This window comes from Aphis gossypii, chromosome 2, assembly GCF_020184175.1.
Source record: "Aphis gossypii isolate Hap1 chromosome 2, ASM2018417v2, whole genome shotgun sequence".
NCBI lineage: Eukaryota > Metazoa > Arthropoda > Insecta > Hemiptera > Aphididae > Aphis > Aphis gossypii.
The window spans coordinates 19,195,497-19,471,826 of record NC_065531.1 but is presented as its reverse complement, the minus strand read 5'-3'; the positions used below and the strand labels follow the sequence as shown (position 1 = coordinate 19,471,826).

General features: G+C 25.4%; 17 protein-coding genes and 2 long non-coding RNA genes across 49 annotated transcripts; 9 read left to right on the top strand and 10 right to left on the bottom strand.

Moving 5' to 3' along the window:
* Nucleotides 1-6,694: 6,694 nt before the first annotated feature.
* On the bottom strand, nucleotides 6,695-62,497 carry LOC114129578 (RNA-binding protein Nova-2-like). The gene is made up of 7 exons (XM_027994365.2): nucleotides 61,376-62,497; nucleotides 26,913-27,062; nucleotides 17,391-17,542; nucleotides 17,068-17,221; nucleotides 15,502-15,666; nucleotides 14,918-15,089; nucleotides 6,695-10,907 (listed from the first exon to the last, which is right to left on the bottom strand). Exons 1-7 carry the CDS (start codon nucleotides 61,956-61,958, stop codon nucleotides 10,292-10,294), a joined length of 1,992 nt encoding a protein of 663 aa, XP_027850166.2. The 5' UTR covers nucleotides 61,959-62,497; the 3' UTR covers nucleotides 6,695-10,291.
* Nucleotides 62,498-72,134: 9,637 nt separating this feature from the next.
* LOC114129585 (uncharacterized) lies at nucleotides 72,135-92,734 on the bottom strand. The gene is made up of 6 exons (XR_003592850.2): nucleotides 92,612-92,734; nucleotides 92,185-92,293; nucleotides 81,491-81,550; nucleotides 80,009-81,369; nucleotides 73,114-73,207; nucleotides 72,135-73,035 (listed from the first exon to the last, which is right to left on the bottom strand). It is a non-coding gene; the product is annotated as an uncharacterized LOC114129585 (long non-coding RNA).
* LOC114129565 (uncharacterized) lies at nucleotides 82,533-98,554 on the top strand. Its single transcript, XM_027994343.2, has 4 exons — nucleotides 82,533-83,014; nucleotides 84,117-84,629; nucleotides 88,057-88,553; nucleotides 97,815-98,554. The coding sequence occupies exons 1-4, from the start codon at nucleotides 82,997-82,999 to the stop codon at nucleotides 98,149-98,151; spliced, it is 1,365 nt and encodes a 454-aa protein (XP_027850144.2). The 5' UTR covers nucleotides 82,533-82,996; the 3' UTR covers nucleotides 98,152-98,554.
* Nucleotides 98,555-109,437: 10,883 nt separating this feature from the next.
* LOC114129546 (serine/threonine-protein phosphatase 2A 56 kDa regulatory subunit gamma isoform) lies at nucleotides 109,438-136,634 on the bottom strand. 8 transcript variants are annotated; one of them, XR_007603827.1, is made up of 15 exons: nucleotides 136,617-136,634; nucleotides 135,144-135,206; nucleotides 134,257-134,322; nucleotides 129,014-129,188; nucleotides 115,613-115,815; nucleotides 115,341-115,544; nucleotides 115,143-115,273; nucleotides 115,018-115,077; nucleotides 114,744-114,957; nucleotides 114,558-114,677; nucleotides 113,392-113,519; nucleotides 111,786-111,887; nucleotides 111,513-111,714; nucleotides 111,244-111,444; nucleotides 109,438-110,700 (listed from the first exon to the last, which is right to left on the bottom strand). XR_007603827.1 is itself a non-coding variant. In XM_027994314.2 (13 exons), exons 1-13 carry the CDS (start codon nucleotides 135,174-135,176, stop codon nucleotides 111,304-111,306), a joined length of 1,779 nt encoding a protein of 592 aa, XP_027850115.1. In that variant the 5' UTR covers nucleotides 135,177-135,326; the 3' UTR covers nucleotides 111,243-111,303. The 8 variants fall into 8 exon arrangements, 1 of the variants encoding a protein (XP_027850115.1); XR_003592845.2 differs by lacking the exon at nucleotides 136,617-136,634 and having other exon boundaries at nucleotides 135,144-135,325; XR_007603828.1 differs by lacking the exons at nucleotides 135,144-135,206; nucleotides 136,617-136,634 and adding an exon at nucleotides 135,028-135,046.
* A 1,780-nt stretch (nucleotides 136,635-138,414) lies between these two features.
* Nucleotides 138,415-141,646, bottom strand: LOC114129586 (glutathione hydrolase 7-like). Of its 4 annotated transcripts, none has more exons than XM_027994376.2 (9): nucleotides 141,507-141,646; nucleotides 141,337-141,442; nucleotides 140,340-140,494; nucleotides 140,127-140,278; nucleotides 139,874-140,059; nucleotides 139,631-139,815; nucleotides 139,260-139,484; nucleotides 139,115-139,196; nucleotides 138,415-139,046 (listed from the first exon to the last, which is right to left on the bottom strand). In XM_027994376.2, the coding sequence occupies exons 2-9, from the start codon at nucleotides 141,371-141,373 to the stop codon at nucleotides 138,581-138,583; spliced, it is 1,488 nt and encodes a 495-aa protein (XP_027850177.2). In that variant the 5' UTR covers nucleotides 141,374-141,442; nucleotides 141,507-141,646; the 3' UTR covers nucleotides 138,415-138,580. The 4 variants fall into 4 exon arrangements, with proteins under 4 accessions (XP_027850177.2, XP_027850178.2, XP_050057430.1 ...); XM_027994377.2 differs by having other exon boundaries at nucleotides 141,608-141,626; XM_050201473.1 differs by having other exon boundaries at nucleotides 141,337-141,601.
* Nucleotides 141,647-142,829: 1,183 nt separating this feature from the next.
* Nucleotides 142,830-144,398, bottom strand: LOC114129591 (DNA-directed RNA polymerase III subunit RPC3). Its single transcript, XM_027994384.2, has 2 exons — nucleotides 143,756-144,398; nucleotides 142,830-143,683 (listed from the first exon to the last, which is right to left on the bottom strand). The coding sequence occupies exons 1-2, from the start codon at nucleotides 144,294-144,296 to the stop codon at nucleotides 142,842-142,844; spliced, it is 1,383 nt and encodes a 460-aa protein (XP_027850185.1). The 5' UTR covers nucleotides 144,297-144,398; the 3' UTR covers nucleotides 142,830-142,841.
* A 114-nt stretch (nucleotides 144,399-144,512) lies between these two features.
* Nucleotides 144,513-164,524, top strand: LOC114129542 (nuclear pore complex protein Nup205). 2 transcript variants are annotated; one of them, XM_027994308.2, is made up of 33 exons: nucleotides 144,513-144,667; nucleotides 144,862-145,010; nucleotides 145,069-145,237; nucleotides 145,366-145,584; nucleotides 145,654-145,834; nucleotides 145,934-146,073; nucleotides 146,140-146,390; nucleotides 146,789-146,911; nucleotides 146,968-147,469; nucleotides 148,313-148,557; nucleotides 148,619-148,828; nucleotides 148,887-149,069; nucleotides 149,135-149,382; nucleotides 149,455-149,635; nucleotides 151,217-151,376; nucleotides 151,457-151,717; nucleotides 151,783-151,918; nucleotides 151,989-152,065; nucleotides 152,130-152,257; nucleotides 152,323-152,457; nucleotides 152,523-152,705; nucleotides 156,876-157,083; nucleotides 157,138-157,388; nucleotides 157,472-157,657; nucleotides 157,715-157,833; nucleotides 159,277-159,409; nucleotides 159,465-159,597; nucleotides 159,863-160,053; nucleotides 160,135-160,264; nucleotides 160,336-160,463; nucleotides 160,990-161,167; nucleotides 161,231-161,355; nucleotides 164,336-164,524. In XM_027994308.2, the coding sequence occupies exons 1-33, from the start codon at nucleotides 144,661-144,663 to the stop codon at nucleotides 164,408-164,410; spliced, it is 5,745 nt and encodes a 1,914-aa protein (XP_027850109.2). In that variant the 5' UTR covers nucleotides 144,513-144,660; the 3' UTR covers nucleotides 164,411-164,524. The 2 variants fall into 2 exon arrangements, with proteins under 2 accessions (XP_027850109.2, XP_050057429.1); XM_050201472.1 differs by lacking the exon at nucleotides 144,513-144,667 and adding an exon at nucleotides 144,767-144,788.
* Nucleotides 164,424-190,069, bottom strand: LOC114129576 (ubiquitin carboxyl-terminal hydrolase puf). 4 transcript variants are annotated; one of them, XM_027994360.2, is made up of 44 exons: nucleotides 189,887-190,069; nucleotides 189,725-189,821; nucleotides 189,473-189,669; nucleotides 189,080-189,296; nucleotides 188,802-189,019; nucleotides 188,433-188,731; nucleotides 188,149-188,367; nucleotides 187,792-188,071; nucleotides 187,473-187,736; nucleotides 186,866-187,404; nucleotides 185,267-185,394; nucleotides 184,746-185,042; nucleotides 184,364-184,689; nucleotides 182,933-183,462; nucleotides 182,687-182,875; nucleotides 181,998-182,258; nucleotides 181,826-181,913; nucleotides 181,547-181,743; nucleotides 181,083-181,478; nucleotides 180,906-181,017; nucleotides 180,632-180,843; nucleotides 180,403-180,571; nucleotides 180,112-180,344; nucleotides 178,925-179,128; nucleotides 178,370-178,542; nucleotides 177,299-177,716; nucleotides 176,992-177,236; nucleotides 176,801-176,924; nucleotides 176,551-176,738; nucleotides 174,239-174,347; nucleotides 173,992-174,153; nucleotides 173,714-173,920; nucleotides 172,577-172,747; nucleotides 172,254-172,509; nucleotides 170,937-171,202; nucleotides 170,166-170,356; nucleotides 169,919-170,096; nucleotides 169,611-169,847; nucleotides 169,287-169,539; nucleotides 167,657-167,889; nucleotides 167,387-167,590; nucleotides 166,093-166,230; nucleotides 165,768-166,008; nucleotides 164,424-165,164 (listed from the first exon to the last, which is right to left on the bottom strand). In XM_027994360.2, exons 1-44 carry the CDS (start codon nucleotides 189,933-189,935, stop codon nucleotides 165,004-165,006), a joined length of 9,876 nt encoding a protein of 3,291 aa, XP_027850161.1. In that variant the 5' UTR covers nucleotides 189,936-190,069; the 3' UTR covers nucleotides 164,424-165,003. The 4 variants fall into 4 exon arrangements, with proteins under 4 accessions (XP_027850161.1, XP_027850162.1, XP_027850163.1 ...); XM_027994361.2 differs by having other exon boundaries at nucleotides 187,473-187,727; XM_027994362.2 differs by having other exon boundaries at nucleotides 187,473-187,721.
* A 525-nt stretch (nucleotides 190,070-190,594) lies between these two features.
* On the top strand, nucleotides 190,595-194,121 carry LOC114129595 (60S ribosome subunit biogenesis protein NIP7 homolog). Of its 2 annotated transcripts, XM_027994390.2 has the most exons (5): nucleotides 190,595-190,726; nucleotides 190,850-190,896; nucleotides 191,078-191,303; nucleotides 191,376-191,516; nucleotides 193,904-194,121. In XM_027994390.2, exons 2-5 carry the CDS (start codon nucleotides 190,865-190,867, stop codon nucleotides 194,021-194,023), a joined length of 519 nt encoding a protein of 172 aa, XP_027850191.1. In that variant the 5' UTR covers nucleotides 190,595-190,726; nucleotides 190,850-190,864; the 3' UTR covers nucleotides 194,024-194,121. The 2 variants fall into 2 exon arrangements, with proteins under 2 accessions (XP_027850191.1, XP_027850190.1); XM_027994389.2 differs by lacking the exon at nucleotides 190,595-190,726 and having other exon boundaries at nucleotides 190,735-190,896.
* Nucleotides 194,122-194,900: 779 nt separating this feature from the next.
* On the top strand, nucleotides 194,901-196,565 carry LOC114129589 (uncharacterized). 2 transcript variants are annotated; one of them, XR_007604098.1, is made up of 4 exons: nucleotides 194,901-195,166; nucleotides 195,233-195,436; nucleotides 195,877-195,984; nucleotides 196,048-196,565. It is a non-coding gene; the product is annotated as an uncharacterized LOC114129589 (long non-coding RNA). The 2 variants fall into 2 exon arrangements; XR_003592851.2 differs by lacking the exons at nucleotides 195,877-195,984; nucleotides 196,048-196,565 and having other exon boundaries at nucleotides 195,233-195,613.
* Nucleotides 196,566-200,321: 3,756 nt separating this feature from the next.
* Nucleotides 200,322-204,390, bottom strand: LOC114129592 (serendipity locus protein alpha). The gene is made up of 10 exons (XM_027994386.2): nucleotides 203,849-204,390; nucleotides 203,579-203,752; nucleotides 203,232-203,495; nucleotides 203,025-203,162; nucleotides 202,746-202,923; nucleotides 201,547-201,749; nucleotides 201,301-201,487; nucleotides 201,085-201,246; nucleotides 200,735-200,983; nucleotides 200,322-200,650 (listed from the first exon to the last, which is right to left on the bottom strand). The coding sequence occupies exons 1-10, from the start codon at nucleotides 203,957-203,959 to the stop codon at nucleotides 200,493-200,495; spliced, it is 1,824 nt and encodes a 607-aa protein (XP_027850187.2). The 5' UTR covers nucleotides 203,960-204,390; the 3' UTR covers nucleotides 200,322-200,492.
* Nucleotides 204,391-207,315: 2,925 nt separating this feature from the next.
* Nucleotides 207,316-210,974, top strand: LOC114129590 (zinc finger protein 845-like). Its single transcript, XM_050200691.1, has 5 exons — nucleotides 207,316-207,497; nucleotides 208,088-208,198; nucleotides 208,263-208,373; nucleotides 208,442-208,552; nucleotides 208,621-210,974. The coding sequence occupies exons 2-5, from the start codon at nucleotides 208,116-208,118 to the stop codon at nucleotides 210,530-210,532; spliced, it is 2,217 nt and encodes a 738-aa protein (XP_050056648.1). The 5' UTR covers nucleotides 207,316-207,497; nucleotides 208,088-208,115; the 3' UTR covers nucleotides 210,533-210,974.
* Nucleotides 210,975-212,172: 1,198 nt separating this feature from the next.
* Nucleotides 212,173-215,167, bottom strand: LOC114129596 (acidic leucine-rich nuclear phosphoprotein 32 family member B-like). The gene is made up of 4 exons (XM_027994391.2): nucleotides 214,967-215,167; nucleotides 214,324-214,373; nucleotides 212,762-213,041; nucleotides 212,173-212,700 (listed from the first exon to the last, which is right to left on the bottom strand). Exons 2-4 carry the CDS (start codon nucleotides 214,371-214,373, stop codon nucleotides 212,284-212,286), a joined length of 747 nt encoding a protein of 248 aa, XP_027850192.2. The 5' UTR covers nucleotides 214,967-215,167; the 3' UTR covers nucleotides 212,173-212,283.
* A 3,496-nt stretch (nucleotides 215,168-218,663) lies between these two features.
* On the top strand, nucleotides 218,664-222,895 carry LOC114129582 (protein PFC0760c-like). 10 transcript variants are annotated; one of them, XM_050202276.1, is made up of 14 exons: nucleotides 218,664-218,819; nucleotides 219,031-219,141; nucleotides 219,393-219,584; nucleotides 220,502-220,618; nucleotides 220,684-220,746; nucleotides 220,817-220,942; nucleotides 221,008-221,070; nucleotides 221,141-221,269; nucleotides 221,335-221,397; nucleotides 221,468-221,614; nucleotides 221,680-221,742; nucleotides 221,813-221,944; nucleotides 222,010-222,072; nucleotides 222,142-222,895. In XM_050202276.1, exons 1-14 carry the CDS (start codon nucleotides 218,769-218,771, stop codon nucleotides 222,619-222,621), a joined length of 1,800 nt encoding a protein of 599 aa, XP_050058233.1. In that variant the 5' UTR covers nucleotides 218,664-218,768; the 3' UTR covers nucleotides 222,622-222,895. The 10 variants fall into 10 exon arrangements, with proteins under 10 accessions (XP_050058233.1, XP_050058232.1, XP_050058237.1 ...); XM_050202275.1 differs by having other exon boundaries at nucleotides 220,502-220,621; XM_050202280.1 differs by lacking the exons at nucleotides 220,817-220,942; nucleotides 221,008-221,070.
* On the bottom strand, nucleotides 222,728-231,740 carry LOC114129559 (spermine oxidase-like). 2 transcript variants are annotated; one of them, XM_027994333.2, is made up of 9 exons: nucleotides 231,509-231,740; nucleotides 230,101-230,254; nucleotides 226,557-226,821; nucleotides 225,347-225,551; nucleotides 224,916-225,146; nucleotides 224,724-224,852; nucleotides 223,405-223,610; nucleotides 223,127-223,250; nucleotides 222,728-223,035 (listed from the first exon to the last, which is right to left on the bottom strand). In XM_027994333.2, exons 2-9 carry the CDS (start codon nucleotides 230,252-230,254, stop codon nucleotides 222,922-222,924), a joined length of 1,428 nt encoding a protein of 475 aa, XP_027850134.1. In that variant the 5' UTR covers nucleotides 231,509-231,740; the 3' UTR covers nucleotides 222,728-222,921. The 2 variants fall into 2 exon arrangements, with proteins under 2 accessions (XP_027850134.1, XP_027850135.1); XM_027994334.2 differs by lacking the exon at nucleotides 231,509-231,740 and adding an exon at nucleotides 231,312-231,448.
* Nucleotides 231,734-240,098, top strand: LOC114129560 (protein salvador homolog 1). Of its 3 annotated transcripts, none has more exons than XM_027994336.2 (10): nucleotides 231,734-231,752; nucleotides 233,781-233,860; nucleotides 233,918-234,045; nucleotides 234,103-234,217; nucleotides 234,732-234,863; nucleotides 235,348-235,444; nucleotides 235,610-235,790; nucleotides 236,569-236,732; nucleotides 236,795-236,960; nucleotides 238,399-240,098. In XM_027994336.2, the coding sequence occupies exons 3-10, from the start codon at nucleotides 233,984-233,986 to the stop codon at nucleotides 238,556-238,558; spliced, it is 1,077 nt and encodes a 358-aa protein (XP_027850137.1). In that variant the 5' UTR covers nucleotides 231,734-231,752; nucleotides 233,781-233,860; nucleotides 233,918-233,983; the 3' UTR covers nucleotides 238,559-240,098. The 3 variants fall into 3 exon arrangements, with proteins under 3 accessions (XP_027850137.1, XP_027850136.1, XP_050058242.1); XM_027994335.2 differs by lacking the exon at nucleotides 231,734-231,752 and adding an exon at nucleotides 231,864-232,653; XM_050202285.1 differs by lacking the exon at nucleotides 231,734-231,752 and adding an exon at nucleotides 233,200-233,394.
* Nucleotides 240,099-240,269: 171 nt separating this feature from the next.
* On the bottom strand, nucleotides 240,270-253,700 carry LOC114129551 (exportin-7). Its single transcript, XM_027994321.2, has 19 exons — nucleotides 253,354-253,700; nucleotides 251,660-251,906; nucleotides 251,403-251,569; nucleotides 250,398-250,625; nucleotides 250,132-250,332; nucleotides 249,942-250,061; nucleotides 249,633-249,779; nucleotides 247,629-247,995; nucleotides 245,669-245,892; nucleotides 245,447-245,538; nucleotides 245,236-245,380; nucleotides 245,014-245,161; nucleotides 244,580-244,942; nucleotides 244,307-244,518; nucleotides 243,072-243,210; nucleotides 241,236-241,313; nucleotides 240,969-241,150; nucleotides 240,766-240,893; nucleotides 240,270-240,698 (listed from the first exon to the last, which is right to left on the bottom strand). The coding sequence occupies exons 1-19, from the start codon at nucleotides 253,375-253,377 to the stop codon at nucleotides 240,599-240,601; spliced, it is 3,312 nt and encodes a 1,103-aa protein (XP_027850122.1). The 5' UTR covers nucleotides 253,378-253,700; the 3' UTR covers nucleotides 240,270-240,598.
* Nucleotides 253,701-253,889: 189 nt separating this feature from the next.
* On the top strand, nucleotides 253,890-255,798 carry LOC114129561 (uncharacterized). Its single transcript, XM_027994338.2, has one exon. The coding sequence runs from the start codon at nucleotides 254,149-254,151 to the stop codon at nucleotides 255,328-255,330; it is 1,182 nt and encodes a 393-aa protein (XP_027850139.1). The 5' UTR covers nucleotides 253,890-254,148; the 3' UTR covers nucleotides 255,331-255,798.
* Nucleotides 255,799-260,141: 4,343 nt separating this feature from the next.
* LOC114129555 (cathepsin L-like) lies at nucleotides 260,142-275,285 on the top strand. Of its 3 annotated transcripts, XM_050202023.1 has the most exons (17): nucleotides 260,142-260,437; nucleotides 266,244-266,462; nucleotides 266,518-266,628; nucleotides 266,688-266,798; nucleotides 269,099-269,245; nucleotides 269,327-269,413; nucleotides 269,485-269,610; nucleotides 269,678-269,836; nucleotides 269,919-269,990; nucleotides 270,822-270,935; nucleotides 271,248-271,467; nucleotides 272,441-272,589; nucleotides 272,747-272,843; nucleotides 272,924-273,195; nucleotides 274,292-274,385; nucleotides 274,497-274,570; nucleotides 274,925-275,285. In XM_050202023.1, exons 1-17 carry the CDS (start codon nucleotides 260,363-260,365, stop codon nucleotides 274,997-274,999), a joined length of 2,202 nt encoding a protein of 733 aa, XP_050057980.1. In that variant the 5' UTR covers nucleotides 260,142-260,362; the 3' UTR covers nucleotides 275,000-275,285. The 3 variants fall into 3 exon arrangements, with proteins under 3 accessions (XP_050057980.1, XP_027850129.1, XP_027850128.1); XM_027994328.2 differs by lacking the exons at nucleotides 266,244-266,462; nucleotides 266,518-266,628; nucleotides 266,688-266,798; nucleotides 274,497-274,570 and adding an exon at nucleotides 274,617-274,690 and having other exon boundaries at nucleotides 260,149-260,437; XM_027994327.2 differs by lacking the exons at nucleotides 266,244-266,462; nucleotides 266,518-266,628; nucleotides 266,688-266,798 and having other exon boundaries at nucleotides 260,149-260,437.
* Nucleotides 275,286-276,330: the final 1,045 nt, after the last annotated feature.

Below are 276,330 nucleotides of genomic sequence, written 5' to 3'. Positions count from 1 at the left end.
GTTACGATTACTTGTATATATATATATGTGTGTGTGTGTGTGTATTATTATGGTTGTTGTAAATTTTATGAGTAAAATCAATACATTTTCCCATTAATTTTTATTTACTGTTCAATTAATTATTGAGTAGATGCCGGTTTGACTCATTTAACCATTTTATATTTAAATTGTAAATTGTATTAGAATACTCGAATACTCGATTATTGAAAAATGTTTATTTTATTCAATATTATTCATACGCCTAAACTCATTAATACAACAATTGATATTAATCTTGTTTAAATTAATTATTTATACTTATGATAAAAATAAAACAATAATATTAGTCGTAAATGTTTCAATCATATAATAACATACGTATAATAATTACATCATAATAATTGACTGTATAATATAAGTAATTAAACAATTCCTATTATAATGATTAAACATTGTGTATTACACATTCACATAATTAATATTAACTATTAGTGATAATGTAGTGACTGCAAATTGAATTAATAAGAGTATTTAAATATTAAAATTATACTTTAGGTTAGAGTCTGTAAATAAAAATACGATGTTCGACAAATACAATAATTTTTCTCGTGGTTATTCACTTCGTTACTTTTGTTTAAATAATTAGAATTTTTGTAAAAATCTAAAATTATAATTGTTAAATTTGAATATTTTTTTGAACAGTTGTACTACAAATGTAAAAATAAAATCTTTTATTCAACATTTTATTGATTCAAGATGAAGCGGATTTATTATTTAATGAAAAATATATTCTCTAAAGCTGAATATAGTGTATTGTGTTTTATATTTGGAATTAACTTATTATTGTTTAATGTTTTAATGAAAACTAACTACTAACTTGAATATTGAAAATATTATAAATGTATTTTTGAATGAATAAATTGTCATATATAACATATTCGCCATTGACCTTTTATGTGCCATCAGTAAACAAACGAGAAGATTAAATATTATATTGCATAATTCAAACACGTTGGCATTATGAATTTGAATAAAGAGGAATCTTGTACATTGTGGTTGGGTTTGCGATGTCATATGTAAATTGTTTTGCTTACAGCAGACGAAAATATATATTATTAGTGAAAATGTGTTCGACCCCATGTGTTATATTAGCAAACGCGTATTTACTCCCTCATACCTATACGCTTATATATTCTTCTTTTATTGTCCGCACACGCACAGTGTTCCAATTCTCTATTCGAACTTAACTGTTTCTATTCTCTCTATTTTCTGTTACAGACGATTACTTTATCCCAGCGTTCAGCATTTTACACCATACGTCCTTAGATAAAACGTATACGATAATAAGACAATACGAGATACCTATGCGTGTTTTGGTTTGTTTTTTTTTAAATAGATTTAAGACTTGCAATCTATTTCTTCTTTGTTCGATGATCGACACCACTCGACTAGCACGCGCCTATAACCCTTTGTAATTACGGAAGATATACTCCTGGATTTTCAAATAGAACGTTTCTAATTTTGGTGTTCTCGAATCTCGAGAAGTACATTATCGCCGTATATTTTTCTGAAACAATAGAAGCGCTTAATTTCTTTAATTCATTTTTCACATAAAAGTAAATTTAATAACAAGGTAAATAAATAAAAAAATAATAATAGTTTTAGTAATTGTGGTTAATACAAAAAAAAAATTTTGCATTTTAACTGTCATAAATGAATAGAAATAATTTTTCGTGGATGCACCAACAAATTTTAAACTTTATAAATATCTTAGATTAAAATTTAAAATACTTAACTATAATATGTAAATCATTGTCGATGACCGATGTTCTCGGCAGTATCCAATATTTATATTAGCAAAATAAATATATTTTTTTAAATATTCACTATGTGTCACCATAATTCATACGTGCATGTTAATAATCTACGTTTTTTATTATGCAATCTGTTCATCTATAAAGACAATTTACATTTAGTTAGATTTATTTTAATAATTAATAATAATTTACTAGTATTTTAATTTATAATATGAATTTACTTGAGTGAGAGGATTACCCGCATTGGTATTTAATAATATTCCACGTTAATTCATTTAAAATATTTTTGCAATATATATATAATAATAAGTTTTAAATTATAATAATAATTGTTGTCTTAATTTCCAAGATTAAGTAAATTATATATTGACATCTTAAACACAAAGTTATAAATGTAATTAGATATAGAATTTTTTTTTGATAAATAATCCAAAAAAAAACATTTGAAAGTTTTTACAAGTATAATATTACAACTGTAAATTGTTCAGTATTCCTTAAACTTTCGCAGTCTCAAATGCTCAACATTCTATAATTGCTGAACAACATCGATTTAATTTGAATATTTTAAGGAAATTAATTTTCTTTTTACGATGCCTTCCATAGTAAATTTCAAGAATAAGCATTTAATTAAACTCTCTTATGTTTTTTTTTTGTTAATGTTTTGTTTTTTTTATTTATTTCATTCAAAATAAAATTTAAGTAAAAATAAAGTTTTATAAATTTAAATGGCTAAATTGGATAAAAACCAAAAAGTATATATAATTACTTAATATTAGTAGTTATTGTTCTTTCTAATTGATTAAATTAACCTTTTTTCTCCACAATAACAATAATAAAAAATATTTCAAAAACCAATTGTTGATCTTTAGTTTCTTATAAAAATAAATAAACATTAAGTTCAATATCAGAATAATTGTAAACAGTTATTTATATGATAATGTGAATTTATGTATTAGTTATTACTAATTTATAGTGTTATAATAAATAATAAATTATAGCTTTAATACATACCTAAGTAGCTATTCCTGAAATTGTTACATCGATTAAAGACATGCATGCCACTTATATTACACACATTAGAGTTAATAAAAAACAAATGTGTCAATTATATTTACTTACCTATGTTTGTTGAAGTTATTCATAATATAGGTAGGTACCACTATAAAATATAATATATATACTACCGTATTATATTATACAAGATATTGCATTATGTAATATGTATCATGTATTTATGTAAAACACTATAATATCAAGTATAAAGGTATACAATAGTATAACTTTTTTGGTAACCTACCATTTTTTTTTTTTTTTTAATAAATACTGAGAAGAATGATTTATAGTAGAAACCTACATGCAATTTAAAAGGTTGAAATGGAAACTTTTTCTGGAATGATAAGTCATTAGTCAAAACAGTATAACCAACTATACCTTACCTATACTTGCATGTCCAGAGTAGTTGTTATTATTTGGTTTTAAAGTCATTAACGTACATCAAAAGCATTTTTTGTTTATATTCAAGCCTTTCATGGTTGTACCACCTATAAGTACTACACATACCTGCTTAAAACGAATTATTTTTCAATGTTTAAAATTTCAAATACCTATGTATTATTATACTTATTATGTTAATGCGAGTATACTCGCATAATTCTATTATGGATTGTGGTGTTGTTTATAATAATAATGTAACGAGTGGTTTTGTGAAATATATACAATACCAAATTGTTAATAAAAATCAATTTAAATTGCAAGAACTCATAAAATAATAGACATACATTATAATAGTGTAATAATACTTGAGTACCACCTAAACTATAAATATTAATCGATACAGATACGTTTAATACGTACCTACCTACCAATAACATTAACTATAATAACAATAATATTATAATATGACTTACTATGAATAATGTATGTCCATTGAGCACATATTATAATTAGTATAAGAATTAAGAATATGTTTATCTTGCATTAGGTAACTACTCCATAGTACCTGACCTATTTCGGCGGAAGAAATTTGTTTGTTACTTAATTATTATGGGCACAAACGAATTACTAAATCTACTCGGATGTGATAAATACGCACAAACTCTTACCATAATTATGGAGTTTGATGAGTTCACAAACGAAACATAGTAAGTAAACGTAAGTTTCAACAAGAATGAGAAAAATGTCCTATATATAAGGTATACCCCGTATTCCTATACAACCAAAAATAAACACATATAGTTTATACTCAAGTTCTAACGTAAAGATAAAATTAAATGTTTTACTTTCTGTACATACAAGTGATATATAATACAATGTATAATTAAATGATAAACATTAACTATTGTATTACGACTTGAAAAGGTAAAAGCGAGTACACAAAAATATGTACATAATAGCCGAAAAAACGAAATTGAAAATTTCTATTTGAAATGGTTTGCTATTTGTAAAATATTTAATAATATTGTTGATACAAAAAAACCGTTTTTCATAAGTTTATAATACTATAATGAGTATAATATAACATTATAGATGGCAGACACCCCCAAACTTTAGAGGAAAGTAGAGCAGTGGTGAGAAGTCAATGGTTATGTGAATGAAAAAAGATTGAAAACGTTGACCTACAATATAATCTATTAATCTATACCGCCTATATAGTATTTTAGTTAGGTCCCTATAGTAATTACTAATTTTATTAGGTAAGCGGTATACTATAATCGGATATAGGTACCTATATGTTACTAAATGTTGTAGAAAATCAATTTTGTCTAATTCTATACTCGTCGATTGTTAAAATTTGAATCATAGACGTTTTAATGCAACACAAAAAAAACATAAATCTTAAACTCGTAGGCTATATATATTTTGAGTCGTCAACGCTAAATCTGAATATACTGACAAGGAAATATTTTGTTTTAATAACGACATGTTGTCATTTTCTTGTAGAAACTTGGGTACGGGTGTATGCATTTTTTTCGTGCAGAATCTCAAGTTTTTGTGGTTGATGTATTTACCTGAATGCAACTCATAATATACATATTACATTCACCCGAAATCATTCGCTCGTGCGTGCGTGAGTATAGGGGACAATTATTATGGGTGAATTCAAGTTCCCTCGTGAAATATCTACATATACAGCTGGTAAAAATCACCCATACGAAAGTTCCTAATTATCCCCTATACACACACAAGCGCACGTGCGTGCACTGTGCACGCACGAGCAAATATTTTTAATAGTCAATACCACTTTCAGGAATATTTATATTTTATCTGTACTCAACACAGTAGTTTTGGTAAACGAATAATATATTGGATAGTTATATAAAAATTCGATACTTTATATTTTTATTCGTTTGTCATTTATATATTGCAATAGTCTAAACGTCGTACTGTGCATATTACGTGATTCAAACGTATTTTATTTTATTATTTTATTTTTTTTTTGTAATTCTAAAAATCAATAGTGGTGGTTCACACGATTCAGTGAAAACGTTATACGGAGATGGGTCATGACGTGCCTCCATTCAAAAGCGGTGCACTCAGTTGTTGGACCGTTTCGCGTAGGTTAAAACATATTATTATGCCCACCCCATATCGAAGTATTTTTCGTCGTCGGCAAATGCGTTTGCAAGCTTACGGGTCACCGCGGGTTAGGTTACAATAGTTAAGTATATATTATACCACAGCGACCGTATTTTTTTTTTTACACACACTCGAGATACAGGTAATACTATAAAATTATGTTTTTCGATAAGCAACAATGTCATCAAAACATTACAATACTACTCAAGCAAGTACCAATATATGGGTGCATACTTGTACATTGTACAACGGTAATCGGCGAGTGTTCAACTCGTATTATATCGAATGTTTAAGGTACTTAGAGAAAATGGTGTTGTGTTCGTAATAAATATTTGAACGTTTTGAGTAAAAACAGTTTTTTTTTATTTTTCTATTTTTGTATTATTATTATTTTTAATAATACATTAAATATACATCACGATAATCAATAGAAAGGGGAGGAGTGTTCGACGAAATCACATTAGGTTTCACGCAAAGCAAATACGTTTACAAGTCCCAGGATACCACTGAAATGTTGTAAAACAATAACGATTGTGCATTACGTACAACTCCCAATAGTACTAAAATAATGATATGTATTTTTATTTACTGTAGTGACCAGAAATTATTTTCGTCACGTAGAAAAATGATGTAGAAACTAATATCAAAGTTTTGTAAGTGTGTATGATTTACCATAAGATTCGATCAGTATAAAAATTTTTACTTCTTTTCATTTAATAACTAAGCATGTGGGCCAATACTCAATACTCCAAATCAGGTCCTCACTATAACAGCGGTCTGAAGTTTGCAGTGTAGTACTTCGTAATTCAACCTGCAAAGACCATAATGAACACTATCGGGTTCAATTAAAATCAAAAAACTCAAAATTACTAAAACAAGTTTTTGTTAATATGTGAGCATATCAGACACGTATATATATATAAGTTTTTATAGCACTAAGAGATTTTGTATTTTTAGTAGTTATCTCTTATTAAAAACGATACATCACCCAAATGGTTTTTAATTAGATGAAAATGTTGTTTTTTCATAATGTATATTTCATACTAAAACCCATCATTATCTCTAAAGTTAATTCGTTTTAATAAATAGTCTATATACATAGATAGGTACTTACGTAATTCAGAGATGGAAATCGTTCATAATTCATGTAATGATGAACACAGGATAAAGTATACTAACTCTCTGCATGGAAATTATTAATTTCTACACAGAAGAAGTTATTATTATTTTTTTTTTTTAATTAATATTTCAGCTTGCGTATTAAACAATGGATATCAATATAGGACGTTGGTGGAAAATAATGTTAATAAATAAATACAATATTTACCGTAACAACATAATGCATTTTTATTTCTGTACCAATTCCATAAATCTTGGACATAATAATTTCCCTTTAATAAAAACTTAAAAGATAAATAAAACAATTATAAAGTTACACCTTAAATTATAATGAGTAAAGATCTTAATGTCGTTTTTATGTAGGAGTGTTTTAGCTTTGAATTTTTTAGCAGCTACTTATAGCCTACATATATATAATATATATAGGATAAACAATGTATACAATACAATTATATAGTTCATTAAATTTAAATATCACATTTTCTTTGTTTTAAACGTGTGAAAATGAGTTATGGAATGATAATATAATGATTAATGAATGGCATGTATAAATAAACAATAAAGTATAAGAAAAAAAAATCACAAGGTTGTGAAAATGGTAAAGTATATCACTATCACGTATACCCATGTGCATCGTCATGTGTATACATTCACATAATATACAATATTATATATTATTATTTATTTAATGTGTGATATGTTCGTTTAACGGTAAAATAATTTAAATCTGTTTTTGGTAGGTTGTCTTTGATTGCCGAAATACTGTGTTATGACAAAGCCAAAACATACTATTTTTTTTATTATTATATTTATATTTTAAATTTCAAGTTACTGATTTTGTTATTATTATATTTTAAGTATTTTTAACATTAAAACACTTCTACGAAAATACATTTCAATAGACATTATACATTCAAACTATGTTCATAAATTTATTTTATACATTATATACTATTTCGAAAATATTATCCTGTATTTGAACTCATCATGTGGATTTTATTATAAACATAAATAAAGACTAATCATAACTTTCTATTTTACTACAGTCCCCAATAATATATTAAATTAAAACTCATAATCCTGAGTTTAACAACAAACGCTATTCTTTGTTAATATCACTAACCTTAATACATGGAAGTATGTAATTAACGAGGCCACATAAATACTTAGATATACGTTAAATTTTAATTATTTTCAACATTTACTTCTAAAAAAGGGTACATCAAACAATTTTACTTTATTTTGAAATTTGATACTCAGATCGAAAAGTCATATTTTTAGTGTCACTGAGATCGAATTAATAACCAATATTATTTTATTTGTTTTATTTTGGACGACGGCAAATCCGTTACCCGATGATAATTTATACTAGTTAGGTATAGTCCATTAAATAAAAAAATAAAAAATGAATGATGATAGAATAGTTATTGACCATTAAATAACGTTTATTTCAGGACGGATTTTAGACTAAAGGTTTATGAAAAGTTCTATAAATACGTACACGTAAACGAACTGATTAAAATGTAATGTAGTATGACTATTCAGTTATCCAAAAATAGTATATTATAGTGTGTAACGAGATTAAAACCACAGATCATAATATTTTGTCACCATAATTGAAAATTATCTACTAGAGTAAAAACAAAATTAATAAGTTGTTTTTTGCAAATTATCATAATATTATTTATGTACCTAATATTATAATATACTATATAGTATATTATATGCAATGCATGCTGAAATAAAATTGTAGATTTATTAAACAGTTCTACCACCCTATACGTATGAAATATATATTATGTATAATATATGTACAAATAATATTGAAAAAGCACCAATGCATTTTACACCAATTTTAAAACAAAACTATTACATCACATTATTCCGTAAAAAAAAAAAAGAAAAGAAAAGACATTATATAGCCGTTTTTGGACAACGGATATGACGAATAGAATAAAATTGTGGTTTACGGTAATTACCTATACGCCTTGTTGGGATCTGTTGAGCAAATAATTACTTTCAAACAATAAAAATATTATTTATTTTTCCTCCAATAAGCTGAATATGATTTGAGTTCGGTTACGACTTATTTATAATATTATATGTAATGAAACGAAAACAATAAATAAAATATGTAAATTCACTAGGGGTTCTTCGCGTTTAATTCTTACATTATATACTATATATACATTACCTACATGGAATAAGTTTATTACTGATTAGTTTACGGGGGAGCCCCTCTCATCGAAGTGATTATATATATATATATATATATATATTAATATGACCCATGTAATGAATGACTTGAGCCGTCCCGTGAATATTATATATACCCTGTTCAAAAAAAAAAAAACGTATATCACTTACGCAAGTCCTCTTCTTTCCGCGCATAAGTTTTCGAAGGGACGAAGAGGTAGGCATGGCTAAAATAATTATCCGTAGAGAATGTATGCATGTCGGATGAGTGTAAAACTATACATGATTTGTTGTGCTCATTAGTCCGTATATTGTTGTATTATTGTCTCAGCCTTAAACGCACGTTGCGAACTCGACAAGATGAAAAGTTGAACAACTGTCTACTGCTGCAACGGGTTAAACTCTAAAATAAGATTCATTTATGAATATAATAACATTTACTGGCGTACGATGACATGTACGATCAGATATCGTACAGAAATGGTTTTGTTGAACGGGGCGGGACTGAACAATATTTCAAAAATAAAATAAATTTGTGTAATATTTACAATGTCAATAAAATACTAGGAGCTGTTCGAATATATACGGAAATTGAAACCATAAAATATAACTTATTACGTTTCGAATTCCAAAACGTTTTCTCACCCACGCATAACGTTTCCTACAGTGAAAACGTATATTAAATTCAGCGAATAGAAAAACATACATGTTAACTCTTATCCGTTCTTGGTCCACTTATTAAATCTGCTGGCGTATTCAACATTAAACGAGAGCTATACAGCCCCTATGAAAAACCACATAACACATTCTAATAATAATAATAATAATAACAATCAAATGGTGTACCTACCTAATCAATTAATTTATCTGGTATAGTATACTGTTTTTATAATAATATATATATGGTGATTGCGGCTAATGAAACAAACAGACCTCAACAATTTAATTTTTTTTTTTTTATGTATAAATTACTATGAGGAAAAACCACAAAACGTTCGACGGTCGTTGTATAATATTATAATGTTATAGGCTTAGTGTATAATATGATGGGATATAATTTTTTCGTAAGGCACACAATATGAACAATGAATACAATATATATATATATAATAAAATAATAAATCTATATACGAATAAATTTTATAATGTGACTGTGGTAAGTGATTTCCGACGCCGATTTCTAAGTCCGCACGATTATCAGACTGTCAGCGTTCAAAATTTGAAAAAAAAAAACAATAATAAAGACAGAAAAAAAAGAACTCGCCCACAAAACTTAAAAAAAAAACAAAAAAATCGTCGTCCACCCGTAGTATTATTTTAATATTATATTATATTGTAATGTACACACGCGCGCACATACGTTGAGGGGGGGGATGATATTTGAGTTAGGGGGTTAAGGTGGATGAGGGGTAGTGTTTGATGGGTCGTCGAGGAATAAGCAACAGTACAAATACAAATAATAATAATAATAATAATAACATGAATAATAATATGAATTTATGAAAATTACGTAGAAGGCGAGTTATTGTAATACTTAGACTATTATATGTATATAATAATGGTATGAAACAGACGCGGTGGTCGGCGCGTCACGATGTGGCACATCAGAACGCGCGGGCCCGCTTGGTCTCCTCGTCGACGATCCTCTGCTGCATCAGGTAATTGGCCATCGCTATGCCGCTGGCCGAACCGCATATGGTCACCTTCCGGTTGGTGGTGCCCGGCGCGTACACGCCCTTCTTGGATATGTGAATGGTGACGCCGCTCATCTGCTGGATTTCGACCAGTGACCGGCCGCCGGGGCCGATGATGGCGCCCACGATCGACTCGGGCACGTCCATCTCCCGCTTGACCACGGACTGCTGGTCGTCGGCGGTCATCTCGTACAGGGCCGCGGCGGCGGCCGCTGCAGCCGCGGCCGCCGCGTTCGTCGTCGGCCCGATCGCCTTGGGCGTGGACGCGGCTGCGGCAGCGGCGGCCGCGGCGGCCGCCACGCCCAGCCCGTAAGAGTTGGCGTTGGACAGCGTCGGGCTGGCCGCGTTTTGCGACAGGATCGCGTTGATGGATATCGCTCCGCCGGCCAGGCCCAGGTCGAACAGGTCGTTGGTCACCGTGCTCAGGAGCCCGGTGCCGTTGTGGTGCGGCACCGACGGCGCCGGCTGCAGGATGCTGGTCTGGTTGATCAGTCCGATTATGCTGTTCGGGCTGAGTACGTTGTGCCTGTAGGCGATATAGAAAAAAAGTGGCGGGTTTAATAAGGGTCGAGTAGGGTAGGTACCTATTGAATACGAAAACGAAAAGAGAAAATGCTTAGAATGTGTAAATATATATATCAGGTGAAGTATCAAAAAAAAAAAAAATCATAGTAATGAATAATTTTTTTGCAAAAGTTCACGTGTGCATAGTATTTTAGAAAATATTAAAAAATATTCTCATAATGTTTACCTGCACCTTCTACAGTGTGGGTATACATAACAATAACTCTACACGAATTAGGTACCTACAATATGTTTGTATTGTAATAAATTTACAGTGAAACGTCTATATTTAACGAAGTCTGATGGGGAACAAAAAAAATTCGTAAGATGAATTCGTTAAATAGAAAATTTGTTAAATGGAAGTTGGTTTTATGGAAGTTTCACTATATATAGCACATAATAGACGATATCAGATGACCGAGCGCAGTTTGTACGCATTAACCGATAGACAAAAAACGTAGGAAATCCAGCTGGGACTTGATATTTTGTATATATTTTGATTTTTTCGTAAAATTATTTAACGTGCTAACCGATGGCGTATTAAACGATTGATACTGTACCCATATAATATAACCTATAATTTGTATTTATATAAAATATTACGGTAAAGTACAGGGATCGCCAATTAATATTTATGCGGGTCCATATTTGGAATTCAGGAAGTTTTCGCGTTCCATTAGAATGTACACGTAAATTCGTATAAAAAATAAAATTAATACAATTTACAATGTCGTAAAAAAAATAAATGACTTGTTTGTTGGCTACATTAAGTTTGTCCGTGGACCGCCATTTAAAGACTCAAAGTGTCTATGATAATGATTAGGGCTGTTGTAATAAGAGTAAATATGTCGTAAATCTTTTTGATAGAAATCAAATAATCAATTCGACTCCGGATGTCGGTCTACCGCTGTATCCTGACAAATTTACACAAATTCAGTTAATGTTACTATTGTGCCATTTCGAGTAGAAATACGATTGCGTATACGGTGCTTATCTCTATGGCATCGACTTTGTACGTTGAATTAGTTTTATTTTGGGAGATATTGCCAAATTGTACGAATTTTATGATAGTTTATAAGTTATAATTAATCAAATATAAATAATTTATAATTATGTAATTTTATGAGCAATATATAACTATTTCACATGTTCAAGTTAAATTATTATTTTTTATTAGATAATTATTTGAATGATTACGTTTAATGTTTATGCATAATCAATAGAACTATATGAGATTGATAATTAAATCTAAATTATTAAATTAATTTAACTATTAAAGCTATAAGTTTTTTTTTATGCTGACTCATAACATTCAATGTGATCATGTTATTTTATAAGCTGTATAATAATTTTATTAAATTATATTTTACAATCCTTGAAGCTATTTCTTACGCAGTTGTCTCGCGTTTAAAAGATTCCTTTTAAATAGGGATTCCTAATATAATATAAACGTGTTTTCGAAGAGGTAAATCGTATACGTAATCAGGTTCTCTACCCGTTGTTTGGAATTTGAGATAATTTTTTAGAAAACTCAACGCTCCAATATATTTTACACACATGTGGGTATAAGTGCATTCCACATGAGAGAATTCGAGTTACAATGGAATACTGGATCCGTTGTTTGAATTCAGCACATATTATTTGTCATTTAAGTGTTTGAATTATTATTTTTCATTTATAAACAAATGCATAATTTAATTTATTTTCGCAACACTTTATAGTAGAAAAGACACCCTCTGCGCATTAATAGATAATCACTAAATACCTATATATCATATATTATGTGTACTACTTTTTACATCATAAAGTAAACTGCGTCGTTCAACGAAGTTTACGTGTCACATACGTCGTAACTTTCGAGAAGTTGCCTTCCCGTCTAATTTTAGACGGCAAATGAAACTGACTGCATTATAAATGGTAGATCGTCGAGATTTTTTCAAAAACATCAACACACGCCATGCGTAATTTTGTCATGGTTTTTTTTTTTTATAAATTATTACGTAATAATATTTTTTATGTAATTTACTCATCAGTCATCAATGATTTGTGTAATATATAATCATATAAAGTAATTTTTTTTATATATAATATTAACAAAATCCAATTTGAATTTCTTATAAATTAAAATATTTTTTTGAATTAAACTTATCTATACAATTCATTTTTAACTGTTGAAATATTGTATAAAGATTGTTAAAAAAAACATAAACAAAAAATAATAAAGTGACTTGACATTTGGCAATAAAACAATGGTCGTTCTACTTTACAAAATTACAAGTATACAATTGAAACCCATTGTATTCTAACTACTCTGACTTTTGAAATGAAAATGAGTTATTTATTGTGAATGGTACGAAATGTAATTCTATTCATTTTAACAATCACAAAAACCCCTTGTGAATGAATATGCTTCGTTTTTCTTAAAAAGTATATAATGTATATGGATATATATTATAATACAACAGGACTAATAATAATTATCTAATACAATAAAACAAGTAAATATTAGTTTAACTAACTTCATATATATTTTTAGTCAAGCCTAGAAAATTTTATAATTATATTTAACATGACTTAACCGTATAAGTCAGAGGTTTCCAAACTTTTTATTTGTTTAACAGTTTGGGAACCTTTAGTTATAAGTCACTTTCTATCTAATGTGTCAGTAGTATTCATTTATTTAAAAATAAACCTATTAAACATAAGGTAATATAAATGAGTTTTAATTCAATACCTAGGTACAACTTATCATACAATATAGTTTTCATATCGTTAATTGCATTTTATAATTTTATTTTTTCACATGCTAAATATTTGATACATTTAATTATTTTGAAATAATAATTGTTCAAGGTAGTCAAGATTTATTTTAACAAAATATTATTTTTGAAGTTTTGGTTTGAAACATTCAATTTTCTTATTGCATAAGACATAAGTTATATATCAACTGTTTATGTATCGTAAGGATAGGGGTTGTGAATAATATTTAAAATAATTTTTTAAATATATTTTTTTTTGTCAAAATCGAAAAATACTATTGACCAAAACAGGAAGTATTTTAAATCTATGTCGTTATAAATAATAATTATTATTTGAGAGTATTCATGTTAAATGTAATGTTTTGCGGTTGATTCCACAAAGGTTTCTTTGAAAAATTCAAATGTGACAAACCTGAACTGAAAATCTTTTTATTCAAGCTCACAATAAAAAATACTGAATACCGTAAATACCTATTTATGCTAATATTTTTATTAAATTGAAGTGCATAAATAATGATGTTATACAATGAGGAATATCGCATTTTATCATTGATAGAAAAACATTTAAAATAATTATATACCTACTAGTACCTTAATTCAATTATCAAATTACAAGTAAATATAATTCATTTAACAATTTAATTAAAATATCTAATTAAAACACGGTAGATTAACCTATCTTTAAGCCGAGATCATAATTCAATAATTTAAAAGTAATAAATCGCTATAATTGTTATAAATTACTTTATGAATATTAGAGACCAATTATCAGGTGTGACACTATATTATAATAGAAACAACGTAAATTTCTGTTAATAAAATTAATAACTAAACTACTTAGCTAAAACAAATTACATATTTATGTAAAGTGTAGGTGTATGGTTTACTATATTTTCTCAAAATTTAATTTAATATTTTACTAAAAAAAAAAACTATATTTTTTTTTTTAAATAAACGTACTACAGGCTACAATATAATGTATAAATAATAGTATAACGTTTTTGTAAAAAAAAAAAAAAATGTCTTTTTATTACAGTGATTTTTTCTAAAAAAATTAATGTAGCAGAATAAATAAATGACATTCTATGGAAAACATTCTTAGCGTTTTAAAAATTCGTAATGCGTTTCATTTAGATACAAGAGTAAGTGCACATGTAGGTAATAAAAACGCGTAGGAAGGTAATTAAATTTTATTAATAATGTTTAGACTTACTTGGCTAACGTCAAAAAGGCGATGGCTATTTCATTGACTGCGGATTCAGGATATCCACTGGACCTCAATAACGGCTTTACGTTGTCTAAGAATTTGTTCGTGAATATCCCATTACTGACATCCTGTGCGGATAACGACGTGGCATTTAAGTTGTAGCTAGTCTGGTTGTTGGCTGAAACATACAACGAACATACAGTTAGCCTATATGACTGCTATTATAGGGTATGGAAAAACTGCTATGCATGGGCGTATGATGTAAGAGGAGGAGATCTGATTTCCCCGTGGAATATTATTTTCAAAAGTCTTGTTCAATTAAAAGTGCATAGAAACATCTCTATTACTATTCCAAATAAGTAATTGTGACAAAAAAAAAAAAAAAAAATCAAAAAATTTTTTTTTTGAACTTAATTGCATTTTAGACGATTTATTAGGTTTATCACCGCAGATTTTCTCCCCCTCCCAACCAAAGTAAACTTAGTACGCCATTGCATACGTTATTCCCAATGCAATCATAGTATACACCAATAATGCAATAATTAAATTAAGTATATAATAAATAATCATAATATTGTAATAATACTTACAGCAATTAGTGGTAGCCAAAGCGTACGGTGATCCCGTGGGATTGAAATTCGCCACTGGACCATTGACGTCGGCATAACTTAAATTCGGACAGGACGCGCTCAACGGATCTTCGATTATTTTGTTTAGTATGCATAAACACACTTTTTTGTTCCCTTCCGTGTTACCTATATTGAAAAAATAAACAGTTTTGTAAATAAGAAAAGAAAAATTCACCAAGAGTAAATATATTATTATTGTATTTTAAGGTGTTTTAACTTTAAAGAAAAAACGTTACATACTAATAGAATTTTACAAGTTTAAATATTTTTTAAATTCATTTTACTATTGTGTATTTAAATTCTATTTTTGACATATTAATAGGGAATTTTAATCACTAGAGCTCGGATTATAAAGTATATTTATTTTTAAGAAAAGGATGACCAACATGAACTAGTTGAAACATGAATAAAAAAATTGAAAAATTAATTTAAATTAAAAAAAAAATTAACTATTTTATATCTTTCTATAGATTTTCAGTAATGAAACTGACTATTGTCTAAAAGAATATTTTTATACATAGAAAACGAACTCTCTACATCAACTGAAGTGATCGGTGCATACTTCATACAAAGAGGTTTCAAATTACAACACTAAATCTTAAATTTTGAAATGGTCGATATCGATGTTATAAGCGTACTGACCTTACTGCAGGCTATATGTAAATCGATAATCTATACATTTAATAAATTTAATCATGAAGCCGATAACGATAACGAAAACAATAATAATCTAATATAACCATTTAGTCCGCATTCTGGGTTTTTACATTTCTTATTAATTATTATTTTTTATTATAATAGCATAATAAACATATAAAAATCCATAGATGGAATAATTGAAAAAAAAAACAAAAACAAATTGGATTATTTGGAATCAGAATGACGTGAAACAAAATTGTATGTATAAAAATTAGATTTCTATCTCATATAAAAAAAAGAAGCATATGCTTTTAAATCCGAACCCTATTAATCACTTAGGTCATTTTTTATATAAATATTTTTCCTGTAATAATTCCGTGAATCGTGATTTTAATTGAACATAATAAATTATAATAATATGATGACTTAATACGATCGTTGTTTTTATTGTCAAAATGACAAAATATGTAATTTCATAGAATTATTAGTTGGATAATACTTAAAAAAAAAATATAAGTTTTATGCATATTGTTGTTGCATGAATGACGATTGACGAATGAATACTTTTTACAAATAATCTTAACAAAGTGTAAAATAATAACGTGATACCTCATAATATAAATTTAAATTATACATTTTGTTTTTATACTTTATATTTGAAAACTATTTTAATACACACTAACCAAATACTTAAGTACTTAATACTTAATTATTTTAAATACTTTGAAACAAAAATGTATTTGAGTAAAGTGTTTTGAATAGGTACATTTTCAAAGTGTTCTTTACAACACTGACAATATAATATATTATTATATATGAGACTTGTACCAGTGATATGAATAAAATGAGCAAAACATTAATTATATAAAACATTAAATGATATTATACCTGACACGGTAATGCACCGTTCTTGGAGTGTAGTGTCTTTCGCTTTTTGCGATATCTGCACAAAACACCCGCTGTCTTCTTTCAACTGTTTGATGTACGCTCCGGCTTTACCAATAATCATACCCGCTGTCGAATTGGGTATCAAGATTTTCACCTTTAATGTGTACAGATAATTTAATTATATTTTTAAGAATCCATTTTGAGTCCTACGTAATATTATTTTGACATACAATAAAATATGTACGCTCGGTACGTTTATTCGTTTATTATTTATTATTATTGTCGTCGAATTCAATATAACTATACAATATACTGTATAATACCTGTTTCTCACGATCTGCAATTGCATCACCAGAATTTTGAACCCTATTTGACGCATCTGGTTTTTCCCGGATTCGTTCCATAATAAATGTAAGTGCTGCCATTATATGTTCAGAACTTGATCCAGATATTATGCAAACTCTTTCGGTCGTGCCTAGAATTGTTAAATCAATTGTTACTTTAATTCAATTGTCTTTTTACATGATCTTAAGAATAAAACAAAAAAAAAATTGAACATATTTTATAAATTGCATTATTAACATAATAAGAGGATTACAAACGGACAGTTTTTTTTCCGACTAAAGCTTATAGAGCTATGACCTTTTTTCGTTCCAGTCACATCTATATGACGACTGCGATGCGAAAAATGTTTCGAAAACATATTTGAATTCCTAACCATGCCTTATCCGAAACAGCTTTAACCACCACTTTCGACAATTTTTTTACAATAAAACATAAAATATATACCACTAGCCACTAGGGTATACGCTTTATTTCAAAAGTCTGCGAAATGTAACAACCGATTGAACTAAATCATAAAAATATAAATATGAATAAAAAAGAAACCGGAGTCGTTCTCTGAAGGAATTTTCGGATGGATTTCTAACGGAATAAATAAATTCCTATTCCTAAATGTACGATCGATACTGTTACGGAATTAAATTGGGTCTATTCAGCGGTAAAATAACGCGTGATTGCGACCGGGTATCGATATTAGTTGCGTGCCCTATTACTGTACCTACTGGTACGGTAAAATAAAACACACAGTAATGATGACCATTTAGTCGTACACGCTCGGGCGTTTATAAAATTGCCTGTATCGAACTCCTTAAAAACAGTAGATTCGCAATATCCATTATTTATCGTATGGATAATTCGTTTAAAATTCATATTTAGAGAAATATTACACGTGAAATTAGGTTAATCGTGATACATAAAAAAAAAAAAACACGAACGAGACAGTGCTTATAGTGTATTGACTCGATAACCTCGGCGCAAGTTTACGTATTGTATAACTTTTCTTTTAAATTTAAAAGCAATGATAAATCATAACATTCATAAAACCGTTCCATTGTTGTGCCATCAATGTTACCGTTTTATCGTTATTTTTAGATTTTGAACAGAGTGATGATATATTGGTTTTACAACGATATGTTTTTTTATTATTGTTTGTGAGTGTGTATCTGTCAGTCCCTTTTAGAGCAGTAAAAATGCTTCAATCATCAACTTTGAAGGTAGTTTCGGGTTCCGCGATTGATCTAATTTTTTGGCGAGCCAATGGTAGGAGAGGGTCATAGGAAAAAATAAGGGAATACGTATTTACTTAAAACCAATTTTTGATTTGTTTTGATTTTTGTCGTTATTAAAAAATTGAATATAAAATATTTATTTAATTTTTTTAGTTTTTTTTTTTAATTTGTGTGCGATATAATTATTGTTAGTGAGTGAGTCAAAGAGTTATAAAATATTACAAAACGTTTTTTATAAATTTTTTACAGCTATTAAAAAAAAATGCACAATACATTGTGTAATAGTTTTTTTTAACGTTTAGAGTTCAAATCATAACAAAATTAAAACTTTTTGTATTTAAAAACTAATAAAATATTCAATTTTAATAGCTCAGACTTGAAAAAGTAATATAAGTTTCCTCATAAGTTATATTGCAGAAATCTAAAATTAGGCACAAAAATACATCAACACATTTTTTCAGAACATTTGAAGTTAAAAATGTTAATAATTAAACGTAAAACGCAAACTTATCATCAAATTTTTAGTTATTCATGTTATTTTTGTTGTTTAAAAAATATTAATTCAGGAATTGAAACTTTACACTATAACGTATATTATTATTTTCTATTGATAATGAATAGTTTTTAAAATATTTATAATAGTTTTAAACTATATTATAATTATATTTATATAAATATGTATAATAAACATAATTAAATCATTTTATAATAATGTATATGCGATATTGGTAAAAATGAGTTCAATTATATAACTAATAGAAAAAAATATCCTAGAAGTTAATTCATCGTTTCTACTCAGAATTGTATTTCATATACAATGGTTTATTGATGGATTTAAATTTAACATGTCCACAATATAAACTATAATGATTTACTTTAAACTTATTATATATAAGAGTATGCGATTTTTTTAACTTAAATTAATAATTAAAAAAAAAAATACAGCAAAAAACGGGGAAACATAACTTGAGTAAAATCTAGGTTTAATTTCCATAAATAAAATCTATAGTTGATGTAATATAGTTAGGTATCGCTATTACATACATCAAAATTTAAATATAGCCTATAAAATCTTAAAAAGATTCCATTAATTTTTTTACTGTTACTTTACGGTTGTTAAAATTTAGAATTAAAAGAATTAAAATGTATTTATTTTATAATATTCCTAGTACATATTGTTAAAAATGATTATTGCAGACATTTAACAAAAGAAAATATCTATGATGATACTGAATAGTAATTAGCTAGAATTTAACGAATTTAAAAGATTATTATTATTTTTTAAAACTGCATGGTAGGTATTCTTATAAAATAAAAGTTTTTAATGATTCTGTAAACGAGGATCCAATTACTGGCTGTACAATAATATTTTTACTTTCATAAAATACTTAAAGCAGTTTAAGCAATACATACAAATATTTTAAAAGTTAAACTTAGGATATTTGACTTAGGTACTGAAAACTGCTCACAGATCAAACTTTAAATTTTGAAGATGTGTTAAAATTATAAAATTACAAACAAATAAACTTAATACAGATATTGGAAAAAAAAATACTCGTTTTGTCAAGAATTATTTTTTTTTCAAATAATGATTATTATTAATGCCATATATATATATATATATATATTTTTTTTTTAATTTAAAATTTAATTTTTATTTATTTAATACTCGAGGTGGATTTATATTAATCCACCTTGATAATACTAATATTTGCGCAATATATAAGTGAATCAAATTGAATGTCTTAATATTTGGCCACGGTAATATTACAATTTTTCTATACCTTTTATACTTGTCTTGATAAAACATTTTATTTTACATTTCAATTTAATCAACTAAAATTTAATACTAATTTCTTAAACTATGTTTAATATAATTTTGATAAACTAAAGTGTAATTTATAACAATATGTGTAGCTTAAGATTATTAAGTTAATTACAATAAATTAGTAAAACTCATGATTGATTATTTTAAAACAACTGTATAGAGTTTAGCTTAAACACAATGGTTCTTATTATACTTTACCATTTTGACATACTAGAAATAGTTAAAACTACTTGGAATTTTTATATTTATAAAATAATGTGAAGTATATACACACTTTACATACAACAAAACAACAATGCCAACAAACCTAACACATTTTAAAAAATATGTTTATTTTACAAAAAAAAAAAATGCTGAATTAAATGACTCGTACTGTATAATATGTAACATTGTAACTCCCATTATGTGAAGTCTACTTGAAGGGTTTTTTTTTTATTTTATCCATCGAATAATGGATTTTATAATATTGTTTCCACATGATAACACTGTTTAACTGAACAATACGAATATCAGATATTGCAAGAAGAATGGATTAATATATTATTGTTCTCGTGAAAATTCTACTTTACAATATAATATAAAAATGTATTATATTGGTATATTAATAATCGTGTCAAGTGTCAATAACTTTATCAACGATTTCGATCTATTTTATTCTAGAATATAATTTACATACTCTTACAAAAAACAATCAACTTATAAGTACTGATATTTATAAAAGATAGTATGTATTTAAATAATAAGAACAAAAATACACGTTTATATAGTGCAAACTCAACAAAACACAATTAAAAAACTTTTCCTTGTAAATAAAATGTATTTTAAGTTTCAAAGTTTCAAACTTGCAACAAATTTCAAAAATTAAAGTTAAAAATGCTGATTTGTCAAAATAATGATTCGAAACTTAAGTTCAGAAAGATAAAATATAAATGTTAAGCTGTGTTGCATAATTTATAAAAAATAAAAATAACTTATAAGTTATAAATAACTATTAGCATTAGTTTTAAAATTTAATTCTTCTTTATTATATTATTACTCGCAGATACATTATTAAGTTTTTTTGATATAAGAATATTAAATATTAATATATATATACATAGACACTAGGTGGTCAGCGTTAGCATCTGCCTTCGCAGATCGCAGAGATTGCAATTCCGATCTCCGTTTCTATAACGATTTCATATTTAATCTTTATACGCCCAAATTGTTAATATTCTGCAGCCCGTAGTTATATAACCGTATAAGTAAAATAGGTACATTATATAATATAAGAATATTTTACATATAAATAAATTATAATATAATATATAATTGTAAACTCAATAAAAATGTATGAATATTTTCAATATTTGGTAAATCGTCTAACTTTAAGTTATGAACGCTGTATACTGCTCTACACCAGGGGTCTCCAAAGTCAAAACTACAGCTCACAGGTCGTGCTCGGCCTGTAAACTCCTCTTATTCAAAAATTCAAAGGACAATGACAAATGTATTTAAACATAATATGTTTATCCATATATATGCGTACATATAAATACATTATACAAATTAATATTTAATATTTTTCTATTCTAAAATATTACGTAAAGATAACTACTGCAATATATTAATAATTTGGCAGTACAAGATTTAACGGACCATTTGAAATCGTCATAGAAACATGTGAAGGCAGTTGCTAACGCTGAACACCCAAGACGTGTCTTTGAATAGAGACAGTCCCTTTTATATGAAATATATATATGTACAATGTACAGCATTAACCTATGTAGTCTCTATTATTCTCATAGTTGAACGTGAAACGAACAAAAAAAAACATAACAACCCCCAACATTATTCTACGAAAATTCTTACAAAGCGTCGGTTAGGTCTCTCTCTCTATATATATATACATAATAATATGATATGTTTATTTATAGTAAATGAACATGAAGCATAATGTATTTGCAATCTAAAATTATGTGTATTTATCTAACTTTGAGAACACACAAATAACAAAATGTCTGTTTTTGATTTGCACACGTAGAATGCATACTAGTGGTCGAAGAAGTTCAAATAAAAAGAAAAATATTAAAAATGTATACATGTATATTATATATACACAATTCGAAGCATTCGAATGGAATATTGTAAAAAGCGAATAAAAAAATACGCCACAACTTGACAAAAAAAGAGGCTGTCATTATACAATGGGGCGAAAAACTTTCTCTTACTTTAGCGGGAAAAGACTTAGTTGATAGGCTTCCTATCAGCGACTCTATTGATGACTTCGAACAACAGCTACGTGAACAGCCATAAAATACTAGAATTGGAAGTGATCAAGCTTACGCAATACACCAAACGCTTGTAGATTGGTGTCTGAATAAAAATGTACAATCGTTTTATTTTGATACTACAGAATCAAACACAGATCACCTTAATGGAACTTGTGTTTTGCTAGAACAACTATAAGAACACGAAATTGTATATTTACCATGTCGCAATCATATATAAAAAATCACGCTCGGCGGATGACTAACGCTATTTATAGCTTGAAAATATATTTATTTCGTGTCGATTAACATCCAAAGAAGAAAACCTCTTAAAAAAAATTAGCATTTATATTGTACAATTGTACATAATATACCTATTATACATAAAAGTGTGATTTAACATTAGTGGTAGAATTATGTGCATTTGTTTTTTCAGTCTAAACAACGACAGATGTTCATCAAAATTAATTTAAAATCTACAATAATTATATATCTTTAAGAAATTCAAACGAGTTATTAGGAAAAGAAATCGATGATTTTATAAGTACCTATTCATACAAGAAAACTATTTAAACGATTTTCCATTAACTCAACTGTTTTGAATGATGACCCTTTAAATTGGGAAAGCAATAAAGAGACTCATAAAGCTTTGTTAATTTTAAAAAATATTCCAGTTATAAACGATATTGCATAAAGAAAAATAAAACTTGTCAAGGACTATAGCAACAAAATAACAAAATATGAATGTGAAAAACAATATCTACTAAAAGTTGTTATTGATTAGGTACCGCAAAAAATAAACACTTATACTGTTATAAATTGTATTGTACCATTATAATGTTAAAATTATATTATAATTAAAAGTTTTAAGTCATAACAATATTATTTAATATTTATTGTAATTATATTTGATTATTTGTATTTTAAGTTTCCCAAAATATCAGTTAAATTATTAAAATTATTATAAATTTCTTTTTCAATTAAAATATTTGAAAAAGTTAAGCATTTATAAAAGTGTAAAATAAAATAAACTATTTTAAATTTAGTTGTCTAATATTTATGTTTTATCAAATTTTTTTTTTCTGTAGCTATGTTTAATTATAATTCAAAATATTAATAATTTTGAAAATTTTATATTTTTATAACTTTAAAGCTTTTGCAACACAGTTTGGACTTAATAAATTTTTCTGAATCTATTTTTATAATTTAAAAAAAAAAATGAAAAATAAAGATCATCCTATAGCAGTTCACTAATTATGAATTAATTTATGATTATTAAAAATAAAATGACTGTCGTATAATATATCGACAAATGAAGTTAATAAGTAAATATAATTAAGTTTAAGCAAGTAGAAATAAAATAAAAAAAAAAGATAGATACTTATTAGATCTCACAAAAAAGTGTTTTTTTTTTAAGTTACAAAAAAAAATAAAAATGTAAATGTATTAAATTATATTTAGAGGTAGTTTAATAATAATAAAAAAAAAAGATACGTAGATTATAATAAAACAAATCAATTTTTATAAATACTTCTGATATATTATTTTATTCTAAAAAAATACTGACAAATAATAATACTTTCTACTGGATAATTAAAAAAAAACAAACACAACAAATAGTTAAATTATTAATATTAGGTCAGGTAAAAAAATACTTTAGATTTGATAATGAATATATATAGATTTATAGAAATTAAATTATTATAGTAAAACGTGTTATTTATCAAGTCTGAAAAAAATATATACCTAGGACTGAATCGATAAAACATTTACTGCAATGCAAATATTTTTAAGTATAATTTCTTAAAAGCAATGGATTTTTTGGATAAAATAAATGGTGGAAGGCCATTCCTTTAAACTTCTAACACTCCATATTTATAAAATATATCATTACAATCTTCAAAAATATTAAATTAAGAAACACAATTTTCGAAATTTTATAATTATATTATTCAACCATTTTTTATGAAATGCTTTCATTTTTAAAACTTTTCTAAATATTCTTCTATAACTTATTCGACAAAAATGATAATGATAATTCGTTGAACGTGTTTTTTAAATTTATTCGACAGTTCTACGCACAATAACACAGAACACTTTTAATTAATTATATTTTATAAAAAAAAAAGACGATTTGAATACCAAATCAATACGAATCAATAGTCATTATTAAATGAATATTTGTTCTAGATTTGGTTTATTTCTATTTCCGTGGTCATTATAATATATGTCACGTTAATATATTAAGAAGGTCAGAAAAAATGCCGCTAGAAAAATACACGTACCTACCTACCTAATCACCTTATTTATAATGTACATTAACAACCAAACACGATGTCATTGAACAAGACAATTTTAGATTACTTAAAATATACCTCGTATGATATTTAAATATTACCTATATCGCTCCTAATATTGTATTATAATATATATATATAATAATTATAATAATTATATTTCAACAGTAAATTTTAAAACAAATAGAAATAGAAAATTGAGACATGAAAAAAACCCAGGTGTTGAGATGTTAAATAATTGTGTCATAAAAAAATTGTTTATATTATATAATAATTAAGTGTATAAATATATGGCCTTCTGTTTAAGTAGAAATCCATAACTTGAAGATATTTTTAAATTTTTAATTATTATTATTATACAATATAAATACATAAAACTGCATTTGTGACTTTCCTTTCAAATATTTAAAAATATTCTTTCATTTTTAAAATTTTTTTAAACTTGAATTGATATTTTTGAATAAAAATATACATATTTGTGATATTTTCTATGGTTGAAGTACTCAACACGGCATTTGTATCATAAATGTTATTCTTACAACCATTTTAAAATTATTTTCTTGCTACTAAACAAATATTTTTTATTCTATTTTAAATAAATGTAGAGAAGTATTTGTTGTAATTGTATTCTATAAAATAGACATTTCATAAATGTTAAAATAAAAAATAATGTTTTTTTATGATATGTTTTAAAGAAAGCTAGAAACATATACATAATTATATAACATAACTTCAAACTTTAAATAAGTTATTGTAACATTAAACAAACTTAGATTTTAAATTTTAAAATTTAATTTAGAATAAATTAATAAATTAAATATCAACAATAATTATTTATGTTTGTATGGAATTATTTTTTAATTGTTATTTCATTTATTAATTTATTATTATTAATGATAACATAATATAAAAACTATTATTCAACTAAATGTCTTGATTTTTTAAATTGACATTTTAATCCATAAAAAGTAGAGCATCTAGAAATTGCTATCGAACATTCTAACAGAAAATAATATTTATAACATGAGAGCATATAATAAATAAATGTTAAAATCAAACTAGTGAGATTCGTTCAATTTGTAAGTATCCCTGAGGCTTAAATACGTATTCTAACTTTACTACGAAAAGTGGGATTTACTATCTTGGATACACCTTTATGGCTATATCCAATTCAAAGATAGGGATTCATTAAATTATAGTGTTCAGTCCACGAAGAAACATGAACTTATTCAATTGACTGAATAACATTATACATTTCGTTTTATTACGTAGAGAGAGGTTTGAATTTTTAAAATAAGAGGTAGTGAAGTACCTAAATAAAATTGAAATATATATATATATATATTATGCAATTTAGATGTATACATATATACACTATACAGCGTGATTCTTCACCCTCATTTTTTACTAAATAATAAATTTTTTAAATTCTGTTATTTGAAATTTTTATGAATATTATGTACGATACCTATCAAATTTTCAATGGTTTAGATTTTTATACTATTGAAGAAATGTCAGTCAAGTGACGACATATATACTTCTTTTTTTAAATGACACTCTTTTTCACTGTAAACTATTAAGCAAATAACCTTTTTTGAAAATGTTGATTTATTTTAATGCAAATTTAAACAAGTGAGATTCTTGAATATAAACTGATTATGTACATAAAAAAAAAATATTTCTTAAAAATTATTTTAAAATTATTGTAACACTAAATCTAATATTTATTATAGTTTGGGCATTTTTCAAAATATAAAATGTGGCGATTAAAACTCGTACAGAATTGTAAGGCCAGGGTTAGGTTAATTTAAAGGTAAGGCTAATTACATAAATTTTAAACAATCTATACCTAAAACTTAACATACATTTATGATTAAATTAAGTTACTAAATCAACTTACCAGGATAAAAATCATTTGTTTTTGACATTTTTATTTTAGTATTAGTCTCTGTTTGTAGCTGTGCAATTGTCTCCCCGCCTTTACCTATGATGGCACCAGCGGTTATACAGGGAATTAAAATTTTCATGTGATACATTCCATCTGAATTTCCTGAAAAAATAAAAATAATTAATTGTATGATTTTTCAAAATAATTATTTTAATTTCTATTAGACAGATTTTTAATCTATAAAGCTTATACAAAAAATTAAATGATACGTTTAGAAAAATCGATTTAACATAAATATTTTTTAGTAATTAATTTAACAATTAAATTATAGACAATTTCTTTGATATCTTCTCATAATAAGTCGTGTTTGAAATTCATCTATAAATAAATATCTGTACATTTCTCCCATTAGCTACTGAGGGGGTAACACTAAACAATAATAACAAAAAAAAAAGTTAAAAGTTAAGTCAGTTATTGAATACGTATAATACAAATAAAAGTAAGGCACCTATATATACATATATATTAGCCCCAATTTACATTAGTCCAGTAGGCGATATCCACATCGTCTCTCTAGGAAATTTACCCTTACAAACGATCGAGTAGGTATTACAAAATGTAAAAATATATTTTTTAAGAAATTGTATTTGTTTTGTTGTTAGAACTATTATATATATTATACTACAATAAGAAGTATTTAACTGTTTATTGTGTTTATATTGCATGAAAGACTTTCTTGGTAGAACAGGATAACAGTACATAATAATATATAGTATGTAATATGAAATTGTTCACGACCAGTCATTACTATTATCTGTCCCTTAATATGTCATGAACAACAATATCCACATAAGCACAAAAGTGTCATGTTAAAGTGATTGTGTGAATATTTCGTATGAAATATGCTTAAAAATCGATATCCTCAAAACGTTCTCAAGCCTCGCACACATTAAATATGATTTGATAATTTATTTAATATTCAAAAAAGAAACTATGTTGAGCGAATAATACATATTATAACATTAATTTATACATATCAATTCGGAAAAAAAATTAGGAAAAAAAAATTCATAGTACGATTTCAATTGTTAGTTTATTTATTTTGTTTCTAATGTGTTTTATAACGTAACACTGCTGCGAATACTTATTTACAGAAATGGTATCATGTAAACTTTTTTAATAATCTTCAAAATATCTCAAAATTGGTACCTATACATATTAATATTTAATAAAGATTTTATTATTAATAAATTGCTCCTAATAATATGTTTGAGTTAAATTTTCGTAACGAGTTATATATTTATTATATAAATATATAAGTAAGGTTTGTACATTTAGTACTATTTTATGTGTTAAGTGTTTTCCTTTAAGCTGGTTTACATTAATTAAATTTAACGTTAACGTTAATTATTTTTAATAGTGGATGAAAATATTGAATCTTAAAGTAAAACAAAATTGTATTTGTTATGTTAAATTTAAAGCGTAAATACATAATAATGTGTTTGACGTTTGTAAGAGTACATAAGCAAATATAAAAAATTTAATAATAATTCAAATATGAAATTATTTTTAAAAGTAATTACTTCGTGTCTTCGTCTATATTTCATAATATTTAATTTTAAAGTATAAATTAAACCGAAATGGGTAGTTCTGGTCCGTTGGCACAAAATTAATACTGATTGTAATTGCACTTGGAATGGTCGACTGTATACCGAACATTGGATATTCTGCCAAAATCACTAGCTCATTTGCCAAGTCTTTTAAAACTCAAATAATACCCCTGTCAATGTGTAAATGAATGTTTTGTATAATATTAAGTACTTTAGTTCTGTGATTAACGAGTAGTTTTTAAAGATTCTGTTTATTTTTATATATGTTTCACGTATTAACTATGTTTGTTGGGTTAGATTGTATAAATGCATGAGTATTGAGTATATATTGATTTTAAACGTTATAGTAAACAAATTGTTTAGAAGTTAGGAGAGCTACGACTGTTACGTATTTTGTTATTCAAAGGACGATGACTCTTTGTAACATGTTGTTTTGATTAATCGATTGGGTGTGGATAATTTATTACATTGTATGTGTATTGTTTTCCATTATTTACGAAAAAAAAATAATAATAGTAATAATAAATAATTGTATAAGCAAATATTATTTTAAGCGCAGGCGTAGAAGTTTTTTCTTTAGGTATAAAGTACATTATTAGTCATTATTATTATTGACATATTTAATAAAATATCAATAACGTAATCTCTGTTATATGAACTTTACTAGTTTAGTAGCTACATCGAAATAATAGAATATAAGTACCACTTTAGTTTTTAATTGTTTTTAACCTAAAAATAAATAATCATAATAGATACATAAAAGAATTTTTTATACGTAACTGTGGGGTTTATATTATTTTATTACTTAAGTTATTTTCCAGTATTCTATTCATTACAGTCTTACATATAGTAATATTATCATTTATAGTATAATAATCGTAGTACCTATACGCTGTTTTATCTATGAAAATGTAATTTCAATTTAAAGTTGTCAAATAGACGTGATGCGCTCAGTATCTGTATTGACGTATTGTTGTTAATTAGTTTCCTTTACTTCTAGGAAAATAGTTTTCTATTGAACCTAACCTAACCTATAAAGTTTCTCTCATAATATTTAAATAAATTGAAAAACAATATATTTTTTATACATCCCCTATTTTCTATTATTTAAATATAAATAAAGTTTTGAATTTGATTAAATGCTTATAATTGATTTGAGTGTCCATTTTATAACATAGTTTGTAATCCCTGTTCGTTTGATATTAATATTACACGTGATAGTATTAACGTACAAAATATATATTACGTATTTTTCTATACTGTAATAATTGTATCAAATAGGTAGTAAACATAGAATTATATAAAACGAAATTGTCAATGTAGCACTTCGTATTAATAATTTCAGTGATATCGAACAAAATTGTAAAGGGAAGGTATTATTTAATGTACAATACACAAACGATTATTTTGAATTTAGGCAACACAAACATCACGCTATCCAATGAAGGTTATAATACCAACGATGTCGCAAAGAAGAGTTTTATAAAAATAAATTATATTTAGACATATCTATTATTATTATCTAATACTACTTAACCTAACGAGCTTACCAATAAAATACTGAGTTAGTCATTTCCCAAGTACTATAGTTATAGGGTAGTGTTGAGATAATTCAACTAAAAAAAAAATGGTTACCGACTTTTATTACACGGACAACGATTTCGTGCTCGAAATACTAAGATTTGAGATAATATTTTGATGAGAGCATATCAAATCTTGAAATAATTTAATGACAACTATAATTAGTTAAGCAATTAAGTTACCTGCCTAATCAAATCGTGCTATACATACGACGAATAACTTTTTAAGTGTTAAATTTAATGAACAGAAGTTGTGTGATATATGTATATCATACATACAAGGTGTATCGTAATGATTTATGTTAAATCCGTATTATTTAATATATAGGTTAGATATAGTATAAAGTATATACTATTTACACATTATAAATAAAATACGTTGTTATAATATAGTTTTAAATTGTAGGTATACATATAATATTTTGTTAAGCTTTCAACAAACATTTGTTGTTATATTTTTATAATAATATCCAAAATATGTATTACTTAATACTCTTCGGTTTAATTTAAATGATATTTTTAAAACAATAAATAGAAAATTTATGTCCATTTAAATTAAATACAACCCGTAAGAATAATTATTATTTTGCAATAAATATTAAATTAAATAAGAATACTTCTAACGAAAGTAATAAACTATCTATAACAAAATCTATATATTATTATTATAAATTATCATTTACTTATGAAGAATGTTCTATAGACCATATATAAACAAAGTAAGGTCTTTATTTAAAAAACCTTACATTTCCTTTTTTAATATTAGTTTATATTTTATTCAGTATTTATTTTCAAGGAAAACTTCAAATGTTATTGCTTTTAAGGTCGAGGTTTAAGCTCCAGTTAAAATATAATAGATACTGTAATTGATGTAACTAATGGCACGTTATTTAATATTTTTTCATGTAGATCGTAACCTACTTATTTATACGTACATGATCATTTTTAATACAACATTTGATTTTAATAATTACTTATTTAACTAAAATAAGATAAAGTGAAAAAAAAATAACGAGTGTGTTTTATCTCTTAATTCAACTACCAAAACCCAAAACATTTAACGGATTTAACGAATATTTATTAAAGGATGTGTGAATAATTTAACTATAATAATATATGATATATCACTTTCATTTAAAACTATTTACATAAAATATAATGAACACGTAATTCCTGTAACGTTTTTCTCTCTAATCTCGTAGTAAAGTTAATAATTTAAATAAATTACGATGTTCGGTTGCGTTTCCGATACATCTTTCGGGTAATTGAATCGCTTATTTGTGTAGGGCAAACTCAAACAACAAACAACTGCGCGGATATACGATGGCAACGTTGGGCACCCTCATCATTTCCACCGCGTAACGAGCGAGTCGATTAATAATATAAATATAATATTATACTAAATTGATTTCAAAAATGAATTTATGAATTTTTACCGAGAATCGTGCAAGTTTGTTTTGGCATAGGCACACACGCGTCACCACTAATACAATATTATATCGCATATCATCGTAAAACCGTGAAATGAACGATTAGCCGTTAAAAGGATATTATCGATCATCGAGCGCGGTCATAATAGTTTAAAACGACTAACAGTAGGAAGGTAGGTCGTATAGGTATTTGTGGTATGTATAACAATAATACAAATACATATATAACATTGACAATAATAATGACAAAGATGGACGGACGACAGACGTTTCGCCAGCCACACGTACTTGAAAATCGGCGGCACAAAACGTGTCGGCGGCAGACAGTGGCAATTTACTCATGGTCGATCCAGAATCGAACCAAAAAGTTTGCTCGCCCGTCTCTCCATATACCGGTTGTACGTGACGAACATATTGATCCGTAAGTATACGACGGACGAAGGCGAGAGAGGCGTAGACGACAATCCAGTTTCCGCTGTTATAATACATAATATTATTATATATATAATATACCGGCCGCCGGTTGTATAGGCAAAGGCCCCGGAGGTACGTGATGACGACGCCGCCGCGTGTGTATGAAAGTCAAAAACTTTTGATTTTATTTCATCCTGACCCTACTAACGTCGTAGAAAACCACAGCGAGCTCGCGTTCCGAACTTCTCGACGACGAGTCAATAAATATTGTTTTATTACAATAATAATATACATAAATTCATAATACGTCGCATACGGTCCGCCGATCGCGACGACTCGCGCACAAGACGTTAAGTGTGCGTGTGTGTGTGTGTACGTAAAACGTAAAACGTAAAACGAAAAATGTATTATGGTCATAGGTACCAAACGAAGTCGAGTCATTTTACCGCACGTAATTATTATTACATACTATCAATTATTTTACCATTTGACGTAATCAATCTCTCTCTCTCACTCTCTTTCTCTCTCTCTCTCTCTCTCTCTCTCTCTCTCTATCTATTTATCTCTCTTCTCTCGCACTCGTATAATCTCTCTCTCTCTCACTCTCCTACTTCTTCCTTCGCCGACAACGCACTTATCTGATGATCGCAAAAGTACATACGTATACAAATAATAAAATAATATATACCTACCAATAAGTACATACACCGTCATATTTTTTCTCCACAAATAACCCGATCATTACACACTCACACACAACATTGTCAAGGTCCCACGGAGCAGATTCATCCGAATATACACTGCACATTCATAGTGTATATTCTATATACATAAGACATATAACTATACCTAACCCCGACGACCTCTACTAGGTTACTGTTACTGGTTCAGCCGCGCGCGAGTCTTATGCCAACCGGTTCGACCTTCAAAAGAGCGTACATTATACACTGGACACCTCTGCGGTGCTACAGTCGACTGGTTGTATTACATTTACGCCGCATAATGTATGGCGATTATAATCCCTACTAGTAAAAAAAAAAAATATTAATACAAAAATACACACAACGTTTTTCAAGAACTATCGAAGAACAAGTTTTTGTTTAAATATAATTATACGACTATTCGCTATTACCTATCGTTTTTTTTTTTTTTTTTTTTTTAATGTTTACCGCCCGATGAATATATAGTAAACGAAATCGTACAACTACTATAGGTAATAGCTTCAAACGGAATACTCGGACGATGCTTCAACGGACATCGTCCGTCTAAAATATACTATAACTACGATTATCAAATTATTAATTAGTATTTTCAAAAAATATAACGATAATTATTATTTGTCCGCTAAAGAGCGACTATATTTTCAAACCAAAATAATTAAATGTAACTTAAATGTATTATATCATTTATACTCAGTACTTACCTACAACATATTTCACAGTTATTTTAATACGTTTTTTACTCATTTCGCAAGCCAATTATATCCCACAACAAATTATACTATATATTTTATTATTATTTATATCGATCATATAGTATCTACGTATACTAGGCAACCTACTATTTGATAATTATACAATTCTAAGCGTGAAGTGATATATAATCATTAAAAAATAATTATTACACCTTTAAATGTTGGGAATTGGAATAAGTTAATATCAATAAATTAAAAGATTGTAAAAATATACATTTTATATTACTTATCATTTCTCTACAATAAAATATAAAATTAATAATAATCATTAAAATTAGAAATTATTCTTAAATCAATATGATAAATAATAGGTAAATAACTATGTCTACACTATTTATTCATCTGTACGTAATTATACTCAACCGATGGTATAATAAATCATAATATTTTGTACTCCTGCGTACAAGATGTATACGCATTATACGTGTATTACAGTTAAAAGTAAAACTGTTAGATTTAATTTAAAACCTTGAAAATGTAAGCTTAACTATTATTTTTCTTTATTATTTTTTTTTAATAATTTTTATAAAATTCTTCGACTATTTTATATGATATGACGTATCATTTTTAAGGTATTAAATTATCAAAAGATATATCTAAATCTAGGTTTTCCAAAAACTTATACCACCATAATTTTCATAAAACACAAAGTCCCATATTTATCATAATACCATAATTATGATTTATTATATTATTAGTAAGATAATATATTGTAGGTATAAATTTTTATATATGTAAGAAGTTTAACTTGACTAAAACTATCGGTATGTATCACACAAATTTACATTTTCATTTAAAATAATTTCTTATATAATTTTTTTTTTTTTTTTTTATTAAAAACTATTCATTATATTCCTTATACATTACTAATTAATATGATAATTTTTTTTTTAATTAATATTGAATGATATTGCTTATTGAAATTAAATATGTATTAAAAATTAAAGTAGTAAATAATTGATTTATATATATTTAACCTGTAGTTTTAAAAATTATTAAACGTATAAACATCCCATATACTTCAAACTTTAATAAGTAACTACAGATCCAAATGATTTAAAAAAAATTAAAACTTTATCAATATAAAAGTTAGAATTGTACAAAGTACTTTTAAAGTTCAGTAATTATTCTAGAATATAGTACACATAGATAAGTGCTTAAAATCATTTTATAAATAGAAAATATTATAAAAGGTATGCCAAATATTTATACTTAGATTAGCCAATGGGACTATATTCGATACTTAAAAAATTTAATATTCAAATAAAGTATACTCTGTACTTGAATTAAATTATTTGAATAATTGAACTCAAATTTTTCAAAACACTGGTACGTAGCCTATATTTGTGGCATGCATTTCAATTAAGTTATATAGAAAACATAATTTTAAATTTTCATTGTTCACTGGATCATATGTCTACAAAGTTTGAAAACTTTTTATAGAATTCTTACTTATCTACAAAATTTTCTACATTTCGAAAAACCTTGTATATAACTACTGGCTATATTATTCAACGTCTAAACTCATACTATATTATTCGTCAATACAGCAAAACAAATTGAATTTTAATAACTCAACCGTGAAGTATGTATTTTTTTTTTTTTTAATTTCAGGTATTACCAATGTATCACTTACTTTAACGATATTGTGTCATAAATACAGAATGTATACATTTCTAATCATTACAAAATGGAAATTCTAAAATGTTTAACAACATAATACTTTCAATTATTTTAAATCAAAATGAAAGTTCATCATGGAATAAATCAATAATTCTAAATTGTAATGCATACAATACATAATCCATACAATAGGTTAGGTTACCTTTACAAAAAAAAAAAATTAATAGCTCATGTCTCTATAGTTTACATATAACTAACGGATGTTGTTATGAGGAAATATCTAGTTATTATTCATAGTGTTAAAACCAAAACAATACTCAACAAAAATTTACATTTGTATGCTAATGAAATGTAAAAATTAAATCAAAGGAAATTGTATTACTAACACTAATAGATTGTAGTTTAAAATAAATAATAAACAATCAAATAATTATCTACTCACATACCTTAAACTTAGATTTTATATACTATTATAAGGGTACAATAATATACTAAAAATTGAAGTTTATATAATTGTGCATTACTATTTTTCTCTCCCTGACCCACGCACAACATAACAAATTTGCGTAAAATAAAACCAACTTTGTGTTGTTAGCTTAAGTATTAGAGTGAATTGACCTATATTAATGCATGCTAGTTATGAATATTAGTATAGTGTAACATTTTGAATAATCATAAAGTCATAACTAACATAAAATTTTTAAAAAATCCAACGTAAAAACACAAATAAGGTTCATACTTTAAGTCTGATAATAATAATAGGTTGATTCACTCTAATACTAAAGCTAACAAAATAACAACACAAAATTGGTTCTTTTGAATTCAAAATTGCTTTTTTACGTGGGATAAAGAGAGAAAATGTCGTGTTTTGACATCCTATTAAAGTAATAAGATTTTAAAAAAATAACAAGCTCCTAACGATAATTTTATCAATCAAAACATTTAGAATTTTTAAATTAAAAAACCAATTATGCTTTGCTGAAATGTTAGGTAGTAGATGGTAATTTTTTCAGATTTAATTTAAAATATTCATGAAATTTGTAAAAGAAAATACTAAATACAGTTTAGTCTGTTAACACCAAACTAATAACTAAAGAAGACAAACATGGAATTTTCTACCACCTCTATATGAGTATCGGCAAAACCTAATTAATTTATTATCGACGCAATAAAATAATTATAGTCTTAATTAAAATAAATCGTTATGATAACATAAATTACTAATACGGTTTAAAATACTTGATAAAAACAATGTTATTCTAAGTCATTCCAAAAGTCAACAGTATAATTTATCGCATAACATTGTTGTTACTCAATTGGTTAATACATAGCTTAAACCTACCGATTGAACATAGCAGAAATTTTCTTAACATCAGAGGAACTCCCTTTAACTAGAAATAAAGTTGTTTTAAAGTTATTTAAGGAAAATAATTTTAAGCTATTACTCATCAATTAAAAAGGTATTATAAATTATGCTATAATTTTACATAATAATTTAATAGTTTACAACACCGAGAAACAAACAGGTACCTACTTCTATATATCCAAGAATTAATAATAATAAATAACTAAAAATGTGCAAATTAAATAAAGTAATATTTTTTGTGGTATGTAAGATTAAAATTTATAATATAATAAATCGTTTTTCCTTTTACAAAAAACTTTCATGTCACAGGTTAAATATTCTTCTATTGTGCGCATGTATTCCAACAATTTTTTAAGCAAAAAATAGTTCTTTAGAAAATGTGGATTTCAATTACCAACTAGACATTTAATTATCCGAACTTTTTCACAATGTTTACTGCCCGAATAACACGAATTATTTGGCGATAAAATATAAATGTTTAATATTACCTAGTAATATCTAGTATTGTTTTTAAATACATTTAATTGCAAGTAAATACTGGGTACTAGACAGTAAGTGTCTATCTTTACATGTATATATACTATATTTATCAGTAGATAAATTGATCGTACCAACTTACAAATTTCGCTCAATTTAATTTAAAAACTTTTTGAAAAACTTGAAAGGAGCAGTGATGTGATAGATGAAGTTCGGAAAAATGTGTTTTTGTTGTATATTGGTTTCCTCTTAAATTGTTTTAAGAACTTTGACTGAAAAACATTAAATTCGTAAGTTTCCCTAAAATTTAAAGCGCTTTGTATAATAATAACTAATAAGAGAAGAAGAATGGTTGGATATTGCTTTACTTTCGTGTCATCACACAAAAACAACTTCCTATATCTTATTTAATAATAAAAAAAAAGTTTCACGCTTAAAATTTCTTAAAGTTCACACTTTTCAAATAATCAATTATGTTTTGTTTTAACTGAATAATCTTAATACATAAATATTATATTCTTATAATTTATATCGCTATAATGCAATATAGCCTATACTAGTTAATATTTTACTAAGTGTTAACATTTTATTGTTTAAATTTATACTCTGGTATGTATACTATGAAAATCTTTAAGAACACTATTTATCATAATACACTAATTAAAAGTCAATAGAATTGTCACATACGAGTAATAAAGCAAAATAATTTCAATCAACACTCTTTGATAAAAGATTTTTCTACTTTACCTATTTATCATTACTGTAATTAATTAAAATATATTAAGGTACTTAATATAAAATATTTTTAACTAAAATTTAAAAACACGAAAATGGTAGACGATGTTGTATAAAATATACAACAGTATAAAACTGTTAGTTTTATTAACCAGTATAAATTATACAAAAAATATATAAATCGTGAAAGAATTAATGCGTTTATTTTAATAAATAATATTTATTCAAACATCCATTATGAAATGATGAAACCGCTAAAAATGTAGGTATAGAGCTTAATATATTATAATTTTAATAAGATATAAATACACACAAACACATTATATATATTTCATACCATTATAATATGATATGGTATAAGTAGGTATATTAATATTAGATATAAAGTTCAATATAAATTATACGATTAATAATTTTTTTAAAGGATCATCAATTCAATTTCTGTATAATTTATTTTTTTTAGTACGTATTATTATATTTTATAGATATTAAAAATACAGATTAAAATTACACCATTATTCATTTAATATGCTAAATTTCTATAAGCATTTCAAAATGTTATTATTGTATTATAAGCGCTTACGACGACAATAAAACATAGTTATAACTTATAAGTTATAAGTAATTAAATAAATATTTTATACTTTAAACTTAAAAGTTTTAACTATAATTATTATTCTGTCACTGATATAATATTACCAACATTAGTGTTTTTTTAATACCTCAAATAGTTTTAATAATTATTACTTTATTTAGTTATAGGTACTATAATTAGTGAAACACAACCTTGAATAAATGAGTAAGCACCTATTAATTTAAATTTTCATTATAAAAATTCGTCCCATGGTACTAATCATGTCTTCCCATCGTTAAGAAAAATAACAAATTTAAATGTAATTGTCGATTAGTATTAAATTAATTTCAAGACATACACACATCATAGTCATTAGTTTTGTGATATTTAATATTTGTCAAACAAATTTATAACAACATTATCTGAAAATTGAGTTTCTATTTTATTTATATTATTTGCAAATGATAACCTTTTCAAGATTCAACTATACATTATATATGTTAGTTTACATTAATAATGAGTTTATTCTCCTAGGAAGAGTTAAATAACACATCAATATTATTAACACATAGATATCATAATTTTGTATTTAAAGACCATTAATTTACTAACAAAAATTCGTAGAATTAAAAAACAAATAAAAAATAACATTAATAGTGTATAGGTACACTATAACTTATAGCTAAAATTTATAGTTTATAGATAATCAATTTGATTAAATCATCAAATACTTCATTAATGTTAGTAATAAAATAAATTTCTAAAATTAAATAAATTGGTTATTAAGTTATTTTAAATCAAACTTACAATTAAAATTTGAAGTATTATTTATTATATAATATATTATGATATATTTAATTAAGCACGTACAACTACAATATGTTCATAAGGTATGTTAAGTACATAGGTACACTTACCAATAGAAAGTTAATAAACATTATTATTAATTATTTTATATTTAAATTACATTTTGAGAACAACACATTTTATTTACAAAACTCGCGTACACATATTATAATATTATTATCATTAGTACTCTATAAGATACAAAAAAGTTTTATATTTTTATTCTATTTGAATTCAATGCTTACTACGAATTTATTCCAAAAATAATGTTCATTCTTTTTTCAACTTATTTATCTTTATAAATTAATAATTATCAGACAGATTTTCCAAAACGAAATTGAAATGACAGATTATATAAACGTTTAAACCAAAATTTTATAAATTTTATAACGATATAATATATTTCATAAATTTATATTTTTATACATATTGAACTGTCATTTCACTTGAAATTCCAAGCTTTAACCATTGTTTGTGGAGAATGATTGTTAATCAATTGATTTTTAATGGACAGGTAAACCGCAAATAATAATTTTAGAGAAAATAGTTACCCAAAAACCGCATTGATAACTATAATTTCATGTATATTGGCATATTATAACAAATATACTATGACATGAAATTATAAAATATTAAAAATACATTTAAAAATAATACAATTTAAGTATATTGCGAGCCTACAATATTTTTACGTGGTATTACATTTTTTAAGAAAAAAAACAATTTAGAGAATAATTGGAGCTGCACTTCAAGTTCTGAATTTTTACACGAAACTTTCACTGCAAGATTTTATAATCATTTTGTAACGAAATGTAACTATTATACATTTTTGCTATAATTTAATAAGAAATACAAAATTCTTTTAAAACAGGATATACTGGGGTTATAACACCCCTGATCCCCGGCCAACTTAAAACAGATTTTTCAGAAATTTTAGTCGAGTCAGGAATCTGGCATTTCGGGTTAAATTTAATTCTAAAATGTTTATAAAATTTTGTATAAAATTTAAGTTGAACAAATCTTTATTAAGGTACCAGGTTCTGGGATGACACGGTTTTTGGAATAGGAATTATAAACTTCTTATTAAGTTAAAAAAAAAGTTATCATCGTTATATTTTATTACAGAATGGTTATAAAATTATGTAAAAGTTTCTTCCGAAAATTCTAAACTTGCAATGCTAGGTGTGATGTAGCTAATAATATATGATCGGCCTTATAGAACCGCCTTCTAGACCACCCATCACCCATATCCAAATTAAAAACAAATGTGTTAATATTATAAAAAGCAATCAAACGATGTTTTTGAAGACTATTATTTTTCGATTTTATCAATAATTTGCTTTTGTTAACAATGTAGGTAACAGAATTTTACATAACACATAAAACGGCAGACTAAACTGTAACGAATACTGTAAAAATAACTACATGCAGATAGTGCCTAATGATTATAATAATAATAATAATGATCGTACACACGCAAATTATATTATATTATGTATTTATATATACAATACTGTGTCAGATGTTCACGCTAAGGTCGGGGCGGCAAAAACGTTTCCGAGTGCCTGCTGTACCGCACACGCGATTGCGGTAACCACGGTAACTGAACTGATGTATGTGTGTGTGTGTTTGTGTATGTGTGTGTGTGTACGTGTATGTGTGTGCATGTACTATGTATGTGTATGACGACACCCAAAACGCCACCACAACCGCAGCTAAGGTATATATTCTATACATGTATAGTATATACTATATCCGCTTTTTCTCACGACCCCGAGTAACGCACATGCAAATTGGATATTGGCTCGGGTTATCTTTCGGATTACGTTTGGTATCATCGTGCATAGGCATCCGTTACTGCGCATACCTACGTATTGTACCGTATGCCTATACTTATATACCTATAGATATAATATAAACGTGTGTGTTACATATTATTAAATTGTATTTGTGCCTAATACCACTTCGTACAACACGAGGAAAAAGCATATGTAATGACCGTTTTCCCGTCGACAAGATCGATTGTATATGATGTAATAATAGGTACCTATACCGTATTTAATCCGTGTACGCAGTGGCCAGATGTGCGTAGGGCTGCAGGTAGATACACGATATATATTACTCGACATATAATTGGCCGTGGTGAGTGTGTGAGAAAATGAGAGAAATAGACAGAGACAGATGGGAGAGGGAAAAACGGAAAAAAGGGACGATATAGACAGTGTGAAATTCACCCCCTGGCTCGTGTCCAATTAAATTCCTACAGTAAACGGTAAACATGTTCGACCACTGGTTCAATATACGGTCGAAAGAGCATTTAAAAAAAAAATTAATGTCTAAAAATATTATAAGCAAAATAAAAGAATTTACTTATGGTAAATTTTGAGTGTTATTGCAGAGTAAGTCACTATTAAAAAATTACTTCATCATTTTTGTTGTACTATAAAACTATAATAATTTATAAGGCAATAACAGCGTAAAGTTGAACTGTTTAAGTAGGTAGGTACGTGTACATAATATAAATACCAGCTTAAAAGTAGTCTATAAATATTTTGAATGTATACATAGATAGAAAATATTATTTAAATAATAATAAAATTTGTTCGTGTTTCTAAGATTGATATTTTCAAATTTGAATGTGTACTAAATTTTTAAGGTCTAAAAATCTAAAAATAATCAAAACATATATTTGTTATTGATTATTCATTTTTTAATTATCATTAAAAAATAAAATCGATTTTTTCAAAAACTGGGTTTATGTAAATATTTCCGTTTTTTTTATAATCTTTGCGACTTTTTTGAAAATTACAAGGAATTCTTCACTTTTGAACTAGTAAGAGACAAATCTAGATCCAATTCGCAATAAGAAATCGCTTTCAAAATTGAAAATATGTTTGCTCCTTAGTGACGTCGGATCAGTGGAACCCGATTGAACATAGTTAATTATTTTGAACAACCCGATTGAGCACAGTCAAACGAATGTAATATTACAAATTTTTCTATCTCATTTTATTTTTTTGTCGTTATATTTTACGAGTAGGTAGGTATATTTTAATTGTAAGACATGGCTATTATTTTCACTGATGGTTTCCTATCGGTTGTTGATAAAAGCGATACGAATCAAAGGTACACCATGGATCGGTGATTACGATTATTATGATTTTACAAGAAACTGACTGAAACAATGATGAAAGTTCAGTCAATTATTAAGACTAACTTAATCATAAAAATATGAGCTTTATTGAAAATCAAAAATTAGTACAACCATTAATAATGGCTTACAATGACTATTTAAGAAATACCAATTTTCTGAAGATTTACTAAAATATTTATTAAAATAAGTGGGAAATAAGTATTTAAGGATACCACTTTAATACATGTAATTCATTTATGATGTATATATATATTATGACATTTATAAACAATTTTTAATAATTTATCAAGACAACAACAACATTATTATATTGTATTTAAAAAATAAAACGGCAATGTTGTGCGTATTTCTGTTCTCAATCGTATCGTATTTTTTATTCCTATTGATTGATTAAAAAAAAAAAAAGTAAACTGTGTTCGAATGGGTTGCAACCTATTACCTATAATACATAGATACATTTTCTACGACCCAAACAATCGTATCAGGATGTTAAGTAACAGCTTTCCTTTACTTAAGTAAACTGCATATTATAAAATGCAAAAATTAGTTAGACTCTATTAGTAAATATGGTTTAACAAATAGGGTTGTCAATTGGATCGTAAAAGGGGAGGACCTGTTCGGACTCAAAATCGACCTTTTGGTTTTCACCCAAATAACCTATTTTACTCAAAAAATAGTGATTTTGTTTTCGGCCAAAAAAATATAAATCATTGTAAATGAAAAAAAAACATTTTGGTTACCACTGTATTGTTTTTTTATTTATTTATTTCATTCACACGTCAATACAAATTTAAATTCAAAATCGCCGTCTTTCGTGCCATACTTGAATATTATTCTTAATGAAGTCTTTAGCGAAATGTATATTAAGATTAATAGCACAAATGTTTTGAAACTGTAGCAAGATAGGTACTCAGTATTGAAACAACAAAAAATAAATAAATTTAAAATATTACACAATACAATTCTGGACAGCTCACACGGTACGAATTTATAAAATCTACGTGCCGTAACTTTTACAAAAAATTTGATTTTTTTATCAAACTATTTATTTATATGTAGTTGTACAACACATTATTGATAATTAAAATATTATATTTTTGTTTATGACGAATAATATTTCTTTGAGCGAAAACCAAATCACTCTGTTTTGAGTTTAAGTGAAAAATGTCATTTGGGCGAAAATCAAAAGGTCGACTTTGGGTGAAAACATATACGCCCTGTGAATAGAGTAAACTGTGCTCAATCGGGTTGCAGCCCGTTGCTGATTGGACACATAAAAAACATCGTAAAAACCAATACGCTATGTTCAAAGTCATAAACATTACTTTAAGGACATTCATAAGTTTCACTTTCTCTAAAAAATGTAAAATAGTGAATTGATTTAGATAAGAATCGATGATAGAATTTTTTGACATACCTAATGACATTAGTTTGATTTAGATTCGCCTAATACTATATAATAAACCTTAAACTTTCCATTTTTATGGAAAAAACACATAAACTAAATCTAAACGGTTTTGACATATGAAATCGATGTAGTCACTAGTCATACAACATTTTACAGCTACTTGGCCAAAATTTTTATAACAATAAAACAAATTACGTAATTATTGTTAATAAATTCAAAAAACCTAACATAACTAAGTGATATCAATAAAAATTTCAAAAACTTAAATACGCTGCATAGATTTAATGCATGGCACCTTCATTGTTTAAAATATTAAAATATTTTTAAGTTTATTTTAGATACAAATATTAAAATGATTAACGCTTCACAAGGTCATAAACAACCATCACACAAGTAGGTGGTTTCTACTATAAAAAAAAATATAACTAGAACATTACCGTAGGTGTACGAGTTCATATAACAAGGAAACGTAATTGTTAAATTTATTAAAAATTACAAAATTGTTGCAATATTAGCTTTAATGTAACAAAGTTTAAAAATAGTAAATGTTTCATTTAAGTGTTGTACTTGTTGAAATACACTAATAATTTGTATACGATGTTATAGCAATACTGTAGGTATATTTATTATATTATAACGATCATTTAATGAATTTAAATGATAACTTTAAAGTATAATATATGTGTTTAATTTATAATCCAAGGAAATGTGTAATATGCAAGTTTTTGAACTGTACTTTTAACTAACTCAAAATCAGGTAACACAAAAATGTATTATAAAAAACACGCTACTATGTAAATAAAATATATGTATAATATAAAATGCATATTAATAATTTTACTTAATTTATAGTTTTTAAATACTAAATATAAAATTTTTAAACCATTATAAAATTTATTGTTGAAATATATATATATAGGTATATTAATATCGTAAAAAATATAATTTAGAATTTAATATAATAAGCAATACATGATTTATAATTTATGATGCATTTATTTTTCTTGATTATATCATGACGTATTTTTAACTATTATTGGTAACTATAAGACATAATAATATAGGTATTAAATATGTTGTTAAAAATAAATTGATCAATAATCGACTTCGCCTATTCAGTATTAAAAACAACTTTAATCGCTTATTTAAATTATATAATATTAAAATACTAGATGCATAAAGTAATTTATGAGTTTGCAAACGATTAGTTATTTCAACCAAAATGTACTATATTTTGTTAATCGTCAGACTTAATAATGCGATTATACGTTTGAAAACTGACTTAAATGTTGTTGTCTAAATCAAGCAAAGATTGATTAAAAGCATATAAGCTAAAACGGAAATTATAAAATGTAAATAATATCTTATAAGTTATAACTATAGCATACTATTTGACTGGTTAGATATTATAATATTATGTACAATTGTACAAGTTTCATTAAACATGAAATTTCCAGATGTACTGTCTTTGTTAAAGAACTATAGACAAACAAGTCACAATAAAAAAAATTCATGAAAAATTAACCATTATATTTTTTACAGAATAACGCACTACATACACCATATAATATTGTATAAGCATTATTATATTTTTCGCTATTTTATCACAATAAATATTTATTTATGAGTCATGTGACTAGAATCTCGCGGCGACTACCGTCATTATTATTATGAAAAATATTAATTACTTTTGGTATACCTTAATTTAAAATTATAATATTTCAAAATGTTTTATTTATACCTTATATTTGAATTTACTTTAATAATTTAGTCAAATTATTATGTTTATTAAAAAAAAAACAATAAAGGTAAATTATTTCATCTAGGAATGCAAAACAATAAATATAATAAATATTCAGGTTTAAAATATGCAATATATTTACTTTAAATTCTGTTTTTAAAAACTAAATAAATTATTTAGGTACTAATATATATATATATATATTTTTTTTTTTAATTAAAAACACTATATAATTGTTACAAATACATATTATTATATATTTATAAGAAATAAGAAATAGCGTTTTTAATAAAATACTAAAAAAATCAAAATAATTTTAAATTAGATCATGATTTACAGTTAAATGATAAAATGATTATTCTGATTTTTATAATAAATAAATATCGAGTATAACAATACATCAATAATACGTGAAGTTACTAAATTAATAAAAAAAAAAAAAAAAAACAATGAATCAATAATTATGATAGCTAAAATATAGGAAATCAACAAATATATCATTAATTTTATTTAACGTTATTTTTAATTATTATATTTATTTACCAGTAAAATATTTAGTTATTTTCTGACTATTAATAATACCTATTCATATTCATAAATAATTATAATTTATCAATATTGGCTGATATCAAATTTATTCATTCAAAATGTTAAAAGAAGAAATTATATAAGTATCATAAAGACATATAGCTAAGTACAAATCGATAAATCAATAAAGTATAATCGATGCATAAATACATAAAACAAATTAAAGTTTTGTAAATAACTTTGCTTTATTTTAATTTTAAATATTTGTATAGGAATCATTTAATTAAATTATGTTTAAATAATACCATATACGTAAATGGGCAATTATTCAGAAAATTAAACTATTTTGAATATTTTGACTAATTATGAAATATGAAAATACTAGGTATACTGTATAAACAATTTTATTTTAAATATTGGTTTAATTGAACAATTTTAACGAAAAACACAACCGTATTTTATCTCTAACATTTTTTATTAAAACAATTGTATTTTTCATTAAAAATTGTTGTTTAAATCAATATTTTAAATAAAATTGTCTTTATTTGAATTTTATTTCAACATTATTAAAAATAATAATTTTCTGAATAATACTACAACTTTGATTCAAAGCGCTATATAATTATATATTATAAGTATCAGTTTAAATTTATTTCTATTAGATATTAAATTAATTTGATAATAAGTATGTACTTGTAATAAAAATAAAATAATAAAATATATACGCTAGTTAATACTAATTTATATTAATTTTTGACCCTACAAATATTTGTAAACATAAGAATTTTTAAAAGCAAAAAAGTCATGTGCCCTTAAAAGTTTATTGATTTTATGCCTTGACATTTCAAATATTTACGTCTAGACGTTTGTTAGTAATCATGAAACAAATTCTTTGTATTCGTTTTATCTATTTCATTACAGTTTCTATTTTTTTATGTATACATTAACTAACACACATACATGTTTCGTTGTTAGAAGTTCTATACTTGCAATTAATCTAGTGATTTATAACATTAAAAAACTTTTTCCTGTAGGTTACATCTTACAGCAAAATGTTTTCAAAGTTTCTATTTAAAAAGTTGTTTTATCGAACTTATTATTTCTGCTTTTTTTCTGTGACATTGTATTTATTCATTTACTTTATTAAAACTACCAAATCCAAAACGCAATCAATATTTTGTTAATCTAATTATCTATTCAAAGGTTAAGCAGTTGATGTTCATCATGTGGAATCCAATGGAACGCGTACAAAAAAAAACTATTATACTGAGCTTTGGAATAAGTTTTTAACTGTTGAAAAATACGTAATAAACGAAGAGATAGTTATAATTTATATTTTATTAAAGTATCAACAAGATCAAAAAGTTGAGTCTACATAATAATATAACCTTAAGCTTTAAGGTTATATTGTATTAAAAAAACATCAGTATTATACGAAAAAAACATATACGATGTACGTTTTATTCGTCACTTAGATCAATACACAGAAGTCAGTATTAAACATTATAGTATTCACTTTAGAATTAGCTATATAAATAGGTACCATAAGTTATGTAAATAGCGAAAAAAAATCTAAGCTATATAGTTATCTCTTTGACCTGGCACCCTAGTGTCATTGGTTTCGATACTTTTAAGAACGATGACTAGATTAAGCAGAATTAATTACCTATAATAAAACTATGTATTTCTCGATGTTTATTGGTGTTTTGTAAGAACAACCAAAAAAAAAAAAAATGAAATGTATGTAATAAGTGACGTAAAAAATAAATCTAACAAACAAAAAAAAAACACCTCGTAATGACGAAGTTATATAAGAAAACGCGTAGAAAAATATTTCCAGAAACAATACTCGGGAAAAAGAAAAAAACATTCACGACTGTAATAATTAAGTAATAATTAGTCACGCACAGAGAAATATCACAACGTTCCGTATATAACCTATACGTTTCGATCAATTATTTATTTATTTAATTACTAATTAGATGTTCAAAAGTAAAGGCGCGTGTACGATTTGAACACTCTTGGGATTCGATAAGCACGCTGCACCACTGCACGTGTGCGCGTTTGTTATTTTATGTCTTGAATGTTTGCCCGTGTCATTAAAAGCCTCGACCTTGTACGAATACACACACACACGTTGAATATTACACATGTATCAAACCGATTCAAACACAATATTGGCATAGTTTTTACAGTGGCGTTCTATCGCAAGCCGACGAATGGTGAAAGCATTTATTACGGCATTTCGTGTTTACCGAAGATATTCACACCGTTTACGTTACGACGAGTACGATAATAATGATTATAATGCGCGCGATATAACATAATCATAAAATAATACCAACACCCTGCGAACGGCAGTCGATAGAATAGTGTGTTTATTTTACGCCAAACCGTTTATATACAACAGGCGATGGCGATATAATAATAATAATATATACGCCACGTCCGTATACATATTATATACTACCTCGTCAATATACACCTATATGCGTCCTGTGTGTAGTGAGCGTCATAATAATAATAATATATTATAATATTATTGCATTATTACAAACCTTGACGCGCGGACGACTGCACAACACCACCCCCCCGCGAATCGCGCGAATGGCGGTGATAAACACCAAGTTGTTAATTGAAAAGCGACTGTAACTACTCTGCAGAAGACGTAATAACACTAAACACGTAATATTTTTAATAACACAAAATATCGATTTACGGTATCATAATATTATTGCGAAATAATATGTCATTGTAACATTTTTGGTGTCCACTGCAATCCAATTGCAGTTCGCAAAGCATAATATATATATATATGTATGATATTTCAATGATAAACGACGAAAATTGCAATAATATACAAATATTACAACAAATATCGTATGTATAGGTAGTGTCAATAGAAATCATAATAATATAAAGACAGACAACGAATACGCACAAGGACAGCGTAAAGACGTATAAGACTAAAATAGTACACAGTACGACGGACTCGATAAATCGAGGTGATTTGGCAAAATCGAGACGACGAATAAAACAAATACACAGCGGAAGTGTTAAAAAATGTAAGAATTCTTCGCTCGGGGAGGTAAAATATCGAACGACTCCCGTGTAGTGACGGGGAGGAAGAAATCGCACCCAGTAGACTCGGAAGACGGCAATGATAAATCGTGGCACGCCAACGGCTGATTAAGATCGAAGACAACGCGCAATCTAGGACTCGAAACGTGCATAGGCCGTAACCGTATAGTCGTCGATCGGCGGTTACCGCGACGATTGCAGCCGTAGGTATACTGCAGGCGATGATTATTGTTTATAAATTAAGTGGCGCATAAACATTGATTTATTATTATATGTACACACGCGGTCAAGTTGTTTACTAAAAACGGCTTGAAACGGATTCCAAATAACTGAACCGTACGGCGTTCGAGTGGCACCGTATTACAATGATACGAGTATGTAATATCGTGTTATTTCACGTGTGTAGTACGCGACGACTAGACGTATACCTATTATATATTATTACTATAGCCGCCGCGCGCCGCTTTGGACAAAATACGTCCGCGACTCGACAATCGCCGTATTATAATATTATTTATTATCACGATAATATAACAACAATAATAACATGACACATGTTACCGAAATTTATAACAACAACAACAACATAATAATAATAATATGATAATAATATACGACTCTTAATTTCCTGTGACCCGGACGGCGGCGGCGACGTACCTGCCGTATATATTATATAATCGCGATATTATACATATCATTATCATCGTAACGTGTGCACACACTTATCGACGGAGAGTGCGCACGCAAACGATCATCGTAAAATATTCGTCGTAACGCGTTATACGGCCGATAGATTTTGTGACGTACGCGCCGCCGAGCTTCGTACCCGCACACGATGTTACGGCGATAAAACGTATCGGAATTATAATATTTTGTTATATTATTATCATCGACGGTTTACGACCGAATTCTGTGTGCGACTTAAACGCGGCGGCTGGCACACGGCTCGCGTAACATAAATATAACAACAATCATTATATTTGTTGTTGTTGTTGTTGTATTTCTGCAGTATAGCAGATTTGTTTGTGAACGATGTGTAGGTACACGTCGTTTTAATCGTTCTGAATTTTTTTTTTTTTTTTTTACGCCAACGAATTGTAGCCGAGCAAACACAATCGATATTATTAAATAGTGTGTACGGCGATATTATAATTATAATATCGTGTTGGTGTGTGCGCCTTGACCAAATTTCCGACGCACTTGTTTCATATTAAGTAGATAATAATAATGTTATAATAATATTGTCGCTGTATCGAAAAAAAAATAATGTTTTCACCTGTATTTATCACAAACAAACAGAAAAACACCGACATTATAGGCGGCTCGTGAAATTAATTCTTTAATCGGTTTACGCGTCTTATATAATATTATATTATGCAAGAACCGTTTTCAAAAGATTCCATTTCAAAAGAACGCTCAAATTAGAATAAAGTTTATCATTCGTAGGAAAAATAAAATGATATTACCGCAATGATTAAAATGTTAAAAATAATTACTTTATAAATTAAAGTTTAATAATTACTTTCTACCGATCATTTTTTTAAGTATAATTTACAGTTTACACTATAATTAATATATACGCTTATACCTCAACAAAATTTGATTAATAATAATACGAAAGATTATAACAAATTTAATTAATCAGGATTTATTTTCATTAAACATTATTAAAAACTGAGTTCATTTGTTTGCATACATTAAAAAAAATTTATCCTGATATTGACAATGACAATTGTATACAAATTATAAATTGTGAACCAAATATTATCATCGAATAATAAAAAAAAAAGATGCAAGACTAGAATTTTCAAAAACCGAAGAAAACTTTTATTCCCAAACATGTTTTTAACATAAATTGTTCCTCATATTTGTAACTTAATCACATTCTTTAGGTTTAGTATTAAACTATTGGCGAGGTATTTTCGGTTGACATGTTAACTAAAGACGCCAAGATTATATTTATGCTATAACATGTGAACAATTTGCACTGGGACCACTGGAAATAGGGATCTACCGATAATAGATAAACAACATTAGTTGTATTTACGATGAGTATATAACCGTATTTTTTTACTCGAAAATTCTGAGTTTCAACTAAAATATTGACAAGTTTTCAGAACTGGAAGTGAGAAAATGTTTGTGAACTCTTCTATAAAATTTAACTTAGAAGATTAAATTTTATAAAAGTATAGAAGACTAGTACTAGTACCTACTAAGTACTATTATTATTATATAAATATTAACTTATTAAACGTAGGTTCTTAAAAATGTTCTGGTAGATACATATTAAATAATATTATTTTTTATCAATACTATTTTATCTAATGATTTATGACTTGGGGAGCCTAACATTTTAAATTGTACTGGGCCCGTGAATTGGTAAATCGAGACCTGATAGTTGTACTACGTCGAGTTAAACGCGGATTGAAAAAATAGTGAAAAAAAAATGATCTAACCGGGTTTATGTAATATGATTTTAGATAATATGTGTGATAAACGATAACGTTTGAGTAGATAACTGAGGTCACCATAAAAAATATTTTCGGCAGATGTTTTCCACATTTTTTGTTAAATTTAAAAAAAAAAAACAAAATTAAGATTACAATATGAGTAAGTATGACGTTATATACATAATGTATTTTGGGTGTTTTATTGACTACCTACTCATAACTTATAGACGTAAATTTAAGTAATTATATGTAAGTTGGGTTAGGTTGGGTAAGTTGTACAAATATTAAGAGCGACTAATGTGCTTATTTAATTTAAACAATCTCATAAATTACTCTGTGCTTTTAGTTAATTTAATTATTTTGTTCGCTTTTTTTCTTCATACTGTCCATAAGTAGTTGTTATCTCTACACAATTGTAATTTTATTAATTATGAAAATATGGTTAATTTTTAATCAAGTTTTGATCTCTATCGTTTTTAATACATCGAAGCCAGTGGCTATTTTTGTGTGTACTACGACAAACTATGTACACTACGAAAAATAAAAATGTGTTTCATCTTTATAGTACTATGTAACATTCTGCAACCATACCTTGAACGAATTGATAGTAACTAAGCTCAAATTTAAATATGTGCACAGCGGAAAATCAGAAAAAAAACCATTTATCGAAGCCATAATTAAACTATTGTGTGTAATTTTTTATGAGTGTATAAATTCTCGTGCCAGGTTAGAATACACACTAATTTCTGCACTGTATTTAAAGCATAAAAGGCATTTTCATATACATATTACTTCCACTTACATATAATTCAAACAAATAATTGGAAATTTTAATATTTATAGTTTGAGGGATAGATTTAGTAGAAACAAAATCAATAATAGCTATACACCATCAACACTGATTTTATGGTGCAAATAAATATATACTACATACTAATAATGTCACAAGTTCAACATACCAACTATATAATCCAATATACGTGACTTCATAGAAACTATATATTCATCCAAATGCCACAATTTATTGTATTTTTAATTGTATATCATACCATGCACCTTCATCAACCACCGTTATTTTTCTGGTAAATATTTTAACTATAGCACACTTCAAATAAAGTACCTACACACTATATACTATATAGGTACAGTGTATAACATACACCAAGGAAACAAACTATACTTTATTGGTGTTGATACAATCTACTTACCTATAATTTTCTTAAAAAATACAAAACAATAATGGAAACCCTTAATAAAGACCTGAATATTGAAGTACAAAACCAATAGAAGATGAATAACTTCAATAACAATCACTTGGTATAAATTATCACGAAACCTTTTTCACTTTTTTATTCGCTCATACTCAGTTAGTTTGCTATAAACTTGAAAGTTGTTAAAAAACAGTGTTTATGCTTTTAGAAGTAAAACTTAGTTTAGTTTTATGGTTGTAAACGTCTAAACTTCTATAGCATTTGAAACAAAATTTACGTCCATATACTTTGAAAATGTACAAAACACCATTTATTTAAAACATTTCGACGAAGGATTAAAATTGTGTCATATCATTGTAAAAGTTTTCAATGGTTAAAATTAACTATACGAATCATAGGTATAGTAACAGTTACAATAATATTCTTACGTTCATGAATTTTAAGTCGCAGTTGGATTTTAATCAATTTTACTACCTATTTTGTTATTATGAAAGCATTATTTTGAAAACAATTAATTTCGTTGTAATACAAAATTTAAACGTGTATAAAAAGAAATTTTAAGTAAATATAGAATTAATAGATTTTTTACTTACATCGAGAATGGTGGACTGATAAACCAGCAATTAATAATTATGTAAGAAATTATTCAAGTGTAAAAACGTATTGTATATAACTAGCCAATTATTATCCATTAATGGCTAGAAAAACTGATGGCTTTAATAACAATATAAATAATTATTTTATTAATTAAATGTAAAGATATTGGTTTTAAGTTGGTAATTAAATAATATTTTTTCATTAAAAAAAAAACTAAAATCAATTATATTCACTATTTATAACCATAATCCATATTATCACACATAGAAATAGATTTTAAGAGCACGTATTATATGGTAATTAAGAAAAATTATATAATTATGGAAACTAAGATAAAATATTTTTTTTTACTCTTATAATACATTTTAGTTTTGAAAGAGTATTTTATAATATCAAAATTTCCCTTGTATGTCTACTTAAAATTAATCAATTTAAATTAAATAAATCAAACATTTTGTACAGTTTATAATAACGAAATCAGATTAAATTTTAACAGTTCGCACTACTAGTCCATCATCATCATATCATCTATAAAATTCACAGTCTAGCTACGTATGATATCATTTTTAAAATACATTAGATACTAAAACTCGACATCAGAAATGTATATAAATAACGTAGGTGAATCAAATTCAAAATGTTCATAAAAATATATTGATAATGCAATTAATAGACATGGTTACAATTTGAAAAAAATTTAAAATACCTGAAAAAACTTCCACTTCAGTAGAAAATTACATATCATAATAACTATGATGCCACGCTTCATTTACAGCCATGTAAACTTTTTAGATTAGTATGCATGCTCTTGGACAAACAATATGCAAATTACTCTATGAAAAAAGTTTTGAATATTTTTACTCATAATTTAACTGCCGCTGTATCTCATCACGCTCGCCACCTCTCCCTCTTTCTCACTCTCCTTGTCATAGTATTGTTATTTGCCAAGCTGTTCGAACGTTTGTCATATATTATGTTAATATTTATAGGCTTAAAAATAAACGAAGAACGACAAACTCGTAACCAAGCATCGTTTTCTACATACCTACCTACCTATACTGTCTTTTTTTCAATCTGCTTATGAAAGTACATCGCCTTATTTTAAGCCATCTACGCACTTGTAGTAGGTAGTGTATGACAAAAATAAACTTTTAATTGAAATAATACAATTTACACAAAAAGTGACATTTGTCTAGTCATTTTGAATAGTTTATTAAACCCACATGAATGATATAATATTATATATAATATAATACATTGTAAAGAAGCAAACGGAGCGAAAAATTCATATTTAATTACCTATTCAGTTAACCTGTCACAAAGCGCAATTGTCTTGGAACATTAGGCAATACGTGGGCAAATTACTAATGATAAGATTTTAAAGGTAAAATAAGTATTCCAATTCAAAAGGTAAAAAAGTAGTATTCTATGACAACATTTTTAAATATTTTAGACAAGCAATAAAATTTGATTTTTTTAACTACTTTTTTTTATTATAATGGATAATTTAATGCAGCTAACAACTAAATATAAGTATTGTATAAGTATGAGCTTAAAAAAAATTGTTATTTTTCCATACAAAAAACTATTGAATTATAAAACAAAATTTCCATGAAAAAAGATGATTATATAATAGTATTTGTAATTATTTTTACTGATAAAATCATGTAACTACAAATATTTTAAGATGACTTCAACTGTTCTTATATTTGAAAAAAAAAATGTTTTTTATTTTCATCTACCTAAATTTAAACACACTGATTATTATTATTTATTGTTTACTTTTATTATTCATTTAATAATAATTATAATATGTTATTAGATTTATTAAGACGTGCATTATTATTAAAGTAAAAACTGCAGTACAAAAACTTGTAAAAACACTCACGATATACAAATAGTATACAATATATAATATATATATTATATATTATGTGTGTGTGTGTGCAATATATATTTACATTATAGACAAAAACATCCACGAAAAACACTCATCATGTATACTAATATAATAACAAACTAAAATATAATACAATACTTTAACCTTAATTTCATATATGCCTCTTTTTTTGTTTACTTTAATATCATCTTTTACAATATACTAAAACAATAAAGTTATTTATCTCTCATGTCATAAAAAAAATCTTTGGGATAGCCGACAGGTTGGTTAAGTTAAATTTCATCAATAGGTATATTCAATTCTAGTCCAAATATTTAACGTCTTAAATAAGTATATTTTATATTTATATTCTTGATATTATAAAAATACATATTAAACTGTGTTTACATACAATTTATACTTTGACTTTATAAGTAAATTGAAAATTCACTCTCCACTAAAATGTATATTAAAAAGTTACTATAATACTACGTAATCATATATTTATTTCTATAAGGAGTTTTCCCGGATCAAATATAAACATACTACGAAGATAGTAATATAACACTTATGTATACTTATACTTTACAAATTACTGAGTGAGTACACTTTGTAATTCGTTTAATAGATCTCCAATTTATATACAAATTTTGATATTTATTTTTATATAAAACTGCATTGAAGCTAAAGTATAGATACTATATACTTATATTTTTAATTAAACATTAAGATAAAAGTATACAATGGCAGTTATAAAAATATTATGCTGTATATATTTTTAGTATAGTTGTTTATACATCTAATTAGATGAGATCACACATTTCTGACATATTTTATGTCAACCATATAAATGTGATAAATAATATACATAAAAAAACAAATGAAGAAATTTGCAACACTAGATCACCTTGTGATAAAATCAATTACAAAATGAATGATTCTAGATAGGATTTTTGTGATTATCTACATTTGTTTAAAAAATCGTTCTTTTTTAGTTAAATTATTGTATGTAGTTTGTAACTTTTAATTGGTAGGTATACATAAATGGGTAAAATTAATTAATTAATATCATATAATACGTTAAATTCACACGAGCATTAAATTTAGTATAAAAATATAAAACTCATTAGGAATTTTAATAAAAATATCATAAATTCTCATAAATGCATGAAAAGATTATAAAATAATCTATAAGTTAGGTAAGCGTAAAAAATTAATTATTATTTATTCATACAAATAAAAATATAAAGTAATTTAAATGTAGCATTATTAGTAATACATTTTAAAATAAACCTAACACGTTGTTTGGAAAACACGATGACTATTAAGTATTAACTGATATTATTCAACAATATAACAGAAAGTATAAAATACATTCATGATGTTACTGTATTAAATCTAAAAAAAAAGAATCAATTTTTTATATATATATATAGTATCAGATATATTTCATATAGGTAGATATAATTATTATCTAAATTAAATTTGCAATTTATACAGTGAAATATTTAGTTGCAAACTATAATACAATATTTAATTTATTATTGCATCTTATTTTAATTTTTTGGTTAAATACATTTTTAAAATTTAAAAAGGATCATAGAGTAAATCATCAACTAATTTAGTTGTAATTAAATAATAATTACAAAATAATCTACCTAGAAAATTATTTAACATTTTTTCATCTCATTTTTAGAGAAAAAAATATAATATAGAACTAAGTATTTAATTTTTTTTGTATGCTAAAAAAAAAACCTTCATAAATGACTAAATTTATAATACAGTTTTAAACGAAAATCCTCTATAATAATGCTTCATTTACAGGGTATAACTGGAATTCTAAACACATAATATAATAGAACTCCAGGGTCAAATTATAAAACCATTGTATGCACAATTTCAAAGTGTAGCACTTAAAACACTAAGAAACATCATGCATTTATAATTCTGAAATATAACCTACTTAATCTCATCATTTTTGAAAAGTTTATACTTATAAGGCATTTTTAATTTTATAGATTTTCTTAAAATACATATTTCTGGTGGAAATGTTTGAATGTCGGGGTTCTTATAAAATTTAATGGTCATAAACAAATTTTACGCGTTTCGTATATAGTTCACATATTCCTAATATAGTAACTGCAGCGTGTTTTGCAATATTTTTCTTTTTATGTCTTGAACAAAACTAAAAAATAAATTGAATCGAAATATTTGCATTACAAACTAAGTATTGATTTTGTTATTTATATTGTCATACAATAAATAAATAAAATAATTATTTATGTAATTCAATGCGATATGCTAATATGTATTATTATGGACCTACAAATAATTAAAATGATATAAAAAATCAAAATCAAAATAATAATATTTATAAGTTTAAGTTTCCCAATACAAGTCAAAAGAGAATTCTTAATATATATATATATATTTTTTTTAATACATAATAGTATATATATTATATACATAGTGTATTAAAACAATAAGAAGTAGGTATATGATATTGTGATGTAAATGAAGAAAAATTACTCTACTAAAGAACTTTGAAAATTCTAATAAAATATAACTCAATTTATAATAATTTAAGGCAATAATTATTGTTTTCATACCATGTAGCTTAGTTTTTATAAAACACATAGTTTTGTTTAAAATCACTAAATTTATAAACCTACAATGCTGATAACAAATATTACTTAAATATCCCGGAATATTATATAACTATTAAAAGGTCACGGGGTAACAAAAAAGTAAAAAAAAAACTTTAATAAATAAACTATTATTATTAGCATTTGTTATTTATGGTTGTTCTAAACCTATCAGTACGATCGGAATACTGACAGATTCTCCTAAAAATTAATCTTTCTAAACATTTTTGATTCAGATAATTTATAAAATAAATTGAATAAAACATTAATATTTTATAAGAGCTATGAATATACAGCATCCTCGCTAAAATTAGTAGTGTTATCAATCTTTGTCTTTTATAACGTTATTACTTATTTTGTATTAGGTACTATAATTTATCAGGATTTGTAATAGATTTATGCAGATAACTCTAATTTCTTATAAATCATCTATAACATTATCAGTTAATATATGTGTATAATAATTATAAATTTAATTTAATTTCCCTCTAGATGTTTAGAAACAATATGTGAAATATAACATTATAACCTATGGAATTGAATAATGTAAATTTAATTACAACGATTTGAAATATTATTAAATATAGTAGGTACCTATACCTATTTGGATATCAGTAAATGTGTTTCCTGCACAGCAACATAGTGACCTTTAACCATTGCAAATGTATATTCTTAAATGAATATATAGGTACGTAGTTACATTACAAAGTAAATACAAACAAGAGTACGAGTGAATGTGTATTTAATCCAGTATAATTATTATTAAATCGTGGCTATCAAAAATGAAATTATTAATAAATAATAAAAATAATAATAAATAAGTATTTTTAAATTGATGTAATTAATTTTTATATAATTAGTCTAAAAATAAAAACTGTTATTCAAATAATTCATAAAAACAAAATTACAGAAGTTAAATTTTAATAAAATGAACACTTCAATAAAACAAAAGCACATCTGTCCTTCTCAAATAATTGTAAAGTACCTCTTAAATACACTTGCTAGTTCGTATTAAACATTCTCATACACACTTCCAGATTCGAAACATGTATTTGCCATTTACATTAGGTATATTAATTAATAACACAAAAAAAATTATTTGTGTTAGAAATATATATTTTTAGGACCAATTAATAATAACAAAACAATTAGGAAAAATCAATAATAAATTTAACTAAGACATATAACCGCAATTATATAAGTATAGTTTATTTCAGTAAATGGTATTATGCACGAAATGGTTTTTATTACTCATAAACGTTACGATATAACAATTCTTAAGATTTTACGATTACTGCGAAGTAGATAAATGCACTGTTATAAAATGACAAAAAATAAATAGATCAAAGAAATAAGTAAACAGTTTAAGATCAACATTAGTGTTATATATAGATCAAAATATAATAATAAGAATTAAATTAGCAAAATAACGAATACTAAAAAAAAAATGCATTGAATATTATGTTGTCGTGGTTAGAGGTTATGCAATATGCACATAGATGAAAAATAATAACCTAGCATATAAATTTGGTCAATATAATTTTTATTATTGCCGGGAAAATTAGTTACTGAAATCTAGGTGCTTTTATTTAAGTCCATTAAACCTTAAACATTTAAAATTTAGAAAAATTGGATACAGGTTTATTCAATAAAAAATAATTCTATCTAAAAGTTTAAATATTTTTGAAAAAAAATTATTTTTTAAAGTTTTTACTAACGAGTTTTTTTAACTTCTTATCCAAAAGTGGAACTTTTTAGAGTATTTCGATTTATAAAAATGGCTGTATAGTTTATGATTTCAATTTATTTAATTATCTTAGTGTTGTATATTTTAAAATTGTGTAAATTAGAAATTCGTAATAATTAATAAATTAAATGAATTGTATCATTCATAATTATTAGAATAGATGAACTGTATAGCTGACAATTATTTAATGGCAACGATATGTGATACAATTTATTTTCGTTTACAACAAATATTACTTAAATGTATTTTTACTATGTATAACCTAGTTATATAAACATTAATTATACCGATAAATTCTTAAAACAAATTTATGTCACGCTGTTTAAAAAGTAAAAATTAACAATATTAGTGTAGCCTATTATAAAAAAATAAATAAATAAATATCAACATAATTATTCATAATGTATTTACTTTTTAGATAAGTATATTAACTGTATATTACAGCAACAAATATTGAAAAAAACCATCACAGCCAATATCAGTATATTATGTATATTATTAAATAATTATCAAAACAACTTTTTATGATTTGAGTTGTATAAATATGTACTTATAATTATTTGTCGTGAATTATATACCATATAACAAGACATATTCATTAATATTCTAATAATATATTATATCATATTTATATTTAAGTATAAATAATCCCCTATGGGCCTATCAGCGAAATATATTACATATTATGTGGCTTATGAATTTTATGAAGGGATTTTAGCTAAAGAGTAGGTACTTAATCGGTGTATTGTAACAGATAAACTGTAGCTTAAAATAATAATGGCTCATAAAAGTCTCAAAAATAATTAACCATAATTTATAAAATATAATATTAAATAATAAAACATTAAAACGTATCCAAAGTAAAAATAAATATTATCTAATTTTATATACATATAATTCAGTACTAATTAATTTAGCCGCTTAAAATTTAAAAAAATATATTTTACTATATTTTATTTATTACATAATATGTTTATATATGTTATATTACACAAAGTTAATCTTCTCATCAATACGAAAAAATATCATACAATATTCTGTTAAATTAAAACTGGTAATTTTAAGTACTTTATATTATAAACAATTTAAATTTTTTTGTTTACATTAATATTTTAAAACCAAAAATAATAAAGATTAGGACTCCTACAAATTATAACCAGTTTTTATTCACCAATAGTTAATACATATTATAGTAAAATGTTAATTCAAATTCAAGTTCCGAAATTCTTCATGTATGTAGATTTTTTGAAAAACATTAACCTTTTCACTAATAATAATCGATATAATTAAATATTTAATTAAACTGGATATAAATTGCCATGCTTGAAACACGGATTGCAAGGTTTTTTCGTTGGTAATCCATATTCATATTTTGATCAATTTATTAAATTATATTGAATACCAGCTATATAGGTAGTTATAGACTAGTCTCCTTTGACTTTGAAAGTATCGTCTAGTTGCAGTAAATAAACTTACGAAGTAATAACAATAACGTCTGATCATTAAATTTAAATGACGATAACGAAACATAAATTAACTTGCAATAGCTCATAATTAATTGGGATTTGATCAATATTTATATAGATATTATGATTATATTATATTATTTTTGTCATTACTATAAATATGTCTCTAAGGTTTTTTCGTAGAAATAATTTTCGAAGACACGAAGCGTAAAATATAAATAGGTGCCTATGCAGGTTTTTTTCAATACTACTAAAACTGTACTGCTTGTGCCTATATAGTTGGAATAAAAAAAAAAAAAAAAAAAAAAAAAATGATGATATAAAATATTATGTTATGTCCGAAGTAAATATAATTTTTTGCACGATTTAATGACCTTATAATTTGTATACACGCGTAATTTATTCGGACGAGTTACGTATTTAATTAGACGTGTCTTACCCGCGACGGACGAGCTGTTGTGCGTTCTTTTAACATTTGCTCCGTCCAACGTATCCTGTAACGGACGTTTCCTGTTCTCGACCGCGTGCTGTTGCTGCAGCTGAAGATGGTGATGGTGTAAATGATGATGAAGATGGTGATCGTTAACCGGTGACGCCGGGCACGCGTCCATCATTTTCACGTCCCCGGCGGCGGCGGTTGTCGTGAAGCAACGACCGCCGATCGACGGCGTTAACGCCAACGATAACGGCGACGACAACGATAACGGCGACGACGACGATGACGACGACGGCGACGAAGACGACGACGATAACGACGACGGCGATGACGACGATGACGACGATAACGGCGACGACGACGACGGCGGTGACGGCGGCGACGACAACGACGACGGTAACAGCGGCGAACACATACCGGCGCCGGCCGCGGCCACCGAATCGAACTGCATCGCGTACAACATTCGCTGGCAGAAGTAATGGTCAGGCGCCGACGCCGTGGCCGCGTACAGCTCCGCGCCATCGGCGCCGCCGAACATACCGCCGCCGCCGGCACTCGTCTGCGATGTACCGGTCAAAAATTGCATCGCGGCGATTCGTTAATTTTTCTCGCGTCGCGACCGAAAACGAAATAATTTATATTATAGAAAAAAAAAAAAAAAATTCGAAATTTCTATCGATAATAACAATAATGTTATAAAATTATTATTATTAACGTTGTAATAGACTCCTCTCTGAATCGCGCGAGTCGTTATCGTCGAGCAACTGATGACGACTGCTGCCGCTGCTGCTGCTGCTGCTGCTGCTACAGAGCGTCGACGGTGTCGTTCTGTTGAGCGCGGTCAGGGTTAACACGTGTGCGTTACACGAATGTCCGCGTGCCCCGGCCAGTTAACTCGCGACCGTCCGACGGTTATAATATAATATCAATTTATAACATAGTAATGCGACGATGATATTTATTATTATTATTGCACTGCGCGTTCTCTTCTCCTGTTTTTCGTCGTCGTTGTTGTTGTTGTTGTTGTTGTTGTAAAGCCGGTTGCTCGCTAATGTTTATGACGACGATTGCAACGACGGACGATCACGCGGGTGCATGCGAGTTTAACGATTAGCGCGCGCGACCGGTGTGCAGCGGGTCCGCGGTCGGTGGCTGCCGATCGGCCGGCCCGCCCGCCCGTGCCCTTGCCGCCAAAAGACCTTGCCCGCGCCGACCCGCTCCCCGCCCTCGCCCCTTCCACCCCCGCCATTGCGTTACGCGAGCCACCGCCGCGACCGCTTGTCCGTCGTCCGGTCGCGGGTAGGTCGTCCGACCGGTCACCACGTATCGTCATCGGACGTTCGGCAAACGCGAACCGACATGACGCCCGAGGAAGTGGGGCGCCGACCGTCGTCACGATCAAGGGCACCCACCGCACTGGGCAAGGGGCCGTGTCACCCCCCCCCCCACCATCCCCTTTAAACGATATTTCGGATGTCTTGCGTTAATTTAATTCCAATTTTTTAATCGATTCTATTAAAAACACTGCAGTAATTATAATATTATATTAAATCATCGTCGACGCTATTATACTCGTACGCTCTACTGCTAAGACGTCACTTTGTGTTATTACTTACTTCGTCTATAATATAAGCAATAAGCATATACCGTTAGAGAAGACGTGTGAAGCAAAACCCTAAGCCCGCGACGCTTTAGCTTTTACCTTCCGCTCTGCAATTTTATACTTGTATTCCTGCGGACTACCTCCGATCGATTATTTATATAAATTATAAATATTATAGTAATATTCTAATAATGAATTATGTAAACGGATTCAAACGATTTTCGATTTACACTTCAAGATGTTGATACCAAACAAATGGATATCTTATTGTTCGATTTGAATCCTGGGACTACTACTTTATAGACATAATTAATTACTCAAGGGAATTGAAAGTGGTAATTTTCTGTTTTTGTCTAACACGCGCGCAACATATTATAGGATTATAGACGTGTCATATTTTCATCGTACCGATAAATATAATAAAATTATAAGAATTCCGAAAACAGATTTGAATTTGTCGTCAAGTCTTTTTAAGATCGACTTTCCAATATTTTTGATTTTAACTTCTTCAAAAATTAAAATATGTCAATTTTTTATTACTCTTTTTCTCCTAATATAACCTTTTTAGAATTTTAAGGAACAATATCGAAGATGTAGGAAAACACTTCTCAAGTAGACTTGGCGACAAATTCAAATCTGTTTTCAGGATTGTTATCGATTCTTCGTATCAATCGATACGTCGGAAATAGAAAACATCTATAATGCATTGTTGCGCGTGTGTTAGACAAAAACAGAAAATCACCGCTTTCAATCCCCCTGAGTATTTTACTTTATTCATTAATAAAAATGAGAAAAAGAAAACGGTATAAGTACATGTTCATGGAAACGCTCACCACTCGCTAGCATACAATAACCTTAAATAAATAAAATAATGAAACGTATAAACTTAAAATATAATATAGGTACAACATAATATATGAGTTTTACATTTGAAGACCGGATTTTTGTGCAGCTTATACCTGAAAAACGTGCAAAACTAAATAATTGATGCATTATAAACTTAAGGGCTAGAGAACAAGATTTTTAGCATGGGTACTTCAGTTCATATTTTCATCGCTATTATAATTAGATATTTATTTTATTTTTATACCGATAATAATTTTGTTTGTAATAGGTATATATGTAATATAATTTAATCTACAACAATTTATTAGGTATCATGTATACCTATTTCTAAGTTTTTTCTGTGAAAAAAACTTTAGAAGATTGTTTTTCTTATATCCACCTATTCATTGTAGACTATACTTATTATAAGTAACCATCCGTCTATTTCGTATATATATGAAAGTTAGAAAATTGTCACATCTTCTTTATCTATTTATTTTATTTATTTTTTTTTTTTTATATATAAACAAAATAAGCCTCGTCGTCTAGGCCATAAGTTGACAATATTGTACTCTAGCAATTTATATTAATATTGTTATCTTAATAATTACATTGTAGTTAATATTATATTAAGTTAGATCTAAAGACAATGATAAAGTAACACAAACAACAAATAATGATACTTGTAAACTGTAACAATACAAAGACATATATTTTAACAAAATCTAATTTAAAATATTCATATTAATTCAAAAACCCTGAAATTTTCAATTATGAACAAAATAAAACTTTGTTTAAATTAATTTACTTTACTTGTTTCAGATTTATTACTCGTTTCTATAAAATTTAGTACCTACATGCATTAAAAGGTTCAAAAGTTGTAACCATACGAGAATCCTTCCTTTAATTATAATAAAAAAATCATTTTTATCAGGATGTTATTTAAGATACACACTATAATGATGTATGCGAGAAAATGGCAATTATTCAGTAGGGTTTGTAAAAATTTGGTTCCTCTAAAATAATCACCCAAATTACATAATATATTATATTACTTAAGTAAAATATTAAATATGTAGGTATTTTACCTTTTTGATTGTTATAGGATAATTAATAATTTCAGTATTGTATAGTATATAGTAAAATTCATAATAATATAACACACGTAAAAGTTTCTAGTCCCCAGGAATAATGTTTTTGATTCATAACAAAATAATTAACATCGTTATTCATCGTTAAAATACTTATATATAATTTTATTTAAATTTTGAGCTTTCTCAAATTTCTGAAAAATAACTGTATATATTATACATACGTAGGTATATATATTAGGTAATTAGGTACATTTTAGATTTTTATTTCCAGTATGATAACCTTATGAAGAATATTATTAGTATTACATTTTCAAACCGCGTAGTCCTCAAAACGTTAACATTAAAATTAAAGATTTTATAGAAATGTTTCTAAACAACATAATTAAAAAAAAAATGTGCGTTGTATTTTTTTTAATAATTTAGTACAGATATAAGTAAAACTTAAGTGGAATATTATATTAAATTATAAATAGAAAAATAAACTAAAAAATCAAAAATTACTCATTAATAATGAAGAAACATAATCACATATTAAAAACTTTGTATTACATTTTCAAGCATTTTTAATCACTCGGACATTTTTTAAAATCAAATATTAAATTGTCTATAAATAGCTCAAAAAGAGTCAAAATTATTCTTTGTATAATATGTACATAAGCTCTTAGTGAAACTTTCAAGCATTTATTGTTATTTGTTTTTGAATAAGTTAATAGAAAATAAAGAAGTTTATTTTGTCCAAAATTCGTTTACCATAAAAATTCCCATTCTCCCCAAAGTATCAGTAAGATCCATCTTGTTACTAGAAACTATCCTCAAAATTGAAAATCGAAACATTTTTCTGTCCCAAAAGGCGATGATGACAGACAGAAGAAAAACCACACATCATCATAAAATCAATACATTCATTGCTTCGCTTTGAATCTAAAATAATATATAATTTACAATCAATCATCATTCATCATGTCAAAAACATTGAAAGTTATATCAACTCATGTTATATCAATTAACAAAACAAAACTGATTAATTAAATTATTAAGGTTAACTAAAATGTAATGGTCACCAAATCAAATATATTTAATTTATGAACTATCAGCTAACTATATACATTGATTAGTTACATGTTGAGTACTGGTTTATGCAATCCGACATTATACATTATTACTTTTTACCACGGACCTTATTTTCAATCATCATAAAATCAAAAACCTTCATTATGATATTATGTTCATTTTTAACTTTTTATAAAACATGCTTTTTTGAAAATAAAAATTATATGTATACTGCAATATGCGTAGATTTACTATTTTTCCGGATTATATTCAGTAATAAGGTAATAATACATATATATTTATTTTTATCATAATGTATACATTATGATATTACATTATAATTTGTATATGTATAGTGTATACATATTATTACGAACGGGAAAAATTATCGATTCGATAAGGCTTTCCGACGGTTTTTGGTCACCCGTCTTTCTCCAAGTATACTGCAGTAAAGTGATTACTCGAGAACATTTTCAAACACCTAGCTTTTAGTCTTGTTTTCGGCCTCAACGGTTCCACGTAGAGGATTTTTATTGCCTTTTGCAATTAATCTCTGCCGTCGGTCAGGCTGTCTATACGAAATATGGGTAGCTATGTATCAAACGTGTGTGTCCGAATGATACATTTTGACACAATATACCTATAAACGAATGTTACGAGTCATATTAATGAACTATATAAACTTTGGAAAACTTTTGGATTCGTATATCCGAGCTAATATTATATATATTTTTTTAAAACACTGCACACTCTACTGCGTCGTAACTTCGCCGAAAAGATTTTGATGTATTTCCTGTCACGTAAATATACAAACGCACTCATATAACGCGCATCTCTTTAGTATTATACCACATCGGTAAACCGAAATATCGTATTACAATATTGCAATAGCGCCAGCCATCAGGCAGCAGCATTAGCATCTATGAAATAAATATGACGTATTTATTTATTATATTATAGAACACACACGAACTATTTTCTGTTATTGTTTTATTTACACATATGTAATATATATGTATAAGTATTATATACCTGTATTGTATACAATATGAATATATATAGTTACTTCGATGCACCTTTCTGTCTTTGTACCTAACTATAATAAATTACTATCATATAGCTAAGACTAACAGCGTATTAATGTATTTTATGTTTAAATAGTACATTTAATAGTTAATGCGGTTAAAAAATATAGGTAAGGTATATACGTGTGATTTTATATTATATTGTATTATAATTATACATAAATTAACATACAGACATGTCAATGTCACACAATAAAAAGTTCAATGTCATAGGTAGGTACTTTCTTATATAATATGCATAATGCATTTATATTATTTATATTGCTTATAAAAAAACACATATTATAATTTAATTTAAAAACACTAAAGAAATATTAAAAAAAAACACCTGTTTCTTATATAGTTATATTAATATATTATACTAGTTTTTACGCGCTCCTGTATTGGATTTTTAAATTCCAGAATTATATTAGTGAATGTTCCGGAGTAATACAGATTTTGCAGACTTTTAATTCCAGAATTTTAGGTTTTATTTGACTTTAAATTATTACTATTATTATTATTATTTTTTTTTTTTGTTTGTTTAAATATATTCTACAATTTGTATAATGAATTTTATTAAAAACGAAGTGAATTGGAGTAGATAGTTGGTTGACTAAAACTATGTGAATAATCCATTCATAAATAGAACTTTGTTAAATTTATATAGTTGTAAAATGTACACGAATTCATAAAATAATACTTACAAACGTGAATTTCGGATGTTACATAGTTGTATTTATTGTATAATATTATGAATTACCTAATTATATCGCATAAAAACATATATTTAACAAATATAAAGATAAGTATATAATAGGTATCTATAAATAAATGGAACTAGATGCTCAGTACTCACCTGCATGATTATTGACTATAATATTATAATGTTCGATGTACTTATACTCAAGTTCTAATAATTTATGAATATGTATTCAACTAAATAACATCAAAAATACACATCAGTCTGTAATCTGTATGTCGTATACACAATACAATATTAAAATATTAGTCATCTATTTCAAATATATTTATAATTCAACTTTAATTTAGTAAACATAATACAAAAAATATTTTAAAGTTATTACATTTTACACAAAAACAGTTTATTTACCAACACTATTCACCTGAAGACACGTTTTCAACTCTAAACTAAGTTCTACTTTAATAGGTGCAACTATTATAGTAGAACTTATTTTAGAAACGCTCCCATTCACCATTTTTCAAAAAATCCAGATTTTTATACTCCAAATTTGATCCGCTTTGGATATTTTAAAATCCATTTGCGTATTTTTATTCAAAATAAATTTTCTCAGTAATCATGAAATATAAAAATATTATACACAACACAACGTAAATGATGTTAACATTCAAGTGTTCTTTTCAAGATTGATTTTATACACTTTCATCTAAAGTGAATTTTTAATACACTTATTTATAATTTATTTTTAGTTTATTTTGTATTTAATTTATTAAGCAATATTTCTTCGCTTTGACATCATAAATAATTGTTAATGAAATTAAAAACTATATAATTAGATAAATTTTCAAAATATTCCTGTTTGGAGAAATATATACAATAATTGCATTTATTATTAATTTAATATTTTATTCAACTAGAATTATATACCATTATAATTTTTCAATAGTGAAATTATTATAAATACATTATAAAGTAAATATACCTAAATGTAATCATATTTAATGCTTGCAGTCACTGGGAAATAAATAGATAAATCATTAAGTGTATAAATTCCACAACCATGAATAAATATAAAACTAACTAAATGTATATATAGACGTGAGTTTAACCAGAGTATATTCGAATTTCTACTTTTTATCATATTGTAGGTACTAAAAATTATCATGCGTTGAAACAAAAATCATTAATAAAATTAATAATATACATTTATGATTTTTTAACAGCAATGCATTTGTTAAAACAATAATAATTGTTTTATTCATACAAAAACATTATTGAATGTGTTAAAAATATATTTAAAAAGAAGATTTTCCATTTTTCAGCTGGTTATACTTTTGTAGATTTTTCAAAGCTCATACAATATGATCCCTAACTTAAAAACTATGCAAAGAAAATTATTCAATACTCCGTAATAATGTGAACTACTCAGATGATGTCAATAAAAATGATTTATTTAAATGTTAGCTCATGAGATTATGGTATTTGCACATTATTTATCATTAATAGTTGGTGATTTAGTTATGTATTTATGTATTTAGTATGGTCATTTTTCTTACATTTTTTGGAAATTAACATATTATGGTACATTTTGTAATTTTTGAAGGTATGACGCATTTACTATAAACTTAAGAAACATAGAACAATCATACAACATGTGAACTATTTTGTCTAAAACTAATTCTCTTATACATTTTTTAATATATTTTTTATTCTATTATAGACCACTATTCCATAATTTTCATCAAAGCAACTTTAAGTTAATTATTTATAGTTCATTTTTAAGTTTTTTGCTATTTTTCATTTCAGCAAAAAATAAAATATAAAAACTAATAAATAATACTAAATTAATGTTAAAAATATACATTTATAAACAGAAATTTAATGTCGTAAATTTAGAAATTCCACTTATAAAACGTATGCTGTATAATAACAAGTGAAATATTACTCTCTTGTCTACATTCCCGTGTGACATGCACATATAATATAATTATTAGCATAAAGAATAAAAGCTGTGCACTGTTCTGATTGACCGTCTTTGTTATGATGATTAGATTGCCATCACGCTCATATATCAATAATTTTACGATAATATAGTATACATCATATTATGATAATAACAATATTAAAATTAGGTAGTTATATGTTTACTGTATACAATTTCGTTTGACTAAAGCACAACTTTCTACTCCATAAGTTACGAAAAACTATATATATACATATATATATAGTAATTAGATATTAATTAAGTACGATCTACGACGAATTATATTTTCCTCCTGCAATTTAAATATCATATACTTAGTTTTCGTTTTGTTTAATTTTAGCACGATGTAATAATTTTTGGATGCCACGGGTTACTCACTGTTTCTAAATAAACAAGAAGTAAATGACCCGGGCGAATAAAGTTACGGCTTCCAGATTTGAATACATTATTAGTTTACACTCTGCCCCCGTGACTGTTAGTTTATATTTTTATGTATTTATAAGAACGCTCACGAACCGAGCCGAGTATTTTCCTACACCATATTTATTACTCAATGATAGTGCGTATACGCGATAATTTATATATAATATATATAGCTATAACAGCTAGTAAGTATGAATGCATAACCATAACTGAGACATCGGCCGTGTACTAAACGCACGTTTATACAAAACCGTTGAAACCTAAATTGTGTAGCAATAGCTGATCTTCAGAGTATCTACGTATGCTATACGGTCCTGTGAATATTTAGAATTTTAAACGTCGCCCATGTTCCCGTACTTCGTGTAATAGAGGAAATATATATAGGTAATTCTGCATAACTAACAATATTATTGTTTGCTTCGTATTTCTATGGCTAAATGTAATAGGTATGCATCTATATCAAAAAAAAAAAAAAAGTCGGTAGGTAAGTAGATACTGTGCTGTTGTACATTAAGTGTAGAGTGGGTCACTATTGTAATTTATGAGCGAGTTAAATTTAAATTCAATCATATTATATTATTCTATACGATAAACGATTCTGAACTATCTTCAGCTTACATCACTAATAGTATATTTCGCAATATGTTTTTTGGTATAGCTATTAGAGTAATTAACTTTACATTTAGTACCTATTACACAGTAAGTTGATAAAATTGTTTCCGAAAATTTTTCATTTATTATACTATTAGTATTTAATAATGTATTTTTTGTAAAAAACGTGATTCGCAGAACAAATAGATAATATCTTAAATAAAATCAAAAAATATCTTTACATGTATACATAGTAAAACGTATAATAATATAATATAGGTAAAAGTTTGAAGTTCTCATAAATCATGTTTTAAATTTTACAAAATAATAAATTAATATCGTTGTTTATCTTAAAATAAGTAATTTCGTCCAAATTTAAACTAAAAATGCCTATAAAAAATAATTTCCTTTATATATTTATCATATTTTATTATTTCAGTATCAAATATTTATGAAAAACTTAATATTCAATTTTCAAAACTGAGCTATAAAAATAGAAGTTTTTATGAATTTTTAACTACAATTTAATTAGCAATTGTTTGCGATTTTGACGATTTATGTAAAAAAATTAACTTGAAATGTAAATAAAAAAATTATTCCTATATATATTTAATATTTTTATATAAATATAAGAAAAAAATATGAGTGATCTTTGAAAAAATATGACTAAAAATTAACACGAACTAGTTATAAAAACGAATAAAAAATTTTTGAAAAATTAATTTAAATTAAAAAAAAGAATTAATTACCACGTATTTCTCTAGATTTGCAGTTGTGAAACTGACTCTATGTTGTCGGACGGAATATTTTTTTACAAAGATAACGACTGTCTACATCCACTGAAGTGATCGGTGCATACTTCATACCAGAGATTTCAAATTACAACACTAAATCTGAAATTTTGAAACGATATATATCGATGTTACAGGCATACTGAGTACTGACCCTATAATAGGTAGTGCAGGGCGCAGGCTGTATGTAAATACGTTTAATACATTTAATTAATTAATGATTTATTTAATTTATTAATTAATCAACAAGCCGATAATGAAAACAATAAAATTTCAATACAACCATTTAGTCCGAATTCTGGGTTTTTACATTTCTTGTTAATTAATTTGTTTTTATTACAGTAGCATAATAAATATTCAAAAAATCCACAGCTGGAATAATTTTAAAAAAGCAAAAAAAAAAAATTTATTTATTTGGAATCAGAATGACGTGAAACGAATTTATGTATAAAAATTAGATCTCTATCTCACATATAAAAAAATAAGTATATTATGCTTTAAAATCTGAGCCTCAATTATATATGTTCATAGTAGGTGCATACACCTTATAATTATAATATATAACATATTAAATATTATGAATTAAACAATGAATCATTTATTTAGTTATCATTTACAAAACAATACTGTAGCCTTCTAGGTTTTTTTTTATCTATTTTGTCAATAATTTCTTCAACATCCAATCTTATGTTGTTATGAATATAAAGCTTTGTAAGTCCATTCAATCTGGACTACAATTAAAACAATATTCAAAATTTAAATACATAATAAATGTAACAAATATTTCATTAATGAATGGAGAATATTTACCTCCTTCATATAGAATTTCTTAAATATGTTTTTAATCTTTTTATACAAGCTAATACAGTGATATAAGCTAAAAAAAAGGTCAAGAGGGAGATATATCTCCTTCCTCTCCCCCCGCAAATACGCAACTGATACTTGCCCTACTTTTTGTGGCAATTTAACTGGTTATACATTTAGCATTTAGTATATACTTAAAATGTAGAAGACAAAATCACACTTCAAACGTTAACATCAGAATTCCTAAAGGAAGTAACCTATATATTTTTTAAAGAGCTTTTCAGCTAATAAAAATGTTTCAACCAAATGTATTATCTGACCTACCAAATGTATTATCTGTATTACTATCCACTCTACACAATTTAATTCCTGAGCTTAATACATATAACAGACAGTTACACGAATGTTATACAAACCTACACGTTGTATGTCGGGAATAAAACTAGCTACCACGGTAGTATTTTATCGGAAAGCACAGGATGTCGATCTTCACTTGTGGGTTGTTATAGTTGTTAAGAATTACGATTAAGACAGTTTGCGTAGTTCGTTTCTCGACGATAATATACTCTCAGCTCAAAAGTGCCTACAATATACTGAATCCACAACTATAATATCATTTAATGCCACGTTACTGAGATACTGAATTTCGTTGCTATCGTATCGGAAATAATTACATCCACGCCATACTATTACTGCAAGTGGAATGTACTTGACGCAAAAATAATTAAGTACTACAGAAAAATAAAATAAATATACGTATTATGTTAAATGTCCCAACTGTTTCTGACGTATAAATGTGGAATACCTACGTTATAAAAGGTCGTTTGATTTTCCTCGTCATTTCCACGGCAACGGTACAATTACATTAAATTAGATCAATTATTCGTATATTTACTTCATCCCCTATAATAAAAACAGATGGTATTAGACATTATTGTATATTCAGTATACATTAATCAATACGCATGTCTAAATAAAAAGTATACATATAAATTTAATAATATTATATTATACAAGTATTATTTATTATTATAAAATATTCATACTATTTAATATATGTATCTATATAGATTAAATATAGTTACATTTTATTAGTAATATCGATAAATTGCTTATAAAAACGTGTATACGTGTTCAGCAATATTTCTAAATTTTAGCATATAATTTTGTTAAAAAAAAAAAATAATTTAACTGTGTTACAATCTTAGTCAGTGACTTTGATAATAAAATCTCTAGCTAGTTTAAAAAAATAAAAGTGATAGATTCTGGGTTGTATATATATAATAAATGTGCGGTGAATAATATAATATAAAATTTATCCAGTACACGGACTTAGCAGGAAATCGTCTAGGCGCCATTGATTTAAGTTCATCAACAACTTTACAGGAATATACCTCTTTTCTATACATTTATAATTTTATAAATTTAAAATGACAAAATTTATTTTTTAAGTTTAAGTAATTTTTTATAAAAGATAAATTATAATTTATAGAAGGTTAACACAATAAACAGTTACAAAAATGAATGTATTGGTTTATCATTATTTGCATTGTCAATCCCATTTAGATTAAATTCAGTCTAAAAATCAAATCAAAAAGATACATGTATTTTAAAAATCTTTATTTTAGACTCTGAGCGAAGCCTATTGATTTATGTTCACGAATTATAGTAGAAACAATATTTCGATATTCAACTTTGAGACTTTGAGAGTAGTACAAATTGATAATTTCCAGAACTCTTGAAAGAAATGAAAAAAAAAACAGGAAGTCATACAAGATATAAGTCAAACAGTGGTAAAAAGTAATTAAAATAGATGTGATTATATGAATATGTGCGTGTAGCATTAGTAAGTGTATTATAGACTATTAGATATAGTGTTTCCAGAAATACCGGCGTAACGTGTAAACTATACCGAAGAAGTAGAGATAAAAGATAAACATAGAAGTAACTGATGACCCCACTTACTTTGAAATATTTTTGTTTTAAATGAATTATTTTCAAATTTAATATAATATGATATTATAATATTATTATAATTGTAATTTTATTACTGGCAATGTTCAATCAATTAATTATTTTTAAATGGAAGTTTTTTATTGCTTCAGTTGTTCGGTGTAATATCTATTTTATTTTCAGAAGAAGTAAGGTATCAAAAGTTTAGAGACACTATACATCTATCTTTTGTGCTATGTTCTATAAGATATTAAAAAAAAATATATACAGATTATTACATTCAAATATATATCTATATCTCATATCTGCACTTAAATAAAGTTATTCCAATACACCTACAGTAAATTTTAATTCTGTTCAATGTGTTGTATTATTAAATAAATGAAACTCACAAATAAGTATTTCAAAAACCGGAGAAGTTGCTCTTATATCTCTTATATTCTCTCTAGGTTTCACGTTATAAAGTTTACCTCATCAAAATGCAGGTAACTATAATAATATAATTGTTAAATTTTAATTTAATGATAAACTATTACAAACGTACGAAAAATAATTTTGAGCAAAAATGATGTGTCAGTATTAATTTATAATCCTATTTTATGGTTCATTTCTATTATTATTATTAAGTAGCTTTTTTCTGTTAATAATAAATGGTATAGGACATAGGTTGATTTTAACAGGAAAATAAATAAATTGTACGATGATTAATAATAATATTATTATAATTTATAATACCATGTCATATTTTATTATTGTTTTTAACTTATAAGTGAATATTGAAGTTTTTTGTAAATAAGCCATGACAATTTATAATTAATATAATTCTGTATGAAAAAAAAAACGAATACATAAAAGCAAAAAGTTTCATTTAAATATTCAATTTTGTTTAAAATAAAACTTTTAAGTGTCTATAAAATAAAAAGTTGTATCTATGTATTACCGATTCATTTAGATTTCTTTAATACCAAATTATGATGAATATTTAATTGAATTGTCAAGCTTTTTAATTTCCAAAATACATGTTATTATATACGTAATAAAAACAAAATTAAAAAAATCAAATATTTAAAATTTGACATATTTATAAAAAATGTAGAATTCTCGTATAAAATATTTAGAAAATGTCTAAGGTTTTTCATTTTTACATTAAAACAAAAGAAAAAAATCAATTTTATCGAAAACTTGTTTTACGTAAGTATTTTCATTTTTATTTTTTCTCGACTAATCTGAAAAGTACCCGGAACTTTTTTACTTTTAACCTATTAAAGAAAAAAAACCAAAATTTAATATTTTTATTAAAAACCACCCTCAAAGTTGAAGAATAAAGCATTTTTTATTTTTACTTTTCCAAATGACGATGACAGACACACAAAAGAAAAATGCATTATTGTAAAACCAATACATCCATCGATCCGTTTAGTATCTAAAAAATCTATATTGTATATCATTTATTTTATCGTTTGCAATCAGTTTGGTACATCCGTTTTTATTAATACATTTATTATTATTAAAATTATACCTGTGTAATTATAATTTTTTTTTTCAAACAAAAGTTATGAACACTTGAAAAGGTTGATTTTCATAAGTGAAAAGTGATGTTTACTTAGGTTTAAGTCTTTAAATATGTATGAAGCTATTCAACAGCTAATCAAGTTTACTTAACAGTTTACTATATATTTTGTGTCCTTTTAATATTTATCTTCACCGTGCGACGTCATAACTGTATAATAGTATGTATAATTATTTTATATTTTTGTTTATAATTTTTATATCTAACTTTATATAAGATATAAGTTTAATGTATTAAAATATTTTATAATTTTTAACAATATTGTTCTTTTGTATTTTTAATGCTCGTAATTTTCTTTGTGTTCTAAGTGCACGGGCCTCTCTTTGGGCCACTCTCTAACCAATTTCTTATTAACAAATAAAATATCTAGTTTAGACTTTTATAGTTATATTTTTAATTTAGAGTAAGATAACAAATTACACCATCACTTTTCAATCAACTGCTATTCGATATTATATAGTTTAGATTGTAACTTAGTTATATTCAGCAGACATCCATTTTAAAATTTGCTTACGGCTGATAAAGAATAAAAACTACGTACTAAAGTCGTAATAATATACATTTAGTCTTGCATTAACATCAAAGGCATAATAAAAATACAATAATGAATAAGCTGTATGCCCCTCCTGGTAGATATGATTATACTGAACCAAGTAATTCGGCTGCAATGTTTACCATATATAATATATAATATATTATACTTTAATCCGTAGCAGATAACATATTGAACCGGTTCAAAAAGTTTTATCATTTATCATTATATTATAGTTTTAACTTTTAACCTTATAATATGGTCGAGTAATATTTTATAACTTATAATAAAACAAAATAAAAATATTTTTTTTTCTACAGTCGAATATTCAAAACCTAAAAGTAGTTTTTATTTATAGTTTGTAACATAAGATATTATCTCATTGATGTATATATTTCTTTAATGTCTAAAATAAAAATATATAAAGACACCTATAGTTTATGATTTAGGCTGGTGTGGCCTAATACATTTTTACAAACATTTAACATTTCCACAACTGACTATAACAACCAAAATCGAACTTTTAACGTTTCTATAACAAATGTACCAATTATTTCATTGTCTATTGGTTCTTTTTTAGTATTATCTAGTATAAAATTATTAAAAAATACAGTTTCAAATATACATTGAATGACTATTTGAAATTTCTGTAGCACTTTTACTTCTCCAAAACGTATGAAGTTACAAGAAAAAATACAATATCATTGTAAATCTATCTATATAGTTTTGTCACTTCGACCAATCGCTTTAAATTTGAAATATATTACCATTCATATTATTGATCACTATACAAGTAATCTAAAAATTAAAATCTAACTCATCTAGACCACATTCAATCACAATATCCATTATATCTAATATTCAAGACTTCAAATCATATCGTATTAAGCTCATTTCCCAATAGGTACACAACCTTTTGTACGTATATTTACAATATGCGCATATTATATATTATTATGTACTATGCATGCATCAATCATTCTATGTCAATTTACGAGTATTCTAGTAAAAATATTTTTATCCTTTTTTCAACATTCATTTGAATATACGTCAAATCTCGTATTCTGTATCCCTTTCTATATTCATAATACATATTAACCCACAGTTAATTCCAGCAGTACCAGTGACAATTTAATCTGTGTTAATCCACGCTGTTTATACTTTTATAGTACAATTATTCGATTCAATTAGCAATATGAATATTATTATTAATTTAAAAATATATTTTAAAAAAGAATAACACAACGCTATTTTTCATCAATAATTATCACTGCCTAAATTAAACTAAAGCTATAGTATGTCAAATAAACCACAAAAAACTTCCATATTTTATTTTATTATATGGATATGGCAGTTTTTCATTTAAAATTAAATTTTCAACCACTGTTCCAAAAAAATACGTAGCGTCCGAAAGTATGTTGTTTACAAAATCTTTAACTCGTCAATCATATTAAATAATGCACAAACTAGGAGATTTATTTTATTTTTATGACAACCAATTGTCACGAATAACCCTTTCAAAAAGAAAAATGACAAGATAAGTGCTTACATTTTTAGTTTGGTGAATAATTTATATCGGTTAACTTTTTTTCTTACAGTAAAATGTCATTAAAGAATAACATGTAATAAAATTATATAATCAATATATATCGCTTAAGAAGATTAAGGAAAAGTCATAAGAAAGGATGTATATTTGCAATTTGGTTCAGAATTCTGCCTGATCAGTCACCACAACGACCCATCAATCACAATATATACTATACATAATCAAACGAACATGAATTCCCTGGAAAAGCTTTTTGGAAAAACTTCAAAGATACTGTTTATCATTAAACCATTGCCGTTCAATAACTATAATCGAATTATAGCTAGTAGGTAATTAATTAGTGTTATACTGATACAATTATTACTTATTTAAGACAACCTCCCCCCCCCCAGCATCATTGAAAAAACTTCTAAGTACAGTCTCGGTTAAACCTTTTGTAATAGCTTTCAATGATTCTAAGTTTATTACCTATTTATCTATAAAATTATACATAAAACTATACATAATATATTACTTTTATTAAGGTAATGAATCGGATTTTATTTTGATAGATACCAAAAAACAACATTTAAATATAGGTTATTAATTTATTATAATATATTATGATAAAAAAAATGGATATAGTTGATATGGATGAGTTATGAGTTATGAATATTTTTAGCATTTAGGTATCACGATTAAAACATTTTAAAATTATCAAAATACTGATTTTGACTTTTGGATTGATTCCAACTTTCAAAGGGTGCAGCATTTTGAAAAAATATTATGATAAAAAATTGTTTCGTAAACTAATTTCACTGTGTCATACATTATAAATTATAATATTATATTATTATAGTATTAAGATTCAAACTATAGGTACCCGTTGTTTTCCATAAAAAGGTTCTATTATTAAAAAAATCAAAAAATTCAGACAAATCAATTAATTTTAACATATACTACAAAACCTTTAAAGTTGTAAGGATACAACATTTTTTAATTTATTCAACTATATCTCTAAAAATAAAAATTTTACAAACAATTTAAAACGACCTACATTGATTAAAAGTAAATTTATAATTATTTGTTATCAGTACATTTTTTTGGCAAAATAATATAAAGTTTTTCAATTATTCAAACTAAAAAAATCAGTAATAATAAATTCATAATCATTTTTAGACGCTTTATGTACTTTACCCGTGGACTGCGATTATGGTAGGTAGATTATTTTCATAACTAATTCATCATTTTTATTTATACGATAGTGAAAATGTATTATTATATTATGCATTATAATCTTGGATCAGTATCTACATTCTACAATAACATACATTAAAACGATTAAACCTACTAACTTATCAAACATGTTATTAATTTTATTTATTTAGCATATTCAAAACAAGTTTAAAAATTAGGACATTCATTGTTATTTCCGAAACATCTTATTTTGAAAAAAAATATTAATTTACTCCAGTGGCTACTGTCCAATGTCCATCAATCTACATTTAGATTTCGCAGAGTCTTAAATGGTACAAAATACTAAATGGAATTCATATTTTCCCGAATCGATGGCAGATTAAAATTATTTATTCATAATGCTAAATTTATTTATGTATAATATTCTGAGTTAATAAAATGTATAATTTATAATAAATATCAGTATTATGATTCATATGACCTATACTGTATATAAGTACATTAAACAAAAAATCTAGAATATTACTATTATAAGCATAATAATAAATTTATCTATAATAAATATATTTAATTTAAATTACACGCAATGTATGTTGAATGTTGATTCGTTACCTATATAGTGTTATACAATGAACTGAATAAACCAACATTACTGGTAACTACTCACATTTTTAAAGTTTATAATTTAAATATTTAATATGAATTATTAAAATAAGACTTGACAGAATTGATAGGTAAAGATATTATAATAATATGAACAGTGCAAAACCAACAGAAATACAGAATCAATAAAAATTCCGTAAAACCAATATACGCCCTTAACCTGTTAAATGTATTTTATTCTAATATCTATCATATAATCGTATTTTATAATTTATAATACATATTATGACTAAATATTAAATATTGAAATTATAAATAGCTAACCTTGTTTCAGTATAGCTCGTATATAGGTAGCACGAGGGCGTTGTATCCTCCAAGAACATTAGTGGTTACGGTCAAAACGATGACTTTCGTCTCAAATCGATATGAAATAAAACAATAATAGCAATGAACGTGTCTTATATTATAAGTAGGTATGTCAGCGAACCAACTCGCAATCCTCCGGGGTTGATGACACATGCCAACGTCCCACAGTACTGTATAAAATATTATTATTGATTTATTATTATTATTCACTGTACACTAAGGTTTGCGACTCGCAAGTTGCAATACAGCAATTTGGTTTAATCATTTTATTCGAATCGTTTAGTGAAAGACATAAAACATAATACTTTTATGTTTCACAATAATCATCATAAAATTAAAAACGAACAAATATGTGCGTCTGGGACAATTATACACAATGATAGATACATGTGAACTGAAAGCCAACACAAGCAAATCTTCAAATTTGAAGTGTTCACCGTTGCTTTTGAGTTACCTATATAATTCAAAAACATATTAATATAATACATTATATTGTTATATTATTTTACTATAACTGCATTAACTTAAATTTTCAATCACATGAACGTTGTTACCAATGTATAATTTATTGTTCTATTTGTGTTGCTTGCTCTAAAAATTTTTATAATCAATCGTATTTATAAAATAAATATCGAGGAAAATAATTCAATAGATAAAAACATTGACTACCTGGATTTGATAACCATTTCAATCCGCGATACACGATTATGAACGGTTCTTATCCGTATTACCTTTTTAAAAATATAATCGTGAACAAATATTACTTATTTTATAAATACTACTTTAATGATTTAGACATTTTGAGCTTATTAAATATAAATTTAAAGTATTTTATAGTTAATTTTAGTAAAATACTGCAGTTATAAATATTAATACACGTGTATAACACGTTAAATTATTAACTAGGTACTTAAATTAATATTGTTTAGTGTTGCTTTTAATTATGTTATTGATTTCTACTCAAATAATTAAATTTCATCTGAACGTGATTAAGAGTTAATTATTGTTAACACAAATAAATACCAGTTTAAACGACAGCAGAAACACAGCTTAATAGAATGGTTATTATGTATAAATAATGATCACTTATCATTATTATTAATATTGTGTAGTCGCTACTCATTTGTTACGCCCGGACGATAAGCCGATCATAAAATTGATAATCAATGGGCTCTGTAGACTACGTTGCACAACAATTCACTAAATTTCGGCCACAATCATATCATTTTTTTTGGGGTACAAAATAATACATCGTGTCATATAGTGGCATTTCGCAATTATTTTCAATCAATTCAATGTTGCTGCTTTTGCTCCAGTCTCTTTTCATATTCATAACAATAAATAAATATATAAATATACATATAGTTAGATATATAGTTACATATAGTTTAGTCATATATATATGACTAAACTACGACAGGTATCTAAAATATTATTTACCTATATAACCTGCAGGTAGTAATATGACACACTTCTTGACTTCTTCTCAGTTCTCCTCCTCTAAAACACACATGTAATTATTGTTTTTACATAGTAGTGTTATATTTTAACATGTACCTAAGAATATTATTTATTATTTTTTTTTTTTTTTGATAGTATTTTGCATAGGTCGGATAGGTAAATGAAGGTAATATCATATTTTTATTGTTAACTATTGCAAGTCATCGCTTGACCCGGCGCACTACATAGGACTAATTATTATTATAATTTAAAAACACAAAAATTGTTCAGGATAACACTGTGTCATTACTGCCACTCAACTAAAATTTAAATATACTTATTTAGGTACTAATTAGTTTGATATTTTTTTGATTTTTGTACATTAAAATTTTCAGCAAATTTTTTAATATCAGTTTTAAAATGAAAAAAAAATACAAAAATTATAAAATTCAATAGGTACATATAATTCGTTTTACTTTTAAAAGAATCAGCTTGTAGATTACTTATAATTAATAAGTGTTAATAATATCGATTTAGCAAATACTATTTTCAATACACCACTTACACCAACTGGCAATTATTACAATAGTAAGGTTTACAGTTTCAACTACTGTATAAACATCAAGCAGTAAATAACTTTTAAATCTGTAATCAACAATACTCAAATTACATACAATTTATCACAAAATAATAAATAGAGATATTCATTCAACATAATCTAATCGGTGTATTAATTAAATTGATAACAAGCACAACTGCACAAACACAATTATTAAATGCGTCACTCTGGAGTTCTACACATCTTTGTAATAATATAATATGTATATTCATTAAAATGGTATTAGTTGTGTACAATATTATCGTTCCAAAGGTTTGATGATAAAAAAAAAATTATTATAAATTAACAATATATTATTAATTAATACGTTGATAACTTTTTAAAATATTTAAATTAACTTAACGTTGCCTATCTCAAAAATAAACTTCTATACCTAGTTTAAAACCTCAAAATAAATAAACTGTTTGATATTTATCCCTTTTCTGTATTATATAGATCACGTACTTGACTTACTAGACCTACAACCTATACATAAGATATCGTGAGATAAAGAAAAATATCGATCGTAAATTTCTAATCTGGGATCTGAGCGATAATTTTTTTATTCGAGTGGGCGCGTGGCACGGAAGTGGGCCAATAACAAACAAATAGATACGTAAATATAGCTACCCAATATATTATAATTCAAACTCGTATAGATACACACGTCAATCAATAGTTAATAAACCTATAATATAATATTATTATCATTCCTAATATATTCTATAACAATATATAGTATAGCAACAAACAAATGAAATGTAAACAAAAATGTGTTATTATTTTTTTTTTTTTTACCTCAGCTTTTATATGAATCAATACCGTAAAATGCAAACATTTACACGTCGTGTCACGCGTGGAAAAAGTAAAATTTCCTGAAGGATAAATGATCATTTTCCAACGTCATCATGCAAATCGAAACGAGTGTAAGTATAAAATGAATATAAAAACGCATCGCTCACGAATATCGTATATAGCCCATGACATTGCAGTATATTATATTTATACTATACTATTACTAGTCACAAAATGCATTATCTATGTTTGAACATAGCAAAAAATAAAAATAAAATCACTGAGAGACTGATGACGTTTTACAAGTACACTCCATTGTCAACTAAAATAATTTTTATAAATTAGATAATTATTATGAATCACCACTTTTAAAGTACCCCTTATAAATAATCCATTGATTAACCCCCCATCTTACCTGCAGTGAGTTCGTATAAATAAAGCAAAACTAAAAAATGTACATACACAGTCGTCAGTCCGTGCAAGCTTGCTGTGACTTATGTCACTGCAGTAGTTCATTCAAAGAGAGTCCACACACATTGCTCGTACGAATTTAATATGTCAGATAAGGTGAAGAGTTACACAGATCGTGTATGGAATGCGGATACTTGAGATTTTTACTGTATAGCAGTGCAGACATAGGTGTAGTTACCGTAGGGTTAACACAAACAATTATTTCGGAATGTAAAAATTTTTGAGGACTCGCGGCACTGTTTTAGTGACAAAGAGTGTAATTTCTATTATTTTTAGGGGTGGAAAATATATCTCGCTTCGGGCGCTTTAATGTGTATAGCTACACGTCACTGCAAAGTGCAGATAACCTGTAATCATAACAATATTATCTTAATACTATATACATGGAAATCGCATAAACCCACGGACGAACCTTATTTGAACGGCCAGACATTAAATTTAAAAATATTTTTTCGACGTTCAATATATGAAGTTTTTATTCATTTTCATTTTACTCTCTTCGGAAAAAGCGTGTCCGTTAAATTTTGATACGCCCCTCAAATACTGTCCTGATTCCTAAAAAGGCTGTCAAAAAATTGAATCGGTGATCCCTAGATATAGCACTAAAATAGCCACATCTACCTTATGCGACATCGAGTCGATTCGCATGGGTATATGTATATTATATCGATGAAAACCATCATCGACGTATATTATTATTATTGTGATATATAAATCATATCGCGCAAAAACCTAAACATATTATTATTGCTTGATGTACAGTTATTACTGGCGATGGTGACCGCTGCAGCAGCGGTGATGATGACGTCGCCGGTGAACGGGATCGGGCTGCCAGTGGCCCGGTTGACGTACATCGTGAGCGGGGCGCACCTCGAGTGGACGGGGCCCGGCGACCGGTTGCGGGCCACCGAGTCGGGCGAGTACGTGGCCCGCAACGTGGCGCCGGCCCGCATGGCGATGAGACACGACGGCGTCATCTACCTGGCCATGCCCAGGCTCAGACGTGGTGTGCCGTTCACGCTCGGCGCCGTCGAGTACGACCCGTGCCTGAGCACCATAGAACCGCCCGTGTCGCCGTACCCTTGCGCGGCCGCCCACCGGGACAGCGGTACCGGTACGGGTAACTGGACCGTGGTCAACGTGGTGGACGTGCACCTGGACGACGGCGGCGTGCTTTGGGCGCTGGACGTCGGCAAGGTGAACTTGCTGGAGAACGGCGCGACCCGAGTCGTCCGGCCGCCGATGGTGTTTGCGTTCGACACGGACACCGACGAAGTGAGTATACCTAAGATTGTACACCGATAAACCGGATGACGTGTGGTGACAGTCACCCCGCTTTTTAGGGGGAGGCGAGGATACTGTTGGACGGACGAGTAGAGTGGTCACCACAAAATTATTTAATTGTTTATAATATTACATACAGTAGATATACATAATATATAAGTACCTATAATATACATGCATTTAAGATTGGAAAATGTTTTAAATGATAAAAAGATAAAAAAGATAAAATTAAATTATTAAAATATTTTAAATTTTGAAGTTTTAAGTAGTCCACGGCTGCAGGGTGGTAATAAACGATTAGTTTTGACCTACCTGTTGGCGCCGCTAACCTCTTCCAGCCGTTTAACAAGACACGCCGAATTATTTAATTATTATATAACTGATTATTGTACCTAACCGAAACGATATAATTTTTAATAACGATATACGCATAAATATTTTATGGTTATAGTTGATCCGCACGATTAATTTAACTTTATAGAAATTGTATACTAAAAATTTAAAACAAAATTCGTACCTATGTTTGTTTTTTATCAGATAATACACTTATACTAATACGGCATCGAGTTTAGATAAAACTTAATACACGAATGCGTGTATTGAGTTTTACCGATGTGTAGTAGTTATTACTACTAAGTGCTTATTATTATATTATTATTACTAAATATCCATTTCGATTTAAGCAAAAATAACGCTTAGTTGATGGTTTTATTTTTACTTCTATTAACTATTAAGTTAAACAAAACAAATTAAATATCTTCACAAATATGGGGACTAAAAATACTTTAGACAAAACATTTTATAAAATACGTTTAACTAAATAAAAACAATTAAATTAAACTTTGTTATGTTTCTATAAATAAAAAACTAAATGTAAAAACCATGAACGTGTGAAAAAAGTATTAAAAAAATCAATAGGAAAATTCCTTTTTCTTGGAATTTCCAATAACATGTTAAACAATACATTGTTACAAATAAAAACATAAGAATTTAGTAAAACGTCTTAATAATAATCGATAAAATATTTCTAAATAAATATATATACTATTCAGGCAATGCAAATTAATAAAAGATTTTTTTTTTAAAAAAATTATCAAATAAAATAGAATAAATAATAATATCCTAAAATTACAACATGAAAAAAAAATTCAAATATAATTTGGTTGAAGAAAACTCCTTGTTTGATAATAATTTATATCTACAAGGCTACAACCTTTATTATATTTTGAATGAGTCTATTAAACTGTTACACCAGCTTAAATCTTCGTAAAATGAATTAATTTAACGATTTTCTTATTATAAATTGAGTAATTAAAAGAGAATCCAAACGTTTTAATATAGGGTATATGAACACATTAACCTAGCTCGTTCAATCGTTTTCATATTAAATTAATGTTTGAAAAAAATTAACGTTTAACGCTCTTTTAAAACGGATTTGACGTTCAAGTTGATTTTCTATTTTAATTACTGATAACCAGACAAAAACTTTTCACTCCCTTAACGTTGGAAGCATCGGACTTTTATCATACAAAACAATCAACTAATTGACCGTCATGGTTTATTATCGATGTTTCGATATTTTGAACAAGATTCTGTTAAAATTAATTTATTATAATACGTATAATTGTGTAAACCAAACACCATGTTAAAATTTTCTTTAGGTAACATATAGAAAATGTTGAGTGGTCATATGTGGGGTATGTCTTTGAATATTTAAAACATAAACAATAACAAATTAGTGTGTATTCAAAAAACAATTTTGAACTGCGATGTTTGGAACTTATCCGAAAGTGGGGTCAATATTAAAAATTCTTTCACATTTCTAACATTATAAAGAAACAGAAGAAACCAAGTAGCTTGAAATGGTCAGAAATTTAATAAATATTAATATTATTAATCAGAATGAGGTCAATATTAAAAATTCGTTTATGTTCCTAACTCGAAAAAAAAATAAGAAACCGAGTAGCCCAAAATGTTCAGAAATGCAATAAATATTGATATTACTGATTGATAGGTATAATAAATAATTTATTATAAATCGATTTATTACGTTAATATTGACCGTATATTAATTTTATATAAATCATGGATTAAACTATTAAAACACTATTTACAATGAAATAAATTTAATTTTATAATACAATTTGTCAAACAATGTCTAAATTACCTACGCATCAATTTATGTAATTTATTATGTAACACATTATGCATTCTCTACGAACAAGTCTGTTATAAAACATAATTATTATAACAAAAAAATTTGTTTACTAAAAATTACGGATACAACAATTCCATTGACAGAATAATGTATCTGAGTAATAAACACTATCATCTATTTTATTATTAGCTACATTTGTTTTGTTTTTATTTTATATTACCGCACTTACCTACCTTGATGATATTACTATAATTTATTATTGATCTAACTATACATATATATTTTGTTTTATTATTTAATTTATTATATCAATTCTTTGCTTAGACTATTTATTTCCGTCAAATATATAAACATCAAGTATCAAAATATATACATTTACTCGCAGGGATTGCACCTGAATAAACCAGAACGCTTTATACCCCTGAAAATCCTTAAAAATAACCCAAAACCCAAAAAACCATTTAACCCAAATGATTGTTTTCTATAATGCCTGAATTAACCAAAAGTTGAATAAATCATATTGGTTAACCCGAAATCCTAATATATTTTTATATTACAAATTCAATTTGTAAATAATGTATAATATTTTTGTAATAATATTAGTCGTTTGATAATAACTATTGACAGAAATTAGTACACAAATTACAATCAATTGGTATTAATTAGTAAATATTTCTCGTTACATATTGATACGTTTTAAACATTATGCATTACTGTTCGTAGTTTGTTTCGTTTGTTCATTTTTTTGTATCATCCAACAGTAATATTTTTATGCTATAATATTTAAAAAAATATTTTATAAATAATTATCTATCATATTGATTTCAAATTAACATACATAATATAATAACATATAACACATATAATAACGGTAAATAAAATCACCAAGACATTTGTTCAAATGTTTTATTCCTAAGTTTGAACACCCGATAACCTGAAACCAGCGTTTTAACACCAGAAGAATGCAAATTCCTTAAGTATTCGTTGTGCTGCTTATCTATACGAATTTCGCAGTCTAAAAAGATCAAATTTAAAAAAAAATGGCTATCAAAATAATAGCTATTCGAACAAAAATGCAGTCTGACGATAATAATATAGTATATGATAATATAATATTATTCGAATGAAATGATAATAAAATAAATTTCCATCGTGATACCTAACTCGAATCCTGTTTTTTTTTTTTTTAATCTGAATAAATAACAATTATGATACTTGAAAATTATTTGAATAAAATAATAATAATGACAACTGGTGTAGATAGTGCGGGCGATCGACTTGTCGCGCGCGACCACCGAGGACAGCTGCCTGCAATCGATCGTGGTCGATCACAGCTCGACCGCGGGCCAGTTCGTGTACGTGTCCGACGCCGGTCTGGGCAACGTGATCGTTTACAACGTGGACTGCGACAGTTCGTTCAAGGTGCACGTGCCGGTGGGACCGTGCGGCCAACGGGACGTCATGTACATGGCGCCGGTCCTGGCCGACGTGTTGGACATGGCTGCGGGACGCGGCACGGCCCGCTACCGGCGGCTCTACGTCACGTACCTGTCGTCGTGCGACATGATATACGTCCCGGTGCACGTCGTGGACGGGTCGACGGTCAGTCTGCCAACCGTCAACGTGGGCCGAAAACCGTGCAAGATGGTCGTGCTGGGAACCGATCGCGGGTCGGTCATCTACTTCCGTACCGACGGCGACACCCGCGAAATTCTCAGCTGGGACGTCAACAAGCTGTTCCGGCACGAAAACTTCAGGTAAGTCGGATCAAAACAAGATACCCTTTTTACCGCGTATATTTTAACGAACAATAATTAATGATTCTTTTACTCGTATGCGCACTTGGACGATTATTATACTAAAATACTAGCTGAACCCGTGCACTTATCGTTACTCGTTAAAAATTCCAATTCTTTAATATGATTCAAGCTTTGTTAATATTTGACTTAACGGTGTTTAAACATTTTCATTGACCGTTTTAAATTCCACATAGAACTTGTGCAAGCACCATCACTTTAAAATGCAAATTTTGTAAAATCCTTTCTTATTATATACACTGAATTTTTGGTATGAATGTACCGTGTAAATCGTAAGCCTCGATCTATCACTGTTCAGGCTCTACGGTTATCAATCAACGAGTTAGTCAGGTTCTATTATAGCCATTCTGCTTGGCGTTGCCCGTGAGACTCTTATGATAATGCGAGCGAACAGTATATTATCGGACCCCGCGAGATGTGTACATAAGTTTATAATTTCTAACCTTTAAATTTGAGTTATATAATTTTTTTTTTTTACAACGGTGGATTAGATACAATAATGTGCCATCTCATTTATATATATTTGGTATAACAACTTGATTTATGTGTTGACACGTTCACTACTTTATTATTACAACTAATTTTTATTAAAAACCAATAGCAACCATTTGTAAACAAAAATTTCCATCGTAAGTATCAAATTCCCTGTTTTAATACCTACCAGGGGCGGAGGTAGGAGATAGCTATTGCCTATTGCGATAGGGACCTTCTCTGTGATATACTCTTTTGTTTAAAAAAAAATCAAAAAGATCTGATAAATAGTTCCAGAATTTATCCTATACAAAGATTTTCATTTCACATTTATATAGTTAGAAATAATATTATCTTGGTTATTAGATTATTCGAGAGCAGATAGATCATTATGATGAGTTTTGCGGCAGTAAGCTATTATATCACGCTCACTCATCCACCCACCCGCCAGTCACCCAATTCATCAATTACTAGTCTAACCAATGTACGTGTTATCTGCAGGTTATATAACAATATAATTTTTGGGAGAATCAAATACATAGGCCGCGTCGATTTTATGAGAAGCAACAAAAGTTTTATCGTTTTTTACCACCGGCTCCTACGCACGCAATAATGCACGCGAAGTAACTTATTGAGTTTGCTCGGTTCGATGTTCAAAAAACACATTATACATCTCCGGTTATTTATTTTTTTTTTTTTTCGAGAAAAGATATAATGAGTGAGATAGAGATAGAGAGAGAGAGAAAAGAAAAACCCTTTTTATTTAGAAAGCCCAATATTAAATGGAAGCCGACGTTTGGTATATTGGATATCGGATATGTTTTTTTCCCCGTTTAAAAACCGATGTTGGACCCAATGTTAGGTATATAGTTTTTTTTAGCGTAGAAAAAAACAGACAGGTCATTTACGCACTTTATACCTACTTATCCATTCTAAAGATACGTCCTTCTTCGTAAGTTCTATTTTCCCGTCGCTATCTTCATCACGAGTCATTATATCCGATAATGAGTCGTTGTATATACCTATACTATATATACTACCAACTACGTGTAATAAATCTTTGATCACATTTAGCTCCAACCAATGACGTGAAAACGGTACTAAGTAACCATCTCTATAATACACGAACGTAATCTTTCTATACCATAATTTCTACACCTATATATATTATAAATTGTATAATATTTTACATAAAAGTCACTGTTCTTTTAGCCACAAATCTCCAAATTAATTTTCATATAAAACCGAGTATCATCAGTTACTTGGTAAACTTCGCGTTCACACAAAAAAATTTCTATTTTTCGGATTATAAAATATATTATATTATAAGACATATGGCGTGTTTACAGATAAAGAAAAAAACAGACACCTATCGAATAACTCAAACCGTAGGTTACAACTATGGTTGATATTTATATTCTTATAGAATCGCTCAACCCAATGCACATTTACAGATTTTATAGCAGATAGGAAAAATATTACAACAATTATAATTTAAAACGTACCTATTATATTATTGTACGAAGTATTGTTTGAAAAATATTCCTTACACACTTAGACTCAGTGGCGAGGTAAACAATAATATCAAAGGCAACCTCTGAGATTTTTAATCAGGTGTGGGTAATAGTCGGTGGGTCTTCTAGTTGTAAATGCAATATGATACTCAATAAGTAGTCAATACTGATCTGAAATATAATTAGTTGTATTATATTGTTATGCATTAATTATATAGATTTACGTTAACATCCCTAACCATGTTTTTATGTGTATAGTGGTGGATGGGTCCTTGGTATATTTTTATTTGCCTCTAGAAAATGTTCAGTTCGCCACGACGCGACACTGCGATAGAATATAATATTATAGAATTATATATAGCGCCTTGAATAAAATATATAGTACATCGTAATCGTGACGCGCGATGGAAAAATAAGGTTTCGAAACGAAGAGGTTCATGATTAAACTCTTGTTTTATGCGTGTTCAGTTTTAAAAACTTTCCGCGCCGACGAAGTATTATTATGTTTACACTGCAAGCTTCTCGAAAAACTATGTCATATTTTTTTTTTCATTCCGTCGTGGGCTTTAAAATAATAATATAACCACGGAATAATTTGTTCAAAAAATAACAACAACGACCAAACAACGTCTGAAATAATTAATTGTCGTTTCGATGTTAATATCATTATAATACGTTGGCGCGTTCGTAAAATAAACTCTGAGGATGAAAAATAAAAACTTATTAAACGTCACACATACGCCACGTGCGTATTACTGTGTGTGTGTGCGTGATGTGGATCGTTATCGTGTGAGACGTATATAATAATATTACACATATAATATAATATTATACATATCGTACTATGTATTATATAGCCGGTCCACACGACTGCTGTTTCACGACTGGCGTAATGTCAAACACCGTTTTGATAATACAACAACGAAGACTAATTCACGAACCGCTGCCGCCTCGTTTGTATAAGCCCGACGCATGTGGCTCACATCCCGCGTAAACCCAGCTTTATCCACTGCAGTGCGTGCGGCTATAATGCGCTGTTTTATAGTTAGTACCTAAGTATAGTGTGTGGTATGGAGTGTGTAACGACGTGTTCTAGAGTGTACGATTGTGCTCAAAGGTTTTAGGTTTTTAGCATTTTACTGTTTTAGCCCAACGCTGCAGCGGCTATGTCATTATAATTTTTTATGATACTGTTAATCGTGTACATGAGCGTAAAGCGTATGATTTCTTTTTCTCTTTTTTCTTTTACAACATAATATAATATAATAACTATTAATATCCTGCACATTATTATACTCACAATTCAATATATTGTTTTTTTTTATTTTTATTTTTTTTTTTTTATACTTACACATAAAAAAATAATATGTAATACTGAATATACATTAAGGTTGTGTACGAGTATACGCTATATTGCATTATTGCTATTGTAATCTATATTATACACTAGAATATTATCTTTTACTCGATAGCTGCGATGTAGATAAAATAATAGATTTATACGAGTATAATATTACCTTCATCCAAACATTTAATACAACCTTTTCTATAAACCGTTTTAAATATTAAATGCATTGTACATATACCTCAATGATGTACTCGTGTTTTGAGTGGTGGGCAGGTTCGGGGGGCAATTGCCGCAAATACCAAATTCTGAATCCCATAAAGAGGCGCCAATGCTTGAGGTCTTAAAACCTTAACCAAAGAATATTTTTTAGTTTTACCATTACACCAATCATTATACAATTTAACGTGTATTAATAAAATATTTTTGGAAGTAAAATAAAATGTATAAATTAAGTGTCAATGGTAAATTTTTAATAATTTTAATAAGACAGATCCATCATGTTTTATAATTGTTGATCGTTTAATAATGACAACAACAACAAAACAAATTTGAATTTATAAAAAAAAGTATCAAACCGGTTTTTTACCATTGTTATAATATTCATTTTTTGCTTAAAACATAAAAAATAAGCATCATAGCATTAAACCGATATTTCACGTACTTACATTTTTTATTCGATGACATTTTTTTTTTTTTACCTTAAGTTAAACACTTGAGAATTATAATCATAATTCCAAAAAAGTAAAATACGCTCAATTCTAATAATTTTCACACAACTATAATAAAAATTTATCGATGTTTAAACTGAATTAGCTGAAAAAATTTTGTTTTTAAAAACCAATACATATTGCATATACTTATGAGTTATGACAATAATTATAATAAAAAATTACGAAACATGACTATGAATTTTTTTTCATCATTATTGATAATAATAACAACTCGCTAGTCACTATACACTATTTGTTATAAATTTATAATGTTAGACAAAGAATAATTGCAATATTTGTTGTTCACATCAATAATTTTAAACGATTTCATAAATATCTAACCACCTATTGAAGAAATATCATTATAAATATTTTTATTTATTTTTTAAATCTGTATAAACTAAAAGTAAAATCGCGAAAATCTTAATAAATAAAGCCTTCATAAATAAATATAAATATATAACACTTAAAACAAGACGCTACGTTACTACTAAAGAAATTTGTATTATGTAAACAAAATACATTCTTTTAAATAATATTAATAACGTTAAGCTTTAAATTATGTTTTCTATAAACTGTTGAAGTAGACGGCTGTCAGATACACTTAATACTCCCAGCAAAACGTAAGAATATTAATTTATTACGAAAGATAAAAATCCAATAATGTATTATCTAATATGTAAATTATGCAATGAAAAATAATGTCTTTTTAAAAAGTTATTGTATAATAATTCGTTTCGAAAGAATATTATTATTACTATAGATTCCAGAATACTTAGTATATTTTATTATTTACTTGGTTTCATTAAATTATACCTACACCAGTAATTATATTATAATAGTATACTATTTAAATTTTAAAATAAAACAACATTTTTAAATGCACCCTTTAAGGTAAATTTTAATAAATTGCCAACAAATATGAATAATATTATCATAATAGGTAATTAATTGAAGAATAATATTTAACTATTAAAAAAATTATGAAAAATACCGAATAAAATAAAATGTATCAATTTTAAAAATAACGTTAAAAAATGTATAATGAAAGTATAATAAATTTATAATTTTAACATGAATCTTGGTGAGTTATTATCTAACATTCTAACTCATAATTCTTAGATCATAAATATGTTGTCCAGACGATGACATTGCACTACAGATACAGATTACAGATTAAAGATTTGTATTAGCTTTCACTCGACCATGTTATTTTTTATCTTCATAATCAATCATTTATAATAATAACTATTAACTCCAAAACAATCTAAGCCATCTACTATTTAGTAATAGTATATTACCACTACTATACTAATTACTATAGTAATTGTTAATATTCCATCATAATTCGGCCGATGTGTTTTTTAAAACATATATTTATGTATAATATATATAGGTAGCTTTTATTAATACTTACATTAAGAAAACTGCTTTTTTAGTTTAACTTTAATTTTCATATAGATTGATAGTGACTGTAAATATCGAGTCCTGCTATCGGTCTGCTATATTGCAATGAAAAATGGGAAAATAATAATTCTGTATCGACAAATATTGAGTAGATAATAGTAAGTATCAAATGTCAAATGTTTCGACATTACTTTGTGTCCATTGTTCTTTATAGGATATAAAATGCAAATTAATTAAGTTTAAATATACGATTGATTTAATAGAAATTGTAATCTACAAAGTACAAATACCCTATCTTTCTTATTAATATAATTGCTAGTTAAAATAAAAAAAAATTCAAACACGTTTAAAATACAATTATCATACCAGCCTTAAACGTGATATTTAAAATTTACCGATATTACCTTATATTTTTTTTATAATTAGATATGATGTTTATTTACATGTTATACATTTTTTAATTCTTATATAATAAATTTAAAAATCTATAAATAATAATATTCTAATATCTTAATTCATGTATACGAACAATTATATCTATACATTTTCGGTATATAATTATATAAACATTAAAAAAAAAGAACAATTTTTAATTAAATACATTTCACAATAAGCTGGTATAGTTTAATGACAGCGATATGTTTGACCCTTAAACTCAGTTTAACATTCAAATCACACACTATATAACAGTCTTTATTCTGTCAAAATTCTAAAAACATTAAAACAAATATTTAGTATTTATAAATTCTGTCTTGTCTTGTTTTATCTTTTCTGTACATAAATCTTCATTATGAAAAATCAAAATGTATATTCACTCAGAGGAACAATATAATACTCTTGCCAAGTGGGGAACAATATTACAGCAGTTAAGTGCTAAAGAAAAACTGTTTTAGTGGACCTAACTTAATTTGTTTTTTTTCCAAAATAAATACCTTCATAGCAATATCTCACATTTAACTCCATTTTTCTAGTACAATAAAATGTAGTTATTTTATATTGGGTATTTACCAACTTCATAGAAATATTTATAACGATGATAGAAATTTAATAAATGATCAGAAAAATTAAATGTAGGTAGTATAGTCGAATAGATGCAATGTAGTGGATACTGGACACTAACACAGAAAAGTAACTACTGTATAATAATTATAAAATCATTCCTTTAAATAATAACAAATACCATTTTTAATGAAAAAATTAATCTTTGTAATAATTTCCTCGTAATCAGGCCGGAGCTTAAAGAACTTTTTGATTATAAGTCACATAGTCAAAATGTAAACTTCTTTTTTTAATACGATTCGGTCGTTTATCGTGGTTATCCTGAAGTTATTTCGCAGTCTACGTATCCATCAACACACGGCGCACATTAATAATGAATAAAGTTGTTGACGTCTAACTTGCCTTCTTTACTCTTATAATAAATTTTCTTCATTTATATTTTATATTTTACTCTTTCCATGAAGTCAAATCAAAAATCTTTTTTTTCCTTTTTCATAAAAATTATATTAGTATATTCAAAATGTTTATTATTCTTGACTTAATAATTTGTAGTAAAGTTTTCTTTATAGGGCCCGCAAAAACATTTATTATACGAATCCAAACTTTGATGTGTGGGCCTAGTTGTGGTAGGTAGATAATATATCAATTATCAATATATCATACAATTTTTGGTAACAGTATTTATAAATAATTATCATTGTTTCGTAATATGTTACATATTATTGCTTTAAGGTATTATTATTATAATAATAACTTTGTGTAAAGTGTTAGGTATAACTTAAAATTAAATAGGTACGTTATAATATAAATAATATAATAATACGTTAGTATAGTATAATAACTAAATTATTTTACGAATTTCAACAATATTATATTTTTAACTTTTTTTAAACAAAATTTAATTAAATTTCTTTAAAAAAAAATCATAAAGGTATGACCAACACATCTGCTTTGTATTTGCAAAAGATTACACACACACAGTACACACGCATGTATATATATATATAATATGTATTAGATTTTTTTACCTTGAAGACCTAAAATTGGTTAATGATATTTGTAGACCAGTTAATTATAATATAATATATTGATTATAGGCAGTGGAGTAGCCAAGGGGGGAATAAAAGGGCTATAGCACGTATAAATATAAAGTTAGTAAAATATTTACCATAAATGTCCTTTAGCAAATATTTTATATAATCAACCAATAAACAATTTTCAATAGGTAAGCAACAAATAATCCTATTACAAACTGATTTCGTGATGGAAATTGGCCATATTGCAGGGTCCTTTAAATTTATGGATGTCACCAATGTCGGTACAATTGATGTTTCTTCTACGTTTTCACGTAAATTAGAATTAATATTACTCGGGGAAACAATATTAGTTTCATCTGTTTCGACGATAACCACAACATCTGTATCTGGCACAGTTGAATCGTTATTCACAAGCACGTCAATCTCCAAAGTAGGTTTAAAAATGTATATAATAGAACGACGACTCTTTGGGCTTTTGCTTCCTTACTATTTGTTTCCAACTTTGCTCTGCGTTTCAGAGCACCTGATTTATGTTTAATATTTATTTGTGTATTATTTATTTTAAAATTAACGAAAGAGTTTTTATTTGTATAATATAATAAATTGAATTCATATAAAATTGCATTCTTACTCATTAAAATAATATACCTAATATAATAAAATGAAATAAATTAACGGTGTACAATACGGTATGTGTTGTATACGTATTGAACAATAACTACTGATTAATTCTATCTAAGGAGCTATAAAAGTAGTATCAAAATAAATATAAAAATAACAATCATACGACGTATCCCATACACAATAATTTCTAGATATCGGGTATTTTCAGGTATTTTCCGCGAGTAAAAATAAAAATATTATGTAAAATATTTAATCATGAAATGTATAACCTTAAGGCTTAAAGTAATACATTTATTAAACTATTAAAAATTATAAACCCATTTCAGCGGGTCTCTAGCCCCCTCCCCTACCGGCACTTCAAATCCAAACTCCTCCCCATCTAAAAAAATTTTTTTTCGCTATTGAGTAGGTAATGACTTAATCACATATTTTAATGCTATTGCATTTTTTTCTATATGACCTACAATAACGATTTCCAAACACAACAACACTTGTTTCATACATCAAAGGACTTTGAAATAAGACTAACTTAATTTTTTTTTTAATTTTCAAAGTTTTTGGAAATATTTGGAAACTTTTTTATTTTGAAAGCATTTATGTATATTTTATGAGAATGGATAAAATTAGATAAATTTTAGCTGAAAATATCTCTCCAAAAAGTAAAAAATTAATATTAATTACTTTGCTTCACTTTATTATTTTTATTGCGTATTGCGTTTTTATACCTACCTATTTACCAAAGGAAAGAGGACGGCTGCACAACGGTCTGATAATTAAAATTGTCGTCACGTGCAAAAAAATATTAGTACAGAAAGATTTTAATATACCTACCGCTAGGTCTTGTACAAAAAAAAAACTTGATAATAATTTGTTACACTATACATCTATACAATGTCATTTTAATAAATAGTGGTTTAAAATCGAGTGATAATATTTTTTTTTTCTACTATATTTCAAATATAAGTATACTCATACTCGTTCATCCCCTCCCCCTCGCCAAATGATAGTACCAGACTCCCCGATTCTATATCAATGTTATTATGTTTACCTATAATATCGCTGTTATATAATACGCACATTACCACCGGCAGGTCCGTGCAGCGCAGTCGAAAGTCCAGGATACCGTTGATGGTAACTACGGGTTTCCAGGGTTACCAGTGGTCCATGGAGAGCAATTACGTAGATTTCCTGGTCGGCGACATCGGGTGTCTGGGCATCAGCACGAGAATCGAACCGCTGCATGTCCATGACGAATACCCCGACGACCCGTGTTCGAATACGGTTCCGATGCGATGCGGTCGGGGCCCGACGACGGTGAAGACGATCGGACCGAACCGGACGGAAGCGGCCGGAAGGAGTACTACGACTATTGTCAACAAGAGACCCGCCGCAACAATAGATGCAGTTGAACAGGCACCGTACAATTGAATACAAAATATGATGGTACAGACGCCGCCGCGCCGTCGGGGCTGCTGACCATGACGAAGACGTTGGAAACGATAAAACGTTTTGCCGGAAAACAGTTTTTAACCGGAAACGCATACAATAATAATATTAAAATATTATTATTATACGCAGTGAGTCCAATCCAAATACGATTCATTGTATTCCGAAAATGTCTCCGCGTACCTATGCATAATATCATATTATTTAATATGTCACGATTTGTTGATTATTCTCATTGATCGTATACCTACATACACTGTAAGCTCTACGCGTTAATTATTATTATAAATATTATTATTATTATTATTTATTTTTTTTAATATTATAATTTTCAAAATTATATTATTTATATTTGATATGCGCAATAAAATAATGTAATCATTAATTGATGAGTGTTAATACTTTTTAATGTTATTATTACTACCTACCGCTGATTGATTATATAGAATAGAATTTTGCAACTTTACTACTCAGTACTCTATACTCGTACAGCTTAAAGTAGGTAGTACCTTTAATCTGTATACAATTTTAGACATATTTCCATTTTTGGCAAATAAACTCTTCATCCACAGCGTGGACAATAAGGTTGCATATTATAATAATATAAAAAATAGATTACTTTTAAATCTATCTAATCATTCAACTCTTTATCGTATAACCTATACTTAGTATCATCAATAAATAATTGTCATACAACAAAACAATCTTAATTATTACAAAATAAAAATAAATAATATTAAAAATTTATACTAATTTACTAGCCTTAACTTTTTTTTATTTTAAATTACGCTTTATTTCCTCGCTGACTTTTAATTTTTGTTTAGTTTCTTCCATTCCGTTCTCTACTTTGCTAACAATTACCCTTAACGACAAAACAAGATTTTCTTTTGTTCTGAGCATATCAAGAATTAAATGATATGAATAATATAAAATTTTGAATATATTGATAAAGGAACTAAAATAAAAATCTCTAAAATAAAATAATCTCATGCATAAACAGTAAAAACATCCATGGACCATCCCTTTTAATTGTAAGACGATCATTTCATACTTATAATATTCTTCGTAAATTACCCTAGATAAAAACCCCGTACTTAAAATAGGTTCAACACTTCAGCCTAACACTTTAAACGTAATCATGTGAACTTATACATAATACATACGCAGTCTAATACCAATTATATTAAATGACGTGGAATAGTTTCAAGGAGCAAATGATATTACTACATAACAGTCAAAACCTGTTAGATATAAAACAATTTTCCAGCATCCCTGCACTAAACTTTGTTCAATTTGTTAAAGCATATATAACTGTAACACTGCATATATGTTATAAATTATTATGATTAGGTACAATATACACCAATGATCCAATGTCAATAATATTATATAAAAAAATATTCTGGATAATAAGAAAAGGTTTAACTGAATGAATAATGATATAGTAGGTAATTTATAAAGTAGGGTATATATTCAATTAAAAATTTAGTATTTCAATAATTACTTTAAAACAACAATAAAACATCAACAATGAGATACCTAACAATAAAATATGTAATAATTTAAAAAAAAAAAACTTTATAAATATTACAATTACTGGTTGTATTTGAATGAACGGTTTTGAACTGCAATAGATTCCGATAAAATCCTGAATCACCTTAACGGTATTAAAATTTGAAGTTGTATGAAAAATTATTTTTGTTTTTTTGTACAACATCATTTATCACTAAGAATGTTTTTAAAAAAAATCTTCTTTGAATAAACTGAATAGAGAGTTAAAAATTATAATTAGGTATACTGCAGCTGATACCTGATAGATAGTTGAAATATATAAACTTTGATCGTATTCTAATTTAAAAAGTTTTATTGTACTTTGTGTACAATATTACAACTTATTATTGTTATAACAAGATATTCTTATCAAAATATGAATTGGTCTTCGATCGAAATTTCATATTTAAATACATATATAGTATTCATTTCGTCTACGGCTTAAAGTTTGAAGAGTTGAAGCTATATGTATTGATAAAGTTAGTTAAAACTAAGTTTATTAACTAGTTTTAACTTAGCCATTAGACCATTTGTTTTATTTTTGATATTGTCTTCTTGTAGTTATATTATAAGTTTATAAGCTTAAAAGTTTCATCAAAAATTATTTAACAATAAACCAAAAGTGTTTGCACTTCATGTCACAAGTTGCATATAATATTCAGAACTGTATCACGGAAATTTAATATTTAAGCCTATTTAAAATCATCAAAATTTTGTAACCCAGCCTGTATATTATATTTATATGCATGAATATAATATATTAGGAAACAATATCATTCAAAATCTGCGCATCTATTAAGCAAGAAAAAATATGTTGAATATTATTAATCAAACTTCTGAAAATATAACTATCTCAAATTTTCAACCGAAAATTGGGATTGTACCAGTATAAAAAAAAATTAATTAAATAGTGACTAATGCATCTGATAATTAATTTTGGTTTTATAATTTATAAAGTTACGATATGAATGTTACATCATTATTGATTGTATTTTATTTATCTCATTTGATTCAAAGCCCTGAAAAAATAAGAAAACTGGCAAAAATATATAGGTACTCCGATATTTTTATAAAGTTCATTAAAAATTAAGTAGACCATTAAAAAGTTATGGAACACTTAATTCCTTCAAATAACTTCAGAAAAGTTTTTAAGTTACATTTTTTTTTTTTTTGTATAATCTGCAGATGATCATATTTATTTGTATATATAAATTAATTTTTCTGTACATAAATAGCTATGAACTTTACAAGTATGTATAAAAATACATGGAATATGGGAGTGATGTCTTTCCAACAATCTTTAATATAAAAAAAAAAATGACATATATAAGTCGAACTATTGGAACTGTAGAAGTTAACAACACAACCGCAATCGATAATATTCTAAGGTACACGGACTATAATCGATCGCATTTTTTTTTATTTTGATTATGTAATTGGTTTAAAAGGATGTCATAGTATGACATTGTGATACTCATAAAATATGAACGTAAAATATTAGTTTTACATTTCGTGCATTGCATCGACTAAAAATAATTTATTTACAACAAATGATAAAGGACAGCTCTATATATTTTATCTTAGGTTTTTATATTATACTGTTAATTTTTAGCTTTTTATAGACAATTAAAAATGGTAGAATTTAAAAATATTTAAATTAATTGAATTAAACACTTAAAACAACCGTTTTCTATATCCTTAAACAACTCGATCCTTATAACGCCTATAGTCCTAATGGATAAGCGCCAGTTCTACGCATTATTTGCACGGTTATATACTTGTCGAAAGTAATAATTAGTAAGTTTAATGGGTATAAACTATAAACTACATTATACACACAAATAACATAGCTAGTCCATATTAAACAAAACTTACCCATAACACATTCATCATGATAGTTTGTGTGTATTATACTATCATAACAAACTTATAAAGTTTCCCAATATATTTACACAATTTTGTGCTTATAAATTTTTTTTAATCACTTATATTTTTTACTTAATTTTTCTTACATATTAATATTTGTTAGTCAATGTTACTCAGTTTAAATTTTCGGGGAAAAAATGTCATAAATTGGTTTAAACGTTGAACGATTTAATTTTTGTCATCAATATAAAAAAGGGTGGTCAAGAGGGTACCGCTCTGCTGTACATTGGATGCAGTGTGGATCACTATTATTTATAGAAGTGTTAAATTTGAATCCAATGATAGGTATCATTGTATACGAAAAACGATTCTGAACGAAAATGATTTGTCAGCCTAGAATATAATATATATAAAATATATTATATTTTAAATTATTCTAATAATAATAAAATACATAACTACCTACCTAATTATAATATAATATAGTATGTACCTATATTGAACCTATATATAATTTTCATAGTAATAATAAAAATTATATAAACCAAAATTCTAAATTTTTGTTGAAAATAATATTGACTTAAGCTATTAATTGAGTGCTGGTTGTTAGAACAAATTCTCTATATAAATTAAATTCGACCAAATAAGAATTGACGAAATTGTAATCAGTCCTTAATGACTCTATTTGACCGATCTCAAATTTGTTTTAAATTATTATATGAACAGGAATCCCGTCTACAAAAGTACAAAATGATATGCATAGTTTATCAACCCAAATTGTGTAAATTGTTATAAGCCCTCCAACAATCGGATAAATGATTGATTCTGATCGTACCACTCGTACCTATGTACCTATACAGTTTATATAAAAGTGTAGCCATTAAACAATATATATAATATATTATTATATACAGTGAAACATTCATATTATTATAACAAACTTCCATTTAACGAAATGTTCTATTTAACGAATTATTTTTGAAAACCACGACTTTCATTGTTAATAATGCGTTAATTCTGTTTAAAGAATTCCTCTATAATACTTTTTTTTTGTTTCCCATGAGACTTTGTTAAATGAAAGCTACAATAAGACTTACAGTTTTAAACTAAACGAAAAAAATGATGGCTTATAATTATCTTTCGACTTAAACCTAATAGACAACTAGACAAGTGTCAATTTTTTTCATTCCTACAAAACATTAAATTAAAAAAAAAATTGGATATAAATAACATTTATATTGGTATACATTTGTTTATGCAGTAGCAAACAAAAATATTTGGAGAAGATTATTGAGAATTAATTAAATTAATTTTAGCTGTACCTAGTGTACCTACTATAATTAAATGTTGTAAAATAATTATCTTAAAGACCAGATCAATAATAAACGCATGTATTTTTATAATACGAATAGGTACACGAACCTACAAATATAAGTGTTCAATAACACAATGATTTACTAGGTATTAAATACGCAGATATCTTATATCACAAAATACCTTAATATAAAAAACTTATGCGCATAATGTTCTTATTAATACATTTTAAGCTTACAAATTTTGATAAAAATATAATTATAGGTAAGTACTAATGTACTATAATTTAAATCCAACTTTTATTGACGATGTGAATCATTTGTTATTCTATAAAAATGTATGTTTTGATGTTCTTGGCATTCTATTATTAACTGACTTTCATCTTCAATTAACTCTTTTTTATAAGTTATACATAAAATATAATACCTACATTTTATTAATTTGGTTCTTTTTTTTTTTTTCAACGGTTCGTTTAAATACAGACATATCTTCTGAGTTTTTTAGTTAAAATTAATGATACCGTTAAATTTTTTCTTATTTAATTAATTTACTTATGATAATAACACGTGTGACTCGTTAAAGTAGGTATATATATATTATAGGGCCATCCATTTATATTCGTAATAGAAGATAATAATATTGTATAGTGCATAAAGAAGAGATTTTAGATAAGTACTCTTTAAAATTGACATTATAAATAAATTTTTAAAGTTTATAATTTAAAAATATGGAATAACTAGTGCATATATTATAATAATTATTTCAAATTTACCATTCAACATTTATTGCAGTCAAATATCATAAAATATAAATTGAATATTGAATACCTACAATGTATTAACTATTATTCTAAAGAAGTGGAGCATATTATATTATATACACTACTCAGTACTCACTAAGTATAATATATGACTACTTATATCATAATATTGTATTTCTATACCAATCAATTACCTTTTATTAAAAAAATATTTTTACATCAGAAAACAAAAACCATATTCTGATTAAAACGTAGAAATTCATTAGGTACATGCATAAGTCACTTATATAATTTATTATACTACACATACTATTATTTAAATATATGTCAATGGTTAAGTCGCAATTTAGTAGGTATTAGTTATAACATGGTTTTCATTGATCTATTTCAAATATTTTACGATTCGAGTATGAGTGTTTTTATTATTAAATCGTAAAACTATATACACTGTGACATAATATTGTAATACTTAGATACCACATCAATAGTTGAATATCTACCTAAATATACAATGAATATTACGCAATAATAATCAATTAGAAAAATATAGTTTACCTTTAGTGATTTCGTATAATATAGACAGATAATCGTTATTTGGATTTAGTTGAATGTCTTTACAAGTTTCATTATAATTTGTACGGAAGATAAAGTTATTTGGTTAACAGCCACAATAGTTAGTTATAGTGTTCATTTTGATTGGTTAAACTTAATACATACTTATTATATAGTATTATCTATTATGTATATTATATATATTGGCGTATAAATTAACGTTGATAAATTGAACGTTAACGGTTAATCTGTATATTTGCCGCCAGCATCGAACTTCCAATACATTTTACGTAAGACGATAATAAGATCTAAACTTTAAACAATATCCTCATTTTTGCTGTATCATATATTATACATCGTACCTACATTTCAGGCGGCACTTTGTAGTTTGTTTTATCAGTATAAGATCATTATTAATTTACAGTTGTATTTATTTATTTTAATAGGTAGGTACCTCCTATATCAATATTTAATTTATTATTATGCATTATAATTTATAGCTAGCCAATTAGTATTGGACATTGATAGCTGACGTTTCATGTATATGACGTTAACTCTATAGATGAGATATCAATACTTACTTGAATCAAAACTCATTTATTGTTCATTAAGAATGCTGTATATTATTCAGTAAAACCGATAACAATAGTGATTCCTAACCAAAATCAGAATGTATAAAATATGTTTTAACAAAAAAAAATGTTTGTATTGTTAGACGGGGTCATATTTTCAACCATTGATCGATAATTCTTACCAAGCATAAACTTTTTACTGTTTTTTTATTACAATATATAACTAGTTTAATACAACTAAAATATTTGATGTTTCACAAATTACATTATAAAGCATAATTGCATAGGTAAGCTATAGGCATAATATATTTAATGTTGAACTTAATTACCAACACTATTAAATTATTTCAAATTATATCACTGAAAGGCTACTACCGCGGCCACGAAAAATGTCTTCCGAATAATGTCATGAATAGAAATAGAACCATACAAATAAAATAAAATAAATAAATGAATACATTTTTTTCTACCCGTGATTTTTTAACGCCAAAATTACAATAGTTACAAACTATATTTTTATTTTTAGTGAAAATATTTAATTACTTCCTATAAGAGTATAATTATAAAAAAATGTTTAAGAAGTTATACATAGATAATATCTACCTATATGTTTTAATATAAATCATTTAAATAAAAACGAATTATGAGAATTGAAAGATGTACAGTAAACAAAAGTTTTGAAGTTCTCGTAGTCATAATTTCTTATTGACCACGGCCCACGGGTCTTAGGTATCCAACAACTTGACAAGATAATTTCCTTAATCTTTATTCTTTAGAAAATATACGAGGTATATTAAATAATCGGATTAGTGCTTGTACTAGTAAAAAGCGAACGTGCTGCGACAAATTTGAACATGATTTTGTCAAATCATATTTTCTACATACCTGTAGGCTGTAGCTCGATTATTGCGTTTGTGCGGCGCTTAGTTTTACTATAACAAATGGCCGCATTTAGTCTGTTTAAAAGTGACGCATTGGAAAAATGTCAAGTGGTATTTAAAATTTTAAATAGAGCAACACGTTAACCCTTCAATGCGCGATTTTTTGAATTGAAAAAAAAATTATATTATATACGTTTTTAGACGTAGATATAAGATAACAGAAAAAATACCTAAACAATTCTAATTATTATATTTTTTTGAAAAACCAAGATTTTCAGATTGTTGTAAATATGCAACGTCGCGCATTAATAAATACTTAAATAACAATATTTAAAATGTTAACGTCAAGTTTCTTATAATGCTTGGTAAACTGCTACAGACACTTACTTATACTACCTATCTTAAGGAAGTATACGGGAATGAATGTATATCGCGTACACACGTTTTTGAATGATTTAAAAGGTGAGGGACTTGAAACAACTGAAGACAATCTACACTCTGGACAACCTTCCACGTCAAAACAGACGAAAACATCGAACTAATCGGTGATTTGATCAGTGAAGATCGTCGTCTGAATATTTTAGCTGTTTCTGAAATAATATAGTAATTGACAAAGAAAGTGTTCGTCAGATTTTTGCATAAATCATTCAACATGGATAAAGTTTGCTTAAAAATAGTGCCAAAATTCCTCACACCCGAGCAGGTTAGGTTACGGTAACCTAAGGTACGCATCACCGTGTTAGAACATCCACCGTACCTACTCACCCGGCGTGGCACCCTATGATATTTTTTTATTTCCCAAGATCAAATCAGAGCTCAAAGGGACAAGATTTGAGAGTGTGGAAGCGATAAAAATAAAAGTGACAGAGATTCTCAACAAATTGGCACAAGAGGACTTCCTGCACTACTTTACACAATGGAATATTCGAATATGGAGTGGTGTAGAAATCGCTAAGGAGAAAAATAATGTTTCAATTGTAATTTGAGATGAATAAAATACTTTTTGACATTACTGCGGTTATTTTATAGCCACACATCGTATGTTTCGATTTACAATTTATAATAAAAATTTCAACTAGGTAAAGCAATTTAAAAATAATTGGTAAAATAGGTACCTATAATTACAATAAAATTAATTATTTTCCACTATAGTCGTAAGCGTAACTCATAAAATAGAAGTGATAAAAATAATGTATATAATATAAGAGATCCTAATTAATTTTTACGTCCCATGATGCTGATAACTAACTACTATAACTACCTATATATTTTATCCAGCGCACATGTTCAGAAGCGGCGCGTTCTCTCGCTGGACAGGGTATAGATAAGTATTGTGGATGCAATACCTACCTTATTTAAAAAAGTAGTGTATGATGGCGGACGATGCTGCCATGCTAGTCCATAGGATATGGTATATAGATATAAAAGTAATATAAATATTTGGATATACGTATATATGGCATTTGTCTCATATTTTAGTGTAAAAAATATACTGTTTACTATTAACTATACTTAAAATCTTATTTACCTAAATGCGATAGGGACCTTCCGTCTGAAACTGACATCCACGTCACAGTTTGTCTGCTGTCACATTATAAATCAGCAGTAAAAATGCTTCGATTTTCAATTTTGAGGGGGGTTTTGAGTGAAACGTAGAAAATTGAATCTTGTTAGTAGGTACTTTGGGTAGGTAGTCAAAAGAAAAAATATCCACGTAGGTTCTCAAACTAATATGGAAAAAACAAAAAAAAACGAATAATTGCGGATTAGAATTAAACAAAATCAATATTTTTTCTGATATAGTTAATTCAAAAACAAATCGTAGATATTTAATTTTCAATAAATTTTATAATAGCATTTTTAATAAATGATAAAGTTGTTTCAAAAATTTTTTGAGCTATTTATTAACAGGAAAAATTATCGAGGTTTTCTTTTAATTATTATGAATAAAAAAAAAAAATTGATAAATCAAAATACTTGAAAATGTAATACAACATTTTTCATAAGTAATATGAAATATATAAAATCGTATAATTTAGTTGAAGCAATTAAAAATGTAATACGCAAGACAGTGGTCCTATTATTGAGGCTTGAAAATATAGGTAATTTAAAAAATAATAATAAATAATCGAAGTCATACAGGTTAGGTAACAATTAGGTATAGGAGGCCATATTATAGGAGTGTTAAATTTGAATCAAATGCTAGGTATCATTGTATACGAAAACCGATTTTGAATGGAGATGATTTGTCAACCTAGAATATATTTTTCAGTGGGTGGTGAAAAAGGTGATTGTTTTGTCAGACGCCAGCTGTTAACTGATGTCAACTGGTATGTTTCAAGTTTCTACGACTAATAATTTTTAACTATAATAAAAATCTAAAATTATTTGTATAGGTACTAAATCGTTATTTTACGATCAATTTTGGATTTTGTAAAAATTTTAACTAAAGATACCTAAATCATTTTTAATTGACAAACGTTAAACTTCTTTTATAATTATATAGTAAGCCAAACTATTGGAAAAGCTTGTATTAAATTTTAAATTTTTGAACCTTAGATATAAATACAAAAAATTGTATGAATTTTCAACAAAAAAATTATTTGAAAATGTTCGCAATATTGATAGTTTTCCTAAAAATTTGAACTTAAAACACGCTTATAAAATAAATTGTGACTGACAATTTATAATTATTTTTTTTAACTACAATGAGAACGACTTATAAGAAATTTTGAATTTTTTTTTAATCGACATTTCAAAAAATACTTAAAATCATCAAAAATTATAGTTAGTCTATAAATAACTCAAAAAAAAGACAAAATATTTTTAAAATTTAACTGTCTATAAAAAATACTTATATAAACATTTAGTTGAAATTTCAAGTATTTACAATGATTAGTTTTTGAGTTACTACAATATAAAAAAAATCGATTTTTTTGGAATCTGGTTTTGTGTTAAAAACAATACACATCATTGTAAAACCAATACATTCATCACTTATCTAAAATTATAACTACCTATTCAAAAATATCAAAGATATAGTCATATAGATACAATTTTTATTTATAAATTATTCAATTTTTATAGGTAAAGATTGAACAATTTACACAAGGTTCCTCAATCATAGTTCATACTGTAACTGAAAAATCTTATACAATACTATGTTTTTTTTCATATACTATTATATAGTATAGGTATTATATATTATTCATATACTACAATTGCTTAAACTTTAAATGTTAAAAATTTAAGATAATTATTTAAACTAAAAATAACAATTATAGTTAATTTGTTGTAATTTAAAAATAATATTCACACTTGTAACTTATAATGTATATTATTATATTTTATACATTATATTATAAAGCCAAAGGTACAATAATATTTTTAAATTTAATGTTTTTGCAACAATTTATTTTACTTACCGTATAACTAATAATAAAATAATTTATGTTAATAACATAGCAATATAAATGCATCACAAAATATAGGCTGACAGTCTTTGCTCAAAATAGTTCACACGTTTAATGATTTATTAGGAAATTCAAATTCAATACACTGATACATTACAGTGACTTACTCTTCAAGGATGAGTTACACTCAATACCTATTGTACAGTAGAGCAATTACCTACTTACCTATTTTTTAAATAAATACAATTTAATATTAAATTATACATTATTTTCAGCCTTTCAGGAAAGTGTATTCAAAAATCTAGAGAATAACCATTTAGGTAAAGACGGTTAGGTGATATAAAATAACAACAAACACATAAAACTATAACATATATTTTTTTGAAAACCTCATTCTGTAATAAAATTGAAATAAAACAATTCAATAATAATTTAACATATATTTTACATTATATAATATATTATATATGAATAAACACATGTATATTTTTTATATTATGTATATATAAATTTATTTTCTGTATTAATTATAAGCTTATTATCAACACTATACATAATATTTTGTAAATTTGATTTTTAGACATTGGACAATTTATTTATGTTAAAAAAAAATATATTATTATAATATCATAATATAAGGCCTATCTGCCTAGAATAAACGATCATTTTTATATTTATATATTATTATGCTTTATATTACTTGATAGTTATAGTTTTGTTTTACATAAATATCTTATTAAAATGTACAACATAAAATATATAATAACATTTCATGTGGTTAAAAACAATAATTCATCCCTGTTAACGGGTCTACCCTTAAAATGAGTACACAATAAGTATGATCAACATTTTTTGATACAAGAACAGAAAAAAAAACTTATTTCTCAAGCAAATACATTAATTAATAATAAGTGTAGGTATTACACAAGTACATTATATTGAGTAAAAATATATGATTAAAAATCAAATATAATAAGTTATTTTATGTATGTATTCGTGTGTCATATATATCTACTTTTTATTCTGTTCAAGACAAAAATATATATTTTTCAATTATATAGACATTTTTATTTTTGGTATGTTATTACATAAGTTCAAATATATCATGTATGCTAAAAATGAATATAGTAATAAAATGTAACCACGTTTTTTTTTTATGTACAAAATATGTTTTATTATATCTGTATGAAAAAAAAAATATAAGTTAAAAAAGGAAAAATAAAATAATAATAGCAATAATCATAATAATAATAATAAACCAACAAGATAATTAATAAATATCCCTGAACTTACTCTTGAATGCAATCTTTCTTAATTTTTGTGTTTTCTGTCATGTAACATTTAAAAAATGTATACTTTCATAGAAACAAAAATTAAAACTAATATACTGAAGTAAAATAAATAAAAAAATAAATGACACATTTTATGTTAATTTTAAAAATAAATAACACAACCGAAGTAGATAAAAGTGCGTTCACTTCACATGACTCTTCATTCACATTTTGAAAAATTTGGTGGTTGAACTACTTATAACATGTTAATCCTAACAAAGATACACTCAACAATTAATGACCCCTAATGAGACGAATAACCAATATAACTTTTTTTTTTTTTGAGTAATCCTGTGAAAAAAAAACAATATTTGGTAAAATTCGATAATAATACTTTTTTATCTGGTTGTTGTTCATTACGCAATCAGTATCATACCTAATTATAGATATACACTAATCAATAAATAATTAAATATAATTTGATTAATTTGACTTAATTTTAACAATTATAAAGTACATTAGTACTTTGTTGGATATAAAATAAATAAAACAATCAAATACAATATTATACTGCATTTGTATATTAATATTTAACTTGATAAAGAACAAAACAAATGTTTAAAAACTGCCACACTTCAGAAATTACTCTTACTAGCAAATATAATATATGTCCACTAGTATAGGTAATAGAAAAGAATTTTTTTTTAATTACAAGTAATATAATATAATAACATATTTTATTATGATTTATGAGACAATATGTATTATTTATTTTTAAATAAATGTCACTAGTTTAAGGTATCATAGTATATACACAAATTACATAGGTAGTATGTGTTTGTTAAAAATTTCTAAAAAAAAAAAAATAATATTAAATCAAAATAATGAATTCACCTTAGTTTTTTAGACTCTGAGTATAGAAATAATAAGGGTCATCACAATTGAAAAGATTGGCTAGCATTTATTAACATCAGGTGGTGTAGCTAGATATTCATCAGCTCTCTTATGATCATTTAATGCCCTCAAAGTGTATGTGTCATGTGGTAATTCAGATTTACGTCTCAATAAAGGTTTTTCTTTTCGATTTTTACGGTTCTACAAAAAAAAAAAAAAATTTAAAAAAATTAGATTTAAAAAAATATAAATCATAAAATTAATATTACATCTGTATCAATATGATACTTTGTATCCTCTTCTAAATTTTTCAAATCAATAGTTGGGTCTAAATCATTAATTGGCGACCTTGCAAAATCAGTATAATATGACAAACTACTATCAATGGATACTGTAAAATTGGGATTCCTTTTAGCCAACTCTTCAACTCGATGCCACTTTTCATCTCGTTTTTTTAACTTGTCCACTTCACTAAAAGCAAAAATAAAACCATTGAGTTAAAAAATATATATATCAGTTATTAAATAGTTTAATATACTTACGTCTTCCTATCTTCTTTAAATTGTTGTGTACATGTATGAAATAGTACAGGATTAGTTTCAGTGAATATTTTTAATGCATTGTACATTAAACCATGTATATTTCTGGAATAAAATAATACAATACATTATTTAAATATACTATAAATTATTTTATATTCTTTTTATTTTCAATTGATAATTTAAATTAAATTAATAAGTTGGTTGTTACCAACTTATTTTATATGCTACAAATACAATATTTACTAGTCACTACTAACATTTTTTTCCTAAGTAAAAAATAACTTATTATTTTCATAATATCAATATCCATACAATAATTTAAAGATTCATAACCTACAGTTTTTCTTAATCATATAATCGGATAGTACAAATTAGTATATTAAGTACATCATAAAAATAAAATAAATTTTCTATTATATTATAATAATATAAGACCTGTTTGTTTTTACTATCATTTATCAAATAACTTATTATCCTAATACAAATCCAACAAATTGATAAAAAATTAATTAATTCATACAATATTGGATTCTAAATAGACAAAATATACAATATCTAGAATGTTTTTTTTCATCCTGAAAATATTTTTAAGATGTTACACCCGCATGTGTTGTTTCTGTCTTACACATGTACTACATAGTGAATTTTTGCTGACCTATTTTAATCAATTTTTGTAGGAACATTACCTTATGATATTTTAATTTTAAAGCGAATTATGAGATGAAAAATATTAAATATTTGAAAATGCTCATAATTTACTTAAAAATTGTAATATCGTAAAAAACCAACGAGTGAACAGAAATAATGTTCTTATAATCTTACATAAAAGTTTGATAATAGATCAATTCATTTAAATATCAAAATTAAAAGCACACTATTAAAACAAATTTAATATGTCATACGTGTATAAGACTGAAACAACACATCTAAGTATGACTTCCTCTTAAGGATAGAAATGTTCCAAAAGCTCAATGAGTTTATTTGAATTGGAAATTAATAACAAATAGATCTTAAAAACGATTATTTACTTGTTAATTCTTAATAATTAAAAAAGAAAAAAAACAATAATAATTGTTATATGTATAGAATGAACACATTTTTTAATGTGTTTTAAGTTTTAACCAACATTGATGATTCACTAAAATTATAAATTAATTTTGTTGTTTTATTAAATGGACAATGTACATTGTACATGATTTTAAATCATTCAATAATTTTAAAAATTCTAATTCACAAAAGATAGTATTGTGATTTTTCTACAACTGTATTACACTATTAATTAATTAAAGAAAGTTTTAGATGAATAAGTTTCTTTAATGTTCTTAAAGGCAGAACAAACACAATCAAGAAGCATTTCAATTGGCTAAAAAATAAACACTAATTGTACTTTAACACATACTTAAATATAAAATATGAATTGTAGACATATAAAAAAAATACTGTTAAACAGATTTATGAGCTTTTTAAGGTACCTAAATCAAGCATGACTTTCTTAAAAACATATTTTGTTGTGTCATTGTTAAGACATTTAAAATTTATAATAGTAACCATTATTCTACATCGAAGTAATTTTAATTTCATAAATGTTATTTTTAAAGTTAATTACTTATTCCAATGAGTTTTAGAATTTTTGTATAACACTGGAAACATGATTGGTAAAATCTCATCAACATTCTCAGACATCAGTGACATTATGTACTCATTGTTCCAAAAGTAAAGTGCTCTTTCTGCAACCTAAAATAGAAATAATCTTTATTGAAATAAATCCAAAAGTGGTATTTATTATTCATATGAAAATTAAAATAGCAATTTACATGTTTTATATAATAAGTGTTAATTTATATTTTAAAGTGTTATTACAAATATTTCTACTTGTTTTAAGCTAATAAGCTACCAAAAACTTAATTATATTTTAATATTAAATTGGACAATAATATGTATAATTGATTGAGTTATTAATTTATTTAACATTTATACTTTATTTTATATTAAACATTGATATACTGACAAATTATACATAATTTATTTTTTTACATAGATTAATACTAATCTAATGATGAATGTCTATGATTCAAACACTTATCAATGTATTATTTCTATAGAAAAAATCAAACAAAACATTCATCAAATAAAAAGTTGTATAATTAGTTTTCACTAATTAAGTGAATATAAACATCTTTAAAGACTAAATCTCAATAAACTAACACAATAAGGTTTAATCCTAGACAAACCCAGATTAAAATGGTGCCAACAAGTTGCATGATTAAAATAGGCATGATCCCATAGCCCATCTTTTTCTAAAAATGATTTTTTTTATATCATAATGTAATAACTAAAGTACATTCAAAAATAAGTAATATTTACATTTCACATATTCAATTATGAATGGATATGACGTTAAATATATTTCCATAGATAATAATATTTTATATTAGTTGCTAATATTTAAAATAGAATTTTTTACTGCAGTAAATTAGCAACTGTACTATCTTTGTTCAAATAACTTAGAATTGTTTATAATATGACATAATTATTTTTATAGTACAGTTAATATTTATTTTAAATGATATAAAATGACACAATTATAAACAACTATAAAAAAATTATTTTAAAATGTATTGTTAGTGAAAATGATAGTACTTAGAACTGAACAATTTGATTGTTGAAAAGGACCCAAAGAGTCTGATAGAATGGGGCCAACGAATCTTAATCTGGGTTGATCCTAGGTCATTAATTTGAAAAATTAAATTAAAATTTTTATGAATAACATACTTGAAAATGTTGACTGGAGACACATCTAGCTAATTGGTGTATTAATGGTTTTAGCACTTTTCGAAATTCCAATGGTTCAATTATATCCAATATTTCTTCTAATTCATTGAGAAACATGACCTGTAAATAGAAAACAGCATTTGGAAATTATTTACATTTTAGATTAAACACATTATATATTGTTACTTCTTTTGGGGAATGTGTTTTAGGCCAAAACTTTAATAAACTTCTGATAACTGGTTCTGTAAGAGATGGATCTTTTTCAAGGAACTGTACAATACAATAAGCCAATTGTGGATGATACACAGATAATGATTTCACTTTATGTAACGGCAATAGAACTTTTAGCAAGAATACTTTGTGCTCCTCTTTTAAAGGCAATGCAAAACCATTGACAATACTAATTGAAAAAAATATATATATTAAATATAGTTTATTAAACATATAAATTGATATATACCTTCCTAAAATTTCTAAAAGCTCTGCAATGCCATTATGATGTTCTGTTTCATAAATAAAACTATAAAAATAAAAATGTATAAGAAATTACAAAGTTACACAAAAATATTAACTGTTAATTATTACCTGTAGAATATGTTGTTTATCTGTTTTCGTATATACGCTCGCAAACTTAAAAATTTACCATAAATACGATGCAGTATAGTTTTCAAAAAGTCTCTCTCTCGTGGATCTTCTGAATCAAAAAGCTCTAACAACTACAAGTAAATAAAAATATGTTGATAGTTAGAATCCAATTAAAATAATTTAATTGATGTTTATTACCTGAAGAACAAATTTCTGATCAATATAGTTTTTTGCTATATGGGGCTGAAAATCTTGAGACTCTAAAAACCTTAGAAAGAACTCATATACCAGTTGTAAATGAGGCCAAGCTGCTTCTAATAGAGGTTCATCCTCCTCTGGATCAAACTCTGCACCATTTGGATTGCTTGATGGAGGCAGACTACGAAATAGATTTACTCCAAACTAAGATTTTTAAATTAAATTATTAGTGCATTAATGTTATACTTGAAAAAATTGTTTTTCGTTCATACCATTCTAACAGCTTCAGGGTATATAGCTTCAGTAAGTACACTCCCATGGTTAGATGACAAATAATCTACCATTTCATGTAATGTTTCTCGCTTGATTTCCTTCCATTTTAGATCAGACTGTGGATCCGAAATAAAGTCAAATAAGACACAGCACTGTTGCATTTTCTGAATAAGTAACTGTTCTCTTTCAGACGCACTGGCTTCTGTAATTAAAAAATGGTTATATTAGAGAATAATATGATTTAAAACTATTTTCTTAACATTTTAGTAAAATATTCTGATGGATATTAAAATAAGTAATACAATCGAATAAAACAAATATAATGAATATCTAGTAAGAATTTTGTTTGTTTAGTATTTAATTAAATTGCCAACTTAATACAACTTTCATTATCAAATATTAAAAAGTATTTTATTTTACCTCTTAACTGCATTATCAACAACTTTCAAACTAACACTATTTTAAACACATAATATTAATTTTAAAGCTAAATTATTTTAGAAATTTAAAATATATACTACATATCTTTATGAACTGAAACTATACTGTGAACATTTTTTCACCAATGTTTATGTGGTCCAATTCCTTAAGATAATTAAATAAGTTTGAATATAAACAAATGTTGTGCTCATTGCCAAATAACATAATAATAGTTCTGCAAAGTATTCTCCAATAATTCTATTAACGATTATATTTTATTTTAATTCAAACTGGTTATTCAGTACATAAAACAAATAAAACTTTTTTAAATTATTAGATTTAAAATTATTTTTTATTTAATTATTGTTGATTAAAAATTAATATTATAACATTTTTAATTCCAAGAAAAACTAATGATTATGTCTTTTAATATTTTTTTATAAAACAGTATTTTGTTAACAATTTTTTTTTTCTCAAGGATTTAATATGGAATATTTATAATAAGTAATAAAAATAAAAGAATTACATTTAATTATTTTAAGTATAAACATACTTTTAACTTTCAAGATTTAAATGTAAGAAGAAAATAGAAAATGAAATACCACAAATTTTAACAAGAAAATATACAAATAGATTTGTTTTATAATTGTAGGATACAATTTTTAGTTGTAAGTATTATCTTTTCACAAGGATTTAGGGTATGTAGGTGTATTTACAGGTTTTTCTACTCTAACAATGGCCAGACCTACAAATTTAAAGTAACTTAAGACTAAATATTCACAATTGTTTTAGGCGAGGGAGCTGATTTCTTAAAAGATTTTCCAAAAAATGAACAATTAGAATTGCAAAATTGTTCTAGATACAGCCATGGTAAGGTATAATATCATAATAGATACCATTACCATTACCTCATAAAATTAACTAATTGAATATTAAAAAAAAATAAGTAGGTACTAAAACATATACAAATATTATATTGTTAATTGTAATCTTATATACAGTATTCAAGAATTAACTTCATATAAATTCATAGTTTCAACAAAATATGAAAATTACCATTCTATTAAAATAAAATAATTAAATCAGTAGAATCAATAAAAATAAACACATAATAATTTGTTTCTATACAAATAGCACCAAAATGGTAATTTACCACTCGGTGTAGTGACATAACTAGGAATTTTAGTTGGGGGGGAAGGGGGCATAATTTCAAAATTGTTCATAATAATCATAGATTTTATTAAGTCAAATACACAAGAACATGGGTAATAATTGGTAATTAATTTTAGTAAATGAAAATATTAAAAGAAATGATACAATATAGAACTTTCAACTTAATACTATACAACATCCTACATTTATTTAAAAAAATATATTACTTTTGTATAAATACTAAAATTTACTGTGGTAAATTGTTTTACAAACTAATAAATTTACTCATAATAATTAAATAATTAAATAATAGTAATAATAATCACATTTATAATTTCATGCCTATCTTTTTCAGCAAATTTGTCTACAAAGTCTTGAATTTGAATTTTTTTTTAATTACCGAAATTTGCTTAAAAGTTAATTTTCAGATGAGGTAGGGCGGGAGCAAGCGCCCCCTTTTCTCCCCCCCCCCCCGTAACTATGCCACTGACTTGGTGTCTTGGTAATACGAGTATAGTATATTTTGAAAATGTAATATGATTAGATAACATTAATTATAAATATACTATATCCTATACACAACAAAATAATAATTATTATGAAATACCTTAAAATTGTTAAAGAACTTAAAGTTATCAATCTTTTAATGTTACAATGAGATAATCGAGTAAATGAGAGTAGTGAGAAGGGATGATGGAAATTGATCCCCTCCTTAACCTGAATTAGTATTACAATTTAAATACATATGCATATTATTTTATTATGTTACACATATTTACATTATTATGTAAATGGCAATAATTATAATTATAAAAAATTGTCATTCGTTTAAATTTGAATAAAATCTGTTTTGAATTTTCATTAAACATCAAATACGTCAATGTAATAAGGTCAAAAGCCTCACGAGTTTAATAACAATATATACATAATATATAACATGTAATTTTTAAATATTGGAACTATTTTTATTCAACTACTGGCAAAATATTGAAGTTTAAGTTTACTAAAAATAGATAAACGTTAGTTATAATTATAATCACTAAAAGCCCAAGCCTATTAGCCAAAACAATTATTTGTGCAAAATATTTTTTATTAGAATTAAAACTAAAAATATAATCAACATAATGAAGATATTTTCTTAAAACAATTTTCATATATATTATATGAAAAAAACGAGGAATATATTTAGTATTGGTTTCAAAACGTTTGTATTCTGTGGACTATGGAGTGTGTGTACCACGATTCTGAACTAAACAAACTCAATAAATTTTTACGAGACAACTTAAGTAAAATGAAAAATGTAAATATACACTTAGGAACTGTTGACTATAAACCTAAGAATAAAATATTTAATTTCTTGTTTACAATAACCGAAAACAACAATATAATATTTAATAACAGCAAATTTAAATTGTGTAAATCTTACAATCATCCAATTATTATTATTTATTATATTAGCTTGAGTAACATAGGTGCTAATATTTACTCAACAGATTAGTTATTCTATATTATATAATTACATAAAAGATAACTAAAATGCTTTTTAAGTTCAAATTTCCAATATTACTTATATTAGTCTAAACAACTAATTCGTATATTGTCGATATTAAGAAATTCTACCTAAAAATGTTAATTAATAATGACAGAATTAAAATACGAAACTAGAAAATGTATCAAATATAACAAAATGCAAATTTAAATGTTTAGTGCACAACAGACTCTCGGGTTATTTTAAATTCCTCTTCTAAACCTGTTGTTATTTTTATGTTAAAGTTGCTCATATTTGCTGGATTCTTAATTTGATATTAATATAATTACGTTATCAGTTGTTTTGTATACCATATTATGTTACTTGCAACGACCATTTATTTACTTATATATTATAAAAAGTTGTAATCGTTGAGCTGTATTAATTTAGATATTAGAAGCTATTAAAAATAAAAATAATAAATCTAGTTAATCAATAACATCAGTAAATTAAGGCCCGTTTGTTTAAACAAATTCAATTTTTGTTTAATTTATGGAGATTTCTATAAATTTAATTTTAAGTTTAAAAATAGACTATACAGAGTACTATTTATGTAATACTATCTCCTTATTATTTCGTTTGCCGTACCATAGGCGCCGTCCGAAAGGGGGGGGGCAAGCCAAGGCATTTGCCCCCTCTGGCATTTCAAAAATATTTTTTAAATTGAATGTTTTAAGATTGTATCACTAATCCTAACATTGCCTCCTCCTGGAAAATTTTCTGCGGGCGCCTATGTTTTTTTGATTTCATGTATAGGTAGATCCATGGGCGTAGGTAGGAAATATTTTCGGAGGGAGTGTGGTCTAGATATACATTAAGTTTAGTTCACAATATTTATTTTAAAAATTGTATAAATTTATTTTTCTTCCTTTATTTTTTTTTTTTTTTTTTTTTGTTGGACGACCCAAATTTGATTTCCTTCGGTTTCTCGTAAATTGCGTGTTAAAACTTCACGATAGATATGAATTATTAATTAAAATTATTATATTTTACATTAGTTTGTCTTCATATAGAATACGCAAATTTAGAATGGTGCCCTAACTCAAAATCTTAACTTTTCGTAGGTATAAAACAATTCCTTACACTTTTTATGCTTTTATGTAATTAAGAAACCACGTTCAGACTATAATATTATAAGTATGGTTTTTTTTTTCTATCGACTATTTATTTAAAAACGACTAAATAATATAATAAATTTATCTGAATTAATAGAATGACTTAATTTTAAACAACCACAACTAATTTTAGAAAGAAGTCTGTCTTTTCTATACTTATTAATAATGTCTAAAAATGATATGACATTTTAACCTTCGAATACCTATCCTAATATCCATCCACAGAAAAATAAATAATATAGATTATTCTATACATAATTTTCTGAATTAGCTGCAATCGATAATTAATATTGTTTCTGGTAAAATATTTGCATTATAATTAGGTATTAATGGTATTATTATTTAAAAATTATTATTATAATATTATGCTAGGTAACTATTTTAACAAATGCATCATGAATATATTTAATTAAAAGTATAAATCTACTATTCACAAATCATACTATAAAGATCACCAAATGTAAAAATTTCAAAAAGATTTAGTATATTCTTAAAAATTTAAAATATGTATTAAATTGGGTAAACAAATTTTAATATAATTTTTTTAATTTATTTTGATTACTATTTTTGTACAATATTCATTTTAGATTCCTTGATATTTGTTAAATATATATAATATACATACATACATTATGATTTGTAAATGTCTCTAAAGTAGATACTTAATGGTGTATGGACTTAAGACACAATATATCAATTGCTAATATGTTGCAAATACACATTAAGTCCTAAACTGAATATTATTTGACGAAGAAATTTAAAAAAAAATTAAGATTTGTAAATCGTATTTTGGATAGTCAATAAACAAATTTTTTGGAAAAACTCAATGGTTTAGAATGATAGAAGACGTCTTGTACAAGCTTGCTAAGCAATATAAATAGTTGTTATGTTATAATATGTGATTATGCTGGTGTATCATAGGGGCTTTACTGTAGTAAACTAGGAATTTGAAATTGAAGGACGTAACAAGTCAATAGAGATATCACGTGAGCCGTGTAATTAACTGTTTATTAAAATAAATGTATACAAAAACGTTTCGCCAAAATATTAATTTAATAAATATGTTCTATAATTAAATTAACATTTTAAGTTATAGTTTAAAATGTATAGTTATAGCTAGTAAGTTATAACTAATAAATTATTATGTAGTTTAAAAATATCTTTATAAATATAATATTTTATAAAATCTTTTTTAAAACATTATATTTTTCTGTATTTTCAGTAATTAATAGTAATAAAAAAATATCACAATTTGTAATAAACATATCAGATAAAACAGATGTTAATTTAGATACAACACCTACCTTATTGAATCGTTTTAAATATGCATCAATAACTAGTGTAGACATAGAACATATTTTTTCTTTATACAAAAATGTAAATTTAATAATATTAATTAATATAGTTTAATATATTAATTTTAATGAATATAATTTAGAAATGTATTTAATTATCAATTTTAATTCGAAAAAGTAATAATTATCTAATTGTAAATTATTTTTTATTGCAATATATTATGCAATTTTTACGTACTTTTTGGTGCAATTATACAATTTTAATATCCAATTTTTTGGGTTTTCAAAGCAATTAAATCCTGTCTTTATTTATAAATATAACCAATGGAATTCGTATAATTTCTTACTTTTTCAAGGAAAATCGATAAATTATATTCATATTTTTTAATGAGCAGATATAATTATTTTTACTTATCATAGATAAAATACTATAATATTGTATAAGTATTAGATAAATTACAAAAAAATAGAATGTTTAAAAATAAAACAAATAACTAAATCCTAGTTAGTTATAATCAAAATATTTTTACTGAACTATTATCAAGTTTTATAGTTATTTTTAACTATTATCAACATTTCAAAATAATATTGTACTACTAATACCTAATAAAGTAATAAGTATTCGATTATGATGAATGTTAAATCTCTGTTTATATAGGTATATGCAATTACTTACAAAATCACAAAAAATGCATTAGAAATTAGAATACAAATTTTAATTCTTAGGTATAGAAATGAAATGAGAATTCTAGGAATGAATATTGATGAATGATTTTTAATAATTCCATAAAAACGGCATGAATATTTTTGAATAATACCAAAAATAACTTAAAAGAATCAATATTAACAATAGTTACTAGTTAGATGTAAAATAAAAATATATACAATAATCATGAGATATTTTTAAAATAATTTAAATAATACTCAATTAGGGTAATTAAACAAATAAAAATATTATATTAACTAGTTATATTTAATTAAATGTTTTAACTTCAATAAAAATTGTTTAACCTTTAACAGTTAGCTTAAAAAAATAAGTTGTTTTGTTTAAGTTTTGTTTTGTTCTAATATATTTTATTTATTTTGTCTACTATTTTTAATTTTCAATCTAAAACTAAGCAGACCAATAAATATAAATGTTAAGCGTTAAACTATTATGTTATTATTATCTACTAGAAAGTAGAAACTATAGTCTATAAGATTATATATTGTTAAAAAAAATAACGGATGTACTATAAATTCGTATACATTTTAACGTGATAGTTACAGCATTTGACTAGGGAAGAAGATTTATTAATAAATATTATTTTGATCACTAGATTTTTCTTTTCCAAAATAAGATAATATACAACTATACAAGACTTATTATATTTTTAATAAATGTGTGCAAGACATAAAAACGCAATAAAAAGACTTAAAAGTTGCTTAGCAGGGTTGAAATTGTCTATATGATTTTAATCAGTTGTTATTTTATCCTACCCTAACCAAAAGTAAAATTACGTCACTGGGAAAATTCAAATTTAATAAAAAAAAAAAATTATTTATCATATTTAAAGTTCATCATGGCTTTACAGGTAGTATAGTTTTCAGTTTGAAGAATTTGCAAATCGAATGTACGAACATAGGTACAATTTGGGGGGGGGGTATCGGATATGCTTACAGCTGAGCACACTAAATTTTGAAATAAAAATATCTATCACTTGTAATTAATTCGTTCTTATTTAATATATAAAATATAAATATATCAATACGCAGAACGCATTCTGCATTGGATTCATAAGAGCAGGGACAGTTGCACGACCACTATAAAACATAGAGAAAAGATACACAAGTAATTTTTCCCCCCAAACCTAAAAAATGTTGATTTAAATTTATGATTAACAAAAAAAAAAAATAATAATAATAATAAAATTACATTTTAATTAATTTTAACTATTAATTTCTTGATTAAAAATATTTAATATTAAAATTGAAATTGAAAATAAATAAAACAATCGATATTGAATATAATTTTGTGACATGATAATCTATACTGTTAAAAAAGTAAATAACAAGTAAACTAGAACAGATTTTCAAATTGTTATTTAATATTAGTATGTAGAATACATATAATGCTAAACAAATTAAAACCAAAAAAGTGTTAACAATTCATTACCTACTACCAACTTAGTACTTATGTATAACAGTTTTTTTTAATTACAGACTTGGTAAGCAACCCTAACTAGTTCCTAAGCATTGCAAAATTCTGTTTATGCTTGTGCAAACTGTTATGTGATCTGATTTGAATCTACAAAAATTTAATGAAATTGAGCTTTTAAGTTGATTCGTATCCAAGGATGTACTGAAGTCAAGGCTCTGAATGGACTATATTACTATGTAAATACAATCGTTAAGGAAAAACATTTATTATTCTTGTTTACTAACCTATTTTTTATAAACATACATTTGGTTTATTATAAAAAGATAATTATTACAAAAACTAGCTTTCAAAAATATTTCTTTAACATAATTCAAAGTTATAGAAAAAACAAAAAATAATAAAAAAAACTTTTAAACTTTTGTTTTATTTTTTCTGCTAAACATAAACATTTTTAAATTCATATTTCATAGCAGAATATTATTCGAAATATTTCAATAAGTAAAAATCAAATGATTAGCGAAGTAGTAGACCAACATTTTGCGTAGTATCCTTCCGTATACGATTGCACTCCGCTAATCAATGCATTAAATACGCAGTTATAGCTCATAATTGTTATTTAAGATTTAACTACTTGTCAGAAATTTGATATTTACATATCAAAATATCCGAAAAATTATTACGATTATTACTTAAATACAATTATTAAAATAAAAATTATCTTTAAAATTAATTATTAATGTGGTTATGATAAGTGATTCATGATAAAAATAAAAACACTGTACCTATCAATACTCTGTAGATACTCGTATAAAATGATATACCTATGCTATTTATTTCAAAAAAATTATGTGTTCTAGTTTAGAAAATTTTACGTTTTAAATAATGGTTAAAAAGTAAAAAATGATAACATGGATAAGCAATTCTCCTATATCCATCTCAGAGTGTCAATAAAATATGACCCATAGTTTTATTCTCTATATCCCCTTTTCCCTATTAGAAAAAATAATTTCTAAGCTTCTGGTACACTAGAGCTGGCGGTATTTTCGATATTTTAAAATACCGGTATACTATGATTTGATAATTACTGTTATTGCTAAAATTATCGTGTCACGGAAATCACCAAAAATACAGTATATCTTTATAATTTATAAGCTAAAACAGAAACTAATAATCCGTATACATTTAAAAAATATTCCATATTCCTACTTAGTTAATGTTATGTACTGGTCCACAACTATGAAAATTGGAATTTCTAATCTAGAACTGTTTTTAGAACTAGTATCTTTTTATTTTTGCAAAAACTCTCCCCTCCACGGGTATTAAAAAATATTTTGCGATTTTTAAGCATTAATGAATAATTAAATACATAATTTTTAAATAGATGAATTAAAAATACCAATTATTAAGGTAATCTAATAATATAAAAATCTATAATCTATACCATATTATATTATACCGGTAATAAACAAATGCCAAATACCTGTATCCAAATTTTAAATACCGCTGACCCAACTGTACGGTACCAATCCATGTTAAAATACGGTAATAGTATATACTGCTTATACTGATGTATAGGAAAAACTTTCTTATCGTAAAATCTATGCTCACACGATAACTAAAAATATAGGAAGTTTCACTTAAACACCCATAGTTTTCTATTAAAATTGAATGCCTACATAACAAGTGTAATAAAAGATTCAATCCAAATAACTAAATTTGTAGGTTTGATTTTTAAATAATATCATATTAGTATATCATTAAATATCATAATTAAAAACAATATACAATTTTTAAAATAATAAAAATTGGTCAATCGTCTCATTATTTAATTTATTGTATTGTTTTTTTTTTTTTTTTTTAATTGTAATTTTCAAAATGCACTAGATAGTGTGTATACTGTATATATTCAAATATTATACTATCATTAAAATTAAAATTTTCTCTCATCGTGTGTTTGCATTATCGCACGCTCAATATGAAATTACTTATTAAATTTTCGTGCGTACGTTTTTAATTTTTACTAATGAAAATAATAAACTGGAACTCGTCATATATGACTCACCGTGAAGTCTAGGCAAGTGCATTGTTGGATCGCAAAACATAATGATTGGAGATTTTTCACGGTCAGCAAGCAGATCCAAACCACTATGAAAGCTTGGGCTTTTGGGCAGAAACGGTACACCGGACTGCAGGTTACCCGCCACCGCTGCAGCAGTGCCGTTGGCAGTTGTGCTCAGCGAGAGCGAACGACCGCCCGCAGATTTGTTCACTACCATAATCACCGCGCCACAGGCTCTTAACCGTAACACCCATTTAAGATCATCTAGTTCTCGTTACCATAATATAATAATACGATCGTAAGCACCACCGCAGATACTTCCAGAAAACAATGGCATATCGCCACGTAGCTCGAATCGGGGTAGATATGTTACTCAAACATCCAAAACGATAATTTTATACATAATATGTTTTCGTAAATTTTCACGCTAAATTCGAAACGAAATAAATAAAAAATTATTACCTAAGCTGAATTAGTTTTCGCTTTGGGTTCAATTGTAGAGTGTAAAAGATCAAATTATCTAAATATTATTTTGTCTAATATAATCCGATATCTCACGTGTTAAAAAACAACCTACCTAATTAGTTAACCAATGAGTATTAACTTATACTGTTGTCAGTTTTAGTTGTAATAACTCAATAATATTTCAAATATAAGATGATTAGCATTTGAGTAATATCTTATTACGATTTATGAATATTCTATTTTTAACAATGATATTCAAATTACTGGATAAATATAGGGAAGTTAAACATTTAAATAAACACATTACACAGAGGTAGTGTATATTTTATTTTTATTATACTTATTTTTTTGCTAAAATTTCATAAATTATTTTCTTATTGATAACATATGTTAGTTATAAAGCACCGGCTAAAAAACAAAACAGAAAATAAAAAGTAACTAGTTTAATATCGTTAAAGTAACAACCATCACAAGTAAAAAAATCATTACTATATGATCTAATATAACATATATATTAATGTATTATCAAAGCGAAACAATATAAAACGTAAAGAAAAAAGTCCAAACCATCAGTCCAATAAAAAAAGAAAATATACTATAGGTACAGACGTATAGTGTCAGAAAATCGGGGTTAAAAGACTAGGGTTAGGTCTTATATATAGTATAGGTATTTATATTATATTTTAAATTAAACCGTCTATGACGAGGTGACCCCACCCTCGATCGACCTTTTGGCATTTACTGAACTCGAAACGAAATTAACCACGAACACTCAAGTTGTTAGCGAAAAACAACAACGTCCACCCGATTTAAGTGTGTGCAGCTCGGCTATCTATGCGATAAGTGGCCATCGTATAAAAATATATCATAACATTATTATAATATTTTATCATTGTAATATGACTACTGTAATAAGGCACCTACATAATATTATATTATACACATTATATCGAATGCGTTTGCATATTTACGCGATTACAAGCGAGACACAGACACGATAATATCTTTATATGATTCATAATATTATTGTATAATACACTCTACAATCGACAGGTAACAATACTTAAATTAAAATTTATTATATTGTTATTATTATTATTATTATGGTTACAATGATCTACGACGGAATAAAAAACCATTTCTATGTTTGTTCCAACAACTACATCACTAGGGTTTCTCGAATGGCGAACAATATAATATAATAAATTATTATTTATTAAGCGTGTGCGATGTGCGGATGTCAGAATATTGTGTACAGAAACCTCGCGAGTGCGACAACGACGACGACGACGACAACGATACGATTGCGCGCGCGCGCGCCCCGGCCGAGTGCGATTTTATTGAATTTATTTCAATTTTTTTGGTTGACTAATTACTACAATAATTTTGCTTCGAAAATACTATTCAAATAATCGCGACGGCGTACGTGGATCAACGACGGTGACGACGACGACCTAAACTCAAAACATCCAATTGTTGTCAAAACGGACGCGCGCGCACGTGCATGGCGTTTCGGTGACGGTGTTTCGCGGACTAGCGCGGCGTCTGTGAGCTTTGGATTCGCGGTGGATCGATGGCGGCGGCAAATAGGTGCGTGGGCGGTGCGGCGGAGTGGTAGTGGCGCTGGTGAGACGAGAAAGTGGTGGCCGGGATGAGCGCTGCCGTAGGGTAACCAAGGAAACACACTTCGAACACCAGCCGCCGACGCCGCTGACCGGAGTGCCGAGCACTAGCGGCGCCTAGACCGGCGCGCGAAGCGACAAGCGCGGTGACCGGGTGGCCAGATGTCGCTACTGTCACGCGCGGGGCACGTGTGTACCATCACTGGCGTAACAAGTGTTGGTCGTATACCCCAACCGGCGGCGTAGGACTGACGACTGACTCGTTATTACCGCCTGTCGGTAGAGCGGATTGCAATGTACGACAAATGAAATGAAAATAATTATGAGCGCAATAATGCGCATAGGCCGTATAGCACACGAATGAAGGTTCAATGTCGCGTGTTAACAATTATAAATAGAAATTACGAGGGATTCATAACTATATACACAAGTATGTGTGTGTGTGTATGTCATGTACCTAATACCTATACATTTAATTTTCTAGCCGAGTAGATCGGATAAACTTTATGATTGAAGTGCAGTTGATGGTATTTCATCAAAAACCATAGAGTAGCAGTGACGCAAATCTAGGGGAACAGGGGGGGGGGCAACTGCCCCTCTTTATACTGTCATCTCATAATATTTGATACATTTTGTTATTATTTATATATAAATAAGCATAGCGAAATTTTTTTTTAATAGGAGGGTATTGAATACTTTTGTTTTGGCCCCCCCCCCCATAATTTGAATTAGTTTGCGCCTCTGTAGAGTAGGTATATACATAAAGATATTTGTATATTGTTTATGAACATTTGAAAGTCATGCACGATATTAGTAAATATGCACGACACATGAGAATCGATAAAATATCCAAAATACTTTTATTGAGAGAATGTCAACCCATGGCATTATTTGATTTCTTAGTCTCACTCCCTGGTGTAACATCAAAACTAACTTTGTATTGTTAACTCTATATAAAAATAAATTAACCTATCTTCAAACTTAAAGTTGAGAACAATATCTTATGTACAATATTTAAATTTATATTATGGGAGTTATGACTTGTGAGTATGTAAAAAATTACAATTTCAAAATTCTTATATTTTGCATCAAATATTTTGGATTCAAAATATTATGTTTACTTTACCAAATTATCATTAAATATAAATCAATTTTGTTGATATACAATACGACATAATTTATAAATGATAAAACTTAAATTTGATACCTAATAATTAGGTACATTAACCATTTTATTATAGAAATGATTAGATTTAATTTAACTAACAATCAAAACATATTGAAAATAATATTTAATAGGCTGTGAAAAAAAATGTTGAACTTGAAAAGTTTAATTTTTTTCTCTTAAGAACTAAATCTAAAATAAATGCTTCAATGCATTTATGAGTATGAACAACATTGTCACTAGTATTTAATTTAAATAAGTGCATATAAAGAAAAATAAATTGTTATTAATTAATACTAATGTACTATCACAATATATTATATATGATTAATATAAATATATAACTGTATATTAAAATCATCTCCCAAAAAAAATGAATTTTTTGTCATTTTTAATTTCTTATTTTGTAATTTAAATATTTAAAAAACAATATGCAAACCATTAAGTGATTGTAGAACTTGAAGTTCGCGATTGGTAGCTACAACATTAAATCGTGAAGAGTTTTGTCTTTTCTCTCTTTTAATTGTGATTGGTCCTAATTTAAGTTTGTTTATTTGTGTTGGTGGAGGACTGGGAGCAGTACTCGAATGTCCAGTAGAAGTGCCATCTTGTACCTAAAATAATAAGTTATAATAAGTTTAAGAAAAATATAGTAACAAGAAAGTTTAATTTATAAAAAATTGATAATGAATAGAGGTACTTTAACAAAAATCCAAACATTAACACTTGTTGCCAACATTTAATTATTAATTAATTTTTATAGATAAAATTTAGTAGGGAATGATGAATGACAATTATCTAATACAATATCAAATGACAATTATAATATTTCTGTATAAAATATACATAGTTCAAATTTAATATGATGAAAATATTACTTATTAGTTATTTACAATTTCTTCTTCCAACATTCTATTTCTCTTTTTCAATCCTATGCCCATCAACCAATATACTTGACTACAATAAAACCAACTATCAACAAAATTTTTCCAAACATACAAATTGACATTAAAATAAACAGAAAATGTAGTCTGCTATATAGGATACTTTGAGACTACTTTACCATGTCACTATTATAGTGATCTATAACTATTATGGATGTGTTAAATTTAAATTCAATGATTAATCATTAGAAACAAATAACAAATCTGAACAGAGATTATTAAGGCTTTGTGTCAAAAAATATTTGATAATGTATTTATAATTTATAGTATTATTACTTAATAGTTAATACCTAGCTATTTACTTTTCTATTAGTAATACAGTTAGTCGGAAAACATAGTATTAAAAAAACTTAAAAATTGTGTAAACTTGATAAAGGACATATACAACTACTTACAGAGTCAGTGGTGTAGCCAGGGGGGTGTTTTAGGTGTTAAAACTCCCACCTTCATTCGTATTTATATTAAAAATATCATTTTTATAACATAGGAATGCAATCATTTGGTCATAATAAAATGTATTCTGTTATGCCATATTGCCATATTCACACACCACCACAGTTTAAGATAAAATATATTATGCTAGTGATAATAATCATTATCATTCAATTAATTTATTATTTTATAATTATTAATTGGCATGTGTTTATGACTACATGAGTGTGAAATCCATCACAAATTACATTTTATTACAAAAAAAAACACCCTCCTCCCTAAAAAAATCCTGGCTACGATACTGTGTAGAGTATGTTTTGAAGTTTTTGAGATTAAACCAGACTTTTGACATGAAGATGCGTTGTCTCATACACAATTTAATTTAGTACTATAGAAGAGATGTATGCGATAAATGAAAAATGGAAATACAGAGTACTCTCAATTATCTGTAGGCAGATTATCCATAGTCTTCAATTAGGGGAAATAGGGAATTAGCTACATACATATTAATATATGTATACAAAAATTATAAAATTTAAATAATTTTTGTAATATTATATGAATGTTTGATTAAAAATAAAACATGCTTTAATACAGGCATGTCAAACTCAAAATATCAAGTGGGCCAAATATATTGGGTAGTTTACTACCGCACATAAAAATTTAACGAAAAAAAATATTTTATACAACATTTTTCTATTTTATCTTTACGTTTACGAAAACAGGAGGTACAAAAAGAAAACAAAAAATACGAAAAAACAAACTACCTACAAAAATTTTTACACTAACATTAAAAAAACCATTTTATTTAATTAAGAGTTAAGCGACTATATTTGACATCTCTTTTCTCCCACCAACTTTGCAATTTCAAGAGAAATATTATTAGACAGAGTCACTTTTAATACTGAATTTAGACGTGTGTCAGTTAATCTGGATCTAACAGGTTATTAATTACTGATCATTAATGAAAATAATTGCTCACAATCACACATTGATAAGTACTACTAAATATAGAAATAATTTTACTTGCGAATTTAAAAGTTTCTACATATCGTACTGACGCACAAATTTGTAAAAATCAGGTACACCCCCTCATTGAATTTGTTTTTTAAATTTAAATCATTTTTACTCTCGATATTTTATTATGTTAATTTTATTTTTTTAACCAATTAAAATTGTTGCCGTGGGCCACAAAAAAATGAGCTAAGGACCACGTGTTTGACATGCCTGCTTTAATACCAATAGTTTTCCCTAAATATTATTTAAAATTATATGATTTAATTTTTTTAATAATACATATATGTAGTTATAAAATTTTTATTTGAATTTGAATTTTGCAGATTATCTGCAAAATTTGCTTATCCGTGGATGCCAAGCCACCCTATTCCGCGTATAGTTGAGAATACACTGTACGTAGATAATAAGTAATATTTGTACACTGATAACATGAATGTCAGTTTTTGTTCCAATAACAAATAAATTTATAGGTTTGAGTGTAAACAAGGATAAAATTAAATATTTAATGTTAAAAAAGAACAACCCTCAAATATTGAATATAAACTGTAGATAATTATTGATAAAAAAGTGAATATCTTTAAACACCTATTTAGATATTATCATTAACAACAGAAACAACATGCACAATGAGATTAATGAATAAATAGCATCTTGCAATCAATGTTACTAGTGAATTAAGGAACTTCTAATGGCTAAAATCAAAACTACAAAGACACTCTAATACAGTTAAGCTATGCACATAAATATGTATTTTGTATATTTTTAAATAACCATAATAACAACTTATGAGGAACTTCATATTATATTTTCAAGATTTTTGACTTGGTAATTTTTTTTTTTTATTTATTAGTCTTAAAAAAATTATTTTTTAAAAAGTATAGACATTTTACACGTCTATAAATAGCTAAAACTACCTAAAATATTTTAAAGATTATTAAAAAAAAAAAAAAAAAATGGAGTTGAAAATAGATCATAAATATTCTTTAAAAATGTCTCAAACTCTAAAACAAAATTTAATGGACAAACTAATATTGAATAAAAGATAATATTTTAAATGGTTTTCATAATATTCATAAAAATCTATCAAAAAGTTATGACTTGTTTGATATTTGTTGTTTAATTATTTAAAAATTTTTAATTTTATATTATACTAAAATGAAGAAAAATCAGTTAGTGCTCTTAAAATAAATAAAACAATTGTATTACCTCATTTAAAAATAATATTATCAATAAAATAAATTTTATTTATATTCTAAAAGTAAAATTACAATACTAAAAAAATTGCAAAAAAAAATTGAACAATTTAAATTTAAAAGTGAACAAAGTAAAATTAAATAATCTATTTGAATACCTAACGTCAATTATGATTAAATAGTAATAAAACATAATCCAATAATAAATAATTATGATAAGTTATATATTTGAACTTGGCACTACACTTACATCTGTATTTTAAACAATTAATATACTATCATCTCTTAAATTTTTTTGTCACTGTTTGATACCTTACTTATACAATAAATAACTATTGTTATTAATAATAATATTATAAACAGAAAAAACATTATTAATTATATTGAAAAATTATAAAGTATAAAACCTAATACAATTATTTAGAAAACATATGCAATATACATAGCTTTTAAATAAATATTATTCATAATCATACTTATAAAAAATAGCATATTAAATGTCATTTCAATTTTTAGTCAGGTTAAATTTTAACATAACTCGAATATTTATATTATTTTATTAATCCAGATTTATTATAAAATTCAGTAAAATTTGTTAGTTTTTTATTGAATATTGAATTCATTTATATTAATTCAATGATGAATCTTGGATGAATCATATTTACTAATTATTACAAAGAAACTTTATTATTTATTAGTAATATTTTATAGCTATTTAATATGTTAGTACAATTTTTACCATACTTTTGCTCAGCTTCTATTAACCGAAACAAACTGAATGATCGGCAAGAACACCAAAACATGCCTTTAAAATCAAGACGAATAACAACCCAATTATAATTTATATCAAATATATATATTTCTTTACTGCCAAAGAAATTCAGATACATACATGCCCATGCGCGAACATATATACATAAATGCATTACAATTTTGATGTATTTTTTGCCATTCCACAACTTATTTTCACCTATTTTAACCACTGATGATACAATGTCATAGATTTTATCATTATTTGATTTTACACATCAAATAACTATTTTAAGCGTAACATCCTACGAAATGTCTGATAAATATTAATTCAATATGTTTGTTTTGATTAATATTGCATACTTAAGATACAAAAGATTTCTAAAAAGTTCAACGTTTAACACTTAGCCAGTCAATTACCAAGTACAAATCAAAATTTCTAAAAAAAAATTTAAAAATAGTAAGAAAAAAACATTATCTAAAAAATATTTTTTAAACTATTAAGTTATTACTGAAGCTACAAAATAAAAGTTTATAAAAATAAAAAAAATAATAATGTACAATATTCATATATTTTAAATTCAGAATCCAAACTTTATTTAGAATTAAATAATTTACAAGTATATAACATGTTAAATTAATACCCAATTTTTCACACGATGATTTATAAATAAAGCACTCATTTTTAAAACATGTTTATAAATTTATAAAGATTATTATTTCTTAATTATTTTAATTAAAAGCAAAAATATTGAATTGTTTATAAGTTTCAAACAATACTCTGATCATGCAGATGTAAATCTAGCATTTTTTTAATTGAAAACTCATATTAGTTTTGAATACATTTATTTTTAAGTCATTACGACTAATCAATATTATGGATTAAACAAGATTTAAAATTTTAAAAGTATTTAAAAACACATGGAACATTAAAATATATTTTCAGAATAATATATACCTAATAAAATAAAATCCAATACAATTTATAAACATGTCGCATACCATAATATTTAATATTTTTAAATATTGATAAATTATAAAACAAAAACTAATGATAAAATCAACATTTAATAATTTGCTTTTAATCTACTTTATATGCTATACAAGAAATAAAAATCTTAGATAATGACTCTCTGGTTCCATATAGATTATAAAGAATACTTGGTAAAATTTAGTTTACCAATCAGAACTCGTATTTTATTATTTATCATTAATTCATAGAAAAATTATGTCATAATTCATAAGCATAACTCTAATAATTTGATTGGTGACACTGGCGGTAAGGTGTTTTTTTTATAATATTTGTTATATTATATGTAAAAAAATAAGTGGTTAACACAACTTACATCATCTCCAGACATTTCTACTCCTGATCCATTTTTTACATCAACATTTTTAGACTTGGAAATATCCTGGAATATAAATTAATTATTAAAATAACATGAAATACATTTTTTTTTTTACTCAAATATAAAATAAATACATCATTACGTAAACAATGTAATCATAAATATCAGACAAAATTATATAAGTTGAAGACAAGATAAATTATAATTAAGTAATTTTAAACAATTAAATTTTGATATAGGTACATTTGCAACATGTTTCATTTATATTTATGTATTTCTCTATTCCATCAATGTATTCTCTAAAACAATGGTTTGATAATTTTAATATTATCTTAAAATTTTACTACTTTTCTTATAACACAAAATTGACTAAAAAAATAATATACAAAATATACATATAAGTTGTATATTTAATCATCTTGAATACACATAGATTATATAAATAAAATTAATATAGTAAAATGTAGGTACCTAAAGAAATTTATCTATCTATTATTTATATATTTGGTATTCTCGTAAACATAATTGTATAAATGTATAGTATTCTATAACAAAATACAGGAAATATATCATAGTAAGTAAGTATATTAAATTAGTCTTCAAACTTAAAATGTTAGAATAATATATAAAAAAAAAAATTGCGATAAAAATTCAGTATAATAAACAATTTTATAAAATACAGGTACCTACATAAATACTGTTAGGTATATAAATCAATTATTTTTACTAGATTACTTTTATATATTCAATAATAACAAAAGTACTTACAAAATAATATGATTCAGTAAACATTAAGGAAAATTATGTGTGAAAAATCATGCAATAATAAATCATTAGGATACAGGCGATAGGCCAAAACAAATATGAGTTGAGCAATGGTTTACCTTGTCTTTTTTTAATAATATTCTATTTGGCATTTTCAATTTGCTCACAATGTCATATACGTTCTGAAACACAATACAATTATATATACGAATACTTTAAAAATTTAGAAATCAAAACTCAAAACGTATAAAACTTTCCCACGGAACTCGGTACTTTTTCGTTTTTTTTTTATTGTCAACACAGTGAACTACGTTACAGTTTGTTAAGTGGAGAAGGAAACCTTTCGGTTATCTGTCAAACAAACGTATACAACATCAATCCATTTTTGATATGCATGTGCGTAAATTGCGTGTTGAGTATTAAGTATTTACTATTAAAGTATAAAATATTAACTTATGAGTAATGATTAATGACTATTGACTATTGAGTAATAATCACGATTTTAGATATTATACATTAATTTTAATACAGTTCATAACATATTGTACGTATATATAGGTATCTTATAAATCGTGAAAGGAAGTTTTGAGTTGAAGTACTTTACAATTAACTTCTGTATTAAACATTATTAATTGTCCCTTGTCAATGAACTGTAAACTAATAAATAACGATATGATTATAATTTATAATAACATTAATAACTATTATAGGTACCTAAGCTTTATGATGTTTGACGTGTTAAAATCGTTTCAACAGTTACCTATTATGAAATAATTATTTTATAATTTAATCACTTTCAATAGACTTTATACTATTATACTCGTCTATCAATACATTTTTCACGTAATAACTACCAATGAGTATACCTAGATAGTGGCGTAGATATTTTTTTTAGATATTATATTTATGATACAAATTACGAGATATTAGTACTTTGTTTTTAATTTGTTCTAACCATTGTATAAAATATTTTGGTTTTAGGAGGGATGGAAACCCCCTACACCACCCCCGTAAAAACGCCACTGTAGATAGTATTATATAGTAATAATATAGTACCTAATACGTATACTGCACCTATACATATGTAGTACCATTATAAATATTTTAAATTTTTGAGAAAAGTACCCTATGACAAAATACCCAAATGAATTTTTAAATTGTATTCACTTAATCTATAATTTATTCTTAACCCCAACCCTGAGTACCTATTGTATATTTCAATATTTGTATGCTAGATATTTTATATTAATAATAATAATATTATTTATTACAATATAAATTCCGTTTACTAATGTTTTATAATATAATAATATATTTAATGAAAGTGATTCTAGAGTAATTGAATGTTTGTAATAATATACCTAATACCCCTAATGGCCTAATACAGTAATACAATATTAAGATGACAGATTTTGATTTATTTTCTACTTTCTAAAAATCTAGACTAAATAAGTTTTCTTGTTATTTAAAAATACTTACTAAATGTATTTTTAGTTTAAATGAAAATGTATGTTCCTTTTATAATTATTTGTTGATTTACTATTTATTTAGATATTATTATATAATATATGTTTTATTTTTTCATTACGTACCTATGTCACTAAGAGCCAAGAGGACGTCTTACTAGCGATAAAAAAGTCTGAAAAAAAATTATTTAAAAATATATTAATTATTAAACAAATATTATGTTTTATTATTAAATAATTATTTATTCAAATAATATGTTTTTATCGCTCATACTATATTATAGCTTACAGGTAGTTATCTACACATTCATCACATTCTACACAACGATATCTCAATTAGGGTTAGGTACGGAAAAGAAGTTGACAAGAGACTTATTTAGGAATTTTGCACGTTGCACCTCAGGTAAGTTAATTTTTTTTATCAGCCAAATGACCTAAATGCCATACTATATCATAATGCTCTCCAAAATTTACCACCAGGAGCTCAAGTCCCCCCTCTTGACTCCTCTAAATACGTCACTTGAAGTAGGGAATAGGGAGTAATAATAATTTTTATTTTAATGTAATAATTTAATATAGGTACATGTAATTTTAAAATAATATTTTTTTGTCTGGAGCTTAAACACCTCTTATACAAATATCTTATTGTGCTTACGGTAATGACGATAAGTCGTTTAAATTTCTAGTTTCAGCTACGCATAAATTAACTTGAATGAATATTATCGTAGAACAATAATATTACTCTAGTAGTCTAGTACCTAAAATATTTGTTAATTAATATACCTAACACATTAACACATAATAATTAACAATATAATATTATAAAAGTTATACTCAGCAATTATATTAGCTTAGGGTTGAACACTTGAACCAGGGTTCAATTATTAATATTAATTTCTTTAGATTCATTTAAGTTCATTATTTTATAAACAATGAGTACATTTATTTCTAATGAATTACCTATATAAGTAAATAAATAAAATAATAATTATTCCCTATCTTAATAATTTAATATTATAATATATATATTATATATTGTGATAAATTAATGAATACCCATAAAATTATACAATATATTATAATATAAAGGTAGTTACAAATAATTAAATAGTCACAAATCATAATTATATTAAGTTAAAACTGTATAAAATGTTGTAAAAATGTATTAATAACTCATAATATGAAGTTAATAAATTATCAAGTTATTTTTAAAACTACTATCTTAAAATGATAAATTATGTCATGAACTGTCATTAATTGTCATATTATTTATTATATAAATGTTATATACTATATAATTATTAACTCATGTATAATGAACTAACATCTGTTTAACAAACAAAACACAATACATATATATATAAATATCGAAGTAACCTCATCAATCACTCATTGTTTTTTTTATGTATACCTAATAATCCTAGATTGTTTTTCTTCTATTTTATGTTTTTATACATAAGTACATAACCATTGATTATAGATTATAATCAATTACACAACCAACTATTTACTAAACTGTTATTTATTAATTATTAGGTACATAATATAGAGAATATTGCTATTAATATACTTAACTAATAACTATGTACTTGTAATTGGACAATTGTTAGTAAAATAAATAAATAAACTAGCATGTGTTCTATTTATCTATAAATATTAAATAGTTTAAATTATCTTTATCTTTTTATATTTAAATAATTAAATTAGTACAATATTATTTTATTATATTTTTCTTAAAACTAGTTATTTTGTAATCAGTAGTGATTCCATAACAAAAGCTTTTGTGAAAATTAATTTATGTTCAAAAGTAATTTTCCCATGTAATTTCATAGCCCATACCTATTAATACATATTAATGATCATTGATCAATTATATTTCAAACATATTCCAACAAAAAAAAAAAAAAAACCACAATACGTAGAATTGAAGATTATTTAAATTATTGTATTTATTATTATTATATACATAAGTCCAATTAAAAAAATATATTTTATATAAAAGTACACAACACAAATTACAATATTCTTTGTTTTAAAAAAATTATATATATAATGTTGTAACATTTACTTAGGAAATTAATTTTTATATGCTATAAAGTATAAGATTTACCAGATCCGCGAGAATCTGAGAAGGCAACAGATCTATCTTCCACTTTTTGTATTATATTAGAAGTAGGATAAGTAACATTAAATAAATTATATCCAAAATTATCCAATAATTTTAAAAATTGTTTTGTTATATTATATGGATACTCAATGTCAACATCATTATTTTTAAAATGAAAACGAGTAATAGTATTAACATTTAATATGTCTTGTGGGTCAGTTTTTAACATTGATAAAAGTAATTGAGTACCATCACGTACATCAGCAGCACCTGAGATTAATCTTCTTCCACATAAATTTCCTGTTTCTACAGCAATAATTGGTAAATGTAATGATGTTACTCGTTCTGTTTGATTTAGCATATGACTATTGAGATTTAAATCCAAGGCATTATTTAATATATAACCAGACTTAGTTAAAACACGAGATCCAAAAACAGAACCAAGACCACTAAGAAAAAAATTAAAAATATTAATCTGAATATATATTCTATAAAATATAAGTAATAAGGATAATACCTAATAATAGTTACATAAAGATCAAAAACATCTGTAGTTGAAACTTGTAATCCAAAATTTTGATCCCAATTATCTCCTAAATCTTAGAAAATTATCGTGAATTCAATTAAATAATTAATAAATTATAAGCTATCAAACTGTGTACCTTTAAAACTATTCAATAATGATAAATCTTCAAGATAAGTATTAGTATTATTTATTTTATTTAATACTTTCAGTAAAATTGGCCCTCCGGTACCTTTATTTGAAGTTATGATGCAATACTTCATATATGTTTGTCTTAATACTGGTAAAATAAGTGGTTGGTAGCTCATTACATCATCTGGCTTTAAAATTAACTTCAATTCTTCAGACATTTCTTTATAAAACTCTTTAAAAAAAAAAAAAATCAATGATATTATTATAGTTAAAAATAATCATTTATTTGTAATTTATGATTTATTCATGGGAACATATTTATACATATGATACAAAAATAGCAGTATTACTGATGCAGTGTCCCTTTTTATAGCATACCTAATGGTCCATGTAAAGATATTGAGGTAAGAGTTTTTATAAGACCATTTGGTACTTTAATTATTTGACCAAGTGAACTATTTGATACTGTGGATATCCAATGTTTAAGGTTTTCATCTTCAATTAATTTAGTGGTATTCTGATTAATTGCTTCAAGTAAACTTTCTGTAACAGTTATGCCAGTCCTAAAAATAAGTGTAATAATATATTTATACAATTATCTGTAAATTGTTTCTTTCTTACTTTGCTAGATTTATGGAAGGTTCAACTAGTGTCTTCCAAGGAAGAATTCCATATTTTACATTAGCATAAAATAATCCTGCTAAAAAACCAGGTACTCCAGTAATATTATGTGAACTAGGTGTAGCTCTAAAATCAATTGTATTTCCTATTCCAGTTCGATGATCGTATACCACCATAACACCATTTCTAAATAGAGAATAAGATTATTTTAAAATAATTATTTGATATTTAAGTTATATATCATTTTACTTGCCCTCCTAATCCTGAAAGGTGAAGAAGTACTACAGAGTTGCATAATGCAGCAGTAATTGCTGCATCAACTGCATTACCACCCATTTTGAGCACATCAATTCCATATTGCGAACATTGATCATTATCACTAGCTACATTTCCATGAGGTACTAACTTTTAAATTAAAAAAAAAAGTAATTACATTTTTTACTACATAAATTTAAATTGATCACACCTGATTTGATCCATAATGAATGTGAATTAATAAAATAAATAATAATCCAATGCAAAATACCATACAAAATGCTATAATCCATTTAAGTAAGGCTTTTTCATTATTATTTTTGGCATAGAGTGGTGTCTTTTCACTACCATCATGATCATATACAGCTGAAATAATTTAAAGGTCTGTTATAAATATACGAATCATAAGTCTTGATTATAATGGATTTATATCCATTTTGCTAAAAATAAATAGAATCAATTATTGCACAAATGTTTAGTCAAAATCATTTAAATATATATATAAAAATTATAAAAATGAAAGAAAAAGTACATCATTTTATAGTAATTGTTAGTATTATATTTTTTAATGCATTAATACATCATTTAATTTCTAGTAAAAATTTAATATTTTTAATTAAGGTATAGAGAATAATTTTCAGACCAAACTTACAACATTTGGGGCTGTTCTTACAATGTCCGGTTAGTGTCTGATAACGCTAACCGACAGAATTTGTTATGAGCTAATCGATAGAATTCTACTGGTTAGTCAGACTAACTTAATCTTAACCGGACACTATAAGAACGGCCCTTAGTATTTAATATTATAGGACTAAGTAATTAAAATTAAGATAAATCTGGACTAATATTAAAATTATTTTACTTTTCAACAGCACAAATTTATTTCAAAATATTAAAAAGTGTTCTAAGTCAATAAAACTAAACTTAATAATATCTTGTTTTATTACTTAGATGAGGTTGCAACATAATACAATTATAGGTATATAACTTGTAGTTATTACATAAAAAATGCATAAAAGCATTATAGGTCTTGAGTACAAGCTATTAGGTACCTATCAAAATTAATTGTTAAAAATTTTTTTTTTTTAATTATATTTAAGTTCAGACAATTTTAATAAACTGAAAACTGAAAAAAATAAGTATGAAATAAATTATTTACAATAATTTAGTAGAAATAATTAATGACAATAGACAAAATAAACCCATACATTGACTGGTAAGTTTATCAATTGTGTTGTCATCCATCGTAGGCTATTTTCTCATACCTCCAATTTAATTTATTTTCTCAAACTAATAAATGGATAATTGATTGAACTAAAAAATGTAATAAAATGATATTTATTCGAATATGTGAATTAATATGATTACTGACACATACACAAATTAAGATTTAAGATACAGATACAAATATAATCATTGAGCATTGTAATAAATAAATAGATCTAAGAAGTAAGTCTAAAGTAATAGTAAATATCATACATCATCAGTATTCAATTTTAGTAGTTAACAGTTATAGTACTCTGTACTCGTGATAATAGCTGTATAGATAACACGAACTAAAATATTTATTCTGTTTTGTGTTTTCCACCTTGGTGCTTAACACGAATTAAGAATTAAGATACATCTTAATTCGAGGTGCTTAATATATTATTGTTATAAATCTATTTTTTTTATAGTTTGTGGTTCGTGGCGATCATAGACTTAATATTATTAATATGTCTATGGTGGGGTGATACACTGATACCACAAAAAATAAAAATAAAATATATAAAATGTATAGGTATTTAAATATATGCATGATACGTTCTCCAATAGGGTTTCCCAAAGTAGGCGATATCGCACCATTGTGAGCTCTAGGGGTGCGTTCGAAAACTAAAAAAAATATAAAACCGTTAATTGCTACAACTTGGGAGTTGAGACAGTTTTGACTTAAGACTTTAAGCTTGCATAACTTCTAAACCAAAATAGCTACAATCTTGAATTTGGTGTCAAAAGTTAATTCTTGGATTGCTCTTTGACACCTTAATAGTTTTAAAAATTTAAGTGTTACCTAAATACATTTTTTTATTTTTGTCCCAAATTGAATGCAGGGTGCTACAACTTGGACCAGTCTACTAAAAATGTTTAAAAATCATCTCTCCAATACCAATTACAATTTGGGACAAATATAAACTTTTTAAAAAAGTTGTTATGTAGTATTCAAAAAATATAATATTTATCAATGGTACACAATATTTAAATATATGTCATAGAAGAATCTAGGAAAAAAGGCAATTGAAAAAAGCGGATAAGTGAGTTCCGTTCTGCTGTACATTAGATACCGTTTAGATCACTATTATATGTTATAGGAGTGTTAAATTTGAATCCAATGATAGGTATCATTGTAAACGAAAAAAGATTCTGAACAAAGATGATTTGTCAGCCTAGGATATAATTTCCAATGGTTGGTAAAAAAGGTGGTTAGGAAAGGTATTGGAAAGGGACAGATGGAATAACAGTACAAGATTCTGGAGTGGTGGGCTGATCAATTAAGCCAAGGAAAACAACAGGATGGAACAAGACTGTTGCGTGGAAAAGCTAAGTTGTAAACAGGCGACAGCATTATTAATATTGATTTTATAAATTACTTATTAACATAGCAAATAATAAATTTATTAAATTGTTCTGAAGAAATAATCTAGGTACAATAATAAAAATAGAGTTATAAAATCAATTATTTAATAGTTTCATTGTAACGCTTATAGTTATGAAATAAAAATAAACATACGTCTAATCTCATAATATTTAGCTGACATTTCCGTAACAGTCTATTTATTGAGTCAAGTAATATTCGTTCACTCGGTGAAAATAAATTGTCCATAGCTTCTTCAAAAAAATCCTTATCTGCTTCCTGTTTATCTTGTAATCCTTGAACCATACCATCAAATCGAGCTTTATTTTTTAGTAATCTCTTATTATCTTCACAAGTTTTAAACTTCCACATCATGCAGTTTCCAATCATTTTTAATATTTCTTCTGTTAATTCTTGATGTAGTTGACGTTCATTTAAATGGTATAAATAAAACGATTTCCCATCATTTCGACCTAAACGAGTATTTGGTTTTCTTAATTCTTGAACTTGAAGGTAATTATTCATAAATAGTTCAGATGTTAATGTTTTTGTTTCACGGTCTGGTATCAAAGCAGTTTGTTGGAGGCGCTCAAGTTCTAGAAGTTTGTTGCTTCTAGTTGCTCTAAATAGTCTAGCAGAACTCTCACCAAACTTATAACTTACTACTTGGTCCATTATTGAATCATTTAAACAATTTATTATTTGTTTAAAATTAACAGTAATGTTACACATTGTACCATAAGATTTAGATAAAAATTTAGTTGGATCTTCTTCTATCATTGTTATATATTCTAATAAATAATTATGACCAACAGATAAATTACTTCTAATTAATTGCAATGATATAGGGTTTGAAACTGGGGCATTACTGTCAGCACATTGACTTAATATTGTAGACATTACCTCACCTACAATTGTATCATCAAATGTTCTTACAACAGCATCTGTAATGATTTTATTTCTCATGTCTTGATGAAACTTATTAAAATTGAGAGTAAACAAAATTTTTTTCTCACCTTTTTGATTTTTTGTTGGAGGAGCAAACATTTTATTTTGTTTAACTTCAGTCCAAACGACGTATGTGGGTGTTCTTTTGAAATATTCATTTTTTATTAATTCAATAGCTTTCTCCCAATAATTATTGTACAAATCATCAGTCTTATTTTGTAATTTAATACATTCACTTACAATTTTTGATAAAGAAGCACGACCAAGACAAAGTAAAGCTTCAACTAGTTCTTTATATTGATTACCAAATTTCCTCTTAATAATTGATAAATATTTTGGATACCTTAAAATCATTAAAATATTTTCCATATTTAATTTGTATTCTATTTGTACCGAGTGAACATTACAAATTGCCGATACAAAATTGAATTGCAATAAAACAATTAAAGTTTCCTGTATCAAGTGGCGAGGATATTTTCCATCCAACATAGTACTCAAAGTCATCAGGGATTTTTGACCCCACTGTAAAGGTTTTGCGATTTCAGAAACATCTTGACCAAAGTAATCACGCAAAATTGATGTACAAATACGACAATAATCGGATGACATGTTTATTTTAATTTTAAGTATTTTTACATAAAAACGTATAAAAGGTATATTTTATCTATCTCAGTGCACAGATATAAATATTGTATTTTGTATTTTGTATTATTATTTATCTGTGGATGGTTCTGTTACTATGACTGATAACGATATAGACAGAAAATTAACCGCCATAACCTAAAAAATAATTGTATAATGTTTAGCCGTATTTATTTTCTTGTTGTTATGACTTTAATAATTTAATACATTATGTGCTATGTACCTACATGATCGTTCTGTGCGTCCGTTTTAAGTATTGGTTAAAAATAAACCGTTGTAAAAACACTAGAAACTGCTAATATTTGTCATTTTTACTTAAGCTATCTAAAGCATGGAGAGTGAGTAAAATTGAACTAATTTATAAATTTTATGGTTGATTTGGATTTTTGTATAAAATAGTAGTTATAATTTAATTACTTAATTATTTTATTTGTTTCCTTTTGCTATTAACTATGAGAAGTAATATAAAATATAAATTGAATGAAAAACATTTGTATATTGTATACAATAACATGTATCTTGTTTTGTTTAGCTGAATTATTGCAAAGTTCGTGGTCACCATATACAGAACTGTTACCTGTATTGGAGAATATTTTTACAAATGAAAGACCCAATGTAGCATTTTTAAAACGTATTTTACGTGCTGCTAAACCACACTTTTTGAATGTATTTAAGAATCCAGTAAGTTAATATTAAATGTTTAAATTGCATATCTTTAAATTAAAACAAAAAATTTCAGCCAAAAAATGTCAAAAGTCGAGAACAAATAATGAAAGTTTTGGCGGATGGGAAACCAATTCAAAAATTTGAAATGTTGGCACTGCCTAAAGATATGGCTGAAGAAGTGCTTATTCTCTCAGATATGTATGATTTAGATGAACTCATGTCTTTGGAACTTTTAAATACTGGTAACTAAATATCTGTTTATAAATCTATTTTATAAATTTTAAATAAAAATATGCAATTTTTATATTTAAATTTATATTGGTATATCATTTACATAAATTAAAACAATAAATGTTTTTTTTTGAAATAGCTCGTTATCAAAATCCTAAATATCCAGAACTTTGCCGAGGATTAGTAGCAGTATTGTTATATTATAACGCACATCGCATGCTAGCATCTTCTTTAAGACTTCTCATTGAAGGAAGTACAGGTCGTACTTGGATGCCACGTGTAGATCCAGCATGTGCACAACATCTTGGCCAATTTGTTGATCAACTAATGAATGATGGATTATTTATTAACATTTTAAGTAATTATTTTAATAATTATAAGCTTATTTGTAATTTTCCTAATTATTTTATTTTAATATTTTATTTAGCTGTACTAGAGGACAAAGATTTAACTAAAGAAATTGAATTGCTTCAAAAAAATAAAGCAATTGGTGGTCCAAAACATCACCAACTTGTTGTGAGCTTATTTACTGAGATTCGTACAATGTTAGCAGAATGCGTATTTTATTATTCTATTCAATTTGGCTTATCAAAACAACAACTAATAAGGTAAGTTTGATCATTTTGATTTTCAATTTTCAATCAAATTCTATAATTTACATTTTAAAGTGTTCATCCTTTTCAAATAATGAAATTTAATTTATTTAGTTTATTACAACATTTGCAAAAAATAAAACCAGATGTAGAATCACATGGAGTCATCAGTAAAGTACCTTTATTTATGGTGACATCATTTTTGTATGCTATTGATTTAGATTGTATGAATAATACTCAAGAAATTAGTGGTGGTAATTTAATAATTAATAAATGCTCCTAATTATTATATTTTTAATTTATTTTAAAATAAATTTCAGATACTAAGGAACTATTTTTATCTTCAGCACATGCCGAACTTAATAAAAACAACTGGGAATGGCCAGAACTGAAAAGTATTGCTACTTTTGGATTAGCTGTAGCATTCTCAAAATTGCGTTCTTCCCAGCACGTATTTAAGGATAAAAATTTATTCAAAATTGACGAAACATTAATTAGTAATGCTATGGATACTAAAGTATTTAGATTTATAAACCAAAATGTTGCTCCTTCAGAATTTCTCCATTATGTGGTATGTATTATTTTTTTTAATTGTGTAATTTAAATCAACAATTTTTTATTAATTTTGAATATTGAAAAGTACTCGAAAATAATTGTATTTGTTTTTTTTAAAGATTTTACCAATATAAATGATAAATAGAATTTTTATTTATTATTAACAAAAGTTATATTCAATAAAATCTATTATAACCAAATGAGTTAGTTGTTTTACATTTAATACACTAGTAACTTATACAATTATACATACAAAATTAGTTAATTACCATAATTATTTCTTACATTTTTTAACATAATCAACATTAACAATATCTGAAAAATGTATGTATCTATTATAGGTACCACATAATACTCAACTTGTATCGAGACTTGTATTAATTATCTAATTTACAAATGTAATTTATTTTTTAGGAATTCATGATTAAAAAATTTCATCAATTGATCACTGAATTTATTGTCATGATGCCACATACTGTCAAAGAAATAAGAAACAAATCAGATGAGATAGCACATACTATTTTAATCTATTATCAAGTAATTTATACTAAAATAGTTTTTGGTGTAATAATTTTAATAAATTGCATTTTTAGGAAGGATTAGAACCTCCAACAAGTGAAGAAAATCATTTTGAACAATTATTAATGTTGATGGCAGCTTTGTATGCAAAAGATCCATTAGAATTAAACTTAAATTTAGATTACTGGCCACCATCTCGTGAACAATTAAAAACTATCAAGATGTCATCATTTTTAACAACTCAAAAATTTCAGGCATCATTATACAGATTTATTTGTCAAACTGGTGACATGTTGCCTCATATGTTATTTGTTCCATATTTAAATATGTTAAGCTCATTAGCGACATCTGAAACTGGAGCTGAAAATGTGTTTAATCATTTTCATTCTAATGCGACTAATTTAAATCTTACTTGGGATCATTTTTTCAAAACGTTTTTGAGGTATTATACAAATTTAAGACAAGAAAATATTCCTCCAACTGATACTGTGTACAAAAGAGGCAATCAAAAAGGTATTACTGCTCTTGAAATACAAGGACTTCAAGCTGTACTAAAACTAATCAGAAACGTAGCAGGTTAGTACCATTATTTTTCTTAAATAAAAATCTGATATTTATATTTTTTTATTTTTGTCCTACTCTGAATTTCCAATTCTGATTAAAGCATAAAAAAATTGCATTTTACTATCTAGCGTAAATTTAATGTTTTTTCTTTTTAGTTTTGAAGGAAAAGTTATTGTCCAGATCATATTAAAAACATGAACGTAACAATACGTGTTTTTTCTAATATATCAAATATTAGTTAATAGGGCTACTAACTTATTCCTTTGATGTTCTATAAGTTTGACAAATTAACCGAGAATAGAAAAAACAATTTGTTGACTACTGTAGTTTTGCTGGAACTCTGACAAAAATAGTTGTTGAACTAATACAGATGTTCCCAACCTTTTTTGACTCACGGCACCATTAGTCATTTTCTAAAAATCTAGAGACACCTTATAGACTACTTCGATTTTATTTAGCAATGCATGAGTAGGTAGCAAAAGTAATCAAACCAATATTAACATTAAAATAGATTAAATATCACAATATTTCTACAAATTATATGAAACACAATAGGTTTTATATTATTTAGTCTGTTTTATTATTTATAGTGCTATATTTTTCATGAAATCGTTTCTTAAAAAATATATTTCAAATAGTTTTGCGGAATCCTAAATAAAGTTTGCGGCACCCTAGTTAGGAATCTGCAGTATTTGGTAAGGCAATTTCAATCTTGGGCAACAATTGGGCCCTCTCCTCGTATCACAAACAGCCTATAACTGAAATAGCTTACTTATCTTCCTTGCTGCACAACATTCTGTACATTTAAATAATACATAATATAAATTTTGAGTAATCATGGGTATATTTTTTTAGAGCAAAGTGTTAAGTCAAAAGTAACATTTGTAGACCGTTCCGAATGGGAGACACTTTCAGTTTTATTGGGTCTTGTGTCATGTCCAGTAAGAATTTCTCTTAAAGCTGATTTAATTTTGACATTGTCTACATTAGTTAAACCTCCACCATCAATAATAGCTATCAATTTTTGGCAAACTCTTGAAGCATCTCAAATAATTGTAACTGTACCAACAATAAGCAGCTACCAAAGTCGTGGTATTATGGTAAATTATATCTACATTTTTAAAATGTATTTATTTATTTTATTTTATCTTTTTTATATAGGCAGAATTAGATGATCTAGAACCTCGAAATGAAGAATATCCATTGACAATTGCTTTATTAAAATTATTGTCTACTCTTACTGAACAGCCAGTACCAAATCTTTTAGGTTCAAATACTCGGACGCCTGGTTTTGATCCATACTTAAATTTTGTTTTACATAATATATTTTTGAAATGTCTCTCTAGAGGCTATAAAAAACAAAATGAAAAAGTAAAGAATTCATTGTTTGTATTTTTTAATATTTTTTAATTAATTTATTATTTTATAGTGGGAAGTCAGTGGTTTATGTCTGGAACTAGCATTAAAATTTTTGAACCAATATGAACCTCAGCAAACAGATTTTGTGGGTAGTAGTGTTATGCTATCAGATAATACTTCTATTAATATAAACCCACCTCCTGGTTTTCATATCATGACATACTTATGTACAAATTCTGACTTTTTAAAAACTGTAAGATTAAACTATGATACAATATAAATATTTCTATACTACCTAAACAAATAATTCATTTTTAGATTTTAAATATAATGCATACGGGCTGTCAAATGTTTGATCTGTATACTTCATTTAGTGGTAAAGAAGCAATGGAAAAAACAACATTAGTTGTATTGCGTCTTTTAGAACAGGCTTTATATTTGCAGCAAAAATTTTTAAATGCGTCTATTTCTTCTGGATCACCTCTTATATATACTGGATTACATAAAACTCTTGTTAGTATTAATGTAGCAACAAATGAACCAGATTATATAATCGATTTGTCCAAGTTAGTATAAATATTTTAATTTACATTCATTTTATTTTTATATATACATATATTTATTCATTTATTTTTAAGGTTTGTGACTTATACACATTTACCAGAGCATGCATATCATGCTATTCGAATATTGATGACTATAACTTCTTATCCAATACCACAGTCTCATATGGTATCATATTTTACTTCCAATCCTCAACTTACGATTGGTATTAGACACGGATTTGTAGAATGTTTAGAGGAAGAAGAATCAACAAAGGTATTATTTTATATAACTTAGATTTATATTAATTACTATGTGTCCCATCCGGCGTTGACCGGGTAAAAGTCACCTCAGGTGAAAACCGAGATTTTTTTATATTATACTAATAATAACAATAGCTGACCCGGCAAACTTTGTATTGCCTCATTTGCAAAAATCTAAATTTTTCTTATAAAAAAATCTTAAAACAAATCAAAAGAATCCATAACTTAAAAAAAAAAAAAAATGCTCGGTATGAATGAGTTTTTATTTATTACACACGATTTTGCTTAAAAATGGTCACGTCACAACAATAAGATACTTACTAAACATAGTTTTCTTGAAATACTGGAAAAAAAAAATTAAATTGTAATTAATCAAAGTGAGAAAAGTTCATGCGCACGTACATGGAGAGAACAAAACACGACCATGGAAAATTCCATACTGAGTAAGCATGTGCTTAGTGCGATATCGGATATATAACAATATATAGGTACGATAATTCATAAAAAAAAAAAAAAAATAAATAATAATTATAAAAAATACCAAGGTTACCAAGAATAAAATAAAAATAATCGGTAGGTTTTTTTAATTTTCCATGAAATTTTCTTAATTCCGAAAATTTTTATACTCACTTACTTTTTAAACCTTCTTTGGACTTCCACAAATAATTCAAGACCATAATGAGCTAAATCGGTCCAGCTGTTCTTGAGTTTTAGCAAGACTAACAAACAGCATTAGATTTTTATGTATATAGATAGATATCAAGACATCAGATAAATAATATGTGCTCGCAAAATTGACTCTATTATGGAATTGTTATCAATATGACAATATTAGAATCATAGACATGTCTATTGGATGGGCAGCTAATTCCTTAGCGAGATTTTTAAATTTAGATGTTTTAACTTTCAAGTAGACTAAATCCCAGTAACTATGGATAGTCAATCAGGCATATTATACTCAGCTTAATTTAAGATTATTCTGGTTTGTATATATCTTACTTACTGCTATACATTGTCAGATCGCCCTACTTCATTGTTCGTTAACAATTGTTACTAACCTTTTAGATATGGTCATACTTGGCATGGTGATAGTTGAAGTGGTGATGATCAATGAGCGAACACTAGCATCAATATCTGGTAGTAGAGAGACGTGTGTGGATACAATAAGTTTTTGTCCGCCACAGTGTGCTCTTAGAAAGAATAGAGTATATACTCTAACCACCGAGATAATGCTACTCTTTCGCGCTTATGAATGATTGCGCTCCGTGGTTCCGTACCCAAATTTCCCCCACTCTACCACCTAATTTCCGTAGAGCTGCGATGGTTTCAGCGGCATGTATTAACAGCAGCCAGTGTTTTGGAGGGTTTAGTGGTAGGAATGTGCGAGAACGGACAAATTTTGGTCTCCCCCTCAGAAGCATTCTCTCGGTGGCTTGGTTAAATTTAAAAATATCTGATTTAAGTCAATTTATTTATTTAAATATAACTTAGTATTTAATAATCATGTATAATTTTAAAACTATATTAAATTATATTTTAAAATGTTATTAGTGGCATACATACATAATATATTTAATAATTTAATAATTTTTAGTTTTTAGAAGAATCAAATGATATGTCTACCGTAAAAAAATGTAAAGAGTCCATTTTAAAACTCTTACTGCAATGCTTAAATTCTTCGCCTCCAAATTTAGCACATTATCTACTTGGTTTTAATTTAGACAATGTTCAAAAGACTTGTTTTGAAAATGCTGGTATGTTAAAATATTTATAATTTAGATAATTTGTATTATTGATTTACTTTTAAATGTGTACTTATTTTTATACTTATTAGGTGTTGGTGGAAATCCTAGAAACTGTTTGCACTCAATTATTGATATATTAGATGATTCTCTTAAGAGTCGCAAGAGTGGAGCTGTTAGTAAAAATCATTCAAAATTGTTAGAATTATGCTATCAGTTGATATATGTATTAGTTTCAAGTAATCGAACATCTAAGCCCGTTTTGGTATATTTGAAATCTCGCAGTGACTTTATTTTACGTCATGCTTCTGTATTGCCATTTTATACAGAAAGTTCTAGCAAAAAAGTTAATTGTTAGTAGTAATAAAATTTATTTTATAATTCCATAAATTACTAATCATTAACTAAATTTTAATAGGTAGTGATTTAATACAAATGAATTGGTTGTTACGTATAATTGCTGTTGAGATAAAAATGCACGTACATCAAAATTTGTTGATGACGTTGACAAAACTAGTATTATTATTCATTGGAACTACTGAGAAAAAAAACAAGTAAACAACATTTAAATCTTTATATTTATTTATTAAATATAGATTAACAATATAAAATAATATTTTTAAGTGTTCCTGGATCAGAATTATTACAATCTCAAACATCAAACAATTTATTTGATCATTCGACATTGACTAGAGATCATGGTAAAATAGTTTAAACAATTATTTAGCTTTACATTTATTAATTAATTTAAAATTTTTAAAATAGATCAAGATGATAGTAAAGATGATGGTAAAAAGTTACTAAGTTTGTTAGAAATTGTAGACCTTGAATTTGAAACAACTTTTGATGATATGCCTGAACTAAAATACCTTGAATCAAAACTTATCAATCAAGTAATATATATAAATCATATTATTTTTATTAATAATAATAATGTGTAATTCTAATTATGTTTCAGTTATTAAGTGAATGTGAAATTACGGGTAAAGTTCCATTAATAGATATTAAGCAGTTGCATTCTATACTGATGAATGAATTAAAATCAATTGATAGTTCTTCGACTGTTAGAACTAGTTTGCTACAAGAAATTCAAGTGAGTAACATATAGTTTAACTAGTTAGTATTTAATAATTTTTTTTTATATATATTATGATTTAGGAATTGTTAGCATATGCTGTAAGAATTAATGATAAACGCCTTCAAGTCAGTTGTATGTTAAAGTATTTTGATGCCTGGCATCAATTGACTGCTGTTATATTCAGCATGGCTAACTTACCATCCATGGAATTTCAACAACGCTTCACATTTGTGATTGATCTTTTAGTATCTCTTCAAAGCAAGGTAATTAACTTATATAATAACAATTATATTTTTCATTTAATTTGAATAAATGTTTTTAGTCAGTATTAATATTATTATGTATAAAGTTGTGTATTAGACCTAACTAAGTACTTGAATAATAATTGGTCTAAAAATCTTTTTCGAAAATATCCAGATTTGTGGTTATACTGTAGGATTTCAAAAGTTTGAGCATATTCTTGAGTCGCACAATAACTAATACAATTAAAAATTAAAAAAAAATCATTTAAATACATTAAATGTTCTTATACAATAATTATATTAATTAATTATTATTTCTTATACCTAAAATTTACAAATATTACTTATAGTTTTGAATCAAAATTTATAAAATATAGTCAGTACAAAAATAGTCAAGCTTTAAAATATAAAGATGAATACAAATCTAATAAAAAAATATATGATTTAAATTGTGGTATAGTTTAAACTCGACAAGTCTAAAATCTTGATAAGATGAAATAAATGCTGTTCCCTTGCAAAAACCTTGACTACTTAAAAGAAATCTATAAATAACTCAAACATTCTATTTTTTGATTATAGACTAGTAATGACAGATCATTTTTTTAATAATTTGTCTAATCTATTTGTGAATCTGATAATCAAACCTAATTGCATTTATTGAGTTAATTGTTGTTTTTTTAATTCAGTTTATTGTCATTAATAGGGCCCGGATTTTTATGCAAACATTTTTGTTAAATATGCACATATATATGCACTCAAAAATTCAAAAATATGCAAAAAATGTATTGTTTAAAAATACAAAAATTAAAAAATATGGTATTAAGTGAAAAAAAATACAATTTAAATATCATTTTTTTAAATGTGTATAAATCATAAAAATTTGTATTAATTATTGAATGAGTACCAACATGATGTAACAAAATGTGCTTTTAAATTATCAAATTGAAAACTTCTACGATTGTCGCGTAGCATTACCTTGTATTTCGAAAAACTTCTTTCCACATCTGCTGACACAATTGGTGCATATTTGAAACAAGAAATATCTTCTGGTGACAACTCTGCAAGGTCTTCATCGTCGTTTTTTATTTCTCCACTTATAATTTCAGAAATTTTTTTTATTTGTGATAATCCGGGATTTTTTGATAATACTTCCGATAGCTTAACTTTAGCAAATTCAATACCTCGTCCTCCTTCACTCAATTTATTTTCTACATTTTGAACCAATTCTAGACTTTTTCCAAGATTGACACCCGACTTTTCTAGACACGTAATAGTGTCTGTTATACATTGGAAATTTGATAGAATTATCGAAAGTTCATTTTTAATCGAGTTATCTTTAAATAATTGTTGTGCATTTTGAATAGACTTAGCATCATTTGGATTAAATGTGTCGATAACTTCTTTGACTTTATCAAAGTTTTTACCATAATAAAACATAGATGTGCTTTATTTGCCTTTGGCATTGTTTTAAATGTTGATAATTGATATTAAGAAAAAAACCGTGGACACACTACACCGACGAACAACAGCCAGTAACTAATATTACTATAATATTATGTTAGCTTAATCGCATGTCCCAAAAATCAGATTATGATATATATAAAAATATATATATTTATCTATAATATAATGTCTATAATACGTCTATATGTCTGTCACGGAATTCCCTTTAATAAAATATTATGTTTTAATCGGTCGAATTATATTTGTCAGGAACGTCGGCGATCGGGAAAGTCGGCATGTATATCAAACTTTGAGTAAAATTTAAAATATTTTATCAAGTATTTGTTAAATATGCACATTTTATGTAATTACCCCGAAATATGCAATAATTATGCATTTTGATGCAAATATGCAAAAATATGTAAAATTAAAAATTAACAGTAGAATCTACGTTTTACGAAACGTCAAGATATTTAATCAGAATTATTATACGTCAAATGTAGAAGAATATGCATTTGCATAAAAATCCGGGCCCTAGTCATTAAATTTGGTATTGTCAGTTGCAAATTGCAATCAATCAGTTACACCATGTAACTAACACTTTTACTGTAGTATTGAATCAGTGGAGTAGTTATGAATTTGTTTTGGGGGGATATATAATTTATTGGTTAAACATAAAGTGGGGGGGAGGGGCTCAATAAGTCAATGATTTAAACATTAAAAATAAAGGCTCTTAGAGGGGATCTATCCCCATATCCCCCCCATAACTACGCCACTGTATTGAATCTAAATTGAAAAGTTATTTTATCATAATTTTTAAATAATAATAATAACAACAATACACATGTAATTATATATTTATACTGTATAATATGTACTCACATTTTAAAAACTCTTTAAAGTCAAAATCTTTTTTTAGAACTGAAGACAATTAGATATTAGATAAAAAAAAAAAATAAATAAATAAATAAAAAAAAGGATTAATATACCTAATACTACTTACCTAGTGCTTTTCTATTGAATTTTAATTTTTTGTTCTAGATAATTGTTTTTGCATAGGTATAAAGAATAAAATAATTAAATACAATGTTATATAAGAAAATGTACACATTTTAACTAAGAATTTTTTTTAAATTTAAATTTTATAAATTTTTTTTATCCAATATAAAGTTATTCAATTTATTAAAAAATAATTGAAATAATTTAGTTTTTAGTATGGTATATTATTTGTACTAATATTTATTTATATCTTTACTTAATGGCTTTTATACCAGATTGATGACACAGCTATATTAGCAACTGATTAATCAATTGATAACTTATTTAATAAATCTAATAAAAATCTAAATACTGTATATTCTTGGTTTTGTAAAAATAAAATCTATCTAAATCTAAATTTATTAGTTTTGAAATAAATCATGAAATATTCAAATAAATGTGTATTTAAATCAAATTTTTTATATCCTTCTAATAGTATTAATATTTAAAAAAATATAAAAAATAAAATACCTTGATTTAGTTTGTTGTGTAAAAAAAGGTACCATTGATTTAAATAGACTTAATGTTACTATAAATTGTATCATAAAATATTTACTATATCTACCTGTTTTAACTAAACTCCAGCCCACAAGAGAGTATCCTCATTTTGTGCATGCACACGACTGTCGGCGGGTCGTGGGTCGGCTCCATTGCATAGTAGAGTATTGTGGAATGCGCGGAATCGGACGAGTTTTCGTCGGGCGGCGGGATACTCTTTCATGGGCCGGAGTATAGTACATCAATAATATATAAAACAGTCAATATGGAAAATCTGAAATTTATTCATAACTTCTCTGTTTTAATCCAACTATGTTAAAATAAACACCTAATAATTCCTATTTTTGACCATGAACATAAAACTAGATTTAAACAAAATATTAATATACGTTTAACTAATTATGCAAAAGTATGGACAACAAAGTGTATCTATTTTATATTGGTCTGAAATTATGTATTTAATTTAATATAGATAAAAGTAATTTTATTAATTTAATTTCCATTAAGAAACATACTAAATATATTGATTTAGTTTGTGCAAAAAAGGCCGCATCGATCTTCGTTTTTCAATATTTTAATCTCAAACTTTATTATCTGTCTTTAATAATAATACAATTTTATATAAATTATATTTTATTATTATTTTGAATAAAATAAAAATTAGAGTTCGATGCTGCCTGTAGGAAGTCTTCTTTCAAATAAAAATATAGTTACCAAAATCTGACAATTCTACAAGGCCTGAGAATTATTCCTGTGAAGTCATTTTTTTGATATAATACACCCTATCAACCCCCTTTAAATAGGTATCGGGTAATAAATTAGTGGAAAAGTGTTATAATTAAAATGGTAACTAAAATACAAAATTTAATTTTCAAATTTTATAAAATTGCGGACAATTTGAAAATCTGGCACTGGGCCCCTTAAAAACGATACTTTAAAATAGAATATATTCTTATATTTTTATATTTGTATCTAGATACTATTCTATTTTTATTTTATACCATATTTATTCTCTAACCTGTTCCTTTATTATATTTTTAAAAATTGCTCTCCAGTACAAATTTTGCTTATCAGATTTAATGCAATATATTGTACACATGCAGAATATTTTTATGTTAAAAATTGTTAATATTGCAATAAACTTATAAGAATAATTACAATTATTATTATTATTATTCACAAATATCTAAATCAGTTTTGAATTATGATTAGGTGATTCGTTATCCACAAATGTCAGATTTATCTACACTCATTACGAATTCTCAATTACTTTTGTTGATAAATTTGAAAAATACCATTGATCAACATTTGGAGCTATGTGTTGTAAATCCTGACCTTAATTTAGGATCATTTGTTACTGGACAGTCGAGTGTTTATTCTAGCATGCTACAAAATATACTTAAATGTATACAACAATCAGGTATAAATTTTGTTATAAATTTATAATGCACTATTATTAATTAAGATATTTTAGGTTCTCAAAAATTACGAGCAAGCCTATACTCATCGTTAATAGCGTTGATTAATCTTTTGGCTACTAACAGTCGAACTCTGACTAATGGAAACTTCAAACAAAAAAGTATTTTATTTACTTCTACTGACAAACAAATTCTTGATTCTGAGTCCATTAAATTCATTAAGTCATTAAATTTTGACCAATATTTAAGCGAAAGAATCTTGGAAGTCATTTGTGTTGATTTAACTTCTGGTCATGATATATGCAAAGTATTTATAATTATGTTATAATTATTGTCAATTTCAATGATACTATAATTATAATTTATAATTTATATTTTAAATTGTTTTAGGTGCTATCTTATACATTATGTGAACTTTTAATAGATATTAATCCAAAACTTATTAGCTATATATCTAATCAAGGTTATCTTAAATGCATTATATCTAGTATTTTAGAATCAGATTCAGAACTCAAAGATTTAATTTCAGCAAAAAATAAAACCTTGAAACCCATTTATGTATATGAAAATAAAATGGTAAATTTAATTATTATATTGTTAAAACTTATATTTTAATAATATTTTATATTTTAGAGTCTTTTGAATAAAATTGCTACTTACACAACCGGTGCTGATGCGTTACTTAATCATCAAGCTATAGCATGTTTATCATCAGTAAAGGCAATTGATGCACATCCAAATTTTGAAACAAGGTATTATATTCAATTCTATTAGTGATATTTGTTTTACTGTTACTGACATAATAGAGAAATAATAATTTACTTTTTTAAGTATTAATGAGTAACTTCAATTTGTTTTAAGATAAACATTTAAGTTTTTATTAGATTAAAAATTGTATATTGAGGATAGTTTCAGATAGGACTTTGTATATCCTATATCAGTGATTACCGATTAATTTCTATTGGAGTCCAAAAAATTTGTACAATAAATAAATAAGATTGAGTCAAAACTAATTACTATTAATCTTTTTTTTTTTTTGGAATAATAGTTATATTAATATATTATGCTAAGTTTAGTTACGAATGTATTGATTTTACAATGATGTGTGTTTTTATTTGTGTCTGTATACACAAATTAATAGATAAAAAGATGGTGGTTTTTAATTTTAATAATAAATTAGATCTAGTTACCTTGAAGAGGTCAAAAATTAAAAATTATGATTATTTTTCCAAATATTCAAGAAAATAAATTGACTACATTGTTCTTTTTACTAAATTATAATTTAAAAACAAATAACTACAGAAACTTAAATTTTTCACTAATTACTTTTATATTATTAAAGAAATTTCTTTTTATACATGAGATTTGAAAATTTATTACAAGATTTTTCATGTTCTTCAAATAATTTTTATTATTTGTTGTAATTCAAATAGAATTAAAAATAGATAAAGTCATATGCTTAAAATTTTTACCAAATGTTTATTTTATCATTTTCCATGCTTGATATAATTTAAAAATATATTTATGCCTATAAAAATGATTTGAAATTTAAAGAAATTTTTGATTTTTTTTTTTTTGTTGGATTTCTAACAATTTCTTATCTACATTTCTAAATAAAATACTTTAAAAAATCAAAAATTTCAGTTGTTTATAAATAGCTCAAAGAAACCAAAGTTTTTTATTTAACTGTTTATATATAACTATTATAAACATTTAGTGAAAATTACATCTATTTACAGTGATTAGTTTTTGAGTTATAACAATATTAAAAATTCGATTTTTTTGAAAACTGATTTTACGTAAAAATTCCTTTTTTTGATCTCTATAATTCACAATGGATAATGACTGCCTTTGAAAACAACCCCTGAAGTTTGAATTTGAAGCATTATTTCGACAAGTTATGCTGTATACACACTATTGTAAAATCAATACATTCATTACTTAGTTCAGAATCTAAAAATTCATACCTAATTTTTTAATAAAACTTAAATACAATAAATTTAAAAAAGAAATAGTTTATTTCTATTAGGATTGAAAAAACATATATTGTAATCTAAATCATTAAAGCTAAGTAATGTATTGAATTTAAATTATTCTTATCCATAATTATTTAATATTTAATTTTAACTGTAAAATAAATCTGTAATTATTGTTAACATTTTATTTTTAAACTAATATTATTTGAATGTATTTAGTTTCAAACGTTCTATGAAAGAATTTATGCCAGATGAAGGTGATCGATACATGATGATATGTTCACCTGCAATGTGTTTATGTCAAACAATTATAAGTACACTAGGAAATCAAAATATGACTTCTATACTCCAAGTAATGTATTAATTGTAAATTTAAAAATATAATTTTAATTTAATTCATCGTTTAGGTTGTCTATTATTTGATTAGTCATCGTGATACCGTGACAATTGCTCTTACTAATTCTGCACCTTTATGTGAGCAGTGGTATCTTAAGGAACTTTATCAATTAACATCTTTGTTTGTTAATGTTACTAACGATGGTAAGTCTTACTACAAATGTACACATTTTTTAATTTTGATTTAAACAAAACAATTATACTTATTAGCTTTATTTTTGGTTGGCTAGTATAAAGTTTTAAGTATACTAACATTTTAATCTATGTGACAAAATTAGTGGGTATTACATAATTATGTATCAACAAAATCTACCACTTGTCACAAAACATTTGAAAGCCTTCTTTTTATATTATGATTTTTTATAATTACATGATAATATTTAATAAATTAATTGTAAAATGTAAATAGATACAAATTCAGAAATAAATTCAAGTGGTGACAAGGATATTGCAGGATTATTTTATCATTATAGTGTGTTAATGCAAAGAACTTTAATACGATTTTCTGTTAATTTATCCATAATACGTGCAATACGTAAAAAATGTTCTGAAGAATCTAGTCCAAATGATGGTGAAACAAATGTTACTTTATATTTGAGAGTTAGTAAATCCATATTTTTAACCTTATATTTATATCTAGCACTATATTAATTAAAAATATTATATGATTATATTTATTAGATAACATTAAATTTATTAAATTATGTATCAAATTTAATGGATGGCGGTTGGGCTACAAGTGGTCAGAAATTCAAAAGACGGATTTTGGATGTTTCTGTATACACTGATCCATTTAACATAACTTCTCATGGTATATAAATATATAATTAAAGCTCATTATTTTTATTTATATTATTAATATATTATAACGATTTTTTTTAGGTGATTTAAATCCTAGCAATGTTCTGTCAATGGGTACAATTGTCACAATAATGGTTCAAACTGTTGAATATTATTTCATGCAATTTAATACTAAAACTAGAGCTGAAAATAGAAAGTCACCTATTCAAGTAGTTATACAATATATTTTATATATTTTTATTTGAAAGTTGAAATAATCTTAGTGTTTCATAATAATTAACTTAGTAGAAAATAAATTAAAATAAGTAATTATTTTATAATATTTTTTTAATTACTATTTTAAAGTTTTATTTGCTCATTATTTTAATTTCATAAATGTGTCAATTTGTTTATAAAATATGATACAATAATTAGTGTTTTTAACTATAAAAATTACTTAATTGAATTAGTATATTGAAGTGTCGATTATCAACATTCTACACTATGAAATTTGTCTACACATTTTTTTATAGATTAACTAATTATAGAATAACTTTTGTATGCAATTAGGTTTGTGTTTACATTTAAATAGCTTCTAAAAGAAAATATAACATGTTAAATATTGAAACAATAACCAAAATATTAGAAAATCTTGATAAGAGTGAATTATGTATAAAATATGTTTTATTTTCAACTAAAACATTTAAATTCATTATTTTTATTATTTTTTATTTTTATTTCATTATTTTATTTTAGTTATTTGGTGAAAGTAACAATGAAAATGAGTTAGAAAATAAGGATATTGGTGACCAAACTCAACGCATAATTTGTAAACAAATGGTGGAAGTATGTCTGTACATTTTGTGGGCTCATACAGATTATTATTTTATGCAAAGTCCTGTTCAACACGCTCATCGTCCTAAAGGATTAAACAGTAAGTATATTTTATTACAAAACAAATTTATTTAAAATTGATTTATTCTTGTTAATTAATTAGGATCAGAAAGTTCAAATCAAGATGATGAAGATGGCGTAACACCTGATGAATTAAAAGAATTAAGACAGGGATTGGTGAAGGTGTTTAATGAAGCATTTCTTGAAAAACTTTATGCTACAAATGACGTAAGTATTTATCAAACAATTACATTTATTACATTACTATAATTAATAATATAGTAAATCATATTCAGAGGACATTCACACCAGTTTATGGCATCTTCATCATGAATGAAAGGCTTACTGCAACAACCCTATAAATACATTTTTTTTTAGAATTTCATTTTTCCTGAAAATGTTTTTTAAAAGGCAGCAATTAGATGAATCTAAAAGAAATTACTATAAAAATGGATTTATCTTGTTGTACAATTTATGTGTAACAATCAGATAGATCTGAATTTGTCTTGTTGTGGTTTCCGGTATTTTTCCCAAATGGAAATTTACCTGAAAGTCCATAAACCCATAAAATTTTTTCTCCAAACACTTAACCCAAATCAATATGAAAGTTTTTAAATTATAATGATTATAAAATATAACAATTAGTTAATTAAACTAATAATTAAATATTTAAAGACATGTTTTTGTAACGACAGTAAAGTGAAATAGAAGCAAGATACCTGTACTTTTTCTAAAATACTATCTATGTCGGACGGAATAAATGATAATTGATAGATTAGAATGTATAGCAATAGTTGTATTTTAGTTATAGGTATTAAATATAATATATAGAATATTCTCCAATATATTCTCTTCATAATAACAAAAAAATTTTTATATTGAGTACAATAATCATTGAGAAAAATGGTGAGTACCCACCCTTGTTGCGCTTATAATATAGTCACATGTGATTTCATTTTTAATACCAATAAAAATTTGATAAATATATTGGGTATATAAGAAAGGTATCATCGTTCATCAGTAATAAGTTAAGAAAAGAGTATTTTTTTGCTTAATTTAATACATAGTTTGATTGGAATTGACATTTTTTACGACAATGAAATTTATTTTTAGTGACCAAATATTTGCCAAGACTAATTTTGTTATATTTTGTTTATTATTCTTTATATATTAATACACACTGTTGTAGACTTAGAATTTAAAAAAAAAAATTGTATGTATTACAGTAAACCTCTATAACGGACTCTCTTTAGACAGAATCCTCTTTATTACGGAAAATGTCAATAATTCCTGCTTAAATAATATATGAAATTCGTACCTCTTTACTATAGAAAAAATATTGGTCCTAAGCGATTCCGTTATAGAGAAATATTACTGTATTTATTTACAAGATTGAAAGGAGCTTGGATTTGTCTGGTTGTTGCTTTTTACAATATTACATAAGTGTTTAAATTATATTTGCATTTTCAACTTTATTCTTATTTATAATTTTTAAGCAACATATTAAGTCATAAATTATGAAACAATAGGACATATTAACTGGTTTAAAATTTTGTATAAACGTAAAGTACAAATTATTTAACAGTTCTAGTTTTGCATATTTATCTTTAATATTTTTAAATTGTAGTCAAGCCATACTCTTTGAGTATATATGTGATTATTGTAACTGCATTCTAAAATTATTTTTAACACCAAAAGTCTGCATTCCCTAAAATTAATTAAGGTATTGCCATATTGGTATAAACCCATGTTTAAATTAAACTATTCTATTTGCAAAGCCATATTTAATCATGAAAGTTGGAATAATTGAATAATAAATTAAAACTAAAAAAAAAACTAATATGCAATTAATAAATAAAAAAATACCATATAACACAACCAAATTGATATATATATATATATAATTTTGTAAAAAGTTAAGTTTCATTTTATTTTGACAACTATGTTTGTTGTATGTATGTATTATTATTAGATAACTTGGTTTTAATTATTACTCCTTAAATATAAAATAATTGATACCTAAATCTTAGTGATACATCTTTTAGATTATCCTATTTGATGTTTCCGGTATTGCCTATCTAATAGGTATCTAATATAATTTTTATTTAACTTAATTAATATAATATATTGTATTTAAACAATAATAAAATAATAAAATTTAGTACTGAGTTAAGTTGTTAAAAAAAAACCTCGTATGCAAAGTGATGTATTATAAAATGGCCACAATGCATTCTCTGTGCACCGTAATAAAGGATTACCTCTGAAATGAGCTACTTCATAATAATCAAGATCTGATGAGTATTACCATTTATATTAAATTTCTATGATACATTGGTACCAAGCTGCAAGTTTGACTTTGTACTTCAGGAAATAGGGATTAGAATTATTCCCAAGCTTATCTTATGTAAAAACATTATTTGTTTTATCATGATGTATTCGTGATCTTTCAATTTAAATTCACTTTTAAATTAAGTTTTACTACATTAAATTTGAAATGCGGAACACAATTTATCAGATGGTAGGGTAAGTTAGGTTACTAGTAATACAGAGAAAAAATATTAAGGTTTATAGTGTGTTCTATGGTTCAAAAAGAACAATGATCACTAGGGCTCAGATGTTGTAGGAGCTGAAAAAGGCAAAATATGCACAAAAAAATTGTAAAATATGCATGAAAAAATGTTAAAAACAAAATTAATCAACTTGATCTAGTCTGTGACATAACATAGGACCAGCATAGTAGTAAGACCCAATTAGTACAGACTTACATAGTACAGGTAAACGGAGACCTCCTTAGCTTTGACTTTGTCGGACGAGTGAGTGATGCTATAGTTGGTATATTCTGGCATTGAATTGATTGTCAACCTATTCGACCCACACTAGTTCCTAGTTCCTGACAGTGTGTTTGCCGCAAGTAACTTAATTAGAAGAAAACATCAATTTTTTTAAGAAAATATTAAACAAGTATAGAAATCTCATGAAAATTGAGAAATATGCACTTTTTTTCTAAAATTGACAAAATATGCAAAAAAAAATATTTTTTTATTTAAACTCATCAATGTATAGAATGGATTTTTAGCTTGTCTGCTATAAATTGAGAGCATTCAGAAAAATATGCAACTCCTACAACTTCTGAGCCCTAGTGATCATTAAATATTTTGTATTTTGATTAAAAAAAAATTTCATAAATGTTTATAATTTTTTGTTACAGGACAAGTCAGAAGACAGTTTTGTACAAGTCATGGTTCATAGGATTAAAAAACTTTTACAATTTGTTAGTTCATAGAGCTTAAGTTGAATGAAATTTTTTTTGTTTTTATTTATTTTTTTGTACATTTATATAGAAATTTTCATTCCATTTACAGTTGTATAAATTTTCAATATATACAATTACAACTCATTAAGACTCAATTTTATTTTTATAATATGTACAGTATGATAATAGAAAAACAACATTTCCCTGTAAAAAAAACTAATCTAAAAATTATGATTAGAAAGTCAATATAAAGTTCTTTCATTGATATAAATAATATTAATTAATAATTACATAATAAAAACATATTAATTTTTATTTAAATTTTACTAAAATTATTATTTTTTAAACAATTATAGAATAGAATTAAAGTAGGGAAATGATGGAATTTATCCACATAAAATCCAAGAGTAAAATAACGAATCCCAACAGTTATTGGCTTTACAAAATAGTCGATTGAATAAAAAAAAAAAAAAAAAAACAAAACTTTGCAACATTTTTGGAGATCACAAATAAATGTTTTTTTCTTTTAAAAAAAAAAAAACATGAATTTATTAAAAATAAATTATAATCCAGTTTTGTTTTGAAAGACTAGCAGCGTTTTTAACCTACAGAAAAAACCTGTATTAAGTCTTATCTGGTGGCCCAGCAATGTCTTTATCTTCCAAGTCGCTAGGCAAATTTTCATGTTTTGGTAAGGGAATGGCATCTATAAATTCAGTAGCAGTAATTTCAATACTACGTAATAATGATAACTGTTCATCTTCATCTTTTTCATCGGTTTCTTCTAAATAAAATAATAAAATAATATTAACAACACAAACATTTATTCAGCATAAGGTCACATTTATAATAATGGTTATATAACTTTATTACCATGTGATATATTTTATTAATACATTGTTTGGTAGAAAAAAATAATACTGTAAAACCATGTTGAAGTCATTAATGATAGGTAATTAATATTAAATTATTTTCATATTCTTTTATGGTGTACACTAAAATAGTTGATGACCAAATTGAAATATAATTTAGAATTTTGCATATAAATAAATATAAAACTAAAATTTTAACAAGTGGTATTATGTCTTAAATAAAATAAATAATAATATAAACAAAAAGTACGCATTAACTAATTTTAAAGGCTATGAAAAAATTGTCCTTTTTATATAAATGTTATAAGGTTACATTTTTAGCCATTAAAATATGTAAGGCTGTTCTACTAAAAAATTATATAATTTAAATTTCTAAGTCAACAAAATAATATTCAATTTAATAGTGAAATAAGACATTTAGTACTGAATTTTAAATTACTATTTTATATATCTTTAGAATTCAAATGTAATTTTATCATTTACTTATAAATAAAAAATAAAATATATTTATTTACCTGAAGTTGAAGGGCACATTTTGTCTATTAGTTTTTGAGCTGCCATTTTAATATTGTTTAGTACTACTTTAAGTTCTTGAACAGGAGGTTTAACTAAAGAGCAAACTCTTAGAGCCCTTAGATTAGATAACATCCTTTTTTCAGTTTCTAATTCACCCAATTTTTCCAAGTCATTTGGCAAGTTATATATAACACTTTCCAATAATTCAAAAGTGTGATGTGATAGTACACTAGCAGCCATCTGTTAGTTTAAGATAAATATACATATATATTAGACTCAAAATAACACTGAAGATTTTAAGCTATAATAATGAATTAAAGTTACCTCCGGAAAAAAAGTTCTAACAAAATCATATATAACATCATTATTTAAACTTAGACGTTCCTCAATAAGTGTAGATTCCAAATAGTCCACAAAGTAATTATTTTTAGATAACAATCTTAAATACGGTAAGTTAGAACCCTTAAAAAAAAACAAAACATGCAGAATTAAGAATCATTAATTTTTTTTTAACTTTTAAGTGAAGGGTTAAAATTTGTTACAGCTATTTTATCATATAAATATAAAATATTTTATAGATAATAAAGGACATTTTAACAACTAAGTATTTAATTTAGAAGTATTTATTATAATATTTTAGAGGGGGTTGGGTTTAGAAGGTCAACAGCATAAACGCAACTAGGGGGGGTAGGTTAGGTAACCTAACCAAGGGGGGCTTATCCCCTCCCCCAAAACTAATGGCCCCTTCAAAATAAATTATTCAATTGATTCCTAAAATATTAATAAACCTTTAAAAATTCAGCTGTACTTCCCCCTTTTTTTTGGAAAGTTTTTAAAGTGTGTAATTATTTTATATTGCCTACCTTTCTATGTATGATTTATTTGAAATTCATAAGGCAATAATGAAAAAAGTTAATTTTCGTCTCATTCAGGAAAATTTATCTAAAAAAGTATCCTGAGATCATTTTGGAACAATCCACAGCCATCAACAACAGAAAAATTAATTCAAATATGTCAATAACTATTTTATGATGCATGTAAAATATATAATGAAAAGTAAATGTTGGTATTAATAGTATTTAAATTTTTAAGATGGTAGGGGGCATAGTCCCCCACAAGTTATTTTTGGTATTATATTGATGTGGGGCTATAGCCCCTCCCCCTAAACATTTGTGCTAGTTACGCCACTGGTCAACTTAAGAAATCTAAATAGGATTCTATGTTCTTTTTGCAAACATAATATGAAGAGTATTTTTCAGAGTACTTTGATAAATAAAACTCAAATAGTTTATGAGTTATAAATGTTTAAAATTTTGATAAGAATAGTAGACCAACATTTTGCAAGATATCAATACTTTGCTTAACAAAAACTTAAATACTTCAAGGCAAACTTTTCACATTATGGTTGTAAAAGAGTATAGTTTTCCATTTAAATTTTTAAACATTTTAATTTTATTTTTCCCCCTTAAAATATAGTAAAAAATTAAAAATTACTTATCATTTAAGATATTTCTAAATAGAAAAATGTTTGTATTTATATTTCTTTTACTATGAACATTTTATATTTATATGATGAAATAGCTGAAAAAATATTTTGAATCGCTCTGTATATACTTACATTCATATTATGTACATCGAGCCAAAACTTTGGGAAAAAAGTATGATGTAAAGGAATAGATTCATAACCAATCATTGCATTAAGTGCTACAAGAGGTTCAGTCAAACAGTCATTATTAACAGCAGTACGACACATCACATCAATAAAATCGTGATATGGTGCATAAAATGCAGATAATTCTGTATCATAATGAGGATCACAGCCCTAAAATAATTAAAAGAATTAGCATAATAGTTGAAAAATAAACATTTCTTTTAAAAATATTCTTACTTTAGTTAAGTCTAATTGGTTATGTGTTAAAGCCATTTGAACCATAGGTCTAATAGGCCTAGTGTTTGATTTTAAACTTAGCATGGGCACTTTATGTCCACGACGAGGAAAATATGGACCAATAGGCATACCATTATTACTGTCCATACATACAGCATGGCAATGTGTTAATATTGGTTGAAGTACATTAATAACTTCCATAGGCATTAATACAACAAGTACTTTAAGTAGATCTAAAAAATAATTATAGAATTAAATATAATAGATTTTCTTTATTATTTTAATTACAGTATATTTTTATTACTTATTCATTGGTTTATTAGTTAAATTAAACTTGAGCAAGTTGTAGGGGATAAATTTTTACTTCACTAATTTTAAACCATGTTTTAGTATTATTTTTGGTGGTTTAAAAATTATGAGATTTTGACTAGCTTGTATTTACAAATTACAATTTATTTAAAAAATAGATTTTTAATTTAAAATTAATAAATATTAAAGAAAAATATATTATGGAGAATTAGGAACATTTTTAATCTACAGGGTAGAATAAGTATAATGAACTTATGCAACATACTACTTGATAACTGTAACTATACTCTGTTCCCAGAGTTGGGCAGTATCAAAGATACAATTGTATCATGTATCTAGTATTGTGGAACATATTTTTTAAGTATCAAGTACATGTATCATGGTACATTTTTTAGAATTATTGTACCTTTTTTTGTCAAAAGATACAAGATACTATTATTGTAAATATTCAAATTGAATAAAACCAAGTAATTTGAATTTGATTTGCAGAACCTTCAAAATTTAAATAAATGAAACAATAGTGATCATTTTTATTGCGAGTGTAACATAATTACATATGAACGTAATTTGGTAATTTGTATACAAGTCACTTTATTTGGAACAGACTATAAATATTACTGTACTAATAATTATTTAACACATTGACTGCCATACGATTGCTGGCAGTCATCTGTAATTCTCAGATTTTATACATTTTTGACCACCGGGGCCCATAGTTCATATGACCACCGGAAACCATAAATATTTATAATATTAAATTTTTAGTTAGTTTTATATTATTAACTTTTGTATGGCGCTACAATAATGTACTAAAATAAGGACCATGGCGTAGCGGGTATCATTAGAATTTTTTTCAAATATATAGTATACAAATTTAGAAGGCATTGAAAAATATGCTTGGCATACAACAAATATCAATTAAATGATCACTGGCCATCATATAGCAATCAGCATATTAATTATAAAAATTGGGGTATAGTGTGGTAGTGTTTAAAAGCAGTTTCTAAATGGTGCTACATTCAAGCACTGCTGGCGTTACTAGCTCTCACGATAGGTGACCACCCAGGTTTTTAGTAAAAAATCCATGTCCATATATGTAAATTTGTGTTCCAAAAACTTATTGTTCTGTACTGTATTGTAATAAAAATTTCATAGTAATTTCTGAGACTTAGTAAAAATTAATAAAATTATGTATTAGACTTTTTACAGGGGAAAAATTAAATTTTCTACTATAAAATTAATTATTTTTAATTTTTAAAGATATTTATTTTAATTTAATAAAAGCAAATAAGTAAAGCACATATTGGCTAAATGATATTACCTAATACTGATTGTCTCATTTCTTTAGGATTGTATGTATTAAGTAATGTAACTAATTTTCTTAACAAATCTGGCCATTCTTTATAAGTCAATATTATAGTACGTGGTGTTTCTTTTTCAGTCAATTTGTTCTGTTCATGACTTTTTTGTAAACACTTTGTGATATCAACAATTAAGGCAAGCATATCAATTAAGTCACCAGTTACATGGCAAGCAGTAGCTTCATGGTACATGTTATGTAATGTTTGAAAACCCTAGAATACCAATTAATAACATAATATATTTAAAAGTATTTAATTATTACTTGGAAAATTAAAATTATTACTTCAAAACACATTTCCAAGCCACGGTTATGAATAAAATATAATTTATCCTCATCATTTTCCAAAAGAATTTTAGCAACTGGTATTAAAGTACCCCAGCCAGCTTTTCCATCTAAGTTTGATACATATAACTGTATTGTTTCTCTTCTATATTGGTTTATTTCAATAATTTCTTGATCAGTTGAATCCGGGAATTTTTTAATAAATAGTTGCAATAGTTTAAACAATTCATCAACAGCCTAAATATTTGAATAAATAAAAAATTATTAAAAAAGTAAAAAATATAAAATACTATAATTAGTTATCTTACAGCTGCATATTGAGTAGGGTGTGGAGAAATGTTCTTAAAAGCCCAACTAATATTTTGATGCCCAGCCAATTGCCTAGAAAATATTCTAGAATGTTGACAACATATTCTTAAAAGGCCATAATATGCTGGTAACATGGTGCGATTGAAAATTACCACTTCTTGGTCGTCATGATCAGCTCTAAAAAAGTCCTCATGAAATGATAAACTTACAATTATTAAAATGTATATTTTTATTTAAATTACTTACAAAATATAATTGAATGCTATATTTTTCACAAAGTACGGATCTTGAACAAGTATTTGCACATTTTCTATACAATCTGATAAAACATTATAGAATAACATCAATAAGCTTTGTTTGTTATGATGTATTGCTATGGCTGGTTCAGAAAGTTTTGGATGAAATAATTGCCAAAGTTCAACTAAATGTGGTCCAAACTGAAAATATTTAATAATTTAAAAATTTTAATATATAGTTTAGTGGTGTAAATTTTGATATTATTAAAATAATTTTAACATTTTCTATATAAAAAAATACATTATTTCTGCTTTTTAGTTAGTTTTGAATGTATCACTTAATTGAATAATACTTCTATATATGATATCAATTATCATGATAAGCAATGGATCAATTAAATTCCAATTTAACAATAAACTGTATGCACCAAAAATAATTCTGAACAAAGGTGTATTTAAGTCTTTACAATTATTACTTTCTAAAGATTTTGTTAAAAACTCAAATATTTATATATTTTTGCTAAATAAATTTCTAAAAAAGTCTTTGGAATTTCTATTTTATACCCTCAAAGAACAAATTAAATGAAAATTCTACTAGAAACTAACATCAACATTGATAATTGAAGTAAACTAGTGCTCTAAATATATACGATAGTTACAAAAAATGCATATTCCATTAAAACTGTATACTGAACTGTCTTTATATTGAAATCTATTATATTGTGTCAAAATAGTTTGAATATATTCTATAAATAAAAAAAAGTCTTATTAAAATATTTACCATTAATTTTTCTGTTCTTGATATCAAAAAATAATTGAGCAAAACAAAGTAGGCAGTTAGTTTAGATGATCCATGTTGGGTTGTATCTGTATATTCTTTAGCCATTTTTAAGAGATTTAAAAGAAATTTGAATATTTCATGCAGTGTTTCCTTTGCATCTGATGCCAATAATACTTCTTTTTGTAATGTACACATGCCCCTTGCTGATCTATATGCTTGTCGAAATTGAGTATTTGGAACCAATGATACCAATAACATACTGGCAGCTAAAATATATATTTTAATTAATAGTTGCAAACTTACATGTGTTTAATTTTTTTTAAATTGTTTCAATAATATTTAATATATGACTAATTTAGTTTAAAAGTTGGAATTTGTTGCATTTTTCTATTATACCATTGCTGTAAACATTTAACATATGTAAATATATATATATATATATTTTTTTTTTTTTTGATTATCCCTTTCAGGTGACCAAGGTAACCAGATAGCTAAGCAATAACTTGTATTGAATTATAGCTGTCAAGTAATAATCTATTCAGTATACTTATAACTGACATTAAAAAAGACATTAAGTTAAAGTGAAAAGGTTAAGTGTCAATTAAGACTAACCAGTAGAATTCTATCAGTTAACACAAAAGAAATTTTGTCGCTTAGTGTTATCAGACACTAACTGGAGATTGTAAGAACGGCCCTAAGTGTGTTAGTTTAACATAAATAAAATAAATGTATATATTTAGAAAAATAAAAATTGCAATAAGAATAAATTAAATATCCTGCTTTACGTTTTCGGGGAATTATTTAATAAATTATATAATTACAATTAATCTTGTTATGTAACCTCCTAACCTAATCAATAGTTAAAATTTCTAATATTTTTTAAATTACACAAACATTTAAATTTTGAAGTACCCTACTTGTATACAAAATTATTATGATTATGATTTTTTTATTATTTAAATTTGAGCTTCAGCTGCTTAGCCATTGGCTTAACCTTAGGTTTATATTCTATTTTTATGTAATATATTATATTAAAAAATTATTACTTAATTACTAAAAAATGATTTTTAAAAGTTTATTCTTTCTAAATATATAAATATTTTTTTAGTAATAAATCATATAAATAAAATTTATATAAACATATCAAATTTTATTACAATATTTTTAAACATAAACTAATTTATATATTAATTATTATTCAATTTTTTATTGCAAAATCAATGATTTTCTATAAATAATAGTACTGAAAATATTATAGTATAGTGAATACTAATAATCATAATTAATAATTTAAATACTTAAAAGCAAAATGTTTACCTGATCGAACTCGAGCATTTCCATGTGCTAATAAAAATCGTTCAACCCATGTGTCCATACCATTAAGTACCCAAGCAGATACTTGCTTGTTTCGAGGCACTTGGAGACCAAGCCATTCTAATGCTACTTGGGGCCCATTTTCAGTTGACTGCCATAAAAGTCTTAATATGAATTCAGTAAAAGATGGTAATCCACCATTACCACTAACACTACCTTCAGATAGTAAAGTTAACATTTTGAAAAATGGCTGAGTAATCTAAAGCATAAACATTATTTATATTTTTTATATTTATACTTCAATTAATTTAAATAAACACTCTTACTTCAGAATTATTAACATTTTTTTGTATGATATTTAAAATTTGGCTGATAATTTCATTAGCAAGTAAAGCATTCTTTTGTGATGAATCATTACGGCATAAAGAAAATATAAGATTTTTTGTCATGTGTAAATTTGTATTATCTTTCACTTGTTGAATTATAAATGGAAACCCCTAAAAATATTATTAAGCAATTATAAAAACATAATACTTTATAACACAAAATAAAACAAAGAATGGGAATAGATAGTCATTTCTGTGGTCAGTACATATCAGTGAAAAATGAATGGCTGGGAACAATGGTGTATCACTATGGTTGTATTACATAATTGGTATTCACTTTTTTACAAGTATTATTTTAAATTCCTCTTGGGTCCTGATAAATTTATAAAAGTGACTAAAAAGCCAAGTTACTTAAATATGATGACAAATTATATTATAAGATTTTGTTGACTGAATTGTGTCACTGCCAACCTGACGGTGTCCAGTTCTCTGTATTTTAGTATGTATTTTTAGATATATTCCATATATTCCAGAAATTCGTTAGATTTGATCGGTTACGACCAAAAATTAACCACTGTTATGGTAGATATTCGTTTGATAATAATAGCCAACCTCCTCTTATAACAAAATAATAATTTGATAACATATACCATTAATTAGGAGAAGTAATATTTATGGAGGAGATTATAAAATATAACTGTCTATTGGAGATGGTTACAAAAAATTGCGACAGGTTGGTAACCAAAGTGATCGGTTTGATATAACCAATTTCTTTTTTCATAACTGATTCCAATTTTAAAGGGAAATAGTCACCGATTACAAATAACAAATTTTTGTAGTCTTTTAAATGCCATATAACAAATATGGTAGGTGTTATGCCCTCTTTCCAAGAAAAAATTGTATTTATCATAGCATCTCTTTTCAGTCCAATAAATGTATGTACGCATGTGACATGGAAATAATTAGTTATAAAACATTCAATAATATACAATAATATCAGTAAATAAATTTAGTTAACCAGTCTTAAAAAAAGTCATGGGTGGGGTTGATATGATACCCAAATCTCCTACCCCCATAGTTATGCCACTGCACACAACACTTGGATATTCTGTATATAATAATAATAATAAATGTTACCTTCATTCCTTGTAAAACATACAAATCATTGTCTGATAGCTCTAATTGACCACTAATATTTCTTGATTTTTCTACCAATGAAACTACTAGAGCAATTAATTTTTCAAGAGATAAAGGTGGCTTATTTCGATCTGCATTTGACATTGGAATTATGTCTTCTTCTTCCTCTTCACAGTCAGCACCATTAATATTATTAGGATTATCATTCTATAAATTATAAACTTTATTTAATACACCCCTAAAAAAAATTTCCCTGTAAATATGAATGTTTAACTTACAAATTCATGTCCTTTTAAACTCAAGTAAAAGTTAACAACTGTAGTAATACATTGAATAGCTATCAGAAATTTGCTTTCTTCATCACCTAATTTACTAAATTCATGTAACATTGCAAAATATTCAGTCATATTACGAATACAATTTTTGATATTTTGTTCCATCTATAATATTAAAATTGAATGAATAATTAAATTTAAAATTCATTATAATTATTATCAGTTAAGTAAAAATGTAATAAATACTTACTAAAGATACTACTGTACGGATAAATGAAGTTAGACATGATACACAAGGTTTCATATATTCACTTTTATCATTATTCATAAAAGTATCATTGAAAAAACAAATATATGGCCTAAAATAAATATTATAAATACAATATTATTTATAATTAATATTTCTTTGTAATCTATATTTAAAATGTATGAAATTAAAATTAATGTTTGTAACTAATAGTTCTTATAAGTTGAACACAGATTTATATGCATAAAAGTATTGAAATATATTATAAATAAACAGAAAAAATTTGAAAATATATAATAATAGTTGACCTTTACCCAGCTTCGCCTGTGTGTATTTTTGTGTTTTTCATATTTAGGAGTATTGGTGTACGCGCGATGCATGAGATTATTTTTATCGACCAAGTTCTCAGATCAAATTCTTATCTATTCGACAGACAAAAAGGATAGGTGACAGGTAGCTGGAAAACTGCACGCTGCTGTGCGCTCGTGCCGTGCAGCACAATACATGGTAATGGCGATGAATAATTAAAATTGTTAATTACTCCACTAAAACGCAACATTTTTGAAAATCCTTTCTTATTGTACGGTGAAGATATGAGAAGAACCTCTATTCCAAATTTCAAGTTTGTACGTTGCGTAGTTTTTGAGTTACATCAATCAATGACTAAGTGGTTTTTTACCCTTTTAACCCCTTTAAAGGTTGAATTTCAAAAAATCCTTTCTTAATGGGTGTCTACTGTCTACATCACAAAACAAAACTACTGACCAAATTTCGCACTCATAGCTTTAGTGGTCCCAGCTAGGTGATGATGAATCACCCAGGACAAATCATTTTATATAGATAGATAACAGATAATAATAATAACAATAAAAACAGATACATTTTTACTGGATTAAAAATAGTATAAATATACAACATAAATGAAAAAATAAACTCATTTTAATATTTTTTTTAAACATTAAATATCAATGATAATTAAAACAAAAAGTGGTCAAGTGAGTACTGCTCTGCTGTATAATAGGTCATAATAATTAATGTATTAAATTTGAATCCAATGAGAGGTATCATTGAAATACAAAAAACCAATTATGAATGGAGATGATTTATCAACCTAGATTATAATTTCCAGTGGTTGATGAAAAAGGTGGTTTATGTTTTAATGACCTGAATACACCAAAATTTAAGTTCTTTTATAATTATTGTAAGCCAAACTTGTGGAAAATCTTGTACTAAATATTCAACTCTCTTAAATACTTATACAACAATTTTTATGAATTATAATTACAAAATAATTTATAAATATTCATGATTTTGACGAACTGTTGTCAATACTTGAACTTCAAATTTTAATAAAAAAATATATAATTTTTGAATTACTATAAGACTAAGTTATAAGGAACTTTGTATTCAATTTTCAAGTATTTTGATTAAACCAAAAAAATTGTTATCAATATTTATAAAAAAAAACTAAATAAAAACGAATATTTCAAAGGCCTATAAATAGCATTAAAATAAGTGAAATATTTAATTATGTAACGAAAATGCCAATCTAAATAACTGGTGAAATTTTCAAGTATCTACATCTTATACTTTTTGAATAATAACAAATATCATCATTCGTCATCAATTGAAGTTGTTAAGGCATACTTTAATACACGATGCAAAAGTGGAACATAATATACATTTACAAGATTAAAACTTTTATATTTTCTCTACATCAGAAATTCAGAACGATTTATCATAGAATGTTTTACTCGTCAATCAAATTTTTAATATGATACAAAATAATCTAAATAAATAATGCTTGTACTTTAAATTACATAGCCATTTTTCAAAACCTTAACTTAACTATCTGAAAATAGTATACTATAGTTACTTGGTCATATTAAATTTCATCAAGTTGAATCTATTTTCACCATATAATGCTATTTAATTTTTTAGAAAAAATACTATTTTATTTATAAAGTTACTCTTTTAGGATTTAAGCCTAGGAATAACATTTATTATTTTTTCTTATAATTTCAAAAAATGCATAACATTTTCTAAACATATTAATCTCTGTATCTTACATATGAATTATGGTGTGCATCATTTGGCTTAACGACTTTTTAAGTATTTAATACAAATTTTCATTAAAATATGTAAAAATATGTAAAATAATATTTTTTTTACAAATTATATAATTAGTAGGATACTATAATTTGTAAATATTATTTACTAAGATCCAAAAATATGCAGTTGCATACAAATCTGTACTCTAATTAGAAGTTTATAAAATATTTTAAAATACCTTAAATATTTAAAATGAATATTACCTAGTTTGCTGAATTACATGCATACACAATTTAAGAAATGTCTGTCTTATTATTTGATTTGGACATTTAATAAAAATCTTAAGTGGCCACCATCCATCAACACTCATTTGTTGTAGAAACCATTCAGAACCCGATTGTGAAGCACTAAACTGCTTAGTTAACAAGTCTGTCCATTGCATTAAAGTAGACTAAAAATTTAAAATTCAATATAAAATACTAAAACAAACCAGAATAAATGAGAAATACTTACACGTTCTTTAGCATGTATATAAGTTTCCAAAAAAAAAGCTGAAGTTAATTTTGTAGCAAGTTCAGCTAATTCATCTGTATCTTCTAAAGATTGAGGAATACATGCACATATTTGCCACATAAATCTAAGAAAATTTTGAATAAATATTAAATAAAATTGCAGTTTGTTAAATAAAATACTAAACAACTTACTGAAAATAAGCACTTTCAAATATATTTTTATCTTGTAAAAATTGTCTATTATCTCTCCAAATCCATCCTTCTAATTCACTACTTAATTTTATTGGTGGACACATTTCTATATCATTAGAAGTATTATGTTCTTCAATTTCTGGATCTGTTGGCTTAACAAGTTCATAAAATAACATATAAGCACTGTTTGTTTTTTCAAAACTCAAGTCCATGTACTTGTCTGTTACTGAATCATAGGTTTTACTCTAAAATAAATAAATTGTTTAAAATTTAAATGGCAAATTATATAAGTTGCTATACAAATTACCGTCATTTCTCCACCAAAGCATTCAGCTGCTAACTGGCTAGCATCAAACAATTTTACTTCTGCATCATTGAATAAATACCATTGATCAGTACTTGGTGTTTGAGACTTATTTGTACGTTCTCGGTTTCGTATAAAGCTATAATAATGACCCCCATCTGCTGTTCCTGTATGAACTGTAACACCAATTAGTTCATATTGATAGTTTTCATCCAATCGCTCTGTTCCTTTATTTTCATTCATTTCTTTTTCTTCCAGATAATGCTGAGGCATCAAGTGTTTTTCAACATACCCAGACATGTCAAGTATCATGGGAAATGAAAAGTGGGTGTTTACTTTTTCTTTCATCATAGTTACCATATTAAATGTATATCTCATTGTATTAAAACAAAGAATTTGTGGTAATTTTTTGAAACAAGCCCTGAGAAATAAAATGCATTAGTATTATATAAAATTAAAAAAAAAGTAAGCAAGTAGGGTGGCAACTAGTAATAAAAATTACTTCGAAATTGTGTTCCACATTTTTCAGGGGTACATATGAATAGCGGCCTAGATTTTTTTTACTTCAAATTTTATTAATTAAACATTTTTTTAAAGTTTTGAATTCCAACGAATATTCTTTTTTAAATTATAACAAAAACTCTAACATCATTGTATATCATTCAAACAAGTAATTTTGTCCAAATTTTAACTTTATATTTCTTAGATTGTATGGTATCAGTATAAACTACTATTTTGTATTAAATTTTCAAAACTTAAGATATAAAAATAAAAGTTGAATTTCTAACTAACAATGCTTAAATAGGTCAAAATATTGTGAATATTTTATCATTAGTATCAAATAATAATATGAACATTTTTTTTTGTTTTTCCAAATTATAAAATATACTTTTGAGAATTTTTTACTTTTAACCCACTCTCCTCATTAAGTACCAACTAGATTAATATTTCTACCAGAAATCACCCCTAATTGTATTGCTCCAAAAATATAGAAAAAAACCCACACCATGTAATTATTGCTTTACTCAGAATTTAAAATATAATGACAAAAAAAATTATAAAATTTGTAGTTACCTTTTTTCTGCACGAACTTTCTTCTCACACTGAGAACAAGTATACATATTATCCCCATCTAAAGTATCTTTTAATGTAACTTCATCGAGAGATTCATACAAATTTCTCATATCCGCTACTTGACATCTTACAGTGTAAAACTCTTCTAAAGTTCTACTAACATGGTCACAATCCTAAATGTTTCAAATTTAATATATATTATATAATTTAAAATTATAACTTCTTTTAAAATTATTTACTGTTAATATTTATTTATACTATGGAATTATGTATAGACAGTAAATTTACAAGAAAATAATAAATATAAGCAATAAAATTTTTTTTTAATGTAATAAAGCATTTAACAGCTTATATATTATTGATGAAAATTAATTTTATTTATTAAATTCAGGGATAATTAATATTTTATGATGAAAGGTAGAGAAAAATATATACAAAATTGATAAGCTTTTAATAAGTAACAGCATTAAAATTTTACTAAGAATTATAAAAATTATGTGAATGTACCTATTATCAATAATATAAAATTGTATCATAATTCATAATCATACTAACCAATGAAACAACATTATTGCTAATTACACCTCCAAACAATGTTTTAACAAGTGTTTTTAATTCAGGAGTCATTTCTTCTAGTTTAGATACAAGGTCAATAAAAAATTCAGCCATGTCCTTTTGTTCACCAGTATTTAAAAGTTGTTGATCCATTGTATAAACTTTACAAAAGCTACGAGGATTATAAGTTTTTCTTTCGCTTTCCTGGAATAAAATAATATTGTAGTTAAATATAAGCATTTATTTATACTTAATTTCTTATTACAACATTGTTCAATTAACTGATTGGTTTTCATAATTTTCAACTATAAATTATAGAATAAGCACTTTTAAAAACTAATCTTAAGATATTTTTTTGACTCAACTAAAAACTATACAGGGAAATTCAATTATTTACAATTAACTTTCAAAAAATAGAGAAACTACAGTTAAATGTGGTATTGTGATTATAATAATTTTCAAAAGAGAAAATTCACTCTAATAGTTTGGAGACTAGATATAGATAGTGAGTGTTATACTTTATGAACCGTAGATACTTAGGACTCTCTCAAATTAATATGATGTTAAAAAGAGATAAGGTACAAAATAATATAAATGTTTGATAATATCTACATACAAAAGGGAATTGGAGGGTGAATACTGGAAATGCATAGGGGAAAGATCCCTGTCAGGGAACAAGTTATAAAAATGTTAAAAATAAAGTTAAGATTACTAATTTATATCTAAAAACAAAAATAGCATCACTATTTCACTATAAAAGCGAACAATCTATAGCAGAATTTATTTTAAGAAATATATTTAAATTGTGAGTAAAAAAAAAAATATTTTGTAAGTAAAATACATATTTATAGAAATTATGAAAAAATAAAAGAGAGAGAGAGTGATAGGATATGAAGACAGTTCTCAATCTGAGATACACAAGAAGAAATTAAAAATATTTCAAACATTGTTGTCAATAACAAATTTTCTTTTAAATAAAATGTAAAAAAATAAATAAAATAACTGAAATTTTGATTCCCTGTAGTCTAGCACATAAACACAAAACAGAAAAAAATAAAATGTGAATATTATCTTGAGATCATTGGGTGAAACGAAAATTTTTTACACATTTAAAATATGTGTTTGTCAAGGTACACAATTCTAATATAATCATTTATACTAAAAATTATTATTATATTTAATCATACCAATAAATAAGCGAACATTCTCTTTAGCTCGACCAATATGGATGCATGTTTATTAGACTCATCACATTTTGCTTCAAGTATAGATCGTCTTGCTTGTGGCATCATAAATAAATGCTGCATACAAGAGGCCATATAACAAGTGGCACCAAGATTTGTTAAACCAACATACCCACAACTAGATCGACCATCATCATGAGGCCAATAATCCCATAAATATGGAAGTCGATTTAAATCTACAAAAATATTTATAAAAATCAATTAAGTTCACAAAATTATCCTTAAAATATTTACCATTACTATGCTGTTCTAATAATTTTTTGTATAAATATTCATAGTTTTTGGGAGTTTCTTTTACTAATTCAACTAATAAATCATAAGCTGAAGATCGAGCACTTTCAGATTTACATTTAGGCAACTGTCGATTCTGAGGATCAGGCAAAGCAAACAAGAACTCAAAAACCTAAAATTTTAAAGTATAAATTATATACATATATTTAAATATAAATTTATCAATATGTACCGTGTCTAAAACTTTATGACTATGTTTACTAAATTTAAAAGGAGGTTTATGTCCCAGTATATTTGACATTAAATTTAAGAGTCCAATTAAACCATCATCCTGGAGGCCACTATAATGTGTTTCAATAAAATCTCTAGATGCAATTGATTCCCAAACACGTATTGCCAATGCTTCAATATCAATAATACATTTTGGTGGAAATTTAATACTTTCTAAAATAATAAAAAAAATAGATTACATATTTATTTAAATAAAATTATTTTTATCCATTTACCTTGAATGATGTCATTTGGTAAGCAATTAACAAGTCGACACATAAGCCAAAAATAATCTCGGCAAGCTGGTCCATAATTAAGTTTATCTTCATCAGTAATCCTCATTGAATTCTAAAATACAACATAATTTATTATAGTATGTTTTTAAACTTATAAATTAAATTAAAATTACTAACTTCATGTCTTATATTTTGTGGTTGCATGCATTCAGCCTTATCTAGGAACTTAATTAACTGAGATAAAAGTAATGTAGCTGCGGTACGATTTGCTGGAGGTACAGCGCAAAGTCGATATAACGCAACACATATTTCATGTCTAACTAATGGATCTGGATCTTCAAGAACGAGATTGCAAAGCCACATGGAGAATTGATTAGATTCTAAAAGTGCTTCACAAATACCATTTACACTGTGAGACCACGATAAAACTAAAGTCATTAAAAAATGAATAACTTGAGCACGACCCCAAAAGCCAGTTTTTATATCTTTAGGGTGTCCAGGATAAGATAACTCATTTAAAATACTCATCAATCTAGGTATCACCAAATCTATCTTCATAAGTTTTAACATTTCCTTAAAATAAAATTAAAAATATAAAGCAAAATTAAAAATATCTTTATAATATATTTAAAAAAAATTACTTTGTTAAGTTTTGGCACAACTAGATTAGCTTGCTTTTTAATGTGTGATTTTCTTGGCCGAAAATAAGGATCAAAACCTAGTCCTTCAAATTGATCTAACTGCCGCCTATCATTTGGTGACACACCAAGTTGACAAAGTAATTTAAGTAAATGAGCCAAGCAATCTTGATGCCATTCACTGTTACCCTGAAGTGTACCTAATATTGTTTTATAATTTATTATTCGATATAGATTTTATTTTGATACTATTTTTTATAAGAAATCAACAAGATAACTTACCGGATAACAAAATAGTAAAGAGATGTTCTAAACCTCCTTTTTCAATAAAATATTCACCCCAAGAATTAGATAATCCATTTGTTGATACCTATAAATAAAGTTTGATTTTTTTTTTTTTTAATGGAATATGATTTTTTTTAAGAACATGATATTTTTTGTTATTTATACATACCTCTAACATCATTTCATCTTCATCTGAATTTTTTTCAACACCTACCTGAACTAATGACTCGACAATATATAATGAATACATTAATTTTTGTAAATTTGATGGATCTAAATCTTTTTTTAACCAAACTTGACATTTTTCTTTTGATTCATGAGTCGGAAAGTGTTTAAAACATTCTAACATTGAAGGACTAGTTGGAAGAATAGTCAAAATATCCCAAACACTTCTTGATAATACTTGAGCTTTTCCGTGTAATAATTCATTCTATACATAACAATAACATTGAAATTTAAAACCAATTGATTTTTAATATTTTAAAATTAAGCTAGTTTTTATGTTAAATAATATTATACTAATCATATCAAGCTTTTATTGCCTTAAAGAACAAATTTTATTTTACTTAAGTTAGGAATCTCCCATAAATAAAAATTAATATATTTTAATTTAATAACGATAATTTTATATTATTAATTGACAATTATCAAAAAAAATTATATTCTATTAATCATTTAATACAATTTTATGGAATACAGTATAAAAGAAAAATTTAATTTTTTTTTTAAACTGTTTAAAATAGTTTATTTTTAATTAGGTGTTTATCTAATTAATAGTTTTTGACGTGTTTTGTTCTAAAATTAATATAAATGACATTTTTGATCCATATTATTTGGTTAGATATATAAATAAATTACTTCTTCTTCATCAATTGTTTTCATTGATCCAAGAGTATGCATGAGACCAAACAGTACTTCAAAGTTTTTAGGCTGCAAAAGCAATAATGTCGGTGAACTCTCTTTAGTTGGTACAAATTGCGTAGATCCTGGTAAATCTTGGTCACCAAGTTTCTTCTTACGAGAAGTACTCAATGATAAGTATATTATCTAAAATAAATATTTAAAATAATAACTCATCACCTAGATCATCACAAAATTATTTACTTGGTTATCTTTTAATCCAGTTTCTTGAATGGTTTTTTCATCAAAATCTGATGTTATTTCTTGGCCTAATGCAATCATTCGTATATTACCATCTGAAGATATTTTTTGAACAGCTAAATTATCATTCTGACTTTCCCACCAATGAGCTATTTCAGCTCTCATATCAGCTATATAGTCTGTACTAGGCATGTCAAGAGTTAATTTTTCATCTAACATAGCAGGACTGATATTTAATCTAATAGTTGCTGCATTTTTATCATTCTGAATTACATGGCTCATAATACCATGTCCTTCTAAAGTCCATTTTCTTAAATGATAAGCATACTTTCTCTTAAATGTTTCTAAATGAGTTTTTAAAAGTAACAAAGCCCGTTGTATATAAAGAAGACTGGATTCTTCTTTATCATTTAAAGTATCAGCAGCTACAGACAAATTTGATACACACTCACTAATAAACTTGTCTTCCTTATCAAGTTGTAAATTCATCATATAATAATTGTTTATATACTGTATAGCAGCCATGCTTACATCTAAAATCAAATTGATTTAATAATTAACATATATATATATATATCATAGCTAAAACAACATTGCATTAATAAGAATTATTTATAAATTAATTAAATTGGCAAATATCATCACCCAAAATTCTACTTCTCCAAAATTGTTTGTTTAATGTTTGTAGTTCAGATAAACACAATAAATAATGCTTAAAAACATCAGTAACTGATTGATTTAGATCTCAAGTGTTCAAATTGATATTTTTAAATATATAATGTAGCAATAAGAATATCAACGGTAGCTGTATAAATTAATAATATTCAAGCACTCAAGCTATTAAGGCAATATAGAATAGAAATATGTAACACTTTAATTCCTAAAGCAGCATCTATAACTACGATCTTCCTTAGGGATAGGAACAATAAATTTCAAATATTTAAACTCATATCTTAAATCTTATTTAATTTTTTAAAAATATGATGATAATATATTTTGAATTATAATAGCAATATACTACTTAGGGTTCAATGTTCTAAGGTTTTTGATATTGATACTTTAAAAAACAATAATAATAATTTGCTATTTAAATATCTAAAACTCTTGATTATCTTCTAATTTATCAGTTCAAATTTAAAATCAAAGTTAATTTTGGGCTATTCATGTTTCATTAAGTTTGAGGATTTTGAGAACCACACAAAATAGAAAAACTGTCACTTAGGACATTTTTATTTTTTACTAGTCAACTTTTAAAAAATAAAAAAAGATAGATTAACATTATAACAATTAGAACAATAAGCATGAAAACAAAGCACAATTAAAAATGTTGATAACATTAAACATAAAATTTAATCAATGTTAAATACATTGAGTTAGTTTTTATTTATTTTAGTTTTAAATAATACTGAACAATAATGTAGTTTTTATACTAACCATTATTTGATGCTTTTAATGCAATTCTTGATAAGTGTTCCATAGCAGCTGCATGTCCATTTCTTGCTAACAACAAATAATCACTGGATACCTGTTGTTGAGCCATATTACATAGTTGTGTAAATAAGCTGAGAGCAGTCATAGTATAACTTTCTGGTGCTAATGATAACAATTTTTCACAGTACAAATGTGTCAAAGTTTCAACATTAAATGTATGTTGTTCCCGACAACGGACTTGACGTAATAACCAATTAAATAATTCATCTCGACAAATTTCATCAGATACCAAACAATTCCATAATGTATCCAGTTCATCAATAGTTAGCCTAAATAGTTCAATTTTTATTAATCAATGTTAATTAAATTGTAATTTTGTACTCACTTAATAGTATCTGGAAGTCCAATTGAAGAATATATATGAGTCAAAAATTGTAACCTAGCTTCTATATGAATTTGATGAGAGTAAAATCCTGAATCTTCAAATGAGTTATCGGCATGTTGTTTACAATACTCCCGAAAATTGTTAAATACTCGATCAATCATACTGTGATGTTTAACAGCCCAGAGAGTCACCTGACGGGTATCCATCCCAACATTAAGGTTAGCTAATGAAGCTCCTCGGAATTGATGAAACGATGCAAACAGCTTAGGTAATAATCTTAATGAAATAACTACAGATCTAAAACAAAATACATATAAGTAAATTATACATTCTAATAAATAATGCATACTACAAACAAAGTCGTCTTAATATACAAACACTAATTAAATAAATTATTTTGACATTTTAGTAGTTTTAGGTGCAACATCAATCATTTTTACCAATACTACAACAATATTATCTTGTTATTTTTTAAAAATGAAACGTAAAAACTAAAATAGATTTAACATATTTGAACATACTTATTTTTTTGTATATTCTCTAAACAGCCTTCAATAAATTTCATTCGGATAGCACGATCAGTATTAAAACATACTAAATTAAACAATGCTTTTTCTGCTTCCAAAGCTAATGATTCACCCAAGAGTGTCTGAAAAAATAATAGATATCTATAATTACTAAAACACATTTATAAGTGAATAATAACATTTTTTTAACATATTCAATATTTGAATTTAAATATAAGAATTTAAGGAAATTAATTTTAAAATAAATCATTACATAATAAATTTATTTTATAAGATTTAATAAAAATTAATACATTTTTAATTCGTTATTTCAATCGATGAATATTTCGTAGACTAAAAAGGCTAAAATGTACATAACTATAAAGTTTAACTATACAAAAATTAAAATATTTTAAATTGTTTAATTTATTTTAGAATATATTATTATTTAAGTAATTGGAAAATACATCAAGCAATCATATGCTAAAAATATCTTCAACATTTTTATTTATAATTTTTCATAGCTTCTTATTGAAGGATCGTTTTCATGGCACTGTGTAATTCGATTCTATTATACGGCATAACATGTTGGGAAAGCACCAACAGAACAGACATAAAAAATACATTGTATAATACACAAAAAATGATTGTAAGAGTCTCATACTCCTTACCATTAAAATACCCGTCAGAAGAATTATTTTATTATACTAAAATATTATCTGTTTATAAATTATACTTAAGGCAAATTTTAGTAAAATCCATATAGAACCATACACTCAATACTACAGAAATAATAGACAGAAGAACAAGGAAATATATTAATCCAGCATATACTTTTTTAACTAGTTCTAGAATTTATCCTAATTACATGGGGAAAACTATTTTTAACAATTTAAATAATGAAGTTAAGAGTCTAATAAAAATTTCATGTGAAAGTCAATCCAATAATACCAATGATATAATTAATGTAATTAGAAAAACTCAAATAAAAAAGGCAATAAATAAAATAGTAATCTTGATGATGTGTGTATCAATAAAATCATAAAAAGTCAATATATATAAACATAATATTGTATATTATATTAATATATACCTATTAATATGTAATGCTGATGTTAATTTTTGTTTCTAAGTCTATTTTATCATGTTATTTTATTTAATTATATCATATTTTATTTGTATAAGTATTTTACTTTAAGCAAATTGTAATATCGTTGATCTCCATATACCAGATACGAGCATATAGCTCAGTTGGTATACGGATCAGCTATTAATTATTATTAATGTATTTTATTGTAATTATTTAATTGAAATTGTATTGGCTGAATAAAAAAAATAAAAATATAAAAATATAAAGAACCAAACCCAAAATAGTAATTCAAAATTTATCTTTTTATAGCTTCTTTCATATTTTCTGAAAGAAATTCCAATACTTAAATTAAGTATTTGAAAAAAAATTGCAAAGTTAAAATTGCACTTAATGTAATTATAGATATTATATAATTTAAACAGAAATTTAAAATAATTAATTTATCTAGATATAATATATATATATACATGAAAATAAATAGATACAAAAAAATTATGAACAAAAATTGTTTATACATTACTCACAATATTATCATCTTGAAGTAAATCCCACAATAAAGTTGAACCAGGTTTACAAACATTTTCTATATTGAACTGGTTAGATATTGTTGTAGTTATATTTTGAGTACAAGGATGCACATTTTTACTGGTTTGAAAATTAGAATGGAATGCCATATGGTTTAACTGTTGTGTTGATAAGTGAGTCTGAGCACGTGCAGCAAGTTGCAATAATTCCTCGTCACAGCCAGAATCCTCTCCATCAAAATCAGCCATATTTTTGTCAGATTTATTTGACATACGTGATGACATACTGTTCTCATCTCCACTATAATCTTCTAGCATTTGTCTATTTATAAGTGTAGATGGTACTTGCTGGTCTGAAGTAGTATCAATGGGTGATATTCCAATTTCCATGGCTTCCATTGATTCACTATCTTCATCTTCAATATCTTCATCTTCATCTTCATCTTCCTCGTCATCGTCTTCTTCGCCTTCAGATTCAGAATCATCTTCAGTACAATCAGTTCTAATACATCTCATTTTAAGATTTCGTATTTTTTTGTCTAAAACATTAAAAAAAATACAATTATAAAAATAATAGTTACTATAATACTCAGAAAATATAGTTTACGGTTATTAATTTTTCCTCTTGGTTTTTGAAGTTTGCTTCCTTTTACTAGTTTACAATGATTTATTTGAACTTTATCTGAATCTTCATCACTAGAGTTACATGGTTTCATAACTCTCATTCTTGTATCTCTCATTGCTTTCTTTCTGACACAATGCCTTATTTTGCACATACCTAATGGTTTAGATGGTCTAATAATATCTTTTTCATTAATATCAAAATCATCATCTATTTCTTCTATTTTTGCTCCTTCTAAAACTAATGATTCTAAAAAAATATATAATTTACAATAAAATATATTTTTTTTTTCAAAAATTCTTACCATTATCAGAATAAACAAAAATGTTTTCTTTTTTAGGTTTTTTCCTAGGAGTTGGACCATCGCTCATATCACTTCGTTCATCACTAGATTCACCCTCAGAATTGCTATTAAGACTAGCACTATTTTCTGATGTACTCATATCATTAGAACGCACTATTCTACGGCCATCACGTATACTTACAATCCTTGACATTTTTGGAATGGAAAATTCATGACTTCGTGCTGTAGTTGCCATACTTGACCAAATAAATTTGGTAAGAGCTGATGCCAAAAATAAGCTCTATAATACATAAATAATAAAATAATATTTTGTAAATAAACAGAGTTCATATTATCTTATTTTATATATTAATTTACTTGTTCAGTATGCTCTTTTGGTTCTAATTTTCTTAGTAAATGATATAAGTGTAAAACAGGAGCAGGTTCTAAGTGTTTGATAAAACCAGGTAATAAATCAAAAACTTGTTTACTACAATGTTTTAACTGTGCTGCTTGCCAAATTGTATCAATATGTTCATTAGTAATTTTACCTTCTGAAGCTAAAAAATTAAGTGTAATACTACACTGTTTAATTACCTAAAAATACATACATTTTCATTAATTTAGTTTTAATTTATCAAACAAATCTCTACACAACATACTTCAACATGTAAATTTGGCCCAAATACATGAGATATAATTTTACGATGAACAAGCCAAGTTGCTAAATTGTGTCCAATCTGTTCGATAGTAACCATATCATTGGATTGTGATGATGTTGATAATGTTGCTGCAGTCACATGAACAAGTTCATTTAAGGATCCTATATGGCTATTGATTTGAGATATTCCTGCTAGCCTCATCGTTAAAGTCGGGGATGTAAAATACTTAAATGCCAATTCAAGACCATCTTTATCTAAATTAGAAGTATGTCCATCCTTGTTTGAACTCCACATAAAATCTATTAACAAAATTAACATAAGGTTTTTTGTGAATTTTTTACAGCGTTAATTTAAAAATAATATACTTACCAGCCATAGTTTTAGCTGCAGGAGTTCTCAATTCCTTATCAGATAAGTTACACATAAACCTTAGAACTTTTGACCTCAATGGAACAAATACATGAACATTTGTATGATAGTTTAGCCATAGTTTTACATTACAAGCAAGTATAACAATTGGATTTGCAATAGTTAATGGCAATGATTCATAATCAAAACAAGACATAATTGCTTCCAAACCACCAACCCTAAATAAATTAAATGCTGGGTTTACAAAATATATGAAAGAATTAAATAAAATAATGTACCGGCAAAACATATTGACAGTTCTTAAAAGTAATAATGGCATATCGATTTCTTGAACATCGCAATAATGATTCATTGCTGAAACTTCTTGTTGAGTTACTTCTTCTGTCTTGTAATGTGGATATTGTTTTACAGCCACATACAATGGAAAATTCATTAAAAAAACTTTTGTCATGAGATGTAACGGCTTTTCCATCTCTGCTAATGTCCATTGCAATTCTACAAAAAAATATTATAAAAAATGTAGTGTATTAAAATATGTAAATAAACACATAAATATGATAAAAGAAAATTGATAAATAAACACTTAACTCATATATTTATTTGATAATCAATACAATATATATTATATATCATTAAGATTTAAATTTTTAAAAAAAAAATGAATAATTCACCTTCGTCTTTGAAATTTGCTAGTAAATTTTCCCATTTACGACTACTTTCAGCATCATCATCGTCACGAGCTGGATAGATAATATTATCTTGTCCTTTATAAGATTTTAACAAATTAGTCATTAACAAAACAAAACATTGTGTAATCCATTGAAACTGTTCATAGTTTTTTCTATCTTGAAATCCACCAAGGCATTGCCTGTTAAAGAAAAAAAATTAGTGATAATGTTAATCTTTAATAATTGTTTGCTTACCTTTGCATAAAAGCCTGAACAAAAACAACCAATTGATTAACTTCAGATTTAGAGAGAATTACACAACTAAAGTCATTCTTAGCACTAGCATCTCTATCTGTAAGAAAATTAACAATTAAAACCAGATAAAAGTTTATTTTAGGAGATATTTATAATACATACATGGTTTTAATAGCTTTGAAAACTCTATACATGTCTCACATTCACACATTTTTTTAGTGTACGAGCCAGTGTTTTAAGGGATGTATGTATAACACATAATTCAATAAAAATCACTCATCAAAATTAATAAAAATTTACGAAAATTTAGGAAAACAAAATGTACACAAAATTACTATATACATATGTATGTATATTATATATAATGTACATTATATATATATATATACACATGAATATATATTTATCTATTTTTCTTAACTTTTAAGAATAAAAATAAAGTAGGTTATGCGGCTATAACACGATATCACGTTGACAGTGACGCCAACATTATATTTACAGGATCTTCGGCTTAATAATTTGCAATGAACTGCAGCGCTGCAGCAGCTATGTAGTATGTACAATTTTAGTTGTATTTCCATAGACAATAGATTTAATAACAATTTTAAATCCGGAATCCGGATATAAATTTCTATTTTAAATTTTAAGTCTATAAATATACTCACACGAGTAAGAATTCACAAATTTCTATACTATATAAATTATACATAATAATTACTCAAATAATACCTAACAGTAAAGTTGTGTATATTTTTGTGGTTTTGAGTAAGGTAAAGAATCGTTCTCTCAGTGCAGCTCCCACCATAGATAATATCACATCAATAAAATGAAGCCGTGTTACTAACTTCGTATTTATAAAAAATTTCAGTTCCATAATATTATCAGCTGCTATGGTTTCAACACTTACTTTGGGATAAAAAATAATATCAGTGATTTTATCATGCAAAATGTAAATATTTTGATCAGCCGGCTATCTATATTGTTAATGTGACAACTGACAATGTAAGTTGTAAGCACGCTATTTTTCTAATACCACAGAATAATTGAAATTATTAGTAATTATTATTTTTTAATATTTATTAATTTAAGAATATTTATTAATTAACCAAATTTACAATGAAACAGTTGACAGATGACCGAATGAAAGTATTTTTCGAAAAATTATCCAAATAGTAAGTTAATTTATTTTCATAAATGTAAAGATTAAGTTAATTGTATTCTATAGCCTTTATTAAATCTTTAGATATATTTATATAAATTTAAAACTTAGGTACATACACTTATTTTTATTGTCAACTAACTTGTCAAAAAAATTAGTTTCTAATGTTTGTAAAAATATTTTTTTTAATTTAGTATTGGCTCAAATATAAAATTACTAATTGATCGTACAGATGGAAAATATTGTTTTCGTGAAAAGAAAGACCGAGTTTATTATGTATCCGAAAAAGTATTAAATATGGGATCCATGATGAATCCCGATAACATAATTAGTATAGGCACGTGTTTTGGAAAATTTACCAAGTCTGGAAAATTTAGAATACACATCACATCTTTAGATTATCTTGCTCCATATGCTCAAGTAAAATATATATATACATTATTGTTCACTTCCTATTTGAGTTGCTTTTACTATACTTAATTGTACTTTTAGCATAAAATGTGGATAAAACCTGCCGCCGAACAACAATTTCTGTATGGTCACAATGTTTTAAAGTCTGGTCTTGGGCGAATTACAGAAAGTACTACTCAATATCAAGGAGTTATAGTATTTTCAATGAGTGATGTTCCTTTGGTAATTATAATTGTAATCTACGTAATATTTTAATTTTTAAGTCATATATTTATTTGTTAACATGTATTTATATTCAAATTTTCATTTAAATTGAATTTATATCTTAAGATTCATTATGATTTTGGACAAATGGAGTTATAATTAATTCATTCCTTCTCTCATCTAGCAAAACTTTTAACCTCTTAATATAACTAGATAACTAAAATATTAATAAATCACAATAGTTAATATTAACAAATGTTCTTATCCAGTTCTAAAAATAAATATGTATATACTATGCATTTAACATTCATATTATCACCTAAAATTATTTATTCTTTTTAAATGCATAGAAGTTAGTCCCAGATAATCTACAAGACCGACAAAACAATTTATTGGCATATTAGAAATTATAGTAAAAACATAATTTCTAAATTTTCTTATATTACCTAAGTTCTTATAATAATAATTATCTAAATTTAAATTCTTTACTAAATGCATAACATTTTTTTGTATAAATTCCTTACTGGTAAAACAAAGTTCTTTATAATTATCATTTGTAGATCTTTTAAAAGTACATTTATTTAAACAAATTCTGACAATATTATTTTAGTTAACTATAAGTGCATTTAGTATGTTATCACAACACAAAGGATAATAATATACTATATTGGAAGTTTGATAGATATAAACATAGACCTTATATTAGGGGTGGCCACAATGAGGCTCTCGAGCCGCATGCAGCTTATAAATCAATTTCATACGGCTCTTGAACCATACTTAGACTAAAATTAAATGTAAATAAATGTATCTTTATTTTATAAACATTGCTTTACAATGTGGCTCACCTCGAATTAACTTTATAAATTTGCGGCTCTCAAAATTAAAGTTAGTGGCCACCCCTGCCTTATACACTAATAGAGTAGCTGTAGTAGTAACCAGTCAGACATACTTCTGTAATGTACAGTATAATAACATCACTATACATATCACCATTGGGCAGTGCCGTAGTTATGGGGAGGGATATGGTGATAGATCCCCCCTCCAGAACCCTTTTTTTAATGTTTAATGCATGGATAAATTGAGCCCCCCACTTAATGTTTAACCAATAAATTATATATCCCCCCCAGAACAAAATCATAACTACGCCACTGCATATCACTATTGTCATTGTATATATATATATAATATTAATATTGTACAGTCACAGTGGTGTATCCAGGAGGGTTTTGGGTGTTCAACCCCCCTCCTTGGCTTTGGAAAAAAAAATTGTTATTATAATGTTTATAAATTTATAGTTTTGTTAACTGTTAAACATATGAAAAAAATGTATTATTCAATTAGCGTACAACTCAGTACATTTAACCACTCTTAGACAATATATTTTAGAAGTGAGCAAAAAAAGTCATTAAACCCCCTCCTCGGGTGATTCCTGGCTACGCCACTGTGCAGTCACAAGTCACACACGAAAAGCGTTCTTTATCTATGATCGTTATATGTGTACGAAAGGCCAGTCTATTAGTATAAGGTCTATGGATATAAACAATATAGTGTATAGTAAATTATTCTTATTGCGTGTTTTGGAACCATATTTTTAACTTTGAAATTTGAATTACTTGAAAGTTATGAAATGTAACTTTATTAATAAGTTTTTAATATATAAATTCAATTTTAGATTAATATCAAAAATTACACTAAGTATCTAGTTTTTTCAACCTTTAATAATTTTACAAGTTTGTGATTTACAAATTTTGTTTATGCCAAAGTTATATATTAAAATAATGTTATGAGTAAAACTTATTTATTAATTGAAAATACCATAATCACAGTTTTTTCACATATTTAAAGCTAGCTTTCTATCACTTAAACTATTACATATCTAACTAAAACCTTTTTAGATCTTCTCATATTTTCCGTCCTATGACTCATGTGAAATAAAAAAACTAGTATCATCAGTATACATAAATATAGATCCATCAATACTGTCATCACAGATCTCATTCAATTTAGTTTTTTACTAATGAGTTGAATTTCTTAAATTATGTTATTTTAATTAAATTATTAAATCTTTGATCATGCATTAGTAGAACAAAAACAACACAGAGATTAAGGCTCACTTAAACTTAATATACATAAAATAAGTAGCTTAAATGAACAAAGCTTTACCTCATATTTTAATATTTTTATGAACATTTCAAAAAAAAACCTTAATTATTGTATATTAATAATCTAATAATAAATAATAAAAATTTTTCAACGCTACCATGTAGCTAAAATATCAATTCAAAGTCATTTTAATGTTAATAATAATAATGACTCAAGTTCCTTTAATTTTATTTACATATTATTTGATATGAAGATAAAAGTGTATAACTTTTACATGTTGTTTATTATTTATTTTATTTCAGGGTTTTGGTGTTGCAGCAAAAAATACTACAGAATGTAAGCACACAGATCCACTATCTGTAGTTTGTTTTAATCAAGCCGATATCGGTGAATTTATTCGATGTGAAGATGATTTAATATAATACATTTGTTTGTTTTATTAATATTATTTAAAATATTTTTAAAAAACAGCTCATCGGTCTTCTAAATGAAATAAAAATTGTATTTGAACCTATAATAATTATCTATTTTTATTTTTTCCTATCTTCCAATTCCAAAATGTATAGTATTTTTTTTTTTCTGTCTTTTTTGGTATTCACAGCAGGGCACTGTGGCTGAATTTGATCCTAAAAAGGCACTGTGAAAAAAAAAGTTTGGGAACTGCTGTATTACAACATTCTAGCACAAAAGTAATTTTTGTATTTATTATGTAGGTACTTCAATGTTTGATTTACTATTTAATTCGGAAACAATCAACAAATTTGAATTAATAACAATTCAATAATTATACATCATATTCTTGGTGTTTAGACCAATGAACATAATACATAATGGTGTATTAGTATTATATATTAGTTGTTTAATTTGAAGTTTAACTTCATAATTTTGCTTATTAATTTCTTGTCTCTTATTTCTTAACAAAAGTACAATTACCTAATCAAGATGAACTTAAATTTTAAGTTCATGCAATTAATAAAATTAATAGGTCAGGGAAAACTTGTTTTGTTGTATTTTAGATTGTCGAGTGGACCTCATGATTAAGTAGGTGACTGTTATGAAAGTATTAAACTTAAATTCAATAAAATCATTATTCATTGATTTTGAGTAAAGATAGTCTATTTATTTTGTTATGAGTTTATGTAGGTACTAGGTATTACTAGGTATTAACTTCCAAAATAATGATTTGTGAGAATTTTGAAATAAGACTTTTGTGTTCAGTGCTTTTAAACACACATTTTGTGAGAACTAAACAGCATTTATACTCATAAGTGTATTACTTTACATTTATAGCTTATAGAAAATGTATAAGTTTTTTGTATTTATTTGGAGTATTGGATTAGGACACTGATAAATTATATTTTTTCAGTTACAATTCAAACGTCACTTTTGTGGTCATAAATCATGATTTTATTCCAATATTCCTATAGTGTTTATAATCTGATTGCAGACAACCATCGTCGTCGTCGAGAAGAGAAAAAAATATGGAAGAAGCCTGTGTGACTATGGAAATCGACCGCAGTCGCGATTGTGCATTTCTGGTGATGAAGCAATATATCACTATATTGGTATAAAATAAAAGAAATTAAGGAAGCAAAGGGTCGAAAATACGATTGTAGTGGTTAAATTTCTAGATACAATTCCGAATTAGCAGACAATCTAATTTAACTAACAGGCGACAGCTGCAGAGTGCAGACTTAAAAGGTTGACGGTCCAGAAGTTTCAACCACCAAAATCGGCATTGATGACGCCGATATAGTCATATAGATACTTCGGTATAGAACACTAGAACCTACTCTTCGCCGGCGTCGTGCACAACTTTTATTATTATCGCCACGGTAACAATTTAATATTTATATAGAGCAGTCCATTCATTCGTGGTACCTGCTGGTTACAGTAGGTTCTCCAACAGATAGAAGAGCGCGCCGTTATTCATTAGTTGAATATGCGGCTATTCATTATTGTTGAGTCTGAACTTTATTATGAACTATTTTAATAAATGATTTTGTGAGTTAGTTTTTTGGAAAAATTCGTTATAATTTTGCAAATTGATACCAATATATTCGGAAAATAAATATAGAGAAAAAATAGTTATTAGTGTTAATGCACCTACCTACATAATTAATTGTACTATGACTATGATGATTGCGGATCGGTACTATTGTAACTACCTATAAGGCTATAATTAATATCGTCTATAGTTGAAGTTAAAAAAATCAAATTTAAAAAACTATTGTTCTTTTTTGTAATAATAATAAGATTTATACTTTTTAATTAGGTATTTTACTCAACAACCCGGCTTATCCGGCGCAATGTACAGGCAATTTCACTACATTAACGTGTAGATTTGTTGGTGTATGGTGTAACTCGATATAAATATATACTCGTAAGTATGCTTTTGGCTAAGAACATAAACATAAGTAATTCATTGAATATTTTTACTTGAAAGTCATCTGAAAAATGAAGATACAAGTTATATGAACGTCGATATTTAATACTTATAATTTATCAGTCCAATTTAATATTTCGTACAGCACCTACTGTTTTTCAACGAAGTGAAGACAAAAACATGAAAACACTAAACACATCACGATAGACTTGCATAATATAATATTGCATTGTACATACTTAAATTTATATTACGATGTAATAATTGTTAAAAAAAATTTGTTCTATTACAGATTTATCATCATATTTATTTAAAATATAAATAATCTCGTATACTAATAATATTTTGTGCACATTATATGGTCATATAATAACCCTATTGACCGGTTAATGTGTTTAGCAAATTGCAAATGAGTCTATCATCTTCACACAAACTAATAAACACGTTAATTTACATACCTAATTTTATTAATTTTAATTATCAATGTTACTTAATTTAATATATCCTAAAGTTAGTTATTTTACACTATTATGTATAAATCATATATGTATTAATTTTACTTCTGTAAAAATTGTCCATCGGCCGTCAATTAATAATAAATTAAATCAAATTATAAAAGTTTGATGATAATGCTAAACTGAATAGAAATAGGTAATTATTTTACGGATGAATATTCAATGAAAGAAAAATTTTTACTTCAAACACTCATAGAAAATTAATGACTTTTTGGTTAACTTTTTTGGGTAGTCAGAAAACACTACAATGAAATTTAAAATGTTTATGAATTTTCAAGTACAAAGTTCTATTAGATCTAACTGTCGGCGGTAATTCCATAGCTGCTTATTTTGTTTATCTTAAGAGAACGTCAAGTCCACACATGTCGTCTCAATCTTACATAATAATATTATAACAGCAAATTTTCATTTAATAATATTATCATTATCAATTTATACTATTTTACATATTTAAATTTTGCTTCAAAATTAAAATATTAAAAAAATGTCAACACTATGACACTAGTAATGTTCTAACTCTTAACTTTAATATTAGTAAATTGAAAATTCACTCTAATATTAAAGCTATAACAATATTATAATAGGTTAAACTGAATTCAAATTTGCTATAATAGTATAATGTATGTAACTAAAAATAGAAGACTGAAACAACATTGCGTGTGTAACTCCCTTCCAACAAAATGCATTAATTCATCAAAGAAATATTACTTATATATGCAATATGCATTATATTTTATTTATAAGTATTATGTAAACACTAATCTTTTTTACCTGTATCAATTTACTATACATAATAACTATTTTAAACATCCAACGTAGAACCATAATGTAGGTATGACGTTTATCTGTGCAGAATTTGGCCATTGTCCTAAAGTAGAATTCGTATCTTAAACATATAATCGATTCGTATCAGAATAATCACAAGCATGATAGGTATAAGTGTGTAACGTGTTTCGTAATAAAGTCAGTTTTAAGTAGTGTTATTCTCAATGAACTTGGCAGAAGGCCCTTGTACATATCTTATGTTTTTATGTGTGAATTGTATAATTGATTATAAATACTAGGTATAATATAAATTATAATAATATATTATATATATTATTCACTGGTCGGGTTTTCGATGGCGTGCTATTTTATATTTAAACAGTATATGTCAGTATCGTTAGGCTGTGCTGCCGGTTACCCCAAAAGTTGTGGGTTGATAATCAGGCATGTCACCGATGCGTGATCGGAGATTGGGAGTCAGAGAACAGGACAAAGTGTTAAAAGGTTTAGTGATGGATTTTTTTCTTTTGTATAGGTGTAGCCGTGTAGGTTGTGTCGATTACTGAATTACGTATGCAATGATTGTCTACATTTTCCAGTTCGTAATACAAATAGTAAGGTATTAAAGCTAACGCTTGCCGTGACTTGCACGTTTTCAGCGCTACCAAACTTGATTCGAACGCTTTCGCATCGATCTATTGTTGTAACTTGTAACATTTTTTTTTTTTTTATCTACGTGAGTTCTTCCCCGATGATTTTGATATTTTTTGTAATTGGACATATTTTGATTAGGTGCTTAATGGAAGAGAACTGGCCATGTATTGAGTAATAAACCGTGGACGTAAGGGTACAACACGATTGTGAACGTTTTAAATTTTTTATAACACGATTGCGAACGTATATTTAGACTACGTTGCCGAGTGTATAATTTTTGAATATTTTAAACATTTATTTATTTTTTATTTATTATCTATTATAAACATTTATTTTTATTTTAAATATTAACTATTGGTATTAATAATACAATTAAAACAATAACTCTTTGTTACAAACTAAAATAAAATTATATAAAATAATATGTAATATTTAAAATGTTGATTAATTAAAACAATTTTAGTTGTACAAATATAAATGCAAAGTGCATTAAAGTCTAAAGTAAAATTTTTAAAAAAATCGAGAAAAACAAAAAAAAATTACGGAAAAACGGGAATTTTTACGCAAAACCAGTTTTCGACCAAATCGATTTTTTTATATGGTTGTAACTCAAAAACTAATCACTGTACCTAAATACTTGAAATTTTCATCAAATGTTTATCTATATAGATTAAAATTTTCAAAATATTTTGAATTTTTTTGAGTTATTATACACCACTGAAATTTTCGATTTTTTTTTTTTTTTTTGAAGTGTCGATAATATAATAATATAAAATATAATACATTCAAAATACTAGTTTTAAAAATTCACATGTTAGTGTTACATTAGAAACTGAAAAATAAATAAAACAATACATACATAAATAGATCTGGATTCTGAATAAAAAATAAAATAATACATAATAATACATTTCAAATAATAGTTTTTAAAAAATGTTTCTACATTTTTATTTTTTTTTTAAATTTTATCATTGGTAGAAATGTCCAGTTTTTCTTAAATATAAAATTAAATCCTTGTTTTTTTTATAATCATAATAATTTTGTAGAGTTAATTCAATTTTAGATTTATCTTTTTTGGACATAGGATTATGTACATTGTTTTTTATTGAATTAATTATTGTCAAAGTTTGAGCTTGTGTTTCTTTTAAAACTGATATAACTACAAGCTTTCTGAACCATTAGTAGTTCTAAAAAATAATTATAAAAAACTTAAAGATTTTGTATTTACTAATAAAATTAACATAGGAAGGAATAAGAATTTAATTTAAAAAATTTTAAAATCATATCTTGGATTTACTGAGGGTTCTTGTGTCCAAATATATGGTGGAAATAATGAATCAGGTGCAATATATGTCGATACTAAATAGTCTGTAAATACATGAGCTTCTTCTAGACTGGGGCATTCGGCTATTAATGCTAAAATCTTCAATTTCCTCACTGGGTAAAAACGGTAAACCGAAAAATAATTTTACCCTTTGACCTAATTCATTGTTGTTATCTTTGTATGAATTTCTCAAATTTGAATCTCCATTAATCTGTAGATATTTTATTTTATTAATAAAAAATGCTTCAAAGTGGTAAAGTGTATTAATTTATAAATAAGATTAGATTTTAATATTACCTTTCTCCACCAAGCTTGGCCTAAATGAAAACGGCATGTTACAATTATCACGTTTAGAAATATTTTTTTAGCAGCTTCATGACCCTTATTTTAATACTATTTGATTATTTTTAAAATTATTATTTGAAAGTTTGTTATTGACACCAAATCTGACAATACCACAAAATTAAAGTCAGGTAAAAACCTTTGCAATTATGTTACCAGAAAAGGTCCGTTCGCAATTGTTCTATTCACAATCGTATATTACCCGGACGTAAGGACCAAAACATTTCATAGGGATAACAGTATTTTTCGATACTTATAGTACTTGCATATACATCATATACCTAGATTTAGCAAAACATTGAATACAAAACAAAAAAGTTTTATAGTATGGAAAATTCAAATATAAAATTGTATTTTGCATGTTTTAATTTTATTGCATATTTGACAAGTTTTAACAATTTATGGATAACATTATTTTCCAAAATTTCAACTTTCATGATACTTTTTAAAAATTGTATAATTCACTGTAAATAGTAAATTACACAATAATTCAACCATTAGGTATAATAAAGAAGTAAAGAACAATATAAATAAAACTAATTTAACTCTTCTCTTTTATAGAAGTTATAAATTGTTTAATTTTTATAAATACATAAATATTTTTTTTTATTATTTTAGAAATTACATTTATAAATACATTGTGATATAATACTTACTGAGGTTTAAAGGTTGTTGCAGAAAATTTCTAGTTAAAATCAATGATGAAAGAATTATAAATGGAAAAATCCTAAATATATTTTATTTTATATTTTAAATTTTATTTAAACCATTCTTAATATTTACAATAGCTTTTACATTTGATGTAAAATATAAAACTATCATTTAAATTTTAAATCAAACAACTAATTAGGATGTTGATTTAAAGCATATTTGTAACAATTTTATTAGAAAAAGAAATAAGCGCTTTAACATAATTCATTAACACTTGTAATCTTATTATCAACATTATCTAGATCTTGTATTCTTGTAGGATTGTCAATACCTATTTCTTCCCATAAATTAACTGTAAATTTATTATCCTTATTTATATTGAATGACTCGAGAATAAAATTATCAAGAATTTCTGCAAATCATAATACAATTAAAAATATAATATTACTTTTTATAAATATTTTAAATATTATAAAATACATTTTAAAATATTTACTTGTAAGATCCATTGTTACAACATTCTCATATGTTGTTTCATTAGCGGATATCAAACATTCATAATCTTGATGAAACATTTTTTTTGAAGTTTTACGTTCTGATTTATTGTAAAATGATTTTTGAACTTGAATAGTTGTTAGCAGTAAATCCAAATCTTCATTATTATCAGGGTTATCAGTTTGTAACATATTCGGGGAGGATTGTTTTGTTTTAGATAAAATATAATTTGTATTTTCTAATTCCGACACTAATAGAAAAATAAAATAATAAATTAGAAAATTATAATTAATAGATTCAAACATACAATTTTAATGTAAAATAATTTTGAATAATTACAATATTACTTACAACTTTTATCATTTAGTATATTAGAAATTAAAATTTGAGTATTCTTCAAATATTTTATTACAATTGTACATCTTTTAAGTAATTTATTTTTAATTGATTCATCATTATAACCGTCATTTGTTCTTTGATTATAGACTAAACATGCATTGTACTCTCTCAGAGCTAAAATATTTCAGTATTAATTTTTATGAAAATATATCCTAAATATATTTTTACCATTCTTAAACTGCTCAAAAGTTGTAGAAAGTTCTTTATTTTCAAAAAGGGCTGTAGTAAATATTTTTTCCATAAATTTTGAAAAATTAATCATTCCATTTGAAAACTTGACATATAAATCCATGTTGGTATTTGCATTACTCTTAGAGATAGTATCAATAATATTCATAGATGTTTCTATTGTTGTCTAATTTTAAATAAAATAACTAAATATTAGTAATAAAAATTAAAGTTTAAAAATATTACTTGAGTAAATGCAAAGGGATCGATGATTTTGTCCAAAAGATTTTGTATTTCACAAATTTCAGAAACCCAATGGTTTATTAGCAGTTTTAAAAATGTCTTCTTTACCAATGAAGTTGGATCCAAATAAAATTCAATAATAGCAGGTACCATATCACTGTCCAAAAGTTCTAAGCTTGATAAACAAGATTTTAAAGGTATAACATCTAAATAATTTTATAAACATACAATTATAAAACATTTAAAAATTATTGCATTAAATAAATATTGAAGTTAATCATGAAGCTGTTTATAGTCAGAAATATGACTGCAGAAATCTTTCACCAATATTAAGTGTCTCTGCCTATAATAACTCATTTTTGAAATAAAAGTACTATTGAAATATTTGTATATAATTAAAATCGAGATTAAAATTAATTAAGACAACATTTTGTTTTGTCGTTAAGGCTATTCATATTATATATAAGATGATCAATTTAAATGTATATACTCATTATTTCAGTTGTTATTGTTTTTACATATTTTTATATCTGAAAAACAAGATTTTTTTACTTTTTTGTTATTATTTTTAATTTTACTAATTACAAGGTGAGTTGAATGGTTATACCATTCGTTAAATGTTAATCAACTACTCCATTTGTCTAAACTTTAAATATTTATAAATTATAATTAACCAGGTGTGAATTCAAGGTGTGATAGTCTCCCTCCCTCCATACTCTCACGGAAATTCTAGGATGTCTGTTTTCGACTGCTAATAAAATGCATCGTTTTACCAATTGCATTTCGACCATATTTGTTTTTATCGGTCACAGTCAAAAAGCTAGTCTAATCTAATCGAATATGTAAACTCGTTTAACACAATATACTATCTGGTTATTTATAGTTCCTATTTTATTATTGATGAAATTTATTGTGTAATGACAATTTGTTAGTAAAAATTTAAATTTAGTTGGCATATAAATATATGTACGAATTGATACAATATAGATACAATAGATTAAATTCTAGATGCCAAAAAAAAAGTTTAAGGTATTAATGAATTTGCGTTATAGAAGTTTGAGTTAACTATACATTAATCAGTATATAAATTAAATTTAATATATTTTTTCTAAAAAACTATACTTTTTTATATAACGAGTATAATTATTTAAATGGTTCACCTTGTTTATACTTGAACTAATAAGTATTAATTTATAACTTACATTCATCATTTTTACAACAGGCTACAGAAAATAGTCCAACCTGAATTAATTCGTCGGTATATTTATCCAAATCACAAATCAAACTTGATAAATCTGATGAATTTCTTAGTTGTGTGTCAACAGATTCACCACACTTTCTAACCAGTTTTTTAATTATATAAAATGGATCATTAAAAATCTAAAATGTTAATAATATACAGAAAATAATTAATTAATTAGTAAGTAATAAAAAAATTGTATAAAAATGTTAGTAATTATCTTATAATTCATATACCATACCTTAGAAATAAGATGCAAAACAGTTGTATTAATCCGTCTTTCAAGAATAGATAATGAAGATGATAAATAATCAAATTGGAAAAAACTATCAGTATCATTGATATTAACTTTTTCAATTTGTTGAATCGCTGTTAAAACCTTTAATAATATTTAAAATGGGATAAATATTAAAATATTACAAATTATTTAATTATGAAAAATATTTACATGTTTAGATGAAGATGTTATTTCTAAGTTATCTATTTCATCTGCAACTTTAGCAATAGTTATTGCTTGAAATAAAATTTTATTTACATTTGGTTTAATAAGTTCAAAATTATCCCTATTGTTTAATGAATTTAACACAATATTCATTTGATCAATGAATTTTCCTGGATGTTCATCTAAATCAGGTATTTCTATCATTTCCAAACACTCTTCCAACTTATAAAAACATTTTTGAATCCGCTTGATTATGTACTTGCTTAAAATCTTATATAAATAAATACATATTATACATTTATTAATATTAAATACCTATAAAATAAATACTTAATAACAAAAAGCTTGATTACCTTTTCAAAATGTAGAATAGTAGTTTGTTCTGATATTGATATTTCATATAGAAGGAGACATTTCCGAATTTGACTTAAACATACACAAAGCATGTAAACATTTTGATTTTTAAATGTTTTTAAAAATACTTGAATAGATTTTACAAAACAAAGGAGTGGTCCATTAATTAAATCCTGTAAATATTTGTATTTGTTTTTATTTGTATAAATTATGTAAATTTAGTTAAATGAAAACACTAGAAAAAACTAAATGTTCTGAAAGCCACTTACTTTGAATATTAGTTTAAAAGATGATTCATGAAATTCTTTTTTCTCAATATTATATAAATATCTAGAACACTCATTTAAAACTATATCAACTTTGATACATAAATCATCCATTACAATATATAATCCGGTTTTTAGTACAATATAAATTGTTTAAACATCGAAGTTAAAATTTTAAAATAGTAAAAATATCTATGCTCAAAGACTCAAAATCGTATTTGATTTTGAATTTTAAATCTGTTTTGTAATTTCAATTGACAGTTACACCACAATAATTTAAATTAATAATTATAAATGTATAGAAACTAGAAAGTAAATTATAAACGCATTACACGTTACTAACTTTGTTATATCATGGTTCCTTATATGATACCACAGAACAATGGGTAGGTAAACTGACGTACAGCCGTACAGGTAGCATAGATAATAATCCATGACAGGTAGAACCGCGGTTTTATAAGACCTATAGATCTATAGAATATTAGAATTATTCTTTCATGAAAGATTAGGTACTTCTTAGTTCTTAGTCTTATTAAAATTATTATTTACTGCCTACGGAATTACTTAAAAAGATATTTTTGGATGATAAATAATACTAATGATGCCAAGTAACAAACAAAACAATACAGATACTGTAAACAACCTGTTAATCTTTTATGTATGACGTGCAATCTACAAATAATTTGTGAAATATTAAATAAATTATATTAGGTATATTCCATAAAGAAGCATCTACATTTATTTAGTTAACCAACCGATGCACTATAAGCAAATATTCCATTTATAATATTAATTATTAACTGTTAATAAAACTTTTATTTGCTATAATATCATACATTCTTACCATAAGTCTAAAACCACGAATTAGATAAAATCTCGATTTTTCAGTTATCAATAATTTGTTCTTTAAGTTTTAACCACAGAATACTCTGTGCTTTAACCAAGATACAACAAATTTATAACATGTTACCTTAATCGATTTTTGTTCAATTCTTTCATTTCAACTGGAAATTAAATTAAATTTTACAAAATAGATATCTATTCCAAATTTAAATACATTTTATTTTAGGTTCGTCCGTTTGTTATGGTTAATTAGGATGCCTATTGCAAATTTTAATTTCCATTCTCATTTCTTAATGTTAATTTGCAACAATAAAGTTCATTATATTTTCTATTTTTCAAATATATCTAAATATAAAAATATATTATATTTATAATATTAATACAGTACTTAAATTTTCATGGTAAAAATCTAACTATTTACTATTAAGTTATATTTGTTAAGCTGATAATTTGTAAAGTAGATAGTTATTAAATATTTATTATTTACTAAATTTTTATAAATGTACTAATAATATGTTGATGGGAAAAATTATAAAAAAAAACTCTTGAACAAATTTGAATAATAAAAGTATAAATTTATCATGTTTGTAATTAAAATGGATTAAATAAAAATCATTTAACTGCTCATATTGCATATTCTTTAGTGATACAGATTAGTTTGGTATCCACTGTCGATATCAATTTATATTTGACATAATTTGGTAAAATAAATACATTTGAATCAAATATTTTATTATAATTCGATTCATTATTATAAAAGTTATTGCCTATCAAAGTATTTTAAAAGTAATTAAAAAAAAATATTAGTTTGCGTTAATTGTGTATAATTTGTTTAGCAGTAAGTATGGTCGATTATAGTTTTACTTAAAAAGAATGAATATAATTAAACTGGTTGCTAAAATACTAAATCATTGTTAGAGGACTGCAAGCCTATAGATAAAATTATTTAATTTTTAGTTAATCTTTTTTATGAATACATATTAGTTAATTCTATTATTTTTACTTAGTTCATAATATATGCAAAATTAATTTAATAATGGACTATTAATAAAAACGTTAAGGTCTGCTGTTTTGTGGATTTTAAGTAAAGTTGGGTTTAAGAATAATATCGATTATTAATATTGTATTTATTTAACAGATTGTTACTTTACCATATTAGTTTCTGGACTTAAAGATTATTATATTTCTTACATTTTCTGTTATCCTAACTATATAAAGCCAATATTTGTAAACAACATAAGTTTAAAAACAGTGACATTGTAACAATACAGACCGTCATTGAATATATTAATACTAAAAGTAAATTAGAATATAATGAATACCTACATAGAAATATTCAATACATCTATACTATTAGCCATTGAGTGTTATTAAACATATTATAAATGAGTTTAAACTAGCATTTCTCCTTAAGGCCTTGTACTGCTCACTAGTTGGGCTAATTTTAGAATATTATTCTATCATTTAAATCCTAGTACTTACTGTATGTAACAGAGTAATGTTTGACGATTACAAAATAAGTTTTGAAATATGACAGTCATGTACTTAAAATTGAATGTCTTTATAACTATTCACCAGTACTCAAACATCTCAATCTGGATACATTAGCAGATAGTAGGCATGTTATTAACTTTAAATGTCTTATAAAATAATTAAACGGTAAATTAACTCACCTTGCCTACTCTCTTTAATTCCTTTTTATATCTCTGCTCTTTACTTGTCACCATGTTACTTTTACTCTATATATTTTCTCAACTATTTATGGGTTAAATGAATCATTTTGTCATTGTGTGTCTATTGCCAATTCAGACCCCTTCTTTTCTATGTCATATAATTTATCAATTATTTATTTATGATGATATTTTTCTTTTTAACACTATCTTTTGTATACTGTACTAAATGCATTAATAAAAAATGTGAAACATTCTTATATTTTACTGCTTAAAAAATAGTTTATAAATTATTAAGTAAGTTTTAGTGAAAAAACTATAATTATTCGTTTTCTTTTTAATTGTATATAAACTATATACTTTTATGGTGTAGTGAGATTTTTCAGTATATAATGATGAATTATAGATAATTAAAAATCTTATTCATAATATATTCAATTACAATCAAATAAAACATAATAAAATTGTCCTAATAAAATTTAATATTATTCTACCATTATATTATTGTGAATAATTGTAATCTTTAAATTGATACTTTAATCGTAAGCATCATAATTTCAAGTATGATTTGAATTATTTCATTACAATTTACATAATTGATTCTTCTAGGTACCTAACTATTTAAAACACTTATTTCAGTATATAAATATTTATGTTCTGTGTAACTTTAATTTGAAACTTTTTAGCTAAATAGTAATATAACTAGATATCTACATTTTTCCATATTAAATAAAATTACAAATATTTCTATCAAACACAAAGCTAGAAATTTGCAATATAACTAGTATAGATTAATAGGCAATAAAATAAACTTTTAATTGTGTAACTTTTATTATCATAAGTTACAAATTTAAAAAATTTTCATATATACATATATATATTATAATGAATGAGATTGAAAATATTATTTCTATCACACCTAATTTGTTGTTATCAGTACTCAGAAGACAGAGTTAAGCTATTGCAATATTTAGATATTATTTAAGATGTATTTTATAAAATATTTATTGAGTGGTAATAAATACTGTTTTCAGTTTTTTTTAATTCTTGTTATAATTTTATAAGTATGATAGAAATATTGATATTGTTTTATTGGTGTATACATGTTTTTTTAAGAAATACATGAATTTTTTTTTTATGTAAGTATGTCTACAAGTAGAATGATGAAAATGTACTATTTGTTAATTTTATAAATAGTTCATTGATTTATTTGGTTAAGTAGTTAAGTATAAAATACAATTAACATTTTTTTTTCTACTTGCATGTTTATTATCTATCTACGATCTTCAGGAATCTAATTAAATTTATTATTAATGTAATTTATTGTTTTAAATTTTTAAATTGTATATTTTTTAATATACCTACTACATTATATTGATTTATTTATAATCTGTAAAATTAATAGATTATGAAATATATCTTCAAAAATTTCAATCTATTCAAATAAATTGTTTAGTAAAATTATCAATTTTACTGATCTGTTAATAAGTTCTTATATAACTTTTTATTAATTTTAAAAGCAGAAATTATTTAATATTTATGAGAATACAAGTTGTATTTGCAATATTAATGTTTTAATAATAAATATAAAAATACTTAGATGCTATCAAAAGTATATAACTGCATATCGACTTTGATAATAACATTTTTATTGAAAACCTGAAATATATTATTTTACACCAAAATTAAATGTTAATTATTTATTTATTTATCTATTTAACTATTTTAGATTTATTTAATTAAAATACTAAAAAATCATGTTGAATTCTAATAACAACAACGTCGTTTCTGAAAAATGGCAAGAAATTGTATTAGACGAAATTCAATCTGACATAGAAAAGTGAGTTTTATTACATAATTTTGATTTTAATAATTTATTAATCATTGCTTTGTTTGAATTTTAGTTATTCAGATAATGAATTGCCTCTTTCGTCAATAGTTACTACTAATAACACTAATACTGGAAAATGGCAAGATAATATTATATTGGATAATATTCAATCTAACATAAAAAAGTATACATAACATTAAAAATATTATTTAAAACCTTTTAATATTAATGATTGTTTTGTTTACATTTTAGTGACTCTGAAAACGAGTTACATCTTTCATCAATATCCATTTTTAATGATAATCACAAATTTCCAAAGCATCAAAAAATCAATTTAGATGATATTTTATCTGACAACGAAAAGTAAATTTAATATAATATTTATTATTTTAATATTAGTTATTTAACAATTATTTTTATTTAAATTATAGTTGCTCAGATTATGAATTACCTCTTTCATCAATAGCAAATGTATTGCTTCCAATTGATAGCTGTAAAGTTCAACAATCTGAATCAATTGATTGCCAATCCAAAAAACTAAGTAAAATAGATACACCAATAAAGAAATATGAGTGTGATATCTGTGGAAAAATATTTCTTAGGCGTATTGCGATTATTGAACATTTTAGAACTAGTTTATGCTTTCCAGACAGTCCTTTTGATTTTGAACTCAAGAGCCCACATTATAATTTATGCGACAATTCTGATAATCCAATGTCATTTTTCAAAAATGTAAGTAATTTAGAAACTACTAATATGAAAGCTATAACCTACAAATGCAGAATTTGTCAAAATGTAATTACAAATTACAAATTAATAAAAAGGCAACAAATATTGCATACTAAAGATAATAATTTATGTAATATATGTTCAATATTAAATAGTGTTACATGTGGCAATAATCAACATCTTAAAGAAAAGTATACATGGAAATGTAAATCTTGTGGGCAGAAATTTACTAAATTATCTGTTTTAAAAGCTCACAGGTGTATTTTTCCAAAGAATAAACTATTTAACTGTTTTAAATGTCATAAATCTTATAAAACCATAAACGCTTTAGAAAAACATAAAATTATTCATAAATTTAATTGCAATATATGTCATAAACAATTCTTTAAGCAGTCAACTTTAACAAATCATAAAAAAATACACTGTTTAAAAAGTATCGATCAACACAATACTCGTCATAAGTACTTAAATTCTAATGTATTAAAACGCACCAACAACTTCTACAATTCATCTCAAAATTATGAATGCTCAAGATGTTCAGAAGTATTTCATAAACGTTCGGAAATAATAGCTCATATTTTTGAAAATCATCAAGAAGATTATTCCAAATATAGTTGCGATGAATGTACAAATTTATGTGATTCTTCACGGGACTATATTTTGTGTTTAACAAAAAACTGTTGCAAATGTGATGTCTGTCCCCAATCATTCACAACAACTCATAGGCTACAACAGCATTATGGATGGCATCTTGGAATTAATAATTTTAAATGCCAGTTCTGTCCTAAAACATTTTCAAAATGTTCTCTTTACTTATCTCATGAAAGAACGCACACAGGAGAAAAACCATTTAGATGTAATTTTTGTGGTAAATGGTTTCCAGATACATCAAATTTAAATATCCATTTAAAACCCTACAAGCTTTTTAAATGTAGTATATGCCAAAAATCTTATACTCAGATGTCATCATTATCATTCCATAAAAGAAAACATGCTAAAGAAAAACGTCTAGAAAAAAATTTGAGCTATTTTCAACTGACAACTTTAGATATGCGTACAAATCGACAATATACTAAAAAAACGTATTTTAATTGTAAAGTGTGTAATAAATCATTCTATCATGCAAAGTCATTAAATAGACATCTAAGAACACATCAGAACAATAAGAATGTTAAAAAATCATCCCTAAACAACAAGAAACCACAAGAAAATGAACATTTTATTAAATGTGATTTATGCAATGAATTATTTCGTGACCAGAATATTTTAATGACTCATATGTGTAAGTCATCTACATGCAAATATTGTTTTAAAGTCTTTAATAATGTTTCTTCACTCAAAAGACACTACAGATACATGCATCAAAAAAACAATGAACTCTTTGACTGTGATATTTGTAAAATATCATTTAAGTGTTTAACTAGTCTTAATGAACACATAAAAAGGCACACTCATTATGAAAAAAATCCGCCTCTTACATGCAATGTCAACAATGAAATAAATACTACAAAACAAGAAATGTACAGGGACGAAGAATATAAATGTGATCTTTGTATGAAAAGTTTTTTTAGTCAAACACAAATTTTTGCTCATATTCTAGAAACTCATTACTAAATTTACATTAAATAGTATGTACATATATGGTTTTTTATAAGTCTTGATTATGTAATCAACCATTATATATATTTGTAATACTATTAGTTAGTTTAAGTTATTGTATGCATAGAAATAAGACGTAACATATTATACATTTTTGTTTAAAAATTATGTACCATAATATTACAACATACTTTATCAGATTTATATTCATTAATTAAATTTATATTGATTATAAGTCAATTTTTCTCTCATATAGTAATAAAACAATCAGTCTAGAGATTAAAATTAGCTACCTAATTATAAGTTTTCTGAAGGTATCAGATTATACATGATATTTTATCTTTCACTAAATACTGATCCCTAAATAATTTGGTCTATAGTAGAGAAATTGGAAAAACAAAATTGTATTATATATTTATGTATAATTTATTATTAAAAGTAAAATAAAGAATGTTCTGTAATTGTTTTTAATTTGTAATCCAACATAACTATAGGGATTCAATGGATACGTTACAACGAAAATAATTGTTATGTTACATTTATTCATTCTGTTATATACAATTTTCATTTTTAATTGTTTTAATTGTTATGTTATGACATTATTAACACTACTATTATTAAGTATATTCAGATAAATTTTCATTTTTCATCTAGCTCTTTAATGTCTTTGTCTTACCTTGTGGCTTGTAGTTATCCCAGTTGTATATTTATACATAACATTAAATATCTGATCTGTAAAATTATGACTAAGGATAATTCAATTCACATACCTTTTGACGGTAACACGAAATAAGCATCTAAAAAATATTTTGTTGACAACTAAATAGTAATTTAGGAAAACATTTTAACATCTCGCATATTCCAAACCAATAATAATGAATTGTATTCGGGTTAGGTTATTTTTATTTTTTTTATCATTGGTAAACAAGTACAATATAAACTATACTAAGTAAAAAGATTAAAGAAGGAATTAAGGAAAGGACATAATAAAATATGTCTTATCTAAGTTAGATGGAACCTTAATACACATACTGATACTAAACTGTTTTTGGAATAAGAGTACAATGAGTAGAGCTAAAAATTTAATTTAAGATCACGCACACATTCCTTTCTCTTAAATTCCAGCCAAGTGGCACTTATACAAATTATTACACCTATCGATAATAATTATCAACAATTCATAAACATCTTGCAGTGGTCGAGGAAGACATACAACACTCAAATGATAATTTGTATTTGTTAGAACATTATTCATATTCCAAAAACATTTCATCATTGAAATAACAAATATAATACAGTTTTTTACTGACATCAAAATAATAACAGTATGAATTTTTATTATATTAAAAATAGATTTAAGCAATCTTATCTATTTAACTATTTCGTATTAAATTGTGTTGATAAAAACAGATAATTAAAAAAAAATTCACACTATCCACTAAATATTAAAATTTTAACTTTAACTTTAAATGTTAACAAACAACATCAAGTTAAAGTTAATACTAGTGAAGTGTACATTTTTGTATAATCCAAGCACCTAAATGTGTCTAACCTTCAGACACAAAATTTTAAATAAAAACAATTCAATAAATTATTATGAATACCATTAAAATATATAAAAATATCCAACTAACCAAAAAAATGAAAGAATAAAATTGAATTTATAAATAGTAATATTTATTATAATTAAATATTTGTAAAATTATAGTTACAAAGTTGAAAAATCATACAAAAGTCAAAAATGTAAAGATTACAAACTACAAAAATTACTTTTTCTTACCAAACTTCTTATTTTTTTGTACTTTGCCACCTTTGAATTTTGAACCATTTTTTCCATTATTTGGTTGACTTTTACCATTTTTGAAAGCACCTTTACCTTTGGGTTTAGGTTTTTCTTCTTCGCTTTCTTCATCATCTTCATCTTCATCTTCATCATCATCAACTTCAAGACCTTCAATCTCATCATCATCGTCATCAACTTCATCTTCAACTTCATCATCATCAATTTCTTCATCATTAGAAACTTCTTCTTTTTTAGATTTTGGAGCTCTATCTGGTTTTTTATTTATATTATCTACGTTACCACCAACAGCTTTGAATTCATTAATTAATTTTTCATAGAGTCCATCTAACACTTCATCACTAGTATCCTTAAATTTAGAAAATCCTTTTGTAATCATATTCTGAAAAAATATTTAAAATATTATAAAAAAAATAATGATTGTTAATATAAATTAGTATTACTTTCAATTTAATTTTCTTTTGCGGAACAGAAGATTTATTTTTGTAATCTCCTAATAGCTTAGCAATACTACTCTCTTCGTCAGAAAGGTTTGTCAAATTTGAAACATTTTGAATAGCTTTAGCCCATAACCCTTGTAAAGCCAATTTTTCAGGATTGGGAGGTGTTTCTACTTTAACTTTTTCTCCTTCTTTTTTCAAAACAGTTGGCTTGACAATATCTTTTGACTTTTCTTTTCTAACTTGTACACCGCCTTTACCTTGTTTTTTCGGAGACTTATTTCTATAAATTATATCAAAATACACATTAATTAATACGGAATAGTTTTATGTGAAAGAATTTCAGATATAATGGTTTCTAGGTAAATAAAATTTATATAAAAATCTGTTTCTTATAATATTTTGATTAATTTATTAGCATGAAGGTATATTCAACAAGGTATTCATTCTAAGCTTTGTGGATATTGAGAAATTGTCATTTGTGTTATTTTAAATTTTTTTTTTTATATATTATGCATGGCACATTGACACTATGAATCAATTAGCAGTATATATGTAAGTATAGTATAAATATAGCGAAGATAAAATTTAAACACAGTATATATTCGAATCTTAACACAATATAGTATTATAAAATTAGATTTTAGTCTTCCTAAATCTATACCATGTTTATATTATAAATGAATTATCATTTTTCATTATTTTTATTAAATCTTTACTGGTGTTTTATTTTTTTACAGTTTAAATATTCTTTATTTCCTACTAATCAATCTAGTTATTAATTAAATACTAGGGAGTATTAACAGATAATAAATATTTATTTAACAAAATTAACACATATAATTTAGGTGAATCGTTGAAATCATACTCTCTAGAAAATACTATAAAATAATAATTTAAATTAACAGTTATACAGTAAAAATGTATTTCATTAAAAAAATATTGTATACTTATTCAATAAATATATAATTATATAAATGTATAAGATAGGTAACCAATAAACATAGATTTAGTATACTGTACTAGGTACCTCAATCAACCAAAATGTTAAAATATTAATACCTAACCTAGGTAGGTAGGTAATAAAAATGCTATTTAGAGATAAACATTCAGATGAATATATTAGTATTTAAAAATATTTACTTCCTCTTTAGTGTATCCTTGGTATTTTTTAAAGTAGGTATAGCACCTACTTAGGAAGTTAATGTGTTAAATTATTTAGTTTAGATGGAGATTTTAACATCAAATAAAAATTTAAAAAAAAATTATACAATGTATATGATAAAACATATTGATATATGAAAAATAACATATTATCATAATAGCACTAGCATTAACTTTTAACGCCACGGAAGTTATTTCTGATGGAGTTAATATAGTTTTTTTTAAGTAAGATTTTTTGGCATTTGCTTTAAACAGAGCTATTTAATTATACAAAATAACTATAAAAATTCAAAATTTAACTTCGCACATATTTATAAAAATTGTTTTTTTATTTGTATTCATATTCAACCAATTATCAATACTATCACAAAATACTTAATGTTTGCTTAGTCTATAATTACTTGTTTGCATTCACGGGCTTCTTAGCTGAATTATTAGTCTTAAGCTTCATCTAAAACAATAAAATATACAATAATTTACAAATCAAAAAAATCATTGTTACAAACCAATAATTTGATTGTGTTAACTTTAAGTGTATAATTTTATACAATAAATTATAAGAATTATGGAAATAAAACATAACATAAAATAACCGTAATAAAATATTAATACGGACTTGATGGGGACCAGACCCCACCTTATTCACTAGATGTTAGTATTAAACTAAATCAGCTTAAAAATATCTAGCTTTAAATATTTATAAATAAGTATTGGATAAAATTGAAATTGAAAAAATTAAAATGTCCATAAACAAAAATCAAGTTTATTTTTACGAATTATAAAAATAAAAATAAACATGCATATACAATCAAAAATACAATATAGGTTTGAAAATTATTGATGATTTTTTTTAGTTTACTCCGATCTAAATACAATCTGGACACTACTATAATTCATACGATATTTGACTTTAAATAATTGTTCGAAATACATACAATTTGTAATAGAAATCATTTAGTTTTACGTTATTATATTAATATGTAACATGATGATTAATACTATATAATTTGTAATTATACCTATACTATGCATACATTTTCTTACCTTAAATAGTAGTTGGTAATTAAAAAGGTTATTAGTGAGTAAACAAAAATAATAAGTAGAACTAAATAGTAATGAAGATTGGATTTAATAAGTTTTTGATGGATACCACACTATTCTAGTCTAGCACCGCAATACCGCATAGATATTTGAATTGAAATGAAGTAAAATTGAATAAACACATTTACTTTGAAGTTTGAACCACGATAAAGTATTGATTATTTTAGGTTATAATTACAGGTTACCGACGCATCCTGGAGCAAAATCTAATAAATGCATATCAATGGAAGAAAAACAATAAGCACACTTAATTAATAATTATACTTTAGGCGCGTAATCAGAAAAAAAATGTAGGGGTTTATAATACTTAAAATAAGGTAAAGTAAATATTATAAATAAATGTTAATTAAAATTTATCTAAGTAGATAATATCATCTATACATAACAAATGTACAACAAGTGTGCACAAAAAAAAATATCGTTGTAATATTTCGTAGGGTAGGTAGGTTATTGAACTTCAAAACTCGACAACCTATGTATAATATTATAATATGTGCTTATAGCCATTATAACTAATCTAAAATCACGATTAAATATAAAATAATCTTAAGCCTTGGTCTATAAGTTATAACGTTAAACTATAAATTAATATTTACAATATACTGATCGAACTTACATAAGAAATATTATCTAATCATAGAAAATACAAAAACAATTCATTATTAATTAACGTATCGTTATAATTTTTATTAATATTTTAAACATTTTTTTTCTCTTAGGTAATTTTACAAATACTACAAATAGTGATCAAAGTATATTATATTATAATAATTAATAAGTATATCTCCTTGATATTAGAACGTTTGCTAGTTGCTACATACATATAATAATTAAGTAGGTACCTAGGAGATATAGGATGGTTTTTAAACATCAATGGGACATGGGTACATGCGGTAGTTAATGAAATACAATACATAGTAAGTACCTACTTATGTGTACTAAAAAAATCAACTTTTTAAATACCTATTCATATCTATTATATAAAAAACAATGAAATAGGTATAGTTCCTACACATAATACACTTGTTTGTGTTTACCTATTTCACAAAAATACGATGCATAATAATATTGTCATTACCTACTCCAATAATCAATATATAGTTGGTAAAAATAAAAACAATTTTAACAATCGTGAACTTTGCAAGTAACAGCTTAATAGGTACTTATCAACAATGCTCAATGGATGATTTCTTCATATATTAATTGTGTTTTTCTGGTGCTATTATAAATTTAGAGCCTAAAAACGTAGGTAGGTATTGTAATTTGTAAACAAAAATTATAGATTATATATCTTATAATTATATAACTAAAAATATTTAAAAAATATTAGTGATAGTGAATAACTTTCTAACAGATAATTAGGTAGGTATCATAAATATTAATGAAAACTTTCTATAAACCATAACAATTAACAATACCTACGTCGCAGTGCCTATCTATAATAGGTATACGGTATACCTATAGACTATAGATAGGTACTATAATGTACCTACTATAATGTTAATGTAGTAATGCTCAATTAAACAAAGTACATAATTAATAATTATAAATGTATTTAATTGGTAAAAACAATAACACAGATTTATAAAAATATTTAACTTATTATATCATTCAAACAGTAAATAGTTGTCTGGTCGGTTAAAGCACCAACTTAGCTCCTTTCAACCTTGATTTGCTTCTTGAGTACTTAGGTACCTACTGAAATTGCCGAAAAGTGAAGAGTTAGAGCACTTTCACTGTATTCATCTTCTTTCCCACCGACTATAATCATTTATCCAATTCCCTAAAAAAAATTCTTGTCAAATTTAAATCTATAACCTTGCAAAACTACCTAACCTATGTAATCTTTCATCCGAAGACTAAGTAACAAAACAAACACTACGTTATTAAGCACTAAATATTTTAATTAAACAAATCTAATGGCAGTTTTGCTTCTTCCTACAAGTCCTACTCTGAAAAGTCTGAATTTTTGAAGCTATTTCTATCTAACACATTTCAGCCACACCTTGATATAAGTATTAAGCAGGGGCGTCATTTGGGGGGGGGGGTCAGGGTGTGTGGTTGTACCCCTTACATTTAAAATATTCTCAATTGGCCTGCTGAAATAATGTACCATTTATTCGTAGATCCGCTCTATTTTTATATGGCCAGGTGAAATTTCAAAATGGCACACCCAAAAAAAAAAACTGAAATGACGCCCCTGGTATTAAGTAATAGGATGCTAATTTGAGTATGGTTGAACTTGAAGTATTTCTAAATTCTCCAGTCTCCACATACTCTCTCTCTCTCTCTCTCTCACAGTCAAACCATTCACACCAAATTATATAAAACACGCCTTTCAAAAAAGTTGTCTTTGATTCATAAATCATATATAATGGCTTCTATTTTATAACTACGGAAGTGGGTGTCATAAGTCACCCAAAAAAAAACAGTGTCTATATCTTACACATATACAAGGTAGGCACCTAATCCTTATAGACTTGCTTTATATTTTTCACAATTTTCAGCATTTTTAATTTCAACCATAATATTATAGTCCCTACACCAAATAAACTTCCTAGTTCCTGGTCTAGTTATAGACCGGTGTTCCTTGAGACAACATTTTATTTATTATTCTTCCTATATAAATATAACACTTATGTTTCTGACCGACTATCACTTTAATATGTCAATAGCTGCAGACTATGCCGATGATAAAGCGATAATTTCCATTCAACAATGATCCTCTCATTGCCTCTAAAAATCTACAAAATCACCTTGTCCTTATGGAAAATTGGCTTACCAAAAAGCGTTTTAAAGTCAAACAAAGCAAATCTATTCATACTATATCATCACCCTCAGACATGAGACAGGTTCTGTATCCTAATATAATGTTTCTCTATATGGTACCTATACTACCATTTCTTTCTCTCCTACTGTTAAATATTTTGTCTAACGTCTAACACTCAACCAAAGACTAACTTAAGCTCATCATCAACTAAAATACTATTCCTAAATAATCGTCTAACTAAAAACTGTATTATGCAATAATAAATACGGCTCCACATCCACGGGTAGCAAAATTCTTATCTAAGTACAAAAGTTTATACTCAAACCAATAGGCAATATGGACTTATGGAGGAAGTAATGCGAAAGCGGTCCCCTCCCGGTCGTCGATTCCAACCCGAAAAAAAAAGGCAATATGGACATACGGTCTGCGGGTATGGGGTAATGCTTCAATTAAATATTCTTAATTTTATTCTTTGAATTGGTTTAACAATGTATTATGTAGGTACTTACCTACCTGTTAAACTTAACACGTGTTTTGTTCTTTTCTGTCATTAATACAAAATGTACCTATTGTTATAACATTTATTGTAATATATATTGACATATTGTTAATAGTTGAGATATAATAATTTATGTTAAAATCTCACTGAATAAAAAAAAATATATACATGCTATTTAAATGTATTATTTAAAATAATAAAACATGTTTATTTAATGTGCATGATGCATAATATGTTAAAATAAGTAGGTGAATAATCATACTGCTTTTATGATTTTTTTTTTTTTTTGAAATGTTCATGTTTTGTCTAAAATATTGTTATGTATAAGGTACACCTAATATATGAAAAACAATAAAAAAAAATATGGCAAAATGTGTGTTGGGGTGTTATATACATATAGAACTAACAAATTGTCAGTAAATTATTGAATAACATCTATAAAAAGCAATTCATAAACGAACACATTTTTAAAAAACATGAAAATGTATTCCAAAATTTTAATGGTTGTGCTTCTAGCATATTTTTTGGCAAGTTCTTGAATATATTTTCTAATATCTATCTTAATTTTCAGATTGTCATAAATAGCTTATTTTAACAAAATAGTGTATATGTATCTTCTTTTAACTTTTTTTATTACGTACCTAATTTATCATTCTAGAAATGAAAAATAAAATTAGTTCAATTCCTTCAAATAAATTTAATATTAAATATTTTACTAATTTATAATACTTTGTTTAGGATAATTTATCAGCGTCTGTACTTAAACCAACTACACCTACATCTTTGAATGGGAAAAAAATTCCAGCTCAATCTAAAAATATTTTACTTCCAAATCCACCTAAAAACCATGTAAGTGTATTTTAAATATTATAAAGTACCTACCTATACATAAATAAATTATTTGTATGAAATTATAGGTTTAAAAAATGCAATTGTTGTTAGTATAACTTGTTGATAAATCTTTATATTTATTTTTATTAACATTGTATACAGTACTACATCTCTACAGTACTAAAACGTAAACCAGAGGTGTGAAATGGCAAGAATCTGACCGACATGAAATTTTCTACCATTTTATAATTACAATTTAATTTTTGCAGTTTCCTGCTCGGGGGAGTTTCAAAGTTAATCCTGTTGTTTCTTTAAATAATCCTGCTCCACCAGCACCTCCATCACCTCCATTACTTCCCACAGAAACACTAACACCTCCTGTAAAACTACCAGTATCTCTAGCATCTACTAGAGTACCACCAGCACCTCTATCACCTACATTTTTACCAAATTTAAAAAAAGTAAGTTATGAATAAAACAGTATTATATTAAGCTCCAAACAGTCAAAACTATAGTACCAAAAATATCAATAAAGACATTTTTAGACCAAATAAATTATATTGGTACCTAATAGATCCAGAGATGGATTATGAATCAATTAGGCCATGGATCAAATAATTTTTTTCTACTCCCCACAAAGAAAAAAATAATAATTATAATATGTATAGTAATATATTTTAAGCACCTACATTAATAGATACTTATCTAAAATTACATCTATTATGAACACTTTTACAGACAATTTTAAATCAAAATATAAATATAACTCAATACTTAAGCAAACTTTAATGAGACATTCTGTAATAATAATAATAGGTTTACAATAATATAATTCATAATTAAAGTAGTTTATTATATTATGATGTTATGGTTACTTAAAAATAAATTAAATTAAATTATTCTGTATTTAAGTAGGTATATTATTATTTCTGTATTTCATTGTATTAGTTGTTTATTCTTCATATCTTTTATAAATGTCATATATTATAATATATTCAATGCATAATAGCAATCAATTTAAATTATTTTCATGAATTAATAATAATCTTAAATAATTGTTCAATTATTTAATTAAATGTTTTAAAACAGAAAAAGATCTTTCATAATATTTGCATCTAAGAACATAGAATGTCTACGTATAATATTTAAATTTTTTTATTTTTATTCAAGGTAACATTATTTTTTTTTTTTATATGTGTAATGAGTGTTTATGTAAGAAAGCATATTTATGTATTATTTTTTTAAATATCAATAATTAAACTAGTAAGTAAAACAAATTATTTATAGATCATTATTATAGCATCTATTTTTTCTTTCTTTCTTCTTCTTCTTCTTTTTTTTTTTAATAAGTACCTCAAATTGTGTTGCTTCTTAAAAGGAAAATATCAATCATCGAGAATCCAACATAGTTGAAGAAGGAGATGATGATAATGAAGAGGAAGTAGAAGAGATAGAAGATGATGATCATGAAGAACCTTTAGAAAATAGTGAAACTGTGGCAAGTATATATAAAAATAATTACCACTTTAAATAACTAATAATAATTTTAACAAATTTCAGATTGGTACACCTATACCAAGTTCTTCAACTTCTAAACCTACAGTACCAGAAATTGTGAAACAAGTAAGTCTTAGGACAGAGCAATTTTATTTTTTATATAATGACAAAGTTATTAATAAATATATCATTAAAGGAAAAAGATAATCATCAAGGATCCGACATAGGTGAAGGAGATGATTATGAAGAAGATGATAATGAAGAAGGGGATGATTATGAATATTATGAAGAAGAAGAACCTTTAGAAAATAGTGAAACTGTGGCAAGTATATATAAAAATAAATACCACTTTAAATAACAACTAATGATAATTTTAACAAATTTCAGACAAGTACACCTATTCCAAGTTCTTCAACTTCTAAACCTACAGTACCAGAAATTGTGAAACAAGTAAGTCTTAGGACAGAGCAATTTTATTTTTTATATAATGACAAAGTTATTAATAAATATATCATTAAAGGAAAAAGATAATCATCAAGGATCCGACATAGGTGAAGAAGGAGATGATTATGAAGAAGATGATAATGAAGAAGGGGATGATTATGAATATTATGAAGAAGAAGAACCTTTAGAAAATAGTGAAACTGTGGCAAGTATATATAAAAATAAATACCACTTTAAATAACAACTAATGATAATTTTAACAAATTTCAGACAAGTACACCTATATCAAGTTCTTTAACTTCTAATCCTACAGTACCAGAAATTGTGAAACAAGTAAGTCTTAGGACAGAGCAATTTTATTTTTTATATAATGACAAAGTTATTAATAAATATATCATTAAAGGAAAAAGATAATCATCAAGGATCCGACATAGGTGAAGAAGGAGATGATTATGAAGAAGAGGATGATTATGAAGAAGATGATAATGAAGAAGGGGATGATTATGAATATTATGAAGAAGAAGAACCTTTAGAAAATAGTGAAACTGTGGCAAGTATATATAAAAATAAATACCACTTTAAATAACAACTAATGATAATTTTAACAAATTTCAGACAAGTACACCTATATCAAGTTCTTTAACTTCTAATCCTACAGTACCAGAAATTGTGAAACAAGTAAGTCTTAGGACAGAGCAATTTTATTTTTTATATAATGACAAAGTTATTAATAAATATATCATTAAAGGAAAAAGATAATCATCAAGGATCCGACATAGGTGAAGAAGGAGATGATTATGAAGAAGATGATAATGAAGAAGGGGATGATTATGAATATTATGAAGAAGAAGAAGAACCTTTAGAAAAAAGTAAAACTGTGGCAAGTATATATAAAAATAAATACCATTTTCAATAACAATTAATAATAATTTTAACAAATTTCAGACAGGTACACCCATACCAAGTTCTTCAACTTTTAAACTTACAGTACCAAATATTGTAAAACAAGTAAGTTTTAGGATAGAGCAATTTTATTTTAATCAAATGGCAAAGTTGTTATTAAATATATTTTAAAAGGAAAATGACAATCGTCAAGGATCTAACATAGGTGAAGAAGGAGATGGTTATGAAGGAGATGATTATGAAGAAGAGGATGATTATGAAGAATATTATGATGACACAGTAGTAGATGGTCATAACAGTAAAGACAATTTAAAAGATCCAAATCATAGTACTCCTTTTATACCAACAAATAATATAATAAATGATGGAGTTCGAGTAAATCCCCCTGTTACAATAACCACAGAACCACAATTATCTAAGGATGAATTGATAGAAAATAATTACAATGATTCTAAATATTCTACCAATACCAATGAAGATAATATAGAAAACCAATTAAACGATCAATATGTGTCAGAAAATAAAGAAAGAATTGTCAATGGGTATACAGCTCTTAAGAAAATATTATATATGTTACATGACTATGTAAGCTTAACATTCAATTGGATCATAAACAAAATAAATTACCGAATGGAACAGTTCTCAGTTAGATAAATCGTCATATTATTATTAAATTAATATCATAACATTTAGTTAAAAATAAATAATTAAAAAAGAAAAAAAATTGGAAAATAACCAGCATTCATTAATTTAGAATATATAAATTAATATACAATTTATTATACTCAACATTCACGTAAAAGTTATATAAAACTAATAACTAATAAGTAAAATCTTATAGCAATACATAATATATATGTGTATATAATATATATATATATATATATCTTTTTTTTTAGTAATGAAATAAAAAAAAGTATAACAAGCATTGTTAAATTTATATTATTCTAATTTTTATTCTGAAAATTGTTCCAATATCCTATCTGCTTCACGCCAACCAGATTCAATTGCGCCATGTACAGTTGAAAAATAAGAACTATGTGTAGCTTCACCACCAAACAGCAAAATCTAAAAAAAAATTAATGAATAATACATTTTTTTTTTAAATATATATATTTTAAAATGAAAATATATTTAAAATATTTCATGGATCACATACATTTTTACCATTGGAATTAATAAGAGGTTTTGCTAATTGACTATTGGCCTTTCCTTCTTTATCGGTATTCATGGAATGAAAAGAATATGAACCATAGAAGTGGCTATTGGAACCCCATTGAGATCTTAAGTAGGTAGTTTTCAGTATTAATTATTAAATACAATAATATTACAGTAGGTAGTAATATTATTATAATAACATGGAAAAATAAATATATTAATTAAAAATAGCTATAAACATATTATATTTCATTTGTAATCAACATAATATATTTTTACCTAGTCACTAAATCGGGAAATGGTATTGTGTATTTATCTCCCAAAAATTTATTCAATAAATACATCAATCCAATTTTAATTTCATCTAAAGATTTGCGTTCCATGTTTCTTGCAGCAGGACCAACTATCCATCCAAGCAATGTATTTGGACAGTTATCACAAATATAAAAACCAAATACATCACACAAATAATCCCAGCCACGTCTCTGAATTTAAAATATATTAATAAAATAATTAATAATTATATACAATGTGTAGAGTAATTAAGAATAATTTAAAAAACAATTTATTTATATGAAAAATGTTATAAAAACAAACAAGTAATAATGTTTTTACTCATGTACTACATAGATCATGTAGATCTTCATCAACCACTAAAAACTTAAATATGTATGTTTCACAATACAAATTACTATTAAAATAGTATCAAGAATTTAATTTTGGTAAAACATTCAATATGTTATAAAATTTTAAGCTAAGTAGTTGACCGAAGAATTAGGGACGTAATAGTATGTCATATTAATATTTCTGATTTAGAACTTTGGGATTTGCAATTCAACAAAAATAGCATGTTATTCATGATTGAATCATGATTATATTAGTTACAAAGGAATTTGTTGTTTATCATAGAAATATTATAAGTAATTTTACATTTCAGAGGTGATCTACCCAATGTACTAAAAAGTATACCCTTTTATTTTTTGGTATATCTATTGGTAAAATAAATAAAAGTAATGATATACATTATTTTTTTATAAATTAAAACCATTATTTTTAAGGACTTAAAACTTCTACATACCTATAATATATTATGAATTTTACAATATATAGTGACATTTTTGACTTATTTTAAGGAATTATCTATTTGTACTATAAACCTATTTTTAATAATTTAAGGTATTTACAGAAAGATATTATTCAATTTTGAATTATTTAAGTTGTTACTTAAATGTATAATATGTAATATGGTATAAATGCATTGTAATACTACAATAGTTAATTATAATATAATACATGCAATATTTTTGGGAAAAAATTATATCAAACAATATATTATGAAATATACTTAGTGATAAACACTAATACCCTGATAGACCGTCTCTGATCAAAATCTTTTTTTGTATAAAATGATATATTGTTGAGTTCAAATTTATCACACCCATAACAGTGTCCCGCTCAACACCTATTGTACAGAAAAGTAGTACTCACTTACCTACTTTTTTAATAATAATAATAAATAAACAATTGCTTTATATTTTAACTTTAAATTAAAATTATGAATGAATAACTTATAATATCATTAAATAATAAAAACATACTTTATTTTCTTTAATGAATTTTTCACGATCATCATTGGACCATAAAAAACTAAATCCTGTATTGTTTTTTGACCACCATGTATATGGAAATTTCAAAAATAATTTATCCACAGTCCCAATACCTAAGTTCTAAAAACAATTATAGTTATAATTACTTAACACAATAAAAAGTCAAAAATGGTTTTACATTACTTGTATAGCTTTTAATTTATATTCAGGAAGATCAGGTTCAAATAATTCATTACATAAATTTTTTAAAACGCCAAGGCTCATAGTATTTAAAATACATTGTGCTTGAAAACGGCTATTATCAGCACATAATACTTCTGCTTGATCACCAGACCAATATATTTTTACAACTTCTTTTCCAAATATTACTTTATCTTTAATATGTAAATGTTCTACTTCATCATTGAATTTTTCCTAAAATATTAGAAAGAAATCATTAATAATACAATTATTTGGACAACCAAATAAGTGACATTTTTTAAACCACACATTTAGTCATTTACAATGTTGATACATTAAATAAAACCTTCTCCTAAGAATATAATGAAATGTGTGACAGTAGAAAATATTATTTAAAATATAGAAAATGTTTAAGCTATTTAAAATTTACGTGCCTGCAATAAATCTATTACAGTTGAATATCCCTTTGATTTCCAACTAATTGCAGGATAACCAGGACAAGATTTATATGTGTCTATATTAATTGCAGATGCTTCAAACCAACTATCACTTCCATTATATGAATTTTGATAATGTTGGCACCAATTAATAAATTGTTTCAGTGGTAGTTCTTCAGTGTCAACTAACACATTTTCAACTCTATAAACAATATAAAAACATATCTAATATCTGGTATCTAGTGAATTAGTACACCAACAATTGATTGACAGTGAATTGGTCTCTGGTTAATTGATTGCAAAAACAATTAGTTATCAGAATATTTGATTGCCGATTGAAAATGTATAGTTTTTAATTATTTTATCATAATAATTACATAATTAATACAAACATTTTTAAGTTATGCCTTTACTATTTTAGAATATTAAAATATTCTTATATTATATGCTTATTATATTTTAAGAAGAATTAAAATATTTAGTTGTCAAATAAAAATTACACATTAAATTATTAATTGTTAATAATTACACAAAAAATATCATAATGTCAGTTAATTATATTTTAAAAATATAATTTGAATTTAAAGTTGAAGTTGAAAAATTAAGTGCTATTCCTTTTAAAAAGTCTAGTTTTTATCCTCGTATGATAGTTTTATAATTTGTTCTGCATGGTTATTGTACTTCTGTTTAACACCCATAGTATTTCCCACAATTATTTGTGCTATATGTAACCACTAACCGTATAAAAGCCTCCTTCTTAAATGAATCTATAAATTTCCATGTAGTTGAATGACATGCGTTCTGACTAGAATACTAGATGCAAAAACATTATGCTACCCTTCAACAGAATTATTAGTCAGGGGGATATTTTCAGCGTATACATTTATATTTTAACCTATAATAGTATACATTATTATATTATCTATTTATAACATTGTAAATTGAATTAATTGTCCATTATTTAAAAATAAATAAATAAGAGTATTTGAATATTTTAAAATAATAAACATAAAACTCAGAAATGTCTGTATTAATTATGTATTTAGTTTAATAAAATTTCTAAAAAAAATCATTCAACAATCAATAATTATAATAATTATTATTCTGACGAACAATTGTATTCGCAATCAATTGTTCATGACCAATTCATCGCAATCCCTAAACTCTACTCTAATAGCTATATTTATAACAAAATAATAACTATTACCTTTTTTGAAAAAGCTCTCCTAACGACATAAATCGTTCTAGATCATCCTTTGGGCTATCATCCAATACAGAATAAGCTACATTTATGTATTCACGAAGATGGTTAGATTTTATTTCTCTACCTGATGATGTTACAAATGTAGAATTAGTAAATTGCTGAATTGTTTCTCTTTTATCAGATACTAAATTTTGAGCAGAAGCCATTTGAAATACTACATTCCCTTCTTCTCCGTGAATCCATTGTGCTCCTAATTCGATATGTCCATCTAAGAAAGTACAAGAAAAAATATTTACTGATACATTGAATTAAAATGTAATTATATAAATATATTATAAAAATAATTGATTTAAATTGTAATCAAAACATTTATTTTATAAGCTGTCTACTATTTTTTATTGTACTGTATCAACAGCTACATTGAGATATGTGATTAGAAATCATTATAATTTATAGCTTTCATTAAACTGAAAAGTATTGTTTTATTAGGTAGGTTATTTTTACATATTTTATTATTTTTTATTCATACACTTTTCAATAATTCAACTAGACAAACCTTAAGTTAAAAAAAAATAAATTATAAGATAAGGATTGTCAAACAGGGAGAAAATAATGTGACTAGAGATCTAGGGCAAATTTGTTACACAGTAGATTAAATCTTTTAAAGAGTATATTAAGAAAATTCACTAGGAAGTCAAATAATTTTATATTGTTGATATAGAAATCAAAATAGAATGATCTTTAAAAATTAAAATTTGTTTAAATTGAGCTATATATATATTTTTTTTATAATAATATGATGTTTTATAATTACTTCACTTTAAAATTTAAAGAAGTCCATCCTACCAAATGTCTAAATTAAAATTTTTATTTTATGTTTACACTTTGCATGTGAAATTATTAATCTTGGGCTTTAATATAATTTATCTTTATACACTATAATAACTTAAAAACGAATTATGAGTTAGGTATTTCAATTTGTAGGAGTACAATGTTCATTGAATTCACTGTATAATTTATAAACTAAGATTACCTATATATAATGAGTTATAACTAATTATTAGTTTATTTTTATAACTTTATAATGATGGATCAACAATGTTAAGTATGAATATACCACATAGTTATTTTTATAAAATTAAAGGTCTCTATATGTATTTAAAAAAATTCTATAATAATTCCAAAGAATATGTAAGATTTCAGTAATTTATCGACATTTTTTTTTACATTTTTTACAAAAGGTTTATTACGACCTGTATTTTAAAAATGTACACAATAAGCAAATGAGATAATGATACAAATATCTAGTTATACTTGAGTATAACTCAGGTCTATAAGAGTAGAAGCCCGAAAAAGGGGATGATGCTGATTGGAGGAACTTCAGATGCAATTTTAATTGTTGATAAAAAATAGATTGAAACATCAGTTCCTTTTTAGACGTCTAGGAGGGTTTTTAAGAATTTGTATGGAAATGAGGTTAATGATAAGTGGATTAGTGTGGATGTTGAATGTTTTATGATTTTTTTGTAGGTAAGAAAAGAAATTTTCTTTAATATTGGAGCATAAAGGTAATGTACCACAAGGCTCCTACAGCCCTAAAATTAGCTGCAAGTATATTAACTGAAATGCTTGTATTGTCTAAATATTGGACGATTCAGCTGAACTTCTAAGTTGAATACCATAGAATCAGATTAGTCATGGAGAGTAATGTACATTGTGCGTTTTGTTTTTTAAGGTAGTTTAGAGCGAGCGGACTAGAGGTTTAAGTAATTAAAGCCACAGGTTGATTATATTTCAAGACAATGACAATTTATTTTTGAGTGCTGAGGAGAACAATCGACAACTCTGCGCAACTTGTGGAAGGTTGAATGTTTAGCTTTAAAACCAAACTGGAAATCAGAGATGATTTTAATGTCTTCAGTATTTTTTCAAAAGAGTTTACCTAAAACTGGAAAAAGACCTTTCAAATGTTTTCCAGATTTATGAATTAAGATTTTTTCCAAATGTTTTCACATTGCTGGCATACAAGAAAACCGAAGCAGAATTCAATATATAAGATAGAACAATAATTGTTTTAAGAGGAAGTTTCTTTAATATGGGGTCAAAATGAGATCACGACCTAGGGATTTTCCTTTTTTTAAGTGTTAATTCAAAATTAAATGTTATTGGGAGAGGTTTATTTGTCAGTTAAGGCTACTGGTTATGGATTTTCTATGAAATAGCTTACAGAATTAAGATGGTGTGGGTTAGTTAAGATTTTGTGTAGGTAGTTATGATGTTTGAATACAGGTGAGGTGTTTGACAACAACAATAGCCTTTTCTAAATCATCTGTAATTTTGAAACTTTCAAAGCTTTGAAGTAGAGTAACTGGCTTAAGAAGGTCAAGTATATGCTTTGTGGCTTTTCAAAGCAAACCATTTGTAGTATAAATGTTTAATATGTAATTATTGTAATCGTCATCTGCTATAAAGTTAATACCTAGGAAGTAGAAACAGAGCCTGATTTACAAAATTTGGGGCCAAGGACTTAGATAGAAAGACATACAGTTTTTAATTAACTTATCCAAAAATGTTGAATATGACATTTTATGTATAAATTGATTCATTACTTAGTATATTTGATTACCTCGATTTTTTTCTGGGATCTCTCGCAAACATACCAATTATGTCATCATATTATAATTTTACAAAACAATTTAGTTTATTAACTTATACAAAAATATAGTAAATTTATTATTTTTATGTATTTAAGATTTTATATTAAATTTTTGAAATCTATTGTATTTTATATCTTAAATATTCAATTAAAATTGATGTATTTAGATTTAATAGGTATTTAAATGCAATTTTAAAATTATTCTGTCCAACCCAGTACATCATTTAAACAGATAGTTCCCATATGTCTGTCATTTTAGTATTAATATTATTTTAAATGTTAATATTTTAAAATATAATAAAAATTAACTTGACTGTATTAGATGTGCTCAACAGACAACATAAGGTTTACAAGAATATAAAGTACTTGTACATAAAATAATAAAATACAATTATTGAAATTCAAATAAAATTAGGTACTTTTCTGTTATTGTACTCCAATAAGCCAGTGGCGACAGTTGATAAATACCAATTATGTTATCTTATTCAAATTATAAGCTACATTGTTACATTCATACCTGACTAATTTATGGACCATTTAAAGTTTTAAAGTTGGTCATTTTTTTTTTGTAATTTTTATACTTTTTTTTTTAACTATAAGGCCTACCCTTGTGGTTTTACACAATAAGTTGAGGGATATTTTCGATTTTTTTGTTAGGTTAGGCAACACAGCGAGCAAGTGGCTACGTTTGCATCACTTCTCAAAAATTCTGATTTTCACCTAAAAAAATAGGATCTTTTCGGTTATACATAGTTAAAATATAAATTAAATACTTAAATAAGTAGAGTACGATAACCAAACAGTACCTACAATTATATTAAATAAATAAAATAAATTAATAACTGTCTTAACACAACATATTTAATTTTAAATTAAATTAATTATAATTACCGCCAAAGGGTAAAGTTTGAATGCGACCACCAATACGGTTTTCTGCTTCCAGTATGATAAAATTATTGAAGTTATTCTTTAGTAATTTAGTAGCAGCTGCAATTCCAGCTGCACCTGCTCCTATGATGATAACTGAGTAGTAAGATTGAGCCATCTATTATATATATGTAAAAAATTATATATATTTTAAAAATTATACAACTTAAATAGTAGAAAGCAATAATTTATGATTGTTCGAGTAAATATAAAATGAATGCCACACCCAATACAATAAAATATCATCTTTATAATCTAATTGATTAGTGAATAATTTAAGTATATTTGATTTAAATACAGGATGTTCATATTATTAAAAAAAAAATTGTTACTATTATTTCATAGTAGACTTTTATCTATAAGAGGGACTAATATTTATTTTTATTACTTATAAATGGATTAATCATAATCTATCATTTAAATTATTACCTATATTAAAAATTATATTTGTGATCTATAAATGATATTGATACTACCTATCTACTAATTTTTAAACCCTAAAACTTATATTTAATTAAAATATTCAAATACTTGAAGCTGCATAACAGGGGCGAGGAATGGTCCTTGAAAAATAGGATATTTTTTAGGATTATGATTATTAATATATGTTTTTCATCCCCATTTAAACCTCAACTTGATACACTTCTAATCAATTCATATTTTTATGATTATATTTTTTATTTTTCTTAAAAGAATCAAATAGATTTAATATTTTTATTTTATATCTTTCCACATTAAAAATTGGATGATTTTACATGACTGCAAAAGTCATCACTAAGAAATGTTTTTGAAAAATTAAAAAAAAAAAATTATAAAAATTTCACAAAACCAAATAATTTGAAATTAGAAAATTTTTTAAAACTTTTAACTACAATAAATACAATCTACAACACACAAAATGCAAAATTGCATTATTTATTAAATAATATACTTATTAAGTTAATTTAAATATTTTAAGTTTAAGCTATACTAAAATGTAATGACATTCAAATATATCTATATAACAAACAATAAAAACTGATTCATATTTTATGTTCACATTTTCTTGCACGCAAATATATTTCATTAGTTATTTGAAATAAATTGAACAAAATTTAAAATTGCCAATATAAATTTTGTTTTTTTAGGTACAAAACAGTGATAATATCTCGAATTATTAAAAAAATATGACCTACCTTCAAATTATTTCAATAATTTATTTATTTTTATTTATATAACTGGCTAACAATATTATTAAATTGAATTGTGACAATTTGCGATAATATAATTATTTTTAAAAAAATGTACGTAAAACAGTTGTATTATTGTTTAATAATTATTTTATAAGTTCTAACTATTCATGGTTCTAACTTAACACAAATGAATTACATACCTATATAATACAATTTACTAGTATTTACGTTTTAATTTTTTAGTTTAAATACAAATAAATAATTTTCTTGTATTCTTTAGTTCTGTTGTTCTTTAGTAGATCAACTTTGTCATGGTTTAAAGTTTAAACTCGTGATCACTGATCTGATAACTGATAAGTAGTAATATTGATAACTGTTGACAATTAACATTTTTTGATCATTTTCATTTTACTGTTCGGCTTAAGCAATCAGCATAGTAAAGTTGTAAGTTAAGTTGCACTGATCACAAATACAATTATCAATTTTTAATTATTAATTTAAATTAAATTATTCATTCATGGATCAATATAATATTATGTATAGTGAAAATTGTTTTCATAACTTTTTATATTTTTTAGGAAGACTTTAATAATTGATATTAATATAAAAAACTATAATATCGTATTTAATCATAGATAATATCTTAGTACGTAAGAAGTAAGAACGTAAAGACCTTAGATCATATTATACATATCATATACTATATATATGATCTAAGGTGAAGACCGTGAATCACGGTCCGTGATATGCATGAACTAAGATATAATCTTAGTTCATGATGATATGATAATATACTAATTAAGGTTATTTTTACGTGATAAGGTTTTTATTTATTTAAGTTTAATAATTATTATTTATTATCTTATTAAATGCCTACCAAGTACCAACTATAAAGTATAAACGTTATGTATTTACATTATATGATTTAATTTATTATAAATAGGTATGAAAATTTAATTGACTTGTTTAATGTTTACAAACCATTGAAATAATTAACAGCCACAAATTTTAAATACTTAAATATTATGTAAAAATGTAGTTATAGATATTATACTGTTCTATAATATAAATGCCTAAGTTTTTTTTCGTGTAATCATTATGTTCCATTGTAGGTATCTATTTAATTAATAGATGTATAATAATAAACAAAAAGCAATTACAATCTTAAACTTAGATTATGAAAAGTTAAAAAATTATTTTTAACGATTAGTTAAAAAAAAACTTAAGTTTTTGAACAAAGTTAACCTTTTTGACATGTTGTCGAGAAAAAATAAAGATACAAGAACTATTAAAGAAGGAGTGGTTGGAAAATATGTAAAAAAAGACAAGCCACCAGAAATACCAAGTATGTTTGTAAAATAATATATAATACCTATTTATTGTTTAAGAATACTTAAGATGCAAAGTGCGCATTGCATACATTGCGGCGGTGGCGATACAATTGTATCTGGATTCATATAAATGCTTTTGCTACCGCTACCGCTACAGAGTGTGGGGACCTTTAATTCATAAGTATTTTATTATTGAAATTCATTATTTTTTTTTTAATAATTTTAGAAATATTGAAATAATTTTTAATGTGCCAGGAATATTCTTTCATTATAAATTAAGTTACATAAGACATAAATTTAGGATAATTTTACTTTGTAAAGTTTAATTTCTTGTTGGTCACATTCATTTTCATTAATTCATTGATTGGATGGTATGCATTTCTATCAATCATTTTTATTATTATGTATATTTGTGTTAGTTATGATCACTTTTATAATTCATATGTTTAAATATTTATCTCGTCATATACATGTAATATATTGCAAATTAAGTTATTAAGCAATATTTCTATTCAGTATGTAAAGAAAATATTTTTCACTATGTAAATAAAAACCATGCCAGATGAATACTATCTACTGAAAGTCAACAATTTCTATTGCTGTTTTTGATTATGTGTAACTGATAAAGTACATGGACGCTTGTCGCTTAAGATAATAAACCGTTAAGCAGTTAAAACTTAAATAATAGTGTGGTGATTAAATATTTTATCACTTTTATCAATTTATTTTTATTTATATTCAATATTTAAAATTTTGTAAGTATCTACAAGAAATAATAGCAATGCCATTTATTATGAACTACTGCCTAAGTATTTATTTATAAATAATAATATTAAGATAATGTAATATATAACAGCTATTCCAAAACTATTTTTATTTCATGCATCCCCAAAAATAAAAAAAATTTATTGCTTCTCCTTTGAATAAATGAAACAACATTTGTTTATTAGTATATAGTACTATACTACTATATTTGTACTTAAAATGTATGAATGAAATATCAATATTTACATCACGCTTCCCCTGTTAAGTGCTTCAGAGTTTGAGAACTACTGAAGTGTAAGATTCTAAGAATATATTTATTTTAATGTTTCACTTTATTCTAGAATATCTATTAATAAATTAAATGTTTTATTTTTAGTTATAAATGTATGGACTACAGAACCTTTCAGAAAAAATAACCATAGTCGGACTAATGTTTCAGAATCCCCAAATACAAATGTAAAGAAATATTGATTTTTAAACTGAACTTTTTTTAATTAAATTTCTTTTTTTTAGAATACAAGCCAACCAAGTGGTTCAGTTCAAAAATTTGGTAATGTGAAAAATACACCATCTCCATCAATGCTAATTGGCCATGAAGGGAAATATACTCCTAGTAGTTCTGTTCCCGATTTAGCTCAAAAGTATGTATAATTATTTTATGAATTATTGCAAAATATTTATGTATTTATTTTTTAAAGATTTGCCAATGCTAATTTATGGAGTAGTTCGCCAGGTATAGCTGCTGATCAATCAATAAATGTTAGAAATTGTAGTAATAGATATATTTCCAATGACTGCCACGTTAATCATCAAGCAAGTTTATAATTTTATTATTCATATTTCAATAAGTTTTTTATAGTGACTTTGTGGAATGCAAGGTTATAGGTAAAGGTAATTCATTTGCATCCTATGATTTTTATTTAAGCTCTTTATGTATATTATTTTATATCTTTATCTATATTTATTTTGCAAGGAAAGCAATTGTTTTTTATGCAATAGTTATAGATTTGTTTTTATTATGGAATAATGAAAAATTATAGCACTGGTTTCTATTTTATGTTTAACACAACTGCCATATGACTGCCAGTGGTCATCTATAATTCTCAAATTTATACATTTGTGACTGCAGGCACCCATAGTTGATCATTTCTACCACGCCACATATGATCAATAACAACTGTAAATTAATTTAGTTTTATATTATTATCCTTTTCATGGTACTATAATAATGTACTAAAAAAAAATATACCTGGCATGTAACAAAATTTCTGGTGGTTATATTGCAGTTAACATGTCAAATAATTAAAAACATTTTATTTTTATTTAGATAGGAACACATACTAGTGCCACTTGTTTGCCTTATCATTCACACACTGATTTAGCAGAGTCGTCTGTTATTTTACATGGATTTGGTGACAATACAATTTACTCACCAGCATTATCACAGTGTTTCCCAACTGTAAGTAAAAACGAGACTAAGCCTAAATGTAATTAATGATTTTTTTTTTTTTAAATTATTAAAAAAAAAAATCAACACTATTTAACAAAAAATAGATTGAATTGAATTTTATTGTTTCAATACAAAACATAACTTACATAACTTTTAATATTATACAACAAAAAAACAATACAGAAATTTTTGGTTTTATAATCTAATTAATAATGTTACCTACCTAATAATTTAAAAGCCTACAGTCTTAAACTTATTATAATATGGTATTATATAACTTGAGTTAACATAGTTAATTAGTTTATGATTATTGATTTCATTTATCTATAACATACTTATTTACCTTGGAAATTTAAATCTCACTAACTACATACCATTATTAAATAATGATTAGGTAAAAATGTTTCTTTCTGTTAGCGTTGAATCTAATACAATTAATTGTTGTTAAATAAATTACCAATAGTAATTGAATCACTTATATTTTAACTTTTAGATTCAATTACAGCACAAGAATGAAATTATTAATACTCATCATTCCACCCCAGCCTTACATAATATTGGACAGTCTGTTCCAATACCTTTACCTTCAGGTGAATATTAATACTTTAGTTATAAATACAATGTGTAATAATTATGCATAAGTATTGTACTCAAATATTGTATAAAAAATGTCACAGTAGTATTCTTCTTAAGCTTGATATAAAAATGTAATGAATTACATTCATGATACAGCAATCAAATTTGTTTTTGGTTAGGCGGTGGAGAAGAACTTCCCTTACCTCCTGGTTGGTCTGTAGATTTAACATTAAGAGGTCGTAAATATTACATCGACCATAATACCAAAACTACACATTGGTCACATCCTTTAGAAAAAGAAGGTCTTCCTACTGGATGGGAACGTATTGAAAGCGATGAGTATGGAGTATATTTTGTTAAGTGAGTAAACATTAAAATTGTAATACTTATATTTGTTCAGTTCAGTTATGGTATTTTAGATACAAACTATAAATTATGTTTATGTTTATTATAATTATTAAACATATTTTATCAAACCAAAGTTTAGTTTATATTTAAATATTTATACTTTAAAAATGCTAAAAATAAGATATTATGCTTTATGCTCAAATATTATTTTTATGAAATAATTTACTAAAATTAACAAGATTAATGGTTATTTTTCTTGTATTATCACACAGAAGGGTGTTATATTTAGATACTTTAGTTAAAATAATCCTTTGATTTGGTTTATATATTTTAAAAATTTAAATATTTATGTAACATATTATGCGTTGTTGTATGTTATATTATTTTAATGATTTTTATCTATTTTTGTATATGTAGTACGAAGAGTAGAGGGTAAATCACATGAAGGTCTGAAAAACATAATTATTTTAGTTTTCGATTAAAACTTTGTGGGCATGTGATTATTTCTTTCTAATTTGTTTGTATAGTTAAATGTTAAAAATAAAGTATATAAATATTTTAAATATACACAATAAATATCAATTGTTTTTCAATTTACAATATAAATGTTATATTATAAAAATGGTTTTATATTAATTCATTAGAAAATTAAAATTCAATAAATCTTGTGCATTTTAAGTATTATTTAGATACAAAAGGTAAAATCTGTTTTCTAATTTAAGAAAACAAATTTATAATTAATATAGTTTATTTTTGTTTTATTATTATACATTTTGATTTTTTTTTTTAGTCATATTTCTCGACAAGCACAATATGAGCATCCATGTGCTCCACACTATATTTATCAACCAGAAGTGAGAATTCCATTGCCACTTTTACCTCCTCCACCACCCAGACCTACGCATTTCCATTCTCATAATATGCTTGTACCTGCTAATCCTTACCTAAATCAAGGTAAAAATAATTTTGATTATGTTATATTATATATTTTGAGTAACTATTTGTTTTTCTTTAAGAAATTCCGGTATGGCTCAATGTTTATTCTCATGCAGCACAAACATTAGATCATAAACTTAGATGGGAAATGTTTCGGCTACCTGAACTTGACTGTTTCAATGCTATGTTAACTCGCTTATATAAACAAGAATTAGAAGAGATTGTTATGCGATATGAAGTTTACAGGTTTGTTACTATTAGTATTATTAATCTTAGATTTAATTTTCATAGTTTAAGTCAAATTAGATATAATTATATTATGCTTATCGTTATCTAATATAACTTAACTATTTTAAGGTTAACTGAATCCAATCATCATTATATTATTTTTATAATAGTATAGTATTAACTTTTTTTTTTTTTCTGGTTGAACCGACGATTGGGAAGGGACTGCTTTCGCATTACTTCTTCCCGGCCAGTATAGTATTAACTTAAAACCATTTTTGACAACTTACATTTTTTTAAAGACATTTTTGTTGCATAATAATTATACTCATTCAGCATTCTGTCAATTTGTTAGTAAAATTCAAAACAAATGACCAGTGGTGTACGCAGAATTCGTTTATGTGAGGGGGTTACTATTTATGTATATGTATAAAATGTTATTGATGTAATATTTCATAAAAAAATTATACCTAGGTGTTTCATTTTACTTCTGAGGGTGGGTTAAACCCCTACTTCCCCCTATCTTTACTCCACTGCTAATGACCACTAATGGCAACTTGTAGGAATGTTATGTAAACATCAAAAATGTATTTGGATATTATAAAAAATAGCAAAAGTTACTAATTTGAGGTCCTTTATGATATAATGTCCTATATAGGCGTGCCCAACCCACGGCTCGCGAGAGTATTCCAACCCGCCTGTGACCATTTTATAAAAATTAGAAATTCTTAAAAATAATAGCTTAAAAATAATTTTCAATTTATTTATTTTTACTTAATTTAATAGGTAATTATTGAAGGATTAAAAAATAATGTACAATTTTTAATTTTAATTATTAAAATTAAATTTAGAAAAATGTTCATTTTATCAAAATTACCATGATAAAAAACCATGATGTATTTACGGCCCACAGTATAAATATAAATTTTGAATATGGCCCACGGTTGAATAAGGTTGGGCATGCCTGTCCTATCATTATATAATATTAGTATTTGAGTAATTACACAATTTTGTAGAAAAACTGTTATGCATGATTTTTACTATAAAGATTTATAAAAACTTCAATATTGTTTTTATTTTGTTTAATATCACTTGTTTAAAAACAAACTGACCTAATATAACTGAGTTTTTTAAGTTTATAACTAGAAATACTTAGTTATTTTATTATTATGTTTATTTTGTTCAATTTTCTAAAATACATTTTTGCTAAGTCTTACTTATATTAACCATATTTAAGGGGATTAAATAAAAACAAATGATTACTATTATTTTAAATTTTGTTGACCTAAGTAATGTTTACTTATCCATTACAGCTTTATTTGATAGTTAATTAATAGTGGTTGCTTTTTTTTTTATTCAATGATTATTTTATAAATATTTAAATTATTTTTCATATTAAAAATGCTTTATTTTACTATAATACAATAGATAAATATTCTTAGATAAACTTTGTTTTTAGATCTGCATTATTGTTTGAAATGGATAGAAGACATATGCAATCACAATACATTGATACAAATGAATATAATCGTTATGGACCAGGACTACGTATTATTGATATAACTAATGATAATCTACGTGAAGTTGCACTATCACAACATACAGAAACTAAAGTTTAATTATTAAGTATTTAAATTTAGTTTTAAATAATACTGATCCAAATTATTTTACAATATTTTTGTATACCATTATTATGGTTAATTATCTAATGATACCATGAATTATATTAAACTATCATTAGGGTTTTACTACAATACTGTGATAGTTTAATTAGTATTTAAAAATTTAATTATTACTATTATGGTTAAAATAAAATATGGATGAAATAAAGCCACTATTATTTTAATTTTTATTAAAGTATAGGTTTTATAGTACTTACTAATTTTGTTGAAATAGGTGATATATTTTATATTGTACTTACTTAATTATTGAACACCTAAATAAATTAATGTTGTGACAGCATAACTATTTTATATTGAGGCACATATATTTTACTCCTAAAGCTCAATTTTTTTTTATTTTACCAACATTTATATTATAAAATCGTAACCAGATTAGAATATATTATTATCTTATTCTGTGATTGAAATTGTTACAGTGCCTTATAATTTTCAAATATATTTATGAATAGTTGGAATAAAATAAAAATTTATCGATATTAAAATCATCCTCTAAAATAAAAAAATATTTAGTATTTTTTAATTTTTTTTTTTAAATGTCTTTAAAGTAAAATATGAGCTATCATTATATCCATATTATTGAATTTCAAAGATGGCTGTGTCACCTTATTTTTCAGTATAAAATAAGAAAAACAAATTAATTACTTGGTACAGCAAGAGAACATGCCAATTCTGTGCATCTACACACAACATCACGCTATATTGCAGAGGTCGCCAACTTTTTCAAATAAGTGAGCCACATTTGAAATTTTAAGTCCCTGGTGATCAACATCCAGGAGAATTAGGACTTAAAGAAAAAATTTGTTCGATGAACAAAAAAAAAATAAGGTTTAAGCTCCATAAAATAATTATATATATTGTTTCTTCATAATAATAGTCATAAATTTATAATAATTGTAAAAATTTACTACGCGATTGATCGATAATGATAAAATTAAATTTTTTGACAATTAACCTTAGAAAGATTGACTGGTTGGCAACCCCTGCTTTAGTGGAACTGGTTTCAGGTGATAAGTTGTTATGTGAAGATACACAGAAAAACCTATTTTTGATGTGCCACAATGTATTTGTATTTTTTCGCTGGATAGAGTATAGGTTATGCTGTGTTACAACATGTTTTTAAAAATAGACAATATTAAATCAAATAAATTAACACTATTGACAAATAAAATAAAAACTATTTAAGTTAAAATTTAAATGGATTAAATTTCAAAATTATTTATATTATATTGTTAATTAACAGGGTAAAATTTATTGAATTTATTGTTTATATGCATTTTCATAACTTTAAATTTGTTTCTATTTCATATTTAGGCAGTTTAACAATGTTAAAAATTTAAGTAAAACTTATTTTAGATGTATTTACTATGTATATTTTATTGTCACAGTTTTAACATAAGTAAACTGTAATAATACAAAAACAAACATAAAATAAAAATGTTTGAATTTGATTTAAATAAACTAATATTTAATTTTTCAATTATAGATTAAGTAAACTTATTTAATGTTTTTAGCATATTTTTTAACAGTGATATAATACAATTTTGTTTTTTGAATTTTAAGATCAGTTATGAAAGTTTTTAGGCCTAAGATTCATTACTGCTTATAATTGATTTCAGGCTTAAAGGTATACATAAATTATCTAACACTATTTTTGTTCATTAAAAAATAATAAAATATATTTACACATAGTTTAAAAACTGCATATATCTTAATCGCACTTATGTATCATACATAATAATTAATTCACTTAATAATCATTATATGTTTAAAATAATATCCAGTAATAGCCTATGACTAGGAGGTAGGCCCTATATTCTAATTAAAACTGTTTACAAAGATTAAGTTTTTTTTTTGTTATTTACATGGCTCAAAAAATAATAAATGTATAACCATAATTGTTTCTTGAAATATTGATATTGGCATTTGAAGACAAAATAATAAAGAAATCAAATTACACATTTTAAACAATGTAATGTGTTATGTGGTTATCATAACTTCATTATTAACAGAATTCATAGATATTGCTGATCCTTTCTCAGTTAATTCTTTTTTAAATGAAGATAGATTTTGAGTGAACCTATTAAAAAATATATAAGGTTAAATTTGAAATGTTTAATACTTTGTATACTTAATTAATATTATACCTTTCTCGATTCCTGCTTGCTAAATTTCTTTCAACTCCTTCCATCAACATTTCAAACCATTGAGCCATTGCAGTTTGTTTATCAATTGGTTGACTTTGTAGAATAATATCTCTTAGTTGATTAAAATACTAAACAAAATTATGTGATATTGCACAGATTAGCTTTTATTTAGTTCAGATTAAAGTATATACTATCAATAATACCTCTTCATTAAGTAGTATAAGCCCAAGAAGTGGTCTAGACATTGACCATTGATTTCTACATTCTTCAAATATGATTATATTGAGTACAGTCTGTAAAATTTGTCTAAATACACCTAAATGTGTTTCTAGAGTGCGTAAAAAAATTTCATTTACTTGTTGCATGCGACGCCTCACTTTTTTACCTAAGTTAATAAAATTATTAGTTTTAGTAATTTTTTTTTTTAGGTTTTTATATTTCTATTTTTACTATTTTAGTTGATAGTTTACCTTTTAACAATAATTGTTTAAATACATAAGTAACAATATGATCAAGAGTAGTGCAACATCCCGTGCAAATAGACATATCTGAAAAATAATAACATTAATAATAGGCAGGCAATGATTAATGAATAAGATTAACAATAGACAAAGCACATTGATTATATATTTTATAATTAATGAATAATTTAAAGTTATAAATCTCAAAAATTTTATTATTTCTTTGTTTTTGGTTCTGATATATAACAATTTAAAATTGCCTTAGTATTATATAACTCTTCATTTTAATTAATTAACAACCATTTTATTATAAGTGGAATTTATTAATGCATGCTATACTACCTAAGCTTCTTTTCTTGCTTTTGACCTCAGTAACATGATATACAGTACCTACTATAAACTTTTTAAACCAAAACATCTTAAATTCAGGTAAAGCCACTTGCCAAAGTAAACACAAATGTCCAAATTTTACCTTAGACATTTCTTTCTGTTATTACAGTTTATAATTTGTGTCACAAGTAAACGTCTATAGTATGATTAGTTTATCTAAATAACATATGACGCATACAATTCCTCTACTATGCAACAATTGTTTTATGAGAGAATGAGCAGCAAGATAAGTTTCGGTCAACCATTGTATGTATTCTATGTGGAGTGTATAGTCTTTAATTTAGTCCACTGTTGCTGATCCACTTAAGAATGAACATTTTACTATAGAAAAGATATTTCTTTAAGCCTAAACAATCATGCTGATACCAAGTTTCCTAGCATTTCAAATTTAAACACCCAATTAATCTATTCATTTTAAACTTTTTACAAATGAACCTTCTAATCTATTAAAACATAATGTTGTTATTGCCATACTGGTTTTATATAAGATTTGTATAGTAAGAATAACACTTAAAACTAAAAACAATTCTGTGACCTTAGCAATTTCCTCTTAGCAATTTCCTTATCCATAAAACCACTCAGGAAAATTTTTCATAATGGGTAATGGGTTCAACTTGTAACTCAGTATTGACTGAATTTCCTTGCTAATATCATAATACCTACCCAAAAATGATTTTTTATAAAACAAATTTAATAAATTAATTGATTTAAATAACATTTTCAATCCGTCATGTAAAGGTATGTTTATCCGAACTCAAATAACTCTATCAGTCCGATTATCTTACATCTGTATTTTGTAAACTAGTCAGATAAAATATCCTCAAAAACATTGTCTGATAGTAAAAATCTAACTTAACTTTACCTCATAACCTTTATGCTTTTAAAGTTTAGACAAGATAAAGGAACTATCAACTACTTCACCACCAATTTAGTTAAAATAATTAATTAATATTTCAATAACAAAGAATACCTAGTAGCTGCCTTTGTTGACATTTGTAATACCTGAATACCTGATTCCGTAAACATTACTTAATAGATCTCCTGGCTATACTTATGAAACCTCTGTCTCTTATTCGGTTGGTCATAATTATTTAGTATACATAGATAAAATAAGTTGTTTTCTTTTACAATAAGTAATATATAACTGACTTAGCTATCAATTCCATAAATGATATACATCATATTATATAAGCTATTTATTTTAATTTTGATTGTGTATATAATATTTTAGTATTGTCAATTAAATTTAACATTTTAATGAACAAACTCATTAAAAAAAGTTTAAGTTAATTTTAATATTAATATAAAAATTGAATACATAATATTAAGTAAATTTTCACTATTAAGTTTAAAAATTTAACTTTACGCCTTCTGAAGTACTAACAAATTTGTATTCATTTTACACATTTATCTCATAATATAGGGTAATATATCTTTTAATAATAAATAACTCACCTAATGCATTCAGTCCTTCAGATATGGATGAAAGTATGTACAGAAATACTTGAGGTTCTAAAGTAGATAAAAACTCCATATGATCTTGAGCAAGGCATTCAAGTAATCCATAGTATGTTTGTGATAATTTAGGATAATGCTAGAATTAAATTTAAATTAACGACTAATATTGCATTTATAAATACATTAATTTAATACAAGAAAAATCTTGGATAAGTATAGTAAAACTATAACATTACAATTGTAGATTTTAACTTAACTCAGTTTTGTAAAAATACAACAATAAACTGGGTGAATCAAACAGGCTTATGTGCAATGCAATTAAATTGTATAAAGCTAAGCATAGGTTAATTAAGATGGATAACTAATAAGTAGTACCATAGTATTAATATTATAACATTAAAATATGTAGTAATTAAGTGAAGAAAATCTTTCATCTGCATTATTTAAATAGTCACTATCTGATATGAATTATTTTATAAGGAATACAAGAATAAATAAATCTCAGAGAATTTAAAAATTTATAAAATTCAGTTAGCAAATTTTCAATTTGTTAGCATAACACATAAAAAAAAAACATATTGTAAAACAAAAAAAGATATACAGGCCATTAGTTACCCATACATACTTTTATATTTAAATATAAAAGATGGCCCGCTGATAAATTTTTTTGTTGCCCATGACTAACAATTTTTATGAACAAAATAAAATAATAATAATAAAACAAGTTATAAAATATTAAATTTGTATCATAACCATCTTAAAAAATGATATATTTGGTATATATTAGTATACTGTCTTATCTTCAAATAAACTGTAATTGAATAAGTATTATTAATGATTTAATATACATATATATTAGATTAATAAATTATAGATTGATATTGTAATTAATAAAATTTAAAAAATGTGTAAAAAATATTTTTTTTTGATAAATGTTTATGTGCCCATATAGTAAACTATTCAATACATTTGGCCCAATTAATACTTTTGAGTTTGACGTGCCTCTTAAAGTAATAGAAAATATAGAAAATCAACTAAAAATCTTTTTATACCCACCACTTCATAATGATATAAGCGATAATTTGATACAGCTAGTGTTGTTAAAAAATAGATTAAAAATTATTTAATCTACAATTAAGCATTCCAACAATTTACTCAGAATAAAGAATACATAATATTAATTTAAAAACTAGTTTGTAATTTCATTTTAATGCAAATATTATACAACTTACCAAAAGATCACTCAAAGGAATTGAAAGTAATAATTTTACAAATATATTAAGAGCATTTTCTAAAGTGTCATCACCATAAAGTTTAAATACACCAAAGTTGACATAGTTTCCACATAATGCTGCTTTTAACATTGAAAAACAAATAGATATGCCCTTTAACTTTTTTTTATATAACATATCTTGCTGAACATCAAGATTTAAAATATTATTTCCTATAACAAAAATGTTTATGTTTACTTTTTTAACAAAAAAAAAGTTTGAGAAAATGCTTACCATAAGTACAAACAACTTTACTAGCTTCGCGGAATAATAATATTCCATTTGGAGATGATACATCAACTTGAAGTCTTTGTGAACGGTTCAAAGCTAATTCTGCATAGAGTTTTAATAATGGAGTAGTTATCTCAGGATCAGCATACCATAGTTCCATTGCACGTAGTAAAATTGGTGTATATGAAGGATATAACCATTCAAACAATAACATAAATGATGTCTTAGTATTGAATGAAAAAGCTAAGCCTCTAAGGTCTCTAATAAGGCCAATTAGGGCTTTTTTTGCTTCAATATTTGAATATACTGATGTATCATTTACACCGTTAACTGTAGCTAATAAAGCTCCTATTGACTCAACAGATGCTAAGAATAAAAAGTAATAAAAATAGTTGATTATATATACAGTATGAATTATATTTATTAAATACATTTACCTGTTAGAGGTATCATAAAATTATCAAATTTATCTTCATCTTCCAATAAATCAATCATAAGTAATCTACCTAATGAAGTATAAAATGATGATCTATGTCTCATATCTTTAACACTAAATGTGTTACCCAATAAAGGAAAATGTTCACTCTGTTAAAAATAATTAATCATTTATTAATATATTTTTAATTAAAAAAAAAAAGATGTAAATGATTTTAATTTACTGTATGATTGTTTAATAGGAACTGAATTTCATCAAGTTTTACTAATTTTCTAACACTAGAAAAACCAACTGAAAGATCATTCAATAAAGCTAATGTTTTTTGAATTACTGTATTACTGGAGCACCAAAATTTTAAATTTGTTATACTGAAAAATAAATTAATAAAATTGTTTTATAACTAACAGTATTAAATTAAAATTGAAATAATTTACATTTTTCTCATAAAAATACTTAGAACCATGTGCTCTTCACTAATACCAAGGACATCATGCAATCGGCGATAGACCTTTGAATTCTTAGGTACCTATATAAAAGTAATTCATAGTTGTACATCATTCAAAATATTAAAAATGTAAATAAATGTAACAACCACATTAGATTATATGGCCAAAATAATGAAATTTTAAATGATCCATATAATTTATTTTCCTTACTTGATCACCTATATAGATTTTTCGAAATTGTTCAAAAAAAAATAAAAATGAATGTTCTAATTTCTCATAACCTCCCTGTGGCAGCCTTGCATCACTAAAAGTCATTAATTGTAGAACTTTACAAGCCATTTCTCCATCCATTGCATCTCCATCATCATTGCTATTAAATGTTACTCGACCACCAATTGCTGCTCCAATTAAGTATACTAACCAAGTTAAACGACCTAAATTAAAAATTATTTTTATATTACAACATAAATAATAACACAGCATGCCATACCATATCATAATAGTATAAAACCTGATAAAATGTTACATGATTATTTAAATTAAAATATACCTACTACCCTAATATCTATGACAACAATTAGTTTTAAATATTAGTTTGGATAACAAGAAACAAGAGTATAATGGTAAAAAGCGTTTAAAGAAAATACATTTATCAATATTTTTTAAGATACTACCAAAAAAAAGTTAATACAAAATAATAGATGACTAATAAATATGTACTAATATAAAAAAATATTAACAAATTCTCCGCATCAAAACATACATAGAACATAGAAAATTTATGTTTGGTAGAATTAATTTTGTAATGTTAGTTTTAATTTAAATGAGTTGACTACTTAAAGATAAAAACAATTCATAATGTTTAAAAATATTTCAATTTATAAACAAGTTTAAATATTAAGTTATGTCTATTTAAAACTGTCATATCTGAATTAAAATATAAATATCATAAAAAATTCTAAAAAAAATAATGATCTTATCTTTAAGAATAATAATTAGTGTATTCATTCTAATCCTAACATCAAAGCTAACATAATACAATAGGTATAAATTTAGTATGCAATATGTTTGTAAGATGAAGGCAATGTATGTGGGAGAGATGTTTTTTAAATAAATAAGGCTTCAACCATGGTACATTGATAGTTCAATATTTCTTATTACATAAGCAACTCGAAAAGTATGATTGAAGAGGAAAAGATATTTGCAAACTACTCTTTGTTACATTCTCGTAATAACGATATAAGTTTATACTTTATTGTAAAGACTATAGATCAGGGGTGGTTAAACTTTTTTTAGTCACAATATACTAAAATATACTTCACCTTTGAGGATCGACTTCCATAGAATTTTTTTTTTATTATTGAATAACTATAATTATTAAAAAACATATAGGGCGAGTGGCCCTAAAAATAAATTCTAACATGATCAACTTTGAAATTGTCCGCGATCAACTCTTTGACCACCCCTGCTATAGATAGTTTGAACAGTTTTATATCTTATAAATAAGGAACAGATTTCAATGCAAATTGCATTTTGTAAAACAACGCTTTCCAAGCACAAAATTTTTTTAATATATCAAGGAATGATACTTTTATTTTGCATTTTTCAAGAGATTTTTTCTTATTTTTACACACTTCATAAAATTATTAGAGAATTTGGTAAAATGTTTTTTGATTTACTCCTAAAAGAAAAAACATTATATTTATATTTGAAAATATTAAACACCATCTAATTATCAAGTGCAAATGCAAAGTAAAAATAAAATGAATATGCCAACTGAACTGTATAATGAGTTTTTGAAAATAATTTTCAAGATAGTAAAAAATGAGAGAAAAATAATTTTTAGGACATTTTTTAACCATAATTTTAATAAGTGCATTAAATTGTATCTTTAAGAAGACGTTGTACCCGCATATTATGTTGTCTCCATCATACACGTAGGACCTAGTAAATTTTTGTTCACCAGTTTCAATAATAGCCTTTTAGTTTTAATATTAGAGTGAATGAAAATTTACTATGTTGTGCAAGCGTAAGACGAAGAAAACACATGTGGGTGCTTAAGGCAATTTTTTTTTTTTTAAGTATTTAAATCCACACCCTAATAAGTAATGCATGAATATGACTAAAATATAAATCAAATTAAACTTATAATAAATCGTATTTAACATACCTTCTTGAATCTTTAAATCATAAATAGAAGCAGAAGCTGAAGCAATAATTTCTTGATAGTTGGTAGCTGATTGATCAAATAATTGAGCAATTAATGAGCATGTCTTTTGATAATGACATCTGCCAATCACAGATAACTGCTCAAGCTGTTGTTGGACATTAGTGAAATCATCTAATGGGTCATCCAATCCATCTCTTACAATAAGTGTAACACTTTCTATCCTGGATGATATATATGCCTTGGTAACTTCTGGAGTATAAGTTTCCAATAAATGAGGTTCTGCAGCTTTGACATAAGGTACTGATGCCACCATTCTTTGCCAGAAACTTAATAGATAATGAAAAGAATTTGGAGCACATTGGTAGACCTATATAAATACAGATTTTTTATATAAATATTTAATTTAATTGCTTGTGTGTCAGCATTGAAAATGTTAATTATATTAAATATTTAGGGCTATATATTGATTTACAATTAAAATGGAAAAAACATATAGATTATTTAGAAAATTTTATTCGTAAATTGTTTACATATTTAATAATTTAAGGTATATTTTTGATAAAAAAACATTTAAGAATAATATATATTTCACTTATACAATCACTTATATCTTATGACAGCGGTCTCCAAACTACGACCCGCAACCCCCATAGAACATTAAATATACAAGTAGATATCTAAAATTTTAAAATTTTAAATTGTAGGTGTTAATAAACTTTTGGCCCGCTAAGAGCATTTGATATTTTTTGTGGCTTTTGAATAAAAAAGTTTAGAGACCTCTGACTAATGGTATTGAGAATTGAGGATGCACTTATGATATCCATTTAAGCAAACCAATAGTTACTATCAATAAAATAATTAAATTTATATTAAAATTACCAGGCTGTACTAATACTGATTTTAGCTACAAGTTTTTAATTTTGATGAAAAATGCCTGTTAGTTATTACATATATATATAAACATAAATAAATCAACGGTTCTATATTCTCTTTTTACCTTTTAGCGACATGCTGCTTTTAGAAGACTCGCCCCATTTCACATGTCAAGGTGTCAAAGATGGTTCTTGGTTAACTAGACAAGTCTAGTTACCCAAGGGGTTGGGGGGTCGGTAATTACTGGCCGGCTCTCCCCAGAGTCCTGACGCCACTACGCTCAAAATACTCAATGGCTACTTTGGAATCAAACCCAGGACCCAGAAGCACGCCAGAGAACATTATTTCAGACCCACTTGGTTAGGGGTGATCCCTACTTATATATAAACATAAAAATATTATTCCAAAATGGAATCATAATTTTAATATGAGATAGAAGAAAAATGTTAGTATAACTATTGAAAGATGTTATAAAAATGTTAGTTTCAACAATTCGTTGAATACCGCTATCAAAACAATTAAAGAATTAATTATTAATGTTAATCATTTTAAAATTAATAAAAGTAAATTATCTTTACAAATTATTAATCTTAAGTTGTTTATTTGTATTATATTGTTATCCATGACCAAATTGTATTCTGTGTAAATTAATTTAAATATTCAATATTGTATATAAATTGTATTATTCATATTACAAACTTAACTTTAAGAACTACACCTACCAACACAAGCTTTTAGCTTATAAGTATGCAAATTTTTCTTGTTTAAATTATATATATATATATATATATATATATATATATATATATATTCATTACTTAATAATATTTAGTTCTCTGGAATTTCAACCAAAATAATAAATACTAAATTCATTATTACATTAATATTAAATAGATTTATGCAATAGAAAAACATTTACAATAATAATGTATTAATCACAACATAAATTTTATTTTATTTATTAAATTGTATCAATACAAAAAAAAAATTGTTATGTTATATTGTATTATTATTACCAGACCTAAGATTTATGAACAATATGTCAATATTCAATAGTAGAAAATGCATTTAATTTGTTAAATAATTCTTAAATATGAAATAAACTTAATAAATTTGCTATACAATTTTTACCTGTAAACTCTCAACTGTGAATTTTGCAATGAGACCAACGGTTTCTTGATAACTGTCAACCATCACAAGTTCCCCAAGCTGATAATTTGATTTCAGTCTTGCTAATAAACGGCAAAATTCGTGGTAATTATTTGAATCAGCTAAACCCTACGAATAAAATAAAATATATTTTAAAAATACTACAATATTTTAAATATGATTTTAATAATAAGAACTACAACAATAGCTTATGTAACATTTAATAAATTAATAAATTAACAATTTGTATAACATCAAAATACAATTTATATTCAATCAAAAGCTTAATACCTGAGGATTAAGTAGAATATCTTTAACACCATTTACTAAATGAGATAAAAATTTAGCTCTTTCAGTAGTACTAAATAAGGAACGTCGAACTGAAGCTAGTTGCACCAAGCATGATAGAGCCTAAACAATTATAAATGAAATTAATACAATTATGAGGCATAGTGTGCAATTTTTTAAAAGTTATTCTTACAAGACTTGACAAACTAGGTGGCAGGGAATGATAGAGATCGAAAAATAGTGTTAAAGTAGATTGTTCAAGGAATGCTGGTCTCCAACCTGTGGGTATTTGAACAGTACAAATATCATCAGCCGATTCATCACAAGTTGTACCAATAAAATCATAAGTTAAGCAATTCTGAGCTAACTGTAGACACCGAGACATGAATCCATGCTATAACAAACATAAAAATATATTAAATCAATGATAAGTATAATATTAATAAACCAAACATTTACTTGGGTTTCGTCAGTAAAATTTAAATTTTTTCGATTATTATTAGCACCCCGCAACATTTGACACGACATTCGAAAAATTTCAAATAATTGTGTATCTCTGAATGATGATGCAACTTTACGATGTTTTAAAACAGCTCGGTGAGATTCTACATCAGCTACAGTGTTCATTTCAGTTGTTAACTGAGATAATAGTTGAACACCAATCATGCAATGTTCAACATTTGTTCCCTAAAACATTTATGCTTTAGTATCTAATAAAATATATATATTTATTATTTTTAATAACAGAAATCAACCTTAATCAAATAGATAGGTTAACTTAGCTTAGATATTGAGAAAAATTGGTCTTTAATAAACTGACCATCAGTAGCAGTGCAACAATAATACATTAACACTTTGACCGCCACATGGCCGCCGGCAGTCATCTGCAATTCTCAAATTTTGTGAATTTGTGACCGCCAGCGCCCATAGTTCAACATTCCTACCACGCCATATGACCGCCAGCGACCACATATGAATTTGGTTTTACATTATTAACTTTTCTATGGAGCTACAATAATGCACTAAAATAAGGACCATGGCATAACGGAATCATTACAATTTTTCTGATATACGTTTTTTTTTCAATTTTTATTTTTCTATTTTTTCAAATATTTGAGGTATACAAATTTGAAATACATTGAAAAATATGCTTGACGTATAACAAATATCAATTGAATGTCCACCGGCGGCTATGTGGAGGTCAACATGGTTAAGATGAATATAAGTTACAAATTTAAAACACCTGAGAAGCATACTGGAGTACTAAACTCCCTAGTATTTATTAAGTATGAAAAATTCAACTTATTGTTTTCAAAATCTAGGGGTTATCGATTGTGTTATTCTGCAATTATTTAAGTTTTTGCCACTATTTCTAATAATCATTACTATGAGGATGTAGTTTTTAAGTAGTATCTATTAAAACAAAATATATTGACTAAAATTATAAGTCAACATTTTAGTTACTTGTAAAAAGACTGAAATATCAGATACAACATTTCTAAATGCATAGGAATCTTTTTCTCCATCAAACCATCCTTGTTTAGTAATCTTTGCAAATAATAACACAAGTGCTTGGACTACAAATGATGGTAATTTAGGACGTGTAGCCAAATAATTCAAAATATAATTTCCTAAAATAAAAATATATTAATAACTATAATTGGTATAAAATATTTTTAAATCATGTTAAACATCAAAATAGTTTAAATAAAATAACTTACTGATCTGTATTCTTTGATCAAGATTTAAGGTTAATGGAGTGCGTGATAAAAGTTTAGTTATAGTTGTAGTTGCTAATAGTTGAGAATAATGTGAGTCAGCTCTTTCCAATAGCAATTGACACTTGGATAGTGTGTTAGGAGTATTACTATTTTGAAATGAAACCAAAGCTTTTTCGGCTTCTACGCAGAGGGTAGCATCCCTTGATTCGTACATTTGCTTGCATAGCATCTCCAAACGTGGAATACTCTAAAAAATTAGAAGATTTGATTAAACAAATTAATATATTTAACATACCTATAATTAAAAAGGTAAACCATTTTTATCAAAAATAGTTATAAACTAGGATAATCTGTAGGTTGTTTAAGATATTTAAAAAATAATTAAACAATAAATGTTTGTATTGAACAAAAATAAAAATTTAATATTTATAACAAATATTAACATTCTATTGAAAAAATACAATAAATTTAAACTAATAAAATTCAATTCAGTACATTATAATTTAATTCAAAAGTACAGTGCGAATATTCAAATTAAATTATATCTAAAAATTTAATCATAACAATAATATAATTTCATTGATTAATTTTAGAGATTTGTTGAAAAATATTTTTTATTTTAAAATATCATTGAATCACTACAACATTCACAAAAGTTTGATATTTTATCAGTACTTCAACATTTTTAACATACTAACTTGACATATAATGATATTGGAGATTTAAGGGTAAATCATTAATATATCTGTTTTATTTAACTGTTCTAATCTCTTAAAATCATAAATTTCAATTTTTCCAATAGTAATAAAGATAATAGAGTAAACTATTATAGCTCTTAATAATCATTTATATAATAATTATGATTTATAATTTATGAAGAAAGCATTATAAACAAACTATGTCAGGACTAGTGATTTGACCATATTCAGACTTAGCCAGACACATTATTTTGAGAAGTTTGTTTAAGTTATGTTACAATTAACTAATACCACTTATTAGCAAAGGGTCAATAATATTTCCAACAGCAAAAATTCATACTTTCTTACATTACATCAATATTTTAATAAAAAAAAAAACAAAAAAAACCATAAAATTTAGTTGGTTTAGTAGGTAATTTGAACTTATACTGTCTGAAATTGTATTTGTTTTGATTTTTTATAAAATAATAAATACTTAAATACGAGCTCAAATATAATAGTTTTAGCATATTATATTAAATAATAATAAAACCAAGATAGCAAGTGAGCAAATATCTATGAGAAAATGTTTTTATAATAATTTACATGTCATGTTAATTAGTAATTATTAATAAACTACCTAATATTTGTAATATTTATTTAATAGGTATATTGTAGATGGCCAAAACATTTTTTGCATTAAATGTGTACCATATTTCTTAATATTAATCATACACATTTTCAATAATTTAAGTAAATAATTGTTTTATTTTAAATTTTAATACTGTTGAATATTTATTTAAAAAAGTATATGTAAATTATATAGATAAGATAAAAAGAAAATATTGTTCACAATTTTATATTAATTATAATATTTATAAATAAAATATTGAGTGATTATTATTATGTTTACAAAAATGTATAAAATGTAAATAAATTACCATTATTATAATTATAATTTTATTAATTTATAACATAACAATAAAAACGTAACCATGTTGGCTAATTAAGACTTGCCTGAATATCGTCTGCCATCTCCATCAAAAGCCATTAATCATCCAACAATAATATGTATAGAAACAACCTTATTTTTAGTATTGAGTTGTTGAAAATTATATCACTCCAGACAAACTTATTTCACAGCAATCACACTAAAATTCTAAACTAAAAAAATTCAATGCGAAAAAATAATAAACAGAAATTTTTACCCAACTACAAACAACGTTCGTCTATCTATTTTCATGTTAACCAACATTACACAAGTGCATAAATCATAAATTAAATTAAGTAGCATTTAAATAACACTTGTTCATAATTTTGATAAATTTCCGCACACGGAGTTTTAAATAAATATTTATTTAATAAGTGATTTTAAGTTTTTAACAGATTGTAAGACAAATTAACATTTTAATTATTGTTGGTTAGTCTGAAAATGTGATAAAGTATAGTTAGTATTCTGTTAACAGTTTTTGATATAAAATTATTTTAAATCTAAGATACCCATAGATAGAATAGATATGGTATATATTATATATAATTTTATTATTTAGGTATATACTATACATGTATTAATAATCAGTATAAACTATAAAGTAATAACAATTAACAATGTTTTTGTATACCTAATCTGTTTTTAGTATTGATGTAAATATTTTTATTAGAATATTATTTTGTTGTAATTAATAATTAAATACATTTTTCACTATCTTGAACAGTTTCCAATTTTGATTTTATATCAAATTTGTGTCAGTTGATACTGGGTAACTATATTGAAAAATATCATAAATTCAACGTAAAATTTCATTTGAAAAAATGAATATTCAAGATGATGGTGAAGTTCATGTAAAAATGTTAACTGATGTTTGCCAAAATGTGTGTACATTTATCAAAACTATTACAACGGATAATATGTCAAAAATTAAAATTAATGATTTGCAATGTGTTTGTTCTGAATTAAAAATTAAATTAGAACAAATTAATGAACAAGTTAAAACATTAGCAAGTTTGTTAAATTTCAGAACTGACCAAGATTTGTCTGCTGTTGATATATTGACTCAATGGATTTTATCGCTTTCAAATAAAAATACTGAATATACTAAAAAAAGAAAACTATATTCATCATATTCACCTCTAAAATTATCTCTTAAAGATAAAACTGATTTTAATGAAAGTACTAAAAAAAAATCAATTTTTGAAAAATCTGAAAAAGAAAACAAAATAAAATCTCAAGATGAATTAAATAATGTTTGGAAGTTACAAGTTAAGCGTGATGGAAATCCTTCCGATTTATTAAAGAGATCGAAACAAACAACTTTAATGCTTCAACCAAAAAAAGAAAAGGTAAAAATGAATATTACTACTTTCAATAGTCCAACTCCTAAAATATCGATATTAAATTCTTCTAGTTTGGATAGTCCTGAGATGTTAAATTTGAAAAATTATACTACTAAAGATATGTGTGAAACAAATGTAATTCATAATACACAAATAAATGATTTGGATAATACATCTTCAAGTACTTTTAACAAAAATATGAATCCTAGTAAAAATATATTATCCATTAAAACAAATACTTTAAAATTAAAAGAAACTAGTACTTTACATGATGAGACTGAAAATCTAGATCAATTAGATGATGAAACCATTTGTAGCCCAATCAATATATCAATGAGTATTTTAAATAATGCAACAACACATAAGAAACAAAGCAAAATTCATAATAGTAATTTATTAGATAGTTTTGATATCATTCCTGGTTTAAATGATAAAAAAAGCGATTTACCAAATTACAAATTTAAAGAAGATCCTGTTAGAAAACATAATGAACGAAAGTTATTAAATGGTTGGGATTGTAAAGACTGTTGCAAATTTTATGAAGAAAACAATGATAATCCAGTTGATGCAAAAAATGCCATGAATCACTTTTCAAGACATCGTTCTGTTAAACATCAACATAATGCTCTAACACCCCCAGGGTTTTGGGATCCAATGTAACAACACCAAAGGTATAAATTATTATTCCTAATATGATAATTAGGTTTTAATCAGCTTTCGAACTTAAAGTTTTCATAATTCGTACAATTACTTTTATTGTTTAATAATATAATTATAATTGGTTCTTAACATATTATGTACAAAAAATATAAATATTTTCTACAGCGGTAAAGTAAATATTCAATCTACCTATGTTATATAAATATATCATATATGACACAGCAACTATCAGCAATTTATAAATTATTATTATTTTACTTTGTATTATTATTATGTTAAACATATTTTTATAGTATAGACAATAATTATAGTATATAGATATTTAGATCAATTATATTTTTCAACTTAAAGGTAGGTATTAAAGAAGTACCTATGCCTTAAAATAAGTTTAGAAAATAGTAAATGTAAAAATTATTTAAATATAATTATTTATAGTTGATTTAAATAAAATTATAAGTTATGTATCTACAAAATGATTTTTATTTTATTATGTTTTAAGAGTATTTGACCTTTAAATTGAATACCTAATATTTAAAAAAGTAGGTCAGCGCATTTCGGTGGTAGATGTTTGGCCGTCGTCCCTTCGATCCTCGGATAGGATAGTGTAATTTAACTGTAGGTATTTGATTTGAATACAATATGATTGCATTTGATAAAAAAAACAATTCTGAGTGGATGAAGGGATCTTTTTTATTTCATTTTATTTGTTTCTATGGTGAAGTACAAAGCCGTAATTGTTTTATACTCCACATGATTGTGAAGTTGTGCTTTCTCCTTTAACCGCTTTTATTTCAAGTATCATTTTGAAAATCGAAAAATGACCTCTCTAAAGTACCAGCTCAATAATATTACCTTTCAGAAAATATGCTACATTTGTACTTTTGAGCAAGTTTAGGGGGAGAAAAAGTGTTTACAGAATAAAAAAGAAATAAACATCATTGTAAAACCAATACATTCCTCGCTCCGCTCAGAATCTAAAAAATTATTTTTTACATTTACATAATACAATATTATAAATTAAAATTGATTATTTAGAATGGTAGACGACTAAACCTTATGATAAATATCTACTAACGAGATCATAGTTAAGTATACAGGTGCAGCAGAAGGTTTAGGTTCTGCATCTGCAAAATGTTTTGAGCTGATTACTTGATTAATAATCAATTAGTAGGTAATGTAAGTTATCGACTATTTATCATACTTGGTTGCAATCTAGCCTACCCAATTTTTTCATTAAATAATTGATACTTCAAAAAATTGTATCTTTGTTTCATAAAATAAATAAGTGATAAGTAATATAAGAATAGAAGTGTCCTGTTATTTATTTTTTTTTATATATGGTCACCCTAGATTCTAGTCAAAATTAAAAACTATAGTAACAATAACCTAGCCTAACAATCAAACTACCTGTGTGTCACACAATAAATAATTTTATCTGTTATAAATTTATACCTACTGTATAATTAAACTATTAAACCTACTGTTTATGACCTACTGTAAAATATGAGCTTCTTTATTCTGTATGTTGCATTAGCAATTAAAATCTGCATACACGATATGCCTATACTAGAGATGCATAACCATAGAATTAATAAACCAATTATATTTATTAAAACCATTGGACCCATAATTTAAGATTATGTATTGTAATAATCTAAAATAAGCTATAGATAACTAATAATATGGATAGACATAGCCCATAGGTATCTAAGAATAATAAGATGACGTTACTTATATATAAGGGTAGTTTGGCCTACTAGAGTACTGAATGATTCCTATTAAATTAACCTATCAGTATTTTCATTAGCATTAAGTCTTAAAGGATTATCAGTGATACTACATTTATTTGTATAAAATATTCGTTATACATTGAAATTATAATTTATATAAACTAGTAAATAAAATATAAATTAGTCTTTTATGTACATCCAACCAGTGTGTTAGATTTTTGAAAAACTTAAAACTTCTATTAGCCTATGTTTAAGCACTCACTTTTTTATTTATAATTTTAGTTAGGTACCTATTTTATTTACCTATAAAAATACAGTTATAAGTTTTAATGTGCAATTATTGCCATTCTTTTTAATCAATTGTTAAAAAGAGACATCACTAGAAGAGGCGCTTGCTCAAAGATGACTAGTGGGGTAGAGAGTTCACCCCCCCCCTCCTCACAAAAACTTTTTTGTACATGCCTGTATCAGAATCTTACTATACTTATATATCTTGTATGTTTGTTATATAATGTGTATAATATGTATAGACTATAATCAGGCACGTATACAAGGGGGGGATTTAGAGATTCAACCCCCCCCCCCCAAAAATTAACAGTTGTGTAGTTTATTTATATCATCATTCATCGATAAATATTGATTATAGTAAATTTTTTTATGAATCCCCCCCCCGAATTTTTTTTTTTTGTGACGTGCCTAACAATAATATAGTCTCACAAATAGCTATATTGTATATTAGATATCTATGGTTACAAATATCATATTGAACACACATTTAAGTAGATATTGTGAATTGTGATTAAATATTTAAAAAGCTTAGCTTGTAAAGATCTCTTATGTCTCTCAAATTACATACATGGTAACTTATAGATATTGGTAAACAAAACAATTATACCACAACCACTTACTGAGTATAATTATGCAATATACTTTAGTAAATATTATGTCTATGAGTTTATTGAGTTTCCAATTTATTTTCTAGTCTATTTTCCTTAATAGATTAATATTATAAATGATTTAAAAATAATTTTGCTTATGTACTTTCAATGTTTATAAGCATTAAAAAGTATCAATTTCAAGAAATCTTATACCAAATTTTCAGTCCAAATTGTCCAAAAATTTTTAAATTAAAAATATTATGAAATTTATCCACATTTTGAAAACATTTTAACTTTAATCACTTCATATGAATAATGTGTATAACAAGTATTACCATTTACTGTTTGGTGTTTACTATTTACCACCTAGTACCTACTGGCTAGTGGCTACTAGTGACAACTGACAATAAACGATTAAATACGAACTCGCATACGGTTATATTATATAATATAATCAAAGAAAATATTTCCCATCAGAAATAAGTAGGTATGGTTCACTGTTGATAATAATCCGCATGTGTTATTTTAAGAATCGGAATTACAACTTACAAGTATACAAATGATCGGGCGGTCTGAGTTAACATAAGACGCGTTGAAGTACCTATCATATAATAATATAATTTAATTTAATCTGCGATCTGACACAACTCACATACATAATAATACATCTAATTAGTTATAGGTATATAACTATATAAGTATATTTGAATAACAATTTATTAATTTAAAGTAAACAAAATTGTTTGCTTTGGAAATGAGAGTATAGTTTGAATGGTCAATACCAATATTTTTATCAAATATTAGCAGTAAAAAAAAGTTTTGGGGGGATCTATCCCCCTAATCACCCCTTAATTACGCCCCTTTAGGCTACATCTATACATAAAAAAATTAACATTAACTCAACTGTATAACAATAATAATAATTAGGTAACTATAAAGAGCTAAGATAAACAATACAAAATTAAACTTAATAAGTTAAAAACAAAAATAACTGACTAGGTTCTTATGTTAAAAAGTTTAAAAAAAAACTTTTTAACAAGTTAATGTCCACCATTGCTAAAGAGTATGTATGTATGTATGTATAATTTAATAAAGTATGTACCTATATTTTACTACTATGTACATTATTAAGATATGTATCTATAAATAAATATAAATTTATTAGGTATGTCAACATATTAATACATTTATTTATATTTATATTTAATTATTTTGGGCTTTTTTTTCAGGGTGTTTTTTAATATGAATTTTTTTCCGCCTTCCCCTTTGACTATATTAAATTATTATATTGTCTGTATTATTATTATATCATCTACATTGTGCATACTGCATATAGGTATTCAGTACCTACCTATTAAACGACTATACAGTATATGAGTATATAAATTTTTTTTTTTTTTTAAATTTGAATTTGTTTTGAAATATTACAATCTATTCAAAGGTGTACAATAAGTAATAATTATAGTAAAGAATTAGAAACTATAAACTAATAATAACATGGTAGGAAATCTCACATTAGACACCTAGTGATTAAACTATATTTTGTATATATTTATATTATAGTTAATATTACACCTATATTAACTTTAAAGCATACGTAGTACTAATTTGGAAAAAATTGATACGATTAAAAAATTAAAAAAAATTAGTATAACTGAAGATTTTTTTTATAAAATATAGTAATATTATAGTATTGTTCAGTGATTATAGTTAGAATAAGTACGCTGAAATGTTTATAGATATATTTTTTAAGACCAACTGTCCCCTCATATCCTTCCACAATTTTAGCACTGCTCCATTGCTTCATTAGTTATTACTTAATACTTATTATATAGTGTGCTTGACGCTTGTAAATTTTATGACCAAGAAACAGAGATAAATAGGAGTAGTGAGTACATCGTACATCCTGATATTTCTATAAATTGCGTTCCTGTTTCTTCTAAAGTTCTAAACTGTATAATAAAAACATAAACGCGAAACGCTGAAATACCCATATAAAAATTATTATTGCTGATGCAACTATGCAAGTACTAAGGTTCAATGTAACAAATAAGTAAGAACAATACTAATCTCGGTTGCAGGCTGCAGCTTGCAATCAAAAATAAATAATAATAACATTGATGTTATTGTTTTAATCGTGTTATCAGTAGTTGATCTTTTTTATATCGACCGTTCAATGTTCGTACACAGATGAGTACTGTATATAGACATAATACAGCCATACTAGGTATTATCTTATAAGTTACACTACGAGTTCAACATCAAAATATTTATATTTGATTTTAAATTAATTGCGTACTGCGTAATACGCATTTTCTTTGTTAGATTGTTTGAATTACTATTTACACATTATCATTTTCACATTATTCATCAATGCTTTAAAATCACTACACTACTACAGTTATTGGAGTCTAAGGAATCAAGATGAAATTTCTATTTCTATCCTTTTGCCTCTTCATTATTTTACTTGGTGAAAATGTTTCCGCCCAAAAGCATAAGGTTAGTATATTTGTAGTGGACAAATTAAATATATGATGTGAAAAAATGTTTTCATATTTTACTTAAAGCCTTCGTGTATTTTTATTATTTTTTTAATTTATAATTTCTTATTAATTTATAAATATATTTATTGGTTTCACTTTTAAGTGAATATGAAGAAAAAATTATAATTTGTGGAATGGAGAACTTCGAAAATCCCTAATATAAATTTTTTTAAACTGGTCCATGAAATCAAAATTAATTTATCAAGTAGGTATTTAAAATTTTGATTCTAGTGATTACCTACCCAGTCACATTGCCATGTCTTGGTTTAAAACTAAGTAAAATATTGACTTATAATAATTGTTTAAATTTTGGGTGTTTGGTTAATTACCAGACGTAGGATAAGACATTTTAAAAATACTGTTGAAAAAGATTTGTATCAAATATATTTCATTCTAAATAGTCTTATTTTTAATCAAATACATTGAATACCTTCTTAACAAACAATTTTAATGGATTTTTAAAGTTTGGTTTCCTTGTCTTATCTTATTTAGACTAACAACAACTCTTTAACAAATTTAACTCTTAAAATGTAATAATTTTATGTGTATTCAACAACATATTATGTTTTTTTCGGACAAATAAATAGAAAAAATGTGTAGGTATCTATAGAATCTAAATAAATCATATTAAGACATCTAAATCCAATTTCCATATAAAAATGTATTAAATTAAAAATATTTAATTTTTATATCTGTGGCTTAAAAATTAATTAAATAATGTCTTATAAATTAATCTTACTGGTATTAAAAATAAAGTTTAACATAAAGCCACATACTAATTATAATAAATTACGGGTAAAAGTTGTCCAATTATTTGCATACTGATGCCAATTGTCTGCTATCATTAAAACTGACGTATAGCCGTTAAGCTAGATTCAATATTACGTTCTTGTGGTAGTGAATATGGCTATATTACCCATTTGGAAATGAAAAATGTGAACTTTTCACTAACTTATCTTTAAATGTTTATCAATAATTTATTAATTTATACAATTAGTATAAATTATTATCTAAATAGTTTCCAGTTGTAACAAATTATTAAAATAATTCCGGGGAATTAAATAATATTTGGTTTTTGTCTAATATTTTGCCCACTAGTAATGTAAAAAGTAATTAATTATTGAATATTTTATAATATATTTTTGACATTCAATTTAGTTATGACAAAAAATTTAATATTTATACTTCTTTTATAACTAGTGTGTAATATTTTAAACTTGTTTTATGTTTCAAGTTTTAACCTTGATCAGTAAGTTTACTTAAGCAAATGTCTATGTAGATTTAATTAGAATAAATTTTAATGTAATATACATGTTATTAACAAAAGATAAACTCATCCAAATTCAGTGCATACAATTCTTTGTACTTTGGTAAAATATCATATTTTGGCTTTTGTCTAGATAAACTTAAGTGTGACAAATGTTGTATAGGTACAATATATTATGAATTAAATTGCAGCATTGTTATATGATTATATATGATTTTATGTCTGCTTATTTTAACTTATCCAGTGGCCAGTACCTATAATATTTTATATTCTATAAAAAATAGCTATAAACTTATAACTAATTATTTAAAATTAATTGATTTCATTATAAATATTAATAGTTTTATATTTTTCTTTTTTACATATAATTAAAATTAATTGATAAAAATATAAGATAAAGTATATTAGATAAAGTAATATAATTAGTACTAATAATTAAGTCAGTAGCATAAAACTAAATGAATAGGTATCCAACATTTTTAGATGTTAAATTATTGGTAATTATAATATAAAAATTATTATGTTAAACAATATTGAGTGTTTATATTATATCATTAAAAACAGACGTATGCTGAAAAAAATGTTGAGGGGTGTTTTTGTAAATCAGTTATTGAATAGTAGAACTTTCTTTTTAAAATTCTTCTGTACCCATAATGTCAATACACAATATGTATAATTTTATTTAATTTATAAATCTTGTTTAAGTATTTTTATTTTCATTCAAATTATATTAATTATTTTAATTTGTTAGTATGAAATTTTTATTACAAATACCAAAGATTTCGGGGGGTTTGAATACTCAAAACATCCCCCCCCCTGTGCATGTCCCTGATTAAAAATATTAGGTACCTATCTATATAGTATTCTTTTAAATTTCCAACTAAAATTTGAATTCATTTCAACAATAAATTTTGTTTTATTTTATCCAAGTTAGGTAAATTTAAAATTTAAAAAAAAAGTAAGAGTTAAAAAAAAAAAAGATAAGAAGACAATTTTTGATAAAAATATGATACTTTTTTTGGTTAATATATATTATTTTGTTAATTTTACAATTAAATGTTGATTGTAACTTTAAACTTATCAACTATTTATTCATTGGTAAAATACTATACAAACCAAAGGCCATTTTACTACCTGCTTGCCCAACACTTGGTTTAGAAGTAGATAAATAGGTAGTATTTAACATACGCATTGAATATTACCTACATTAATTATATGATTACATAATGATTCTTATTTCTTTCGTTGCTCAATTATTTTTATCATAATAATAACAAACTGAACTTTGAAGTATAATATACTTTGACCTTTTATGTTTTTGGATTGGATAAAAATAAAAATGTCAATTAATACAGTTAGGTTCATAACCTAACTAAAAGTTATTAGAAATGTATGCATCAGCAAAATATTTTTGTTAGATTATTGAATTTAAATATTTGTAATTAATAACTAATTTATTCTCAAAAATAAAATCAATTTGGATTTAGTTTAATCATACATCATTGTAAATACTTGAAATTGTCACTCAATATTTATGTTAGCGTTATCTATATACGGTTTAATTTTCAAAATATAGCTTTTTTTTAGCTATTTATAGACAACTGGAATTTTTTTTAAAACGTCGATAAAACAACTTTGGATTCTCAAAAAAACTTGAAAATTTAATACAAAATTTCTTATAAGTCGTTCTTACTTAAGTTAAAAAAAAAACCAAAAATCATTGGTCACAATTTTTTTTTATAAACATTTTAAGTTAACATTTTTACGGTATATGTCGAAATCGCAAAAGTTTGCAAGTAATTTTGTAATTAAAAATTAATAAAATTGTTTGTATTCATATCTAAGGTTAAAAAATTCAACACAAAGTTTTCCATAAGTTTTCCTTTAAATAGCTATTGAAAAAACTCGTAGCTTCATTATAGGAAAAATTTTTATTATTTATTTTTTTATTTAAATTTAAAATGAATAAAATAGACTACAAATTATTACATTTATTTATTTTCAAATACCTATATATGTTCTAATTATGTTAACCTTATTTTGTATGAGTAAAAACTCAAATTCCAAACTATGTTTACAAATTTGAAATAATTAATTTTACAATTAGTTAATTTTTCATGAAGGGGGTGAACAATAATTTTATTTACACACGGGCCCAAATTAGTGTAGTTGCAGCACTGCATCAGTGATTTATAAATTGAGTACTAGTTTATTTATTAAATTTTTATTGTCTAAAAAAATTCTCCTCTAATAGTTACAATATATATTTAGTACACCTTAGTTTTATCTCTGATTCACTTATGAATCATAGAAGCTGCTAAATAAAAGTATAAATTATAAAACATAGTATATTAATATCTTAATTTTGCAGTTATCTTTGAAATCGAAATCAGATTTCTAGAAATAGTCTGAATTAATTTTTTAGGAAAAATATTAGAAATTAGACAACTGCCATTTTATGTTCTCTAAAAAATCTAAAACTAAAATTTTATGAAGGAGTTCTATAGGTTTAACAAATATCGATAGGTGCTCGTGAGCTAGTTCATAGTAAATGAAGAAAAAAAACATTTAGGTCCTAAAGGAAAATTGGGTTGAGATCTTTTATATGCTATGCTATGTCGACACGGCTCATTATACTTCCTTATACTAAACATAAAATACAGTTTTTTAAATTGTTTTTTGTCCTTTAATTTATTAATATTTTTTCTTATCAACTGTATTGATAGTCAAATTATACAAATTGTTAATATTAATTATTTTATAGACTGCAATTATATAATCTTTTTGCTTTTATGCAAAAAACTAAAACCATTATGTAACGAAAATATTAACATTTTAAAATAAATGGAATATTGCAGGATATGTGTAATTATACTATACAATAATATTGAATGTAGTAGACTTTTATTTATTAGTATTAGTGTAAATAAATAAACTGAAATTTAGAGGCACTTATTGGAATATAGGTGCCAGGTTCATTAAAATGTCGATGAATTAGCTTTTAAATTTAACATAAAAATAAGCTGTTTGAATTGTATCCCTATAGCCTAAGTGCTTATTGACTCTTTAATTTTAATTATTTTATTCATTTTATTATCAACTGACTTTTATAATATAGTATAATATAATATAATATAATATAACATAGAAAATAATAATAGTTTGTTACTTAAGACAAAATATGATTAGGAGTAAGAGTAAAAATACATGGTATAAATCCGTTTAAAAGGTGAAAAAAGAGAAATAAAAAAAAAAAAAGTGCCTTCATACTAAATGTATTAAAAATGGTTTGCATTGGGTATCATTATTGAAAGTGAAGCATTCCTTGAGAAGTTAGACTTATTGTTGGAGGATAAAAAGAACACTAAAGCCTAGTAGTAATGGAAAATAAAAAGTTATTAAAGAAATCTTAGAGCGTTGGCTTAGCCCTCAATTAAACCTAGAATAAAGTTGATTCCAAATTTATCATGCCTAACTGAAAGAGAACTGAGTTTAAGGGTTTGACTAACAGTTAAGTAATTATGTTTGGAATGAGAGATGTTGAGTTAAAACTAACTAAGCTCATAAAAGAGTTCTGCATCCATTGAATCTGGTAAATGTAGCAACAGTTTATGGTGACCAGACGACAGACCCATCTTCAAGGACAAAATAGACTAACGCATTATTGAGAGTCAGTAAACAATTAGGCATTTAGGCAAACTATAATTAACTGAGTATTTACTAACAAAAACCCAATACCCAAAAGACTGTAGTCATAAAATAAATATGAGGGCAAAAATTGAGTGAAATTACAAATAGAATGCTCAGGTCCTGGACTTGGTAAACATGTTGAATGGATTGATTGCTTAGTTTGTAATTACCAATAAGGGTAATATCAACCTATAGCGATGAAAAGTCATAATATTGTAACTATTAAGACGATGCTACCCATGCATTTGTTGTCTCCATCTTACACACACTGACATAGCAAAATTTCGTTCACTAGTTTCAATAGTGTGCTGTTAATTTTGATATTAAAGTGAATTGACCAATTATACAATTTTTAGATAATAACATTATCTGTGCTTAAGTGTTAGCTTCTATTCTATAGTTTAATTTTCAAACGAGATATGAGCATTTTTAATTTGTGATATTTCATTGCATAATTACTCATAATATGCTTGAAAAAATTGAAAAATCGCCAATGCTTAAGCACAGATAATGTTCTTACCTAAAAGTTTGATAATAGGTCAATTTAATCTAATATCAAAACTAACAGCACACTATTGAAACTAATGAACGAAATTTTGCTATGTCAGTGTGTGTAAGACGGAGACAACAAATGCATGGGTAGCATCCTCTTACCTTATTAAATTTTTGGATAATCGTATAATTCTAAAGAAAATAATAAGTAATAATATCATCATTGAATATCAATCGTTTTGATTGTTTTAAACATTCATTTTTATGATTGTTATTTTACTGCTCACTACATATCTAAATTATTCTATTATAGATTGAGAATAATAAACATTTTTTTAACTCAAAGCTTCACAATTATCATTATTCTATGAGAAATATTATCAATCATAAAAAAATAAAAAGACATACTGAAGAAGGAATAATTAATAAATTTAAAGAACAATTATCAGATATTGCATTGCAATCAATGGAAGGATTTTCAGCATATGGGCATAAATTAATTGAAGTTGAAGAAATTGGCAGTATATCACATGTAAGGTTAAAAAAAAATTAAGATAAGAATAGAAAATTTAAATTTGAAATTGCAGCTTTCAAATCAAAACAAGATAGAAGTAACAGCATGTCGTTTTAATGATTTAAATCAGAAAAAAGAAATAGAAACGCATCCTGAAAAAAAAATATCAAGAAATGATTTTTTTGTGAGTTTTTTATCTGTTAAACTTTTCTTGGGATTACATACATTTCTTTTTGGTTTAAGGTTTGTGATGTATGTCAAATTACAATTAATAAGACAGAAAACAATACATTTAAAGCTGTAGAAATGTCGTGTGTTTTACATGATTCTCGTAATTTTATTCGCGCTCCAGAGGTTAAACAAATTTTAATATTTTTTAATTGAATAAAGAAAGTGTTTAATTTGTTTTAAATTTGCAGAATGTAATAGCAAGTATAAATATATCTGATATCAATAAAAATATTCATACACCTGATCAAAATATTGAAACAAAATAAATGATTTTTCAAAAGATATTTACAAATTTAAAACTAGGAACAAAAACATCTAAATTGGAAATCATATCTAGCATACTATATATTAAAATGGATGTAGAATTTTTTTTGTAAGAACATATTTCAAAATTGAATTGTTATAAATTAACAATTTAATAATTATTATCAATGTAATTTTTACAGATATCAGAATGGAAAATTTTCAAAACATCAAAATAAAAAAAAAAAAAAAAAATACAAACAAATATTACTAAAGAATATTAAACTAGAATAAAAAATTGTAAAGATAAAATATTTTATAGTTAAAATACATAATTTTTTGAGTTTATTGACTTGTAACTTGTTAAAGTAAGAGTTAATTAAGAAATATCTTTGTTTTTGTCAAACTTTTTTATATTATTAATTATTCAAAATAAAAATATTCGAATATTTTGTGTATTTTCCTAGTGATTATACATTTTACTAGATATACTAAATATCATAGGAAAATTAATTTTTATAGAATACAAGCTGTTTTTCCAGTTTTAACTGTCAATTAAATTTGTTGTTATTATCATTATTATAGTAAAAGTAATAAAAATATTTATCTACATTAATGAATTATAATTACAAACAAGATCAGAAAATATTTTAGAACTTATGTGTTGATGTGAAAAATTTGAAGCAGATTTTTCCAAAAAGATAAACTAATAATAATAATAGAACTATTTGGTTTTGTAATTCATTACCTGTTTGTTGAAACTTTGTGGTTGAATTGAAAGTGTTTTGTCATAGTTATATCATTTTCTTTATCTTATTTTTTCACTCTTTTATGTATATTATATTAAACACTTTTATTTAAAAACCAAAGGTGAATGATGACATAGTTGTAGTACTAAAGTTCTACTTCATTACTCAATTTTCTTATAGAAAAATAATAGCAGGAAATTTATGAGACTATGCTTAAAATTTATCTTATGGTATGTTTTATAGTTAAAAAGAAAAGCTCATGTTAATTAAAATAAGTAGTTTAGAAGTCAATCGTTAACAATAAAACCTATTTTAATTTTATGTATATGAAAAATATTAAATATCTTTTATGTATATATATAATATTGATATGATATTTTATCATGATTTTATATGATCATACTTTCACTATTACAAGAAAAGTTTTTTTTAAATTTTATATATGTATAATGAATTTATATTTCAAGTAAGATTAAAGGTTTTTAAAGAACAATAATTTGTGTATAATATATTTTAAAAATAAAATTTAAAAATGTAATTAAATAAAAAATAAATAACATTTTTAGATTCAAATCCATTATGATTATTTAACTTTATTAGATATACATTGAGATTAGGATGGCAATATAGGGATTCATATTCCATTAGATTTACTTAAAACAATAATAAGTATAAGTTAGATTATATAAGGACTTGACAATTAAAAGTTTTTTGTTGAAGAGACAAATGACTAGTATTTTATATTAAATATATTTGATAAAAATGCAAATTAAAAATTAAAATTGCATTAAATATAATTTAAAAATGTGGTAGTTTACTGATGTTACTAAATTATTATATAATAATGCACTTTGTTCTAACATTTTTGTATTTTATTAGTTACATGATTAATAGGAACTAAACTTAATCATTATCAATTATAACTCCTTCAATGATGGTTTTATTAAAAATTAAAATTTAGCAATACAATTTTACAAAACCTACAACATTTTGCTAAGTTTGTCTTTTTTGATTAGTATAAAAGTGATTTATCTATATAATGAACATATTTAATAAGAGACAATTTTCAAAGAATTCTATTTCAATAACATATTAACATAGTTTTGGATTTTATAGATTATAAAAACAAATAATATTTAAAAATATTAAGCACAAAATAAAGTATTAATATAAACTAATGAAAATGTATCACATTAATAACTTTAAACATAAACACAAGTATTTAATTTTCAATACCTATACATATTTATTAAATTTGTTGGGAACACTTAAAATCAATTCTCTAAATGAATCACATTGCCAGAATCAGAAAGTCAAACTCCATAAGATCACAGGATAAAACTTAGTAACATTTCAAAAGTTGTATTTTTTTATTTATAAAATGTATGTTTGAAACTAAGTTTTATTACAGTATTAATTTATTTTTTATAGCCATCACCTGTGGGAGGTTACAATGATATCGATGCTGATACTGAGAATATCAAACAACTGGCTCTCTTTTCATTAGATTCTATAACACAACAAACAATGTCTAAAAGATCCTTGGGATTAATCCGAGTCCTTTCTGCAAAGAGTCAGGTATAATATAAAATTATATTAAAAATTATTAATATAATTATAAATAAGTAAAATAATAATTCAAAATTTTTTAACTTTCAGGTTGTAGCTGGAATAAATTATAAAATAAAATTATTGGTGTGTGAAAAAGATTCAACAAAAGGAAAGGATATTGTTATGGATCACAATGTGTGTTTATTTTATTTTAATTTAAAATTTAATTATTTATTGAATTCTTTAAAATGACTTATTTTTTTTAGAATTGTCGTTCATGTGATGTAACTATATGGGAACAATCATGGTTGAACAATAAAAATGTAACTAAAGTTGCTTGTTCTAGACCTGCTGAACTTAATTCATTTTCAAGTGTTGCTGTGACTAAAAGAGTAATATAAATCTAATATATATTATCTAAATGAAAAGAAAATATATTATACATCTTATCTTACTTAGGACATACATGAAAATTTAAATCTTGGAGGTAGAATAAATTTGAGTATTAATGATAAGAAAGTTCAAGATATAGTGGATTATGCTTTAATATCTATTGATAAAGAAGAAGGATCTAACAAACCCCATGTTTTATCAAAAATCTTAAATGTGTCCAAACAAGTAAAAAAAAAAAAAATTTGTTACATTTATAGAAGTATAATTTTTTGAATAAAAATTTTAACTAAATAATTTGATATTATAGATTGTGTCTGGAATTATCTATAACATTGAATTAGAAGTATGCGAGAATTCTACAGGTGAAATTAATAAAAAGGTAATCAATAAAACAAATAAATGTATAATTTAACAGTTATTTTGTTTCTAAATGTATATTAACTTAACAACAGTCAACTAATATTGATAAACTAATACAATAATAGTATATCTATAGTTTTGTGATGTATTAATTTATGTTATAATCTTTATCTGTTAATATTGTGTATTTGTATTTATGATTGTTACTTATTCTATTCAATTTATTCTGTACACTATGCCCTTGGGAGTTTATTTTTGTATATTTTATATTGTTTTATACTTATATTAAAATATCTTTATTTTATTATAATTTTTAAATACAAATTGAAGCTACATAGAATGTAGATAAAGTATTAGCATTTGCAAGAACTAGCATAATAGTTGCTCCCTCTTTATTGTCTTATTGTTTAGTCATTTCATCTTTGTGATTTTTATTTTTTTTAATACCAATAGCTTCTTTTCTAAATGATATATCTATAGAAAAAAAATTTCTCTTAAAATTTATTGAAACAAATGTACAATAAACAGTGGCGAATTTACATAGTTGGTCCCCCATGAACCCCATGCTGGACTCCCCAGAAGCTGATATATATATATCTTGTATTATATATTTGTTTTTATAAAAATAAAAATCTTACTTTTGAAGTACATATTATTTAGGTTAGGACCCTCCCCCAGAAAAATGTTGAAAATCTGTCGCTAACAGTAAAATATTTATGAATATACCTACTCATTTATATCATTTTTGTTTGTTAGATTTAATTTGTATAATTTATACTATTTATCATGAATTACTTAATATAAAAATTGAATTACTACTTTTACTATTTTTTTTTTTGTAATTTTACAGACATGTAGAATTTGTAATATAAAAGTATGGGAACAAGCATGGGAGAACAACAAAAATACTTTAAAATTCAATTGTTATAAACCAAACAAAACCAACATAGATGCATCAAATTCTGTAAGTTCACGTATAATTAATATTAAATATTAATTATTTATGTTGATTACGTTTTAAACCTTAAGTACACTCTATCTATATTATATTTTGAGCATTATTTTATGTATTATTATTATTAACAGATTCAATTTTGTTAGTAATTTATTGAATACTGTGATAATTAATCAGATCACAGAAAAAGTTACTATATTTTCATCAATCCTTAAAAGTGTTTATACATTGTGTACTATATTAATTTTATCTTAAAAGATACTAGGTATAATACACATTATTCTGTTTTAAATTGTTTAACAGTTTTCATTATTTTATTAGAAAACATTTACCGCAAAGAAGAATATTAATGATGATCGATTACAATTAAAGACAGACTTTGAAAATTTTATTATGGTGCATAATAAAATGTATTCTAATCTTGAAGAAAAGAATAGAAGATTCCGAATCTTTGCTGCTAATATGAAGAAAGTAAAATTATTACAAGCCCATGAACAAGGAAGTGCTATTTATGGAGCTACACAGTTTGCAGATCTTACAAGTAATATATTTATCATATAATTTAAATATTATAATCTTTAAAAGTTAACATTGGCACAAACAAGAATTTTCTTTGATGGGTGGGGGGGGGGAGATCTGCTCTAAAAACTAAGAGATTTTTTTCATTATAGAGAGTTTTTGTAATAGGAGGTATAAAATAAATCAAAATTCTAATTATTTATTTATAGATAAGATTTAAAAAGATTTTAATGTTAGATATTATGTTAATAATAAAATAAACATATTCAATGTCGATAATAATGGTATTATCACGATATTAAAAGTAGATAGTGAAAAAATGTGATCATTATTGGAAATTTCTGCATTTTTGCCAATTACTTTTATAATTTTTAAAATGATAACACGTAAATTGTATTAAAAAACATAAAATATTGTTTCGTTATTAAGAGTGACTAATATGTAATAGAGAATGAATTGACTAATGAGTTGTAAAGCAAACCTACTATTATTATGTAATATTTACGTCATTAGAGTTTTTGTTGTAAAGAGGTCCGTTATAAGAGTTTTCACTATATATAAAAAAGTCATGGGGGATCCATCCCCATTCCCCCCCCCCCGTATTTATGCCAATGAAAGTTACAGGCTATTATGTTATGATTTAATATTTTAAATTCTGGAATTATTTAATAAGAGATAACTATGAAAAATTTTAAAAAAGTTTGTTACAGCTTTATCTTGGCAATGTGTAATTTATTTAGTGTTTGAATTTTTTTTTAAACTACTTTATAATTTTAAAAAACAATTGATCATTACCTAACTTATTCGACCAAATTATAATTAATAAAGGAGTTTCATATAATGCCATGACTCATGAGCACTTATAGTTTCAAATGTTATAACTTATAATAAATCTACATTTCTTTATTATCTAAAACTAAACAAATTTCACTTATAGTTACTGCAGACATTAAATAATACAATAAGAATTTATTATTTTACTAATGTTTGTATAGAAAATGAATTTAAAAAAAAATACTTGGGTCTGAACCCATCATTGTCAAGTAAAAAAACATTACCTATGGCAGTTATTCCACAAAGTGCCTCTATTCCTAATGAATTTGATTGGAGAGACCACAATGTAGTAACACCAGTAAAAAATCAGGTATTTAAAAACTGTTTATATAATTCTAATAAATATTCTATTAAAGTGTACATAGTGAATAATAATTTACTACTTTTAACTATTAAACGTGTTGGAAAATTTATACAAATATAGAGTACATAAAATAATAAATTATGTTTTTACATTGTAATTTTAGGGAGCTTGTGGATCATGTTGGGCATTCTCAGCCATAGCCAATATTGAAGGACAGTATGCTTTAAAATCTAAGACACTTCTGTCCCTCTCAGAACAAGGTAATTCATTAATTATAAATTGAGTATAAGTATTTTAAAATTGGGTTTTTATTTTATTAATATGAGATTTATTTTTATAGAACTAATTGATTGTGATAATTTGGACAATGGATGTGGAGGTGGCTTAATGACCCAAGCGTTTGAAGCCATTGAAAATTTAGGAGGCTTAGAGACAGAGTCAGATTATCCTTATGAAGGTCATGCAGATCGAAAAGGTTGCCAGTTAAAAAAACCTGAAGTAAAGGTGTCAATATCTAAGGCTGTAAATGTATCTACAGATGAAGAAGATATTGCCAAATTTTTAGTTAAACATGGACCCTTATCTGTTGGGGTAAATGCTAATGCTATGCAGGTATGTATGTAAAATTTAACATTTCATAATATAATAAATTTACTATTTAAAATAAAAATAAATTATATATTGTATTTATTAAGTTCATTACTTTATAATTTATATCTGAATTTCAATAAATATATGAAGCACAATATGTTAATTCTAAAATAGAGAGTAGAATATTCCTGTATTAATTACCTATTGGTATGAGCAATACAATTGTCAATTTCTAAGTAGAAGAATGAATATATTGATTTTACAATGATATGGGAATTGTTTTGAGTCTGAAAAATCTTTAATAATAATAAAAAAATGTTCTGATCTTCAAATTTCAGAAAGATTTCTCGTGGCATAATGGATGTAGTTAGTTGTTCTTTAGGGTGTTATTCATTTTGGCGAATTACCCAAAATTGACCTGAGTAAAACATATATCATTTGGATGAGAAATTAACCAATCTTTTAGTCGAATTTATAAATTGTTGAATAATATAGAAGTAACATCTATACAAAAATTTTTATAATATTTATTACTACTACATATTATTATTTTATCATTTTGGCTATTTGACGATAAGTATTTTAAACATAAAATCAATATATTATTATGTAATAATACTGAAGAAAAACAAGAGTATACATTACAATCATGAGAAGAATATCAAATCGGAAAATTAATAAATTATATTAAACAAATGTGTATGTGATACCATACTAATAAAAAAAAAATTATATGATAATATAGGTATAATACATTTTTAACCGTATCAGTTTGAGTCAACCTAAATATCTGAAAATAAAAAGGAAAACGTATTAGTCTATATAAATTTCATAAATATATCATATTTGTTTATAAACTCACCCAAACGATGTATTTGATAAATTAGGAGTCTGTGTAAATTTGCCCAAATGATATGTATAAATTTCGTCCTAACGATATGTTATGCAAAAATCGATTTTGTTTATTTGTTACAATTCATAAACAAATCATTATAGAGTTAAAATTTTAAGTGAATTCTCATATTCTGTAAGTTTATGACTAAAAATAGTGTTTTAAAACTAACTATACATTTTTAACTGACCTACACTCATATATAAGTAATCATTATTATTTCAGTTTTATATGGGTGGTGTATCACATCCAATTCACGCATTATGTAGTCCCAAATCACTGGATCATGGTGTAGCCATTGTTGGTTATGGAGTCCATAGTAAGTTATAGCATTATATTTTATAATCAATTGTGTACCAATATAATGATCTTTATGATAATTTTAAAATTGAAATATTACGTAAGTTAACCTTTAATATTTTTATTTTAGGAACTAAATATACTCATAAAAATTTACCATACTGGTTAATTAAAAATAGTTGGGGACCTGGATGGGGAGAAAAAGTAAGTTAAACACAGATATATTAAAATATTTTTTATTTTTTTTCAGAATATCCTTATTTAAATACAACTTTACCATTTTGGACCATTAAAAACAGTTGGGGCAACAAATGGGGCATGCAGGTAATAGGGTGTATAAGTTAAGGCACATAATAAATCATAATATTTTATCAATAATTATTATGTGGTGCTTATTATTAACAATTAAAATAATGGTCCAAATAGTGTGGAAAAAAGTATATTATGTTTTTACTTTAATGCTATGTGTTTGTCTGTATTATTTTTTACTATTTTTTTAAATAAAATATAATTTTGAATTATATAATATACCATACTATAATGTATTATTTATTATAGGGTTACTACTTGCTCTACAGAGGTGATGGATCTTGTGGTGTCAATCAAATGGTTTCTTCAGCAATTATTGAATGATTTATAAACAATGAAATAATTTTTCAAGTCAGATTCTCAAAATGGCATACTTAATAATAAACATTGTATTAATGTTTTCATTATTTGATCTATAGAATTTTACTATAGTAATTTTAACTTATGAATAGACCTTTAGGGTATCTAATACTTCTATAATTATTAATTATAAAATATAGATATATCTTAATCTAATTAATTTTTTTTTTATATTTTATACTACTATGTTTTATTATTATTATTTTTATTTTAAACTATTAAATTAATACACAATCTACTAATTAACATATTTACATGGTTTTTTTTTTTACCTTAATTCCTTAGATTTGTTTTAAAATGTATTAAACATTTTATTCTAATTGAATATGATAAAACTACTAATAGTCTACTTCATTGATTAAGTTTTTTTTCTAGTATTTCCAACAGGAATAAGGAATACAATTTAATTAATGAAATTATTTTAGAATTAAAATATAATTCATCATAAGCATATTGAGAAATGTAAGAGGCATTGTAAGATGTTGTAAATTTTATTCAATATCATTTGGCATTTTAGTATTTCAATTTATAATATAATATACTTTGTAAATTATTAATTATAAGTATAGGATTGAAACATGGTTTAATTTAGAACAGTGTTTCTTAACCTGGGGATCGTTTTCACCTTAACTAGGTGTTACATAACTCAAAAAATAATAAAATATTGATTTACAAAGGAACCTTTTTATTTAAAATTTTTTATTAAACAAAAATATACTTAATATAGTAATAATAACAAAATGATAAAAATTTAAAAAAATGAATAAACATTACAGAATTACATAAATAAGAAGTAGCGAATGGAATCAATATTTTCAATGCTTCTCTATTCATTTTGTCAAATAAGCCAATATAAGTGCAACTATTGAGGGGGGTTTTGAGTTGCCTTTAGTTGGTATCATAGGCGCCTGGAAGGGGGGGCAATTGCCCGGCTCGGCTTTCCAAAAATATCTTGTAAATTGAATGTTTTAAGATAATAATTACTATTTATTATTAACAAATCATAACATTGCCCCCTCCTAAAAAAATTTTTGCGGGCGCATATGGTTGGTATAAAAATATGTATTATGAACAAACCATAGATCATTTAACTTAGACATTTTGAACACATGTATGGTATCTTATTGCTTTCAAGATTAAGATTAATAAGGTTCAATTTCATAATAATTTCAATTCAATTGTATTAATTTTTTTATTTCCATTTTTGGTCATTTATAAACCATTTTTTTCAGTTGTTATATTGTAAATTTTTTATATTCCATATTTTAATTTTTTTATCACATATAAAGCAATTT

Excerpts from the sequence above, each read along its gene's own strand:
- LOC114129586 (XM_027994376.2), bottom strand. The coding sequence starts at position 141,373 with ATGGATGACAACACAATTGATAAACTTACCAGTCAAT. Across the intron at positions 140,495-141,336 it reads TGATAAACTTACCAGTCAAT|CTGTATATGATCATGATGGT; the intron begins GTATGGGTTTAT and ends AAATTATTTCAG. Across the intron at positions 139,047-139,114 it reads CTTTATGTAACTATTATTAG|TGGTCTTGGTTCTGTTTTTG; the intron begins GTATTATCCTTA and ends TTTTTTTCTTAG.
- LOC114129560 (XM_027994335.2), top strand. The coding sequence starts at position 232,563 with ATGTTGTCGAGAAAAAATAAAGATACAAGAACTATTAAAGAAGGAGTG. Across the intron at positions 235,445-235,609 it reads TCCAATACCTTTACCTTCAG|GCGGTGGAGAAGAACTTCCC; the intron begins GTGAATATTAAT and ends GTTTTTGGTTAG. Across the intron at positions 236,961-238,398 it reads ATGCGATATGAAGTTTACAG|ATCTGCATTATTGTTTGAAA; the intron begins GTTTGTTACTAT and ends CTTTGTTTTTAG.
- LOC114129542 (XM_027994308.2), top strand. Across the intron at positions 151,377-151,456 it reads GACTTGTTTTGAAAATGCTG|GTGTTGGTGGAAATCCTAGA; the intron begins GTATGTTAAAAT and ends TATACTTATTAG. Across the intron at positions 157,834-159,276 it reads CATCCAAATTTTGAAACAAG|TTTCAAACGTTCTATGAAAG; the intron begins GTATTATATTCA and ends GAATGTATTTAG.
- LOC114129591 (XM_027994384.2), bottom strand. The coding sequence starts at position 144,296 with ATGTCATCCGATTATTGTCGTATTTGTACATCAATTTTGCGTGATTAC. Across the intron at positions 143,684-143,755 it reads TCCAACAAAAAATCAAAAAG|ATGCTGTTGTAAGAACATTT; the intron begins GTGAGAAAAAAA and ends AAATCATTACAG.
- LOC114129551 (XM_027994321.2), bottom strand. The coding sequence starts at position 253,377 with ATGGAGATGGCAGACGATATTCAG. Across the intron at positions 245,381-245,446 it reads AGTATTTTTATGAGAAAAAT|TATAACAAATTTAAAATTTT; the intron begins GTAAATTATTTC and ends TTTATTTTTCAG. Across the intron at positions 243,211-244,306 it reads TTCCTTTGAGTGATCTTTTG|CATTATCCTAAATTATCACA; the intron begins GTAAGTTGTATA and ends ATTTAATTCTAG.
- LOC114129592 (XM_027994386.2), bottom strand. The coding sequence starts at position 203,959 with ATGGATGATTTATGTATCAAAGTTGATATAGTTTTAAATGAGTGTTCT. Across the intron at positions 202,924-203,024 it reads TTTTGCATCTTATTTCTAAG|ATTTTTAATGATCCATTTTA; the intron begins GTATGGTATATG and ends TTAACATTTTAG. Across the intron at positions 201,750-202,745 it reads CTGTTGTAAAAATGATGAAT|ATGTTATACCTTTAAAATCT; the intron begins GTAAGTTATAAA and ends AAAATTATTTAG.
- LOC114129546 (XM_027994314.2), bottom strand. The coding sequence starts at position 135,176 with ATGCCAAATAGAATATTATTAAAAAAAGACAAG. Across the intron at positions 134,323-135,143 it reads TATTATTAAAAAAAGACAAG|GATATTTCCAAGTCTAAAAA; the intron begins GTAAACCATTGC and ends TTTATATTCCAG. Across the intron at positions 111,445-111,512 it reads AGTATCATATTGATACAGAT|AACCGTAAAAATCGAAAAGA; the intron begins GTAATATTAATT and ends TTTTTTTTGTAG.
- LOC114129559 (XM_027994333.2), bottom strand. The coding sequence starts at position 230,254 with ATGGCTCAATCTTACTACTCAGTTATCATCATAGGAGCAGGTGCAGCT. Across the intron at positions 226,822-230,100 it reads TCAAACTTTACCCTTTGGCG|ATGGACATATCGAATTAGGA; the intron begins GTAATTATAATT and ends GTACTTTCTTAG. Across the intron at positions 224,853-224,915 it reads ATAAATTAAAAGCTATACAA|AACTTAGGTATTGGGACTGT; the intron begins GTAATGTAAAAC and ends AATTGTTTTTAG.
- LOC114129576 (XM_027994360.2), bottom strand. The coding sequence starts at position 189,935 with ATGTGTGAATGTGAGACATGTATAGAGTTTTCAAAGCTATTAAAACCA. Across the intron at positions 174,348-176,550 it reads CATGTAATTCAGCAAACTAG|GCCATATATTTGTTTTTTCA; the intron begins GTAATATTCATT and ends TATTTATTTTAG. Across the intron at positions 169,848-169,918 it reads ACCCTACTCAATATGCAGCT|GCTGTTGATGAATTGTTTAA; the intron begins GTAAGATAACTA and ends TCAAATATTTAG.
- LOC114129565 (XM_027994343.2), top strand. Across the intron at positions 84,630-88,056 it reads TCGACACGGACACCGACGAA|ATAGTGCGGGCGATCGACTT; the intron begins GTGAGTATACCT and ends CAACTGGTGTAG. Across the intron at positions 88,554-97,814 it reads TTCCGGCACGAAAACTTCAG|GTCCGTGCAGCGCAGTCGAA; the intron begins GTAAGTCGGATC and ends TACCACCGGCAG.
- LOC114129590 (XM_050200691.1), top strand. The coding sequence starts at position 208,116 with ATGTTGAATTCTAATAACAACAACGTCGTTTCTGAAAAATGGCAAGAA. Across the intron at positions 208,199-208,262 it reads ATTCAATCTGACATAGAAAA|TTATTCAGATAATGAATTGC; the intron begins GTGAGTTTTATT and ends TTTGAATTTTAG. Across the intron at positions 208,374-208,441 it reads ATTCAATCTAACATAAAAAA|TGACTCTGAAAACGAGTTAC; the intron begins GTATACATAACA and ends TTTACATTTTAG.
- LOC114129555 (XM_050202023.1), top strand. The coding sequence starts at position 260,363 with ATGAAATTTCTATTTCTATCCTTTTGCCTCTTCATTATTTTACTTGGT. Across the intron at positions 260,438-266,243 it reads TTTCCGCCCAAAAGCATAAG|ATTGAGAATAATAAACATTT; the intron begins GTTAGTATATTT and ends ATTCTATTATAG. Across the intron at positions 269,246-269,326 it reads TCCTTTCTGCAAAGAGTCAG|GTTGTAGCTGGAATAAATTA; the intron begins GTATAATATAAA and ends TTTAACTTTCAG.
- LOC114129582 (XM_050202275.1), top strand. The coding sequence starts at position 218,769 with ATGAAAATGTATTCCAAAATTTTAATGGTTGTGCTTCTAGCATATTTT. Across the intron at positions 219,585-220,501 it reads TTTTACCAAATTTAAAAAAA|GAAAATATCAATCATCGAGA; the intron begins GTAAGTTATGAA and ends GCTTCTTAAAAG. Across the intron at positions 220,747-220,816 it reads TACCAGAAATTGTGAAACAA|GAAAAAGATAATCATCAAGG; the intron begins GTAAGTCTTAGG and ends ATATCATTAAAG.
- LOC114129578 (XM_027994365.2), bottom strand. The coding sequence starts at position 61,958 with ATGCAATTTTTGACCGGTACATCGCAGACGAGTGCCGGCGGCGGCGGT. Across the intron at positions 15,090-15,501 it reads TTTGGCTACCACTAATTGCT|CCAACAACCAGACTAGCTAC; the intron begins GTAAGTATTATT and ends TGTATGTTTCAG. Across the intron at positions 10,908-14,917 it reads GCCTTTTTGACGTTAGCCAA|GCACAACGTACTCAGCCCGA; the intron begins GTAAGTCTAAAC and ends TATCGCCTACAG.
- LOC114129596 (XM_027994391.2), bottom strand. The coding sequence starts at position 214,373 with ATGAAGCTTAAGACTAATAATTCAGCTAAGAAGCCCGTGAATGCAAAC. Across the intron at positions 213,042-214,323 it reads AAGCCCGTGAATGCAAACAA|AAATAAGTCTCCGAAAAAAC; the intron begins GTAATTATAGAC and ends TATAATTTATAG. Across the intron at positions 212,701-212,761 it reads AAAAGAAAATTAAATTGAAA|AATATGATTACAAAAGGATT; the intron begins GTAATACTAATT and ends ATATTTTTTCAG.
- LOC114129561 (XM_027994338.2), top strand. The coding sequence starts at position 254,149 with ATGAATATTCAAGATGATGGTGAAGTTCATGTAAAAATGTTAACTGAT.
- LOC114129595 (XM_027994389.2), top strand. The coding sequence starts at position 190,841 with ATGAAACAGTTGACAGATGACCGAATGAAAGTATTTTTCGAAAAATTA. Across the intron at positions 191,304-191,375 it reads ATCTTGCTCCATATGCTCAA|CATAAAATGTGGATAAAACC; the intron begins GTAAAATATATA and ends TTGTACTTTTAG. Across the intron at positions 191,517-193,903 it reads CAATGAGTGATGTTCCTTTG|GGTTTTGGTGTTGCAGCAAA; the intron begins GTAATTATAATT and ends ATTTTATTTCAG.